General features: G+C 42.9%; 5 protein-coding genes and 1 long non-coding RNA gene across 24 annotated transcripts; 3 read left to right on the plus strand and 3 right to left on the minus strand.

Annotated features, from left to right (window-relative positions):
- Positions 1 to 3,597: 3,597 nt before the first annotated feature.
- LOC140075184 (lipopolysaccharide-induced tumor necrosis factor-alpha factor homolog) lies at positions 3,598 to 26,133 on the minus strand. 8 transcript variants are annotated; one of them, XM_072120749.1, is made up of 6 exons: positions 26,037 to 26,094; positions 23,764 to 23,852; positions 9,277 to 9,327; positions 7,294 to 7,350; positions 5,758 to 5,917; positions 3,598 to 3,966 (listed from the first exon to the last, which is right to left on the minus strand). In XM_072120749.1, the coding sequence occupies exons 3-6, from the start codon at positions 9,308 to 9,310 to the stop codon at positions 3,858 to 3,860; spliced, it is 360 nt and encodes a 119-aa protein (XP_071976850.1). In that variant the 5' UTR covers positions 9,311 to 9,327; positions 23,764 to 23,852; positions 26,037 to 26,094; the 3' UTR covers positions 3,598 to 3,857. The 8 variants fall into 8 exon arrangements, with proteins under 8 accessions (XP_071976850.1, XP_071976854.1, XP_071976853.1 ...); XM_072120753.1 differs by having other exon boundaries at positions 7,294 to 7,347; positions 26,037 to 26,093; XM_072120752.1 differs by lacking the exon at positions 23,764 to 23,852 and having other exon boundaries at positions 7,294 to 7,347; positions 26,037 to 26,133.
- Positions 26,134 to 77,389: 51,256 nt separating this feature from the next.
- On the plus strand, positions 77,390 to 100,945 carry CARHSP1 (calcium regulated heat stable protein 1). Of its 3 annotated transcripts, none has more exons than XM_072120758.1 (4): positions 77,390 to 77,510; positions 94,287 to 94,487; positions 96,049 to 96,171; positions 100,330 to 100,945. In XM_072120758.1, exons 2-4 carry the CDS (start codon positions 94,300 to 94,302, stop codon positions 100,490 to 100,492), a joined length of 474 nt encoding a protein of 157 aa, XP_071976859.1. In that variant the 5' UTR covers positions 77,390 to 77,510; positions 94,287 to 94,299; the 3' UTR covers positions 100,493 to 100,945. The 3 variants fall into 3 exon arrangements, with proteins under 3 accessions (XP_071976859.1, XP_071976857.1, XP_071976858.1); XM_072120756.1 differs by having other exon boundaries at positions 77,394 to 77,613; XM_072120757.1 differs by lacking the exon at positions 77,390 to 77,510 and adding an exon at positions 81,220 to 81,296.
- An 809-nt stretch (positions 100,946 to 101,754) lies between these two features.
- PMM2 (phosphomannomutase 2) lies at positions 101,755 to 112,373 on the minus strand. Its single transcript, XM_072120767.1, has 8 exons — positions 112,175 to 112,373; positions 110,616 to 110,727; positions 110,426 to 110,502; positions 107,571 to 107,662; positions 107,400 to 107,499; positions 106,429 to 106,504; positions 106,172 to 106,287; positions 101,755 to 103,824 (listed from the first exon to the last, which is right to left on the minus strand). Exons 1-8 carry the CDS (start codon positions 112,238 to 112,240, stop codon positions 103,723 to 103,725), a joined length of 741 nt encoding a protein of 246 aa, XP_071976868.1. The 5' UTR covers positions 112,241 to 112,373; the 3' UTR covers positions 101,755 to 103,722.
- TMEM186 (transmembrane protein 186) lies at positions 112,193 to 123,925 on the plus strand. Of its 6 annotated transcripts, none has more exons than XR_011849364.1 (2): positions 112,193 to 112,420; positions 123,679 to 123,925. XR_011849364.1 is itself a non-coding variant. In XM_072120765.1 (2 exons), the coding sequence occupies exon 2, from the start codon at positions 114,038 to 114,040 to the stop codon at positions 114,734 to 114,736; it is 699 nt and encodes a 232-aa protein (XP_071976866.1). In that variant the 5' UTR covers positions 112,263 to 112,420; positions 114,024 to 114,037; the 3' UTR covers positions 114,737 to 114,766. The 6 variants fall into 6 exon arrangements, 4 of the variants coding, with proteins under 4 accessions (XP_071976866.1, XP_071976867.1, XP_071976865.1 ...); XM_072120765.1 differs by lacking the exon at positions 123,679 to 123,925 and adding an exon at positions 114,024 to 114,766 and having other exon boundaries at positions 112,263 to 112,420; XM_072120766.1 differs by lacking the exon at positions 123,679 to 123,925 and adding an exon at positions 114,027 to 114,766 and having other exon boundaries at positions 112,263 to 112,420.
- On the minus strand, positions 116,043 to 207,794 carry ABAT (4-aminobutyrate aminotransferase). 3 transcript variants are annotated; one of them, XM_072120760.1, is made up of 16 exons: positions 207,686 to 207,794; positions 170,945 to 171,063; positions 150,463 to 150,560; positions 148,943 to 148,972; positions 146,671 to 146,788; positions 141,494 to 141,543; positions 136,079 to 136,159; positions 135,870 to 135,962; positions 135,333 to 135,395; positions 133,156 to 133,219; positions 132,118 to 132,266; positions 127,823 to 127,960; positions 127,515 to 127,682; positions 125,727 to 125,873; positions 122,219 to 122,330; positions 116,043 to 119,646 (listed from the first exon to the last, which is right to left on the minus strand). In XM_072120760.1, exons 2-16 carry the CDS (start codon positions 171,012 to 171,014, stop codon positions 119,525 to 119,527), a joined length of 1,503 nt encoding a protein of 500 aa, XP_071976861.1. In that variant the 5' UTR covers positions 171,015 to 171,063; positions 207,686 to 207,794; the 3' UTR covers positions 116,043 to 119,524. The 3 variants fall into 3 exon arrangements, with proteins under 3 accessions (XP_071976861.1, XP_071976860.1, XP_071976862.1); XM_072120759.1 differs by lacking the exon at positions 207,686 to 207,794 and adding an exon at positions 206,440 to 206,612; XM_072120761.1 differs by lacking the exon at positions 207,686 to 207,794 and adding an exon at positions 206,227 to 206,342.
- Positions 206,590 to 227,631, plus strand: LOC140075190 (uncharacterized). 3 transcript variants are annotated; one of them, XR_011849366.1, is made up of 3 exons: positions 206,590 to 206,992; positions 227,275 to 227,369; positions 227,514 to 227,631. It is a non-coding gene; the product is annotated as an uncharacterized lncRNA (long non-coding RNA). The 3 variants fall into 3 exon arrangements; XR_011849367.1 differs by having other exon boundaries at positions 206,590 to 206,768; XR_011849368.1 differs by lacking the exon at positions 206,590 to 206,992 and adding an exon at positions 209,202 to 209,272.
- Positions 227,632 to 244,605: the final 16,974 nt, after the last annotated feature.

The raw sequence follows: 244,605 nt of genomic DNA on the forward strand, positions 1-244,605 counted from the left end.
GTCCGCATAATTTTTAATCTTAATAAAGGAAGATTTGTTTGACAACGGACCGTCTCCTTGTATGGTACAGAGTGCTGGATCCCAAATTCGTTTCTACTGTTTGTTTGGCCTGTGGACGGAGGCCGGCTTCCGGAGCACCTGCCGTGATTTGGAGTACGGACGCACTATTGACACCTTCAGTACGGGTGAGCCGGCGTTTTTTCTATATTTTTTGTTCCGTAATAGAGGGAGAGGATGAACATTCGACATTCACCTGTTATTGACACTGCAATCCAAAAAGTGCCATGTAACATGAAAAACATACACATTCCTGAATAAAGTTTTAATTTCACACCATCCCTCCATTATCTATACCTACCTTATAGCATTCTTACTGAAAGCCTATAAGGCAGCACATTAATTTTTGCAATTTATCAATGTTTGCTGAAAAGTTGCAAGAGGGTGTTTGTGTGTATTAATGGAAAAGTTATTTTTTGTGTACATTGTAGGTAATGTTTTCTGAAAAAAAATGTGCAGACACGCATTTTTTTTATTCCAGCCACATATTGCGTAGCTTATATTTTAGCATTTGTGGGACTGAAAATTCTTGTTGATTCTAAGTATTGCGGTATATTGATATCTGCTTACTTTGACTTATTATTTTTACATCCCTATTTGTGAATCAATGTTGTGAGTTTTATGTAAAGATATAATAATTAGTTTTTGTCACAAAGTTGCATAGTGGTGGTATGGGCTGTCAACTGTTAATCAAGAGAAATGCAAGGTTGTCTGGAAAAAATATAGGGGTTTTAGGGGTGCCTTTACATTTTAATCTGTTTAACTTCTATATTCTGCAGATTGTGGCGGTCTTAAAACTTCTACCTAAAAAAAAACTAATTTCTGGTTATTTTAGTTTTAATGATTTTATGAACCCATTACCCGGGTTGCAGGCCCCTCCCCGCTGCTCCTGGCGTTCCACTCACCTCGCGTGCACCGCAGCAGCTTCAAGAAATTTAAAGGGCCAACGCGACGATAATTGGCGCTGGCTGTCCAGCCATACTGCTTAAATTCCAGCTCCTTCCTGTGTCCCCTGCCGCCTCTTTGTACCTCACAGCCTTAGAGAAAGCTCCATAGCGATTATCCTGCATTCCTGTGTCACCAGAGTCCCTTAATGTTCCTGTTACCGTAGTCCCTCCGTGTTGCTGTGTCCCGTGTGCCTGTGTTCCCTTAGCCATCTGCCTGGACCTCCCCTTGCTGACCCTGGATAGGACTTGACGTTGCATCTCTGCCGCCTTCCCGGACCTTGTGCCTGGACCTGACCACGAGACTGTCTCCTGCTTGGTTGCCATCGCGGGCTAGTCGCACCTGTGGAACGACCTGGTGGTACCCTGCTGCGGCAAGTCCGACACGCTTTGCGGCGGGCTCTGGTGAAGACCAGGTGCCACTTAGACTCCGGTCCCACTTAGACTGAAGGTCCCTATGTCCATAAACTCCTTAATGCAATTTTGAAAATGGGGCCAGTATCCACAAACAAAAATTTCCAGAAATCCCTTGCAGGGAAAAGTTTAAACCGAGCATTATTTTATTTTTCCAAAACAGCACCAATCTATTAGGAGGTAGTGCTTGGTATTGCAGCTCCAACAAAATAGATAGGGTAAAGTCACAAAATGGCACAAAATCTACAGACAGCTGGAGCACTGTGCGATAGTTCTCATGCCATGAATTAAAAAATGCGTATTTGAAGTTTTTTTAAGGTATTAAGACATAACCAAACAATCTAAATAAAAAATAAATGAAAGCCTTAAAACAAAGGCCATCATAAAACTATGCAACTTAGATTTTTTGCTAACGTCATCACATTTTCAATTTTTCCTACCAGCACAGAATATTAAAAGGTGTCACTAGAAACTATAATTTGTGCCGCAGATAACAAGTTTCTATAAAGCTAATGGGAAAAATCTAAAAGATATGGCTTGTGGAACAAGCGCTGGGAATAGGGACGGGTGAGTGTAGCCAGCCACCTCGGCCAGAAGCCGAACTCAGCAGAGCTTCCATGCCCCTGTACACAAACAGAGGCACTGACTGGGCAGCATGGTGGCTGAGTGAGTAGCACTTCTGCCATGCAGCGTTGGAGTCCTGGCTTCGAATCCCACCCTGGTCAACATCTGCAAAGAGTTTGTATGTTCTCTCCGTGTTTGCGTGGGTTTCCTCTGGGTACTCCGGTTTCCTCCCACACCCCAAAACATACTGTTAGGTTGTTTAGATTGTGAGCCCTGTTGGGGACAGGGACCAATTTGACACGCTTTGTGGAGTGCTGTGTAATCTGTGCGCTATATAAATAAAGAATTATTATTATTATTACTAGCGAAACAGCGGCGCCGGACCCCGGGAGTGTTGGAAGAGGAGAGTACAGTTTTCTTTTTTTCAAACTTACCTCCCCAGCCCGCCTGCTAGTTTTTTTTAAAGAGTCAGACAACCCTTTAAAGTACAGAATGCCATTGACTCCATCCAGTGAATAGTGGCAAGTTTAATGTGACCCACAGCACTACCAAAAAAACTATACAAAAAAACAATACAGCATTTAGTAAAAAGCAAGTCTGTATAGAGCTGCATACCGGACCAAGCAATAAAAGAACAAAAACTTTGTGCCCAAAATTGGCTTTATCCGGGTAGGATAAAAATAGAATTCCCAAGTATCCTTTCAAAGCAATAATAACAGCCTTATTTTTATATGAGCTATTAAGTAGAGAACAAAGAAACGCACATAACATAAAACAGCCCTTTCGTTTCTTCCTGCTCAGAGATCTATTGTAAATGCTAATGGCGTCAGCGAGCCAAACTCATCCCTAGTAACTGCCTTCAGAAACAGAATCTGATCTGCTATTGTGAGGAACAGAGTGTTACACGTCACAACTAGACCTTTTTCTATGAAGAACATGACTCAGGACTTAAGATGATTGTGTTTGGGAAATTACCTTAGTTATTCTATCCTGAGTCTTACAGGGTGAAGAACCAGCTCTCCTGACACAACGCTTTATACTTGTATTACTCATAATATTCAGGAGCATCTTTTCTAAGAATTCTGTTTTGTGCAGTTACTTATGTTATTCCTTACAAATCGTCAACTTGTCAGTTCTTTTAATTTTATGAGTAAGGGTGGAAAGTAAGAGTTCTCCTTAGCTAATTGCTAATTAAGGCCACCTTGCAGGCGTGTGAAGACTTATAGCCATTGATGTTCCACTAGGGGATTCTGGGAAATATGCCAATATATTTTTCAGGATGGGACAAGAAAAACAATGCCTCCTATTGCTTCCTTCTAAGGCAGCCTCCTAAACATTAAGCATAACTTTCAGGAAGCCTTATGACCTGATGTGGAATTAAAGCCAAACCAGTGTATCTCTTGTTTTGTTAAGTTTGCACATCTGTATGAAACAAAAAAAAGGAAACATGAAGGTACAGCACTGGCCTTAAAAAATATTCTTAGCATTAGTGTATATATTCATCGGCACAGTTGTCATTCTTCCTAACCTGCAAGTTACTCCACAGTATAAGAAGTGGAACACAGTTCAGTAATAGAAGTAATTCAGCAGAGACAGAAGAAGAAACCTGACAGCTGAGTTAGGGAAAATTCTTTATAAAAGTTGGATATCATTTGAGAATGAACATATAAAGAAATAAACAAAAAGCCAAACAATTTGACATGTACCATATGATCCACATTGCAAAAGATTAGTAAACCAGGTGACTTATTCTCTGCAGCTCATACAAGGTGATTTTTTTATATTCTGAATAGGACTATACTGGTGTAGAACATTCACTTTCTTGAACAAAGAGTAAATTTCATTTGATTCTTCTAAGTTGAAGCATTTTTTCCTTTTTCAAAGCCTTTTGTATTTTGATAGGTGGTGATTGCAGTTTGGACAAAAATGGTCAACATCCTTACAGCCGTCTACACAGAAGGGAATCAGGCAGCATCCTAACCAGCAACTATGGAGAAAAACACAATGAGATCATACATGATATATAGAGATATAGATATTAATACCATTGAGGGTTACTAGTGCAATATCTACAGATACCACTGGAACCAAAGGGGTGCTTTTAGGGAGGATGGGGGCTTTGTCTTTATATATGAAAGCTGCCCCTTCACAGCTTTTCCAAATGTTTCCATCATATGACAGGCCCATTCCTGACTTTATTGCTTACATAATAAAAACTGTAAGATGGAAATAATGGAATGAAACAAAAAGAAGATGCGAATACTGGCTTACAAAAAAGAATTTTGCAAACAAAAAAAAAAAAATAATCTAATGGATACAAAAATTAGATAAATGAAGGTCAAAATCAAACATCGGAGGCTCCATCACAGACCTGTAGACCAGATCGGTGCTGGCAGAGTTTTCTACATCAAAAATGGTTTTCCGCCCCGGAGTAGCCATAAAACTGTCGGAGAAGCCAGAATAAATTTCCCCCATTATCTTGCACAACTCTTTAAGCTTGTGTGTTAATCATGCCGTGTTCTGTTGTTGTCTATTATTTTACATTATCCTGCTCTTAAAAGCCGTTTTATTATTTGCTTTGAAAAACCCTTTAAGTAGATGTTTGGGATTTCAAGAATCCTTTCTTTTGTAAGCAGTGTCACACCTGATAATTTGTGTCAATATTGCATAGTGCTGTTTATGGAAGAAAGCAGATATGTCTTTTAAAATCCAGAAAACCTCTTTAACCTCCTAATAGTACATCACAAGTCGGCTGTGAGTGTATGGAGCGGGCTTAGGGCTGTATGCAGCAAACACTCACTGCTAGCACCAATCATGAGTGTTAGCCCTTTGAACGCCACCACCATATTGAGTTAGATCTTCGCTCCCTGTGATGTCATAAGGGAGGGACGATCTGTCTCCTGGTTTTTTTTTTTTAAGAACCGAGGCTGTATGTTTTCTAGCGATTTGTTAAAATGTGTCTTTGACAACCTACAGTTAAAGTACCCTGTGGGGGGGGGGGGGGGGGGGTGGTGTCTGAAAAATAGTAAAAGAAAAAAAAAAAATCAGATCACCCCCCCTTTCCCTTGAACTGATATAAAGAGGCAGTAAAAAGCATAAAATGTTAGGTGTCACCACGTCCCAAAATGTCAGATTTATCAAAATATAATAACAGTTATTCCCAACGTTTAACTCCGTAATGGAAAATAGCTCCCAAATGTCCAAAACGCCACTTTTTCAACATATAAAAAAGTGATCAAAAGTCCATACAGTACTCAAAATGGTAGCAATAAAAATGTCATGTCACGAAGCTCCATGCAACGTGGAATGAATTATTACCAGAAGATTGCAAAATGATGATTTTGTTTTAAAAGAAATAGTTTTTAATGTATTTTAATACATCTTAAAACATCTAAATTTGTATCTTCCTGATCATACCGACCCAATGAATAAAGGAGACATGTCATTTGCGGCACATAGTTAAAGCTGTAAAAACCATTCCACAAGAAAATGGCGTGTTTTTTATCATATTTCACTGCGTTCTAATTTTTTTCCCCTCTTCAAAGTAAGTGGCATATTAAACACCGGCACTGCAAAGTGTAACTTGTTACGCAGAAAACAAGCCCTCACGCAGCTCTTTAAAAAGTTCTAGATTTTTGAATGTGGGGAGTGAAAAATGAAAATGCAAAATTGAAAAAGGGCCTGGTCGTTACGGGGTTAAATGAAATTTTCTTCTAAGCTTTATTACCCTTGTAAGATTATTATAATCATTCGGGGGTATCAATCATTTAGTGCTTACCCAATCAGAAGCAGGAGTCCAAAGAGAAGCCAGGTCAGCAGTCCAGTGTTGTATTCTACGCGTGACACTACGTTCTGACGACAGACAGGACAGGTGCATGCTGCTGGGGTGTCCGCAAAGGTCCCCACAACCACAGTTGTGGTTACTGGAGACACAATCACTGAGAGGGAGAAGATAAAAACAGTTTTGAAAGAACTTTGTATACTAGAAGAATAATTGCCCTTGAGCAATTGCAGTGCCGGTTCCAGCTACAACCACATCACACCAGTACTGAAACAGGAAACGGTTCCAAGGATCCTTGGGTAAGAGAACCACACCTATGTACACATGTATAAAACAAATACACTATATACCTGGGAAAGTATAAATGCATATAACTATTAGCGTTTATTATGATCTACAGTGAGATAAGTAGACTTTCTGAAACTGGTCTTACATTTCCAGTTAAGAAATATCTGTATATGGTGCATTCTGATGACAAACATACAAAGCTCTCTGGATAAGAAAGAATCCCATAGTTAAAGGGGTTGGCCACTTTACCTCATGTTTTTTGTAATACAAGCAGTCCCTGGGTTACATACAGGAAAGGTTCCTTAGGTTTGTTCTTAAGTTGAATTTGTATGCAAGTTGAACATACAACATTTTATAATTGTAGCTCTTGACAAAAATCTATTTTTGTCCCAGTGACAATTGAATTTTTAAATTTTTTTGCCATTATCAATAAAACTTCATTACAGACACCTTACATCTGATCATTGCAGCGTGGGCCTATAGTAAAGCATCCCTAGCTTTACTAGAAATTTCAGTGGACAGAGGTTTGTCTATAAGTCGGGTGTCTTAGGGGACCACCTGTATGTATGTAAATGTGGGGCAGTTATTAAGCAATTTACCAATATACATCTATTAATGGTTCTGCATCACTTTCCCTAGTTCAGAAATATATTTTACCTCATCAGCTGGACATTCCTGTCCATAAAATGTCCACAGATCTCCATGTGTCATGTGATCTCTAACTGTCCATGACAATCTACCTTCCAGGACCTTCATAAATACTGTCATAAGGTTCTGGAAGGGAGATTATCTGTCGATGACCAATCTGCCTTCCAGAACCTTATGACAGTATTTAGGAATATAAGTTTAAGGTCCTGGAAGATAGATTGTCATGGACAGTTAGGGATCACATGACCCTCCATCTGTGGCCATTTTATGGACAGGAATGTCCGGCTGAGAAGGTAAAATACAGGAGGCTTCACTTTACATATCAAAAAAGCAGAGCAGAACTATTAATAGATGTATATTGGTAACTTACCTGCTCCCCACACATATCACAAAAAAATGTGATAAAGTAGCCAACTTCCTTAAGGCTTCTATAGATATATACTATATAAATACTTCTATAACTTGCTGTGGCTAGTTAGAGGCACTGACCAGTCCCTACTGCTCATCACTATTCTGTGTCTGTATTGCGTACTATTATTAAACCAATTAGAATATCTTATGTACCAATAATTCATGTGTAAAATCATTGCACTTTACCTGTAGGCTGTGCACCTCCATATGGTGGTGGGGGTGGATAAGCTCCTCCAAAACCTGCTTGAAAAAACATGCAAAGTTTTATGAGGAATGGACATTCAATAAGATTTACGGTACAAAACTAAAATTCCAAAAACCATCCCATAAGGATGATGACAGCCTGCAATAACAATATATAGGATAACAAAAGTTGATGTGCAAATGCTTCTGGCAATAAACAACCCCCATAGCAGGACTGCAATAAAACCGCACACAAACCGCCCCAGCTCACATATAACAACACCTCAATTTGCAGAAAAAAGTGACATCTAATACATGCTGCAGCAGATTAAAAAGGACACAGCGATTTGGGACACCATTTACGAAATCACCATTTACCAAGTCCCTATGTGCCCACAAAAAAAAAAAAAAACAACCTTAAAGGCATTCCCCGGGTTACGTACAAGATAGGTTCCGAAGGTTTGTATGCAAGTCGAAACTGTATATTTTATCATTGTAGTTCGCGGCAAATTTTTTTTTTGCCCCAGTGACAATTGGAGTTTCAAAATTTTTTGCTGTAATTGGACCAAGGATTATCAATAAAGCTTCATTACAGACACTTTACAGCTGATCATTGCAGCCTGGGACTATAATAAAGCTTCCAGAGAGCTTCACCAGAGGTCACAGTGGGCAGAGGGGTCCATCTGTAACTATGGGTCGTCTGTAAGTCGGGTGTCCTTAAGTAGGGGACCACCTGTACTTCACTAGAAATGATGAGACGAACTTGAACAATCTCTTGTTCTTCCAGGACCTGCGAAATAGTGTATGTGCATTATGCAAGTTCCGTAACTATGGCGCATGCGCAGTGAAGCTGGGCTATAGTACACTGGCCCCGGTATGTCACTGTGCAGGCATGGGGGGCACCAGACCAAGGCAAGTATAAACATTTTTTTTTTATAGCGTGCACATAGGGACTTGGTAAATCACCCTGACAAGTCCTCCTTAAGTCCCCCATATATACATTTAATATACAAATTCCACAAGAGAATGAAACCCCATTCCCTTTTTACTAGCAGCAACATTATCACCCATCCACTACTTTTCCTAAATGCAGCTACATTTTCACATTCATAATTGTCCCCCAAGACCACACTTCTTCAACCGTAAGAAAAATCCGCTCCATTCCTACATTTCCAGGAGATACAGAAGGTAGAAGAAGGAAGTCAAGATACCTCTCCAGTCTCCACTACAACACGAAGACCTATACAAGTCCCCAACAAGCTCCAGAATGATGGTCTTGTTCTCAATCATTGATGGAGTGGCTGGACGAGTTGCATCCTGGTGCTCCATTCTATTATACGGGTACATCAGTACCCAGTGCTCAGTTATCTCCAGCACTCACATTCACTGTCTATGAGAGTGCTGCAGCTAGTCCGGTGCTTGGCAATCTCTGACACACCCTAAGGGCAGTTTCACATTGATGTTGGTGCTGTTATGACTATGTTTTCGCAAAAAAACCCTGAAGATTTAGCATTGGTTTGAAAACTAACACTAACGGTCTCTCGCCCTCATCAGTGAAAAAAAACAGTTTGACCTGTAGATCCATCAGTTAGTGAAAATAGGACCCTCATGGTGATGCCACACATGGCGTTTTGAACCCATTTTTGGTCCGTTTTTAACAGTCCGTTAAAAAACGCATGCGGTTTTTTGAAAGCGCATGCATTTTTTTTTTTTTTTTTTTTTTTTACAGGTTTTACCAAATATCTCAATTAAAAATGGTAAAAAACTGATGCATTTACAAAAAACACATGAGTTTTTAAAAAACTGATGCGTTTAACGGACTGCTTAAAAACGGACAAAAAACGGGTTCAAAACGCCATGTGTGGCATCAACCTCACTCTCAAGAATGTGAGGGTCCTGATGATAGTACTCCCACCAAACAGATTTTTACAATTGAACAGATTATTACAACTGAAATAAAAACTGTAATAACATTGTTAATCTCACCAGGTTGTGGGTACCCCTTATCTGAATCGTACATGATAATTTATTTTTCACCTGCAAGAGAAGAAAAGGAACACATAAGCCCAAGGGTCATTCCCATATCATAAAGGCATCGCACATTCCTAGGATATGACATATGACATCATCATTTAAACCCAAAGACCCCTCCTCCCCAGACATAAACAAAGTGGTTGCATCACAGACGTGTGTTTGTTTTTTTTAGAAAATCTGAAAATGAAGAAAGAGCGAGGAAAACACACAAAAATGTGGCAAATAACAATGGCATTTTTTGAACAAAGAGGGGGAAAAAAAAAAAAAAATTCTACCCCCATCAGTTTTGCATATTGGTCTTTTTAAAGTAAAACCTTCCACTTCCGATAGGGCTTTTAAGCAGCAAATGCCGTGCACCAGCTCAGGGTGAGCTGGTGCCGGGGCTCATCTTCGCTATGTTCCTAAATGGTTCTAAGGCATATAAACACTTTATTAATCTTTATATCCGAAATAGCTTCCCCTCACCGTGGCCCATGCTCGGTGCACCATGCGCGCGACTACTTCCTGGCATGGTGTGCCGAGCGCGGACCACGGTGCGGTTACCAACTCACCCTGAGCTGGTGCACAGCTTTTGCTGCTTAGAAGCCCTATCGAAGTGGTAGGTTTCCTTTAAGGGTGATGCCACACATGGCGTTTTTAGTCCATTTTTAACCCCTTCACGCTCTGCGCCGTAGCTCTACGGCGCAGAGGTGCAGGGAATATATGAAGAGTCCTCTTCATACAAGGGTGGGGGTTGTTGCATATTGCACCGATCGCGGCTATTAACCCTTCCTATGCCTCCGGCAAAGTCGCCGGCGGCATTTAAAAGAGGGCGGCACATGGGCGCCGCCATCTTTATTACGATCGTCGCTCCCCTGAACTTCATCAGTAGTTACCATGGTAGCCTCGGGTCTTCGTTTGACCCAAGGCTAAATGGCTTCTGCAGATTCGTTACAATGGGCTCATTGTAACGAATAACATGCAAAAAGGCCATATATTGCAATACAGAAGTATTGCAGTATATGATAGGAATGATCAGACCATCTAGGGTTAATGTACCCTAGATGGTCTAAAAAAAAAGTGAAAAAAAAAAAAGTTTAATTAAAAAAAGTTTATAAAATATTAAAAATCACCCCCCTTTCTCTAGAACTGATATAAAACATAATAAACAGTAAAAATCACAGACACATTAGGTATCGCCACCTCCCAAAATGCCCAATCTATCAAAATATAAAAACGCTTACGGCCAGCGGTGACCTCCGAGACGGGAAATGGCGCCCAAATGTCCGAAATGCGACTTTTACACCTTTTAACATCACATAAAAAATGTAATAAAAAGTGATCAAAATGTCGCACAGACCTCAAAATGGTAGCAATGAAAACGTCGCCTCATTTTGCAAAAAATTACACCTCACCCAGCTCCGTACAGCGAAGTATGAAAAAGTTATTAGCATCAGAAGATGGCAAAAAAATGTTTTTCTTTTTTGTACACATTAATTTAATTTTTGAAAATGTATTAAAACGCAATAAAACCTATATAAATGTGGTATTACCGCGATCATACCGAACCAAAGAATAAAGTAGAGGTGTTATTTTGAGCGCACAGTCAAAGTCGTAAAAACTGAGCCCACAAAAAGGTTTTTTTTTTCAATTTTTCCACATTTGGAATTTTTTTCCAGCTTCGTAGTACACGGCATGTTAAAATAAATAACATTACGGGAACATTTACGGGAATTTGTTACGCACAAAATAAGCCCTCACACAGCTCTGTACACGTAAAATTAAAAAGTTATGGATTTTTGAAGGTGGAGAGCGAGAAATGAGTGAAAAACCCTGCGTCCTTAAGGGGTTAAGCATGCATTTTTTGAAAACGCATCTGTTTTTGACTGAAAATGCTGTGTGTGGCATCACCGTTTTTAAGCAATCCGTAAAAAAATGCATACGTTTTTGACAGGTTTTTCGAATTTGCGCAATAAAAAACTGACAAGAACGGATGCGTTTTCAAAAAACGCATGCGTTTTTTTAACAGAGTGCTTAAAAGCTGACCAAAAACTGTTTCAAAACGCCATGTGTGGCATCACCCTCATTTGTTTTTGGATGAAGTGTCTTAACTTTGCATTTTCTCCCTTGCGATTTTTTGTTGCGTTAATAAAAATACAAACACAAGCAAATATTTGAAAAATGCATGCGCTTTCAAAAATCACCACGCGTGTCACCGGCATAAGGGAGGATTCCTACATGGCATTTTTGTTGTGTTTTTAAATGCATCCAATACGCAGGTTGGAGGGATTTGGCCAAAATGCATATGCATTTCCCCATGAAATGTTGCGTTTTTGAATGCGTATAAAAACTCAACAACAATGCCATGTGGGAATCCGTCCTAAGAGAAAATTCTGCACTTGTGGCTATTGGGGGTGAATTGCATTAAGGATTATAAACAAGATCCATCAGAGCATGGTATAAGCAGGCAACAAGGCACAAGTGGACACATAGGAAAGAACCTTAGCATTTTTGCAGCAGATCATATAGTAATGTGGAGATTAAGACACTGAATGTGGTCTAATAATCATTCATTCTCACCAATGTCGCAGACACTTCATAGGATGATATTTTTCAGGTACGGCTCTTCCTCACAACCACACACATGACTGCTGCCTAGTAATCCAATACCTAGTCACACCTGGGCTCGTAGCACAGGAGGCGGATTATAGGTAGGTCGCTTTTCCCTCCCAGTCACTGACTAATCCATATGACACATTTACTCACAGTTTTATCATGTAAATAACCCATGAATGGAGCGCTGCTCTATTTGTTCTATATAGGGCTGCTAGAGATAGGGAAGCAATGTCAGTAAATGGAGTGGCCAGGCATGTGATATACAGAGCCCAAGGTGAACAGGACCTGACTCACGTTATCTCCTACTTACACAGAAGGGAGGAGTACACAGGATGGTCTTGGCAGAAAGAGATGAAGTTACTTGTAGTTAGGGAGTGTGATGGGTCTCACACTGATTTTAGCTATTAACTGTTTAAATGCATTGAGAGGGCCTCATCAGGTGGAGTTAACACCTGCATTTTGAAACGCAATACAAAATGCAACCATCAACCCGATGTTAACACAGACATTAACATCACACAAACACATACCTCTCAACATTTGTGAAAGGGAAAGAGGGACATAATGGCGGCACGCTAAGCGTGCTGCGGCAATCCTCCTAAGCCACACCCCCAATCACTCCCTGGCCACGCCCCAAATTTTAGCCATATTATAATAATAAAAATCATCTCAATAAAAAAATTATCCTCATTGGGATTTGAACCTAGAACCTGCAGTGTCCATGTACATTAATGTCACAGTGCCCCAACCAACTGAGCTATAATCTCAGTGATTGATAAGGTATAGAATTTTGGTAACTAAGAACTATGACTACTGTTACACTGTGACACAGATTTACTGCCTTGGTATATAGAGGGATCTTCTCAGAGATTATTGTAATTATTGAGACTATTATTATTATTCTGGAGATTATTATTATTATTATTGAAATGATTATTATTATTTTTATGGAGATGATTATTATTATTTTTACTATTATTAATAATCGTCTCCATAATAATAAAAATAATAACATTTATAATAATAATAATAGTCTCAATAATTACAATAATAACCTCTGAGAAGATCCCTCTCTATATATCAGTGCATTAGTCTGTGTCACAATGTAACAGTGGCAGATAACACTTCTTAGTTACCAGAAATCCTCAGCTCTATATCACTGGGCTTATAGCTCAGTTAGTTAAGGCTCCTGTCTCCAGTGCAGAGGGTCCCAGGTTCGAATCTCAGCCTGGGCAAAACTTTATTTAATTAAATAAAGAGCTTGTGTCTGGGGAAGCCCTGGAGACCATATATGGACAGATCCTGATCTGAAGCTGATGACGTGGTCCCTGCTCTCTCCGCTAACCCGACACTTCTCTAAAAAGGATTCCCTGCCCGATGTCTGCTCTGGGGAACCCTAGGAGATGCAGTGACCATATATGGATAGATGCTGATCTGAACCTGATGACGTGGTCCCTGCTCTCCGCTAAGCCCCGACACTTCTCTGAAAAGGATTCCCTGCCAAGCCATTCTGTACTATCAGTTCAGGCTTTAAAAGTATTTACTATGCGGACACAGCAGCGGGACCTGGGGAGAAAATCCGTGACAATCTCATAGCTGCCCGTGACGCGGGGCAGAGTTAAGAAAAACGGGACTTTCCCGGCAAAATCGGGACATTGGGAGCTATGACAAACAAGATGCAGACATTTATGTTCTGTTAGGGTGATGTCACACATGGAGTTTTTAGCCCCAAAAACTGCCTAAAAACGCCATGTGTGACATCACCCTTAGGGTGCGTTCACAAGATGCGTTGCGTTGGCCCCAATATCAAAAAAGCAAACAGTTTATAGCCTACAAAAGGGACCAATGAGGAAACTAAAATCCTGGCAGCTGCAGGGCGCTCCTCCCCTTCGGCGCCTCGCTGTGTGCCCATAAAACAAGTCACGGCCACATGTGAACTTATGAAATTATAGAACAAATTGTAAGATGGTTTTTCTCTTTTTTGGGGTTTTGATGTTAACTATGTAAAATTTCAATCAAAACTGTATTTATCCCCAGAATAGTCAATTCTGAAAATACGGAAAATCGATATTCAATTTGTTAGGTGCGTGACATCAAAATAAATTATCCAGACATTTCAAAAATTATGAAAATGTAAAGTAGACATATGGGAAATGTTATTCAGCAACTTATTTGGGTGGCGATGAGTTTGAATTTCGAAAATTCATAATTTTTTCTTTTTTTGGTAAATAAACGCAAAACTTTTCAGCCAAAATTTACCACTAAAATGAAGTACAACATGTGAGGGAAAAACAGTCTCCTAAAAACTGACTGAAAACGCGGCTTTAAAATGGTCCAAAAACGCGATGTGTGGCATCACCTTGAGTTGTTGTATTGCGTTTCAAAACGCATGCTTTTCAGACCCTTACTGTATCACCTATACCCTGGATATGTTATGATTGCTGATTCTATAACAACCCCTTTAATGTCCACTACCCGTGTGTTACTATGTACTGTAACTATGTAAGGTATCCTTTTCGTTTAATTCGCCTTCTGAGAAATACAATACATGTTTTTGTACTTTGTGGATACAAATATAGTGTCAGTGAAATAGTGGGAAGTAACGACATGATGTTTGCCTGCCAAACACCCAAGGAAGAAATATCACCTGCCAGGTCCATCTGCTCCATGTGTAAAGACCCAATGCAGGATCAACAGTGGTGTGAAAAGGTATTTGCCCTCTTGATTTCCTAATCTTTTGGATGCTTCAGATCACCAAACAAAATGTAAAAAGTAGGCAAATGTAAAAAAGCACATTGAAAAGAATGGGTCAGTAAGGGATCTGTGAGAAATCACTAAAACCAAGAAGGGAAAACCAATTTGTAGTTATCCATAAGTCAATATGGGTTCAGTGGAAAATCACTAATGTGAAAAAACGGCAATGTGAGTTCACCCTTTTAGGATGCGGCCACACAGTGCGTTATTGGACAGTTTTTTAAACTGACTGAAGCAGCATGCATCCTACACCTAATCACCGGTTGGCCTTCCAGACCACCAACAACTGCAATCAAGCATTTCAGATAAATGCCCATGAGTCTTTTAGACTCTGGAGGGATTTTTCATAATTGTTGTAATTTGCCCACTTTAGAGGGTTTTTGAGCATGAACCGCCTTTTTAAAGGTCATGTCACAGCAGAAGTTATGGTATCAGACCATTGCACTGCTACCACCATGTTTTACTGTTGGTTCCATATTCCTTTTCTGAAATGCTGTTGCTTTTACGTCAGATATATCATGATTTACAACCTTCAAAATCTCATACCGCAGTCATTGACTGTCTGATATCAAATGGTCTCATACTGAAGTCATTGACTGTCTGATATCAAATGGTCTCATACTTAAGTCATTGACTGTCTGATATCAAATGGTCTCATACTGAAGTCATTGACTGTCTGATATCAAATGGTCTCATACTTAAGTCATTGACTGTCTGATATCAAATGGTCTCATACTGAAGTCATTGACTGTCTGATATCAAATGGTCTCATACTGAAGTCATTGACTGTCTGATATCAAATGGTCTCAAATTGATTCACTGTGATAGCTATTTATAGCACAGAAACATTCACAGCTTTTTATTTCATTTTAATTTACATTTTCAATTAATTAATTTATTATTATTTTATGTAATTTTTCTAGGCCAGAGCCCTGTTGTAACCCCCATTTTGCTACCCCTTACTACCCATTTAACAGCCATTTTTAGGTTTCAAAGTGCTGGTCCCCATGTATTTCAATGGGTTTTTGGGATCATAGGCCAAATCCAGTTATTGAAAAGAACTTTTTCTCGAAGTTCAGCAAAACTAGAAGCTTGACAAACCCTCATTACAAGTTATGAATATTAGGAAAAAAATGTTTTACCCAGGTTTACCAAACTGCTATAGATGAATGTCATCATGCTAACATGCTGGGTTCCTTTGTCATAGATTTAAAGCTTCCCTTTTCTGTTTACTAATTGAAAATTCAGTTTGTTTAATGAAAACTTGATTTTCTTGGTGACCTTTATTCTTGGGTGTGACATTCTGAATGTCCCAGTGTGAAATTACACACCTCTGACTATAGGAATTCTAGAGGGAGCTATTGTTTGAGTATTTTGTACAATGACCCCTTTTGTACGCTGTTTGTATATTATATCTACATTGCATGGCTTTATCTTATTACTGAGCTAAATATGACATGTATTTATAGCAGGGAAAGTGGCATAAATCCAAGTTTACATGTTTTACCCAATTTATTGGGGTTTATCTTTTGGCTTTTCTGTATTGAATGAACATTCTCATTCTCCCTATTAAAGTTTTTTTCCATAGACAGTCACCACTTCCATTGGATGTGCAATGATCCAAGTTATTATATGGAATTTTTGCACAGGCCATTTTCTGATGATGTATGTTAGAAGAGTTGACGATGAGGGATGACAGTTTCTATGACTGCAATCCAGACAACATGGATCCCAAGCACCGAGAATTCATCAATGATTGATTAGGGAGTCTGAATTGTATTCTTATGTGTTCAAAAGACTTAAATTCCCGTCTCACAAAGACACTTGACAACTTAAAGGGGTTGTCCACTTTCAGGGAATAATTGATATGGTTTGAGTAAGGAAAAGTTATACAATTTCCCAATAAACTTTCTGTATCAATTCCTCACTGTTTTCAAGATCTTTGCTTGCTTTCCTGCTATAGAAAGCTTCTAAATTTACTTCCAGTGGATAGAAATCTGACCATGGTCACACAGGTGCGCAGCTCGTTAGTGTAACAGAGAGTTCTCAAAGCTGTGTAATATAACGAGTCGTGCACCTGTGTGACCATGGACAGATTTCTATCCACAGGAAGTAAACATAGAAGCGTTCTATAAAAGGACAGCAAGCAGAGATCTAGAAACAGTGAGGAATTTATACAGAAAGTATATTGGAAAATTATATAATTTTTCCTTACACAAACCATATTAATTATTTGCTGAAGGTGGACAACCCCTTTAAATATTGCTCTATCCACCCACACATCCAATCATATATTTGGAGCAAGAAGTTCAAGTGCCAATATGGACATCTCTCCTCTATTTAAACCTAAACTTCCAGTTACCTTCCTCCATAAGGATATAAACTGCTGTAGGTTGGGAATAGAAGGTTTGCAATTAAAATCTTTCAAACATAACGCTTCCATCATCAGTTGGATGGATCTGCCAGGAATAAAGTTATTTTCAATTTTAGATCATTTGTATTCAATTCATGAGTTCCAACATTCTGTGACAGCCAGATAATAAGCCTGAATGTTTGGCAAGGCCTTAATTGAGCAAAATAGATATTCTTTGGCTACCCACAGATTTTTATTTCTCCAGACAAGACCCAATAAAAGGCAATTCAAACAGTTTGCAATAATTTCCACAATAGTTTCCTATTGCTCGAGTGCTTTGTTTGGGAAAAGGAGAAAACGGAAGCGGTAAATATCGTTTCTGTCTCCTTCCCAACGGATCCTCTGCAGCTGCCTGTATTGGAAATACCAACCAACTGCTTGGGCAGCCTTCTAAAGAACTCAACGTAAAAAATTATATGGCGCAGGTTTTAGGGACCCAGACTGTCCACATAAATACACAGTGAGAGGTCAAGAAGCTTTTATTTGTTTTTATGCATTGTGAACCCAACTTATGAGAATGCTGTAGCAACACTGATGCAGAAACATGTTGTTAATATATTGTTTAATCCCTTTGTACATAAAACAATTATAAAATTCAGGATCTTGGGAAAGCTGGGTGCCCCAGCTGCCATACATAAACACATTACTTCCACATACACAAGTTGCCCGAACTGTCCAGACAGGACTGGATAACTCATACACAGCAGCTGAGGGATGGTGCAGTGATAGAGTACTTCTGCCTGTTAGGGACAACACAGTGATGACAAATTTTTGGCTAACGCTAGGCAGGACAAGGCTGGAGAAGTGCATAATTAGGGTAAGAGGAGAGAGCTGGGGCAGCCACAGGAGTGACCAAGCCTCATTATCATCATTTTATAATTGTTTTTTCAGCAAAAACACTCAGTTCAGGGATTAAACAAGATATGTTTCTGCATCAGTGTAGCTACAGCATTCTCAAGGTATGTTTGAATCATAATGCATAAAAGCAAATAGTAGATTTCCTTCAAGGAATCAGGGGGCAGAGAAGAATCAAGCTAGGATGTCCTTTAGTGGCTTAATAGTTGTCATAATAAGCGACCTTACTCTTCTGCTGTCCAACAGATGATGTGAGACTAATGAGATGTCGGCCTAAAATTTACTATGCAGGGCAGGTTTCTATATCTTGGCGTTCTAATATTTGCTCTTCCATGCATAAACTAGTGAATGGAGCCATTATTTAAGTTTCTACCCATATATTATTGCAGTCACACAAACGCAAACAGCCTTGTTCCTTTCCGTCTGTGACTCATGCCATGTGATCCCTGGTAAGTGCTTTACAGACTACATTACTCCACCTAATTGCACCACTAAAATGGCATGATAATAAACATTACATTTTAAATTCCACTCTAGCTATAAAACCATTAGCCCAAACAAAGACAAGTGATAACAATATCTCAAATGACATGAGAACAAAAGAAAAATGTCTGTAATGTAGGTATTATAACTAAAGGATTGCTTGTGCAAAAACTAAATCTTGTCACCAGCATTTTCACCACTAAACCACAAGACTCTCAGCTTGCCTAAAAAATCTGATGCCCCTATCCTTTCCTCCCCAGCACCTTGGAACCATGCTTCTGGTGTCAGGTGGTATCATAAAGATGAGAATCTAAGCCTTAAACATGCAACAGGATAGGAGTTCTGTGTGCTATAGATACTTCCAACTCTGTAGGGAAGATTTATCATACGCCAACATATGATAGCGGGTATGACCCCCCTTGGTGCACCGGATATATCAAGAGGCGCAGGCCGCGGTATGGCAGCCAGGCAAAACTGGTTTCAGGTTTCTCAAAATAACGCAGGCTGCTGCGGCCCTCAGGGGGTATTTAGGGGGAATTTGCGATTAACATTGCGAATATGCAACCTCCGCTCCATGCGGACATAGAAAGGGAAACTCTCTATGCCCGCATGGTGTGGAGGTCGCATATTCGCAATGTTAATCGCAAATTCCCGCTGAAAACTCTAGCTAGCTACATCTGCCCATATCTCATTTTCTAAAGCACCAAGAACAGTTTTTTCCTCTTTTTTATTAAAGCAGATTCTAATATTCAAAATGATACCAGAAGCATGATACTATATACTTCACAGCTGATGTCAGTCTTAGATCTTCTGCATCTCTGGCACTTCATTGCTCCAAAAATTTTAATTCCTTAAAAACATATTGCAGCATAAATAATGAGGTCGCAGTGATGGAGGGTATGATAGGACTGGGCCCACAGGCGAGGGGGGCCAACAATCTACGTTTAATCTACCTTCACAATTTAAACATAGCAAAACCTTTAACCTTATGTGACTCAAAATAGAGGTGGAGATCTATAACACTTTAAGAGCAGTATAGACCCTCTCACCTGTCTCAACTCTACAGTTGTCAAAGGTATCTGCAATGGAGTTTTATGGTTAATCCTTGTTGCTGTGACAACTGGAGTTACCTTTACAATATATACATACAAATTCAACTTAAGAACAAACCTACAGATCTGGTACGTAACCCAAGGACTGCCTGTAGTTCAGTACACAGTCAAGTAACTCAGGGTTTAGATCAGGGCTTCTTAACTTTAAATGGTCAGAGGGCAGCATTGTCATAACACTCCGCCGCACTGGATACCAGCACCATAGATGCAACAACAACCACAATACTACACAAAATGGCAGTATTGTATTGTAGTATTAGAGAATGCCACCACTATATTTTCTTCCTATCACCCTCGCAATCCGTGTCTGATGAAGGACCTGATGGGGCCCGAAACATTACACAATTAAGTTTTGAATTTCTGTACTACTATTAATAAAACCTAAAGGAAATCTACCCTTTGAAAACGGTCATTCTGACCCAAACATACCTTTACTTTAAGGTAAGGTGTTGCTGGAGGTTGTCTTGATAAGGCACAGAAATCAGCAGTTTCATCAAAAAATCGATTTATACAATAGGCAAATGACCCATTCGGCACTCCTGGGCCACACTGCAAAACAGACGGTCATGCGTAATGAAGATACAGTGCGTAAGCACCAGTGCTTCTGAGAGTTTGGTGACGTCTCTGGAGTGAGGAAGGGTGGGTGAGAAGTTTCAAGCACGCAAGGCACGTGCATTGTTATGATCGTGACCAAGTGCTGAGCGCCCTGGGTCAGAGGCTCAAGAGAGGCGAATGGGTCATTTGCCTATTGTATAAATCGATTTTTGGACGAAACTGCTGATTTCTGTGTCTTATCAAGACAACCTCCAGCATCCCTTACCTACCCCTATGTAAAGTTATGTTTGGGTCAGAATGACCATTTTCAAATGGTAGATATCCTTTAAATTTGCATTATTCTGGCATGATTTATATTTGGAGATATATGAAAAAAACTGAAAACATACGGATGCAAAAAAAGAAAACAGGTGTGGATACTGCTGTGTGAATGAGCCCTAAAATGTATAATATAAAAAAGCGGTGACAAATAGAATAGTAAACACATAGATTTGCAATGGAGCTGTATACATAAAGCAAGACTATATACAGATATACTATATGCATATAGATAGATATACTATACATAGATCTGTTGTCAGGTTGTGTATCAATATCCTATGAAAAGCAGGTAATGACTCAAGTGGAAACTTTATTTGCAGCCCATCATTTGTCACATGACTATTTGCATACGTGATCCAGTAGTATAACTTCCTCTTCTGGAGAAAGTGTCCTTTTGTCTTGTGATAAATTTCCTAGGATACATAATACTACATTGCAGCATAGTCATATGACGTGTAGTGATGGATTCCTCATGCAGTTAAAGATATACAGGCAGTAGAGTTATACTGTAACAGAGCAGCACCACTTACAGGCTCCAATAAACAGCTAAAACAGAAAAAGTTAATCATTGAGCTTAATAGTTTTACTATATGGGAGTGTTCTTGTAAGTGTCAGAATAAATCAAAACACTGATCTGTAAATCTTATCCTTTACAAGCTTTGTACACACAAGCAGTAGTGGGTTATAATATTGGTGGTAGCCAGGGTCCGATGGTCACCCCAAACCACCAACAAAATTTTATATTGAGAGAAATCTTCACCCATAAAATCCTCATACATCTTTTCCTACTCTCAATATAGATGTAAACAAGAGCCATTTCTGGACCTATAAAATGCAAAAATGCAGGTCCATTCCCCAAGAAGCTTGATTCTAGTACCATATGTAGGAAGTAAATTCCAGATTTGTCAGGGCTATAACTCGAATATTCATACAGCACAAGGCCCATGGTAGTCTTAATCCGCCCCTGCATACAAGACCTGGCTCCTTGGCTCACTGTTTGACTTTAGTTATGTCATGATTGCCATATCACTTCATCTTATTGTATTTGTGTCAAAATATGGTGATTTTTTTTACAATTTCCATGATCCTTTAGTTCTCAGTAACTCCTCCTCCCTCTTATGCTCTGCTCATGGTTATGATCTAACAGGTTTTCTTGCTCTGTTAGCATAGTAATGATGTGTAACTGCCATCACCACACACCGGCCATACTGGATGCACTGCAACCAACCGACTACAGCCAAACATAGTGGTGATCACATGACCTGCCCAGGCAGGTGCAGGACATGTGATGTGGACATGTGACCAGCGGCCATCTTCTGTCCTGTGTCTTCTCCTCAATGGACCGCGCGGAGGAAATTAACGGACTGATTAAAGGGCCAGCAGCATTTTAATTCTTCATTACAGTGTATGTCAGCAGCATTTTTCTGCTAAGGAGAGAAAAATTTTAAATAACAACTAATTACACATTAGCTTCTATTTTGAGTACCCATTTCTATATGAATTATGCTGATTCCTGGAATACCCCTTTAAGTTAAGTAAGTCAATGTTGCTCATAGCCTTTATATGGCCAAAACAAACACTTAACAAATGGTATTTTATAGATTGATACACAACCCCTGTAGATGCTCGTGTGTTATATCCATTGGTTTAGGCTCGGTATAAACCACATTTTTGCCCTGCTCTGTAAGGATACCCCTAGTGGATTCCTGATGTACTCCTACAGTGGAGGGCTGTGTAATCCCACTATATGCACATTCAGTGGCATATGTCATCCGATTACTCCCCTCCCCCCTGAAGGAAAGAGGAGGAGTGAGCATCGGCTGCAGCCAGTGATTGGCTGCTGCTGTTCTTTCCTTATATGAACAGCATATGCTCAGCAGAGGTCAGGGGTTGGATGACATACATTGCATACATTCCTAATAAGCTTCAATGGTGTTCGCCAAGCGTATTCATAGTTTCATAGTTTCATAGTTTATACGGTTGAAAAAAGACACTTGTCCATCAAGTTCAACCAAGGAAGGGTAGGGATTGGATGAGGAAGGGATTTAGGGGAAACAATCCTATATAGCATAACAATCAATGTTATTTAGGTGTAAAAAGGCATCTAGACCCTTCTTGAAGCTCTCCGCTGTCCCTGCTGTGACCAGCTCCTGAGGCAGGCTATTCCACATTCCACAGTATTAATTGATCAGCGGGAGGGAACAGGATGAAAAGACGTAGCTTGCTTAGTCTTTGCACCTTGTTTTTCTCAAAGGATCAAACTCTACTCAAAAAGGACAAAAAAAAAGAAACAATTTTGAAAATGGCTGCTCTCTTTTAAAAACGGTGCCAAGCCTTTCACCATCTTTTTAGTAGTGCTTGGGCTTGCGACACAATTTGAATGTTAAATCCCGCGCTTAGTCCAAATCAGTAGGATCGTCCGACGGCACGCCCCCTAAATTGTATTGCATGGAGCCAGCGCAGCTGCGCCAAACACCGATCGTGTGCAACACAATCCCACAAGCGACACCTGTTAAATACCTGTCCAAGCCATGCAATCCCTGAAAAATAATGCAAAGTCCGACGAAAGTGCAGCGTGCAACCCTTAGTAAATGAGCCCCACTGTGTGAGATGTGGCAGCACAACCCCTTTCACTTGAATATAGTATTATATTTTCTTGGTTTTTTTTGTGGTCCTGTCAGGTACATTTAGATTTCATTGTGTATGCAAATATTAATATACATTATTCATTATAATGTTTTCCTGTTGCATATTTCATGTCCTTACATTTTATAATTCTATAAGTAGATCAAAATGGACAGCTTTATTTTCAAAAATGTGCAGTATATAGGAATACATCCCTAGTGATAGACTTGATATGTCAATATAACCATCCTAGCAAATTATAACTTCATTATATAAAACATCAAGAAAGTCCATGAACACTGTGATGATGGGTAACGGAATGGACTGGTGAAACAGACAAAGACAGTGGACCCTTAGACTAACTGCCCTTCCCAGCTGTCCCTGCCTAATTGCCCTATCTACCCTAAGGTAGTAGTAGACAACTCCCTTCTGGTTGATGTTTCCTTCTGGCGCCAAAGTGCAAACACATAGGCAAGACAATACAAACAGAGAATATTAATACAGGTCAGAACCAAGAGTAAAATGCAGTACAAAATCACAAGGTAAACAGATAGTCAGAGAATCAGACATAGGGTCAAAGTTAACAGAAGACAGAATGAACACTAGTTAGCTCAGTACAAGACTATAGCAAGACGGAGAACTGGTCCAGAAGAAGTTTGGATCAGTTCTCTAACATCAAAAAAGCAGCAATGAGATATGAGGGGGAGGGATTTGACATCAAATTACCTGTTTATAACCCAGAGCAGAGATCACAGAAGATGGGTGTGGTGGAAATCAATTAAGACTGCTAGGAAAGGAGTACAGGTGTGTTTACACTAGGAGGGAACAAAATGGCACTTATCAGCGCATCCTCAGCCATGTTTTACAGGGGATAACGCAGACACAGATGTCACATACAAAAACCATAGCTGAATGACTGCCTGCAGGCAAGCTATTATATGTTATATGTATAAGGAGCACCAAGAAGTCCATACGTCATAAGACTAGCACTATCATTACATCATTACCTCTTTATAGGCCTTAATGTTATGTAATCACTATTTTATATATATTACATTTATACACTTACAATAGCTACTCCTCCATTGCAGAATATACCAAATTTGTTTTCGTCTCAATATTCTAACCAAATACTTAAATACTTCCTGGTAAGTAAGTTTATAAGCGACTTAATATTAAAAAGACAAAGGTTAAAGGCTTTTTTTAGGATTATGTTATTTCTCTATAGCAGTGATGGCAAGCCAATGGCACAGGTGGCCGTGGTGGCAGTCAGAGCCCTCTCAGTGGAGACCCAGGCTCAACTCAAAGTTCACCAGACAGGACTCAAGGCCCCCTCTCCTGCAGTCCAAGGGCACTCAGGATGTGCCGTGGATCAGTGTTATTTTAAAGTGAAGCATCCTTGACTGCCTGGAACTACTGGAGGAGCGATAAGGTGTGGACAATGCTGGATTATCATTGGGGCTCCTGCTCTGGGTCCTGCAATTCTCACTGTTCAGGGGACCCTGCAGGGAAGCTACAATAATCATCGTAATTTCTGCTGTATTTGTATCCTCAGGACACTGATACGATTGAAAGCTGTGACAAAGCAGCAAAAAGTTACTGCTAATTGCGACTTTGTTGCAGTTTGGCCACCTGGACTCTAAAAAGTTCGCCATCACTGCTCTATAAGATTTGTCACAATATCAAAACAGCTGGAAGCTTAACAACTGGCTTCCCTACCAATGTCTTTGAAGATTTTGCAGCATTTACGAAATTGTTGTCCTCTTCACTGCTTATCAATCACAGCCCAATACATTGTATAGTTATTGCAGCTCAGCCCCATTAAATTGATCGTGACTGAGGTACCCATAGGGTATATGAGAAATAACTGTGATAGAGCAATCTGAGACTATTGATTAGCAGTTACTGTTACCAGCTAATATTGATTATTAGGAGTCCCAGGTGTCAGACCTTCACTTATTTGTTATGACTGACCTATCCTAAGGTTAGGCGATCAATATTTTATTTCCAGAGAATCCCCTTAAACAAAGGAAGAACAAGTGTAAAATCAAGAAGAAGTATAGGAACAGACATAAATAGCAATGTGTTCTATCAATGATATAGATGTATGTCTTTTTGAGCCACTGGTGCACATTTACTTACCCGCTCCGAGGAGTTCACTGAAAGTGAATTGTCTGATGATAATGGGCTCTGCCATGATTCACTAAAATCGTGCGCCAGATATCCTGCATTTGTCGCTTCCCTGCTCAGGTCCGCGACACAATTTGAAAGTTAAATCCTGCGCTCAGTCCGAATCAGTCGGATTGTCCAATCCGATTTCTGTTGCATGAAAGCCAGCGCAGCTGCACCAAAATCCGGTCGTGTGCAACACAATCCCCTATTAAATACCTGTCACAGCCATGCAAAACCCGAAAACGTCGGAAAATCAGACAAAAGTGCGTCCGCGGACCCTTAGTAAATAAGCCCCACTGTCTCTGTTGTAGTCTCTATGACTCCTAGGTGCAGCCACAATTATTTTATTGATACAAGCACAAACAAAGCAGAAACATAAGGTGTTAACTTTGCTTATAGCATTTTCCATAATTCAGGAACAACAAGTTAATTCCTGTATAATCTTACAACATATGTGAGATCCGGGAATACCTACTCAAAGGGGTTGTACTTCTGGAGAAATAATAGGACTCACTATTTTGAGAAGAAGGGATATGATTTTGCAGTCCCTATGCAAATATTTTAGGGACAATATTAAATAGTTATAAAAAAGATATCATATCCGAAGCTGCTAAATAGTAAAGTCATTGTAAAGATATGTAAAGTCACAGCAAAGTTTACAAAATGATTTGAGCTATTGTTTTTATGTTTCAGGCGTTTACTAAAACATACTAATACAATATCACACAAAGATAGTATACATTATTCACACACAGGTACAATAAAAAACAAGCAATAATACAGTGCAGACAATGCAGAGTATTTTCCACAGTAAGGGAGCGACTCACCAGCAGACTCCTCAGACTCTGCAGTTCAGGAAGGACTGGCTGATCTTTGTAGGCAAGTAACACAGTAATGAGGAGGGAGTGTAATTTACTGTGAAGTCACTTTCTGGATTACAGCCCAGGATGAACTCTGTAACATTTCATCATGGAAGGCAGGATATGATCAGCTATTAAATCTGATATATTACCATCACATGATTTCCAACATGGTTATCCCATGATTATTTCTGAGGTAACAAATTATGACTTGCTTCTGAGAGCAACTATATAGGGGCAGTAAATCCTGACCTTGGAACTGTTAGGGAATTCCTGAACCAAGTGCATCTAAGGGTACATTTACACAAACGCAATGGCAACCGATATGCAGCTGCACCAAGTATTGGTTCCCATTGAGGCCTATGGCACTCGGTCACTGTGTCTGTATGGGACATTCCTTACATTTTGCCATATTGTGGTGCTTAACCTGCGCTGCTCTATGGAAATGGGAGGGGTGAGCAGTGCTCATCCAACTGGGCCGACACATGTTTGCGTGAATGTACTCTTAATCAGTCTGTCAGGGTCGGGGTAGTGGACCCACTGTACCACCGCAAGCAATGACGCAAGCCAGCACCTGGGAGTGGAGTCTAAGTGGCATCCGGTTTTCACAAGAGCCCGCTGCTGTGAAATACCACCAGGTCGCCCCACTGGCGCAACATGCTTGCGGTGGTGGCCAAGGCGAGGTACAAAGTCAGCAGGCAAAATCGGAGTTGTTGTCAGGCGAAAGGTCAGGACAGACGGCACAGTATCAGAGTCGGGGAAGTAGCGAAAGGTAAAGAAAGGCGGCAAAGAATCGAAGTCAGGAACGTAGCAGGAGGTCACAACGGTTAATACACAGACAGTCAGAGAACACATTCTCAATGGCATAAGGGCACAAAGATCCGGCAGGGAATGAGGAAAGATGTTGGCTATTTATAGATTGTCAGGTGACCAGGGCCAATTAGCGATGCGTTGGCCCTTTAAATCTCAGACAGCTGGCGCAAGTGCTCTAGGAGGCGGGGGCACTGCTCAGGAGCGAGGAGACCATCGCTGGAGCACGGCGAGGTAAGTGAACCTGCTGCTAGTGTGAGGGGCACCGGGAGGCAGACAGGTGTGCCTGCCACCCGGGACATGAGTCGCAGGAGCACCCATGACAATTTCTTTATTATGTCCAAGATTTGATGATGGCTTTTCTTGTCCCTACCACAAAAATGTGTGTGCTGTTTCTGTAGTTAAAATTGTCCACAGTTGAGGAGTATTGCATTAAGGTGTCACAAAAGCTATTTAGACATGTAGTCCTCACTCTCTGTCTCTACTAAAGCAATATTATACTCCTTTCAGTATGTATTTGGAGTACTGGAGGGAAGTGAGTGGTTTGGTGTGTTCCTTAGTTTTCACAATGCTGTTTGCTGACTAATGTTCTCTAACAAAACTCTAAGGCCTGTATATATAATGAAAATAAACTCCATATAGATGCATTCTATTTACATGTGGTGTTTACAATGAAACTCAACACAGCTAAGCAGAGGAACTTTGCCTAATTACAGTAGGTACAGAGTATGCAGAACCCTTTATATTTTTTACTGTTCCCACGCAGCTTTCCATGCATCGGCTACTACCAGGACTTTTTTCTATAAAAGTTCTTTATTTTTGCTCTGCACCCCATCTTGACTGAAAAAAAATTAAATGTATATTGTAAATATGTAGATATTTTTGCTAATTTATTAAACAAGAAAAACTAAAATATCACATGTACTAGCTTTTGAGCTAGTACAGGCATGAGTCTTCTTGGGAATGATACCTGGATTTGGGGATCCTCTGTCTCTTCCTTCCAGATCCACTCCAGTTTCCTCAGGTTGGATGGTGAACGTTAGTGGAACCCATTTTCAAGTCTCTCCAGAGATGCTCAATTGGGTTTAGTTCAGGGCTCCGGCTGGGCCAGTCAGGAATTGTCACACAGTTTTTCTGAAGCCTCTGCTTTGTTATTTTAGCTGTGTGCTTAGGGCCTTTGTGATATTGGAAGGTGAACCAGAGAGTGTTTTGGTTGTCCCAAACTAATTTCATTTGAGGATTTCGGAGGCCACTCTTCCTTTAGGCACATTGAGTATTGCAAAAATTCTTTTGTAGCTTTGGTCAGATTTATACCTTGCCAAAATTCTGTTTATGAGCTCCATGGGCAGTTCCTTAGACCTCATGATTCTCATGTGCTCTGACATGTGCTGTGAGGTCTTATATACACAGGTTTGTACCTTTCCTAATCATTTCAAGTCAGTTTAATTAAAGGACACCTGTCATCAGGTCTGTGTAACTAGTCCTGTCACTACTACCTGTTGGAGCAGCTCACAAGGATCCCATCCCAGCCTTTTTCTAGTCAATTCATACATTAATCATTGTAAAATCATCTTTTCTTTATTATGTAAATGAAGCTGGTCACATGGTCAGAGGCAGTGATGTCACTCCTGTTCCCCTCCCCTCTCCTCCCCCTGCTCATGTCTGTGTGTAATGTATAGTAAAGCATTGCTAGTGTGTGTGCTGCATCTGATGACATGCTGCATATTCCTAATACACAGAGACACAGACATCAGCTACACAAGTATCTGACATGTTCTGCTAAAACATGGCTGCAACCTGGAGCTGTTGTATCTCTTCTATACACACACACAGACTACAGGGGGCGGGGCCACCAGCAAGCACATGGAAACATTACACTATTATTCCTCACATATGACACATATTCAGGGATACGTGAACATTATTCTTATTTATCTTTCCAGTAGTGCCTGCTCTAATTGTAGTATAACCATTAATCCTCACATCTTTATACATCACATCATTGTAGAGGCTGTCAGTCAAGCACTGGGGGTGTGGCTGTACCTCCCACTCATGAATAAGGTGGACAGCTTGAATATGCTAATGACTCATTGGACATTTCACAGGTCATTTGCATACAGCTTTAGGCCCTCATTGCTTAGGTTTATAGACATGTAGAGGCACAATGAAGGGATAGAGGCAATGCTTTCTAATGGCAGTTTATGAAAATATATTTAGATTAGGGGGTTATTTTGCATGACGGGTTCTCTTTAAACATAGCTCAAATCCAATGAAGTAATAGAACCATCTCAAGGAGGATCATAAAAATGGACAATGGACAGCATGCAAGTGGCACAGTAAAGGGTCTTAATACTTATGATCATGTGGTTTTTCTGGTTTAATAAATTAGCAAAATTATCTACATTTTATTTTTTTCTGTCAAAATGGGATGCAGAGTGTACATTAATGGGCAAAAAAGAACTTTTTTGATCTTGATCCAACTGGCTGCAATGAAACAAAGAGTGACAAAATTACATTTTTGTACCCACTGTTAACATTTGGATATACAAAATGCTATGTTAACACATGCATTATGTTTTGTTAACACCCAGTTAACATATTGGGGGAGATGTAATAATCCCTTGCCTCCTAAGCCAGTTTTTACCTTTGTGACAAGTGATAAGTTTTGCGTTTCATTCCGAAAAAAAATTGGCAAAAATAATATTTCCGGAATGTCTGCTTTATTTAGGTATGGTGTTTTATGTGTTCTCAAATTTTTTTAGGATGTTATGAGGCTTAAGACTTTAGGTTGACCCATTTCGTGCTGCTACCTCTCAATGTAGCCCTATTACAGTGATGGCGAACCTATGGCACGCGTGCCAGAGAGGGCACGCAGAGCCCTCTCTGCAGGCACGCGTACCATCTCCCCAGTCTCACGAAAGTGGGCCCCGATGCCTGCTGGGTCGCTGCGCTCCGATACCTGCGCAGACTGCTCGTCTCCGGCGCTGTGATGACTGCGCATCCCAGCACTCCACTGTATGCGCGCCCCGGCGCTCCGATTCCTGCGCGGCCCCGCGTTCCACTTCCTGTTTGTTCACGGCGCGCCGACGTCTGTGCGGCTCCGGCGTCCCGCTACCTGCGGGGTCGCCGGGTCCTGGCGCCCGATGCCTGCTGCCTGCTCCCGTGCTCCAGCGTGACGTCACCGCATCCTCGCCGGTACTTGAGATGGCGCGTTTCGGCTGCTGCACTTGGTAAGGCCCTCTGTGTGTGTCTGCCTATACTGGGGTGGGGGGAGGCCCTATTTCTATCGTGGGGTGGGGGGTGAGGCCCTGTCTCTATCGTGGGGTGGGGGGGAAGCCCTGTGTCTATACTGAGGTGGGGGGCCCTGTCTCTATAGTGGGGTGGGGGGGAAGCCCTGTGTCTATACTGAGGTGGGGGGCCCTGTCTCTATAGTGGGGTGGGGGGTGAGGCCCTGTGTCTATACTGAGGTGGGGGGCAATGTCTCTATAGTGGGGTGGGGGGGTGAGGCCCTGTGTCTATACTGAGGTGGGGGGCAATGTCTCTATAGTGGGGTGGGGGGTGAGGCCCTGTGTCTATACTGAGGTGGGGGGCCCTGTCTCTGTAGTGGGGTGGGGGTGAGGCCCTGTCTCTATACTGGCTACTAGAGGGACTGGGTATTACCCCTAAACTCACAATGCTGCAGCATTTCTCCGTGTTGTGTACGTTATTTTCGGAGAAAATAAAACTTTTACTTAAAGAGCGACAGCCGCAGTACACAGCCATACACATAGCTACAACCGCAGTACACAGCCATACACATAGCTACAACCGCAGTACACAGCCATACACATAGCTACAACCGCAGTACACAGCCATACACATAGCTACAACCGCAGTACACAGCCATACACATAGCTACAACCGCAGTACACAGCCATACACATAGCTACAACCGCAGTACACAGTCATACACATAGCTACAACCGCAGTACACAGCCATACACATAGCTACAACCGCAGTACACAGCCATACATGGAGCTACAGCCGCAGTACACAGCCATACACATAGCTACAACCGCAGTACACAGCCATACACATAGCTACAACCGCAGTACACAGCCATACACATAGCTACAACCCCAGTACACAGCCATACATGAAGCTACAGCCGCAGTACACAGCCATACACATAGCTACAACCGCAGTACACAGCCATACATGAAGCTACAGCCGCAGGCAGTAATACAGTATTCATCACTACATTAGCTTCTAGTATAGTGTTATTATTGGTGATATGGGCCTTTCTATAGTGGTCTTTATAACCAGAATTCTGCTATTTATGTGGTTGTAATGGTGGCGTCATGATGTCAAAGTGTTATATGTCTCTTGTATAGTGGTATTGTGGCACTATGGGGCTAAATTGCTGTGTTGGCACCTTGCGATAGAAACGTCGGCTTTGGTTTGCAGTTTGGGCACTCGGTCTCTTAAAGGTTCGCCATCACTGCCCTATTATATGTAGCAGCTTACCCAGGTGGATTTATAGATCCCACATCAAAGCACCAATGAGTCACTGAATAGTCAGGAGCAAGCCGAGGTAGAGATCTAGTTGAGTCAAGATACAAATTTGAAAAGTGAGGGCTGGGAAAACCTATTTCTAGTCATCTTAAAGTGGGGTTATCAGTACAGCAGCTGAGGAGAGATATACATAGTCATAGTCAAAAATAAGCAAAAGGTTATGAACAGTCAGTCAGCAAGCAGAAATCAGGAGTGAAAAAGCTAAGCACTGATACCCTAACCCTCGTAGATTTCAATGACTTATCCATTAAAATCAAAGGGAAACTGACCTAGAACCAATTGCAAGTGTCACGGGTGTCCCTGCGATCAATGCCTCGGATCGCAGACACACCTGTGCCTCTCTCCGTGGTGCTGCCGGCCCCGGCCCTCACTTACCTTGCCACGCTCCTGGTCCCATCCCGGCTAGGCTGCACGTGCGTTCCCGCTCCCTAGGGCGTGTGCACGCCGGCATTCGATGATTTAAAGGGCCAGCACACCTCTGTTTGGCGCTGGCACTTCCGGGTATCGACAAAAAGACTGGCTGCTCCCATCAACCCCCACTGGATCTTTGAACCATACACCTTAGAGAAAGCTTCCTAGCTAATGCTGTTCCTGTTTCTTTCCTGCTCTGCTTGATCTCCTGTTGTTGACCCTGGACCTGACCTCTGACCTAGCATCTCAGCCACCTGCCTTGACTACCCACCTGTCCCTGACCTCGAGCCTGGATTGTGATTCTGTACTTCTACCTTAGCTGCCACCGCGGGCTAGTCGCACCTGTGGAACGACCTGGTGGCACCTCGCCGAAGCAAGACCATCCTGCTTTGCGGCAGGCTCTGGTAAAGACCGGGTGCCACTAAGACTCTGGTCCCAGGTGTCAGCTAGCACCATCTCCCGCCGTGGTCCAGGGGGTCCACTGACCCCGAACCCTGACAGCAAGTATGTTGTCCTGTGGCCTAACGCCTTACAGTTCATTATTTTGTATGGCACAACGTGGTGGTATTGTCCAGAAAATCAGCTTTGAAATGAGATGTAAATTGGTTGCAACATCAAGGAGGCTGGGAGCTTAGCAATGAAGTCCAGTTCTTCTCACCATGAATGCCCTCTCTGCTGTGATTGACATCATACATCAGACTTATGTATGTCCTTGGGACTATCATAGATAGACAGGTTATGAGCCTAAATCCTCATGAAAGAATACATATATCTACCATGGAAACCAGCAATTCTGACAATACATGGGAAACCCAGGAGTCAGATTGAAGAAGTAGAAGACACTTTGTTTTGCAAACTTTTTATGGTATCAGACCTCTGTTTGATGTAACTTTTATGATGCCTTGCCCATGTGTACACTACACAAAGCATCCTTTAATTCCTACATGTTTTAATATGTTTTCTTGTTCAGTTTCAATAAAAATATGTTACGTACCTGTATTTTATTATTATCATTTATATAATCTATGTATGCAAAAAGAAACTGGATAGACTTCTTTTGTTTCCGGAACGCTATGCAAATGCAGTCATGGCTGGAGCCAAGTCTTACTAAGCTGAAAGGGAGTCTGGTTTATTAGAGGGGTTGTCACAAAAAAAGAGAATATTCTAAATAAGGCATAAAAAAGAATTCAAGGATATATATCTAAAGAATCATAATTTCAATTACATAACTGGCCAAAAGTTTATTTATCGCATAAATACATATCAAGACACAAATATAAAGTTAAAACACCAAAAAGGTGCATACATACGCACATCGGGAAGGTTATAATATGTCCCTGTGGGAGCCCTGTGACTATTAGCTACAGTGGGGACAGTGTTCCTAAAATGGCCAAAATGGAAGAATTGTTTCTATATTGACTTCTGCGAGGGAACTCTTACTATATTGGCTACTGTGGGAAACTGTGACTATGCTGGCTTTTGTTAATGTGCTGTTATTCTATATCAGCTACTGTGGGGGAACTGATACTATATAGGCTACTGTGAGTGCTGAGCTCACAATTCTGCCCCATCATCCCTGAGAGGAGACTCTCTTATCTCCTATCAGGGGGGATTTACATTAAAGGAAACCTACCACTTGAAGTGGTAGGTGTAAGATGCACATACCGAGCACCAGCTCAGGGTGAGCTGGTGCCGGTGCTTACTTTCATTAGTGTCCTAAACCGCTGTATCGCGGTTTAAACACTTTTTAATCTTTACAGCCGAAGGAGCTTTGGCGCACCATGCGCACGACCGCGCACGCAGCTCCGCGGCATTTCCTATGCAGGCGTGTGCACGGTGCGCCGAAGCAGCTTCAGCTATAAAGATTAAAAAGTGTCTAAACCCCGATACAGTGATTTAGGACACAGATGAAAGTAAGCACCGGCTCCAGCTCACCCTGGATAGTTTTAACCCCTTAACGCTCTGTGCCGTAGCGCGTAAGTAAATACTAATGGATAAATATTGGTCTGGCGTACAAACCTTCAAACAGTTTTCCACCACCATGCCAAGTATGTGTGGTGGGGCATGAAGGGGGCTGTGCGGAGTGGCGAAGTGGGTCATCGCAGGGCATTCTTGCGCAGATTATAGTAAAATTGTATTCCAGACAGGGCCCGGCGTAGAATTTTCTTCTAGTACAGCCATCTACCGGGTTTATCAGGAGGCCCGAGCCTCCTAATATATCCAGCGCAGCAGAAGGGGGTAGGTTCAGGGCCGGTGCTAGACAAAGTGGGGCCCCGGGCAAAACTAAAAGTGGGGCCCCAAAATAAAACTATTTTAGGACCAGTCACAGTCAGCAAGAGGCTCCCTTTAGTATGGTAAAACAATCTGTAATATTGGAGAATTTTATAGGAGATAGATAGATGATAGGGAGATTGATGGACAGCACGGTGGCTCAGTGGTTAGCACTACAGCCTTGTAGCGCTGGTCAACAGTTTGTATGTTCTCTCTGTGTTTGCGTGGGTTTCCTCCGGGTCCTCTGGTTTCCTCCCACACACCAAAAAATTACTGGTAGGTTAATTAGACTGGTCCCTGTCCCCAATGGGCCTCATAATTTGGCAAGCTCTGTGCAGCGCTGCGTAACCTGTGTGCACTATATAAAGAAATTATTAATTATTATTATTTTTGGATTCTGACATGCTTTGCTTTATACGGTTATAACTTTTGAACCCTGTAACTTATCAAAGCGATTCTGAGATTGTTTTTTCCTCACATGTTGTACTTCATTTTAGTGGTAAATGTTGGATAAGTTTTGCGTTTATTTACAAAATAAAAACGATACATTTTTTTAAAAAATGTGACATTTTTGAAATTCGGAATAATCACGCTTTCAGACACCTAAACAAGTTGCTGAATAACATTTTCCATTTGTCTACTTCACATTTTCATAATTTGAAATGTCTGGATAATTTATTTTGATGTCGCACGACTTACAAATCGAATATCGGTTTTCTGTATTTTCAGAATTGACTATTTTGGAGATAAATACTGTTTTGATGAAATTTTACATACTTAACATCAAAAAACTCCTATATAACCAACCTATTTTCAAATCTGCCCCCCTCAAACTATCAGAAACAGTTTTTAGGAAGATTGTTAACCCCTTGAGATCTTCATAATAATTACATCAAAATGGAGGTGAAATTTAGAATGGTCAAATTTTGTCAGTTATACTGCAATTTACACATTTCCAAAAGATAAAAAGAGAAAACCCACCTTACAATTTGTTCTGCAATTTCTCCCGAGTACAGAGACCCCCCACATGTGGCCGTTACTTGTGTTATGGGCACACAGCGAGGCGCAGGAGGGAAGGAGAGACCTGCAGCTGCCAGGATTTTAGTTTCCTCATTGGCCCCTTTTGTAGGCTATAAAATTTTAGCTTTTTCGTTATTGGAGCCATATGACGGCATTTTTCTGCGGGATGAGATGCTTTTTCCAGTGTTACCATTTTGGGGTTGGTATCCACAATTGTTGAAAATTTAGGAACTTTTTTTTGAGGGCAGGAGTACAAAAGCATCAATTCTGTACTGGAATTTTTACTTTTTTTGTGCATGTTCACCGTATAGCCTAATAATCATGTTATCTTTATTCTGTGGGTCGATACAATTATGGGGGAAACCAGACTTGAATATTTTTTCTTTGATTTTTCCCCACATTAAGGTTTTATTTGGCAAATTTATTAAAATATATAATTTTTGCAGTGCCGTCTTTCAAGTGGCATAACATTTTTGGCTATGGAGCTGGTTGATGGCTTCTTTTTTGCGGGACATGTTGTGCTTTGCAAAAGTATCATACTGTATTACATCTGTTTTTTGATCACTTTTTATTGTATTTTTTTGTGGAATTCAAAAGGTAAAGATCATATTTTTCGTCGGATTTTTAACAACGTTCATCACGCGGGTTCAATAATTATTTACTTTTATTCTACGGGTGATACTATATATATAGGGTTTGTGTTATAAAGAGTCATAAATCATATGTTATGGGAATAATGGGCATTTTTATTGCTTTTATTTTTAATATTTTTTTTTTTACTTTTTGCACCATGGGAAATAAGCAAGCAACATCTGATTGATTCCTCATGATAATATCATGTGCTTTTAAGATGACGTCACTGACGCCATCTTTCAGGCACTGCCTGGAGGTAGCTCTATGGTCCTGATCAGACCGGGGGCCAGGGCCGCATCTGCCATGAGGCAAGATGAAAATCTCACCTCAGGTGGCAGATACCCAAGCCCTAAGGCAAGCGGCAAAATTTGGGTCTGTAATGTGGGTGATTTGGGTGGCCATCGCTGCCCGAATCGCCCACATGACAAAAAAAATGATTAAAAAAATTGTGCATGTCTTTAAGAGACAGACGCGAATGATGTACAGAGCGACACCGGCACAGATCCTTCTGTCCGTGTCGCTTTGTTGCTCTGGGGGACTCAGGCAGCGTGCAATGACGTTACGCTGCCTGTGTACCTTCACAGAGAGCAACACAAGGCAGCCAAAGTGCCGGGAAAATGCAGAGGATGCGAGCGGCGGCAGGGGGCTGACTGAAGGCAAGTAATTTCTTTATTATTTTATAAAAAGGGGGCTGCATAAGAGGGGGGCTATATATAATTTTCGCCCCAGGCAGCAAATACCCTAGAATGGGCCCTGCTTAGAGCTGCCATTGCAACGATTGGTGCCCCCCAAGAAAAGACGGCACGGAGGGAAAGACCCCCCCCAAAGGCAGGTTAAATGCCGCAGTCGCGCTGACCGTGGCATTCAACGGGTTAAACACCCGCGATCAGATCACTCCGACTGCAGGTGTTGGTTGTTAGTTACAGCTGGCACCCTGTGTATCCCGATTCGGCTCAAATCTTGAGCTGAACCAGCATCAGTGCAGCGTCCAATATAAGGGACGCTGAGAGCCAAGTCACTGTGCTTAGTGTGCGATATATTGGACGTAGAGCGTGAAGGGGTTAAAGTGGGCAAAGGGGTCTGTGCTATGACACACAATATGCTTATGTATTATAAGTGTAAGTAACGGACTTATGCTTTTTCAATAAAGCAAGGTGGCTCAGTGGGTAGAAGCGCTGGGGTCCTGAGTTCAAAGTTTGTAGGACCTGTAGGGTCCCACACAAGCACGGAAAGAACATAGTTTCCTCCCACACTCCAAAACATACTGGTAGGTTGACTCGATGGTGTCCGATAGGGACCGAATTGACAAAAAGCTCTACGCAGCGCTGCGTAATCTGTGTCCGCTATATAAATAAAGGAATTTATGTCTGCAATAGTTTTACTGACACAAGGGGGAGAAAATGGAAGGGGAAACTCCCGGAAGTCCACTTTTTGGCAGGGAATTGTGGGTTTCACATTATGCAAATCACACAAATCAACATTCAGAATGGATGAAAAATGGAGTATTTCAGTGGCACTCTCACCGAGGAAGGTGGGGGTGCCGTCGCAGCTCACAGCAGGGGGTCCACCAAGTCTGGCACAGCATAGCATGCTCTCATTGCTTCAATATGCAAAACCAATCCTAATTTATTGTATGCTTATGTACCAACCCCATGCAGTTTTTATTTTATTATTATTTATGTGTATATATAATCTATACTGTATTGTAAATATGTAAGGTTGTTATAAGAGGAGTGGCTATTCTCTAATATTGAAAACTTATTTGCTCATTTCCTACATATTCTGAGGGTACTGTGGTGCAAACAGGGAAAGGCTGGGGCTCTTAGAGCTAAGCACACATGCAGAGACTTATAAACAGAGTATTTCTTTGGTGGCAGGGCCACCACTACCATCTCGAACCGCTACTATCTCAAACATGACTGACTGTTTCAATCTGTTCATCGTTGAACCCCAAACAAATCTTAAACACAGTCCTGGTAACAGGGCCGGTTCTAGGGCAAAATTAAAAGTGGGGTCCCAAAATAAAACTATTTTATGACCAGTCACAGTCAGTAAGAGGCTCCTTTAGTATGGTAAAACAAACTGTAATATGGGAGAATCTTATAGGAGATAGAAAGATGATAGGGAGATTGATGGGCAGCACGGTGGCTCAGTGGTTAGCACTACAGCCTTGCAGCGCTGGTCAACATCTGCAAACAGTTTGTATGTTCTCAGCATTTGTGTGGGTTTCCTCCGGGTCCTCCAGTTTCCTCCCACACTCCAAAACATACCGGTAGGTTAATTAGATTGTAAGCCCTATTGGGGACAGGGTCTGTGTAGTGCTGTGTAATGTATGCGCTATATAAATAAAGGAATTATTAATTATAATTATTATGATTGAAGATAAATATGAAAGATGATAGAGATTTCTATACAGTAGATGGAAATGAGATAAATACAGTGGGAGAATTAGAAAAATAGATAGAAAAAGCGAGATCTCAGATTTTATGAGATATACATATAGACAGGAGATAGATGATAAACATCTTCACCCAGGAATTCAACCATGGGGTGTTAACAAAATACAAACAAAATCAAAATTACAGCAAAAATAATTAAGTAAACTGCAGCAAAGCACATTTTCTGAAAGCAGACACTTGCAGACCCATTTCAAAATTGCATTAGAGTTTATAGACATAGGCGCCTTCATGCAACTTTGATTCAAACTGAAACATTTTATAAATACTTAAAAGGTTACTTTGATGGAATTATTCTTACCGTTAATTCCTTTTCCATTAGTCCACCATGACGGCCCCACATTGAGGATGACCCTTGACCCTGCAGGGACAGGAAGCGGAGAGGTTAAGCCCCCCCCCCCCCCCTCTGCATCCACATAACAGTGGCCTCCAATAACGAACTTTGGCAGTGGATACAACCCATTTATTATATGTTTCATTCACATACAACATAGGTATAAACATTCAAATCATCAACAATATGACATAGGGTGGGAATATACATGGGCCGTCATGGTGGACTAATGGAAAAGGAATTAACGGTAAGAATAATTCAACTTTTCCCCTAGCGTCCCCCATGACAGCCCCACATGGAGACATAACGATTAACCATCTTTTTTAGGGGGGGACAACAGCCTGTAAAACCTTCCTACCGAAGGCTAACTCTCTAGAACTCTGTAAGTCTAGTCTGTAATGTTTTGCAAAAGTCATATGGTTGGACCAAGTAGCAGCCCTACAAATTTCCTCTATTGACGCTCCTCTCTTCTCTGCCCAGGACGTTGCCATGGCCTGAGTTGAGTGTGCTTTAACCTTCCCTGGAGTTTCTAATTGTTGAGCTGCGTATGCTGCTTTGACGACTGATTGAATCCATCTTGCAATTGATGCTTTGGAGGATTTTTTGCCTTTATTTCTACCCCCATATTGAAGAAGGATATTGTAATCCTGACGCCAAGATTCAGTCTGTTTGAGGTATCGTAACATAGCTCTTTTAACATCCAAGGAGTGCCAGGCCATCTCTTTTGGATTCTTCGGATCCTGGCAGAAAGAAGGCAAGATGATTTCCTGATTTCGATGAAAGTCAGTCGAGACCTTTGGGATAAAAGTTTTGTCTAGAGTTAATGTTATTCTGTCATTGGATACTTTTAAATACGGCTCCTTAATGGAGAGGGCTTGTATTTCTCCCAATCGTCTAGCTGAGGTTATTGCTACTAAAAATGTTACTTTTAAGGTCAGATCTTTAATGCTAGCCGATTCTAGAGGTTCAAACGAGGGCCCGGTTAGGAAGTTTAGGACTAAGGAGAGATCCCTGGTAGGAACTCTTTGTTTGAGTTGCGGCCTCAACCTGGAGGTGGCCTTAATGAATCTCTTAATCCATCTATGTTCTGTGAGAGATATATTGAAAAATGCCCCTAAAGCTGATATCTGTACCTTCAGTGTATTGGTTTTTAGCCCCTTTTCAAATCCTGCCTGTAGAAAATCCAGGATCTGAGAAATATTGGGAGATAATTGATTAGGAGTTGCTGTTCCACAAAAAGATACAAATCTTTTCCATATTTTATAATATATAGCAAACGTTATCATTTTACGGCAGTTTAAGCCTCTTGACCTCAACAGTCCCCATTCAGGATCCAAGCCAAAAGTTTCAGGTTTTGCGGGTCTGGATGAAGAAGATCCTTCCGACATAGAAGTAACATTGGCTCTGCTATTGCTAAATCTTTTAGTGTTGCAAACCAATTCTTCTTGGGCCAAAAGGGGACTTTTACAATCACTTTTGCTCTGTCCACGATAATCTTTTGTATCAACTTGGGGATTAACGGCATTGGAGGAAAAGCATACATTAAGGATGCGTCCCACTTGTGATTGAATGTATCCTTCTGACAGATCGAAACATCCCTTTGTAGCTAAAAGAAAAGACCTGTTTTGGTGTTCTCTCTGGTAGCAAAGAGGTCTAACATTGGAACTCCCCATCTTTGTGTTATCTGGCCATAAACTTCTTGGTTTAGAGACCATTCGTGATGGTCTATCAACCTTCGACTCAGAAAGTCTGCTATTCCATTCTGACTCCCTTTTAAATGTATAGCTGTTAGGGATAAGAGATTGTTCTCTGCCCAGGTGAAAAGTTTCCTCGATAGATGTAATAGGTCTTGACTCCTGGTGCCCCCTTGATGGCGGAGATAAGCTACCGTCGTTACATTGTCTGAGTAGATTTTGATATGGGAGTTTTCCAGATATTGGGAAGCCCCCTTCAGTACTTCCCAGACCGCCTTTAATTCCTGATAGTTTGAGGACCGCTTCGGAGTCGTCAAAGGCCATTGCCCTTGAAGGTATCTTCCTTCCAGATATGCTCCCCATCCTGACAGGCTTGCATCCGTCTGAATGACTTCTACTGGCCAAGGAAACCAGTGAACTCCTTTTTTCAGATGTTGTTCTTCTGTCCACCATACTAGGGATGACTTTATGGATGGAGGTAGCTGGATCCTTTGATCCAGGTGTAAGGGATCCTTGTCCCAGGATGACAGAATCCAACTTTGAAAGGTCCTCGTATGACTCTGGCACCACTGGACCGCTCCTATGCAGGCGGTCAGATACCCCGACACTTTCATTGCCTCTCTTATTGTGCAATACTGACATTGCAGGAATAATAACATTGTTTGAATCATGAGGCTCCTTTTCTCCTCTGGTAGAAAAGACATCTGGAGACTCGAGTTCAGTTGTGTACCTAGAAAGACAGTCACTCTGCTGGGAGTAAGATTGGATTTCTCCCAATTGATGATCCATCCCAGGTGTTGTAGGGTTGAAATAGTCAGATTCCTGTGTAAGATCAATTCTTCTTCTGTAGTCCCAATTATTAGCAGGTCGTCCAGATATGGAATGATCTTGACATTCTTCATTCTCAAATGGGCTATTATTTCTATTACAATTTTTTAGGCAGTCCTTGGGGCTGATGAGACCCCGAGCGGTAAAGCCCTGTATTGGAACCTGAATATTTCGTTTGTTGGAGAGGGAATTGCAAACCTGAGGTATTTTTGGGATTGCAGACAAATGGGTACATGGTAATAGGCATCTTTCAGATCTATAGTACATAGGAATGCATGTCGAGGAATGAGATTGGTGGCTGAACTGATCTTTTCCAATTTGAATTTCCTGTAGAGGATGAACTTGTTTAGTAAATTTAGATTGAAGATAAGTCGGAAGGAGCCATTGGGTTTTTTTTTAATCAGAAATAGAGGGCAGTAATGTCCGGTCAATGCTGTATTTCTCGGTACCGGCACCACAACCCCCATATTTTTTCAGTTTCATGACCTCCTGCCATAATTGAAGAGAGAGGGACTGATTTTGTAGATTCGTCTCTACAAACTTCTTGGGAGGAAGGGTTGTTAACTCCAATTTGTAGCCATTCTCCGACAGATTCAGAACCCAGGCATTCGATGTTATTTGTGCCCACTGTTGGTAGAATCCTAGGAGTCTTCCCCCCACTCTTCATTTTCCTCCCTTGGAATAGCTCTAGATCTTCCTTGCTTGCCTTTCCCTTGGGTAACAAAAGGGTTGTTTCTTTGGAATAGACTTTGTTTCTGGAAACCCTTTTCTCTTGTCTGCAGACTTTTCTAGAATAGCATCTAGTTCTGGTCCGAAAACATATTCTCCCTGGAATGGAATGCCACACAATTTGGCTTTGGAACGAAAGTCCCCACTCCATTGTCTCAGCCACAACGTACGTCTGGTTGAATTTGAGAGAGCGCCCTCTTTCGTGCTAAACCTTACTCCTTCTGCTGATGCATCGGCTATAAACGCTGTTGCAGATTTTAAAGTTGGTATAGTATCTAAGAGGACTTCTTTTGGGGTTCCACTTCTAATATGGTTTTCCAATTCCGTCAACCAGAAGAACATTGTACGCTACTGATGTTGTTGCTATATTGGCTTTAAGGTTCAACATACTAGACTCCCAGGTTTTCTTCAATAAGCTGTCTGCTTTTCTATCTAACGGATCCTTCAATTGTATTGCATCTTCAAACGGAAGGTCCGTCTTCTTTGCAATTTTTGTTACCTGTATGTCTACCTTAGGAGGGTTATCCCATAGGCAAGAATCCTGTTCATCAAATATTAATCTGTTTTTGAATTCTCGGGATACCGACATCCTATTCTCTGGTTCCCTCCATTCTTCTAAGATTAACTGTTTTAGGGTTTCGTTAACAGGAAATACCCTCCTTTTTGCTTTTAGAATGCCAAAAAGTTCATCCTGTACCAATTTAGATTCTTCAATGTCTTCAATTTTAAGCGTATCTTGTACAGCTTTTAGCAGAGCATCCAAATCTTCAGACACAAACATATATTTTGACTCCATTTTAGATGCTGAGGAAGAGGGAGGTGGTTCCATTTCAAATAGCTCCATTTTTGATGTGGAAGCCTGTTCTGCCTCAGATTCCGATTCTGATAGGGATTCTACCACTCTGGGTCTTTTGTAAGGTGGCTGTAATTGTGGGATTAATGCGGAAATGGATGAAGATACTGACTAGAGATGAGCGAGCACTAAAATGCTCGGGTACTCGTTATTCGAGACGAACTTTTCCCGATGCTCGAGTGCTCGTTTCGAGTAACGAGCCCCATTGAAGTCAATGGGAGACTCGAGCATTTTTCAAGGGGACCAAGGCTCTGCACAGGGAAGCTTGGCCAAACACCTGGGAACCTCAGAAAAGGATGGAAACACCACGGAAATGGACAGGAAACAGCAGGGGCAGCATGCATGGATGCCTCTGAGGCTGCTTAATCGCACCATTATGCCAAAATTATGGGCAACAGCATGGCCATGACAGAGTGACAGAATGAAGCTAGATAGCATCTAAAACATCCAATAATTGACCCTGACACTATAGGGGACGGCATGCAGAGGCAGCGGCAGCAGCGGAAGGCTAGAGAGTGGCATGGCGACATACCCTAAATGGACTCAGGCTTCAAACCAATGGGTAGCAGAGAGGAACCAAAGAAGGTGAGCAAGAAGCGCTCAAATAATATTGGTACATGATAAAAGTTTGCCAGTATATTTTGTGGATTACACAGCAGGGTGGCGACAAAGTTAACATGGAAGCCATGAAAACAATCCAAAATTCTGCCTGACACAGCTCGTTTGATAAGGGGACGATGTATGGAGGCAGTGAACTAGTAGTAGATTAAAGGTACTGCAGTTAAAACTATGTTAGTTGGTTCTTGGCATGGAGCTGGCGCTCCGCTGCCAGGCGAGCTTTCGCCAATCCAAGCCCCTGTCTCTAGGCTACTCCCCAAACAGCACTTCTAAGAACCTTTCGGATAAGATCAAGTGTAGTAGCGTTCTTATAAGTTTGGGATATGGCGGGTGAGGGGAATGTAAACATCTGCGCAAGAAGCGCTGAAATAATATCCGTAAATGAAAAAAGTTTTCCAGTATATTTTGTGGCTTACACAGCAGGGTGGCGACAAAGTTAACAAGTTTGATGTGGAATGCCCTGCAATAGCTCTTGGGCGGTGTGCCTTTTATCACCTAGGCTCAGCAGTTTGAGCACCGCCTGCTGTCGCTTAGCAACGGCACTGCTGCTGTGCCTAGAGCTACCGACTGATGGCGCCATGCCCACGGATGGTAATTCGGAGGAGGAGGAGGTGGAGGAGGGGTGGGAGGATTTGGAGGTATAGTAGGCCTTTGAGACCTGGACCGAGGTAGGCCCCGCAATCCTCTGCGTCGGCAGTATATGACCAGCCCCAGGGTCAGACTCGGTCCCAGCCTGCACCAAGTTAAGTGTAGTAGCGTTCTTATAAGTTTGGAATATGGCGGGTGAGGGGAATGTAAACAGATGCGCAAGAAGCGCATGATGCGCATGGAGCTGGCGCTCCGCTGCTAGGCGAGCTTTCGCCAATCCAAGCCCCTGTCTCTAGGCTACTCCCCAAACAGCACTTCTAAGAACCTTTTGTATAAGATCAAGTGTAGTAGCGTTCTTATAAGTTTAGGATATGGCGGGTGAGGGGAATGTAAACAGATGCGCAAGAAGCGCATGATGCGCATGGAGCTGGCGCTCCGCTGCTAGGCGAGCTTTCGCCAATCCAAGCCCCTGTCTCTAGGCTACTCCCCAAACAGCACTTCTAAGAACCTTTTGTATAAGATCAAGTGTAGTAGCGTTCTTATAAGTTTAGGATATGGCGGGTGAGGGGAATGTAAACAGATGCGCAAGAAGCGCTGAAATAATATCCGTAAATGGTAAAAGTTTGCCAGTGTATTTTGTGGATAACACAGCAGGGTGGCGACAAAGTTAACAACTTTGATGTGGAATCCATGAAAACAACCCAAATTTCGGCCTGACAAACCTCGTTTGATAAAGGGACGATGTATGGAGGCAGCTATATGGACGACTTTTGGAGGTAGCAATGGAGACAACGTGTGGAGGCTGCTATGGAGACAATTCAATTTGGATAGTGCCTGTATGTGGCAGTCCAAAAAATTTTTCAAACCAGAGGAGCAGGTAGGTGGCCCTCCAGAAAAATTGAATAGATTGAGTGCCTGTATGTGGCACTCCCAAAAATTGTTTAAAACAGAGGACCGTGTCGGTGGCCCTCCAGAAAAATTAAATGCATAAAGTACTATACCTAGAGCCAGTGGGCCCTGTCAAAAAACAGCCAGTTTCCTCTGCTTTACTGTAGAAAGAGGAGGAGAAGGAGGAAAATGAGGAGGAGGAGGAGTGGATAAATTATTCAGGTTGAGCTTCCTTCACCTGCTGGAGATTTGAAATTAGGAGAAATCCATGCTTTATTCATCTTGATAAGCGTCAGCCTGTCAGCGCTGTCAGTCGACAGGCGTGTACGCTTATCGGTGATGATGCCACCAGCTGCACTGAAAACCCGCTCTGACAAGACGCTAGCGGCAGGGCAGGCAAGAACCTCCAAGGCGTAGAGCGCCAGTTCGTGCCACATGTCCAGCTTTGAAACCCAGTAGTTGTAGGGAGCTGTGTGATCATTTAGGACGATGGTATGGTCAGCTACGTACTCCCTCACCATCTTTCTGTAAAGATCAGCCCTACTCTGCCGAGACTGGGGACAGGTGACAGTGTCTTGCTGGGGTGACATAAAGCTGGCAAAAGCCTTGTAAAGCGTACCCTTGCCAGTGCTGGACAAGCTGCCTGCTCGCCTACTCTCCCTCGCTACTTGTCCCGCAGAACTACGCACTCTGCCGCTAGCGCTGTCAGAAGGGAAATACTGTTTCAGCTTGTGCACCAGGGCCTGCTGGTATTCATGCATTCTCACACTCCTTTCCTCTCCAGGGATGAGAGTGGAAAGATTTTGCTTGTACCGTGGGTCCAGGAGAGTGAACACCCAGTAATCGGTGCTGGAATAAATTCTTTGAACGCGAGGGTCACGGGATAGGCAGCCTAGCATGAAATCTGCCATATGCGCCAGAGTACCAACGCGTAAGAATTCACTCCCCTCACTGGCCTGACTGTCCATTTCCTCCTCCTCCAACTCCTCCAACTCCTCTTCTTCTGCCCATACACGCTCAACAGTGTAGGACTCAACAATGGTCCCCTCTTGTGTCTCGCCAACATTCTCCTCCTCTTCCTCCTCATCCTCCTCCACCTCCACCTCCTCCGATATGCGCTGAGAAACAGACCTAAGGGTGCTTTGGCTATCAACAAGGGAATCTTCTTCCCCTGTCTCTTGTGAGGAGCGCAAAGCTTCCGACTTCATGCTGACCAGAGAGTTTTTCAACAGGCCAAGCAGCGGGATGGTGAGGCTGATGATGGCGGCATCGCCACTGACCATCTGTGTTGACTCCTCAAAGTTACTCAGCACCTGACAGATATCAGACATCCACGTCCACTCCTCATTGTAGACTTGAGGAAGCTGACTGACCTGACTACCAGTTCTGGTGGAAGTTGACATCTGGCAGTCTACAATCGCTCGGCGCTGCTGGTAAACTCTGGATAACATGGTCAGTGTTGAATTCCACCTCGTGGGCACGTCGCACAACAGTCGGTGAGCGGGCAGTTGGAGGCGGCGCTGCGCTGCCCTGAGAGTGGCAGCATCTGTGCTGGACTTCCTGAAATGCGCACAGATGCGGCGCACCTTCGTGAGCAAATCAGACAGATTGGGGTATGTCTTGAGGAAACGCTGAACTATCAGATTTAACACATGGGCCAGGCATGGCACATGTGTCAGTCTGCCGAGTTGCAGAGCCGCCACCAGGTTACGGCCGTTGTCACACACAACCATGCCTGGCTTCAGGTTCAGCGGTGCCAGCCACAGATCAGTCTGCGCCGTGATGCCCTGTAATAGTTCTTGGGCGGTGTGCCTTTTATCGCCTAGGCTCAGCAGTTTGAGCACCGCCTGCTGTCGCTTAGCGACGGCACTGCTGCTGTGCCTAGAGCTACCGACTGATGGCGCCATGCCCACGGATGGTCGTTCGGAGGAGGAGGTGGAGGAGGGGTGGGAGGAGGAGGAGGCATAGTAGGCCTCAAACACCTGGACCGAGGTAGGCCCCGCAATCCTCGGCGTCGGCAGTATATGACCAGCCGCAGGGTCACACTCGGTCCCAGCCTCCACCAAGTTAACCCAATGTGCCGTCAGAGATATATAGTGGCCCTGCCCGGCAGCACTCGTCCACGTGTCCGTGGTCAGGTGGACCTTGTCAGAAACGGCGTTGGTCAGGGCACGGATTATGTTGTCTGACACGTGCTGGTGCAGGGCTGGGACGGCACATCGGGAAAAGTAGTGGCGGCTGGGGACCGAATACCGAGGGGCGGCCGCCGCCATGAGGCTGCGAAAGGCCTCGGTCTCTACTAGCCTATAGGGCAGCATCTCCAGGCTTAGCAATCTGGAAATGTGCACATTAAGGGCTTGGGCGTGCGGGTGGGTTGCACTATATTTGCGTTTCCGCTCCAGCGTCTGGGGTATGGAGAGCTGAACGCTGGTGGATGCTGTGGAGGATCGTGGAGGTGACGATGGGGTTTTTGTGGCAGGGTCCTGGGCAGGGGGCTGACTATCAGCTGACACAGGGGAAGGAGCAGTGGTGTGCACGGCCGGAGGTGAACGCGCTTGTTGCCACTGAGTGGGGTGTTTAGCATTCATATGCCTGCGCATACTGGTGGTAGTTAAGCTAGTAGTGGTGGAACCCCTGCTGATCCTGGTTTGGCAAATGTGGCACACCACAGTCCGTCGGTCATCCGGTGTTTCCTTAAAGAACCTCCAGACTTCTGAAAATCTAGCCCTCGCCGCAGGAGCCCTCGCCACGGGAGCTTCACTAGTTGACACATTTGGCGCTGATGCACCAGCTCTGGCCCTGCCTCTCCGTCTGGCCCCACCACTGCCTCTTCCAACCTGTTCTGGTCGAGGACTCTCCTCCGTCTCAGAAGCACTGTGTTCACCCGGCCTCTCAACCCAGCTTGGGTCTGTCACCTCATCATCCTCCGATCCCTCAGTCTGCTCCCCCCTCGGACTTCCTGCCCTGACAACAACTTCCCCACTGTCTGACAACCGTGTCTCCTCATCGTCGGACACCTCTTTACACACTTCTTCCACTACGTCAACAAGGTCATCATCACCCACAGACTGCGACTGGTGGAAAACCTGGGCATCAGAAAATTGCTCATCAGCAACCGGACAAGTGGTTTGTGACTGTGGGAAGGGTCCAGAAAACAGTTCCTCAGAGTATGCCGGTTCAAATGGCAAATTTTGCTGGGAGGGGGCAGACTGGGGGGGAGGAGGCTGAGGTGCAGGAGCTGGAGGAGTGCCGATTTCGGTGACATGGGTGGACTGCGTGGAAGACTGACTGGTGGACAAATTGCTCGAAGCATTGTCGGCAATCCATGACATCACCTGTTCGCACTGTTCTGGCCTCAACAGTGCTCTACCACGAGTCCCAGTAACTTCAGACATGAACCTAGGGAGTGTAGCTCTGCGGCGTTCCCCTGCTCCCTCATAAGCAGGTGGTGTCTCACCCCGCCCAGGACCACGGCCTCTGACCCCTGCAGTAGTTGGACGCCCACGTCCCCGCCCTCGTCCTCTACCCCTAGCCCTCGGGTTAAACATTTTGAAAATGAGAGTTATAACTTGTATTTTTTTTTTAACTTTTTTTTTTTTTTTTTTTTTTTGTGTTTTTTAGTTTTTAAAACCAAACGATGCTATCCTATTGCTATGGCTATTTTCTAGCCAAGTATTACAGCACACTACTATGCCAGATGAGATGACGCTGAGTTATGAAAAAAATAAACGTAAAATAAAAAAGGAAATGGCAGACTGTGCCTAGTTGAAATACAACCCCGGGCCCTAATAAATTTTCCCACTTCGGTCTTTGCGATGGATATGTGCGTCACTAAAACACAGTGGTCGCAAGTCTGACTCCAAATTGCTCCCAATTTGATAGTAGATGCACTGCAGCAAGTACAGCCACCAGCAGATCAACCAGAAATCAAATATATATAACGCTACTGTAGGCGTAATTAAGACGTTTGTATTCTCCTATGGCTATTTTCTAGCCAAGTATTACAGCACACTACTATGCCAGATGAGATGACGCTGAGTTATGAAAAAAATAAACGTAAAATAAAAAAGGAAATGGCAGACTGTGCCTAGTTGAAATACAACCCCGGGCCCTAATAAATTTTCCCACTTCGGTCTTTGCGATGGATATGTGCGTCACTAAAACACAGTGGTCGCAAGTCTGACTCCAAATTGCTCCCAATTTGATAGTAGATGCACTGCAGCAAGTACAGCCACCAGCAGATCAACCAGAAATCAAATATATATAACGCTACTGTAGGCGTAATTAAGACGTTTGTATTCTCCTATGGCTATTTTCTAGCCAAGTATTACAGCACACTACTATGCCAGATGAGATGACGCTGAGTTATGAAAAAAATAAACGTAAAATAAAAAGAAACTGGCAGACTGTGCCTAATTGAAATACAACCCCGGGCCCTAATAAATTTTCCCACTTCGGTCTTTGCGATGGATATGTGCGTCACTAAAACACAGTGGTCGCAAGTCTGACTCCAAATTGCTCCCAATTTGATAGTAGATGCACTGCAGCAAGTACAGCCACCAGCAGATCAACCAGAAATCAAATATATATAACGCTACTGTAGGCGTAATTAAGACGTTTGTATTCTCCTATGGCTATTTTCTAGCCAAGTATAACAGCACACTACTATGCCAGATGAGATGACGCTGAGTTATGAAAAAAATAAACGTAAAATAAAAAAGGAAATGGCAGACTGTGCCTAGTTGAAATACAACCCCGGGCCCTAATAAATTTTCCCACTTCGGTCTTTGCGATGGATATGTGCGTCACTAAAACACAGTGGTCGCAAGTCTGACTCCAAATTGCTCCCAATTTGATAGTAGATGCACTGCAGCAAGTACAGCCACCAGCAGATCAACCAGAAATCAAATATATATAACGCTACTGCAGGCGTAATTAAGACGTTTGTATTCTCCTATGGCTATTTTCTAGCCAAGTATTACAGCACACTACTATGCCAGATGAGATGACGCTGAGTTATGAAAAAAATAAACGTAAAATAAAAAGAAACTGGCAGACTGTGCCTAATTGAAATACAACCCCGGGCCCTAATAAATTTTCCCACTTCGGTCTTTGCGATGGATATGTGCGTCACTAAAACACAGTGGTCGCAAGTCTGACTCCAAATTGCTCCCAATTTGATAGTAGATGCACTGCAGCAAGTACAGCCACCAGCAGATCAACCAGAAATCAAATATATATAACGCTACTGTAGGCGTAATTAAGACGTTTGTATTCTCCTATGGCTATTTTCTAGCCAAGTATAACAGCACACTACTATGCCAGATGAGATGACGCTGAGTTATGAAAAAAATAAACGTAAAATAAAAAAGGAAATGGCAGACTGTGCCTAGTTGAAATACAACCCCGGGCCCTAATAAATTTTCCCACTTCGGTCTTTGCGATGGATATGTGCGTCACTAAAACACAGTGGTCGCAAGTCTGACTCCAAATTGCTCCCAATTTGATAGTAGATGCACTGCAGCAAGTACAGCCACCAGCAGATCAACCAGAAATCAAATATATATAACGCTACTGCAGGCGTAATTAAGACGTTTGTATTCTCCTATGGCTATTTTCTAGCCAAGTATTACAGCACACTACTATGCAAGATGAGATGACGCTGAGTTATGAAAAAAATAAACGTAAAATAAAAAGAAACTGGCAGACTGTGCCTAATTCTACTCAAACCCCTAATAAATTTTCCCACTTTGGTGTTTGAGGTGGATATGTGTGTCACTAAGAGCTAAACACAACGGTAGCAAGTCCCCCTGCTAATTCCTCACAATATGGTACTAGCTGCAAATAAAAAAAAAAAAAAATTATAACGTTATTGTAGCCCTAAGAAGGGCTGTTGGGTTCTTTAAGAATCACTCCTGCCTAACAGTAAGCTAATAGAACACCCTAACGCTTTCCCTGAGCAGCAGCAGCTCTCTCCCTAGCGGCATCCAGACAGAGAATGATCCGAGCAGCGCGGGCAGCGGCTAGTCTATCCCAGGGTCACCTGATCTGGCCAGCCAACCACTGCTATCTACGTGTAAGGGTACCACGTCATGCTGGGTGGAGTGCAGAGTCTCCTGGCTTGTGATTGGCTCTGTTTCTGGCCGCCAAAAAGCAAAACGGCGGGAGCTGCCATTTTCTCGAGCGGGCGAAATACTCGTCCGAGCAACGAGCAGTTACGAGTACGCTAATGCTCGATCGAGCATCAAGCTCGGACGAGTATGTTCGCTCATCTCTAATACTGACGTCTGAATTTCACTCTTTATGAATCCCCTCATTTCATCCATAAATGACGTTCTTTCTTTGATTAACCCATCAATACATTCTTTGCAGATTGGTTTTTTGTAATTGTGTGGTAGTTTATTATAACATATATTGCATCTTTTAGATGATGTTTTCTTCCTCTCCACCTCTTTAGTTTTCTCCTTCTCCTTAGGATCCTGCTAAAGAGATGGAGACCAGGAATTTAAAGAAACTCTCGGTAAGGGAGGATAATTTCCTCTAAAATATGTACAAATCCAGATACATGTATAAAGAAAACATACTTAAAACAGCAAGATGTGAGGAGATCATACAAACCCCACATGTGGATATTTACCAAAATATGCAGCAAAGGGAACATTACATCCACAGGGGACACCAAACTATTTTTGCTGAAAATTGCACTGAGCTTCACACAGATGTATCATTGTATGATCCTAACACAATGGTGACCCAAATAAATAACTATATATCCTTAAACCCCTCTAATGAGATAATAAAAGTCACTTTTAGATGTACGCCATTGTATTAGCTGCACAATAACAGAACCCTCCGTGCTTCATAAGAATGAGAGTGAGAATCTCATAACATAATGGAGGATGGTGTGAAATAAAAACTATTCCAGAACATGTGAGTGTTTTTGGTGTTACATATAACTTTATGGACATGTTCTATGTTGCTGTGTTAATATGTCACCACAAGGGGATTGAATGTTTATTGTAATCAATTTTCGCGAAAAAAAAAAAACTTTCACAAAATAAAAGGCAATAAGAGAAAGTTGTTCTTAGATAGTTCTGGATAGGAGAGGGTTAAAAACATGAATATTAGTGGATATTATTCCTATCAGAATGTAGTTACATATAAAGTGAATATTTCCATTATCTGTGAGGTGCAGCAGCTCCTGTGTGCAGCAAATTCTCCCTGCAGCCTGATGGCTAAGAATATGGAGGGGGGGGGGGCACATTTCAGAGGACTGTATCTCTGGCTCTGAGACACATAGAACCTCACTTCCTTTTTCGTATCAAAGAAGAGAGTCTCTTTTATATGAATCTAAAGTTGAGTTTCTTCGTTTCAGGAGTTTCAGGAGTTAAAATGCTGTCGGGAGTGATTTTTATATATAAGAAACCACACCTAATATTCCCACTTCAAACCTGAATATCTCTGGATCCAGGGCACCTAGAAACACAATTCTAGATTCATTTGAAAGAAGAGATGCTCCCCTTTCAGGGGGCCCTGGGCAATTGCCCACTTTACCTACCCATAGCGCCGGACCTGGGTAGGTTTAATAATTATGCACCATTTCACTTATCGTGCATCAGCATATGATAAATCCCTTCACACACACACCCCCCTCGGGGGAAGAAATTAATTGTGTATTAGTAGAAGGACGAAGCACCTAATATTTCTGTATACACTGATAGGGTTAATCTTCTTATATTGTACAATGAGGGGACTTTTCAAAAAGTTTGAGGATCTTTTGGCTCACTGGTTAGATACATCAGGCATAGTGCCATCAACGCTTACCTGACATGGTCGCCTCTTTGGTCAATTATTGAATGGTTCCCTTTACTACTGAGAACAGATAATGTTAAAGTATATCTACTTCCCTTTCCAGCACAATTACTGGCAATTCACAATGGTCATGTATACTTACTTCTCTCTATTCAAATAGCATGCCTTGACCTTGAAAACTAATGACATAATGGGGCACAGTTACTTACCTGGTCCATTTGCGATCCAGCGGTGCGTTCTCCGACAAGCATTTGGGTCTTCCGGCAATTCACTAAGGTCGCGAGCCCGATATCCACTGGGTGTCGCTGCTGTGCCGAGGTCCGCCAGAGTTCACCATCCTCTTCCTGGTGCATGTAAGTTTGGGTCAAGCGACACTTTTCTTTTTTTAAATAGCGCAATTTTTGCTGTAAAGTATATATCACTAAATGCTGTTCACAGCGGCAAGATGACAACTCCTATAACAAAGGAGACAAAAAAGACTTCAATCAGAAAATAAAAACAGATTACAAAAAAGTGATATGAATGGATTTCTTACTGTGTTGCAATTTTCAGTATACAGATGGTCCCCTACTAAAGAACACCTGACTTACAGATGACCCCTAGTTACAAATGGACCTCTGGATGTTGGCAACTTACTGTACTTTAGCTCTAAGATAAACTAAATTGCTGCAACAGTTATCACAGGTGTCTGTAATGAAGCTTTATTGTTAATCCTGGTTCTTATAACAATCCAACATTTTTAAAATCCAATTGTCACAGAGACCAAAAAATTTTTGGCTGGGGTTACAATGATAAAATATACAGTTCCCACTTACATACAGATTCAACTTAAGAACAAACCTACAGAACTTGTACGTAACCCGGGGACTGCCTGTATTGTAGGTATATTTGCTACTAACGTATGAACGTTGTAATCTTTTATGACAGAGAAGGTATTTTGTTCAATGTTATATTGTAACTGGGGGCGAGAAAGAGGTTGTGGAATTCACTCTTCTAGATTTATAAACTTTTTTTTTTAAAACACTTTAAAATATTCAATAAAAAGGTTCAAAGAATCTGTATACAACTGTCCATGACTTTTTATGAGTACAATATCCTTGGAACTTTGCTTCCTCTTTGGTGTTGACATGAGAACAGGAATGTCCTGCAGTACCTGGTGTCCTTGACAATATATGACGTACAATGTGCGATGATGAGTGATATAATTTCTCCTATCATTGTTATATGGTAAGGTATTCACACTAATTAAATAATCCCTTTAATTGAATGAGCTGAACCATTACAACAGGCGTACACATATGTGATAGTTCCCACATTTTATTGCATTGCAATCCTGGATGTGCTATTAACAGCTCCACCCAACAGTTCACAAAGTTAATCTGTTTTCTGTTGAAATACTTTTATAGTTCGCGTTGTCAGCAGCGACGCACACGCCAGAGATCAGCAGACAAAATGTCAGCTGGAGAGGTGTTATGCAATTCTATTGTAGCAGATGAACACATGCTGGTGTCTCTCAGTTCCCCATTCTGTTATCTGAACCTCTATGTCAGTGATGGCGAACCTTTTAGATACAGAGTGCCCAAACTACAACCAAAACCCACTTTTATGTCGCAAAGTGCCAACGTGACAATTTAAGCAGTAACCTATTGATCTCTGCTGTATCACAAGTTTCAATCATATTGGCGTCCTGAGGACTACAATACAATAGCAGGAGACATTTGGACTGTAGTCTCCCTTCAGGGTTCCCTGAAGAGGAAGAAACAGGGGACCCAAAGCAGGAGCTCCAATGATAATCCATCTCTGTCCACACCTTCTCGCTCCTTTTGTAGGCCTGGCAGCCAAGTAGGTGTCACTTTAAAATAGCACTGAGCGTGGCGCCGTGGGCGGTCTTGGTCTGCAGGAGGAAGCCTTGAGTCCTATCTGGTAGATTATGTGCTGGGTGCCCACAGAAAGGGCTCTGAGTGCCACCTTTGGCACCCGTGCCATAGGTTTGCCATCACTGCTCTATGTAATGGCTGAAAGAGATCCTTCACCACCTCCACAAACCCACTTCCTGTAATAGGGTCTGTTTCGGTGATTCTGGTGTGAATTTATTTTGTCTAGCTCCCATCATTCCCGAGTAATCTGTGCTCTTATTTTTTGCAAATTATGCTCCAACCTATAACCTCTTGTCTGGCACTAGCGATCTCAAATTTGCATACTTTGTGCTCTAGCTAATCATGATCTACTCTCTGTTTTCAAATAAACAATTGCTGAAATGGGCATGAAAATACTACCAGGTTTCCCATTCTTACTAGCTTATAGAATTTTAAAGTATAAATATTATACCAACAGTCCCCGGGTTACATGCAAAATAGGTTCTGTAGATTTGTTCTTAAGTTGAGTTTGTATGTAAGTCAGAACGGAATATTTTATAATTGTAACCCCAGCCAAAAATTTTTTCGACTGTATTTTAAAAATGTTGGGTTGTCATAAGAACCAGGATTAATAATAAAGCTTAATTGCAGAATTTCGTCGTAGCCTGGGACTGAAGCAATGTGTATGCTCAGCAGTGGCCATAGAACTCTTTGGTTGCAGATGCAGCAGATTACCCTGGCCTCCGCTGAGCGTATACGTTGCTCAGCAAAAAGGAGGACTCCAGTGATGTCAATGTTAATAAATGGAGAGTGACATCACTGGAGGATCTCCCCAAACATCTGCAGCAGCCAATCACTGGCTGCTGCTAATGTTTACTCCTCCCACTGAATTCAGGGGGGTAGTAGTAGGCACTGGGCGGCTTATCCCACTGTATAAGAATAAGGCAGGATAGGTCTGTGACATCCCCTTTCCCTCCATGTGTAACATCCACTCATTATTCAGTCTTTCCTCTCCCACCTCTAGCAGTATTTGTAGATAAAAGTCAAGATCATGGGGTAATCAGTTCCCAGTATAACCAGGGAATGTCTCACAAGCCAAACTCTCAACGCAGAAGAAGTTTCAATTCATAATTCATGATTAATAAATGCAAATGAAAAGCTAAGTGCAAAAACAGCTAAGTGCGTCTTCTTTTTCTACAAGAACCTAGGCCACGTGTTTTTTTTGTGATTTTTTTTTAAATTTTTGCTCATAGCTGTTCATATTCTTTAAAACCCTTTTTCTAAAGTTTTTCTAAATTACATTTATACTATTTGTGCAATGATTGGAAAAGTATGTTGTTTTCTATACTAGCTTCCTGCATCACAATAGTGTGATTGCTACAAATAAAATATTTATAACATTTCTGTAAATCGTGTAATAGCTAATAGTTAACATTTTGAATTATTTAATATTTTTGAATAAAATCCTCCTTAGCACTCATGGTACATTCACTTTTCTACATCTAGCTGGCATTGGAAAGCACCACATTTAGTTTTGATGGGATCTATGGTTCAGGTTTTTTACTGGTGAAACATTTTTTGAGCAGGCAAAGCACATTTATTGAACATTTCTTATGTAAAATAATACACTGCACCAAAGACACATAAAACTGAATGTGGTTATTTCCAATGAAGTTATAGCACTATGTGCATGCATTCAGTGTTATATTACAAGCTTAGTTAAAAAAGTAGCCTTTAAAGTGCCTCTTGATGGCCCATTGTGAGACTCCACCTATATCCCCTAGAGACCAGTCAGTATAATAGAACATGGGGGCACATTTACTAAGGGTCCACACACAGCATTTCCGTCGCGTTTCCCCGACTATTTCCGATTTGTGCCACATTTAACAGGGGTTTTTGGCGCACGCAATCGGATTTTTATGCAACACAAATCGGGGGCGTGGTCGTCGGACAACCTGACTGATTCGAACTAAGCGCGGGATTTAAAATTCAAATTGTGTCGCAAGATCAAGCACTCACATACACCGGGAAGAAGAAGGTGAACTCTGGTGGACCTGAGCACATGCAGGATATCGGGCGAACGATTTTAGTGAATCGCGCCGGACTTCATCCTCGTCGGACAACGCACCTCGATGATCGCGACAGGACCGGGTAAGTAAATGTGCCCCATGGTCTCTAGATGCCAAAGATGTATTAGAAACCATGTAGGGACCGCCAACGATTGCACAATGGCCCACATTTACTAAGAGCTGTGTGGCAGTTTTCTGTCGGACTTTGCAAGTTCTTTTCAGTGCAAACTGCTTGCACATGTATTTAAGAAAAATTTTGTGGTGCGGCCGCACTATTCTTCATGCAGCACAAATTTCTGCACGTTTCAGGCAGGCATTTATCATGCAAAGTCCGACAGAAATGTGTGTGCACGTTAAAGGTGCACCAAAAAAAAGTTGCACAAACTGCACATAGTACAGACTGCGCTGTTCTTAGTAAGTGTGCCCCAATGTTCTGTATGTTGTAAAACAGGGGTCGGGAACGTTTTTGACTGAGAGTGAACCCCATATATTTTAAAATGTAATTCCATGAGAGCGATAAAATATGCACATGCCCCTAGTAGATAAGTAGTGTCCAGCAGTGGCGATTGCGCTTGGGTCGCACAAAAGATGCAGGCAGTGGTAGCATTGTTTGCGTCCAGTAATCAGCACTGTATGAGTCTTAGACCAACAAATCAACGATCGCTATTTAATAAAGGAAATTACCAGTAGGAAAATTTTTTTAAAACACTCCAGATACTCACCTACGCTCCTGCTCCTCTGGATCCCAGAGCTTGTCTTCACTGATCTTGAAACGCCGGGATCATCTAGACAAGAAACTTTTAAAAAGCAGCCCAGAGCAAGATGTCCGGCACTCCGTGCTGCTAGTTATGTGTTTTTTAAATTTTTTTTCCTACTGGTTGATTTCCTTCAAAGGTTTGTCTTCGAGTCAGAGACAGCCATAAAAAGAGCCACATCTAGCTCCCGATATATAGGTTCACTAGTGCTGTTGTAGAAGCATGTCACCTACTTGGGGGTGTTTGAGGACCAAACAATGCTATCCAAACATTTTCTAAAAGAAAATGTAACCATTTAAAGGAAATCTACCATCAGAATCAGGGTAGACCACTAATGCCTACCTGCGTGTCTCATCATGTGCAGTCCTGTGATGTGTTTTTATATCCTGGAATGCCAGCAATTTGTTACAAACAGTTTTAAAAAATATGTAAATGAACCTAAGGTGCACTTTGGGTGTGAACAGAGTCCTTTCACACTCTGCCATATTTTAATCGACTGTATACACTCTGCCTGTACAAGGCTGACCACCCGGCTCCTGGCAAAGACCTGGTGACATCACCCGGCGCTCTGCAGATCTTAGTCTGTTCTAATCAGCCGGCTGTACAAGGAAGATGCTAACACTTGAAAATAGTAGAAATAGGACCGGCACTCCAATCTGCTAAAAAATCTTGATGCTTTATTTTATATCCATAAAACGAGGTTCATAATATACAGAGACCTACACGTTTTGAACTATTGTATATCTGTTCTTACTCATGGTCTATTTTCAAGTTTACTCAGAGATCTCCGACAAATCTTTTTGGATGACTCGTGCACCCGACTACACAGAGGATATGGCGTCCTACATTTAATGGTTGACGTGAGTGAGTGGGCAGCTCAAAGCACTTTTTTTCTAAGATTCTAACCTGTCTGACTGAGATTTACAGAAAGCTGGGTGACGTCACCGACTGAAGAAGTGAATAAATCGAAATAATGCAGATGAGGGAGAGGCTTCGTTCATTCCCACAGAGCACCTAAGGCTCATTTAAGTATTTCTTAAGACTCTTTTTTTAACAAATTGCTGGCATTCCAGGATATATAAAGACACATTACAGGACTGCACGTGATGAGACACACCGGTACGTGTCAGTGGTCTTCCATCAATAATTGTGATGGAGATTTCCCTTAACCTGATGATTAAAGCGGTTGTCCACTTTCCGCAAACAATTGATATAATTGAGTAATAAAAATGGTTTTCTATATCTCTGCTTGCTGTCTTGCTACAGAAAGTTTCTGTGTTTACTTTCAGTGGATAGAAACCTGCCCATGTTCTTGCGATGAACAGCCCTGGTGCACAAGCTGTTATTATCACAGAGATAGTAATGATTTGTAAAGTGCTACGGAATTTGATGGTGCTATATATATAAAGATTATTATTATTATTATAGTAACGACTTGTGCACCCACCTGTCCATTGCAAGACCATGGACAGTTTTCTATTTACTGGAAGTAAACAATGAAGCTATCTATAGAAGGACTGGAAGCAGAGATCTTGGAAAACCGTGAGGAACTGATACAGTAGGCATATTGGAAAATTGTATAACTTTTCCCTACTCAAGCCATATCAATTATTTGTTAAAAGTGGACAACCCCTTTAATTATCTGATTATTACTGCACAAAGAAATTAATACAACTATTTTTGTTTTGGTTCTGTGAGAAGGAAAATCTTAGTATGGCCTAAAAATACACCTGTACCCTCTGGGGCTCATTTACTAAGGGTCCGAACGCCGCACTTTTGTTTCCTGAATATTTCCGTTTTTAGCCAAATTGCTGCAACAGAAATCAGGGGGTGTGGCCGTCGGACAATCCGACGGATTCGGACAAACCACAAAATTTAAAAAAGGATTTGTGTCGCAAGATCAAGCACTCACATGCACCAGGAAGAAGATGAACTTAAGAACAAACCTACAGAATCTTGTACGTAACCCGGGGAACTGCATGCATAAGGATCAGATTAGAGTAAAAATATGTTGCACCCTTGAGGGTTCTACTTCTTTAAAGAAGGAAGAATTCAATTTGAAAAGTAAATACTTGCTAATACTGGATTTTTACAAGCAATTGGCTTTATTATGGTGAAACTTCCTGTTAATACCAAGGGTTATGCCAAGTTTTAAGCACAAATGACAGATGGATTTTCCCCATACTTGTATAAATATGCAGATGAACTATTTTTGGCTTGCTTGTGTACTTCCTGATCCCTTTATAAAATACTGTATTTTCCGGGCCATTAGGCGCACCGGAATATAAGGCGCATCAGTCCGATGCGCCTTATATATGTAATAATTCCATATATAAGGCGCATCGGACTATAAGGCGCAGGGTCCGGGGGCGTGGCGGAGGTCTGGGGGCGGGGCGGAGACCCGACGAGAAGAGACGCGACGCGACCCGAAGACGAGACCCGACGAGACGCGGCGACGCGGGGAAGGTGAGGGGGAGGTGGAGGAGGGCAGCGGACCATACTTACATAGGTCCCCGCTACCGGAGACAGCAGATCTCCAGCGGGAACTGCAGACCGACGCGGCAGAAGTTGTTTGTGCCGCATGGTCTGCAGTTCCCGCTGGAGATCTGCTGTCTCCGGTAGCGGGGACCTATGTCCGCTGTCCTCATATAGGGCGCACCGGACTATAAGGCGCACTTTGGATTTCCAAGGAAATCCAAGGCTTTTATGTGCGCCTTATAGTCCGGAAAATACGGTACTTTTGGATACGTTGGAAAAACTGTTGCTCAACATTTGATTACACCAAGCTGTAAAGCCAGATTATGTTCCATTGTATAAAACAATGTGGTACCTGCACCACCGATAATTAAAATGTATACACTGTATCTACAAGTATGCAGGATATCGCAGCATTGGTATCATTAGTACATACTGAGTGACAAATATAGTCAGGTATAGATGGTACTGTAAATATCTTTATGTATGGTATATAGTGGTACCTTTGTTGCTGCAGGTTCCTTTGTCTGGGTAGATTTCCAGGAAAAGAAATTCCGTTGTACTTGTGTTCAGAAGTCCATCAAGATGCTGTTTCTTAGGAGTAATCCGCTCGATGTTTTAGCAAGAGGCTATACAGCGTTTGACTGCACGAGGAGTGGAGCTCCGGCCGGTAGCTGCACACTCCGATCACAAATCTGGTGGATTCCGTATGGTGACGTCACCAGGTTACGGTGGGGCCAGAGGGACAAAAAATCCTCCAACGCGTTTCGAAGACTGATACTGTCTCCTTACACACTTGATTTTAGTGGCTCCTTTATTAGGCGACACACTCTATAGACTGGGTGCAGGTCACCACCTATTAGTACCAGCGACTCCCCCAAAAATACTCATTATATACTTACACATCAGCGCCAAATCCCAAAACGCTTTATGCTTTATTGTAGTTTGGCTACAGCATGAGTTTTTAGAGAGGTTTACTATACAACTACAGCATCCTTAGAGACTTTGAATATCATTGTACATGGCTGTTAGTTCCAATTCAGTATAATTAAAATTTCCACCTTAAATTACACTGAATGGTATATTTACCAGTTACATGTGTTGCATATAAGATAAGAGAAGTGAGTTTTTGTGGATCAGTTTTAGTGTGAATCTCCCATTATGATGGAAAAGCTGATCCATTTAACACAACTATATGTGGCGGCTATGAGCTACCATGCACAGTCATGGTACAGTTAGGCTGTTGTGTCTCACCACACCATGACCAGGCCTCTCCGTGTTGTGGCGCGGCTGCCCAGCCAGCTCACCCTTCCCACCTCTACCCGGACAAAACGGGTTGAAAACATTCTACTGTTGGTGGTGCTTTTCAGCACATAGTTGTGTTCATGAGGCATGAGGGTGATGGCATATGTTTTTGACAGGTTTGACCAATTATCTTAATTGAAACTGGTCAAAAATGCATGCGTTTTAAAAAAAACGGCCAAAAAAATGTGTTCAAAACGCCACGTGTGCCATCACCCTGAAGCTGTGTTTCACGCCGTGTTTTGTGAACACTTTCAGCGTGTACACCAGGAAAGCTCTTGGTGTAGATGCTGAACATGCAGGAGCGTAACTTGAGGGGGTGCAGAGGGTGCAGTCGCAAACCGGGCCCATGATATTTAAGGGGCCCATAAGGTGTCTATTTCCCATGTGAGAAGACTAGTACTATATACCATACATTATAGTCAGGGGCCCATCCGCTTCAAGTTACGCCACTGTGAACATGTCCATAGAAATGTACAGGCAGAGGCATCCTTTATGCCTACGCTCTGGGCCCATAGGGGCCCTCTTCCCACTTAAACATATAATATTACACTCATATATACACACACATTTATATAGATAAACATACACCTTACCCCAGCTAGTTTTATTTGGCAGTAATACTAAATACACAAACATCCAAAGCCTAAACCTCTCCGCCACTCACTATACACAGAGGTTCCCTACCTCACCAGATGCTGGCCTACTGCCAGGCACCACAAATACTCACAGTATATCAGTTCACAGTCTCAGCACCAAAGGCCTTTGGCATGGCTTGTCTCTTCCCCAGGGTGGAGCCATTGTAGGAAGTCTGCACCAGGTACTTATGCAGGACTTCCATCTGGATGCTAATTACTCCTCATTTGTAGCAGAACACCCACCTTTCCCACATCCAACCAGTTTTCCATTGGACAACATACTCATTCTACACCAAAACGTACTATAGTGGCCGCTACCCTGCCACAAAACAGCATATACATATCACAGATCTACACACATATGCAGCATATACGGATCACAAATATGTAATATACATATTATTCTGTACACATTGCAGTATAATATGTATATAATGGTGCATATCATCCATTCTTTAGTGTCACGACGGATGACGGCGCCCCATGACACTGCGGGCCCCATAGCAGCTGCTTTACTGTACTTACGCCCATGGCTAAGCTGCTGCCCTTTATTATAACAATATCCTAACAAATCTTTACTATTAAGAGCAAACATGATATGAATGTAGCCTGTAGATTGACTTTGACTAGGACACTGTCATGGGTATCAGACTAACAAGGGCGGCATTTACACTCCTTGGGGGTTTTATCAAGCAATGGTGTATACGAAGAATGGTTTGATGAAGAACAAACATCTAGTGAAAGGAGATCCTGTACATATAAACAGCTTGCTGACACAAAGAATCAGAAGAGGATCTCAAAAATTATTCCGACAGGCAGTGAATTTGTGGCTGAATACAGCACTATTGGTCCAACTCAGTGGAGAAATTTATCATATATTTGACTCCAGTTTCTGTTTTTATGACAACATTTGCAAGTTTTGGTAAGTCTACACTCCACTCAACACTTTTGTTTAAAGTTTGCAATTTTAGAAAAGGACTTGGTGGGAGGGGAATGTATTCATAGTATATAAGGCTGGAAGGAGACGCAAGTCCATCAAGTCCAACCTTTAAGAATTAAATAAATGTTTTATCCCCATAACCCATGATATTTTTTCTCTCCAGAAAGTCATCCAGGCCTCTCTTGAACATGTACATAGAGTCCGCCATAACAACCTCCTGCGGCAGAGAGTTCCATAGTCTCACTGCTCTTACAATAAAGAACCTTTGTCTATGTTGATGGTAAAATCGCCTCTCCTCTAGGCGCAGAGGATGCCCCCTTGTCCTGGTCACAGGCCGAGGTATAAAAAGATCTTTGGAGAGATCCTTGTACTGTCCGTTCAGGTATTTGTACATTGTAATGAGGTCTCCCCTCAGTCGTCTTTTTTCTAAACTGAATAATCCCAAATTTTTTAATCTGTCAGTGTATTCTAGTTCCCCCATTCCCCTAATAATCCTGGTTGCTCTCCTCTGCACCCGTTCCAACTCTACTATATCCTTTTTAAACACTGGTGCCCAAAACTGTACACAATATTCCATGTGTGGTCTGACCAGGGATTTGTATAAGGGCAAAACTATGTCTTTATCATGAGAATATATTCCTCTCTTGATACATCCCATTATTTTATTTGCTTTAGCAGCAGCCGCCTGGCTCTGGTCACTAAAATTAAGTTTACCATCCACCAATACCCCCAAGTCCTTTTCAGCTTCAGTTTTACTAAGTAATTGACCGTTTAGAACATAATTATACTTTTTGTTTCCATGGCCCAAGTGCATAACTTTACATTTATCTACATTAAACCTCATCAACCATTTCTCTGCCCATACCTCAAGCTTCCACAAATCCCTCTGTAATGCTAAACTATCAACCTCAGTATTTATTACTTTGCACAGCTTAGTATCATCTGCAAATATTGAAACTTGACTGTGTAAACCCACTACAAGGTCATTAATAAAAATATTAAAAAGAAGTGGCCCCAATACTGACCCCTGTGGCACTCCACTGGTAACATCAACCCAATCTGAGAATGTGCCAATAATGACGACCCTCTGTTTTCTATCACTAAGCCAATTACTTACCCAAATACACAGATTTTCTCCTACTCCCAGCAGTCTCATTTTATATACCAACCTTTTATGTGGCACGGTGTCAAATGCCTTTAAGAAGTCCAGATAATATCCAAAGTCCAATAACATCCACAGCGTCCCCCAGATCCAGTCTTGAACTTACCTCCTCGTGGAAACCAATCAGATTAGTCTGACAGGACCGATCTCTCATAAACCCATGCTGACGCTGGGTTATAAGGTTGTGCACAGTGAGATACTCCAGGATAGCATCTCTAACAGATTTATTACAATTTGTGTTACAAAATGATTTGTATGCAAGGCCAGTCCCAGGCAGACCCAGGCTACCAAATGGTAAGGCTGGTACCACATTAGGGGACAATAAGGGTGTGTTCAGAACAGCTGCGAGAGGCTACCATGTGTTATCAATTCAATCTAAACCAGCATCATGACAACTCCTGATCATGTAGTTTCTATGCAGAACATCCAGACACTTAGACCATGACTTTTCAAGCATCCTCAGATGGAAACATTTACACACTCACAACAAAACAGGGCAATTGTCCAAAAAGTAAGAAAATACACATATTAATTATCATGAGTGGGTACCCCATGTTGTTGCTTGAAAAATGTTTTAGAAAATCGGCCACAAATAAAAAGTATAACAGCTGCTGTGCTCCAATATTTTGTGATTGCAAAGACAAGTAATAAAGTTTAAAAGTTATAAAGTTTAAAACTGTAAAGACTTTGATTTGGCTTTTCAAATTGCAAATGTGCCTCAGGGGCTCCTGTCTACATCACAGGAGCCCCTTCCGACTCTGTTGTCTACTAATTATTAACACTCTGGCTGGGGAGGGAGGAGGCGAGCAAAAACACCAAATGGAGGTGTGAGAAATGATCAAACGACAGAGCCACAAAGGGCTCCTGTGACGTAGACAGGAGCCTCTGAGGCTCATTTGCATGATTTTATCAAATAATTTTCTTTACAACTAAGCTATAAGAAGCACAAAGAAGTCCAGGTTTTGTTTCTGGAGGCATAGTCACACTCTGTATTTTGTGTACATTATTTAGTTGACCAGCAGCAGCATGGTGGTTGGAAATCTAGGATTAAAAACATTTTTTTAATTATTTTAAACCTTTTATTTTTAATCATGTGAACTCTATTAAACCTTTTTTGTATTTGAGTCGATCATTGGTCTTGTTTAGGATAAACATTGGTCAAATAAGTTTGACTGGACTATGCTAAATTATTATGTCGCCATCTTGTGGTTGTAGACAAAAGTTTTTATTTTTATGGCTCTTCTCCAATGTGAGTGTAAAGGGCTCAGTCCTCATCCTCTTCTGTCTCTTATAATTGTATGTCAAGGGGTGCAGTAATTTAATGAACATAATTCAGTTATGCCACACGGGTCGCACAGGCTTAAAAACCTCTCTGAGGTTGTTACAGAGGATCTATTATGTACCTGGACGTCTGGCTATCCTCTACCCACATCTTTCAGGCCACTGTTTCGGGGATATGATGCCCATGGTGATATGGCCCTCATTTGGTGGCAATGCCCTGTGGTACAATGTCTCTGGAACAATGTGAAGACCCTCATTCACTCCTGTAACGTTGGCAGTACTTTTGCTGCGAGATAAACCAGCTTGTGTGTAATAAGGTACATCGCTTAGTCCAGTTTATTGCTCTGGCTACCAGGATTCATATAGCAGCTATTGGAAAATACTTGAGTATAAGTCAACCAGAATATAAGTCAAGGCCCCTAATTTTGCCACAAATTACTGGGAATGTGGGAAAACTTATTGACTTTAGTATAAGCCTATAGTGGGAAATGCATTGGTCACAGCCTCCCCCAGTAATGAAATACCCCATGCACCTCCTGTAATAAAATGCCCTGCAGCAGACCCCCTTAGTAATGAAATGCCCCACAGAGCCCCACTAGTGATAAAATTCTGATGCAGCCCGCCCAAATAATTAAAGAGGACCTGTCACCCATAAATTGGGCAATAGGAGCTGCTTCCTTTAGTAGTGCTTAAACAAACGCCGCTGTGTTAGAAGGATAGCGTTACTGGAAACCTCTGGTAACGCTATCTAACACTGCGGCGGAGTACAATGCAAACGCCGGACCGCTCGCAAAGCGGTCCAACATATTCATGAGGGGGCGGGGTTGGGGTGAGTTAGGGGAGTTAGCACAATATATAATATTCATTATCAAGAAACAATAAATAAAAGTAATTAAAGGGGTTGTCTGACTGTTAGAAAAATGTAGCAGGTGTGCTGGGGAGGGCTTTAAAAAAATAAATGTCTTTGGAGCCATGCCCCTGTTTGTTTACTCCACCAGACAGCATCCAGCGGCCTGGCATGCCCACCCGTGTCTGATATAGCGCTGGGACATGGGGATGGGTGTGGGACCCTCCCAGATGGTGAGGGCCCTTTTCTTACATGCTTCCAAAGATGTGTAAATTGCACCATTGACTGTAATGGTCCATGCATTATCGGTCTATATTTTTTCAATTTCCGCTGTGGTTCACTACTCCTGTATTTCTGGTATTTGATTCTTGGCTTGTTTTTGTGACTATTATTTGGAATTTACAATCCTGTTCCATATGCTCTCTCTTTTGTGACCCTTTGTGTTTACTACTCTTTATTGTGATTTTTCTGTTTGTCTTGTTGCGTGTCTGCAATGTGACCTAGAGTGGGACTGTCTTTGTGGTTCTCCTGTATTAATAAGATATGCAGAGGCAAGCAGGCAGGGCTGTTGGGGGCTAGAGCTAAGGGCTCGCTGTCTTGTCTGTTGTCCCTAAATATAGCGTCCTCGTTACAAGTCCAGTTTGTTAAAAAACATAAAGGAAGAAGTGCATTGTCTACTGTGACAGCTAGGGGGCAGAGGACAACTGCATGTAAAGCCACATGGAATAAAAGCATACTGCATGTATATAGTATATCCAGCTCCAGATTTATGTGAAAAGTCATATACACTCTGTAAACAATGGATCCTAGTGAGTCAGTGTTTAATTAATGATGATGTCGCCTTGTTTCTTCAATATTCCTTTTTTTCATCCTACTCATCTATGAGTGGATATGTTCTAGGTAGATAATATGTAAATCATTGTTGTATTTGAAAGGCACAAACATAAAACACGAAACAATGAGATGACTCAGTTATAAAACTAAGAAAACCGGGTACCACTTAGACTCCGGTCCCAGGTAGTGGCTTGTGTCATCGTCTGCAGTGGTCCAGAGGATCCACACCCGCAAGCCTGACACCCACTCACAAACAGTTAGGTCCATAAATATTTGGACAAAGACATTTTTCGAATCCTGGTCCTGTACATCACCACAATGAATTAAGAACAACACAAGTCAGGTGCAGTTGAAGTTCAGACTTTAGTTCAGTTGGTTGAACAAAATGATTGCAAAAAAACATGAGGAACAATTTTTTGTAATTGGGCAAATTAAGAAATTGTATATAAAATGTTGGTAAAATACTTGGTTGAAAACCCTTTGTTCCTAATGACTGCCAGAAGTCTTGAACTCATGGACATCTCCAGACATTGCTGTGTTCCCTCCTTGCACTGCAATACTAATGCATCACAGTACAGTGTAACCTGTCTGAGCTGTGTCGTTGTGCAGCCCCAAGAACCCAACAGACCCTTGAGCTGCCATGAAGAGTATCGAAACTCCACCAGTAAGTGGCACGGCGTTTAAAGGGTTAACACCTGTGATCTGAGTTCTCTCTGACTGTGAGGGTGCAGTCACACGTTGCAGTTAAAACTGCATCTCAATCAGCTTTGAGGTGGTTTTAGGTGCAGTTTTGTCAATTGAACAGGTGAAAGACATGAACTGAACGAGTGAATGACATTTGTGGAGCAGTTTTCCCCTTCAAAATCAAATTCACTCGTTCAGTTCATGTCTTTCACCTGTTAAATTGACAAAACTGCATCTAAAACTACCTCAAAGTTGATTGCGATGCAGTTTTAACTGCAACGTGTGACTGCACCCTGAATGTTAGAAGAGGGTGTCAGCTCTGTATCTGACACCTGCAGCTTCTGGCACCGACTCCGACACCTGTGCCAAAAGTAATAGTACTGAGGTTTGTGGGAAGTCACTTCAGCTCAGTACTATTATGTTCAATTGTGGGAAAGGGTTAAGGCTCCATGTTTTACAGATGATGTGCTATACTTTGGATCATGAGCTGTACTTTTTATGTTTATTTAGTCCAATCTACCCTTTTTATTCTTGAGGCTTATGAGTGGCTTGCACTGTACAGTGATCACTGTAGTGACTATCATGCAGTCTTTTCTTTATGGTAGATTTGGATATTGCTCACTTGGTTGGCTGCTGTGAAGGGGTTTCTCTTTACCATTGAAATTATTCACCCCAGTTCTGTGGGCTTCTGGGTCTTTTTGCAATGATGAGTTCACCAGTGCTTTCTTTCTCAGGATGTACCAAACTGTAGGTTGTGGCACGTCTAATATTATAGCAATTTCTTTGATGTTTTTTTTTATTTTCTGCATCTTAAAGGGGTATTCTTGCCTGGGCATTCACATCCAGATTCATTTATCTGCCATATATAAACATTTCTTCTCGCTGTCTTGTCTGTTGTCCCTAAATATAGTGTCGTCATTACAAGTCCAGTTTGTTAAAAAACATAAAGGAAGAAGTGCATTGTCTGCTGTGACAGCTAGGGGGCAGAGGACAACTGCATGTAAAGCCACATGGAATAAAAGCATACTGCATGTATATAGTATATCCAGCTCCAGATTTATGTGAAAAGTCATATACACTCTGTAAACAATAAATCCTAGTGAGTCAGCCTTTAATTAATGATGATGTCGCCTTGTTTCTTCAATATTCCTTTTTTTCATCCTACTCATCTATGAGTGGATATGTTCTAGGTAGATAATATATAAATCATTGTTGTATTTGAAAGGCACAAACATAAAACACGAAACAATGAGATGACTCAGTTATAAAACTAAGAATTTAATCAGCTCATAAAGAGTTACTCATGCAACACACAGGCGGCACCTTGAGAATGTATGCGTGCGTATTGTTGTGGGTTAGTGCTATATGTATACTTGTACTGAGTAAGTATAGTGTTTAATGGGTTTGCTGTACGTTTGTATTTCTAGTATTGTGGTTTGCAGATGTACAGTTAGAACCATAAATCCAAAGATTTTGCTATGAAGAAAACATAAGGTTAAAGGAGCTCTCAATGCAGGTTAAACAAATTATCCTTAAAGGGGTATTACCATCTGGACTTTTAATTTAACTTTAATTTAATTAATTTGCCATATGTAAACATTTCTTCAATTGGATGTTATTAAAAAAAATGTTCCTGTGTGAAGATAATTTCTCATAAATGTAGTTAAGTTACCCGTTAGAAACGAGATGGCTTCCTCGGATACGACCACCTCACATTTAGGCAAAAGTGCCCAGACATACGCTATTGAGTCCTGCCTGACCCCTGGATTCAGCAATCATTACCACAGGACGGCTATGGGACCTGCAGTAACTCCTGGACATTACATATAGAAAAACCTTTTGTTTCTTTGTGCAATCCCTCCAGCAGAGGTGGCCGTATCCAGGGACACCCTTGTGTCTAAGGGACCATATCACTACATTTATGAGAAATTATCTTCACCCAGGTACATTTTTTTAAAAATGACATCTAATTGAAGAAATGTTTATATATGGCAGATATATGAATCTGGATGTGAATGCCCAGGTGAGAATACCACTTTAAGATGCAGAAAAAAAAAAAAAGCTAAGAAATTGCTATAATATTAGACGTGCCACAACCTACAGTTTGGTACATCCGGAGAAACAAAGCACTGGTGAACTCATCATTGCAAAAAGACCCACAGAACTGGGGTGAATAATTTCAATGGTGAAGAGAAACCCCTTCACAGCAGCCAACCAAGTGAGCAATATCCAAATCTACCATAAAGAGAAGACTGCATGATCGTCACTACAGTGATCACTGTACAGTGCAAGCCACTCATAAGCCTCAAGAATAAAAAGGGTAGACTGGACTAAATAAACATAAACAAAGTACAGCTCATGATCCAAAGTATAGCACATCATCTGTAAAACATGGAGCCTTAACCCTTTCCCATAATTGAACATAATAGTACTGAGCTGAAGTGACTTCCCGCAAACCTCAGTACTATTACTTCTGGCACAGGTGTCAGAGTGGGTGCCAGAAGCTGCAGGTGTCAGATACAGAGCTGACACCCTCTTCTAACATCCACAGTCAGAGAGAACTCAGATCACAGGTGTTAACCCGTTACACGCCGTGCCACTTACTGGTGGAGTTTCGATACTCTTCATGGCAGCCCAAGGGTCTGTTGGGTTCTTGGGGCTGCACAACGACACAGCTCAGCCAGGTTACACTGTACTGTGATGCATTAGTATTGCAGTGCAGTGGCTTGTGCTTGAACACCCACACGGTAGAGGTGTAACCATTTGGAAAAAAAGGTTAAAAAGGAGGGAACACAGCAATGTCTGGAGATGTCCATGAGTTCAAGACTTCTGGCAGTCATTAGGAACAAAGGGTTTTCAACCAAGTATTTTATCAACATTTTATATACAATTTCTTAATTTGTCCAATTACTTTTGCTTAAAAAAATTATTCCTCATGTTTTTTTGCAATCATTTTGTTCAACCCACTGAACTAAAGTCTGAACTTCAACTGCACCTGACTTGTGTTGTTCTTAATTCATTGTGGTGATGTACAGGACCAGGATTCGAAAAATGTCTTTGTCCAAATATTTATGGACCTAACTGTTTGTGAGTGGGTGTCAGGCTTGCGGGTGTGGATCCTCTGGACCACTGCAGACGATGACACAAGCCACTACCTGGGACCGGAGTCTAAGTGGTACCCGGTTTTCACCAGAGCCCGCCGCAAAGCAGGTTAGACAAGCTACGGCGTGGTACCACCAGGTCATTCCTCAGGCGTGACTTGTCTGCAGTGGCGGCCAAGGTTGAGGTACAAAGACGGCAGACAATCTCGTGGTCAAAGTCCAGGCACAAGGTCGGGGCAGGCGGCAGAGATGCAACGTCATAGTCCGATCCGGGATCAGCAACAAGAGTAAGGGAGCACGGCACACAGGACAGCAGCACGGAGGAACACTGGTACACAGGAACGCTGGAGACACAGGAACGCTGGAGACACAGGAACGCTGGAGACACAGGAACGCTGGAGACACAGGAACGCAGGAGACACAGGAACGCAGGCAAATCACAGAAGAGCTTTCTCTCAGGCTGTGAGGCACAAAGATCCGGCAAGGCAGTAAGGAAGGTGCTGGCTTTTAAAGGGGAAGTTCAGCCAGCGCACCAATTAACGATGCGCTGGCCCTTTATTTTTCCTGGAAGTGCCACGCGTGCCCTAAGAGACGGGGGCGCGTGCGCATGGAGCTCGGCAGGGAATCGGGCACGGGGAAGGGTAAGTGCGAGCCCCGGGAAGCACGGGTGAGCCCGCGACCCGCGATATGGGTCGCGGGACCACCCATGACAGTGGGTAAGAATCTGTAGGATTACTGTTAGGCTACATGTACACAAACATATGCCCACCGGGCCGTAGCTGGGTTGGCATACTTGAGCCGCACTGGAGAGGAGGAGGGGTGACCCCTCCTCTCTTTATTGAATATAATGGTGCACGGCGGTAAATATGGCTGAAGATACAGCATGCTCTATCCTTTTGCAGCTAGGGAGACGTTGTGATCACCGGACCGTTCCGTGCGGCGCAGCCGTACATACATTCCCTGCACGGTCGTGTGAATTCGGCCTGTTTCTGTATGGTTTATGTGTAGGTCTTTTGGCTGATGGACCATGGTTTCACGGTTTTTGGGGATATTCAGTGGTGTTTTTGCAGATAACTTGTTTAATATTGTAGCCTTTATTATTTGTGCAGTGTTTGCTTTTCGATAACACTCACCAGAAAACAGATTGGACAGAATGAAAAAAAGTACTTTACGTATTGAGTTTCTGATAAACAGCTTAGTCCTGTGTGTTTGATTTGCAGCTCCTAAGAGCTAATACCACATCAGATATCTGCTGATTGATCTTGGTGGGTGCCTGGCGACATCATTGTGAGATGTGACGAGGTGCTTAAATCTCATTGATTTTCACTGGGTTATAAAAGAAACAATCGTCATCGCTACTTCTCAGCTTTTTTTCTCTCCCCTTCTCATTTTCAGTTGTTAATAAAGAATAGAAGAAAAGTCCAATGTCTTTCATTAGACAGTCACACACTGCTAATCCATAACACTAGAACAATAACTCAATACAATGGTAGCTGTCATGGGCTAGATGTAATAGGTGGCAAGTCAGCTATTAATTTGATGTTTATAATAAGGATAAATTGACACATGTAAGAATCTTAAAATTCTACCAAGCACCAAATTTTGATGGGTACATAGTTGGATCAGGGCAGCTTTAAAGGGCACCTACCACCCCGATTCTACCTATAAAGGTAGAAGGGGTGGTAGGTGGATGGATGGGACGTGAGGATAGCCCTTTTTTGGGCTAATCCTCACGTCCCGGGTGTCTTTTACAAAACTTTATTACATCTGTATGCTAATTTTTTTATGCGGCTGCTGGGGCGTGGAGTAGCCGGACATGAGGCTACTAGTCGGGACTACTCCACGCCCCAGTAGTCGCGTTACTCCGCCTACCAGGAGCTGCGCGCCCTCGTCCGAGTCCCCCGGCTACTGCGCATGCGCAGTAGTTCTGGCCCCGGAGCCGCGGCCGCGCAGCTGAAGGCCAGGGGACCCGGACGAAGGCGCGCAGCTCCTGGTAGACAGAGTAACAGATTATCTGGTAGACAGAGTAACGCGGCTACTGGGGCGTGGAGTAGCCCCGACTAGTATCCTCATGTCCGGCTACTCCATGCCCCAGTAGCCGCATAAAAAAATTAGCATACAGATGTAATAAGGTTTTGTAAAAGACACCCGGGACGTGAGGATTAGCCCAAAAAAGGGCTATCCTCACATCCCATCCATCCACCTACCACCCCTTCTACCTTTATAGGTAGAATTGGGGTGGTAGGTTCCCTTTAAAGCACATGGGCATCGAGGGGGTGTTCCCGAGGGTTGGTTTTGGTACTACCCTGTGTTATACATTTAGTTATGTTAGATTTTCTTTGCAGCAAGTTTTGTTATATTACATATTTATGCACTATACATCAGATCATATAAAAACTCTAGACATTGGACTATTTACAGTCCAGGGCCACAATAGCATTAATCATACAATACATACAGTTCTGGTGGAATTGATATTATTTAGGATGGACCCCTAAAATCTGTTTCACTGGTAGGCGACGCTGCAGACATGTTTGCTATACAGTATCCAGGAAATATTTGTTCATGTATGCTCCACTTACAAGGAGTGTTCAGTTTGCAGAAAGAAAAGTTAAAGTGAAACTGTCACCATATTTGCACATATACAGCCAGTGACAGGTTGCTTTAGAGCTCTATTAACTAAGTGATATCCTTCTTTTAGCTAAAAATTGTTTCCCTTACATCACATAAATCATCTTTTATCTTATATTACCTGGCATCAGAGGGGGCGTGTCCTGCTCGGCCCGACCCTCCCATTTAATCCTCCCCATGCCTTATGCCTCCTTACTGGTCACAGTTTATGTCATGTAACCAGAGTGACATCATCTCAGGTCCTTTAGCCTCTTAACAATAGCAAACTGCACCCCATGCATGTATCTGACCACGTGAAGTCACAGCAGCCTCCATGGACTTCTACTCCTGTCCATGGAGGCTGCTGTGATTTCATGTGATCACATGCAAGGGGCACAGCCCCTCTGTGATCTGGCTTCAGAGGCTGTTACACTGAATGGGCACCTCCCTTTGCCCTGAGAATAAAGTAGGAAGAGTGAGGGGGAACTGCCAGGGAGCATAGGGAGGGGAAGGCTGGTTGATATTAGAAGGAAGGAGGTTATGGATAATAAATATAAGAAGATTACCACAGTCACGCTGCCGGGATCTATGAGTAAGTGCCCCTGGTTTTTCATGATGGATTTTGATAGTAGATTTCCTCTAAAACATTTGCTGGCCCTAATCCAAGCCCATCATCACCTATGATTATTTCTATGTCTACAATTTTTATGTCATTATTTTAATTATTTTTCATCAACATATTTATTTGCTCTTATTCATTTGGGTATGGGTTTCTTTCAGTATTTTATTTCAGGTATTATATTGTGTGAAAAAGATAAGTTACCCTATAACGATAGTTATATGTGATCTCTTCTATGTACATGATCTATTTGTGGAATAATATGTGATCTCCTCTCCATAGTTGGTCCATGGGTGGAGTAATCTGATAACTCTGCGTGGTACCTGGCTACCTTGGTATCTCTGTTTGGTCTATGGCTAGAGTTACCCCCAACAGCAAAAAGATAACAATGTTTTGACTTCAGACTTTTGACTGTACTTATCTTTTGAATTATTGTATCTCCTCATCTCAGCAATGAACATACGACTACCATCCCGGTATAGACAATCATTTTGTCAATCTCATAAATAACTATTTAGCACATGCTAAGTAATTCAGATCCTCATCATGTAACTGTATTGTTAATGTTTGGTCCTTATGGTCTCTTTCAAATATCAACCTGTTCTTACATTACCTAATAGCTCAGTGGGGCTTATTTACTGAGGGTCACCCTGCTCACTTTCATCAGACTTTGCACCTTTTTAGGGGTTTTCACAGCTTGGACAGGTATTTAACAGGTGTCTGGGATTGTGTCGGTTTCTGTTGCAACTGCGCTGGCTTCCATGCAACAAAAATTGGGGGACAATCTGACTGATTCGGACTGAGCGCGGGATTTAACTTTCAAATTGTGTCGCAAGACAATGCACTTACATGCACCAGGAAGAATAAGGTGAACTTCTTTGTGAATTGCAGCACAGTTCATTATACACGGACAATACACTTTCGGTGAACTCTGCAGACCAAGTAAGTAAATGAGCCCCAGTGCGTTATTAGATTGATTACCCAGTGAAAAGTTAATTGTGAAAAGTGATTCCGTCAGGTTACCCGAATATTTCCTTTTTGCGCCAAATTGCCCAAGGTGTTTGGCACACGCGATCGGATTGTGGCTTTAGAGTTTGTTTTTTTCCTCGCAAAAAAACCTGCAAAAAATTTGCAAGAATTATACGCCAGGAAGCTACATAGGACTAATGATAAATCTCATGGAGTTAAAGCAATGATGATGTAGAGAGCTGATATAATATAACGTTATCTCCTGCCTGCCTGTTGTACACAGCAGCAGAGAAGAAGAGGAGCTGCTAAGGAAGGTGAGAATGTGGTGTTTGCTTTTTCAACTGCGTAACAAAGAGGAGGGGACCCATAATAAGAGAAGGAGATACAAGGGGCAACATTAAGTGGAGGGAGATGAAAAAAACACAAATAAGAGGTACAGAAGATGAGGGGGGGGGGAGGGAAACAAGATAGGGAGAGATTAGAGTGCCCCCAGTATGTAGCCCCTGCCCCCAGTATATAGCCAGCAGCCGCTGTTCCCCAGTATATAGCCAGCAGCCCCTGCCTCCCAGTATACAGCCTGCAGCCCCTGCCCCCCCAGTGTATAGCCTGCCAGCCCCTGCCCCCCAGTATATAGCCAGAAGCCCCTGCCCTCAGTATATAACCTGCCAGCCCCTGCCCCCAGTATATAGTGCGCAGCCCCTGCCCTCCGTATATAGCCAGAAGCCCCTGCCCCCAGTATATAACCTGCCAGCTCCTGCCCCCCCCCCCCCAGTATATAGCCTGTAGCCACTCCCCAAGGAATGCCCAGAAAAAAACAAAGATGTGAAAAAAGAAAAAAACTAATGTGTACTTACCTTTTGCTGCCCCCTCTTCTTTCCATCGATGCTTCGGCTCCGGGTCCCTCGTCCGCTGCTTCAGCACTCACAGTAACGCCAGCTGCTCGTTGACATCATACTGTGTGCCGATGGCGGCGCACACACTATATGTCAGCAGGCGGCTGACATCATGACACAAGCAGGGGGCATTGGAAAGTGAGTACATGGGATTTTTTTTATAGACCCGAGTATAAGCCGAGTTAGGTTTTCAGCACATTTTTTGTGTGAAACACTCAGCTTCTACTTGAATATTTACAGTATATTTAATATTCCCATGTAGCAGTAGGTGGGCCCCCAAAATCAATTTCACTGGTGGGCCCTTGTTCCCCCATCCGACCCTGTCTATAATAGTTTATGTCACATGACCCGGCTTCCTGCCAGCAGCATGTGGTGAGTCTCGGGGGAGGGGCAGCTGCAGCCTGTGTCTCCTCATGCATTTTTCCTACTCCTCCACACCCCCCCCCCCCTCCCCTGCCTGCTCAATGCACATGACAGGAAGTGGGGAGGGGGCTGCATGAGCTGGGATTAGTGATGGCTTGTTCAGTCAGTTCTTTATGGTGAACGATGAGAGTTGGCTCTTGGCAGAGAGACAACGGCTCACTTAGCCCCAACCTTGAATGAAGTGGCCCCGCCTCATATTTTGAGCCATGTCCCTTTTAACTCCAAAATGTATGTAATTACATAAGGAGACATTCAGGAGCCAGAAGAGCTGGATATTCACAGTGAGCAGGGCCTAACGATTCAGCTCATTATAAAGAGCCAGACTAGTTTGGAGGAGAGAAGACTGACACAGGTACACACAGGCTGCAGCTGTACTAAACCGCCGACCCCCAGAACTCACCACATGCTGCTGGCAGGGAGCCAGGTAATGCGAATTATACTTATATACTGAAATGTTTCAGAAAGGCATTTTTAAATTCAGCATGACAGAGGCTATTCCTTCTAAAATCAACATTTAAAATTATGTTAATTAGACAAAAGGGCTCTGGGGGTTGTTCTAATAATAATCATCTTTATTTATATCGCATCATCATATTCCACAGCACTTTACAAATTATAGGGGACACATACAAATATAATATTACATGAGCTTACAGTCTATGAGACAGCAAAGGGACTTCACAGGCTGTTACACTGCCCCCCCCCCCTCACCTTCTTTCTCAGGAAGTGCTTACTGCACAAGTGCTGAGGGAGAGGGGGCTTGTGAGACAGTGTTACAGCCTGTAAAGATAGAAACAAAGAGAGAAGGACAGCAATCCTGGGTACTCCTAGAAGGTTTGGGTAGTGCTCGCGGCTAGGGATCCGGTGCTTAGAGTCCTATAAATAGCATCAGAGTGGAGAGAGCCACAGCACACGGTACGGTTCAATTCCAAATCGTCTTTATTGTAACCATTTTATGCCTGATGATGTTACAATAAAGACGATTTGGAATTGAACCGTACCGTGTGCTGTGGCTCTCTCCACTCTGAGCCTGTAAAGATAGATCACAGGAGGGGCTAGATTAGCTCATTAGCATAATTTTAAAAGTTGGTTTTAGAAGGAATGAGGTTCCCTTTAGTGCTCAGCCTTCACTTCATTCACTTTTCACTACTGTCCTGTGCACAGAGCTGTTCCCTTACCCTGTACACAGGGATATACACAGGGGTATGTATACACAGGGGTATGTATACACAGGGGTATGTATACACAGGGGTGGGATATAGCGGAGTACATGTCCCTCATCTCCTCTCCTCAGTCCCGGCTCATGTACAGGAAGGACTGCTCCACTAGCGGGGCGGGGGGAGCCGGCATATTGCCCGGCGGTGATGACACGAGTGGGTGTGCGCTGATGTCACAGGGGGAGGAGGACAGGAAAGCCCTGAGGGACAGTTTTCTGGTGAGATAATTTCGGTGCTGGCTGGAGCTGGTGCGGGCTCTGCCTCAGGTGAGGGGCTGCGCGGAGGTTCCTGAGGTGTCGCCATTAGCTTCGTCCGTTCTTGTGTAAAGTTCAGTGAGACTCGGAGTTGCCGCCGCCTCCCCCGGCTCAGGTGAGTGCGCCCCGTGTCTCTGCACATATTCGGGTGTATGGACCGGGAGGCGGACATGTTGTAGCCTGTGACGCCTCCACCATACACGGTCATATACCTTCTATTACTTATACCCCATGTGTCTCGTATGTCTCCATATTCCTCCCTATCAGGCTGCTCCTCTGTTGTATTGTGGGACAGTTACTTTATATATGTCAGTGTCTTCCATATAAGAGACCTCTCATGTGTTTCCCTCTATAGCAATGCATGGCACATTGCTGTCACAGGAAAATTGTCTTTCATTTCCTTTTTTTTTGGTTGTTTATCCACTTATAAAGTCTCCCCCTGGGGGCGGCCATATGTGCTGGGTGAGTACATGGACATGGAGGGAGTCAGAGAAAAAAAAATCTATGATTTACGGAAAGTGGTAAGATGTCTTCTCTTACCCAGACGCAAGGAAGATGAGTACAGAGCCTAAGGCAGCGTTCACACAATGCGTTGCGTTTTTGACGCATTCCAAAGGCTTGAAACGCACATCTGTACATCCGCACATCCGAAAATCACATGCTGAGGTTACGTTGTGTTTTAGCAAAAAGCTTTGGAAATGCAATGTAACCTTAGCAGGTAATCAAGACTGAAGCCTTTGGAATGTGTCAAAAATGCAGCAAGAAACGCAGCGCATCGTGTGAACGCACCCTAAGATCGGCCACAGGTATTAGGTGTAAGGTAAGTGTCATGCTGCCGGTCACTTCTCCCATGTGTGGACGTCATACAAAGTAGATAATCAACTAAACACATTGCAAGCAGAGGGTTCAGCTGATACTGTATGGGCAGCCTTGTATGAGTATAATAATTACACCGTCATCTAATATACGTACAGCAGAGCTTACCTTTGAGGAAATTTCCTTTAATGTGAATGGTGTGAAAAATGCAACAAATCAAGATCTGCTGATGGATGAAAACATAAAAACAGGGAAAACAATTTAAATGCCATTTTGTGACAATGGCTTTTAGACTAGATTCATTTCACGTATATGTGATACACTGTGTATATGCTGAACGTATCCATAGATGTATATTGGAAGACTGAAGCATAATTTTTGCCTCTGCACAGTGTATACATTGTATAATGTGTAAAACGCGGCTTTACTGCATCTTTCTATCCTTCTCCCTTCTGCTGAGCAACATTTATGCTCAGCAGAGGTCACTGGAGGCAATGAGGGACAGATGCCACGTATGTATATCACTCAGCACGAGGAAGATCCTCATTGATGTCACTGTCCATAAGAGGACGACTTCATGTTGCTATGAAGCGGCCAAACGCATAGTTACACAAAAATGCATTTGTCTAAACCGCATGCGCCAGGATGCCACATGTGATGCCACAGCAGCCAATCGGCTCACTCCTCCTTCCCCTTTATGAGCATACAGTGGGACAAATATTTGCCGTCATTTAAGGGGGAGGTTACACCCCCCATCCCCTAATATGATCCTGCTCCTGCTGTCTACCAGTTGTGCAACGTTGTATTGTTATCTTCTGTTACAATGTTTTCAATGAAGTCTATTGAACCATAAGTATTTGCCGTCCGTTGTAAGGACACGTTGGGAATCCATCTGATATATTCTTAAATATTCTTATATTCTTAAAACAGAGGGCAAAAACGAGGTGTGAATGGAGCCTTACTTAAACTATCACAAGGACAAGGTGCAGTGCTACAGAGATGCATGCGAGCTTCTATCTGTGATGTATTTGAGACTTCTTCCAGCTCACAATACAGATGTCTTATCACCTGGCTTTTGCATTAGGGTAACCTATCTGACGGTTCTAGCCAGCTAGAAATGAGGACAATGGGACAAGGAGAAAATATTATTGCAGCACAGTTCTGGTTTGTTTCAACACTCACAGAACTGAAACAAGCTACAGCCCCAGAAATGAGCTCTCAAGGGGGATGTGTTTATTTGCTGCACACGACCCAGGACCTGGTATAAGCTGCAGTCTTTGTATACGTCTCTTCTAGGAGATGCATTTTACATCAGGGGGATGATGGTGTTATAGGTTGTATAATGTAGGTACTATCCAATGCATCTGACACAAGTGCCCAGCGATGCCCTGACTGTAACTAGCAGGAGCTCTGCAGACTTTCTTCCATAACATAAGATTGCACAGATTTTGTATCTTTAGACGTTCTGTTGAATGTCTCCATTGGACAGAAGTTCTGTCACAAGTCACACATTCAGTCCCCCTCCCCTGGTCTTTCCTGCTGTATTTGCACTGGATGTTTGTGTTACACTGCAAACCTTTTTGTAAAAGGAAGCATTGTAGGACTAGAGCAGGAACTTCTACCTAGTAGGGGACAAACTCTTCTAGGGAAAAATTGACAGACCACAAACAAAGAATAGTTCACTTAGAAGCTACATTTTTATCTGTACAGAAAACAGCTCGAGAAAACCAATTGTTCTGGAGACATCAGTAATATCAGTGATATTTCATGTAATGATTTTCTGCCAAATTACTAAATTCATGCAAGTTGCAGCAAAGTTGTTGGTAGTGAAACTAAGTTGCCATTAAGAAGCAACGGCTTGTGTTATAACCTCGCTGACCTCCAGCTATAAGATATGATCCCTTTCCAGTCATTACTGTGCAGTGTTACATGTCCTCGGCTTAATGACCTGGAACCGGAGTGTGGGAAAATATTCCACATTCTGCAGATGCTGACTTCTCTGTACCTGCCATGGGAATGACCAAGTAAGGACAATCCCCCAGACTAGATCTCGGGGACTGATTTAAGAAGATCCAGGGCTATTATGTGTCTCATCACTATATATTCTGCTTACATTTGAGAAGTAGTGAAGCATAGGATGATCACTATGGTGTCAGCAATATTTGCTCAGCACGTTGCCCCTGCCTCCTGTGAACGCACATCTGCCATGCTTGTATTATGTTGTGGTTGGCCGCTCAGGACCAGCGATGACGAATGTTTACAGGAAAGCTGATGACGTACATACATATAGACTGCAAGGTTGTAGAGAACGCAGATTGTTGTCAGTGAGTGACACAATCGCTTGTCATCTCTGACATTTGCAGATAATAGCATCCCCCCGCCGCCCCTCTTTTTAACAAAATAATTTTGTTAATATCCTCCAGGTCTGTGAAAGCTGACAATCTGCGCTATTCTGGGAAGGGAGAATGAGAATCTGCAAAAACCTTGACCTTGCTTACGTGTGTACAGTGTCTGATGTAGCGTTTTATGAAACGACAGGATGTGCTCTTCAGGGTCCTTTGTCGTTCGCTCGCGCTTTAGAGCTGCAGCAGGACTTGAGAAAATTCAGTGACAGTGTAATAGGCTTGTGGTGCTGCAATGCAGGAGCTTACAGTGCATTGTTTCTAGCAGTCTCCGAAGTCTTTTATGAGTGACACATAAATTCCTGTAAATAATTTACTAATCGAAGCAGAAGATTTGGTTGCAATCTGATTGTTCCGTTCATCAGAAGTGATAAGCGGGCCCGTGGAGTTCGACCGAACTTCTAAAATCCTGTTCCACAATCGGTACCAGTTCTGGTAATGTTCTGTGCGGTTTCTAGTTACCTCTGACACCTCTTGTGCCTCTGGTTATCTTCCTTATCCAGGAACTTTGACCCTGTATAGACTGGTAATTTCCACAGACTGAGCTGATAGACTCCCCCTTTTTTTGGCCAGAGGAAAGGTAAGTCAGTTTTATGCATTTATTCATATATTTTTTTGGAGGAATAACAGAGGAATGTCACCAATGTGTATAAATCATCAGTGACATGTGAATGTAGACACACACCTCACTGTATGTGCAGCTGGTTTTTCTCTCTGTTTACCAGGTGTCATCCGCTCCGTGTCTGTTCCCTGTGTATTTACATGATGGGGAATCTGCTGACTACTGGCAATGGTTATCAGCACTGGTCCGTGCTGGTAAAGGGCATGTACACAGCATTTATTATTTACTCCAGCCTTCTGTTTCACTCACACCAGGATCATTTACTCTACTGTAGTCCCTGTGGTCCTGGTATCCAGGCTGCTGTAGTTTTATTTTTTCACCTCTGTCTCCAGCTGATGTAATACTATCGCTGATAATAGTAAAACAATACCGGGGATGCAACTCTGTAATCTCTAGGGTCACTGTGGTGCTAGACTAAACAGGTGAAACTCTTACATAACAAAGACCCAATATCCTGTGTACTAAGCATCTGTTATTGTAGTAGTGGCTTATATCCTCAATTACCATCTTAATATTTTCCTCCAGGACACACAGACGTTGGAAGTGTGTGTGCGCGTGCATGCATGCCTGTGCTTCAGGGGGTCCATGACCACCGTTGCAGAGATAAGATCTTTATCCCGTGGGAAACCCCCATAAACCACTGACTGTAAATGATGTTTCACTTCATGTTAGACTGATCAAATTCTGATGAAGTGAATTTAAAGGGAACCTGTCATCAAGAATGGAGACCATAAACCTCACTTGCTTCCCCACTGTGCTGTTTTTTGAGTGCAGTACAGAGGCCACAGTTTAAATCTGCCTCCTTCCATCTGTAAAATCCCCCCCCCCCCCCTTAAGGTTTTCTACCCTAGTCTGTTGGTTCAACCCATGACTGTTTGCATGAAGTGAGAAGATCCTCAGTTTCCCGCATAGTGCTGACTATGCACCATGCAGTCAGTGGGACAGCATTCTGGCAAGGACAGGGACAGGACTTCCTGTCTGCTCAGGCGGAGATATAAACAGATGCTGTCAATCAAAAGAGGGAGGTGGGGTTCGCTGTCAGCCTGGAGAAAGCGTGACTTTTCTAGTCAGAATATGACTCCTCTCTTCTCATTGCATATCAGATAAACAGCTGTAATTATGTTATAGTACCTCAATGGCAGATCATTTTAGGTGATATGGGGAGGACTTTTAACCCTTTACCATGAGGTATTACTGGTGTGAGGGGTATAATTCTGGTGACGGGTCTTCAAGCCAACTGCAAGCCTATTTCTTCAGTTGAAATTTAGGGAAGGGAATAAACTCCCTCTAATACTTGTGCCATACTCCACTTGGCAGCTTGTTATAAGATATGACTTGTACAAAGTCCCGCTTACATTCTTAGTCACGGCGGATGCAGTTACATTGTATAAGTGAGCTCCTACGCATTGTGTTTGATCTGTTTGTCGCCTTAGTTCCTGAGTTATCTTTTAGTTATCATAGTTTATTATATAGTGCTAGATGAATATCCGGTAGACACGGCTTGTAATGTAGAGACTGAGCCTCCCTATGGCATTTCACTACTGAGCTGGAGGTAAAGTATCAGACATGTGTGAAATGAAATAGAGATTTGATGTCTTGAAATGTAATTGTAATGTCTCAGAGCAATTAGGGTAACGAGATGCTAACCAAGTGGAAGAGGACAAGCCAGACATAATGTGTAACTGAGTGAAATATGATTTGTAGGCTTGATGTGTGGAAACTCAATCAGGAAGCATTACACTGATAGAAACCCAGCTCTGCAGTCATTACCGTGTTATTGCTGTTGAGGAACATGCTGCAGAGGCTGTATCCTGTGTTATCAGAACAAATATGATCTTTCAGATGTTAATGATCAAGCAAAGCGAAAACCGTTTAATATTTTCTTTATTAAAGTGCTGTTTTTTTGGGAAACTTTGTTTCTTGCTATAATGGTTATAGTTACTTTTTTGATTGCCGTTCTAGGTTTTTATTGATGGCGGGGAAGATGGGGGAGTCACACATCGTGTGTAATAATATTCAATGCAGACACTGTATCCACATTATATTTTATACCCACCCATATAGGGGTGGACACAAGGCATTTCCATCCCTGTGCTAGGAGTTCCCTGTAATATGTTCAGATAGTAGGGTACATAATCTGGCAACCATGTGCCAATGTTATCCTGACATGCTACAGTGGCCAGTCGCCCTTGTGGGGGATGAAGCTTCAGGCATATGAGGTGGTCACACTACTGCCACATATTCAGAGAACCTCCACAAATGCCCCAACCCAAGAATAATGTATTCGGCAACTACTGATATTGTACTGAGCCTCCTATTTACATTCGCAGTCATTAATAATTCTTTAATAATAATAATTCTTTATTTATATAGTGCACACAGATTACGCAGCGCTGCACAAGCATGTCAAATTGGCCCCTGTCCCCATGGGGCTCACAATCTAAACAACCTAACAGTATGTTTTGGAGTGTGGGAGGAAACCAGAGGACCCGGAGGAAGCCCACGCAAACACGGAGAGAACATACAAACTCTTTGCAGATGTTGAGTCAGTAGCACAGGTTGTCACCACTCATCTATGATTCCTCAGTGACCGCTGCACAGTCAGGGCTCCAGTATTCGGCCTGCGTTGGACTTGCAGAACTTGTGATATTAAAATTTGTGTACAGCCAGAGCTCACCAGGAATGCTGGAAGGTTTTATTTGTGTGGATTTGGGATTGATTATGTGATACTCTGACCACAAAAACTGGAAAGTGAAACCTATTCTTTCACAGAAGCGTAAATCTTAATTTTACTTGGATTTTACAAGGTTTGACATTCCCGCACAAAAAAAGTTTTCCACCCTTCCTCCTCCACCCAGAGCTTCCTGCGCCTGAATATAGTTCTTATCTGTACAGCTTTGTGTGCACTTTATATGCAAATTATTTATCCCAGAATAAAGCAGTACTGGAGTGTACCAGGAACAAGGGGGCTGTATTGTACCGAACATTGGCACAGTCTTTAAATAAGAACATTGATGCTTAATAAACATTTCCCACTAAAAAGTATGAGCAAGGACACACATTCAGGGTTTTTAAAGCAATTTCTGAAGACAAAACCAGATCACAATAAGAACTTATGAAGGACAGACTAAACTTCTTAACTTTGACTTCAAAAATGGCATTTACAAACCTTTTTTATATATATTTTTTTTCCAAATCAAGTTGTCTTTATTCAAAGGTAATCTGTCACCAGCGAGACGCCTGTTAAACCCATAAACATACCTTATAGGCTGCATTAAATGTTGTCCAGGCATGTCCTTATAATGATGATGTGCGGGCTGCATGCTGAAATAATTTATATTCCAAGCTCCATTCCATACTGGCTCCCAGTCAGGGGGATGGGCTTCGGGTTCGAGCAGTCAAGCGTGCGTCAAGCCTCCGGCCAGCTGCGTCGTCGAGACTCCTCCTACAGTTCTCTTTTCAACCAATTCCTGCCCTGCCTCCTGTGCCTCCCCGAAATCTCGGACATTCTACCACATTTGAGCATGTATTTTCACCAGTAGTGGCGCCAAATTCAAATAATGTGTGTAGTGTACCAGAATCGCCGTTATAATATAGTTGTAAAAATTATTCTAATTAAAGGACACCTGTCATCAGGTCTGTGTCACTATTTCTGTCACTACTACCTGTTGGAGCAGCTCACAAGTATCCCATCACAGCCTTAATCTAGTCAATTCATACATTAATCATTGCAAAATCGCCTTTTCTTTATTATGTAAATGGGGCTGGTCACATGGTCAGAGGCAGTGATGTCACCCCTGCCACCCCTCTCCTCCCCCTGCTCATGTCTGTGTGTAATGTATAGTAAAGCATTGCTAGTGTGTGTGCTGCATATGCTGACATGCTGCATCCTCCTAATACACATGTGTGAGACACAGACATCAGCTACACAAGTACCTGACATGTTCTGCTATAACATGGCTGCCTGGAGCTGTTGTATCTCTCCTACACACACACACACACAGGCTGCAGGGGGTGTGGCCACCAGCTAGCACATGGAGCAGCAATCACACCATTATAAAGGCTGTCAGTCAAACACTGGGGGTGTGGCTGTACCTCCCACTCATGAATAAGGTGGACAGCTTGAATATGATAATGACTCATTGGACATTTCACAGGTCATTTGCATACAGCTTTAGGACCTCATTACTTAGGTTTACAGGCATGTAGAGGGACAATGAAGGGATAGAGGCAATGCTCTCTAATGACAGTTTATGGAAATATATTAAGTTTAGGGGGGTTATTTTGCCTGACGGGTTCTCTTTTACCTTGGCCGCTCCCGCTACATCAATGTAGCGCCTCAGAATGCCTAGTATTTTAATTTATTTACACCCCCTCGATCCTGCCAATCACCTGCTCTATGCAATGTCGGGGGCCGGACTACTAGCGCAACAGGGGAGTGAATAAATTAAAATGTGAGGCGCTCAGTTCAGACCAGAAAAAAAACGAGCCAGTGTAAAGTGCATTTACCCAACATTGGGCAACACTGGGATGCTGAAGCCAGGTAAGTATAGTCATTTTTTTCCTGGCCCCATCAGTTTTTTTGTTAAAGTGGACTAGGTCATAGATTACCAAGAAATGAAACGCTCACAATTACTGGCTGTAGTAACTACTATGAGATTGACAAACTTCAGTGGCCTTTATCTACTCTGGACGCTGGCAGATACCAGAATTCCATAGAGATTGAAAGGAATGTGGAGAGAATTGTTTGGACTTGCCCATATTCGGAAGGTAAACCCTTGTCATGTTTGGCTTTTTCATCTTCAGTTTACAATTATTTTCCATTTTTTTTCACCAAATGTGAAAGATATAATTGTATTGAAGGTAAGTGTCAAACATGAACTTGAACAAAATTTTTAATGTCTGCTTATAAACTACAACACCCAGAATTCTGGGAACCATAGCATTGAGAGAATCATTGTGGGTGTGCATAGCATAGAATATCCTTTAAGATTTAGTGTTGGTCAGTAGATTTTCTTTTTTTTTTTTTTTTACAATATGGACTTGGACTTGGGTTAAACTCATTGACAGTAGCTTATACTTTGTTAGAAGTTTATTCCCAATATTAGACAAGCCAAAAGGGATAAATATTATGGTCACAACTAACCTTACATACAGAAGGTGTATATGTTTTTAAGAGGGTCAACTACCATAAGTAATTGGCCAGGGAAAACGCACACTAATGTAATAAGAAAAATATAATCACTTTAATTTGGTATAATGAAACTTTTGGGGGGCGCCGATCATTAAAAGGGTTAAAGCCCACGATTGGAGCTTGTTCCTACTGCTGGTGTTACACAGGGATGTCAGTGGTAGATTATCGTTTACACCCCATGTATCCCAATGTTGGTTCAGCTCCAGTAAAGAGCTGAAACTGCATCGGATCCACAACAAAACCATTACGGCGTGGAACGCTATTAGTGGGACTCCACGCCACAATAGTATGGTGTTGGGCGAACCATACTATTATGGCGTGGAGTCCCACTAATAGCGCTCCACGCCGTAATGGTTTTGTTGTGGATCCGATGCAGTTTCAGCTCTTTACTGGAGCTTGAACCAACAGGGCAAAGGGAACCTGGATCACACATTTTCACCTAATGAGAGATTCCCATATACTTTTTAATACTAATTCCCAATCTGGTTTTATCATTAATGTTACTGCTTCCACTCACTTTTAAAAAGTGTTTTTTTACTTGTAAAAATATAGAGTATCTGACTCCCTGCTAGTCACACGGACACCTGCTACAAGGCTGCAATCATCATCATCATCATTATTATTATCTCCTAAGCTCTCCCCCTCCCTCCTTCCTCATGCAGCTCATGTCCCAGATAGCAGGGACTCGGGCACCCCAATGACTCAATGTAGTTCGCTGCTAGGGAGCTTGGTATTACTTTTATCAACTTTTAAAGTAAGTGGAATCACTGATGTTAATTTTGAAAGCAGATTGGCAAATAGCATTAAAATGTTATGGGAACCTGTCATTGGGTAAGTGTGTGATCCTGATTACAGCTTCCCTTTGAGTTCAGCTATTGAATTATTCATTGGTTTGTACATTGAGTTTAATGTGCATGTCTTTGAATGTAAATCAAAAGTAAAGAGAATGTTCTGCAGCTTGAGAAACATTGAGTGGTTTATTAGGATGCTTAATGGCAAAATGGGACACTAAATTTAAAATTTCTTAAAAGGGTTGTCCAGGGTTTTAAAAACATTGCTTTCTTCAAACAATGCATAGTCAGGTGCATGATGCTTTGGGAAGAAGTTTACTGCTTTTGATTTTACTCTAGTGATCCTACTGCCGTAATGATTTTAAATTCCTGCCTTCACTTAACATGTCAACAATTTTATGACTGTTGTAAATCTATAAATTGCACTTAACGAAAACCTACCATTTGATTTGATGCATTATGAAGCAAACATACCTTGAGAATGCTGTAGCTACACTGATGCAGGATCATATCTTGGTTAATCCCAGAGCTGAGTGGTTTTGCTGAAAAAAAAAACAATTATAACATTCAGGACCTTTGGAAAGCTGGATAAAGCTGGCTAACGTAAACACATTACACACGGAGTTTGTAATTGTAATTTGTGTCAGCCAGGACTCTATCTCACTGGGTAAGAGACGTGACTGAGAACCCAGTGGTCCCTATTGCTGAGTTTTTTAGATCTTGTGGGCCGATAGGAGATATTTCCAGAGGGTGAACCAGAACTCCACCAATGTAGGTTTTATGACACTGGAACCAAAAAGAAGCTTTATGCTTGGTAGACGACACAAACAAATTGTGTCTGAAATCGTTATTAACCCCTTAAGGACGCAGGGTTTTTCGGCTCATTTCTCGCTCTCCAACTTCAAAAATCCATAACTTTTTCATTTTTCCGTGTACAGACCTGTGTGAGGGCTTATTTTGTGCGTAACAAATTTTACTTTCCCGTAATGTTATTTATTTTAACATGCCGTGTACCGCGAAGCTGAAAAAAAATTCCAAATGTGGAAAAATTGAAAAAAAACCGCACGTGCGTCACGTTCTTGTGGGCTCAGTTTTTACGACTTTCACTCTTCGCTCCAAATAACACGCCTACTTTATTCTTTGGTTCGGTGCGATCGCGGTGATACCAAATTTATATAGGTTTTATTGTGTTTTAATACTTTTTCAAAAATTAAACGAATGTGTACAAAAAAGAAAAAAATTTTTTTGCCATCTTCTGATGCTAATAACTTTTTCATACTTTGGCGCACGGAGCTGTGTGAGGGGTCATTTTTTGCGAAATGAGGCGACGTTTTCATTGCTACCATTTTGAGGTCTGTGCGACATTTTGATCATTTTTTATTTCATTTTTTATGTTATGTAAAAAGGTGTAAAAGTCGCATTTCGGACGTTTGGGCGCCATTTCCCGTCTCGGAGGTCACCGCCGCCTGTAACCGTTTTTATATTTTGATAGATCGGGCATTTTGGGACGCGGCGATACCTAATATGTTTGTGATTTTTACTGTTTATTATGTTTTATATCAGTTCTAGGGAAAGGGGGGTGATTTGAACTTTTAATATTTTATAAATTTTTTTTATTTTTTAAACTTTTTTTTTTTCTTTTTTTTTTCACTATCTTTTAGACCATCTAGGGTACATTAACCCTAGATGGTCAGATCGCTGCTACCATATACTGCAATACTTCTGTATTGCAATATATGGCATTTCTGCAGCACATTCAATACAATGAGCCACTGGCTCATTGTAACGAATCTGCAGCTGCCATATAGCCTCGTGTCAAAAGAAGACACGAGGCTACCATGGCAACCGATCGCCGCCCCCCGATGACGTTCGGGGGCGTGGCGATCGAAAAAAAGATGGCGGCGCCCGCGCGCCGCCGTCTTTTAAATGCCGCCGGCGACTTTACCTGCGGCAACGGGGGGGTTAATAGCCGCGATCGGTGCTAGCACCGACCGCGGTTATTAGCGGTGGGGGTTTTATGCATTATGCAAAAACCCCCACCTCTGTATGAAGAGGACTCAGCCCGTGAGCCCTCTTCATACATCCCTTATACCTCTGCGCCGTAGAGCTACGGCGCAGAGCGTTAAGGGGTTAAAGAATTAAGGCCAAAAAGTCCTGTTTTGGTTTTATCACATAATTTAGTTTTTTTCAGTCTTTAAAATGAAGCAAGGTGGTGGCAGCTGTGGGTTTTTTTTCTTTGTCACAAAGAGACTGATCGGCTTTGGAACAGATGTGAGGAGCTGAAAGTACCTACAGTGAGCCTGTCATCAGGAATGTCATTTTTAGCTGGTGACAGGTTCCAGAGAGGAAGAATGCATCGAGGAGACTGAGACACAGGCTGCTTTTAATTTAATAGTTGATTTTAGAAGGAGTGAGGCCATCACAGACTGTTACATGGTCTCCCTCTCCACAATTCCCCCTCTCCTTCTGCCTGATGTAAACTTACTTCAGCAGAGGAGGTTTCAGCACACAGTTGGAGGGGGGAAGTGCTCCTGCACACTGTAACAGCCTGTAAAGTGACAGCATGGAGGGTCTCTGGTAACCCCCAGAGCCCTTCACTCATTAGCATAATTTAAAAAGTTGGTTTTAGAAGGACATAGGCCATGGATATCAAATACAGGAAGATTCACAGTCACTGTGCCTGGATCTATGAGTAAGTGGTTTATTATGCTTCATTTTAATTGTAGTTTTCCTTTAAAGGAAATGCTGGTACAGCCGCCCTGGGCATGCGTTGCAGAGAGCCGGATGACATCAGTCTCTCTTGCTGGGGAGGGAGGTGCAGGCCCAAAGGGGATCTGGTAACCTCACCCAGAGTCCCTCAGGCTCATTTTCATATTTTTTAAAAACCCTTTTATTGTGGAAAAGGCCGAACTCAAGAACATGAATGGATCCTGGCTGAGGGCACACACACTACGTGTATCTGATTTACTACAGCTGATTCTGGTGCTAGAGTTCCTTTAAAAGGGTCTGCAGAGAGAAATGGCAGCCAATCCCCAAATCCTGAAGTGCGCACTCTGTGGCCTCATTCCCAGGAAGACTGGAAGCTGTAATCTGCTTCACAGGTTCTTCAAAGGGTCTGGATTCTGGTGTATAGACCCAATGTGACGCTTATGGTGATTGACATGCAAAGTGACTCTCCTCAGTCCATACATGTGTCCTTGGACAGCTGGGTCCTGCTGAGGGTGACACTATCAATGTGAAGGACTGCAGCATTATCTCTGTATACAGCTCCTGCCTGTCCCTATAAGGTAGTGCTGGATTATATTGTCCCTTCTGCTTTTTACTCACTTTATATTCATTATCAGCTTCCAAGTATGTGTAACGCAATCTTCCAGAGATAAGGAGGGAGACCTGTGATGTCCCCTAACCACAGGCATGGGGGAGGGGGTGTTACTATATGTAGAAAGCACATGGCACAAGCAGGAGTTAAACACCTGGATCATTCTCTGCAAATACTACGTTCATAAATGACTAAACTGCTAATTTCCACATACGGTAATATTAAAAAAAGAAAATGAAACACTCCTTTAACTAAAAAGGTCAACTAAAACCGACAATACTACAAAGTTTAGAGCGTGAACCAGTTTGTCCGCCCAGCATAAATGCCGCGTTACAACCCTTTAAGGGTCTTTGCTGAGCGTTCGCTTGTATCTGTATTTATAATAGATGGTTTCCATTTCTCAGATGAGAACAGGACTAGGTATGTAGGGTCTTGCTGAAGATTTTGGTAACTTTATTTGCATTTTTAAATTCCTAAAAACCTCTCTGATTTTAATCGCACACATTTTTCTTGTGGTCCAAGTAACATTATTGTAGCCTATTGCTAGTGACATAATGATGTCACTGGGGGATCATGAACGTTCTAATGCAGGAAACTCTTAATGCATGCGTTAACAATGCATTAACACTTGCGTTTTGTAAACGCAAGCGTTAACAGCTGTTTATTTAGGCAAATCTCCCTTCAGCTGTAGCAATGCGTTTTTAAACGCATGCAGTAAACGCGACGTGTGACCGCACCCTCACAGACCAGCCAAATTAAAAAATTTAATTATAAACGTGGGGGTAATGAGATGCAAGCCTTATATTTGGGGGTTGCAGCATTCTTTTACAATGCTGCTGTAACATACGTCTATAGTCTGAAGTAGAAGTGGAATTGTAATGATATCTAAAGCTATATCGATATCACCTTGCAAATGAAAATGCTCTGTTCTGATGCCTTTGTGTGAGTGCTAAATGCAAAATGGGTTAAACGTGTTTTGCTCATTGTAACAGCCTGTGAATCTTCAGCACTGAGGGCCTCTGGTAACGCCCCATAGCCCTTCAGACTCCTTAACTTAATTTTGAAAGGTGATTTGAAGGAGGCCACGGATAACAAATATAAGAAGATTACCTCAGTCATGGTGCCTGAGTCTGTGAATAAGTGCCCCTGGTTTGCCATGGTAGATTTCCTTTATATATTGGTAAGATCCCAGGAGGCACTTGCCATCCAAGGTCTCTTGTACATGGAGATGTTCAGCATCACTGTGCTGCATTTGACTATATGCCTGGAGCTTTTCACCACTAGTAGCAGTGCTGCATACCTCTACATATACACATTGTAAAGATAACTTACTGATATGTATACAGTACCAGGGTGTTTATACATTGTTGGGTTCCAAGGTTCCCTTTACTGAATGTTTGATTTCTGAGAAAATGATGAATCTGACGTGGGCCTCATTCCCCTGACTGTGCACGTCATATAACACAATGCAACGTTCTGCGGAGGAGACATTTTATTTGTTGCTTTGGATCCAATAATCCTCAGTCATTATTATAATGGACTGGTGAACTTTGCTGCTGTTCATGAAATCTGCCAATCAGCATTTGTCTCGCATGGTCTCATTTTACATTTTGGACGGGTCTCCAGTAACTGGATAGAAAGACCGGATTGAACAGACTTTAGAGTGACTCGTCTCGTGTTCCCACCACCCACTCTCCATGTGCAATGATTAAAAACTTCCGTTCCATGAAATGCCCTGTGGCCGGGCAACTATTCCTGATGATTCCTGAGCCAAATCCATGTATAAAAATACACATAGGACTGGTGATTGCTATCAAAGTGCAGTCTGAACAATTGGTGCACTCTACAAATGATTGTTCCCTGCCCTTTATACAGGTTTTTTTTTTTTTTTTTTGCCGCAGCTGAAGAGCTTTGCTTTTGTTGTTTTTAATTTATTTTTTAAATCCTGTTTTTGAAAGCCAATAAAATTGATTGAACATAATCACAGTGAATTGTCAGTCATAGTAAAGGGTATATAAGAAACCATACTAGTTAGCATATAGTCTGCTTGTGGATATATAATAGCATATTCAGTAAAAAGTGGTATTTTTTTTTTCCTTTAAGTAGAACTTGCATTAGAACTTGAGGATGTAAAACCTTTGAACGAAAAGGAGTTCTTTCATACGGTGGAACCCGTTAGTTGTGGTCTGGAGCCCCCGTACGGAGTTCCCTGAGCCGCCTCGAGAGAGGCAAAGACGAACTTCCAGGAATCAGGGTGTTGTCAGAATTTCCTTAATCTGGTGGTAAATTGTGGGTTGCAGTTCAAGTCTTGTGAAATACAACAACTTACGGGCTTCTACTTGATGATGGTGACAAGTTATAATGCAAAAGCCAAGAATTGCAACAGGCATTGATCCAAACAAAGAACATGGAGATTTATATACAAATGGGGGGGGGGTGTCCTATCCGCGAGTACATTGTTCAAGAAGCTGCGTGTGACTTAAAAGGCCTATCCATGGGGGAGAAGAGGAAGGACACTTGGGCCCAGACAACTGCCCCCCCCCCCCTCCTCTCCCCCACCGATCACCTAGTCAGATTCCAACAGTTCCCTGAAGGTCAGTGAGTCTCTAAACACTACCCAAGGCTGCCATAGCTTAAGGAACTATCATAAGCCATGATTTCATTGTTTTAATTTATGATCATTTGTACAGTGATTTGTAGTAGCTTTTAAGATGCTTGGAACCTATTTTGAAAATTCACCCCTGAACATCTGCAGCCTATGTGATCACCAGGAGGAGGAGTGATTGGTAGCGGCCAGTGATTGGTTGCTGCCGATGTTCAGAGTGTCTCCTGAGTGAAATGACTGTGCTTATATAGATAGTCTGAAAGTAAGACTGCCAATTTAGGTGGGTGTATGTGTTATGTATAGTGGTATCACTGGGGTCCTTCCAGAGCAGAAGCTCTGTGGAGGTCGGGGATGGATGCCATACAGTTAGGTGTTTCCTTCTGGATTCGACATATGCTGTGCAGATGGAGTCGAAATGGAGGCCTGCACCTGCCCGTGTAAGTCTATGGATACGTTCAGCTTATATGCTGAGGGCTCTCATGGTAAACATTGCCTGTTGCTTTTGTGGATCCTCTGAAGTTCAATTTCATCTTAATAGTTCACTGCTTCAACAGAATAAAAGACGTGTGGCCACGTGGCTGTGTCCCACTGACGAGATGATTTTTTGGGGTGGGAGTGAGGGAAGATTTTTCAGGTGTGTTACTGCAATGATCACTATTCATGATGCTGGTAAAGCTGTAAAGTTCTCCATGGAAACCTATTAGAATTTATTTATTTTTTTTACTTGCCTATAAACTTAGTCAGAAAATCCTTGGGTAGTACTTAGGGTGAGAAGTGCTTGACAAATACAAGGAAAATGCAGGTAAATATATTGTGTGTGGAGAATGAGGCAGCACTAGAACATTGATGATGTATATGAGGCGGACTGTTTTCTAGTGTTTCAGTAGATCTATTATGGATGATGCCGGCAATAGTCAGAAATGTTTATTTTATTAGCTCCTGCTGTGGTGAATAGTAAGGGATGGATCTATTCTACGTGTAACCTTTTAAGAACGGATTAAATGAAGCCCATGCATATATTTTGTTCTATGTGTTTCAGATAAGAAGCCGAAATGTCATCTGACTCAACCTCGCCTGTTACGGGCACATCCAGCGAGTCCCTGGTATCTCCTCAATCTCCTGAATCTCCAAAGACCTTGAATTTACCAGGCCCTCGACGAATAAGAGATCGCTCTCCTTCTCCTATGAGGCACCTCATACCCAGCCCACTCCCAACAAGACGTACAAGAACATTTTCCGCGTGAGTGTAGAATTCCTTCTTCTATCTATTTAAAAAAGCTTTTCGGGGCAGATTTATCAAGCTGTCTAAAAGTAAGAATGTTCTTAGTTGCCCATGACAACCAATTACAGCTCAGTTTTTATTTTACCAGTGCTCAGGAATATTTTAAAGGGGAGCTGTAATCGGTTGCCATGGGCAACTAAGAACATTCTTGCTTTTAGACAGCTTGATAAATCTGCCCCTTCATGTCTAACCCAAAGTCTTCATTTCTATGTGGCTGCAGGGAACCGGATTACTGAAAGTTAATTTGTAATGGTTAAATACAATCTGTGTTCAACAACACACAACCAATCCTAATTACACTTCAGTGCTGCTGTTTTGCTGGGAATTCCTTGAACCATATATCACTATGATACAGAGAGTTCCATCCAGGGCACAGTGGTTGGTCTGTGAAATCCGTCCTTTGCACAGTCCATGATTGTTGGACCAACCATGGTCGTCTGAAGGAGCCATTACTGCTGGCGCAGCAATAAGGCGGTTGTGTAGCAACCAGGTGCTGCTAATCAGATTCTCTTGATTGATGATCAGGAAGTATGTCACAATACACAATATAGATAATTTTAACCCCTTACTTTTTTACAATTTTACTCAGTTTTATTGCTGTTTTAGCTGCTATCACTCAGTAATGGTCAGTGTAAGACTCCAGGGTGTGGGCTGGGACTCTCTAAGCAGATACTTCATGATTCATCTAGTTCTGTGGGCTGACAATGCGGTTAGATTATCAGGGTGCAGGTGCATATACACTTTTATCTGCCTTCTGACATTGTACTGACACATAGAAAGAGAGAGAGATGAGACAGATGAGATCTATGAGAGAGATCTATCACAGAGGCCTGACGGAGGCAGAGTATTTCCCATTGAAATGAATGTGGCCTTATGCTACCTGTACCGTACAGATTTTATACATTCATGTGAAAGGGGCCTTAATGTGATTGGACATCAGGTGAGTTGCATACATTATACCCAAATGGTTCCTTTGTATGGTTCCAAAGGAAATGTGTGTTTTTGTTTTTATGAAGTATTTATTTTGGGTGGGTTAATTTGAATGAAAGGAATACAATGGATTGTCTGCACTTAGAGCAATTTAATATCTTCTTAGTATGCAGGGACTCTTAGGTCAACATTGTTTTACTGGAGATGTAATACAAAACATTGCATGAAATGGACCTTTTCTTGAAGCATGTCAGACTTGTAGTGATCTTGAAGTGAAATCTGGACGCTGGAAAAACAAACAAAAAAAGTTCTGCTGCTGCTGCACCCATTCCAGCACTACCGCTCTCTCTCAACATGTTATTGTGACCACGCTGGCAATTACTGGCCAATGATTGGCTTAGCAGTCCTATTTCTGGTACCCGAATTGGTATGGGACCTAAGAAATGTTGGGTTGACTTGAACCATGAAACGACTGATGGAGGAGCTTGTGAGTGCTTAAGTTTTTTCTGGCACATCAATGAAGCTTTCTTCCTGCATGATAGATGATATTCTGCCGCCATTCCTCATCATGATCATTTCTTTCCCACAGAACTGTCCGAGCTTCAGAAGGTCCGGAGTACAAAGGAGTATGTAAATCCTTCTCCCGTTCTAAAGGTCATGGCTTCATAACGCCTGAAGATGGAGGGCCTGATATCTTCGTACACATCTCCGAGTAAGTGCAGGAATTCTGCAGGAGAAATGGGGGACGTAGATCATCTGAGCTCAGGCATGGGCGTATATGACACCTTCATGGTTCAATCCTCATGTTCTTAAAGCATCATGGGAAATTTTATTTTAAGGCTTGTTCCACTCCAGTGCCAGTTATTGCATTACTATTCATTATTAGCTTGGGGCTTGCTGACGAGTCTAAGATTGATGGTTCCAGTTTACATCTTGTAGGGCCGGGGATCAGAAGCCCATTATATCGGTCTAATGATGGATTCACATCAATTATTTATAGGGTCATAAACCTTCACTTGTTTTATTGGCAATTGCTGTCATTTTTCAATTTAGATTTTTTTTTTTTTTTGGGATGTGATTTCAACAATATATGTATGTGGTAAACCATGGCTTTTTGCAAGTGAAAAAAAAAATCACCCTACAATGATTTATTATTATTTTGTAGAAAAGTGCAAGCAGGAGTAGACCAGAACTCCCACTACCGCTGGCAGGTTTAGGCATAATAACAGCCATGCTTCACCCATACAGATCAGCCTGTTAGTTGAAACCACAAATCTGCATCTATGAAAGCCCATTTTATTTTTCTCCCTATCGAGAGTTTTTGTTTTATGTATTCAATTTTAAAAAGAAAAAACTCAATGAGGGCTTTTTTGTGTGTGAAATATATAACCTTTTATGACCTTTTTGTTAAGTTTTGATGGTATTTTAGGGATTGCATAAAAAAGTGTAACACAAACCAGAAATGATAAAATTGGCAATCTTAAAAAAAAAAAAAAAAATGTATATACAAATATATAAAGATTTTTTTAATTTGGTATAATTTAGTATTGCAACATTTTTCACACTTCTTTTTTAAATTTTTTTGGGGTCGCTTCTTTACAGCGTAAATGAATTTACATAATTTGACATAAGAGTATGTCACGGGCAGCAGGGACTTACCGCAGAATGAAGTAAAATAACATCAAGCTTCTGGCATCGGTTCCAGAACGCAGCCGGCATCAGAAGCTGCTGATGTCTGCTGTATATTACAGCTGACACCCACCTGTAACACCCGCGATTAGAAATCACCGGAGCAGCTGGGGGGGCGCATGCTTGTCCTTCTGCTTCATTCATTTAGTGAGAACAGAACCCACATTCTCGTGAATTGTGGTTGTCCCACCAATCGGTTATGATCATTATCTCACGCCCTGTAAAGAATAACAATCAAACGAGGTACAACCCCTTTAATAGACATACGGTAATGCCAATTGTTTTCTTCAGTTTGTAAAATATTAAATACCCTTTCATTTAATTTTTAAGTTATTCTCAGTCCTCTAGCACAGGGCATTGTTTATTTTATAAGTTGGGTTTAGTTGTTTGACCACATAGTTGCATAGTTGGCACTTGGTGGTAATGTTAGGTAGGATTAGCTTTATAACCACTTAAAGGGGTTATGCCACGAAACAATTGACTACAAAAAGCTGTCAGAGGTTAAAATATTTCAAAAATCTACTTGTAATGGTTACCTGGAATTAAATATCCCTTTCTATTTGTAATTATGATGCTTGTTCAGCCTCTATTCTGCTCCACACAGAAGCAGATGTGGGAGGGGCCAGGCACATGCACAGCACTGACAGAGGCAACTCACTGGCCTCACCTCAGCGCTACAGAGCGCTCAGCCTTCAGAGTCTCCTTCCACCTGCTGTGCTCAAATAGTCCCTGGATTTACTCATCCAATAGAAGTCCAATAGAAATGTGTCATACGCCCCATGTTAAATGTGCACCAAAAAAAGTTGGTGCAGTCTGTCAAAGCAGTGCAGGGGGCGCCAGATTCATGAAGAACATGCGCCAGAAGTCCTGAATCTGGCGCCCCCTGCACACTGCACAGGACACTGCACATAGTACACATGTACTATGTATTCTCACAGCATCATGGTCGGTCAGGCGGACATGCATGGCGGAAGTCTAGGTGGGTCCAGGGGAGGCAAACCCCACGTGTATTGTCACTCCAAAGTCACACCCCTGAGGAAGTGACTTAAAAGTGAGGATACGCATGGAGTTTGCCGGCCCTGCATTTTCCTAGACCTCCGACATATTTACACTTTACTGTCCGCCTGACCGACCATGATACTGTGAGAATACATTGTTTTGCTCTACTTGTATGCATTGATTGTACAAAATTAGGTGCAATAACATGGACCTTTTGTTGTTTTTATGACTTTTACTAAGAAACTTTTGTATTTTTGTATGTTACTTTGGGGCGTTAATTGCATCTCTTTCTGTGTATTTTGTAGGGAATTGCAACTAAATCACTAGATAGATATTTATTAGATAGATATGAGATAGATAGATGACAGGTGATAGATAATAGGACTTGGATAGATAAATAGGTGACAGCTTCTCACATGTTACTGATCTTTAGCTACTCCTTTGCAGGACAGCAGTGTAGCATGGAGGGACAGTGAATGGTGGAGAGTACAGGAGGAGGACTGCAGGACAGCAGGGTAACATGGAGGGACAGTGAATGGTGGAGAGTACAGGAGGAGGACTGCAGGACAGCAGGGTAACATGGAGGGACAGTGAATGGTGGAGAGTACAGGAGGAGGACTGCAGGACAGCAGGGTAACATGGAGGGACAGTGCATGGTGGAGAGTACAGGAGGAGGACTGCAGGAGAGCAGGGTAGCATGGAGGGACAGTGCATGGTGGAGAGTACAGGAGGAGGACTGCAGGACAGCAGGGTAACATGGAGGGACAGTGCATGGAGGAGAGTACAGGAGGAGGACTGCAGGACAGCAGGGTAACATGGAGGGACAGTGAATGGTGGAGAGTACAGGAGGAGGACTGCAGGACAGCAGGGTAACATGGAGGGACAGTGCATGGTGGAGAGTACAGGAGGAGGACTGCAGGACAGCAGTGTAACATGGAGGGACAGTGCATGGTGGAGAGTACAGGAGGAGGACTGCAGGACAGCAGGGTAGCATGGAGGGACAGTGCATGGTGGAGAGTACAGGAGGAGGACTGCAGGACAGCAGGGTAACATGGAGGGACAGTGAATGGTGGAGAGTACAGGAGGAGGACTGCAGGACAGCAGTGTAGCATGGAGGGACAGTGCATGGTGGAGAGTACAGGAGGAGGACTGCAGGAGAGCAGGGTAGCATGGAGGGACAGTGAATGGTGGAGAGTACAGGAGGAGGACTGCAGGACAGCAGGGTAACATGGAGGGACAGTGAATGGTGGAGAGTACAGGAGGAGGACTGCAGGACAGCAGTGTAACATGGAGGGACAGTGCATGGTGGAGAGTACAGGAGGAGGACTGCAGGAGAGCAGGGTAGCATGGAGGGACAGTGCATGGTGGAGAGTACAGGAGGAGGACTGCAGGGTAACATGGAGGGACAGTGAATGGTGGAGAGTACAGGAGGAGGACTGCAGGACAGCAGGGTAACATGGAGGGACAGTGAATGGTGGAGAGTACAGGAGGAGGACTGCAGGACAGCAGGGTAACATGGAGGGACAGTGAATGGTGGAGAGTACAGGAGGAGGACTGCAGGACAGCAGGGTAACATGGAGGGACAGTGCATGGAGGAGAGTACAGGAGGATGACTGCATCAGGAGAGGTCAGAGCTCAGCCTGTTACTTGTGTTATCTCTGCAGCCTCCTGTGTGACCTGACTAATGGTGGAGGGAGGAGAGGGCTGCTGCATTGCTATGATCCATGTTAGGGGAGGACTCCTCTGAGCAGACATGTCTGGCTGCAGTTACCTTGTATCTGCTGCTGTAGGCTCCTGTGGAGCTGGTAAGCAGTGGCCATCACAGCACAATCTCTGCCCCTCCTCTCTCTCACTTCCTATTGGCTGCAGTGTGTCAGGTGATCTCTGTGTGGAGTGATCTGTAGTGCAGAGCAGCTGGGGGAATGTTTGTGCACAGACTCTGCCAGATCAGCTGTTGCTCAGGACAGGACACGGCTACCAGCAGGGGGCGCCAGCAACCAAAACAAAAGGAGTTATCTCAGTACGGGTGCAGATTTTGTAATAAGTGTAAATGGTGAAAGTACTTGTCACAATGCATTGGACCCAATTACAGCCATTTGCTATGGTGACACAACCCCTTTAAGGCCCGCGTTTAGAGGGCAGTGTGATTTAGTAACCTGCTTTTTCTTTCATTTCACGACAGTATCGAAGGAGAATATGTCCCGGTGGAAGGTGATGAAGTGACTTACAAAATATGCAGCATTCCTCCTAAACATGAGAAGAAGCAGGCCGTGGAAGTCAGGATCACCCATTTAGCTCCGGGATCAAAGCACGAGACGTGGTCTGGACATATCATCACTTCTTAGATACTATTGTGTTTTTTACCGTTTTGTTTTGTTTGATAACATACATTGTGTACTACAACATTTGGCTATAAACATTCCCTCCTATGGTGTTACTGGATTCTATGTTATAGTTTCTCCACACACCCAATATTTCCAATATTAATTCTGGATGAGAAACCTGTCTAAGGGGTGTAATGATGAGACCTCAGGTGACAAACTCTCTGGATTAAACCTGGATGGTAAAATATTATTTTTGAAGGTCGGTAGGGTCCAGCATTACACTGACATTTGAGCTCTTGTGGCTTGGTTTAGTTTTCTCACTCATATGTTATCATGCAAAGTAAATGATTTATCTCAATGGCTTACAGCATGTGCTAAACTGATGCAAACTGTGAGTAACATAGGAATGTATTTTACAAAATGTTTTGTCCTCAGTAAATACATTTTATGTAATAAAGGTCTATAAAAATGGAAGGATTCATGTCTAACCTGTGCTGTTATTTTACAGGTTCTCCATGATAAACCACTTCAGTATTTTTCCAGGTAAAGGCCTAACCTAGCAAAGCCATTGCACAACTCTTATGCATATATATATATGCATAAATGTCTCCTTCTCATGTAAACACACAATTTTTAACAGGGAATAGTATTGAATATCAGAAACTATACTAATTTTGGTTTTGTAATAAACTGCACTGACAAAACAAAGGTTGTTCTACAAAGTGAAGGCCACAAAACAGTGATGGAATTGTGTTTTGTTCCCCATTCCTCTTCAGAAAAACAGATTCCGATTCATATGAATAGTAAAGTCTCTGTAAAGAATCTGCTGATCCCCACACTGGTGGAGCGTATTTCTACATGCCAGCAAATATGCCGAGTCAAAGACTGAAGAATGTGGCTCACATACAAAAATGCATACTTGCCTCACTTCTCCCCCTCAGTCCAGTCTGGCAGCTTCTGTCACCGCTGCTTGAAATCTCTGCAGAAATGACGATGATGTAACAGACTGCAGAGACATTAGGCCAATTTTTTTTTTTTATGTAGAGACCAGGAGTTCTCCCTCCAGCAGCTTCCATAAGTATAGGATCTTTATAAATTGCCACCCTCTGCTGCTGGCCCCTAATTTGTCCATTCCATTCCATGCTATGGTGTCACTTCTATCAGTTTATGACCACACTATTGAAAGAACGTGTACACTACTACAACATTTGAGTACAATGTGTAATTTGAAGAAAAACTAATTTTGTGGAAAGACTCACTGGAAATGACACACAATTGCGGGATAAAAGGTTAAAATATTTTATTCATACAATTTGACCTCTTGGGGGGGGGGGGGGGTGAATCAACATATCCCTTTAACACAATGCCAGACATTTACTGAAAATAGTGCAGTCTGTACTATGTGCAGTTTGCCTGTGTGGTGTGTAGAGGGCGCCAGGTTCATGCACTGCTCAAACTACCTATAAAGGTAAATCGGGTGGTAGGTGGATGAATGGGACGTGAGGATAGCCCATTTTTGGGCTAATCCTCACGTCTCGGCTATGTTTTAGAAAACTTTAATGCAGGCAGTTTGCACGCTCTTTTTAGTGCAAAGTCAGACAGAAAACTGGAGCAGGGGCTTTAATAAATGTGGGCAAATATTTTATAATTTAGACAGAAGTATAAGATACATTTTTATGTTTTGTGACGTTGTAAACTACTTATCTTTTACTGATTACAAGTTGCACCCAATTAGTGGATTTTCTTGTGAAAATTCTGCAGCGTAATACAGTACAATTCAATTAAGTGTACATTCAGCCATCTGAGCCAGCGGCCATGAGGAAGCCTCAAAGATGGCAGCTAGCTCACAGCTGCCATTGCGTCTCTCCGAGCGAGCCGGCTGTTCCACTAAAAATAGAACCGGCCCTATTCCTGCCCCATACCTGCTCAGCTCGCTATGCTCCTCAGGAGAGCTCACGGGACGTGCGCATTTACACTTAATATGAATTTGCAAAATTAATGTAAACATTGCAAATTGCTTTTTTTACAACCGAAACTGGTATGTGACGCTGAAAATTAAACGTGACTTTTCTGCACATAGCAGACCGTGCATAACAAAAAGGTAAAAATCTGCACTATAAATAACAGAGATCTGCATGAAATACAAACAGAAAATGTGAAAATTTTGTAAGGTCTCCCATCCTCAACACATGTGCTCAGTCCATGGAATCTGACCAGCACATGGCCGGATTTAACAGACTGAGCACGAGTGTTAGCACCAGGCTAGAAGAGATCAAATGGGAACTTTCCAGTGGTTTATCCTCAACATGGACCAACTCCAATAATAACTAGTGCAGCTCGGCTGCCCCCTGCATGAGGTCACTGCCCTCCTACTATAACATGGACAGATTGTTTCCTGCCTGTAATCTACATACACGAGCCATGCCAACCTATTTATGACATGTTTATTACCCTTTCATCTTTCATAAGAGATCGAGACCAATGTGGTGCAGAGGTAAGGGTTGTGCATACAGAAAGAAAAAACTTAACCATTTCACTGCAAGTATAATGTTCACATAATGTGTTACTACTGATCAGAGAAAACCAACAATCCAGAAGGGGGCCATTACAGGCTGGACAGAGGTAGATATGAGAACCACGTGGTTGTAACAATGTGTTTATCCATAAAACTACAATAATGATGTGGTTATTCTCATCCTTGTGGTGTGAAAGATTTCTATATTGTACAGTATATTAGATTTTATAGCTGTTTAGTCACCTAGACACAGATGTATTCTGTCCATAAAGTATGATGGCTGTAACCCGAGGACTGAACACTGCCCAGGACATGTACTCCTGCCGCAGGAGTCTTAATGTCTTCTATGATGTTGGGGGTCCCAGGGAAGTGTTCAGGCTGGATGATACAGACCTCCGACTTTATGGGCTAAATACAGAGAATGTGAAGCCTGCACTAGGAAGAATAAGCAAGATCACTGAAACTAAGATGAAGACAAGATGCTCCTGCTACAAAACAGTATCCATATGTATTAAGAGGGAACTTAGATGATACCACACAGCAGCGGCTGCGGACCACTCATATGTTACAGACATTGGCGGTTAAGGTAAAATATACATAATCATCAGTACCAATCAATAAAAAGCATAACGTCCTATAATAAAGACTCAATCAGCCACCATTAATATTAAGTCACTGATGGGTTAATGTCTCGGCCAGACTCCCAGGACAGTGTTCCAGTGTCAGGAGGATGTTACTACAGGAAAAGCTGGGTGCAGATTGTGTGCGTCTCTTCTGGCGATGTCACTGAATGACCGATTGTCCTCAGGTCTGTGTAGATTTCATAGTCGTTCCCGCCCTGAGAATAAGTCACAGATAGAGGGAAATGTCACCATGATATGCAGAGAATATTGAACGCTAAATATGATTATCATTATGTTAAATATAGTTATTGCGATGGGAGTTAAGTGGGAAAGAGTTCTATGTCATGTAACCCTATACATCCCAGAGCTCAGAGGTGTAACAGATCGACTTAGCATCCACCTTCATCATAAAGGAAATTCTTATCTTATATAATCTCTTAAAGGAAACCTATAACCAGGGACCTTCTTTTCACTAAAGATAGGCTACAGAAGCCAATTACAGGTACATTGCACATCTGCCTTTTCTAAGCATTTGCATTACAATATAATTGTGTGTCATAACTTTCCTGGTTTCCTGACAGAATCCTCTGCATAGTCCCAGGTGTTGGGCTTTGGTTTGGCTGCATTTAAAATAAAACAACATGTGCCTGCTCTGCTCAGATCTTGGCCCCCACCTTTGTGCTCCTGTACAGCTCCTCCCTCTCCCACTGATGTCAGCTCAAAAGGCTGTGACCTCTGAAGGAGCAATAGGAAGGAGCTGTACAGGAGCAAAAAAGTGGGGGCCAAGAGCTGAGCAGTCTGCAGCACAGACAAGTCACATGTTTTTTGAACTAACGCCCAACCCCTGGGACTACACAGAGGATTCTATCAGAGTGCAAGGTGAGTTACAACACACAATTATATTGCAAATGCTTAGAGAAGGAAGAAATGCATATTTGCAATGTAGCTGAGATAAGCTTCTGCAACCTGTCTCTAGTGAAAATGAGGTCCCTGGTGACAGATTCCCTTTAAAGCCATCAAAGCTGTGAAACTGCTCCTAATCCACTGTATCGGTGTGGTTTTCTTTGGTGACTGGTTGATTACCTTTAAATCTACACACCCCTGTAATGGCTGCAAGGATGAAAATCTGCTGATTCTGAGAGATGAACCAAGAAATAAACCTTCTAATGTTTATTATGATGTAGACTGATGTTTCTTCCTAAGAAACCTGGTATTTAATTCCCAAGGTATCGCACACCTTGATGTAACTGTATGGTGTAATATGCATGGAAGGCCTATGCATAACAAAATCTACTGCCCTAAAGAGTAAAGGGGATGTGTCTTTTTGAGCGCACAGTGAAAGCATACAAAGCCTACAGGAAAATGTCAAAACGTTTTTTTTTTTTTTGGTCAACTAGAATTTTTTTTGTCTAGCTTCTCAGTACATGGAACAGAATACAAAATGCTGCCACTAGGAAGTCCTGCAGACATTAAGCCATCCAAGGGAGGGGGATAAAAAAAAAAAAAGATATAGCTTTTGTTATTAAGGGAAGTAAAAAAAAAAAAAATGGAAATAGCTTAATAATGGTGGACATTTTCTTTGTTCCCACGTCTCATATAAAATACTGTAACAGTTATTAGACAAAGCCATCATTAGGCCAAGCTGTGGGGAATAAGGAAAGCTTCTAAAACACAAATCATGTACAGCAGAGGGGTAAAGTATTGAATGACATAATGTATAGAGCCGTCTTCCTGTCTCCATCTGCTGGACATTGTCAGCATTAAAGCACATCTACCATCAGTGTCCTAATAAGAAGTTCCTGAGGAGCGATGTTTCTCTGGAGTTCTTTTATCAGAACTCTATGCGAAATATAAAGTTATAAAATGTATGCTAATTAGCCTGGGGGAGGGGGGTGTTTAAATGGGGACTCAGGCTACATCACCCGAGCGCCTCTGGGAGCGTCATAGTTATGCCCTCCCCCCGTAGCACTAGCAGAGGTGCTGAGGTGATGTAGCCCACCCCAAGGTAATCAGCATAAGTTTTATAACTCTATATTTCTGCAATCGCTACATTTAGAGTTATAATAAACCATCGCTCCTCAGGACCTTCTTATTAGGACACATCTAACATCAGTAAACAGATGGTACATGACCTTTTAACCAGGAATACAAGCAGAGGACGGCAATAAGGGCCATGCTGCCTGAGCCCCAAAACTGGACAACCCCTTTAATTCTTACTCTCCATCTGCAGACATAACAGTAAACGTGTGTGTACTTTTACTGGGGAATTTGGCAGGTCACATGATAAAGCTGGAAGACGACACCTTTGTGACATATTTCATCAATATTATATTGGTTGGGTATAGACATACACTTGGCACCCCCACCGATGGAATGGGACACAATGTATTGATTCTAAAACCTAACCACACTACTGTCTGCCCCACACAGGAGGGTGACAGCTAATAGCTTGTTATATAGGCCAGAGCCTTCTCTGCTAGAGCTAGAACCTGTATAACTATAATCGAAATTTTTTTTTTTTACAAATTTTTTCAATTCAGATCATAAAAAAAAAAAACTCACTGGCATTGTCTTATCTCCAAAGAAGTGGATTTGGGAAAATGCCTCCTTTTCAAGAATTCCTAGACAGTACGTCTTATCCCAGCCATTCGGGAACACGTCAAAGCTGACCTGACCACCTAGAAATAGGAAACAAATTGCTTTATTAGAACTCAATAATCTTATTTACCCTCGTCTTCACACCTTATAGTAAAAGTCATTCATTCTGCTCAATAATTTCACTGCGGGATCTGACCAAAACTGAAAAAAAAATTCATTACCTATTGAAAATGTGAGGCCTTTTCCATCAAACTCCTTCCGCAAATCTGCAACAAACTTGTCCCGAAAATGTTCTTTCTGAAAAAAAATAAAATTAAACATTATATAAAAAAAAAACTACTGCAAACAGCCAAAAATCAGCTTCCAGGTGAAGAAAAAAAAAAATCTAAAAAATATCTGTGTTAATGTTTTATACTCTCTGTAACAAATTTATTCAATTGCCCAAACAGTAACCCAAGAATGCAGGAAATAATCCCCCAACGATCTGGACAACCATGTAAATGAACAGAACTAGCGAGAATAGTAAACTTTGTGATCAAGTAAAACGGCTTCTCTGTGACCTTTCTGCTCATTTCTCCTGTAGCGACCATTGTATTTGAGAGTCTTTTGAGGTCCATCCACTTCAGGTAGATAAGAAGACTAATAATTAACATTTTCTATACCTAGAGAATATTCCTCTACCATAAAAATCCATCATGATAAACCATGGACACTTGCTCACTGTGGTAATTATCTTATAGCTATGGAATTGTTCACTGAGAGGCCTTGTAACCAACCTCCCCCCAAATCTTTTATGACTCATTAGCATAATTGTAAAAGATGATTTTTAGAAGGAAGGAGGTCACGGAGAACAAATATAAAGAGTAATTGGCCCTGGTTTATCTTGCTGGATATGGATGGTAGATCTGTGAGGAGATTAGGGTATCCAAGGACTGTCTTTAAGGAGTTAAGTCATTTTATCAGACTTCTTTAGCTTCAGCTGTCATTTGATACAGGACAGAAAGCAAAATCGACACAAACTGCTTATCTAAGGAAGAAAGGCAGAGGGAGAAGAAGGACATGGGAACATACCAATAACACAGCTCACCATTCACATCTGCACTAGTCATTTACAAATGACACAATCTGTTGAAATTTTAGTTACACTTTAAAGGAATATATTTATTTGATTTTTTTTTTATGTCCGACTTACCTTATCCAACTCATAGAACTCAATGCGTTCCTCTTGGGTGCAGTTCCTTCCAATAGGGGAGACGTTCAGCATGCCATTTCGAAACTCGACAAATGTTCCCCTAAAATCAGAACGTAGGTAGATGTCAAGAGTTGTGCCATCATACAAAAAACAATTTCTCCTTTTACAAACCTTTTCTTGGGTATCTTCATTTTGGCGATATATGCCAGGCAGTAGTTGATTACGTCTTGTAGTAAGTCCTCTCCCAGATGTGCATGGATGCTCTGAAATAATGGAAGCAGAAAGTAACCATAGAAGAATATGCAGTACAATGCTGTGGGGTGGCAGGGTGTGCTGGGCATTTTAGTTCTTCCGGCTACAGGATGCAGTAGAATTGGAAAATTTTGCAGCGTTATTAGAAACTACTGCAGAGGTCTTCATCCTGTAGCTTGAACTACATTGCCCTGGCAGGCCGGTGGTTATAGATGTGGAAGTCTCAGGTTAGTCACCACTGATATAGTAAATGCCGACCCCTGGAACTTACAGGTTACATTATAATTGTGCAGATTGTGTAATACTGTACAGAAAATGAAAATGGATGGAACATTATTACATCTAGAGTCAAATTTCTAAGGCTAAGGCCTCCCAGCTCTAAGCGCAGCTACTCGAGACCCAAACAACTGTGTGTACTGCTGTATATGTATCCAATATGTGCACACTCTATGTATGCTTGACAAAGATTCATGGTAAATCGAAACGTTGCAGTTTTTTCTATGCCTGTGTGAATAAAGGTTTAACCTTTTTTCATCATATTGGATGCTGTGGCCTTCTCTCTTTTTCTGGTTTTATTGACTGTTTCATTGCTCCCCCCCTGCTCCATCAGCACTAAGATTACAACAGGAAGTGATCACTGCATAAGTGCTAAGGGAGCAGGGGAGACAATGTCTCAAACTCATTAGCATACTTTAAAAAGTTGATTTTAGAAGGAAGACGGCCATGGAAAACAAATATAAGAAAATGACTAGTCGCAGTGCCTGGAGTAATTGTCCCTGGTTTATCATGATTGATATTTATGGTAGATTTCCTTTAATGTCTCAATAAGATAAATATATTTTCTTTTTACAAATCTTAGAATGGGGTAAAAACCTAAAAAACAACATTCACATTAACCGTGTCTACTCCTGTCTATATGGGCACAGTACAAAACTACTACTCATGTCTACATGGTGCGGTACAGCACTACTATTCATGTCTATATGGTATAGTGCAGTACTACTACTCCTATCTATATGGGCACAGCACAGTAATACTACTCCTGTCTACATGGTACAGTACTACTACTTCTATATGGGCACAGCACAGCACTACTACTCCTGTCTATATGGGCACAGTACAACACTACTACTCATGTCTACATGGTGCGGTACAGCTCTATTATTCATGTCTATATGGTATAGTGCAGTACTACTACTCCTATCTATATGGGCACAGCACAGTAATACTACTCCTGTCTACATGGTACAGTACAGTACTACTACTTCTATATGGGCACAGCACAGTGCTAGAATTGCACAATGTATAGAAACCTTGGTACTTGTTTGATACTTTCAAAGTCAGAACGCTTCAATACCAGGTTACTGCGGTACTGAATTCGGCAGATTTATCAAACTGTCTGAAAGTCAAAATATTCTTAGTTGCCCATGGCAACCAATTACAGCTCAGCTTTCATGGTTGCCATGGGCAACTAAGAATATTCTGACAGCTTGATAAATCTGCCCCAATGACTTCCACAAACTCTACAGACATCGGGCAGGGAATCCTTTGTGTAGATGTGTCGGGTTAGTGGCAGAGCAGGAACCACGTGATCAGGGAGAGGTCACCATCTGTCCATATATGGGGTCTATGGGAGGATTTTATGTAACTATGAGCTTCACTGTGACACAGGTGTAATGCACTGGTATATAGAGGAACATCTTCTCAGAGATTATTATTATTATGGATATGATAATATTATAAGCATATAATACAGTCAAATTAATGAAAATGTACAAGACAAAAAATAAGGGCTCATTCAGACGGCGTTGGTGATGCTCATCTGCAAAAAATCTGGATGTGATGTCTGTGATCAGTCCATATTGTATCCATACGCCATCCGATTTTTTTCACATATGCAAAAAAAAAAGCTGATGGGTTTCTAATCTACTTCTTGTCTTACCTAGTTGGTTGCATCATTGGAAGAAATAACACTCTGCATACGGATATCATGCATGTGCCGTCCATTTTTTGGGCGGATCCATTGACTTCTATGGATGTATGTGGTGCACATGCGAGACAAAATAATGCATGCTGCAATTATTGTCTGCACATCCGTGAAAAAAACGGACATGTGAACAGACCCATAGGAGACAGCGGCTCCATTTGCCATTCGCAAAAAAAGGATGGCACGCGGACATAAAAAACACCCGTCTACATGAGCCCTAAATTATACTATACTAGTATAGTATTTTCTGTTAACAATCCCAGGATAACCTTAACAACACATATACTACACTGTCATAAAGCACTAAAGCTTCTCCTGGCAGATCACTGGTGACCGTTACTGATCACATGAGTTTAAAAGGAAATGCAAATGTCATCAGACTAAGCCCCCGCCCCCATATGTTTGCATTGCATTTCTAAACGCAATGTACACGCCCCATGTGACCGCACCCTAAACATTCAGATAATACTTTTTTTCCTTTTTTTTGAAAGTATGGCAATACATTTCTGGGTGTCATATCACACTCAAAATTTTGCTATCGGTGCAACCCTAGCCTACAGTAATTGATTTTTTTAAAAAAACAGGGTAGATGAAGGCTGTGCAGGAGTCTATTGTTGGCGATGTAATCACACTGGTGCTGTAGTAGCTTTCCAAGGTTTTATAAACTTGTTCTACAACACGTTTCAATGCTCAGTATTGTCTCTATATCGGGTCTAACAGGAGTTACTTAGTAGTAGTTCCTTTTCACAGACATTGTATCTTAGGAAAAATATATTTCCAGACTAACCTGTTTGCAAAGAAACTTTCCATCCTTATACGCCACCAGGCCATTTTCAGCAAACACAAAGTCAAACTTTTCAACCACTGGAATGAAAATATAGATGGTTCAGGAAATGACTGACCTCGGAGGGCAGGTATACAATACATATGTATATACAAGAGAGACGACAGACAGATCTGATCCACAGTTACTTTACCATCATCTCCCAGCTGTTCTTTAATTTTATCAAAATCGGACCCTCCGACAACCCCAACCTTCACCTTCTTTCTCAAGTTCTGTAGAAATTCTGCCATGTCACTAGTGACTTTCTAAAATAAAACAGAGAAATAGGTTATTGGCCAGGTCCCCCCTGACCTTACATAGGTCTTACTGATCATATCTTATCATCTGTATCATAAAGGTGATAAGAGATTATAGAAACATTATAAACCCAACTAAATAAAAGAGAAATCCACACACAGCGCACACAATAAGGTATATGTGGAGACTCACTACTACTACAACCAATCCAAAAGCCCCCTAGTACATATCAGCAGAAATCCTGCTAAGTGGACAGAATCAAAAGGGGCTCAGCAAGAGGACAGTATGGAACTGTATGTATACAGACCAAAGGAGCCGATCTCCAACATGTATTTCACGTATACCCTTGACAAAGCACTCTATGGAAAATACATGTTGAGAATCGGATCCTTTGGTCTGTATACATACACTTTCATACTGCGCTCTTGCTCGGCCCTGTTTGGTTCCGTCCACCTAGCAGGAATTCTGCTGATATATACTAGGGGGCTTTTGGATTCTTTGCAGTAGGAGTGAGTCTTCCCATACATTTTGTTAGTATACATGGTGACCTTATGTGGGTCCTGTTTCTGTGTGTTGTTCCTCTTTGTTATGTGGTTTTAGATCGGTTATCCAATAAATTTATGCTTTTATTAACAATGTAATGTGTGTGCGGTCTTGGATTTCTTTGGTCTGGTACGCTATTTAGTACTGAAATCCTTGGGTCTATTCTAGGCTGTGCACACCTGCAAAAAACGGATGACATGCGGGTCAGAAACTGATGACACATGGACCATGAATCTGTAGAGTACAAGAAACATATAAATAACCAGTGTGGACGGTACAACAAGTGCACATTAGTTAGCGGCTTCCCCACAGGTTTATCACTAACCCCCTGGCGTATTACAGGTAACAGCCCTGCAGGGACTCTGCTGGGATACATCCCATTTTGTACATTTATGTGCTACAGATTTTCACCTTGATATAAATTCATCTATGGAGAGTTTGGTAATATCCGTGTGTGAACACAGCCTTAGACTGACTGCAGGTAAGTTATTCCCTCATCACATCTCTGCACTAGATAAGCAGAAAGGAATGGAAAAGAAATATAAAGTCACTTTTATGGCATCATTGTATAGTGTAATAGGATTTATGAAAAACTACAACTCCCAGCATGTTGTGGTTAGTGTGTAGCTCCCATCACATGCTGGGACTTGTAGTCTCATTATATATATATATATATATATATATATATATATATATATATATATATATATATATATATATATATATATATATATATGTGTGTGTGTATGTATGTATGTGTGTATGTGTGTGTGTGTATATTATATTATATCCTGGAGAACACATATGGTAAAGGAAACACTCCATTAGCGAGGTGAGAGCCAGTGTATAACAACAGAACTACATGCCCTGTCACAGGCTGATGGGAGTAGTAGTTCCCCGGGTCACCAGTACCTGTCGGGCAGCTGTCAGTGTCCCGTCCACATCAAACAAGCAGAGCACATCCCCTCGTTCAGCCATAGCAGCGCGCAGCAGTGGTCGCTCGTTTCCTTATGAATGAAGTGTCCTCTCTCAGCTTCCGTCGTCCGGCCACATCACAACTTCCTCATCACATGACCAGCTGAAACTACATATCCCACAAGCCTTCTCTGTGCGCACTGCATTATGGGATGTAGTCCCTGTATCAGTGCCCGGTGACAGGTATGTAACCTATCCTGTATGTGTCATGTCAGCGCGGAGGTGACACCTAACCGCAGGCTCCCGGCTCTGCTGCATGTCCTGTCCTTTATCATTGGGAGAAGCCTCTCAGGTCTCCGGCAGCCCGGACCCTGTAGCTGTTCATGTTAGTGTATAAGCCTGTGATAAGGGCGCCCATTACGCTTCATGTAGTTTTGCTTTTAAGTAGATTTCCTGCAAACAAAACACATTATAACTAAGTCCATGTTCACATCTGCGGTATAAACGCCTGTCAGTCCCTGGCAAAACAACCAGAGGAATAGAAGTGCCCTGCCGGTGCTATGGCTGCCCAAGGGCATAGAGGTTCCTGTCAGGGAGTCCCTCTCTTGGTGCTACACACAGGGGCACATGTGTCATAGTTTTCTCAAGTTATCCCAACCTATCTTAACCCCTTAGTGACGCAGCCTGAAAAGGCTTTAATGACCGGAGCATTTTTAGCGAATTATCGGAAGCAGCGTTTTAAAGAGAACCTGTAAAAACGGCACCAGGAGCCGCTTACTAGAGTAATGAGCTCCTAGTGCTACAACAGACGCCGTAGTGTTACACTGCTAGCGGTATCGGAAACATCAGATAACGCGAGCAGTCATGACCGGCCTAAGGAGTAGGAGGACGGTCCGGGCAGTCACCACCCCCTCATGAATGCGGTACAATTCTATTGTACAGCGCAGCAGTGTTTGTTAGCGTTATCGGAGGATTACGCTGCAGCGTCTGTTGTAACACTAGCAGCTGCTTACTTTAGTTCAGTTTTTACAGGTGACAGGTCATAACCTTTTTTTTTTTTTGTGTGTGTTGTCTTTAAAAATGTTTTTTTTTTCCAGGACACATAGAGCTAGCTAAAACGTAATAAAAGTTTAAACTTTTTTAAAACTTTTTATTGAAGGTTAAAAGTGGGGGGAAAAAAAAGGTTTTTTTGTAATTTATAGTTCTTTTTTTTAAAAATTTTAATTAACTCAAAATGAACATTATAAATAATTCCCTATTGTGTTTCAGTTGTTTTGATATATGATATGTACAGTCTCGGGCAAACAAGGCGACTATGGTGATGCTTTTTGTAGTGTAGCGGGGGATTTTTTATTTTATGGAGAAATGTCATTATTTTTTAAGAATATAATTTTTTTGTGTGTGTTTGCACTTTCTATGTCCCCACCCTGAGGTCATAAAAGACCCCTGGGGGACATTTTCACATTTTTATTTTCTTTCACAGTTTTCCTATGTCACTGAGGCATCTATAAGGGTGATGCCACACGTCACGGTTTTGGACAGTTTTTAAGCACGTGCTCTCAGTCAGTTTCAGAACGCATGCGTTTTTGAATGTTTACCATGTAATTGGCTGGTTTCAATCTGTTTTGCTTCATTTCTAGAAGTGTAGGCGGCTGTGAACCAGCTAAACACATGGTAAACATTCAAAAACGACTGAAAACACGTGCTTTAAAGTATTGTCATACTGTCACATGTTTCCTTTAGGTTTTGGGAAGAAGGTGCATTTCAGCTCCTAGTGTTCGACCTGAGGGAATATCCAGAAGGTTCTGCTCCTTTGATCCCAGCAGATGATGTTCTTGTCTTGAAGCAGGTGACGTCTCCATGGCGCAGCTCATCGTGAAGTCCTTGTGGATCAGACCTACAGGTCAGCGGTTTTCGGTACAACTGTGGAAGTGTGCGCTACCTTGCAGGACCTCGTGTATTGGTTTTGGGAGAGCTAATCGCCCTTTACATGGAGCAGTTTCCCCGTTACGGTCATCAGATAGGAAGCAGCAGATAGACTCCAGCGGCTTCTCTACATCTTCACCTCCGCAGACTGATGACTCCACCAAGTTCACGCTGATCTACAAGTTTCCCGGAATCCGATTCTGCCGGGCGGTGTCCAGGCTGAAGCTTGTGCAGACCACATTGACCGTCTTGATTCTTCCGCCAGTTTATTATTACTACTTCCAAGGACACATCACACATTTCTCTGCCATGTACAGCACCGGTACCGCTCTCTGTGCGGGCCTCATGCTGTATGGGCTCAGTTATTACCTGCGTAGACTCATAGGGATGATGTATGTGGACGAGGACCTAACAACGCTGAAGGTTTCCCACTTGACATTTTGGGGAAACAGAAGAAATCTATTTGTTCCAATTGAAGACATAAAACCGCTTTCAGAAACCGGAGACAGCAAGGTGGAGACTCTCCGACAGTTTGCCCGATACAGCGGACCCGATATACTGTACTTCACTACCCGCTATGGTCAGGTCCTGGAGAGAGAGAAGTTCACTATGGTTTTTGGAAAGTTAGAATAATTTATATATAAAAGAAGGGTCTCCATACTTTGTCTCACTGCGTTTAGTCAATGAATCTGTACAAATCCCATCCACTGCGCTGCCTATAGGTGCACAAGATATGACCGGATGTTACCGGGCCGCACCGGCTTTTGTAATATGTGGTAATGGGGGTGAGGTTACTGCACCAAAAACATGTAATAGCACCTAATATCTGCATGTAACTCGTTCAGACTTGGTCTTGGGTTTTGTAGCTTAGGTCTTCATATAAGGACTAAAACAGACGCCCATAGAACAGTCCATGAATCCCGGATCATGCAGTGTCCTCCTTAAAAGGCCAACCACAGTGAAGGGGACAGGGATATATACATGGAGCTCTTATTTCCCTGCAGGACGTCAGCACTGATGCAGAACGGTCATGAGACTTATTAGATCAGACTTCACTATGATGCAAGGAGTCCGTGACACTGGACACTTCATGGTCTGTGATTTTCGGACAGACGAGTCTTCTGAATCTGCCTTTACTTGAATAACAAACCAGACCAAATCCACAGCAGTAAATTGTACAGCGAGAGGTTATAAATCTTGTGAACAGTACTGCGTGTACAAATGTGTGCAGCCTGTGGAAATGGCCCAATATGTTGGCCCGATCCTATGACCATGGATTGGGAGTCCTTGCATTATACATCATCATGCAAGAACTTCCCATCTGCCGGCAGAACTTCAGCACTGGCGATGTAACAGTTAATACATTTCCATTTGCTGCAGTTCTGCCGACAGATTGAAGTCCTGACATCATACTGTATTTCTGTATGATGCATGGACTCCCATTCTGTGCAAGATGTCCAATACCTGGGATCAGGCCCACACAGAGACTTCACACAAAATTCAGACATGTCTTTACCCTACATGCGTTCTTGTATATTTACTATGTGGCTTCTTTGAACATTTGTGGAAGCCCTGGAATTATAAACTGGCAGATATTAGGATTACTCTCCCTTTCCACTGGCTCCATGCCAGCACCTGCTAACGCGTGAATGGCATGGTTTTTGCGTAAAAGTTGCGTAAAACTTTTGCGTTAGCAACGGGTGCAGTTTTGGCCACTGACGCAGCCACTTGCCAGATTCATCCGGTGGCTTGAGCCTCTTTGTGTATTCGTTGGCTCCATAGGGGCGGGGCTTCCGATAAAACTCCCCCGCTATGCATATAACAACTTTCAGGAAGAATTTTTCTTGAAGTGATGTTAGAGGCAAAAAAAAAGGTTTAAAATCAGAAAATCCACATCAAACCCAGGATATTTAGCCTGAAATAAAGAGACTCACAAGAATAAACTTACAAATACATTTTATTTCTTACTAAGTAACACATATAGCATTATTGTGAACATGTTTGGCACTGGAGACGCCTCGCCCGCTTCCCATGAGCACCCGGTACTCGTGCACATTACAGCCTCCTACATATTTGGTCAACAGAAAAACATGGGCTGCAAAGGGTCAACATGAAATTTACATTATGACTGGGGAAAAAAAAGCATAATTATTATTTGGATATTACACATTCATTACAAGCCTTGAACATGCCACATACACACAAGTATCCAATTAATCACATTATGGCAGGAACTGGTTATCAAATTCATTGTTTTTGGAAAAGCCGGTCTTAAAATAGTGTAGAATCGCCAGCAGGTGTGGCTCAGCGCTGGCTAGAAGGGATGTATGGCGGAGGATCAGGCATGTTGAATGTCATTATGCCCCATTCCTTGATAACCCAAAAGATAAGGTGCCTCCCTCAGAACAGCCGGACACAGCCTGTGGGGACCTTGTATGGAATGAGTGTGTACAGAAAGCTATTCACAGTATATGGCAACCTCAAGAGTAATAATAATAATAATCTTTATTTATATAGCGCCATCAAATCCGTATCCATTCTTCATGCACATGATGGGCCTGTTGGGGGGGAATGTGTAGAGTCCCAGGACATATGGCTCACGATGCAGATGTCATAAAGTCAGACTACAGTAAGTTGTAATGGTCCAGATATGTAAACATGAACTCAGCTGATTGGTTATGCTGAATGCTTCAACACAAGGCAGTAGCTGGAGACAATGGCTGATGTGCTGCTTAATGCATCAGTGTATGGAAATAAGTAAAAAAAATAGAAAAATAACATTGGTTCCTGCTTCAGCAGAAAAGGGAGCCTGCACGAGCCTAGAGCCAGGGGTGTCTTTTTTTTATAACTTTTTTTTTTTTTTTTTAACACTATGCTGGAATAAAACCTCTAATGCACATAAAAACCTGCAGACTTTTTTAATCTGCAGGTTAGCAAATTGATGTTAATTTTTCAATGATAGAAAGTTATAGACTTTCCAATCCACATTCTGTATCAATTCCTCACGGTTTTGGTTATCTGCTTATTTATTATTCTATAGAAAGCTTCTATGTTTACTTTCAGTGGACCATGGTCACACAGGTGCACGGCCTGGTAAGGTGATGTCACACAGGTGCACAGCTCGTGATATCCCTGGTCATGTGACGTGACACAGGTACATAGTCGGTTATATCCCTAGTCATGTCACACAGGTGCACAGTTAGTTATATATCCCTGGTCATGTGATATCTCACATATACATCTCTGAGTACTATTATAACAAGCTGTGCACCTGTGTGATTTCTATTCACTGGAAGTAAACATAGAAGCTTTCTTTAGAATGACAGCAAGCAGAGATCTAGAAAACTGTGAGGAATTGATACAGAAAGTGTATTGGAAAATTGTATATTTTTTTATAATGCAAAACAATAACATTGATTTGCTGTAATGGGAACACCTCCTTATGTTTCTAATATTTCTATTTTTTTTTTTAGTTATTGCTTTCTGTTTTAAAAATTCCTGCCATCCGTCACTTTAGTAGGGGAATGTGATCTCACATTGACCCCTTAACAATTTCATGAATTTAATTCTCTGGCCAGAGGTCACAACCTCCAATGATAAACTGGACCTTAACACTGCTGCTCCATACGAGGGACAGAAAGTTGTATCACTGTGACCGGATAAAATCATCAGGGGTAACAAAGTTGGTCCTCAGGCTGTGATCATGTGCCTCACTCGGGCCCAGAACCTAGACAAAGCACAGACTAGTTTTTCCCATTGTAATATGTTCCGCACATTTAATCCCTGATAGTAAGTCAGGGAAGGCTGCGGATACAGAACTTGTGCTCCTCTAGATACATCCTGTTCTGCAGGAATTACAAATCACTCGTCATAACTTAATCTGAACTAGTAAACTAGCAGGGGATGTCCAAAGTAAAGGCTTCCCCCACTCATGTGCTGGTCCTAGTATATTACTGCAATATTACACTGTGTCGATGGAAATGTCAAGCCGAGAGCTCATAGGCAGAATAATACTGAGCTTATACAGTGGGTTACAAATACCCATTTACCTTTATAACACTCCTAAAATAAACAAAATGTAAAATATATTTAATGGTCACCAAACAACCTAAAGGTCATCCAGAATCTAGTGATCAGGACGGTTTCTCCTAAGGGTAGATGGGAATCTGTCGGCAGTTTTAACCATACAAAGCTGCAGTGTTAGGTATTATGTGTAACCATATGTGTTTGTTGTTAGTAGCAGCAGGACTGTGAAAAATGCAATTGTATTCCAGGATTAGAGTTCTCAAAGTTGTCTACATTGAGATGCTCCGCAGCAGCTCCCTTCTTACTGCTGTTACTTACTGCTATTCAACCAAAAGCCCGCTATAGCTGTTACTCAGAGCAGAGGGGAAGGGCCATGGAGCAGGAGCACAGCAGTGTGAGAACACAGCCCCTTGGTAAACTAGCTACAATCCTGAAAATAAATCCATTTTCCCACATACACAAAAGAAAACTCTACAAGTCGGCATTTTGGAAAAGTCAAAATATAACGTAAAAATATCTTTGCTGTAGATTATACCATTTTCTAAATTTGCACCAAATATTAAAAGCTCCATATAAGTGTAGTGAAAGCACAATGGCAGTAACATGTAATGTCCTGTACAGTGAGGAGTGACTCCTTCCTGACAATCAGAAATCTGCTGCCCATCCCCCACACGTTACACGACAGAGCCATAAATACCACGTTATCATCGTACGGATTCTATGTGATCTGGTTACAAAAAAGCGTTTCATTAGAAGACACCGAATTAGGCAGCCATAAAATACTGTCTATACTTTAGAAATAGTTGTGATCCTATACTTGAAGCCTAAGAAATATCTATGTACAGTATAACATGCAGGTACAGCCGTTACATTGTATGGCGGTATTATATGAGCATATATAATCTCTTCTTATATTCTAATCTAACCATTAAAATCTGAATAGGGAATCAAACTCACAAACAAAAATGCTCACATTGTGGCGACAATACATGGTATGGGGGAGGAGAGAGAGGGGCAAAAAATTCTTAAATTCATCATTGATACAAGACAACGCAGACACAGATTGGACATTTTCTTAGTATTCATTTCACAGTCTTCGTGTTCCATAATTAACAATATTAATAATTTGTTACTTCATATCCCATAAGATCCCTGATAAGGGTAAGGTGTAGACTAGAAAAAAAAAAAAATAATTTTCCTATGAAAATATATATTGTGGCACATTAAAACGGCTTTTGGTGGAGACAAGGTTTTGGCTTGGGAGCTAAAATAATCTCCATCCATTGTAGTTAGACCTGAAGTGTGCGTATATGGTAGAGATTAATAAACACAACTTATTTTGTGACCTCCTCCTCTTCCTCACTTTGGACTAAGGCAACAAAGTGGAGAACACATCTACTTGAAGTCTGCCAAGATGTCATTGAAGATGTTTAAGAACAGGTGGGCGTGATGCTCCTTGAAAACCAGGGTGGGTCTAAAGCGAATGGACCGATCTCCAGAACCTCCCAGCACAACACCTGAGGAGAGAGAGATACACATCACTATTCACACTGTGCTATCGTTGTCAGGCTTTGTTCTCATTTATATTTAGGGGGCTTAAACTTCATTCTGTGGCGTTACTATAAGGCGCTATTTTCCGGGATGAAAGAACTTTAGACTTTCAAAAAAGTATTAAAATTTATAGGAAATATTTAACCTGATTCTAACTGTTGTCCACCAGATGGAGCTCCAGCTGTGGAAGTTGTCATTGTACACAGGCCATGGGAGAGTAGGGTCAGGAGACGACTCCATCTCCTAAACTAAAGCACTGAATAAGACCTGTAATGATGACATGATGGGTGACGAGCCATACATATTGCTGTCAGGTCTGTACCGATCTGCAACTACCTGATCAGCACCATGGGCAATATTCTCAGTCTTCAACATTTGTTCTATCAGGAGAACAAGAGCAGGACCCTCACACCCCTCTCCAAAAACCATCTGTGTCCTGTGTCTTGCACTGACACAGTACATACAATAATTATCTTTTTTTATATTTTGCAAAATGAGAAATATTTAAGGCCCCCAAAAACCCAAAATGAATAGTTGGATAAATTACAATTGTATACATTGTAGTCCGCGATCTCCATCAGTACCATAGAGACTGAATCTAGTAGCAAGCACATGTCTGAGCAATGCATGGTCCCCCTGTTCTTGTATATAGTACAGGTGGTTTGGTCGGATAGCAGGTGATGAATCCCTTGTGTAGAATGGGATATTTACGGTGGGACCACCCTTCATGGGGTTAGTACAAATACAATTTATTGCAGCTACGAAAACAGCGGGAATTTGCTTCCCATTAATTTTCCCATGACTTGTCAGAATTAATGCAAGACCATGGTGGATAAAGATAAATCCGATTCCACCCACAACGTAACCCGCTTTCTGATAGAGATGTATATATATCTCTCTATCTATATATATATTTTATAGCAGAAAGCAGATAAATATCTTTTTTTTTCTTTTTTAAGTTTACTTTTACTTTAGAACTTTAGGTTTACACTGCATGGATCAAATGTTCCCAATCATTCTGCCTTAAAGGGAACCTACCACCATGATTCTACCTATAAAGGTAGATTGCGTGGTAGGTGGATGTAAGGGACGTGAGGATAGCTCTTTTTAAAGCTAATCTTCACGTCCCCGCTAACTTTTGGTACACTTTATGGAACTAATATGTAAATTTCGTTATGCGGCTACTGGGTCGTGGAGTAGCCGAGCACGAAGCTACACATTACTCCTCCTACCCTGTTGCGTGCGGCGCGCAGCTCCTCGTAGCTGCGCGCCCTCGTCCGACAAGCCGGCTACTGCGCATGCGCAGTAGCTCCGGCCTCGGAGCTGCTCAGCCGCCGTCCTGCGCAGAACGCCATCATGACGGACGAGGGCGCGCAGCTACGAGGAGCTGCGCGCTGCACGCAACAGGGTAGGAGGATGTGGCTACTGGGGCGTGGAGTAGCCGCGCTGTGTAGCCTCGTGCTCGGCTACTCCACGACCCAGTAGCCGCATAACGAAATTTACATATTAGTTCCATAAAGTGTACCAAAAGTTAGCGGGGACGTGAGGATTAGCTCTAAAAAGAGCTCTCCTCACCTCCCTTACATCCACCTACCACCCGATCTACCTTTATATCTACAAGATAGATTCTGTAGATTTATTCTTAATGGGGACCTGTCACCAGGAATGTCATTTTCAGCTGGTGACAGGTTCCAATAGCCTCTGCTGTGCTTTATCAGCATTCTGAATCATTTCTGAAGTCTATAATAGTCTAATTTACATTACCTGGCGCCCTGCCATCAGCGTGTGGTAGTCCCAGAGGAGGGGCAGCTATAGCCTGCGTGTGCCTGCATCTCTGACATGCAGTCTCTCTCTCCTGCACACCATCCCCCTCCCTCCCCTGCATGCTCAATGCACATGACAGGAAGGGGGGAGGGTGCACTCACCACATGCTGATGGCAGGGAGCCAGGTAATGTAAAATAAACTTATAAAAACTATCAAAATTATTCAGAATGCTGACATAAATCAGCATTGCATAGGCTATTGGAACCTGTTACTACCTAAAAGTGACATTCCTGGTGACGGGTTCGCTTTATGTTGAATTTGTATGCAAGTCTGAACAGGTATATTTTGTATGTTTCACTTCCGGCAAATATTTTTTGGTCCCTGTGACAAATAGATTTTCACCATTTTGAGTTATGGGTAAAGGGTTAACAATAAAGCTTCATTGCAGAGATCTTTGATAACTCTTACAGCTGTTCTTGCAGCCTATAAATTACCAGCATCCGGAGGTCCATCTGTAATTAGGAGTCGTCTGTAGGTCGTGTGTCCTTAAGTCAGGGACCACCTGTTTTGCTGGATTGGCTGCCGAACAGCCAATCTGGCAAATAAACGCCCCTAGCAACCAGCCATGGTCATTATTGGTCAGTGATGTCCCCTTGGCCAATCACAGCCGTGGCTAGTAGATTGGGGGGTCAATTACGGTGATATTCTCCCGTATTATAGACCGGGTGCTTAGTCAGGTCAATCAGATGCTCACTTATATTAAGTTGTCTTACCTTTGTTTCTTGCTGTTGCTATCAACTTGGTTCGAGCTGCATCATTTGGAGTGTCAAACGAGCAGAATGTGCCCCGGCCCCTGGCCCTGCTCACAAGGTGCGGATAGCGGGACTGTAAGTACACAAACATTATGTCACACACAAGTCAGCATCCAAATGGTTACTTTTTCAGTGTATATTAAAGGAACTCTACCGGTACGTGGTGGTAAAGTTAAACTAAACATGATTGAGTTTATCATAAGCACTGATTTTTTTTTTTGTTTTATATGGCCATTTCTTTCTGGAAGTTTTAAAATTATCTCAGCTAAAAAAAAAAAAAAAACACCATGCACTACGCAGGCTACAAAAAGCAGAACATAATGCTACACCGCAAAAGCACTTTCCAAACCACAGGTGATCGTAGGGGTGCTACAAGCAGCTGGGTTACAGATTGTAAGAAGTCAAAAATGTGGCCCACTCGTTAGACATTACCATACTGTACTACTACATGTAAAACATGACTACCGGCAGTCCCCGGGTTACATACAAGATAATAATAATAATTCTTTATTTATATAGTGCACACAGATTACGCAGCGCTGCACAAAGCTTTCCAAATCAGTCCCTGTCCCCATGGGGCTCACAATCTAAACAACCTACCAGTATGTTTTGGAGTGTGGGAGGAAACCCACACAAACACGGAGAGAACATGAAGATGTTGACCTGGTTGGGATTCGAACCCAGGACCCCAGCACTGCAAGGCAGAAGTGCTACCCACTCAGCCGCCGTGCCGCCCTAGGTTTGTTCTTAATTTGAATTTGTATGCGGAACTGTATATTTTAAAATTACAGACAAACTACAGACAAAAAAAAAAAAACATTTTGTGCGGTCATAGGAACAAGGATCAACAATAAAGCTTCATTACAGACCCCTAACAGCTGATCATTGCAGCCTGGGACTAAAGTAACATCCAGAGAGGTCTGTCTGTAACTGGGGGTCGTCCGCAAGTCAGGTGTCCTTAAGTAGAGGACCATCTGTACACCATTTTTGAACAAAAAAATGGCACCAAAAAATAAAGTATAGCATGTTCTTTTCTCTCAATCTTTCACGTATTTTTGACCCTCTACATCCCTTTGGCCCCTGTATTCAGGATCATGCAGTGTGGGAATGTTAAAATGTATGGATTTTCTCTGCTGTCATCTTTCTATAGAAAGTCTAATAGATTTGCTCCTAGAACACAGGATTAAGGCATCGGATTCTCTACTTGGTTATACTTCTCAGGTGAAGAAGACCATGGATAAAGGCGGCAATGTGTCTTCTTACTCCCCGCTAATATTAAACCCTTATACCCATCATGGCAGGTAACACAGCATTAGCTGTGCTTGTATCCGCCACATAAAAGGAAGACAAGTCGTATAATGCAAGGCCAGAAAACACAAATCAATAAGCCATTATCTGACTGCACTAGGTTTTTGTTACAGCTCAATGGACTATGAGGATCTGAATGGGAGTACACACAAGCGGTGGCAGAGGCTGCAGGCAGCACAAGGCACAATCGCTTGCTGCAGCAATAAATCTCAGGGAGAGAGAGAACAGGATCATTATAACTCCCCATGTTCTGTGGAGCACGAAATACAGAGGGTGGATTAATCCGAGCCGTAATAAACAGAGGACGGATATTGGAGATACGTCTAATGTTCCCTGCCATTTATATCGGTAATGTTATCATTCCTCGTCTTTACACCCATCTCATTAGTGTCACTGCAGAGGAACTGCGTCACACGCTACACAAGGAAGACTTCAACATACTTCTACTCCTGACAAATATTGGCCACAGCAATGTGGTCACACACCAGGGATCGGCGGGTGACCTACAACCCTGGATTTAGATTGGTTTTACCTGCCTGGGATGGATGTATATATATTAGGTGTAGAGCACAGGTGTCAAACACAGGGCCCACGGGTCAAATTGGCCCATGGCCTAATGTTCTTGACCCCCTTTCCTTGCCTCTATGCTGCCCTAGTCAGGAAAGAAGCAGAAGGGCAAGGGTAACCCTGATACTTACCCAGGGGCGGACTGGGAAATTAAAGTGGCCCTGGAAAAAACTGTAAAAGTGGCCCCATTCTGTGGGCGGGGTCAAAACAAGTAGGCGTGGCCTTGTGATGTGGGTGGAGTTACTAAACTCCATGCAAACTGTTAATAGATGGTCTAAATCAATATGTACAGCGCAGAGAAAGAGACTCATACTGCCGCCTTGTAAAGGAATAACACTTCTATTTTAAGAGCACACAACTTAATACTGCCATATATGTACACTAAAAACATACTACAATACCTTCTCTGATAAACAAGAATGTAACTAATATAATACTGCCCCCCGTGTACAAGACTATAACTACTATAATATTGCCCCCATGTACAAGAATATAACTATTATAATACTACCCCCTATGTACAAGAATATAGCTACTATTACTAGTAGCCATTCCCCCCCCCCCCCCAGTATACATCCAGCCAAGTGTAGTGTAATAAATATATATATATATATCCAGCCAGCCCTCCTAGTATATTTAGTCTGCCCAGTATACTGCCAGACTGTCCCAGTATACAGCCCCTGAGCCCATAGCCCTAGTAGTACAGCCGCTGAGCCCCCCCACCACAGTACATAAAAACAATAACACATGAAACTCACCTCTCCGACGCCCCGACGCTGCTCCCATGCTTGATCCCAGTCCGGCCGCGGTGCCAGCTCCGTAGAGGCCGGCGTCACGCAGGCCATGACGTCAGCCGTTTGCCGACGTCATGGTCTGTTGTCACCGCGTCCGGACTGGGATCAAGCAGGGGAGCAGCGTCGGGGCATCGGAGAGGTGAGTTTCATGTGTTTTTTATTTTTACACCGGCCCCACCAGTACAGGACCGGCCCCGGACCGGCCCTAAACCATTTGGCCCACTGGGATTTCTCCCGGTGGGTCTTATGGCCAGTCCGCCCCTGTACTTGCCTCACCCCTCCAGTTGTCTTGTGCGGCGCCTGTATGTGGCTCAGAGCCGCACAGAGAAGGAGAAGAAGATAAGAAGACTGCTGCTGTCTTTGGGGATTAGGGAAAGGAGAGTACTTTTTTTTTTATTCCATAGTGGCATAGGAAGAGGGACAAGGGCAATTTGGCTGCTGGTATGGGGAAACAATGACTATTGGCTACGGTAGGGGCATGTATTTGCCATGCGGGCATGTTAGGTTATTTAACAATACGCTCAGCTGTGTGGTTGCCCTCAAATGGCTGATTGTAATTGTAGAAATGTAACTACTAAACGGGTAGAGTAGATACATTTATACTGTAGTGAAAGGACTTTCACTCCTTTACGAGCGCGATGCGTCCCATGATGAAAATAAGTTTGACACTCCTGCACTAGAGTTTTTGGGGACTATGTAAAGGGAGGCATATGTGATATGTTTCATCTCTACACATTTAGCATTTTTTTATATTCTCAGTACAGGATGTCTGGAATTATCAGATATAAAACAATTGTCACCTGGAAATCTAGAAGTCCATCTAGTAGAACTTTTCCAGCTTGGACAGCGTTGCTTAGAAGGTCTTCGCGTTTAATGACATTCAGAACTTCGGCCAATAGGAGCGTTTTCGAGGGGTCGCCAAGCCAGGTGTTGAAAATTCGGTACGGCTAATGCAATGCAAAAGTCAAAAAGTGTGCAAATTCATGAAAGAGCAATCTGATATTCATAGAATTAAAGGCAGGAATAAAAGAAACTCAACTTGTAATTCTCTATATAGAGAACTCGAAGGCCTAGTGTACAGTTCTCTCGTGTATCCAACTCCCAAAATCAAACGTCGGGGATCATTAGGGACATACAACTGAAAATCTTTATAAGAACATTTCCAAAGCCTGAAAAGTCACGAGTCTGTGAAATAATATATAGCCTGTCCATAGGAATCAATGTGAAAGTGACATGTAGAGCCATAGGGGACAGCGCATCTGATCAGACAGGTTGGATTTTAACCTTTCGGATCATTTAAAAAAATAAATAAATATGAGTCATATCATAAAAATAACTTCTATCCAAACATTATAACATTCCTCTGCTATCCAGCACAGCTCGGCTACATCTGATACAGCCCATGAAGCAGACATACACGCCAGTAGCGTTAATACCAGGAGTTTCCCACACTTATTCTATTCCTGCAGCTCCGATGCCCGGCACTTATACATATGATGCAATGATGAATTATGTGTTGTAGCCTCACATATACATGAGCAGCGCAGGTTTATCTACGGCTCTGTCCTGCTGACACTCGCTATTACGCGCACTGTATACTTTACACCTAATGCTTTTATGACAAAACAGAAGAACGAACAACCTTGAGAAAAAATAGGATGCTCTATCAAGTTTTCTGTATTGAAGCAACACTACACAAGCTGCAGTCATAAGATAACAAGCCCTTATATACAAGTCAGCGCCTATATAGTTACTCAGCCCGATGTTCACAGCACGTTCTGTATACAGTGAATGCCAGGAAAGGTTCTGATCCATATACTAAACTTTGGATACCTTTGCATATTTAGCTGTATTGCACGGATCCATTTACACTTTTAACATGGGAATCTATAGGCAACGTCTCCTCTGTCCGCAGATGTCTGGAGGTGGTTAAAAATGTATATAGTATATACTGACATTCAGACATACACATTACTTGTTCAGTCTCCATCACATCAACTAGTGAAGAGGGAGATAGAAAATACCTCAACAGGAAATATCTCTTTACTTGCAGGTCTACAAGCATTGTACATAAAGGAGCAAAAAGTAAGGTCTAAATATTGCGTTCAAATGAAGTCAGCAGTTTTAGGGATTGTCCATGGAGATCTGTGTGATCATACCTTTACGTGTGCTGTTACTATCGTCAGGACTGTGAAAAATACATTTATATTCTAGGATTGTAGCTGGACTTTGAGCAGACCTTGTTAGATCTCTCCATACAGCCACTCCCCTCTGCTCTGAGTAAGAGGGGTAGCAGGCTTCTGTTTAGGGAATGGATAAGGGAGCAGTTTGAATGCAGAGAGCACATAACAAAGCAGGGTGAGAAGACTCCCCCAGTGGCTCAAGTCCAGCAACAATCCTAGAATATAAATGCATTTTTCAGAGTCCTGCAGTTACCAACAACACACACCTTTGGTTACAATGCCCTCCCAAACTTCTACCCAATCTTCAACTTTGAATGGCCTAAACTTCTGACACACTCCCTTTCATGCTCTATACAAGTGTTTGCCTAAGCTTTTTTTTCTGGTTACCTCAATTAGAATACTCACCGCATCAGGCCGTAGTTCTTCCTTATGGTAAAAGCCCCCTGTCATCATTTTCTTACTGAAGGAAACCACGTCAGCTGGGTCATCCATTCCCCAGTGTTCATGGGCCCAAAATTTACCAGTTGCTCCTCCTCCTGTTTGAACTTCATCCACCAAAAATGCACATCCGTGCTGAAAAATACAGATTTGTATCAGAACAGCCATCACAGGAATTTGGGCTGCACATCAGAATACATTTTGGCCATGTGACCGGTTCCCTTTAAGTCATCAATACATCTCTGTACATAAAGAAGAACAGAGAGGATTCTTACTTTTCTGGCAATTGTCCTCAGCTTCCTGAAGAAGTCATCGGAAGCATGATTATCTCCGCCTTCTGACTGTATTGGTTCCACCACTATCCCAGCCACTGTCTTTTTCTTTTTCCTGTATTTTACAATCAGATCCTCCACCTAAATATGGATAAAACACAATTTGTATTTTTTTTCTTAATAATCCTGCCTTTCTACTGTTTTATTGACTCTCCTCCAAAAACTCTTAAGAAACTAAATTACAAATATTTACCAAAGAGACACGGAATAAGTCTGACCCAAGGGGCCAATGACCTCAATGACAATCCTACACATTTGTGCACGTCTGCACTGACCTGGAGGGCACTAGACAAGAAGCCACTTCTGCAGGGCCTGCCCAGTGCCATAAAGTAGGGCAGCAACTAATACTGATACATATTTGCAGCAGATGTAAAACCACCTTAAAGGGGTATTCTCATCTGGGCATTCAAATTCAGTTTGATAAACCTTCCATATATAAACATTTCTTCAATTGGATGTTATTAAAAAAAATGTTCCTGTGTGAAGATAATTTCTCATAAATGTAGTGATTTGGTCCCTTAGAAACGAGCCAGCTTCCTCGGATACGGCCACCTCTGCTGGAGGGATTGCACAAATAAACAAAAAGGTTTTTGTATATGAAATGTCCGGGAGTTACTGCAGGTCGCACAGCCGTCCTGTGGTAATGATCGCTGAATCCAGGTGGTCCGGCAGGACTCTATAGCGCAAGTCTGGCCACCGCTGCCAGTGTGTGACGTGGTCGTATCCGAGGAAGCCATCACGTTTCTAAGGGACCAAATCACTACATTTATGGAAAATTATCTTCACACAGGAACATTTTTGTTTAATAACATCCAATTGAAGAAATGTTTATATATGGCAGATTAGTGAAACTGAATGTGAATGCCCAGATGAGAATACCCCTTTAAGCTTTAGGGCAAATTCATGCGAATGTATTTCCATACGTCCGATGCGCTGGAGAGGAGGGGTGACCTCCATGACACGTGAGGCACCACATGTGTGAGGCACCTTATGGCTACGTGTGCCTATTGCCATCTATGGGAGGGGGGGGGGATGTACGCCCATATATACTTCCCCTATACGTTCGTGTGAATTCGGCCATACTCCATTACCACCTGCTTTTCTCACAACCATATCTAGGACTTCTCCTATGCATCTCACATACTTTTAATTTCAACAAGATTTTATTATTAATACATAGTCAATTATACCATTCTAAATAAATAAAACATTAGGGAGAGGTGGGAAGGAGGACACAGGGTAGGGATGAGAGAATACTACTATGCGTCACCAGATTCTTCCTCTACTGAACGGATCATGTAGGCCTAACATTTTAGAAGAAAGTTTGAGATTGTGAGGTTGTACCCCGGGGATTAATTGTACAAAATGTAGCAGAAGATTGTGTCAAAAGAATTCAGAATAAGGAGTTTCATATTTGGCAATAATAACATAGTATAGGAGATTGCCCCCTGACATTTAGTGGGATATACCCCTTGGTGCTCACCGTTTAAAGGCCACCAGGTCCCAGCCCGACAAAAATAGGGATTATGGAACAAAGGCAACAAGGGTGAAGGGTTAGATTGGAGCTTGTATTGAAACCTGAGAGATCACTAAAACTTGAAAGAATGGAGTGAGAAAGGGGACAGGTAGGGTGCCTGTCAGAACAGGGTTGGTCGTGATATCGGGTAAAGCAGTTGGGATTTGAGAGCTACTCATCTGGGGGAATCTTTAGTCATGGCTATAATATGTAGTGAATTGAGCCGCTCAAGCTGCTTAGTGGTAGAGGGCAAAATTAGGAAGTGATAGGCCGCATAATGCTTTATATCTAAACATAGTGGACAATGCTATGCGCTGGCGTTTATTTTATTGAAACTGGGATGGGGAGGGAAATGTATAGAAATCGCAGCATGATTTTTATTGTATGGCTGCAACCTAGCCAAGGAAGTTGGGGCTTAGTCCATTTGTTTAGGTCTGTGTGAAACAGTTCTATTAACCCCCTCATGCCTATTTTGGCCTCTCGGATGCGGCCCCTGCTCTGTGTCACTATAAGTGGCTATAGCTTTGGAAATCTTTAACATATCCAGGGGAATTTGAGATTGTTTTCTCGTGATATATTGTAATTCAAATTAGTTTAAAAATTTGGAGGATGTCTTTTGTGTTTAGTTATTACAAAAAATGAAAAATTTTGAAAAATTCTTTACTTTTGAAGCAGTATAGCATAGCATAGCATAGCACCCAAATTAATTCATAACTTACATTTCCCAAATGTCTGCTTTATGTAGGCATCTTTTTTTCAGAGGGGTTTTTGGGGGGTTTTTACGGTGTTCAACATGCAAGCCTAGTAATCATTCTGTTTTATAAAACAGATTGTTACAGACGCAGTGATGCACAAAACCCCCCACATATTTGGCATTTTATTAAATGTAACTGAATAAAAACCAATTTGGAGAAAATCTTGTTCATGTTAGCATCACCATCTCCAGTCGGCGTGTAATATACAGCTGACACCCGCTGCTACTGGTCCCTTTGTGAGCCGGTGCCAGAAGCTGGGCATAATAGAACGTCCCTGTATTATAAAGCCCTGGTGTAGGGGTTGGGAAGTTTTAACTCCCTGAAAGTCAGGTTTGATCCTGAAAGCTTCAACAAAAGGCTCCATCGCGAAGGCAAATACAGCTGGGGACAAGGGACAGCCTTGGAGAGCCTCTAGCAATGTATGGCGTGCTGATCATATAGAAGCTTAAGAGCAGCAATAAGATCCGGTGGGAATCCATAGTGCTCTAGAACTCTAAATAAATATGGCCATAGTACTGTGTCAGAGGTCTAGCGAGAGCAAAAGCAGTGGTGTCCAAAAATAAAATTTTCCCATCTTCTGGCAAAAGGTATCATTTTTTGCAACTTTTAATGAAGTTTTTAATGCTACCATTTTGAGAACTGTATGGACTTTTTATCACGTTTTATCAAATTTGTATATTTAGCAAAATGGCCAAAAAAGCGGTATTTTCGAATGTGGGCGCTATTTTCCGTTGAACTCTTGGAATAAGGTCATTAAGGGGTTAAACGGAAGCAGTTTGGCACAGCCACAACTGCTTCTTGACCTGGCCGTCCAGCAATTGGTGGAAAAGAGCCTTGGTGAGAGGGGTAAAGAAGAACCCCAAGATCACTGAGGCTGAGCTCCAGAGATGCAGTAGGAAGATGATAGCAGGTTTTGCAAAACAAAAGACCTCAATGGGTCATTGCCTCAACTCTAAAATAGAACCCCCCCAAAAAAATAAGTTAAAAATATTCTTTATTAGTTTCCACCTTAAAATCTATATTCCTACACACATTGGGGCAGATTTACTTACCCGGTCCATTCGCAATCCAGCGGCGCGTTCTCTGCGCTGGATTCGGGTCCGGCCGGGATTTATTTGCATGCCAGCGCCGATGCGCCACAATCCGATCGTGTGCGCCAAAATCCCAGGGCAATACAGGGAGAATCGTCGCAAATCGGAAATATTCGGTTAACACGTCGGGAAAACGCGAATCGGGCCCTTAGTAAATGACCCCCATTAAGTGTATAAGACGTGACTGACTACAAGTTTATATAGAACACATGCTTGTCCAAGCAGTTAAATACATGTGGGGCAAGTAGTCTCTTTACTACAATGCTTCCTCCACTCCCCTTTGTAAATTACCACAGTATAGTGGATATAACATAGTTATAGTATGCAACAAGGTAGGCTGGTTAAAAGTTCCATAAAACAAGTAACGTTCACATGTGGGGGGTCTCTGTACTAGGGAGAAACTGCGTAACAACTTTTAAAGAGGACCTGTCACCAGATTTTGACCCCCTTCCCCCCTGACTAACAATGTAATCTGATAAAGGATTACATGTCCTCCCCATATCACCTAAAATTAGCTTCCTGTGGGGCACTGTACATTAATTACAGCCATTTTTCTGATATGCAGATTATCTTTTGTGACTCATGTCAGGTGTTTGTGACTCTTCTCTCTCCTAGACTGGCAGTGAACCTCGCCCCATTATTCTGACTGACAGCTCTACGTCTTCAAGTCACTTCTCTGCCTCCTTGTACTCGTGCTGGAAGCTGCCGGGCGTATTCATGAGGGGGTGGGACTAGGAGGTGGGGACTGCCGCATGAAGCTTGGCTGTCACCACCGGCCTATGAAGTGGGTGGTGCGCTAGGAGCTGCTTACTTTAGCTCCTAGTGCTTTTTTATGGGTGACAGTTCCCCTTTAAGCACGGACAATGCAGACATTACCTCTTCCAAACAGCGCGCCTCTTCATCTTGATTTTCTCTAACAAAATTCTCAAGTGGGTACTTTAGTCGTGGAAAGGGGGCAATCGGCCAGTCAAAAGAGGGGATGTCCAATTTGTGTATTGCTTTAGAATGTGTTGTGGCCAAGCAACCTATATCAATGAAAATGAAAATTTGTACAAAAACTGAGACTAATGTAAACAGAGTCTATAAAATGGTGATTTTAATATAAAAACATTTCAACTGCTTAAACAATCATTAGGGCAAACATCCTCTCCTTTTCCCTACAAACATGCATGCCCGATAGGTAGAGTAGAGCGGGGTCATGGATTGTGCTGTAGGACATGGTAAGCAGCACAAATATAGGGTCAGGACTAGAGAGGAGCAGGCCCGAACTTTAAGTCCAGCATCCTCAGGTCGCCATCTTCATCTAACCCAAACACCTTGCTGCATGGTCTGCAGAGCGGCCAATCAGGCAGCTTTACATCTCTTACAAGTAGACATTGCTGTGATTGTAGCCATGGCTAGTTACTAGGGGCATAAAGCTGTCCGATTGGATGGGGTTGTCACAAAAGACGACAACCGGTCAGTAACAACATCCAGGAGCGTAATCAGAGAGCAAAAATTGGAAGGTCTGTCAGTATACATTTATATAGTATATCAGTATAACTCAGCATTTCATCAGCAGAGAGCACTGGATTGGTACAGTAGGCACACTGCCCCTATAAATATTGAAAACATACCCCCTATACACAGGAAGACTAGCTAATGTGCAAAACAGACTACACCCACTTTTTTTTCGTTGGGAAACGGCAGCAGCTCTGTTTGATGCTGCCACCTTCTGGCCATATTTATTATGTCTACTTTTGGTAGCAAGTTAGAAAGATGATGACCAAAGAGTAGGACTGTAACCTCCCTGTACAATGTACACACCGATACCTGCCAATGGCAGTTCAATTTATCGATCGATAAAATGCACCCAATGCTTTCACAAGAAAAAACAATTGTATATATTTATTTTAAAATAGGTTCGGCTCTTACCCATTGTTCGTCCATGAAAACCTCCCATAAATGATAAAATGCTGTAGTCTGGACAACCTGGAAACTGAAAAGACAAAAATATAACATTTTAGAATTAGGTAGAATTAATAAAAATGGATCTTAAAATGGACCTACAACCATATCTGTCAAAGAGACTGACCACATTAAAGGAAACCTACCACTTGATGTGGCAGGTATAAGGGGGAACTACCGAGCACCAGCTCAGGGTGAGCAGGTGCCGGAGCTTAGTTTTGTTAGTGTTTTAAACCGCAGCATCGCGGGTTAAAACACTTTTTAAACTTTATGGCCGAAGCTGCTTCGGCGCAGGGAGATACGCGCTTGGCGCACCATGCGTGCGACCGTGCCTGCGGCTCTCATTCACTTCCTATGTAGCTGCGTACACGGTCGCGCGCATGGTGCGCCGAGCGCGTACCTCCCTGCGCCGAAGCAGCTTTGGCCATAAATTTTAACCCCTTAAGGACGGAGGGTTTTTCGCCTCATTTCTCGCTCTCCAACTTCAAAAATCCATAACTTTTTCATTTTTCCGTGTACAGACCTGTGTGAGGGCTTATTTTGTGCGTAACAAATTTTACTTTCCCGCAATGTTATTTATTTTAACATGCCGTGTACTGCGAAGCTGAAAAAAAATTCCAAATGTGGAAAAATTGAAAAAAAAAACGCACGTGCGTCACGTTCTTGTGGGCTCAGTTTTTACGACTTTCACTCTTCGCTCCAAATAACACGCCTACTTTATTCTTTGGTTCGGTGCGATCGCGGTGATACCAAATTTATACAGGTTTTATTGTGTTTTAATACATTTTCAAAAATTAAACGAATGTGTACAAAAAAGAAAAAAATTTTTTTGCCATCTTCTGACGCTAATAACTTTTTCATACTTTGGCGCACGGAGATGTGTGAGGGGTCATTTTTTGCGAAATGAGGCAACGTTTTCATTGCTACCATTTTGAGGTCTGTGCGACATTTTGATCATTTTTTATTTCATTTTTTATGTTATGTAAAAAGGTGTAAAAGTCGCATTTCGGACATTTGGGCGCCATTTCCCACCTCGGAGGTCACCGCCGGCCGTAACCGTTTTTTTTCTTCTTTTGACACGAGGCTACTATGGCAACCGATCGCCGCCCCCCGATGACGTTCGGGGACGTGGCGATCGAAAAAAAGATGGCGGCGCCCGCGCGCCGCCGTCTTTTAAACGCCGCCGGCGACTTTGCCGGCGGCGTTTAGGGGGTTAATAGCCGCGATCGGTGCAAGCACCGACCGCGGTTATTAGCGGTGGGGGTTTTGTGCAAAATGCAAAAACCCCCACCTCTGTATGAAGAGGACTCAGCCCGTGAGGGGTTAAAAAGGGTTTTAAACCGCGATGCTGCGGTTTAAAACACTAACAAAACTAAGCTCCGGCACCAGCTCACCCTGAGCTGGTGCTCGGTATGTCCTTCTTATACCTGCCACTTCAAGTGGTAGGTTTCCTTTAAGAAATGGGCACGAAAAGAATCTAAGGATTAAAGGAAACCTACCATCAAAATCCATCATGACAAACCAAAGGTACGTCTGTTGAAGGACGTACCTTTGGAAACTGCCTATCCGTTACGGGAGGAAGCAGTGGAACACGGCAGCGGCATCAGGTCTCCATATAAACACTACGAGGAGTTGTGCCCTTCATGCACAACCCTGTCAGGTGAGTGTAGCTATACACGCTTCTTGTCGCTCCTTTTCTCCTCATTTTTCCTTGCATCATAATAAACCAGAGACACTTACTCATAGATCCAGGCACCGTGACTGTGGTAATCTTCTTAAATCTGTTATCAATGGCCTCCTTCCTTCTGAAATCGACTTTTAAAATTATTCTAATGAGTCACAAAGGCTATGGGCATGTTACCAGAGCCCTGCTGTGCGTCAGCTTTAAAGGCTGCTACACTGTGCACAAGGCACCGAGATGTGCTGCTGCAGCATAACGGCAGCTTGTGAAGCCAGAGCACTTCTGTAACAAACCCATAGCCCTTCCGCAAATAAGCATCATTGAAAAAGTTTATTTTAGATATCAAATATAAGAAGATTACCGCAGTCACTGTGCCAGGTGTCCTTGGTGTATCTGTGCTTGATGGTGATGGCAGATTTCCTTTAAATGCTTGTGATACAATTGTCTGTAGCAGCTACTATACCTGGTTCACCATGCAGGACTCCAGCTCCTCCTTTGTTATTCTGCTGTTCCCTCGTTCCTTGTTCTGAAACACATTCATTCAATAGAACATTGAAGAAACCAGTAATTTGGAAACCAATATCTATTCTTACTGGAATTCTGATATTTACTTTTTCATTTAATATCTACATTATAATTATATTTAATGGTTTTTGGGATGGAATGCCCATTTTTAAATATCTCATTAATGAATTTTCTGGAACCTCATATACTACCCATACTAGAGGTGAATAAATGCAAAAGAGCATCTCCTATTCTGGAGGACCCAGCACATCCTGGTATTATATAAATAGCATATTAATTATAAACAGGAACTGTGCAATACATCATTTTGGCCTGTGGTGGCGCTGCAAGGGAACTAAACCGTTTTTGCAGCTACACCACTTGTCAACAGGTTACAGTATTATCCTAATAAAACAAGATTGTACCAACAATTATATGGCATTGATTTTATTTTAAGGCATATTACAAATATCAATATGTATCTACAGATACTTACCCTATACCACATAAATATTAATTTAAATGCATTTTCATTGGAGCACGATCCACATGACATTGTCATGATTTGTGACATTCCTTTTGGTCCAACCTAAAATACAAAATAAATAAATGATCTAGCAGATAATGACAGGTTTCCATTAACCTCTCAACGATATCGACTGCACCAGAAGGACGCGCAGATAAGAGATGCTGAAAACCACTTACAGATAACAAGGACTGCTCCAGCTTCTCGGCGAAGTTCTCCGGAGGCAGGATCCCCAGTGCTGGTCTGTTGATAAATGTGCTCTAGGAGGAATTACACACTTGTGAGTTTAGCCAATTGTCAATAAAGAATGCCATTAATTAAAGGGATTGTCCGGTCAGTAATTAGGGTTATAATGGCAGATAGAAAAAAACCTAGAAATGATGCTAGCCTCCCTCACTTGTATCAGGTATCCACTAATCTCTACATCCTGGGACCTCGAAACAAACAGGAAGTGACTACTCAGCCAATCAAAGAAGACCGGCTTGGGTGAGATACATCTCTATTTCCCCCTTCCCTCATACTGCTGCTATCTGCTCTTTCATCAGATATCAAAAGGGAGGACGTAAAGAAGTTAGGCTAATATACATGTTAAAACTACAGCATGACATGCTCTTATTTAATTCTTAATATAGGTACAGGCGTTTAAGAAGTCTCCCTCCCCAAAAGACGGAGTACCGTATTTTTCAGACTATAAGGCGCACCAGATTATAAGGGGCACCATCAATTAATGCCTGCTTATACAAGGCTGGTGCCACACGTGCCGCTTTGTCTGCGTTTGCAAACGCAGACAAAGCCGCACCCACCAGGGCGGGCCGCGGCCCGATCACATCAGCGTTTCTATGGGAACGCCTGCGATCGGGAACGAGCCGCCGGTGTTTTGCATTAAATTAACGCAAAACACTGGCGGCTTGTTCCCCATCGCAGGCGTTTCCATAGAAATGCCGATGTGATCGGCCCGCGTGGCACCAGCCTAAGGCGCACCCGATTATAAGGATGAATGACCAGCAGGTGGCAGACCTGTGCACAGTTCAAGGCAGCTGTTTTCTGTAAGTATGGTTCATATATAAGGCGCACCTTTGATTTCTGAGAAAATCAAAGGATTTTTTATGCGACTTATAGTCCGAAAAATACGGAACCTTATTTTTTTCCGCATTATACTCTATGGAAGCTGCCTCTCTTTGAGCAGGCCACCCCTCAAGAAGAGGTTTCACTGAACATCCATAATGCACATGCTTTAAAAGGGAACCGTCACCAGGAATGCCTTTGTCAGAATTCTGAATCGTTTCAATAGTTTATAAAAGTTTATTTCACATTACCTGGCACAGCTGAAGCCTGTGTCTTAGTCTCCTCTCCTCCACACTCATCCAGCTTCCTCCTCATCCCAACTTCCTGTCATGTGCATTGAGCTGGCAGAGGAGGAGAAGAAGAATGCATGAGGAGACTCAGGCACACCAAGGCTGCAGCTGCCTCTCCAACCGTGACTCACCATACGCTGCTGACAGGGATCCAGGCAATGTAAAATAAACTATTAGAAACTACTGAAATGATTCACAATGCTGACAAAGGTATTTTAAAAATCAGCATAACCTAGGCTATTGGACCCGGTCACTAGGTAAAACGCACATTTCTGGTGACAGGTGAGCTTTAAAGTCACGTTTAGCACCTTTCATCCTAATCTAAGCTTCTTTGTATATTCCAGATGACTAGGAGTGAAAATGTGATGCAGCAATCCCCCTCCTCCCCAGCCTGCTACTCTTCTGATAACCTAGGTTTATATACTCATGGATCCTGCTGTAAAGCACATATTAGAGTATTAGAGACTTATGGAGTCATGTAAATAGATCCTTAGGAAGTAGAGTAGGTTTTAGAAGATCTTTATACACAGTGTGACGGGATTACAAGTTCTCTCGGATTTAACATTTCAGCAGAAAATCGAAAATGTAAAGATTTTAGTGCAGTCAAACTAAAACAAAACCAAAATCCATACATATATTAATGAAAAGCAAAATCTTTTCATTATTTTTACAGTGGGGAACGGTATTTCGCACAAGATTGTACCGCTGGAGCCTTAGACTGGGTAATATAACATTACACTATTGGAACAGGCGTTGAGCATGCATGTCCTGGCCACTAGTAGGCAGCACTTCTTTGATTTCTGATAACTGAACGAATTGGTTTCTCAATATAATCTGATTCATTTCAACAGTGTTAATGTTTAGGAGCTAAACTGTAGTGGAAAAGATAATTTTCTACAATTTTATTAAGATAGATGGATTGTTTTAATCATAATGAGGTTTCTCCTTCGCTATGCATTACTAAGGAAAGCCTGTTTCTTCAGTGCAGAGACCTGATCACTACCTTGAACACTTTTTTTAAATTAAATTCTATTTGTAACCTTAACCTATAGTCACTGTGCTCCACCACTACATGCTGACTATTTAGTTACAGCACGTTTTATCACGGAGGATCTCTGATACTCCACAAGAGGAGTGCCTTGCAGTTAGAGCTCAGAGCATCAACTGGTTAGGGACAGTGAAAAGGTTTTACCTTCCTTGCAGAATTTACTTAATAAAAGCTACAGTCAGATACAGGCAAAGCCTCTGCATATACAGCAACAGCCTGCAGTCTTATTCACCAAGTATGGCTTTAGAGCAGGGGTCTCAAACTCGCGGACAATATTTTGCGGCCCCCACCTGGAAAAGCACCGCCCACCGTGTATTCACGGCGGCGGTCGGGTCACGCTGCATGGAGAGGGCTCACGGGCTGAGCCCTCTCCATAGCCGGTAAGTCTTTGCTGCATATTGCAGCAAAGGCTTACCGGTAACACCCGCGATCAGTGCTAGCACCGATCGCGGGTGTTTGCACAGCGATAGCTGCCGGCAAAGCTGCCAGCAGCCTCAAAAAGATAGCGGCGCATGGGTGCCGCCATCTTACCTGGGATCGCCGCTCCCCGTGACGTCATCGGGGGGCGGCGATCCGTCTCCATGGTAGCCTCGGGTCTTCCGAAGACCCGAGGCTATTTCGTTTTAACCCCTTCATTACAATGTGCTGATAGCACATTGTAATGAATGAGGAGGAAAATCCCCATATATTGCCATACTGTAGTATGGCAGTATATGATAGGATCGATCAGACAACCTAGGGTTAAAGTACCCTAGGGAGTCTGAAAAATAGTATAAATAAAAATACAGAAAAGTTTAAAAAAAAAAAAATTATAATAAAAAAACCTAAAATTTCAAATCACCCCCCTTTCCCTAGAACTGACATAAATATAAATAAACAGTAAAAATCATAAACACATCAGGTATCGACGTGTCCGAAAATGCCCGATCTATCAAAATATGATAATGGTTTTTCAATGCTTTTAACCCCGTAACGGAAAATAGCGCCCAAAGTCGAAAATGCCACTTTTTTGCCATTTTGAAAAATATAAAAAATCTATAAAAAGTGATCAAAAGGTCGTACAGTCCTAAAAATGATATCATTGAAAATATTATCAAATTTCGCAAAAAATGACAGCACCCACAGCTCCGTACACCAAAGTATAAAAAAGTTATTAGCGCCAGAAGTTGGCAAAATCAAAAAAATAATTTTAGTACAGGAGGTTTTAATTTTTGTAAAAAACATTATAAACCTATAACAAATTTGGTATCCCCTTAATCGTACCGGCCCAAAGAATAAAGTAGACATGTCATTTGGAGCGCTCAGTGAAAGATGCAATATCCAAGCCCACAAGAAAATGGCGCAAATGCGTTTTTTCACCATTTTCATTGCATTTGGAATTTTTTTCCCGCTTCCGAGTGCATGGCATGTAATATTTAATACCATCACTATGAAGTGCAATTTGTTACGCAGAAAACAAGCCGTCACACAGCTCTTTACGTGTAAAAATAAAAAAGTTATAGATTTTTGAAGGTGGGGAGTGAAAAATGGACATGAAAAAACAGGAAAGGGCCCGTAACCGGTTAATCCCCTTCCCTCCGGTACTTGAAGAAGATGAAGTCGCCGCTCTGAACGCACATGGTGCAGGTCAGAGCGGCGACTTCATCTTCTTCGATGGGAGGGACACGGGGAGGCAAGTACCGGGTGGGGGGGGAATGGAGTGTCCCTGACTGGGCTCAGTGTGGTAGGAGCTTGGGACCCCTCGGTGCACAGGACCGTTCATAGAGAAAACACGTCTCCCAGCTTGGGGCTTTCCTTGCACTGGGAGACGCCGTGACATTTGAATCTGAATAATGATATTTTGTAAGTGCATTTTGTGTGGAAAACTTGATGCGGCCCAGCCTTACCCAGAATCTACCTCCAGCGGCCCCCAGGTAAATTGAGTTTGAGACCCCTGCTTTAGAGCGTTGCCAAGGAGAAACTTCACTTCTTCTTTTACATTGCCAAACTGAAGTAAATTAGAGAAAATAAAAAATCCTTTCCCCTACACATTTATTAGGTAAAAGTTCAAATGGCATTTAAAGTCTTCTGCATGGTCTATACAGACAAATTAGAAAGAAAGGGTATATCCACAATAAGTTTGCCTCTGTCTAAATGATAAAAGTAAAATTAAAACATGCGACATAAATCCTTCAAAAGCGTATGCCAGTGATCACTTGTCCCCCCTGGAATGTATCCTATACGTGATGATAACCTGGAAATGGAATTGCTTTCATTATATTTCAATGAAGTGGCCTATATTTGGCGATCCAAAAATATAGAATGGCTGGACCATTATACAAGCTCTTTACCTCTTGCGTCTCCCCCTCCTCCTAATAGACTATAAGCTCTTGTGATCAGGGCCCTCACTCCTATTGTTCCATATAACTGTTTGTTCTATGTAATGTAATATTATATTTGTATATGTCCCCTATGATTTGTAAAGCACTATGGAATTTGATGGCGCTATCTAAACAAAGATTATTATTATCTATACAATTCACTAAAAGGGGTTGTCCGCTTTTCAATAAATCTCTTCCATTAGACATGACTCTGCGTGTTTATGTACTTGTGTCTTTGCCTCCTTTGATAGCCTCAGCCTTTCCTTGCTCTCATCATGCTGCCCTGTGCATATATACCGTATAAGGCGCACCATCAATAAATGCCTGCTAAAATGTCAAGGTTCATATATAAGGCGCACCTGATTATAAGGATGAATGACCAGCAGGTGGCAGACCTGTGCACAGTACAAGGCAGCTGTTGTCTGTAAGTACGGTTCATATAGAAGGCGCACTGGACTACAAGGCGCACCTTTGATTTCTGAGAAAATCAAAGTATTTTTTGTGTGCCTTATAGTCCGAAAAATACGGTACACACAATTGCTCATTCTCATTCCTTCAGTCTGTTCAAATGGTGTCACTGATCCATCCTCACAGAGACAAGGGGAGGGGGGAGAGGACGAGGAGTCTATCTCCTGCAGCAGCTCCTCCTATTCATCAGTGCTCAGGTACAAAAGAAAGATCCACTGAGCACAGAAGTATCAGGAATGCTGAATCACTGGATGAACGTTCAGGGATTAAAATGAAGGCAGTAGAGGTACATGGAGCACGTATGTAGAAGAGTGGCCAACCCCTTTTACATATTGGACATGTTTTAGATCTTGTCATACTTACCAGGTTTTGCGGCTGTTGTAGAATTTTTATAAGGGCTGGATGGTTATAACCTAAAACATACACAACACAGTATTAAGCATATACCGCACACATTTTAGCACAAACCTGATTGAAGAAATGAGCGACACCAGAACGCACATGAACGCACATAGTCACAGGAAATAAATCATTGTGCCCGGAGCAGAGGAGGTCGCTGACCTCTACTACACTGAATTATGGAACATCAGATTTCATTTATTTATCACAAACAGATTAAAAAAAAAAGTCAGGCTTGTGGGGTTTTTGCCTTCCTGTGGATCAACACTAATATAGGTTCAATAATATGAAAGGGATTCAAATGACTTGATGCAGAATACACCAGTGTGAATAAGGCACAAGGTAGAGTTCAGGCTTCGTATACAGAATATACAACATAATATATACAGCATTGTAATATAATAAGTAGTTGGGCCTCAATTTTGGTTCATCCGTCTTTTTAAAAATGTCCATAAATAAATATTAATTCATTCAATCTGACCTAATAACATTATGTTCAACTGGAAGCTATCGGACTCATACTCCTTCCTGTGAATGTCACCCCGAATGTTATCTCTGGGCAGCAGGCGGCCTTTTTAATAATGTACTTTGATGAATATATGCAAGATCTATAAAGCGTCAGCTGAAGAGGAGAATATAATGCTGATGGCAGACTGTTATTTCATACTATACACACATCTACTTGTAGGGTGGTGCTATATAACACTTTCATGTCAGATCCATCACTGTGGCCAAAGCTATAGAAAATAAATGTAACACAGATTCAAGTAACATAGTGAGTGATTAAAGGGGGGGGGGTGCTGACTCGTTACACTTATTCTCATGATAAGTGGGGTTCCTAGTGGTGACACTTGACCCTTATTCTCATGATTGGTGGGAGTCCCAATGCTAACTCCTAACCCCTATTTTCTAATAATTAGTGGGGGTCCCAGTGGTGATTCCTTACTCCTATTCTCATGATTACTGGGGGTCACAGTGGTCACCCCTGAACCTTATTCTCATGATTAATTGGAGTCCCAGTGGTGACTCTTGACCCCTATTCTCATGATTGGTGGGGTACCTACTGGATATATACTGACTCATCTAGCAGTCGTATTCCTTTACATTGGTTCCCCACTTTTAATGCGTTTCCTGAATGCAGGTTATTGAGAAGTAGGGGGGGGTGGGGGGTATAGGTGAGGATGGGAGTTTGACTGCAGGATCAGATTGCTGTAGACACGAAATGTTAATCAGAATTAAACATTTCCTTATTGTATGGCTTTTTCAGTAGGAATAAAAAAATGGCTTTTCACACAGAAGTTTATGTAGACACCAGTGGCTGTAGGGGGCTTAGGAAGTGTTTTAATAAAATATTATTGGCCTCTCCTACGCTGCCTTCTGAAGTCCACTGCAAAGCAATAAATACAAGGGAGCAGAAGACATGCTGTGCTCTTATAGAGCCGCTTCCATGCCGGGGAGTTTGTTCTTCAAGTCAATGCAAATCAACTCATTTGTAAAACTCCACGCAGAGCGGATAGAGACAACATTCTCATCCAGACAAGTCCAGTCATTTGCATTTACAGGACATAAAAAATATCAGGATCCAGCCGGATACACATCATCAGGGGCTTAAGGAAACCTACAAAGAAAATCAAGCAAGATAAACCAGAGACATATATCCAGGCATCGTGACTGTGGTAATCTTATATTTCTTATCCATGGCCTCCTTACATCTAAAAATCAACTTTTAAAATCAAACCAATGATCTGGTGGTGTTACCAGAGCCCTCCATTCTGTAGCTTCAAAGGCTGTTAGACTGTCTCCCCTCCCCCAGCTGCCATCAGCACTTCCCCCTCCCTCTGCCTGATGTAATCGAACTGCAGCAGAGGAAGTTTCAGCTCACAAAGGGAAGTGGAAGTGCTCCTGTACAGTGTAACAGTCTGTGAAGCTACAGCACGGAAGGCCTCCGGTAACTGTCCAAGGAGCCCTGCAGACTCATTCGCATAATTTCAAAGTTTATTTTAGGCTATATTCACACAGCCGTTGGGGGACATATACGTCATCCATCGGCCGGCAATGGGCGCATGGAGCTGTATGGTGCACAACACGTGCCGCACCATACCCGGGGTAATGATAGGATGGTAATGTCCCATCTTTCGCCGTATTAGGGTGCCGTTGATCTCTGTGGAGAGCGCGGGGGCAAGCTGCACTCACCTCCTCCTTCTCACCTGTGCGCACACCGTGCTACGGTACGGCAGGCACACGTTCGTGTGAATTCGCCCTTAGACTGAAGGAGACCATGGATAACGAAATATAAGAAGAAGAAGATTACCCCAGTTTAACTTGTTGGATTTTAATGGCAGATGTCTACCAATTTCAGCACAGTTCTCTTATCTCCACCATTCCCCAGCTATCAGTGCTGCTGGGACCCCCACCAATTACGAGAATGTGCCCCCTAGAAATCCAGGGAATAGTGGGTCCTGTAAGCAAGCAAAACCAGTTTCGGAGTGCGTTGGTGTGGCTGCAATAAAATGTGGTTACTGCCTGTGGGTTGATGTTACAGGGATCGCTGTAGTGCATCCTCTGCACTGTGGTTGGCCGTGGAATCTGAGTCCCAAGGGTGCATTCATATACTGTATATCAATATATATTTACATAGGCACTCCTTCACACAGCCGCAAATCAACATTGTGCTTTCATTATAGAGAATGCACAGCTGATAATGGCAATGACATGAGCTACCCACAAAGACGCCAGCTATCTCATGGCCGCCATGGATGTGCATTATGCACGGACAACATGTGGTGAGCACATTGGGGCACATTTACTTACATTCCCGAAGGAGTTCACCAAAAAATTGCATTGTCTGACGAGAATGCCCTGTGCCCCAATTCACCAATCTCGTGCGCCCGATATCATGAATGTGGCGCTACTCCGCTCAGTCTGACAGAGTTAACCATCTTTTCAGTGGTGCATGTAAGTGCTTGGGCTTGCAAGTTAAATCTTGCGTTCAGTGCAAATCAGTCACAACGTCCGACGGCCCGCCCCCGATTCACAGAAGCAGCACAGCTGCGCCACAAAAGGTTTGTGTGCACCAAAATCCCAGCGCAGACACCTGTTTAAATCCCTGTCCAAGGCCGTGCACTTCTCGAAAAACGCGAAGAGTCTGGCAAAAGTGAGCAGTGCAACCCTTAGCAAACGAGCCCCGTTGTGTCTCTTTGCACTGCGTCCGAGCTGTGCGGATGCTCTGCCAAAGATACGGCAGGCCCTGATTTTCAGCAAGGCCACTCAGCTACCTAAGGAGGGAGCTCACTCCCCCTTCTCCTGTCTTACCATTCACGTCCACAGTGCTCCGCAAGGAATCTTTAACAGCAGAAAGCGAAATCAGAGTTTGTACTGGTGAATGTGCTTTTGATAACAGATCTAGAACTGGTTATCTGCTTCTCTGTCATAAAACATTCAGATTCTCAAAAAGGAATTTTAATTTACAGTTATATGGGTCGGCAGGAAAGGGTTAAATCTGGGTGTGTGTCAGTTCTAGTAATCACCATCCATATCTATTGCAAATGTAAAAGGCCAGATTTTTCATCCATGTTTTGGATGCTTCTATTCATGTTGGATTTTTAGATTTGTGGGAGCGTGAATGAAATCATTGGAAGCTTTACAATAACTGGAGATGCTACTTTTGATATACAGGAAGTTCCCAACTTAAGAGCTCATTCACACTGCCGTCTGCGGGGCCTTACATGCGGCCGCAAATTTGCTGCCGCATGTAAGTCCCCATAGACGGCAATAGCGGCACGGCGGGGATCCGGGCCGCACACCGCACAGCCACACACTCTTTCGGCGAGTGTGTGGCCATGTGCCGCTGTTTTCTATGGAGGGTAAGGGCCACCTCCTCCTCGCCCACACGGCGAGCATACCGCGTGTGAATGAACCCTTAAGAACACCTCACTTAAAGACGACCCCTGGTTACAAATGGACCTCTGGATATTGGTAATTTACTGTACTTTAGCCCCAAGCTTCAATAAACAGTTATAACAGTTATCACAGGTGTCTACAATTAAGCTTTATTGTTAATCCTGGTTCTTATGACAACACAACATTTTGAAAATCCAATTGTCACAGAGACCAAAAAAAGTTTTGACTGGGGTTACAATTATAAAGCATTAAGTTCTGACTTGCATACAAATTCAACTTAAGAACTTCCTGTACTGTACAATCATGGTTTACGATGATTCCTTATTCGCTTTAGTCGATGTTGCCTTGATAAGGGGAACATTCAAAATACTGAACTTTATTGCTATTGGAAAATTACATTTGCAATATGAAAGGTGATCATATAACACATCCTAGAACATGGTGTTGCTGGTGTAAGTACCAGGCAGCGCACTGTACTGTGATACGCGATGAACTGATTATTATGTATTGCCGGCTAGTGGACTTGTAAAGCCTTAGCTGCTTAGCAGCAGCAGGTCTCACCTGACCCAGCTTGCCCGTCTTATTATATGACTGGTAATAGCTGGATCACGCTGGTGCCTGGATGTGTGTCAGATAAAGAAGAGCTTTTTAAAGCAATGTTTCATTATTTCACGTAGAAAAGTAATATTCTATAGGTGTCTGTGTTTAGCCACCAATTGGTTGTGGTGTGAATTGCGCTTTTCATATACCATTTTCCCTTTCGTTTATGAAATCATAGGGTGTCCTGGTCTGGCTGAACTTGTATGTGTGTTCCACGTGATAACTGCTGCCAGTCATTGACCAGTGGCCATGTGCTATACAGGTCAGTGTCACTACTGAGGCTCGTCACCAGAGACACAACCATAGAGCAGCAAGTTACTGAATAGGCAAGTATTAGTTATTATTATAATGTCCACTTTGTAGAAATCCCAGACAAACCCTGTAATAACCACTATGATGAAGTCTGCTAGGCCTCATCCCATTGGAGTGCACATGTCTCTACTGATCAGTCTAGCACCTGATGGATGAACGAAAAAAAAAAAAAAAAAAAAAATCTAAAAACACAATCCTAACTCCTCTCCAGAACTGCTTTGTAGGCAGAACGATGTAGATATTGAATGCAAGAGCGCCAAGAATCCACAGATTTACAAAACAGAAAGCAAAATAGAAACCTAATAGAGAAAACACCAGATGGTACATACCAATGGGAATGGATGAGATTTGGGAATACAGATCCAGCATTCGGTTGCCATCAACATCAACAAGATAATTTCCTCGACTTTCTTCATAATTACAAAAAAAGTGCACGGCATCTGCATTCTAGGGGTAATAGAGTTAAAAATGGCTTCAAATACTGTAAGGGGAATAACTTTAGCCCTCACAATGTCAATGTCATCCCATAATTATCATCAACACCAAGTATAGAAGACAACACCAGGTATCGGAGGAAGCAATCACTCCACTTGTCAAAAAGTCATTAATCACTTTTCCAATGCCCCCCGCAAGTCTTCTTTTGGGGGGCTGGCTGGCCATATACCGGGGCCAGGGGGCTGGCTGCTTGGCCGGCCATATACCGGGGCCAGGGGGCTGGCTGCTTGGCCGGCCATATACCGGGGCCAGGGGGCTGGCTGCTTGGCCGGCCATATACCGGGGCCAGGGGGCTGGCTGCTTGGCCGGCCATATACCGGGGCCAGGGGGCTGGCTGCTTGGCCGGCCATATACCGGGGCCAGGGGGCTGGCTGCTTGGCCGGCCATATACCGGGGCCAGGGGGCTGGCTGCTTGGCCGGCCATATACCGGGGCCAATGGGGCTGGCTATATACCGGGGCCAGGGGGCTGGCTGGTTGGCTATATACCGGGGCCAGGGGGCTGGCTGGTTGGCTATATGCCGGGGCCAGCTGGCTATATACCGGGGCCAGGGGGCTGGCTGGTTGGCTATATGCCGGGGCCAGCTGGCTATATACCGGGGCCAGGGGGCTGGCTATATACTGGCACCAGGGGGCTGGCTGGTTGGCTGGCTATATACCGGGGCCAGGGGGCTGGCTGGTTGGCTATATACCAGGGCCAGGGGGCTGGCTGGTTGGCTGGCTATATACCGGGGCCAGGGGGCTGGCTGGCTATATACCGGGGCCAGGGGGCTGGCTGGCTATATACCGGGGCCAGGGGGCTGGCTGGCTATATACCGGGGCCAGGGGGCTGGCTGGCTATATACCGGGGCCAGGTTGGCTGGCTATATACCGGGGCCAGGTTGGCTGGCTATATACCGGGGCCAGGGGGCTGGCTATATACCAGGGGCCAGTGGGGCTGGCTATATACCGGGGCCAGGGGGCTGGCTGGTTGGCTATATGCCGGGGCCAGCTGGCTATATACCGGGGCCAGGGGGCTGGCTATATACCGGGGCCAGGGGGCTGGCTGGTTGGCTGGCTATATAGCGGGGCCAGGGGGCTGGCTGGTTATATAGCGGGGCCAGGGGGCTGGCTGGCTGGTTGGCTATATAGCCGGGCCAGGGGGCTGGCTGGCTGGTTGGCTATATAGCGGGGCCAGGGGGCTGGCTGGCTGGCTATATAGCGGGGCCAGGGGGCTGGCTGGCTGGCTATATAGCGGGGCCAGGGGGCTGGCTATATAGCGGGGCCAGGGGGCTGGCTGGCCATATACCGGGGCCAGGGGGCTGGCTGGCTATATACCGGGGCCAGGGGGCTGGCTGGCTATATACCGGGGCCAGGGGGCTGGCTGGCTGGCTATATACCGGGGCCAGGGGGCTGGCTATATACCGGGGCCAGGGGGCTGGCTGGCTATATACCGGGGCCAGGGGGCTGGCTGGCTATATACCGGGGCCAGGGGGCTGGCTGGCTATATACCGGGCCAGGGGGCTGGCTGGTTGGCTGGCTATATACCGGGGCCAGGGGGCTGGCTGGCTACATACCGGGGCCAGGGGGCTGGCTGGCTACATACCGGGGCCAGGGGGCTGGCTGGCTACATACCGGGGCCAGGGGGCTGGCTGGCTATATACCGGGGCCAGGTCTGGCTGGCTGGCTATATACTGGGGCCAGGTCTGGCTGGCTGGCTATATACTTGGAGGAAAGAGGACTGACTAGCTATATACTGGCTGTTACCAGTGCATATCCCACCCTAGGCTTCTACTCAAATCAATAGGTTTTCCCAGTTTATTATGGTAAAATTAGGGCCCTCTGTTTACATTCGTGTTGGCTTATACTCGAGTATATATGGTAATTAGCACAAATTAACAGTAAAATAAATAAAATAGAAGCACATCCACCCAACCAGGACTCCTGCTAGTATTGACTCTACTTTTTACTCAAAATCCTAAATATCCCACAACTTCTCTCTCCCCATCATATCCCACTCTCAGGGCAGCAGGAATGGCCTGAAAGGTTCTCTTATGTTACATATTGGCAATATTTCAAATTCTCTATATTATTTAAGCTTTCATTTGACTCTTTATATTGTTTCTTACCTGGATACCATTAAGTTGTTTGATTAACTCCTAAAAAAAAAAAAGTAAAAAAAAAAAATTACATACTATGCATGTCATGGAAACACAATTATACATTATTAAGGGAAAGATACTCTTGTTGGTTTAGTTCTAAGTATAACACATTAGTCCTTTATAATTGATGTCACCATGTGCAGATACAAGGTTCCTAAAGGGCCACTTCTCCACTGGCCAAAAAGCATCACCGTTTTCAAAATCCATCTGGTCCTAGCACTTAAAGGACATTACCATCAGATCAACTGATGGTAGACTGTCCTCACCACACCACATGTTACCTGCTCCTGCTGTGTGGTTTTATTTAGCTGAAAAATTAAAAATATGCTAATGAGCCGCCACCTATATGCCTCTCAGCTCCGTGTTGTAATATATTCACGCCCTCCTACTCACCCCGATGACGTCATTGGCTGTCCGCGATAAGCGGGTGGGATGGAGAGGTAAATAGTAGGGGGGAGTGAATATATTGCAACACGGTGGAGCCAAGAGGCGCTCGGGTGACGTCGGCCTGAGCACCTCAGGCTCATTAGCATATTTTTACAAAGTTATTTTCATGTACATGGCAGTTCTGGCGCCAAATAAAACAATATCCTGCAGCAGGAGCAGGTAATGTGCAGTGTGGTGAGGACAGTCACATCAGTAGATGTCCTTTAAGTGCTAGAATCAGATGGATTTTTAAAAGAGTGGTTTCCAAAATCATTAAAAGAAATCCATCATAAGAACAGAAGATGATAAACCAGCATCAACTTAAGAGTAGGTCACCGAGCTTCTGTAACTGTCTGCACATAACTGATTCATTATCAGTTTCTTCCAAAAAAAAGAACATTTAAGAATATGTTAATGAGGCGGAAGTGCTCCAGGGTGCATCGCCAGAGCCCTTATAGGCTCTGGGTTCATGGTCAACTGTTCACTGTAATACACGTCAACTGGAGAACCTCTTCTCTTCCTGTTCCTCTGGACATCCCTCGGCAGCTGGCGAGGTCACCTTGTGCATATGCATTTGGATCTTCTTCGCAGCTCCGAGCGCATCTTTGAAGCTGGTTTTGTTGCGCAGCTGCAATAATTATTAGCTAGCTGCGCAAAGAAGATTGGACCGCACATACATCAGATTTGGAGAGAGAGGAGGAAGGAAGCAGAGAAGACGTTCAGCATTTCAGCCTCATTTACATATCTTTATTGGAAGAAACAGAACATGAATCGGCAATATACAGAAAATTATCGAATCTGATCCATCTTTCTCAATACTCACAATAGATTTCTTTAAAGTTTCCACCAAATAAGTGAGGACATCATAAAGCTTTTTTCTTTTTTAAAAGCAAAAATCCACATTATATAGAAGTTTTATTACCATGCCAGCAGTTGGTCATAGGACAATGTGCAGATTATTAACGTCAACTGCCAAGGACTCAAAAAACGCCCAGTTCACCAACGGAGTAACCCCTGTTCTGATGAATACACACCACCCAACATCAGAGCCCATCACTTACTCTTGATCTAGGTCCGGGGACTTCAGTCTTCATTAAAGGGGCTTCAAACTCAAAATCCACATTCTTTTTGGCTGCAGCTTGACTGATATACCTGCAGCCTAAAAAAAAGAACAGAGGATATTCCTTTTAGTCATTATAAAGATTTTTTTAGTTTCTCATATCTTAGTGGACATGAATTTGCTACAGACATTTCAACAGGAAAAGGAGATAAAGCGCAAGATTCATAGGAGTAAGACACAGGGATAAGTCTTAGGGTTGTATTGTGCTCATCTGGTAGAAGTCTTGAGTTTAAAGGATATCACAATAGAATTTCGGAAGTGCTGCGGGAACCATGGAAAGAGATGTGGGCATCAACCATGCTGAAACGCGCTGTTCCAGAAACACAAGTTATTGGCAAGAAAATTCCACATCTTCAAGCTTCAAAATAATATTTAGTGAATTAAAATGTACGCGTTTCACCTCTGTACTGGAGTCTTCATCAGGTTTGGTAAAATAACAATAGATCAATAAATAAATAAATAAAAACAGCTTGATACAGCTATGTGTGAGCGTCCATTTTTAAAAGGATGTACAAGTCCCGGTACCAAAAGGTGAAGGCGATTGTGTCCAGGTCGTGAGATAATGTTCACGGCCAATCAGCCGCATTATCTGTCAAAACATACAGCTGACGTGCATAGTATGAACAATACACAAAAAGTACTGCCAGGCTTTATAGCTGTTGTCATCTAAAATTGAATGATATAGGTTTTGATAAGTTTTATATATCATTCAATTTTAGATGACAACATCTGTACAGCCTTTTAGTACTTTTTGTGTATTGTTCATACTATGCACGTCAACTGTAGTTTTTTTCCCCTTTCTCTTCTTCTCATTGTTCATACTATGCACGTCAGCTGCATATTTTGACAGATAGGGGCTTATTTACTAAAGGTCCCGCAGCTGCATTTTCGTCGAGTTTCTAGACTTTTCGGGGATCGCGTCTGGGATTGTGTCGCAATTGCGCCGGCTTTCATGCGGCACAAATCTGGGGGCAGGTCGTTGGACAATCCGATGGATTTGGACAGCGCGTGGGATTTAACATTTAAAATTGTGTCGCACACCAAGCACTTACATGCCCTGGGAAGAAGGAGGCGAACTCCAGTGGACCTGATCGGGGAAGCGGCATATGCAGGAAATCGGGCGCACGCTCGTAGTGAATTGAAGCAGACTTCATCCTCGTCGGACATTCCAGATCGAAGATCGCGACGTGGACAGGTAAGTTAATCTGCCCCATAGTGTTCACATTATCGCACAGCTCAGACACAATCCCCTTGACCTTTTGGTACGGGACTTATACATTCTTAAAAAATGGACGCTGTATCAAGCGGTTTTTATACATTTATTGTTCTATTGTTATTTTACCAAACCTGATGAAGACTCCAGTAGGGAGTTGAAACGCGTAGTTCATTTTAATTCTATAAATATTACTTTGAAGCTTGAAGATGTGCAGCCCTGATGTGGAATTTTCTTGCCAATAACCATACACAAGGGACAGTGAAATACTATATACAACATTTTCCTACATTCAGAATCAGAATATCAGAAGTCAAATGGTCAACAGCTTTCAGAAACAACACCCCTATAACATCCATGCTCATCTTTGCTTTGCATGCGTTACATTATGTAAAAAGTAAAAAAAAAATAAATAAATAAGGTTTGTTTATGAAAAAGATAGTTATAACTAGAGATGAGCGAACATGCTCGTCCGAGCTTGATGCTCGTTCGAGCATTAGCGTACTCGAAACTGCTCGTTGCTCGGACGAATACTTCGCCCGCTCGAGAAAATGGCAGCTCCCGCCGTTTTGCTTTTTGGCGGCCAGAAACAGAGCCAATCACAAGCCAGGAGACTCTGCACTCCACCCAGCATGACGTGGTACCCTTACACGTCGATAGCAGTGGTTGGCTGGCCAGATCAGGTGACCCTGGGATAGACTAGCCGCTGCCCGCGCTGCTCGGATCATTCTGTGTCTGGATGCCGCTAGGGAGAGAGCTGCTGCTGGTCAGGGAAAGCGTTAGGCAGGAGTGATTCTCCAAGAACCCAACAGCCCTTCTTAGGGCTACAATAACGTTATACTTTTTTTTTTTATTTGCAGCTAGTACCATATTGTGAGGAATTTGCAGAGGGACTTGCTACCGTTGTGTTTAGCTCTTAGTGACACACATATCCACCTCAAAACACCAAAGTGGGAAAATTTATTAGGGGTTTGATTTCAATTAGGCACAGTCTGCCATTTACTTTTTATTTTACGTTTATTTTTTCATAACTCAGCGTCATCTCATCTGGCATAGTAGTGTGCTTTCATACTTGGCTAGAAAATAGCCATAGGAGAATCCAAACAGCTTACTTACGCCTACAGTAGCGTTATATATATTTGATTTCTGGTTGATCTGCTGGTGGCTGTACTTGCTGCAGTGCATCTACTAGCAAATTGTGAGCAATTTGTAGTGAGACTTGCGACCGCTGTGTTTTGCGCTTAGTGACGCACATATCCATTGCAAAGACCGAAGTGGGAAAATTTAGTAGGGGTTGGATTTCAATTAGGCACAGTCTGCCATTTTTCCTTTTTTATTTTACGTTTATTTTGTTTAATAACTCAGCGTCATCTCATCTGGCATAGTAGTGTGCTTTCATACTTGGCTAGAAAATAGCCATAGGAGAATCTAAACGGCTTACTTACGCCTACAGTAGCGTTATATATATTTGATTTCTGGTTGATCTGCTGGTGGCTGTACTTGCTGCAGTGCATCTACTAGCCAATTGTGAGCAATTTGTAGTGAGACTTGCGACCGCTGTGTTTTGCGCTTAGTGACGCACATATCCATTGCAAAGACCGAAGTGGGAAAATTTAGTAGGGGTTGGATTTCAATTAGGCACAGTCTGCCATTTTTCCTTTTTTATTTTACGTTTATTTTGTTTAATAACTCAGTGTCATCTCATCTGGCATAGTAGTGTGCTTTCATACTTGGCTAGAAAATAGCCATAGCTATAGGATAGCATTGTTTGTTTTTAAAAACTCAAAAAAAAAAAAAAAAACACAAAAAAAAGTAAAAAAAAAAAATTAAAGCTATAACTCTCATTTTAAAAATGTTTAACCCGAGGGCTAGGGGTAGAGGACGAGGGCGGGGACGTGGGCGTCCAACTACTGCAGGGGTCAGAGGCCGTGGTCCTGGCCGGGGTGAGACACCACCTGCTTATGAGGGAGCAGGGGAACGCCGCAGAGCTACACTCCCTAGGTTCATGTCTGAAGTTACTGGGACTCGTGGTAGAGCACTGTTGAGGCCAGAACAGTGCGAACAGGTGATGTCGTGGATTGCTGACAATGCTTCGAGCAATTTGTCCACCAGTCAGTCTTCCACGCAGTCCACCCATGTCACCGAAATCGCCACTCCTCCAGCTCCTGCACCTCAGCCTCCTCCCCCCCAGTCTGCCCCCTCCCAGGAAAATTTGGCATTTGAACCGGCATACTCTGAGGAACTGTTTTCTGGACCCTTCCCACAGTCACAAACCACTTGTCCGGTTGCTGCTGAGCAATTTTCCGATGCCCAGGTTTTCCACCAGTCACAGTCTGTGGGTGATGATGACCTTCTTGACGTAGTGGAAGTGTGTAAAGAGGTGTCCGACGATGAGGAGACACGGTTGTCAGACAGTGGGGAAGTTGTTGTCAGGGCAGGAAGTCCGAGGGGGGAGCAGACTGAGGGATCGGAGGATGATGAGGTGACAGACCCAAGCTGGGTTGAGAGGCCGGGTGAACACAGTGCTTCTGAGACGGAGGAGAGTCCTCGACCAGAACAGGTTGGAAGAGGCAGTGGTGGGGCCAGACGGAGAGGCAGGGCCAGAGCTGGTGCATCAGCGCCAAATGTGTCAACTAGTGAAGCTCCCGTGGCGAGGGCTCTTGCGGCGAGGGCTAGATCTTCAGAAGTCTGGAGGTTCTTTAAGGAAACACCGGATGACCGACGGACTGTGGTGTGCAACATTTGCCAAACCAGGCTCAGCAGGGGTTCCACCACTACTAGCTTAACTACCACCAGTATGCGCAGGCATATGAATGCTAAACACCCCACTCAGTGGCAACAAGCCCGTTCACCTCCGGCCGTGCACACCACTGCTCCTTCCCCTGTGTCAGCTGATAGTCAGCCCCCTGCCCAGGACCCTGCCACAAAAACCCCATCGTCGCCTCCACGATCCTCCACAGCATCCACCAGCGTTCAGCTCTCCATACCCCAGACGCTGGAGCGGAAACGCAAATATAGTGCAACCCACCCGCACGCCCAAGCCCTTAATGTGCACATCTCCAGATTGCTTAGCCTGGAGATGCTGCCCTATAGGCTAGTAGAGACCGAGGCCTTTCGTAACCTCATGGCGGCGGCCGCCCCTCGGTATTCGGTCCCCAGCCGCCACTACTTTTCCCGATGTGCTGTCCCAGCCCTGCACCAGCACGTGTCAGACAACATCATCCGTGCCCTGACCAACGCCGTTTCTGACAAGGTCCACCTGACCACGGACACGTGGACGAGTGCTGCCGGGCAGGGCCACTATATATCGCTGACGGCACATTGGGTTAACTTGGTGGAGGCTGGGAGCGAGTCTGACCCTGCGGCTGGTCATATACTGCCGACGCCGAGGATTGCGGGGCCTACCTCGGTCCAGGTGTTTCAGGCCTACTATGCCTCCTCCTCCTCCCACCCCTCCTCCACCTCCTCCTCCGAACTACCATCCGTGGGCACGGCGCCATCAGTCGGTAGCTCTAGGCACAGCAGCAGTGCCGTCGCTAAGCGACAGCAGGCGGTGCTCAAACTGCTGAGCCTAGGCGATAAAAGGCACACCGCCCAAGAGCTATTACAGGGCATCACGGCGCAGACTGATCTGTGGCTGGCACCGCTGAACCTGAAGCCAGGCATGGTTGTGTGTGACAACGGCCGTAACCTGGTGGCGGCTCTGCAACTCGGCAGACTGACACATGTGCCATGCCTGGCCCATGTGTTAAATCTGATAGTTCAGCGTTTCCTCAAGACATACCCCAATCTGTCTGATTTGCTCACGAAGGTGTGCCGCATCTGTGCGCATTTCAGGAAGTCCAGCACAGATGCTGCCACTCTCAGGGCAGCGCAGCGCCGCCTCCAACTGCCCGCTCACCGACTGTTGTGCGACGTGCCCACGAGGTGGAATTCAACACTGACCATGTTATCCAGAGTTTACCAGCAGCGCCGAGCGATTGTAGACTGCCAGATGTCAACTTCCACCAGAACTGGTAGTCAGGTCAGTCAGCTTCCTCAAGTCTACAATGAGGAGTGGACGTGGATGTCTGATATCTGTCAGGTGCTGAGTAACTTTGAGGAGTCAACACAGATGGTCAGTGGCGATGCCGCCATCATCAGCCTCACCATCCCGCTGCTTGGCCTGTTGAAAAACTCTCTGGTCAGCATGAAGTCGGAAGCTTTGCGCTCGTCACAAGAGACGGGGGAAGAAGATTCCCTTGTTGATAGCCAAAGCACCCTCAGGTCTGTTTCTCAGCGCATATCGGAGGAGGTGGAGGTGGAGGAGGATGAGGAGGAAGAGGAGGAGAATGTTGGCGAGACACAAGAGGGGACCATTGTTGAGTCCTTCACTGTTCAGCGTGTATGGGCAGAAGAAGAGGAGTTGGAGGAGTTGGAGGAGGAGGAAATGGACAGTCAGGCCAGTGAGGGGAGTGAATTCTTACGCGTTGGTACTCTGGCGCATATGGCAGATTTCATGCTAGGCTGCCTATCCCGTGACCCTCGCGTTCAAAGAATTTATTCCAGCACCGATTACTGGGTGTTCACTCTCCTGGACCCACGGTACAAGCAAAATCTTTCCACTCTCATCCCTGCAGAGGAAAGGAGTGTGAGAATGCATGAATACCAGCAGGCCCTGGTGCACAAGCTGAAACAGTATTTCCCTTCTGACAGCGCTAGCGGCAGAGTGCGTAGTTCAGCGGGACAAGTAGCGAGGGAGAGTAGGCGAGCAGGCAGCTTGTCCAGCACTGGCAAGGGTACGCTTTACAAGGCTTTTGCCAGCTTTATGTCACCCCAGCAAGACACTGTCACCTGTCCCCAGTCTCGGCAGAGTAGGGCTGATCTTTAAAGAAAGATGGTGAGGGAGTACGTAGCTGACCATACCATCGTCCTAAATGATCACACAGCTCCCTACAACTACTGGGTTTCAAAGCTGGACATGTGGCACGAACTGACGCTGTACGCCTTGGAGGTTCTTGCCTGCCCTGTCGCTAGCGTCTTGTCCGAGCGGGTTTTCAGTGCAGCTGGTGGCATCATCACCGATAAGCGTACACGCCTGTCGACTGACAGCGCTGACAGGCTGACGCTTATTAAGATGAATAAAGCCTGGATTTCTCATAATTTCCAATCTCCACCAGGTGAAGGAAGCTCAACCTGAATAATTTATCCACTCCTCCTCCTCCTCATTTTCCTCCTTCTCCTCCTCTTTGTACAGTAAAGCAGAGGAAACTGGCTATTTTTTGACAGGGCCCACTGGCTCTAGCTATAGTACTTTATGCATTTAATTTTTCTGGAGGGCCACCTACCCGGTCCTCTGTTTTAAACAATTTTTGGGAGTGCCACATACAGGCACTCAATCTATTCCATTTTTCTGGAGGGCCACCTACCTGCTCCTCTGGTTTGAAAATTTTTTTGGACTGCCACATACAGGCACTCAATCTATTCCATTTTACTGGAGGGCCACCTACCTGCTCCTCTGGTTTGAAAAATTTTTGGGACTGCCACATACAGGCACTATCCAAATTAAATTGTCTCCATAGCAGCCTCCACACGTTGTCTCCATTGCTACCTCCAAAAGTCGTCCATATAGCTGCCTCCATACATCGTCCCTTTATCAAACGAGGTGTGTCAGGCAGAAATTTGGGTTGTTTTCATGGATTCCACATCAAAGTTGTTAACTTTGTCGCCACCCTGCTGTGTTATCCACAAAATATACTGGCAAACTTTTATCATTTACCAATATTATTTCAGCGCTTCTTGCGCATCTGTTTACATTCCCCTCACCCGGCATATCCTAAACTTATAAGAACGCTACTACACTTGATCTTATACAAAAGGTTCTTAGAAGTGCTGTTTGGGGAGTAGCCTAGAGACAGGGGCTTGGATTGGCGAAAGCTCGCCTATCAGCGGAGCGCCAGCTCCATGCCAAGATCCAACTAACATAGTTTTAACTGCAGCACCTTTAATCTACTACTAGTTCACTGCCTCCATACATGGTCCCCTTATCAAACGAGCTGTGTCAGGCAGAATTTTGGGTTGTTTTCATGGCTTCCATGTTAACTTTGTCGCCACCCTGCTGTGTAATCCACAAAATATACTGGCAAACTTTTATCATGTACCGATATTATTTGAGCGCTTCTTGCTCACCTCCTTTGGTTCCTCTCTGCCACCCATTGGTTTGAAGCCTGAGTCCATTTAGGGTATGTCGCCATGCCACTCTCTAGCCTGCTGCCGCTGCCTCTGCATGCCGTCCCCTATAGTGTCAGGGTCAATTATTGCATGTTTTAGATGCTATCTAGCTTCATTCTGTCACTCTGTCATGGCCATGCTGTTGCCCATAATTTTGGCATAATGGTGCGATTATGCAGCCTCAGAGGCATCCATGCATGCTGCCCCTGCTGTTTCCTGTCCATTTCCGTGGTGTTTCCATCCTTTTCTGAGGTTCCCAGGTGTTTGGCCAAGCTTCCCTGTGCAGAGCCTTGGTCCCCTTGAAAAATGCTCGAGTCTCCCATTGACTTCAATGGGGTTCGTTATTCGAGACGAGCACTCGAGCATCGGGAAAAGTTCAACTCGAATAACGAGTACCCGAGCATTTTAGTGCTCGCTCATCTCTAGTTATAACCTAAAGTTCATAAAAACAACCGCAGGCAATGGGCACAAGGTTTTTAAAGTACTTTTCTTGCTTAGGTTTTTGGCATTAACAGCTCATAGTTACAAATATTTTCCCACTAGTCTCATGATTCCAGGGAGGTTCCTGCAGTGATCATACTTTTATCAGGAAGAGGCCCTTATTAAGATTTTCACAGGGGGTATTACCTGGGGAAAGTGGGGGAGAATTACCATGAAAATTTAAATCTTTGAATGGATTACTATGAAGTGCCCATTTTATAGTAGATCTCCCCCTAGGGTGTAAGAAGCAAGATCCAGGAAAATCTCATGGTGAAAGACATGAGGAATACTGTATAGACCAGGCCCAGGTCGTTATTAATGGCACATTCTCTGATTGGGTCGAAGTTACCAGTGGGTTGTAAAAAAGATCAGTATTGGGCCTTCTTTTTAATATTTAATTAATGACCTCATAGAGGGTTAACAGAGTAGAGTTTCAATATTTGCAGATGATACTAAGCGGTGTAAAGTAATTAATACCAAGGCTGAGAATATAACATAACATAACAGGGATTTGTGGAAGCTTGAGGAGTGGGCAGAGAAATGGTTGATGAGGTTTAATGTAGATAAATGTAAAGTTATGCACTTGGGCCATGGAAACAAAAAGTATAATTATGTTCTAAGCAGTCAATTACTTCATAAATCTGCAGCTTAAAAAAGACTTGGGGGTATTGGTGGATGGTAAACTTAATCTTGGTGACCAGAGCCAGGCGGCTGCTGCTAAAGCAAATAAGATTATGGGATGTATCAAGAGGAATAGATTCTCATGATAGGGACATAGTTTTGCCTTTATACAAATCCCTGGTCAGACCACACAGGGAACATTGTGCACAGTTTTGGGCACCAGTGTATAAAAAGGACATAGTAGAGCTGTTCTAGCACTATAAGGATAAATAAAATCTCCTTCTATTCAATGCTTGTTAAAATCCATGGTGTGTCAGTGCATATTGCCCTTAAACCATTGGACCACAAACCAGACTGTGATTAGTCAAAGCGCTCCGGTTTAAGGGCAATATGCACTGACACACTATGGATTTTAACCAGCATTGAATAAAAGGAGACTTTATTTATCCTTGGATTTGCTGGAATATTTTCTCTTTTTCTCTTTAATTTGGCACCCACTTGGGGCATATGTCCTATGTACGTGTTCAAGAGAGGCCTGGATGTCTTTCTGGAGAACAGAAATATCACGGATAATGGGGAAAAAAACAGCTTAGAGCTTGGATTTGATGGACTTGCGTCTTTTTTTTTCATCCTGTTATACTATGATCCACAGTGAAAATTTTAATGCAGAGATGGGTTAATGAAAAACAAAAACTTAATTTGCTAATCTCTTCCTACCTACGTCGGTCTGTAACCATAACTGTTGTGGATCCATGACCAATGTTGGAAGTACATTGCAGGACCAACCTAGACTATGTGGAGGTCATCAGTGGGGCTGGTGATTGGTCTGACAGCCTCAGTTATGACCTCCAAACACCATGAGGAGGTCACCACTGAGACCAGTGATTGGTGCAGTTATTGGTCATCAGTGGAAGCACCACCTACCAGATGCATGCACAGAAGTCAAGGTTTTGTTTCACTTAAATACCTTGATGATTCAAGCCACCTTTACAATGTCCTCCACTTTACTCTAAAAACTACAGTTTTTGAAGCAGTCTGCGCCACAATTTTGGAGTAATGTGCATCATATCTGTCAAGGGTTTTAGGCCATTTTCAGTCACATTTCCAACCTGTACAAAATAGGGCAGGGGTTTGGTTGAATTTGGCGCATAAAACAACTCCACAGTTTTATACTGTGTCATAATAAATCTGGTGCAGAATAAGTCTGTTTAGTAGGAGGAGGATGCCCGCACACACTTTACATTTCAGCCTATGGCACCACGGAGCAATGCTTTGGACAATAAAATGAAAAAATGATGAAAAAACTAAAACTAAATCCTCATGCACTACAGAATATCCTAAATCTAGGTCTCCATAATGATGAATAAACCAGGTCTTCTTTTCTCCTAGAATACTGACAAGAGGATTACCAGTGGTATTAAATACCTAAACACTGAACACAAATGCTGATTATCTGCTAAATGATGAAAAACGATAAGAGCATCGTTCAGATAGAGTATACTGCCAGGCCGGCTACGCCTCGTGATTCCATCAATAGGCCATTTTCTTGGTTTAAATCACAAGGTCACAACTGTGAAAGGGTCAAAAAATTTTTTTGAATATTCAATATTAACTCCTTAAAGCCCACAAGTGCTGAGCAATTCCTCAGACAGCACTGAAGAGCAAGTAAGGTGTCAGTGATGTGGATATAACGTGTAGAAAGGGTTACAGGAAGCTTCTTCGCTGAATTCACTGCAGGCATCAGGCCAGAGCCGACCGCTCCTGATGCAGAATGACACTTGTGCTCCATAATCAGGGATTTACAGAAGGCAACAAGACCTAGAGCAAATATTAAGTGCAAACATGAATACGATCTAGAGGAAGCGCCGCATGTTTATTCCGAGTTAAACGCCATTTTCATTTGCCTACGCTCCTTGCACAGTGCTAAATATAGCCCTGCTCATTACATGCCGATTTCTGTAGGGATTGCATGTAGAAATGTAAATGATGGAGGGACGGACTAATCAGAATTACCCAGGACTGTCAAAAGAGCTGCACATCAAGAAAGAAGACCTGTCAGGATGATGAGGAGAAGCGTGAGATTATATCATATGGAATGTAATGAGATACAGTAGAATATTCCATAGCAGATATAATACAGTACAGATTCAGAGACAAGAATCTATGATGGGCCAGGATTACCCTAATAATCACACAGGAGGAGGCAAGGATATCTAAACAGATCCAAATTAGTAACGAAACTGAAGATGCACATTAAACAGAGCGCATCAATAGAACTATCAATCTTCCCTTAGGTATTAAACTCAATGGCCCAGATCTATTCTGGCTGCGCAAGTTTTCTGTCTGACTTTGCACTAGAAAGAACATGTAATGTTGCACATGTATTTATAAAGTGTCAATTTTTGTGTCGCAGCTGCACCGTGTCCAACAAGACAGAAAAAATGTGCACCTAAAATGGCGAGTTACTGCTTAGTCGGAGTTTGTGACTGGGTGTTAAAGTGACCCTCCGCCTGGAAAACAAAGTACATTAGGCATCAATAGGGAATGTACTTGTTGCCCTTTTTTTGGCTTTATTTCCTTCCACTGTAGGGGTTCTACTAAAATGGCGACAACTTCAGAAGGCAGATTTCACTTTAGTATAGAAGGAGGGGGTGTAAAGAAATAGGATGAGGCACACTATTCATACCTAATATATACACAAAATACTCGTTTTCTGGATGGAGACTCGAATTAAGCAGGCCAACACGTACAGACAATTTTTGTTGGATCCCAAAAATTTTTAAACAGGATCCACCAGTACTTACAAATTTAAATGTCCATCATTTGTACATGGGCCCATTTACAATGTCCAATATGAGGATTCACAAATTTCAGATTCCAAAAGAATTTCATAAAGTGCCACAGGTCTGGACACATTATTATTCTGAATCATTTCAGTACTTTATAAAAGTGTATTAGACGTTATCTAGAACACTGCCAGCGAGAGAGGGGAAAGGGAGGGGGGTTACTTGACATGAGTACGGGAGAGGAGAAGGGAAGTGGATGGGCTGGAACAAGGGGAGTGCAAATCGAAGAAACGGGGCATTTTTAAATAGCATGATAGCACAGGCTACCGCTATTGGAACCTCTCACAAGCTAAAAATGACATTCCTGGTGACAGGTTCTCTTTAAGAAAATCTATGTGAAATTAATCTTTAATAACATTGTATAAACTCCTTAACTTAATAAAGAATTAGAAAAAGAATAATAGTTGATCTACAAATCTCTACAGGTTACACAACAGATCAATAATGCAGACTGCGGCAGTGTACAATGTTCTCACTGCTGATATGAAAGGTTGTGACATGGTATTGATGGAAGGTGCTGCACAATTCATATATGACCAGTGGGTCAGTGCACCTACCTGCAGGATCTGCTGTATATACAGAATATTAGGGGAATGACAAGGAGGAAACTATGTAACATGTCCTGGGATTCACCAAATCTAGAAGTGGGAAGGGAATTACCCTTAAATGTGAGGAGTTTTGATGCGGTCCCCATGTTTTATGTTTAGTTTCAATGCAGCAAGTTTTGTTATATTACAGTCTTTATGCACTAAACTTCAGATCATCCAAAAACTTTATTGGGGAGACCACAATCTCTTTACAGCTCAGGCCAGAATCTGATGGTATAAAACATATTTTCGGATGTGGTATAGTAGTATGTGTATGGGTAGAAGCCAAAATTGATAAAGGCGGCCATGGTGTAACATTACTACATACCGTATATACTAGAGTATAAGCCAACCCGAGTATAAGCCGAGACCCCTAATTTTACCACCAAAAACTGGGAAAAACTACTGACTCTAGTATAAGCCGAGGGGCCTGCCAGCCCCCAGTAGTATTCAGCCTGCCAGCCCCCTAGTAGTATACAGCAAGCCCCCATGTACTATACAGCAAGCCCCCATGACCCTTAAAAAAAAAAAAAAAACTTAAATACTCACCCTCCGATGTCATTGCGACTCCCCGATGTCGGCGCGGCTTACCAATGTTCCCAATGTCAGCGTGTCCCGCCTTCTTTCTTCTCCGCGGCTCCTCTTCTCTCTTCCGACATGGACGCGGTCATGTTTTCTTCTAGCATGCGCATACTATGACGTGGCCGCTGCTGACGTCATAGTATGCGCGGCCAGGAAGAAAACATGGCCGCGGCATGTCATGTGACCAGAGTGATGTCATCTAAGGTCCTCCACCCAGTTACATTTGCAACTTCTACCCCATGTATTGCCATGCCTCCTTATTCCTGATCGACTCCTTGTATGGATGTAATGGCTTATTTTTTGTATTTTCAAATGTGATCATTTTTATGGTAAAAATAGCATGATGACTCAAATTTATTAACTCTTTCCTGCAACTGTACAGAATAAAACAGCTGTTTTTTGCCATTTGTTTTTTCATACCTCCCAACTTTTGGACGAGAGAAAGAGGGACAAAAGCCCCTCCCACTTTGTCTAACCCACGCCCATTGTCCCACCCACAAGCATAGTATAATATCGACCTTGACGGCCCTTACATAGTACAATGCCCCTTACTTTGCCCCCCCCCCCCCCCCATGGACCCGTTTAATACCCCCTAATGCAAATCGCGAAACATATAAAACCCTTCTTTAATTTTATCCTCCCTTTACATTTGGTTTTCCACTTTTATTTATCTCCCCAAACTTACAAATAATTCTATCTGTACTCCTACCCCCACCCCTCCTCACATGGTGTGGTCCCAGTTCTCTATCCTCCTCATAATGTAGCCTCCTGTCCTCCAGCCTTCTCCTGTAGCCTCCCGTTCCCAGCCTCCACCTGTCCTCCAGTCCCACAGTCCCGTCAAGAATCCTTCTGTCCTCCGACCTCCCCCTCCAGTCCCACAGTCCCCTCCAGAATGGCAGTACACGGCAGAGACGGAGGTCATACTCTATTGTGGCAGTTAAAGGGTTAAACTAGATGTACCCTCTGCATCTGTAGTTGAACCCTCTAGGGTTCATTAACCCTAGTCTGATCGTTCCTACCATGTACTGCAATGCTACTGTGTTGCAGTATATGGCATTATTGCACATTATTCAATATAATGAGCCAATGGCTCATTATAACGAATCAGCAGAGACCCAAGGCTGCCTGGTTTGACAAAGATGTCAGACGATGAGGTTGAGGGGAGTGACGATCGAAACCAAGATGGCAATATTAACCAATATTTTTATACTCATAGAAATGTAACCATGTTATAGGTAAATGGTAAAAGGATCAGACTGAGGCTACATTCACACTAACGTGTGCCCCTCCGTGACGTAGCACGTCGGCACAAGGGAGAGGAGGAAATGGTGAGCGCTGCTCGCCCCCACCCCTCTCCATAGAAAATAGTAGCTGCACGGCTTGTAACTTGTTAAGTAGAGAAATCTGACGCAAAAAAAGTCTGTGCGCACATATTTGTATCTAGAATGCTCACATATCAGTCTACCTGTACCATCCAGGCCCCTATCAGTAGTGCATTTCTGTAGTATGAAGCTTGCCTGCGATTGACCGCACGGGGACACAGAGCCGATGCAACGCTGTATAGAAGAGGACCTGCCGGGGGGGGGGGCTTGGAAGGGGAGTACACAGTTTGTTTTTTTCCTACAGGCATTATATTGAGGGCAGTGGCTGAAGGCTGGACACTACGGGGGGCTGGCAGGCTATGCACTACGGGGGGCTGGCAGGCTATGCACTACGGGGGGCTGGCAGGCTATGCACTACGGGGGGCTGGCAGGCTAAGCACTACGGGGGGCTGGCTGTGACCAATGCATTTCCCACCCTCGGCTTATACTCACGTCAATAGGTTTTCCATTTTTCTGTGTTAAAATGAGAGGTCTCGGCTTATACTATACTATAATTTCTTTAAAACCATATCTACCATCCATCAGATTCCCTGATGGTAGACGATTACTCATCTACTGTCCCTGTTTGAATCAATCAATCTTCTTTTCTTCTATCTCTTTGAATGTGGGATTTCAAAATTATAAGTTTATAAAACTGGCATTGCCAGACAGACCGTGAATAAATTAAAACATTTAGTTGTATCTTAAATCCTTTCCAGACCATCAGCAGAATAAGGGTCTCCTTTTCGGTTTCCTATATCCAGATTACAGCAGATTTCAAAGGCAAGTCTTGGAAGTATCTGGACTGCTCCCAGATAATATAGCAGCCAGACATTGCCATAAAGACAGGACTAGATGACCACTGAATATGTATAGAAGACTATTACTCCGGGTGGCCTCACACTTGCTGAGTAGTAAGGATTAAAGAATAATCAGTACAGTTGTAAGGACTATGGTGTCGGCCCTGGGGAAGCAGGCATTCCATGCTTCACATGTCAATATGGTTCCCGAAGTCCAGTCCCAAGGAGTTGGTTCAGTCAACAAGCGTGAAGCTGCCCTCATTTGCCTATGTTTAGGGACAGGGGTGGGGCTATTGCATTTCATCTTCCCAAATCTCCTTCTCAGGGAGATGGGTCAGAGAATGGCACAAACTTTCTCCCCTTGCCTAGTTCAGTGACTACGACAATTTTTGCCAATCCAGTGGACGTGTGTATGGGGGAAAAAAGTGGAGCGAGAAAGTGGAGCATTTATTGCCTGTCCCAAAAGTTTATCTCAATTACATTCAGTGTAAAGCTCTTCTATGATATAAACACATTAACCTACATAATAGCCTACTGAATAGGACGGTGTAATTTGTCATATAATTAAACAAAGTAGGGGGTAAATGGTCTCCTGTAATGGAAAACTTTATTACGTAGTTAAAAGAAAAAAAAGTTTAAAAGACTTTTCCAAATGAAGTGAAACAAAACTAAAATGACTGAAAAATGTTTAATTGCATCTGTGTGCTATAAATCCAATAGGTTCTAGTTCACCAGTTTGAGCTGTGACCAAATACCACACCCAGGTGTATGCTCTGCAGATACTGGTCAGTAGCCTCAGAGGAGATCAGCTCCTCGGGCTGCATATAGTAACTGCAGATATCTTATTTCCTCATGTATACAGGTGCCTATTAGGCTGCATTCACACTTCTTTCTTGCCCTCCATGGTAAGGATACAAAGGGCAGATTCCCAACATGTTCTTGGAACGGAGGGCAAAGGCTTATGCCACTGTATGAGCATCGTTGTCCTTCTCCTGAACATCTGCAGTACTGATGAGGACAATGAGGAATAATGTTAATTCTTTTTATAATGTCAACAGTTTAACCCAGGAAGAGGTACGGCGCCGCCTCGCAACCACTAAGATAGATAAATCACCTGGGCCAGATGGCATACACCCCCGGGTTCTGCATGAATTATGTACGGTGATAGATAAACCGTTATTTTTAATATTTGAAGATTCACTGAGGACTGGTTATGTTCCACAGGAATGGCGCATAGCAAATGTGGTACCAATATACAAAAAAGGATCAAATAGCGATCCTGGAAACTACAGACCCGTGAGTCTAACTGCTGTGGTGGGGAAAATATTTGAGGGGTTTATTAGAGATGCTATCCTGGAGTATCTCACTGAGCACAACCTTATAACCCAACGTCAGCATGGGTTTATGAGAGATCGGTCCTGTCAGACTAATCTGATTGGTTTCTACGAGGAGGTAAGTTCAAGACTGGATCTGGGGGACGCTGTAGATGTTGTATATTTGGACTTTTCAAAGGCATTCGACACCGTGCCACATAAAAGGTTGGTATATAAAATGAGACTGCTGGGAATAGGAGAAAATCTGTGTATTTGGGTAAGTAATTGGCTTAGTGATAGAAAACAGAGGGTGGTCATTAATGGCACATTCTCAGATTGGGTTGATGTTACCAGTGGAGTGCCACATGGGTCAGTATTGGGGCCACTTCTTTTTAATATTTTTATTAATGACCTTGTAGTGGGTTTACACAGTCAAGTTTCAATATTTGCAGATGATACTAAGCTGTGTAAAGTAATAAATACTGAGGTCGATAGTTTAGCATTACAGAGGGATTTGTGGAAGCTTGAGGGATGGGCAGAGAAATGGTTGATGAGGTTTAATGTAGATAAATGTAAAGTTATGCACTTGGGCCATGGAAACAAAAAGTATAATTATGTTCTAAACGGTCAATTACTTAGTAAAACTGAAGCCGAAAAGGACTTGGGGGTATTGGTGGATGGTAAACTTAATTTTAGTGACCAGAGCCAGGCGGCTGCTGCTAAAGCAAATAAAATAATGGGGTGTATCAAGAGAGGAATAGATTCTCATGATAAAGACATAGTTTTGCCCTTATACAAATCCCTGCTCAGACCACACATGGAATATTGTGTACAGTTTTGGGCACCAGTGTATAAAAAGGATATAGTAGAGCTGGAACGGGTGCAGAGGAGAGCAACCAGGATTATTAGGGGAATGGGGGGACTAGAATACACTGACAGATTAAAAAATTTGGGATTATTCAGTTTAGAAAAAAGACGACTGAGGGGAGACCTCATTAAAATGTACAAATACCTGAACGGACAATACAAGGATCTCTCCAAAGATCTTTTTATACCTCGGCCTGTGACCAGGACAAGGGGGCATCCTCTACGCCTAGAGGAGAGGAGATTTTACCATCAACATAGACAAAGGTTCTTTACTGTAAGAGCAGTGAGACTGTGCAACTCTCTGCCGCAGGAGGTTGTTATGGCAGACTCTATGTACGTGTTCAAGAGAGGCCTGGATGCCTTTCTGGAGAGCAAAAATATCACGGGTTATGGGGATAAAACATTTATTTAATTCTTAAAGGTTGGACTTTATGGACTTGCGTCTCCTTCCAGCCTTACATACTATGATTGACTTCTGCCGATGTTCATGGACAGTGACATCACTGGGGACCTCCAGCCTGCCGAGGAAAGTAAATGCTCAGAAGAGGCCGAGGGAGGGATGCAATAAGTTGCATCAGTTTGTCATTGGCTCTGAGGATCGTACGTGTCGCTCTGCAAGATGGAAAAACGCACTTTGTGTAAAACGAGCATGAAAAGATGTACACTGTTCAGACAAAGAGATTGCCTGCAATTCTGACCTCTGCTTGTACCTTTGCATTACGATCTTGTACCTCACTGCAATCTTGATTTTTCAACCCTCTTTGCCTAACCCTATACTCCAATACTGTTCTGTGCACAAACCCCCTGTTAAAGACCACTGCCCAGTTTTCACAAGCAATTTAGTGCAGGGCTAGCAAGAAGGCAGAGAAAGAGGCTGTTGGAAGTGATGGGGCCTTGACATAGTGCCAAACAGTTCTCTTAAAGGGGATGTGCAGGGTAGTAAAAAGGATGACCTATCCATAGGATAGATCACCAATAACTGATTAAAACAAGCAGCCATTCATTTAACTATGCAACTACGGATTGGTCACCAATATCATTATTCTGGAGAATTATTTCAACTAAATTTGCATCCAGTTCATAATGGTCAGTAGTTTACGTCATGGGAGACACATACAATGTGTTTTTTATCCAGAACACACAGAAAAAAAATATCACTTACAGCTGCCACACACAAGTCCGGATGACAACAAAGGTTGAATCCTACATCCAAATCCAGGACTTGCCTAGGATGTGCCTGTAAAGCACTATAGAATAGCCACAGCCAATTATGTTGAGACAAACCCTTATCATTTACAGCCAGTATGTATCTAGCCTTAAAGGAGAGAAACCCATGGTCCTCATAGGTGCTCTCTGTAGAGAAAGTACATTGTTGGCTCATCTACCAGGTTAGGGTTGGTATCAAAATAAACCAACGGTCTTTGGAACAAGTTACTATGTCTTAGAAACCTTTTTTGACCCTGGGCTGTGCCTGGTATTAGTTTACTCCCATGTACTTGAATTGGGTTATGAAGCCATAACAGAATCATTGACAAGACTAGTGCGGTCTGTGGGAAGGTGAAGTAGACCAGAAGAGTTCCCATTACCATTTGTGTCAGATCACAAAATTATTGTTAAAAAGTTCTTGTACAATTCTGTCATACATCAGTTTACAATGTGTGATTTATTTGGCAAATATCAAAATCTCTTGTGTTTGACAATCTTGCCTATTGTTGTCATTATTTATAAGTCTATTACTTAATCCATCAAAGTCTTATCCCTTCACTGAGTGAACATGTGGATCAGAAACTTGATGGAGACTACTTTTAAAAAAGAAAAGGCTGCTGCTCTCTACTCCCTCCTGAGAGATGCGCAGACCTTGTGATGCTAGCAGTAGATCTTTATGTCTGTACAGCAATGTGGATGCAGAAATGCATTGCAAAGTATAGCAGAGGAGGATGGTTCCTTCTGTTCCCCATCAGTTGCCTTTTAGTCTATTACTTTTCATCTATTTCTACTATATGGCTGAGCACCTCCGCCTCTCTTCATGAGCAGCCAGCATGATGACGGTTCTGATTCAATTAGCTCCCGAATCATTTATTAAAGAACACAATGCATCATGAGGTATAGATATAGGTAGGAGTTAGACCACACAAGCTTCTCTACTGCAAAGAAAGATTTTAGATACGAAAGGGAATGCAAAAAAAAAAAAAAAGAAAGAAAGAAAATGTAAGCGACATGTTTAAACTATTCCCAACCCGGATAAAAAGTGAAACATTTTACATTGAACATGAAACTTTATGGTCATGTTGCATACCAATCAAAATCTGCCAGTGTCCTTGAATCATACCAATATTTCAAAAGGCACGAAAGAAACAAAAACGTGAGGATTTTCCTTAAACTTCATTGCATATTTCTTAATACAGAAGACATGGGAGACATGTATTATTCTTTAATTTCTTAGGATTACAACAGATAAGCAGTGACATGGATGTTTACCCCTTCCCTCCTGCATTGCCCTCTGTTACGTCAGCTTTTCTCACTTTGCTTTCCCAGTTCATTCTCCAAAAGGGATTTCCAAGGTTACGGATTTGCAATGTTTGCTCAACACAAGACAAAACTAAACAATAGTTGTGAAGTATAAAAATGCAAACTGTGAATCGCGCCGTTCATTTTCATTCACAGGAAGTTTCAGGGTTGAAAAACATTTTTAAATCCTCCCTCTGTTTTTTCATGGTCTATCAATACCAATCTACCAATGATTTCTAATAAAAATAATAGAGAATACCCAAAGCAGACAAGAACATGGGCTGAACAAAAATTCTGTATAGTGTAGAGAAATACAGTACAAGCATCAATCTTAACCCTCTGGGGCGCTTACACTATTTAGAGTATGGCAACCATAAAACTAGAGGATTGGCATTTTACATTTTTCACCAGCAGGTTGTCCCATTAACTATGGTGGGGAAACCAGAATATAAAAATAACCCAAAAATGGCAACGTCTGCAGGGTGTAGTACAACCAGTCATAATATAGATTGTATTAATTTATAAAAAGTAGTGAAGAAGAAATCATGAGCTGTCAGAGAAGAGAACTCCGCTTGTTTAATGCATTGCTCTTCTTCAGCTCATCTACCGAGTGCCAAAAAAACTGTCAAAAACAGAATAGAGCCTGACAGGAGAATGACAAGTGATAAAATCTGAAGTCTATTATGTAACAGAATCCTAAGTATCTGGAATAAGTCTGTGACTCAACCTGGAAGGACAAAAAAAAAAAAAAAAAAAGCACGTCTAGAGAACAGTGGACATAACTTATTATAATATTGAGATATCCAAGGAGGTTGAGGCTCCTTCTCTTCAATGTAGTGATCATCTACCAAGCAACCCACCCAAGAATGAACAGATCATCTACCGGGATCATTGTTTGGTCATTGCCGATTCTTCTACTATGTAACAGTTATTCACATTCTTGAAATTCTTGTTTTGGAGCAAGGCTGCAGAGTGACCAATTAGATAACAAGTAAAAAAATGAAAACCCAAGCACTGCCTACATGGCTTACTTACATGGTACAAGCAGTCTGGAGTTTTGCTGCATGGCCTGCGACACGTGTCTGCTTAGCAACATAGAAACCATTTTTGTTCTGGAGGAAATCAGCAACTTTTAGTTTGATGTCCAATTATTCCTACAGGAAAAAAAAAAAAAGAAAACTAAAGTCAGACTTCAAAGTTATTATAAAAAGAACAGCACTATATATTGTGGGCAAAAATATTTTTTACTCTTTGCTTCATTGCATTGGCAAGAACAAAACAGTTATTTTCTTTGCTCATTAATGTACACGCTCTCCACCCATCTTGACAGCAAAAATATCTACATTTCTGTTTTTTTTCTAATTCATTAAACAAGAGAAACTGAAATATTACAAGGTCGTACCTATTCAGGCCCTTTTCTGACACACTCATTTTTAACTCACATGCAGTCCATTTCCTTCCAACCCTCCTTGCTATGATTCTACTCCTTCATTGGAGTCCAGCTGTGTTTAACTAAACTGATTAGGAAAGGCACACATCTGTCTCACATCTCACATGAGAATCATGAGGTCTAAAGAACTGCCCAAGGCTTTCAGAGACAGATTAGTGCCAAGCTACAGATTTGGCCAAGGTTAAAAAAGAATTTCTGCAGCATTTAAGGTTCCCAAGAGCACAGTAACCTCCATAATCCTTAAATGAAAGAAGTTTGGGACAATCCCAACTGTTCATTGACCTGGCCGTCTAGCCAAACTAAGCAATAGTGGGAGTAGAACCTTGGTAAGAGAGAAAAGATTACCCCAAGATCATTGTGACTGAGCTCCAGAGATGCAGTAGGAGATGGGAGAAAGCTCCACAAATTCAACTCTCTCTGCAGCCTCTACCAAAAGTCTGTCAACGGAAACCACTCCTCAGTGCTAGAAAAGAAAGCTGCATACAGTTTGCCAAAAAAACCACATAAAGGACTCACAGACTATGACAAATAATATTCTCTGGTCTAATGAGATGAAGATTGAACTTTTTGGTGTTAATTCTAAGCAGTATGTATGGAGAAATCCAGGTGCTACTCATCGCCTGCCAAACAGTGAAACGGTTGCAGCGTCATGCTATGGGGGCGTTTTTCAGATACAGGGACCGGAGGACTGGTTGCAATTGAAGGAAAGAGGATATCCTGGATGAAAACCTCTTCCAGAATGCTCTGGACCTTCCAACAAGACAATGACCCTAAGCACACAGCTAAAATAACAAAGCTACAGAACAACTCTGTGACCATTTTTGACTGGCCCAGCCAGAGCCCGGACCTAAGCCCGATTGAGCATCTCTGGAGAGACTTGAAAATGGCCTCCACCATCCAACCTGAGGGAATTGGAGAGAACCTGCAAGGAAAGAGGCAGAGGATCCCCAAATCCAGGTGTCTACTCAATACTGAGGAAAGGGTCTGAATACTTATGATCATGGGATATTTCAGGTTTTCTTGTCTTTAGAGACATAAAAAAAGATATTTTTGCTAATTTATTAGTCCTTGGGGTGCAGAGTGTACATTGATGAGAAGAGTGAGGAAGCAAGACCAAAAATATACTACAGAAACTATTATATCTGACATTGAGAAAACCCAGTCTACTGTTCTTAGCGACGTGCTGACATCCAAGTACACTCATAGTTACGATTTTGCCCAAAAGCTACATATACTAAATGCAAAGCAAGAGGATGGTGTGAGTGCACCCTATACCAACAGCATGTAATCTCAGGTTGCTTCTTTTTAATGGACATAAAAGTTAAGATTTAGATCTTGACACGTCAAAGGAAAACCAGAAGAGTCTTAGACATACAGGTATGATAATCCTGTTATGACGCATAGAGGATGTAGAAGAGCATGGGGGATGCAACATGTCACCCAACTGCTCATTGGGTGGATTTTGGATGTTGCCCTGTTGGATGACCTGACCCAGAACATGCCGAAGTGGACAGAAAAAAGAAACAAAACAATAAAAAAAAAAAACAAAAAAAAATTAATAAAATGATGACTTGTTTACAAGACAAGGAGCGGCAATTTACAAAATAGGAGCCTATAAGATCTTACTACTACATAAACAATTAAAAATGGGGGAGGGGTTTGTTTATATGTGAAATCTTGTCTCAAACCTGTCCTGCAGGATGACATCGGTGACAAAACAGAAAATTTGGAGTCCCTATGGCTGGATATAAAGGGAGGGGAAAAAAGAATAAAATATGACTAAGGGTTTGTTATAAGGCCCCAAATATAATGGAGGCCGCAGAGGAACTGCAGATAAGTCAAATGGATGCGGCTTCAAGATAAACAAGAAAAAAAAACAATGTGGCTAACTAGTCTTGTAAGGAAAAAACATGAAGGTAGCTATGAGGTGTTACAGGATTATAGGATTAAAATATAATTTTGTAAAAAGCTGATAAAAGCCGCAAGAATAGAGCCCGAGAAATATTGCCAAGTAGATCAAAAATAATCCTAAATTATTAAGTATATAAATGATAAGAAACTAAAAACAGGAAGTGTGGGGGAATAACATGGGGGTCATAGTGGAAGGAGATGAGTAAAAGGGCCAATCTACTGAATGTCGCCTTCTCGACTGTCTTTACTGAGGAAAACTCGATGTGGAATAATGTAAATGCTCTTTGGAATATCTACAGTTTAACCCAGGAAGAGGTACGGCGCCACCTCACAACGACCAAGATAGACAAACCACGGGGACCAGATGGCATACACACCCGAGTTTTGCATGAACTATGTACCGTGATAGACAAACCTTTATTTTTGATATTTGAAGATTCCCTTAGGACTGGTTATGTCCCACTGGAGTGGCACATAGCAAATGTGGTACTAATATACAAAAATGGCTCAAAAAGTGATCCTGGAAACTACAGACCTGTGAGTCTAACTTCTGTGGTGGGGAAAATATTTGTTAGAGATGCTATCCTGGAGTATCTCACTGTACATAACCTTATAACCCGGCATCAGCATGGGTTTATGAGAGATCGGTCCTGTCAGACTAATCAGATTGGCTTCTATGAGGAGGTAAGTAACAGACTGGACCTGGGGGAGGCTGTGGATGTTTTAGATCTGGACTACAACAATTGTTATGGCGGACTCTATGTACAAGTTTAGGAGAGGCCTGGATGCCTTTCTGGAGAGCAAAAATATCATGGATTATGGGGGAAAAAAACATTTGTTTAATTCTTAAAAGTTGGACTTGATGACTTGCGTCTTTTTCCAGCCTTATATACTAGGATACTATGAAAAGAAAGAAATATGGAAACATTCAGAAAATTAAAGAGCTTAAATGTTTCTATCGGAGAATTAACTGCAAAAGCGGAAATTTTACTCAACAAACTTTATCGTAAATTTAGTTGTAATGTGACTAACGATTGTTCAATTATCAACTAGTTTATAGCGAGTTATGGTTTTAATGCACCTGGCACTATTACAACGAGACAGAGTTCAGAAGATGACCCCAAGATACGGAGGACAAACAACGCAGTGTAAGAAACAGCTATAAAGATAATAAGAGGAGAAAAGGCAGCATATTATCAGTTATGTCCACATAGTCTGGGTCTGAGGATATCCTATAGAGAAAATCTGAGAAACAAGAAGGAGAATATGAAGAGTATGTATTATCTAGATAAACCTATCGTGGTGAGAATACAGCCTAAACTTTGTTACTAACAGTTGGGTCAGATGCTCCCATTTCCCATATCATGTGCCATAAATGTCTGACTTCTGAAAGTGTCAGCCTGAAGTTAGTCGGTGGGGGGGGGGGGGGGGGGGTCAAAATTAACAGCTTTCACCAAGTATTGGAACTCTATTGGAAAAAAAGACTCTAGTATAAAAAAAAGCACACAAGGCCCGTGAACCAAATCCAGCCCTTTGCTTTGTGTTATCCGGCCTGTCTCCCTGCCCATATGCTGCGCTAGACTAGGGCAGGGTACTCCAATGCTGCGGAACAATTTTTTGCGTTATTCATAGGAATATCGTTATGCATCAGTGTATTAGGAGATCACACACAAAGTGTACAAAAAAAAAATAAATAAATAACTCAAATAAAACGAACATGGCACAAAAATAATAAATTTAAGGTAGATAGAATTCTTCTTATAATTAGAACTTAGAATTATTAAATTATTATAATAAAAAACTCCCTTCAAAAGAACAAATACAACGCCTACTTTGGCATCTTACAATAGAGCTTCCGCGCACTTAGGAAAATGTACATAATATGTAAAAGTAGAAAAACTTATCATGTAAAATACTGCATTGCTGAAGCACATCATAGGCAATGACAGCAGCAGATCCACAAATGGACAGAGGAGTGGAGGAGAAGGAATCATTACTAGGCTGGAATCCCTCCGAGCATCCTCGTCTTCCGAGCATCAACAATCCCCGTCCACGTAACCAGAAAACAACCGCTTTGTATTCAGAACCAGTCGTCCGTTCTGGGCTATTTAACCAGGAACAACAAAATGGTCCACAATCACGCGGCAGGCGCTTGGAAAACACTGCGGCCTGGCGTCTGTAACAATGATTCAAGACGGAATATTTGAACGGAGATTACCTTTGTTTGTCGACTACGGTTAAATATTTGATGGGAAAACACAGCTTGAGGGTTAAGTTATAAGTGAAAAGTCTTAGAATAAAAAAAATAAACAGCGCAATAAAAGGATCATAGATAGCGGCTCTTGTCCTGCTAATAGCTAATAAATGCCCGGGAGGAGGATGTACTGCAATATATGGAAACAGATCTGGTTCCTTCTAGATCAAACAGGATATGTTCCATGAACACGGACATAGTGTGGAAGATTTGGCCCGGTAGAGACCGTGGTAGCGGGGTGCTGTAATGCAGTTCAAGACAGTGACACCAGGATACAGTCCAAACAGGTCTTGCCTGCGTTTATTGCAGCAAAATAAACCAGCCTTTACATTCAGGTATTTGAGTAAACAAACAAAAACCTACCCGTCAGGGTGTTAACTATACAAGTAGTCCACTAACTCACACTTATACAGAGATCACGTGGCTGCTCCAGACACAGAGGTCAGGGCTGTGTCCTCTCAGCCTCCTTCCACAGAGAGACAACAAACTCAACTCTGCTGAGTCATTTTATGCAGCCTCATTAGTCTGCACCCATCACCTGTGTCCAAGGTGCTGGACAAACCCACCTCAGCACTAAGGCCTTGCATAGAAGCAAAACCTAGGGGAAACATACCGCCCATCCACAGTTAACCCCTTCAGTGTCTCACATACCCTCCCCCTCTGTTTGACCCTGTGGGGACGAACACTTTTGGCCATCAGACAGTGGGTACGGGATAGGGCATCGGCATTCCCATGCAGCTTTCCTGCTCGATGTTCCACCGTGAATTTAAAATTCTGGAGCATGAGGAACCACCTTGTGACCCTGGCATTCCTCTCCTTGGCCTGACTCATCCAGGTTAGGGGAGAGTGATCAGTCACTAGTGTAAACTGCCGCCCTACCAAATAATACCTCAGGGATTCCAGAGCCCATTTGATCGCCAAGCACTCCCTCTCAACTATACTGTAGTTCTTTTCAGGAGGTGTGAGCTTGCGGCTCAGGAATGTTACAGGATGTTCCTCACCCCCCACTACTTGGGACAGGACAGCCCCCCAAGCCCACGTCAGAAGCGTCAGTCTGTACAATAAAGGTCTTGGTGAAGTTAGGGGTGATCAGTACCGGTCCCTCACACAAAACCGTCTTAAGTCGCTGAAACGCCCCCTCAGCCTCTTCACTCCACTTTACCATCACCGCCCTGCTACCCTTAGTCAGGTCAGTCAGGGGTGCCACTATTGTCGCAAAATCGGGGATAAATCGGCGATAATAGCCCACTATGCCCAGAAAAGCCCTCACTTGCTTCTTGCTCAAAGGTCGTGGCCACTGCTGGATCGCCTCTACTTTATTTACTTGGGGTTTGATGACCCCTCGCCCAATACGGTACCCCAGGTAACGGGCCTCTTCCAGACCCAGTGCACACTTTTGGGGGTTCGCTGTCAGCCCTGCTGCCCTCAGGGAGTCTACCACTGCTTGTACTTTGGCTAGATGACTCTCCCAGTCGTTACTATAGACTATGATGTCATCCAAGTAGGCCGAGGCATAACTCCGGTGAGGTTTTAGCACGAGATCCATTAACCTATGGAATGTGGCGGGAGCCCCATGTAGCCCAAAGGGGAGTACCACGTACTGAAAAAGCCCATCAGGGGTAACAAAAGCGGTCTTCTCTTTAGCCCTGTCAGTCAGGGGTACCTGCCAATACCCTTTCGTCAGGTCAAGGGTGGAGAAGAATCTAGCCTGTCCAAGTCGTTCTATCAACTCGTCAACCCTGGGCATGGGATAGGAGTCAAATTTGGACACCTCGTTCAACTTCCTAAAATCATTGCAGAACCGTAGGGAACCATCAGGTTTGGGAATCAACACAATAGGACTCGACCAGTCACTTTTAGATTCCTCGATAACCCCCAGGTCTAACATCTGCCTGACTTCTTCGGATATGGCAAGCCGGCGCGCTTCAGGGACCCGGTAGGGTTTTTGGTGTACCCGGATGTGGGGTTCGGTTATGATGTCATGCTTGATGACTGAAGTACGTCCCGGTAACTTAGAGAACACATCCACATTTCGGAGCACAAACTCCTTCGCTTCCTGAATCTGGGCCCTGGAGAGGGACTCCGAGATCCGTACTTCAGGCACCTTGGCATCGGGTACACCTACCTCCGGTGTCCCCTTCTTGGAGACAGACGCCTTCTCTACTCCCATGGCCATCAGGGATTCTCTTTCCCTCCATGGCTTTAGGAGGTTCACGTGGTATATCTGTTCGGGTTTCCTCCTCCCCGGCTGAGATACCCTGTAGGTTACCTTCCCCACTCTCTCCATGACCTCATATGGTCCTTGCCATTTGGCCAGGAACTTGCTCTCCACGGTGGGCACCAGAACTAGCACTCTGTCGCCTGGGTTAAAGGTCCTGAGTCTGGCTGACCTATTGTAGACCCTAGACTGGGCTTCTTGTGCCCTTGTCATGTGCTCCTTTACAAGGGGCATTACCGCCGCTATGCGGTCCTGCATAAGGGAGACGTGTTCTATCACACTACGGTGGGGAGTCCTCTCCTGTTCCCAGGTCTCCTTGGCTACATCCAAAAGCCCAAGTGGGGAACGGCCATATAACAGCTCAAATGGTGAGAAACCCGTGGAGGACTGGGGAACTTCCCGTATGGCAAACATCAAATAGGGCAACAAACAATCCCAGTCCTTCCCATCTTTGCTGACCACCCTCTTAAGCATCCCCTTCAAGGTCTTATTAAACCTCTCGACCAGGCCATCTGTCTGAGGATGATACACAGAGGTGCGGAGCTGTTTTACCTGTAGTAACTTGCACATCTCCTTCATTACCCTAGACATGAATGGGGTACCCTGGTCAGTCAAGATTTCCTTGGGGAGGCCTGTGCGGGAGAACACCTGGAACAGCTCCCTAGCAATATTTTTGGAGGAGGTGTTCCTTAATGGAATCGCCTCGGGATACCGCGTAGCGTAGTCCAGGATAACTAGGATGTATTGGTGCCCCCTGGAGGATTTGACTATGGGGCCAACCAGATCCATTGCAATCCGTTCAAAGGGCACTTCTATGATTGGTAGGGGGACCAAAGGACTCCTGAAGTGGGAGACCGGGGCAGTAAGTTGGCACTCAGGGCAGGAGCTACAATACCGGTTTACCTCCTCCCACACCCCGGGCCAGAAAAATCGCTGCAGGATCCTCTCTCGGGTCTTCTCAGCACCTAAGTGCCCTCCCAGCACATGTTTGTGTGCCAACTCTAGCACCAGCCTATGGTGAGATTGGGGTACTACCAGTTGCTCAACCTCCTCACCCCGTATCTGGTCGACCCTGTACAACAGTTCCCCAATAATCACCATTCGGGGGTATATTTTATCAGCCCCTGGTATTTGGAGTACCCCATTTATCACCTTAACATTCTCCCGTGCCTTAACCAAGGTAGGGTCCTGTAGCTGTGCAGCCCCAAAATTTTCACGGGAAATCTCAAGGTCCAGCATGTCGGCCACCTCCTAGTGGCCCTCGACCTCACCAGCTAGGACCTCTAGGGGAGAGAATTCATCACATGGGGTCACCCCTACTGCTGGTGTGGGTACATCGGCCTCAAAGGGTTCAGGGGCCAAGGCCGGACATACCTGATGTCCATTATCTGCAACAGCACCTGAGGTGGGTCTTCGTCTCCAGAGGTCCCAAAACACCGGTAAGTCTCTGCCGATAATAGCCTCATGAAAAAGGGTCCCCACCACCCCCACTTCATGGGTAACAGTACCACAAGGGGTGTGTAGGTTGATGACAGCAGTGGGATATTCGCGAGTTTCCCCATGTATACACAACACTCCCACTCTCCGCCCACTGTATAGTCCCGGATCAACCAAAGTTCCCCGCACCAGGGTGACCAGACTCCCCGAGTCTAGCAAGGCTTCCACTGTGTGATCACCGATTGTGACCATGCATACTTGGGGTTCTGCATCCGTGACTGACTCAGCCGCCAGAACTGGCCGGGCAAACAGCGACACTCGCCGGGTCTGGTTGCAGTCCATTGGCTCCACTGACAGTGGACAGTTGGCAGCAATATGGCCCATTTCATGGCACCGATAGCACTGGATACGGCCATGACCTCTGTCACGAGCCTCACTGGGTTTCTGGGTATCCACGCCCCCCAATGAACCCCCTCCCAACCTGACATGTCTCCCCTTTTCCACAGTAGCAGTCTTACCAGCTGGTTTGGTGACCCTGTCACTGGCACTGCTTCGTGTCGGAGAGGTAAGTAGAAGGTCCTCCGTAGCCCGATACCTCTCTACTAGGGACACAAGCTCCTCAGCTTTTGTGGGACCGGCCTGTCCAACCCACCGCTGGAGCCGAGAGGGCAGAGAACGGGTGAATTTGTCGAGGACCACTCTCTCTACCATCTGTGCTGGGGTGCAGTCCTTTGGTTGTAGCCACTTCCGGACAAGATGGATCAGGTCATGCATTTGGGAGCGTGGGGGTAATTTTTCTGAGTAAGCCCACTGGTGGACCCGGCTGGAGCGAACTTGAATGGTGACCCCAAGACGAGCCAGAATCTCCGCCTTTAGCTGGGGGTACTTACGGGCCTCCGTTTCACTCAGGTCGTAGTAAGCCTTCTGCGACTCGCCGGTCAGGAACGGTGCCAGGACATCTGCCCACTGCTCAGCCGGTAACACCTCTCGCTCAGCTACTCGCTCAAACACTGTGAGATACGCCTCCACGTCGTCGGTCGTCGCCATTTTTTGTAAAGCCTCTTGTACTGCAGCCCGTGCGGAACGCTGGACAACCGGGTACCCTTGTAGACCAGTATGGGACCCCTCAGTAGTCGTCGCTTGCTGTGCTGCCATAATGCCAGAAAACTTCTCCATCATCAGCTGGAACATGGCTCGGGACTCTTCCTGCTGCTGGCGGGACCTCTCCTCCTGCAGCTGGAACATGGCTTGCTGCTGGCGGGACCTCTCCTCCTGCTGCTGGAGCATGGCTTGCTGCAGCTGCCGATTAGCCAGGGACTCTTCTTGCAGGTATTTAATAAAGTCCTCCATCTTGGCTTTATCCTGCACTTTCACCCAGGCCATGCAATGTTGCAGGATGTAGCAAGCCCTTCAGGTGTATGTCTTTTGAACTGCCCGCAATCCGAAGCACCATATGTGGAAGATTTTGCCCGGTAGAGACCGTGGTAGCGGGGTGCTGTAATGCAGTTCAAGACAGTGACACCAGGATACAGTCCAAACAGGTCTTGCCTGCGTTTATTGCAGCAAAATAAACCAGCCTTTACATTCAGGTATTTGAGTAAACAAACAAAAACCTACCCGTCAGGGTGTTAACTATACAAGTAGTCCACTAACTCACACTTATACAGAGATCACGTGGCTGCTCCAGACACAGAGGTCAGGGCTGTGTCCTCTCAGCCTCCTTCCACAGAGAGACAACAAACTCAACTCTGCTGAGTCATTTTATGCAGCCTCATTAGTCTGCACCCATCACCTGTGTCCAAGGTGCTGGACAAACCCACCTCAGCACTAAGGCCTTGCATAGAAGCAAAACCTAGGGGAAACATACCGCCCATCCACAGTTAACCCCTTCAGTGTCTCACAATATATAAAGTAGGTCACAGCAACCTCTTATCAGTAATTACAAATGTGGCTGTAATACAGAAGGGAGAGTAATACAATAAAACCAAGGAGAGTAAGTAAAGACTAAAGAATGTCATCATGGCTGTAAATTACTTTAATTGTAATGACTCCAGTAATGACTATTGTGAAGACCCCAAAAAATATACTTCCTATATCCGAAATGGTTAAACCCTTTAAAGGGAACCTGTCACCAGGGACCTCATTTTCACCATAGACAGGTTACAGAAGCCCATTACCCCTGCAGTGCACATATGCCTTTCTGCTTTCTCTAAGCATTTGCATGACAATATAATTGTGTGTTATAACTTACCTTGCACTCTGGCAGAATCCTCTGTGTAGTCCCAGGGGTTGAGCTTTGGTTTGGATGCATATATATATATATATATATATATATATATATATATATATATATATATATATATATAAAAACTGACTCGTCTGTGCTGCTCACTCCTCAGCCCCACCTTTGTACTCCTGTATAGCTCCTCCCTGTGAGCTCTGTGAAAGAGCAGGAGGGAGGAGCTGTACAGGAGCACAAAGATGGGGGATGAGTGCTGAGCAGTCTGCAGCACATGCTGTTTTTTGAAATGCATCCAAACCAAAGGCGACCCCTGGGACTATACTGAGGATTCGTTCAGTGTACAAGGTAAGTTATAACACACAACTATATTGTTATTCAAATGCTTAGAGGAAGTAGAAAGGCAGATTTTAATGCAGCTGTAATGGGCTTCTGTAACCTGTCTTTACTGAAAATGAGGACCCTGTTGTCAGATTCCTTTTAAGGAGCACATCATTAATTTTTTTTCTTTCTTTGCATTTCCATTTTTCATTCCCAGTCTTTAAAAATGTATCAATTTTTCAGTTTACAGGGCAGTTTTTTCTGCCTCACAAATTGTACAGCATTTCATATTCCATGTCGGATCCTGGGAAGCTGGGAAAAAAAACACTACAACTTTAAATTTTTTCCTTGGGGATCACGGGGATACAAAATCTATATAGGTTTTATTATGTTTTAATAAGTTTTAAAATATTAAAACCTTTTCGTACATAGAATGTGTTTCATCTATGTATCAGCTGTCAGGCAACAGGGGTAGTGGACCCACTGGACCACTGCGGACAACGAAGTAAGCCGACACCTGGGAGCGGAGTCTAAGTGGTACCGGTTTTCACCAGAACCGGAACAAGCTTACTCTAAGGCACAAGGCAGGAAGACCCAGCAGGGGACACAGGAAGGGGCTGACTATTTAACAGAATTGACAGCCGGCCAGTGCCAATTAGCGGTGCACTGGCCCTTTAAAGTTTACAGAGCTGGCACCCGCACCCTAGGAGGCGGGGATGTAGGCGCCAAGCCGCAGGAGATGCTGCTGGAAGCAAGAGAGGTAAATGAGGCAGAGGGGCACACAGAGGCAAACAGGTGCGCCTCTGGTTACGAGCCCTGGGGCAATTGTGCTTCATTTAAATGAAGTTTAACTTAAATTTTATGAGTAAGTTTAATGATCAGAGCTCCTAATAAAGATATTTCTATTGGGAACTACCCAGCATGTGATGTGATCTAATGAAAGACAACTAATAAGCCTGCGTAATCTGTGCCCTATATAAAGGAATTATTATTATTATGCCAACTAATAGGAGGTGCAAAGTTACACAATGAAGCAACACAATACCTGTCACAGCCGCGCAAAACCTGAAAACATCGGAAAATCTGACGACCTTTAGTAAATAAGCCCCAACATGTAGTATTTTGATAAAATTGCCCCATGGGTTTTTTTTTTTTTTTTAACTCGCCATTTAGTAATTTATACAATTGCACAGGGTGCGTTCACACGTTGCAGATAAAACTGCATCGCAATTAGTTTTGAGGTGGTTTTAGGTGCAGTTTTGTCAATTGAACAGGTGAAAGACATGAACTGAACGAGTGAATTTGATTTTGAAGTAGAAACCTGCTCCACAAATGTCATTCACTCGTTCAGTTCATGTCTTTCACCCGCTCAATTGACAAAACTGCACCTAAAACCACCTCAAAACTAATTGCGATGCAGTTTTAACTGCAACGTGTGAACGCACCCTCATTCTGGACTTCAACAAGTCCAATAAGTACCGTAGTCCTAAATAAAATGACTGACTACTACTTTTAAAATGTATATTCCTACAGTGATGACTATACCAATTGACTCCCAAGCCAATATTTAAGGGCCTCTACCACCAGGATAAAAGGCTGTATGCAAATGAGCCTGAGGGGCTCTAGGCTTTATTAACAACTATGGAACTTGGATCTCCACAGGCTCATTTACATATAGCCCTTCATCCTGGTGGTAGAAAGTTAAACCATATCCCTTTAAATAGGCCATCAGAAGTATTAGCACCTTCGTCCTAGTTCTTTAAAACATTTACAACTATACACAGACATGAACCAGCAGATTCAGCAATAAGAAACAAAATAAAGCAATTTTATAGCAGCTCCCTGGCAATTATTCAGCTTATTATACAATAAACCTAAAGTTATTGCTGACTACCAGCCTAAGAAATTCTAACCCAGCAGATCACATGTCAGATAGTCTGTGACCAACGGTTTTTTTTCACAAAGTTTTACTCATTCACGTTATTCACGTTGCTCCTATAATTTCCACATATTCTGCAGCACTCTACAGATACCGCTATAAAATTTTTTCCTTTGCCATTAACTTGTTTTCCATCACTCATAATGCTCCCTGTCCGTTATTATTCCATAGAAAGTCAATCCACACATCAGTATCTATAAGGATATGTGGTCGATTTAGTGCCCCAAAGCGCCCCGACAGGTTCCATTTAAATTCTTTAATATAATGCCAAATTGTGGTTCAAGTTATTAGAGATATGTGAAGTTACGCTCTCCGTTGAGCTTCTAAAACGGACTTCTCTCGGACAAAATAGGATTTTTAAACTCATTGGACTTTAGAGGCGATCTTTAAAAACATAAAAGAGGGAGCGCTGCAAAGGACAATTTATACCTTCCCTGAGAAAGTTAGAGGGAGTAAAGGAAATCAACCATTTGATTTGATGCATTATGAACCAAAGATACCTTGAGACTGCTGTAGCTATACAGATGCAGAAGCATATATCTTGTTTAATCCCTGTGCTGAGTGGTTTTGCTGAAAAAACAATTATAACATTCAGGACCTTGGGAAAGCTGGATGGTTTCAGACTGCCATTGATAAACACAGAACACAAAGGGGGACATTTACTATGGCGTTTCCGCCAGTTTTGTGGCGCTCTCACCACATGTTCTGCTCTCAGACCTATTTATTAGCTGTCGGGGACAGAAAAAATGACTTTTTCCGCCTGCTCCGACTCTTCTCCGAAAAGGGGCGTGGCTTTGGCGGAGTGGAAACTCAGACAGAATTAATATGTGTCACAGCCATTTTTGGGCGCTGTAAAGTGGCGGAAAGTAGACCAAAAGAAAACTGGTCTAGCAGGGACTGTTGGACACATTTCTGGTGCTCGGGACAGATTTTGGTCCCAGGGACAGAAAATGGTCTCAGCGCCAGAAACGTCTCTGCACAGCTCTACAATATTAAATGTGTGTCTTCTTTCTGAGAGCAGGTCGGTAACAAAGCCAATGCAGACACCGACACTTTAAGTAAATGTCCCCCAAAGTTTTCTGAACTGTCCACACAGGACTAATCAAACTGAGCTGGACCACTCATACACAGCAGCTGGGGGATGGTGCATTGATTAATTACTTCTACCTGTCAGGCACTATACAGTGATTACATCATTCTCTGAAACAGTACATACTTAAAATAAGAGGAAAAGCATGGATACCAGGCACAGAAGCGACAGAGCTTCATTAACATAATTTTACCATTGTTTTTCAGCAAAACCCCTGAGCGTAGGGATCAAACAAGATATGTTTCTGCATCAGTGTAGCTACAGCATTCTCAAGGTATGTTTGCTTCAGATTTTCTTTGAAGCTGGCTACTGGTTCCCTTGGAAAGTTGTCCATACAGAGATGGACTGGCTCCCATCACTGTTTACAGTGTCAAACTCAAGGGAGGTACATCCAATCGACAGGAGGAATCAACACATTTAATGTATTTTCATTAAATTGGCGAGAGAATTTGGCAATATGTTTCTGTAACCAAAAAGTACAAATTTGAAAAAACAGCCTGAAATAGTCATTTCCATATACTACAGTTTTATAATGCTGGTTCCCAGTTTGCCGCATGCCCAAAAGACCCCAATTTACTCAATGCAAGTCAAAAACGGTCAGTCTGTCCTAATTAGGTGAACACTAGGAAATCCTCCTAAAATAGACCTCAGATGGACGCTGCAAAATGCTGTGTAGAATGACAAAACAGTCACTTATTTTACATGGGCTAAAAGTAACTTTATTCTACAGGAAGCCGTAGTGTAGTAGCTGCTGTAAAATTATATGCACCCAAGAATACAGATTTTAGGCTTCTCCAGTCTCCTTAGGAAAGATCTGAAGGGAACAAGTGACAGCTTCACTAAAGCGATCCCATCTACTTAATGCGGCAGGTTCTTTTTGAGTCCATCAAGTAACAATGGAAGGGAACGGCATAGAAAAGAACAGTATTACACCATTTAGCAGTCACCATGGTTATACTTCCGCTCCATTTATAGGGCCTTTGTGTTCAGATACCATGACACTAGCTCAGATTTATATGCAGAACAAAAAGCCAAAATATAATAATTAAGCTAAAGTTACAATAATGTATGATGAAAAGCCAGTTTATCAAAAAAGTAAAAAAACTCCCCCCCCCCACCCCCTCTAATCAGACTGCTGCACTGAAAAATGGCCTGCCATGGCCTGTCCCTGGCTACTGAAAGGTTTGGGACCACTGATCGCAGTTCTTTGCAGTCTAGGCCCAGTACTGTAAGATCCAGGCATGATCTGTAGTTTTTAAATAGCATTAACAGGGACGTGGTGCAAGACTGTGCCAGCCATTCCTCGCATAATCCCTGTAAAACTCCCTTCTTATGGAGTGAAAATTAAAACCTATTAACAACTTCACACATTGGGAACACTCCTCCGCTCCCAAAACTTGGAACAGATTTGTTGTGGCATTCTCTAGTATTTACAAAGCCTTAAACATGTCAGCATATCAAATCCCAGAGTAAATACAGTCTGTGTATGGCACTATGCTAGACGATATGGGGTATCCCCTGGAATTTATAGCATTGCTCAGGGATTATTTGTACATCCATCTGGAAACCTTTCAGAAGAACCACATAGAGAGCCGTGTATGAAACCGCTGTGAAACATAAATGACACGTCTCAGACAGCAGTGTTTCCACACGCCAGATATGTCAAAGTTTATGATCTGCAAGCCTTGCATAGAACTCTGCCCTATTATAATGATTGGATTCCCTTAGACGGGATAGGTCAGTGGTGGCGAACCTACGGCACGGGTGCCAGAGGTGGCACTCAGAGCCCTTTTATAGGCACCCAGGCCTTCACACCAACAGAGAGTTTGCCAGACAGGAAACAAAGCTTCCTTCTGTGGCCCAAGACCATGTTCAGCGCCATTTTAAAGCAACATCCTTGGCTGCCAGGACGACAGGAGGATCGAGAAGGTGTGGATAGAAATGGATTAACGTTGGAGCACCTGCTCTGATTCTTCCTCTTCAGGGGACCCAGGAGGGAAGCTACAATCCAAATTTCCCCATCATCTTTCTATTGTATTGGTGAACTCGGGATGCCAATACGATTGAAACCTGTGATACAGCACGGATCAATAAGTTACTACTTAAATTGTCATGTTGGCACCTTGCAACATATAAATGGTTATTAATTGTAGTTTGGGCACTCTGTCTCCAAAAGGTTAGCCATCACTGGGATAGGTCCTAACTTGCTGATTGCTGGACGTCTCAGTGATGAGAATCACAGCTCACGAAAATGGGGGAGCGGGTAGTCCGATGGGGTCGAAAGCAGCAAACTATTCCATCTACTTCCGGCATGGGATGCAACGCACTCAACCAGAAGCCGGTGTCATTTATTGTCCAAATTCCAGACACCGGGTGCTGGTTACTGATCGCATGCATTTCCAGAGGGTGCAGTCACACAATAACATTTTGATTCTGTTTTGTAACCAAATCAAAACGTACGGGGGTGGGCAACAGCTGATCGCATATGCGTTTGAATGCAAACATCAGCACCCAGTCTTATATTGTCTAATTGCAAGACACAGGGTACAGATTGCCAATTGCATGTGTTTAAATTCAAGCGAATCGGTGATCGGCAGTAGCCCGTCCCTGTGCGTGCGGCTCGGTTCACCTCACATTATTTGTCATACATTGTAAGGACACAACTTACTACGTTTTTCCATTCTGCATTTTTTGACGGACAGGAAGTATAGTGGTCAGACGCAGGCAACAACTGTACTACCACTATTTGTCAATGTTAGAGAAAAGGGATACAAAAGCGCTACCTGGTGTAATAAATTCAAAAATCAATTATATGAAGAGTGGTGTTTAAATTGCGCTCACCTTAGCGCGTTGTGCAATCAGGCACAAAACTGTGGAAATCGCACATCGGATGCAGCCTAGTCCTTGCCGGTTGGGAAACCCCGGGTAGAAAGCATATATGATCCGAAAGGTAGAATGGATTCCGTCCTTACGGTAGTAGGAAAAAAGGACTATACTCCCGGCGCTTCTCCGATCCAAAAATGGTAGTTTTTATTTTAACATATAAAATCAAAAGTTAAAAATAGAAATAAAATATCAGACAACGCGTTTTGCGTCCTATTGCACGGACGCTTCCTCAGGTCTCAGGTCTCCTGAGGAAGCGTCCGTGCAATAGGACGCGAAACGCGTTGTCTGATATTTTATTTCTATTTTTAACTTTTGATTTTATATGTTAAAATAAAAACTACCATTTTTGGATCGGAGAAGCGCCGGGAGTATAGTCCTTTTTTCCTACTACCGTAAGGACGGAATCCCTTCTACCTTTCGGATCATATATATTTGTCAATGTAAAAGCCAAGCATATACGTCATATACAAAAAAAAAAAAAAAAAAAAAAAAAAACACCAAAAAACACCAAAAAACCGTGGTGTGAACCCAACCTATCGTGAAAGGACCAGTCCAAAATAATAAGATTCTGGCCCAACAAACTGAAGAAGTAGTGTTTCTCTTGTGCAACAACATTTAATGGACAACAAAGATCTGAATCTGGATCTGGTGTCCACAAAAGCTCCACAGGACACTAATCCATAGTTCTCCCCCCAGGGGTTTGTACATATCAAGAGCGAGACTGTACAGAGACACATGCGGTATGTTACGGGTGAATTACATTTCATATAGTTTTTAGCAGTTGTCATGGAAACATAGGAGATTGGTGGGTGGGAAAGAGCAAAGCGATGGAAAGGCTCAAATACTTCTAAATCACTGTGACAGCTTTCAGATGAGCTATTACATAGTTACCATAGTAACCAATTGGGAAAATCTCGATGGAAATCTGTAATTACTAGGGGGGTGAATTGAAGTTTCCCAGTTCAGTAATCAGCACATTGCAGCGATGCCAGTCATGAGCCCTCCAGGAAAGAAACGCAGCAGCATGGCGGACGCGAGGTATTCCGAGAATGACCAATGTATATCAAATCACACACAAGGAGATGTATTGCCATGACAAATCAGCGTAAACTTTAATACTTAGTAATTGCTTGGTGTGCTACAACCAAATAGCAATTCATTAAAAAAGTTACAAGGTAAGGCCAGCGGCACACGGGGCATTTTGAACCTGTTTTTGGGCGGTTTTTTAAGCAGTCCGTTTAAAAAACCGCATGCGTCCGTTTTTGACCAGTTTTAATTAAAATAATTAGTAAAACTAGTCAAAAAAAGATGCGTTTTCAAAAACGCATGCATTTAACTGACTGCTTAAAAAACAGCCCAAAAACGGGTTCAAAGCACCACGTGTGCCGCTGGCCTAAGTGTCACCATAAAAATGCAGTCCAATCTTTGTCTAATAAGTTATCCTGCACAGTGAGTAGAGTGTCCCATCTGCAAGCACCATGCACTATATAAATAATTATTCTGGTCTATAATAATGAATACATGAGCCAAGTATCCTATCTGCAGGAGTATGTTATAGAGCAGGAGGAACTGAGCAGATTATACATAACGTCCTATCTGCAGGAAACATATTACAGAGCAGGAGGAACAGATAAGAAGGAAAAGTTCCAGTCAAAGGGATTTACATATCTTCTTGCTTAGGGCGTGTTTATATGTTCAGTTTTTCAGATGCAGTTTTCGAAAGCCATAAGCAGATGTGTATGTATCATTGAGAGGCGCTACTCCTTTTTCACACTCCACTCCTGGTATGGACATCGAAAACTGCATCTGAAAAACTGAACGTGTGAACACATCATCAGTGAGGAGGTCAATCAGGATTGACAGGCTTCCTTATGAGAGTGTCCATGCAGTGATTATTGACAATCGCTTACTGGGTTTTCCCAAAACTTTTAATGCAAAGGACTGATCCAGTGCTTTACAGCAGGTGGACTGAACGTGGATTGTACAGAAAACCTCCATCAATCAGATGCCAAGAATCTGCCACCAACATCTGCACACACACTTTTGGTTCTCCAAAAAAAGTTCTTCAAAACAACTAGCCAGCAAGTGCATCAGGGAACAGGCTTGGCTTCTACTATAGGACTTACATTCCAAGTCTATCCAACACCTCCTGCCTATTAAGTTTTTGGGTCACATTGGTGAAATTGTATTTGCCATTTGGAGCCCTTCCTTAAAGGGAATTGGTCATCAGAAATGGGGCTAATAAACCACTAGCAATATGTTGTCAATTAGCTGAGCAGCTTCTGAATCAGGTTTCTTTTATGGTCCAATGCGGTGGCATCATTCAGAAATTCTACTTTGAAGGGAGATGTTACTTGGTTTTATTAAGTCAAGGAGGCGGAGAGGTTTACATTGAAGTCAAGCACTCCCTGCCTTTGAACACCCCCTTCACTGTAACAGATAGCCCTGCATCAAAGGGTATCATTGACCAGATCTCCTGGAGTCGGGCGCATGATGTCAGTCACATAGGAGGAGGTGTTCAGACCCAGGGAGAGCTTGACTTTGGTGTTAAACTCTCCGCCTCCCTGACTTTATACATCCAACTTACATCTCACTTCTAAGTTGGATTTTCTGGATGATGCCACAAACCTGGGTCATGAGAAAAAAAAAACATGATTTAGCAGCTTGACAACATGATAGTAGTGGGTTATTAGGCCTATTTCTCATGACAGGTTCCCTTTAAACAAGATTATACACAGTATGTATTGTCGAGAGCCCTGGATACCAGCTGTCCAAGCTGTGTGTGTGTGTGTGGTTTAATGAACAACCTGCATCCAGAATTGATTTTCATTTCATTGTGGAGATAAACAGAGTTAAGTGTACATTTCTAAATTGTTCAGCAGCCAACACAAAAAAGCTGGACCCCATCCAAAGTCTGCCATGAACAGTAAATCAACAAATCTGCCAGTTTATGTGTAACCGAGGAGAGCAGCAGTATCATTAAATAGATTAAAGAAATCAAAATTCATCATGACAAGCCAGGGACACTTACACATAGATCCAGGTACCGTGGCGGTGGTATTGTTTTTATATTTCTTATCCATGGCCTACTTCCTTTAAAATCAGCTTTTAAAATTATGCCAATGAACCAGAAGGGCTCTGGGGCGGAAGTTGGGTAGGAGTGCTGAGTGAGCAGGGGGAAGGGTGAGACAGTGTAACAGCCTGTGAAGCTGCAGCACAGAGGGGCTCTGGTAATGCCACCACAGCCATTCTGGCTCATCAGCAGAATGATGATATTCAGGAAGAAGGATATTAATAACATAAATATAAGATTATGGTGCCTGGATCTATGAGTAAGTGTCCCTGGTTCATAATGCCCAATATTGCTGGTAGAAAAATTCAGAGAAAAAAAAAAACTTTAAACAAAAACTGTCTGTATCTCTGCTGTTAGCTTTCATGTTAGAAACGACCAGCTTTACATAGCCATGGCTTTATAATGGGAAGAATATACAAAATCCATATCCTTGAGCAGATCCAAACCCAGGAAGTGTAATACTTAACCTAGACAAATGTCCTTTATTGGTTGCATATTCATGTGACAAATTTTTTAAATTTTTTCACTAAAAAAATTATTACCTACTAAAGAGCTACATCTCCATTAGGGGCGCAACTAGAGCAAACACTTAGCAATGGAGGATGTGCACCAAGATATACATATTGTGATACACATTGTACAGCACAGTATATAACAGTGCACATCTTCACAGGACATAGGACAAATCAGCAGCTCAGATAAGAACATGTTGGGGGAGAAATAACAGGACTAGGGATCTCTCATCTCCATCTACTTCCCTCATCAGCTACTGAGAAAGATCTGCTTAAAGGGGTATTCCCGCAAAGACAAGTTTCTTATATATACTCTTATATATACTTGTGTATAAGCCGAGTTTTTCAGCACAAAAAATGTGCTGAAAAATCTCACCTCAGCTTATACACGAGTCAATGATATATAAAAAAAAAAAAAAATAAAAAAAAATTTTTATACTCACCCTCTGGTGTCCCCGATGTTCCTCGCGGATCCTGATCCCTGTTGCGGCTCCTGTTTGCTGCGTGGGGGCAGGCGGCATGCTTCGTGGGGGCAGGCGGCATGCTGCGTGGGGGCAGGCTGGCTGTATACTACACCCTCGGCTTATACTCGAGTCAATAGGTTTTCCCAGTTTTCTGTGGTAAAATTAGGGGTCTCGGCTTATACTCTGGTCGGCTTATACGGTAAATAACACATTCTCTAATACACTGTTATTAACAAAAATACAGCATTTCGCAGATATAAGTTCAACCTGTCTATTAGACCTGCTGTACACAATTTCAGTTGCCCGTAGACACGACCCTGTAACTTCTGACTTAGGGTTGGACGCCATCTTGGATTTCTGTGTGATATCGCCCTCTGCACGGAGCTCAGAGACACAAACTGATCACTTCCTGTCAGGACATCTGAGCAGAGAGAGAGGCCACAAACTACAAGGAGATAAGCGATTTGGGGGAAGGGAGAGACAGGCATATATATCTGTGAGATGTAGCAGAGCCCACAGTGTAAAAGTCTCTTTTTAATTGGTATCATGCATCACATCTCTGAAATACCTAATCTCTCTTTCTAGGTGTCAGTGTGCAAGTGCAATGTCAGAAGCCAGATGAAAATGCATATACACCTGTACCCTGATAAATGTAACCACATTGTCAACCCACAGAACTAGATGGATCATAATGGGGCAGATTCATCAAGTGTCTGAAAGTCAGAATATTTCTAGTTGCCCATGGCAACCAATCACAGCTCCCCTTTAAAATAATCATGAGCACTGGTAAAATGAAAGCTGAGCTGTGATTGGTTGCCATGGGCAACTAGAAATATTCAGATTTTCAGACACTAGATAAATCCACCCTAATGTGTCTGCTTAGATAGGCTGCTCAGTGTAAAATCCCAGGGTGTGGGCGGGGACTAAAACAGCAATAAAACAATGTAAAGTAATGGGTTATAATGATCTTTATTGTGTTAACATCACAAGGGGATTGAAATGCGAGAATTGTCTTTAGTTGGAAAACCTCTTTAAGTGTATAAATGTATATATCAGTGTACAAATGCGTGTTCACAAGTATATTAATGTGTGTATGAGTTTATAAATGTGCAAGTATACAAATATGTATATTTTGTGAGGGGGTAGGGGCCCCATTTAGAAGCCTGCTATGGGGCCCTACCTCTCCTATTTACGCGTATGTTCTTCATAGCGGGGTTTGTAAGACGGAATACCCATGTGCCAATATAATCTATTTCTGAGGTTTCCTGGCACATAGTTATTGTAACCTTATGCGAGAAGCCACTCTTAAATCTTGTGTCACATTACATGAGATGTGCCATAAAAAAAAAAAAAAAAAAAAATCAATGATGTATTATGCAAGAAGGTAAAACACTAATCGGTTATCCAGTAGGTAGGATTTTAATGGATTACCAAGGTCTACAAACAATATGCTCAAATTTTGGACCTTGACCAGCTTTTACAGGACTGCTTAACAAGCACAAATAAAATCTCAGTGTAAATTCTGCATTACAGAACTGACAGGCTTTATACTCTGAATGCTAATACTATTAAAAGTTCTGCTCCTCTTTCCTGATATGTAAAGTCAAGCCTCCTGTCTTTTACCTCATCAGCCAGACATCCCTGTCCATAAAATGGCCGCAGATGATCTCTAACTGTCCATGAGCAATCGCCCTGCCAGGAGCTTATGATACTATTCAGAAATATAAGATCAAGGTCCTAACAGGGCGGTTGTTCAAGGACACAAATCACATGACCCTCCATGTGCAGCCATTTTATGGATAGGAATGTCTGGCTGGCTTATACACACACGCACTACAAAAAATAAAAAATAAGGTAAAATAGCCAACCCCTTTAATTTCACCAAACCAATGGATTGGTGGGAAACCAGGGGCGTAACTACAGTGGTAGCAGCTATATCAACCGCTATGGGGCCCACAGTGTCAGGGGGCCCCAGCATCTGACCTGACACACCAAATAGTGAAGGATGTGTATCATTATATTCATTTTATGCTGCACTTTGTACATACCGTATATACTCGAGTATAAGCCGACCCGAGTATAAGCCGAGGCCCCTAATTTTACCACAAAATACTGGGAAAACCTATTGACTCGAGTATAAGCCGAGGGTGGGAAATGCATTGGTCACAGCCTCCCCAGTATATAGCCAGCCAGCCCCTGCCCCAGTGTATATAGCCTGCCAGCCCCTGCCCCAGTGTATATAGCCTGCCAGACCCTGCCCCAGTGTATATAGCCTGCCAGACCCTGCCCCAGTGTATATAGCCTGCCAGACCCTGCCCCAGTGTATATAGCCTGCCAGACCCTGCCCCAGTGTATATAGCCTGCCAGACCCTGCCCCAGTGTATATAGCCTGCCAGACCCTGCCCCAGTGTAAATAGCCTGCCAGACCCTGCCCCAGTGTAAATAGCCTGCCAGACCCTGCCCCAGTGTATATAGCCTGCCAGACCCTGCCCCAGTGTATATAGCCTGCCAGACCCTGCCCCAGTGTATATAGCCTGCCAGACCCTGCCCCAGTGTATATAGCCTGCCAGATCCTGCCCCAGTGTATATAGCCTGCTGCCGCTGTCGGACAGATCGCACAGAAGATATACAGGGGTCGCCAGAAAGGTGAGTTTAGATATATTTATTTTTTTGACTCGAGTATAAGCCGAGTTTGGGGTTTTCAGCACATTTTTTGTGCTGAAAAACTAGGCTTATACTCGAGTATATAAGGTAATATGTATATAACATATATGTGATGTATATATGCTGCATCTGTGATGTGTATATGTTTCATGTGTATACGGTGTATGGCGTCTGCATATACTGTATGTGTGTATATATATGCTGTGTGTTTGTAAAGGTCACTGTATGTGTGTGTATGCTCTATATGAGCATAAGTGTACAGATGTGTGATTGTAACTTGTATGTGTATAAAAATTACCCAAACTTGACTGGAAGTCTAAAAACCAGCAAGTGCCGATAAGCTGTGTGTCCTCCTTTACTCCCCTCATGTTGTACTCCAAGAAACTCAGCCATGCAAAACTTTTTTGGGCAGGGATCCCAACACTCCAGAGCAAGGGGGTCATCTGTGATCTTTAACTGCACGTCAAAATATTGACTCAATAGTAACAATAAAAGCCTAATATACACCATAAACCTACACCGGCTCTGCATTGTTATTATGGAGCATTCACATATACAATACAAGATGTGTTCAGACAATTCTTTACTTTTTTCCTTAACTATTGGGCACCTTATGGTAGCCTTTAGGTTATTACTTTCTGATGTTTTTGTACTTTTTGTTAACATTCGCCGTGGGGGGGGGGGGGGGGGGGCAGGATACTGGTTTATTACAGACGCTCATGACTTTATAGGTTTTGAGCAGTTACTCTTTAACAACTAGGATATGGCACTCATACATTGCGGTTTGGGTTCCCCTCCCTCCTCCTCGGGTGTGTACATAAGGGAAAAAGCCTATAAATCCCCAACTCACATTCCAAAGATGACTGCACATGGGTTCGGGTTTAGAAAAGATTGACTGAGACTGTCTATGGAATTGTGTGAATGCCAACGTGATTAACAGCTCTGGCATGGAGTCAGCATGGCAAAGCACCGACGCCGTGCAGCTCCCAAGTACAAAGCTACAGCGCCATCATTCACCATTGTACAGGCTTCAACCGGTGCTGTTGGCATCGGGACATTTATCCTCATGATATTCTCCCTACAAATAGAGCCCAATAAAATGTGGCACCTCTGTACCTCTTTTCTATTTGAGGTACAATTGAGATACAATACATTGTTACAGACCACATTCCCTCCTTCGTGGAAACACTATTCTCCAATCCTCGAGCAGCAGGATAGCTTGCACACTGCTAACATAGTGCAAGGAGTTAAAGGGGTTAATCAGGCCTTCAAATTCCAGATCTTAATGTACATGAGCATCCATGGGATATGCTGCATGACTAGTTATATTCACATCTTCTGGGAATATATACAGTAGATACAGTAAAATGAGAGATTAGTATTTTGTAAACCCCCTCCCCCATTTATACATTACAGACATTGCAGTGGTGTGCCCAGGGCTGTGGACGCCAAGCCTATGACTGTAAACCATTCTGCACCTATTGTAATATTATATACAACATGGATCTATTATGAAGCAATAAATCAAGTCAGACATACGGAATAGAATTTTTCATGCTGAATGAGTCTCCATTTGGCTCCGGAGCTTTTAGAGGGAAGACACCAATTTTGCTTTGGATGCACATTTTCTTGCTATTACATTAAAAAGACTTTATAGTGTCTAAGGATTAATGTCTGAAAGAAGCACTTGTACAGATGAGCGACTCCATTATCTATGTGATCCACTTCTATGTCCTGAAGCGTTGTTCTGTTCTTGGCTAAAGAAAACCACAAATATAAACTTATGTAGTTAAAGGACATACATACATACATATTATACATACACCGTATATACTCGAGTGTAAGCCGAGACCCCTAATTTTAGCACACGGAAAAACCTATTGACTCACTAGAGTATAAGCTGAGGGTGGGAAATGCATTGGTCACAGCCTTCCAGTATATAGCCAGCCCCTGCCTGTAGTATGCAGCCTGCCCAGCCCCTGCCCGTTGTATAATTCCTTTAGGAGAAAAAAAAAAATCCACTGAAATCACCTTCTGACGCCCCCCGGCAGGTGCTCTTTTATACCGCGGCTCTGTGTTCCCGCATGGCCCGTCACAGGGATCGTGGCGTCAACTGGTCGCTGATCTCATTGTGAGTCACGACCCCTGCGCCGGACAGTGCGGTGACACAGAGCCCATGCTGGGAGGGGGGTGGGGTGGGGTGTTTAGTCGAAAGCTGAGTACAGTGTTTGTTTTTTATCAAGACTCAAGTATAAGCCGAAGTGAAGTTTTTCACCACATTTTAGTGCTAAAAAAAAAACTACTCGGCTTATCCTTGAGTATGTACGGTATATAAAATCATACATGCATACATATACAGTGGATATTATTGACACCCCTTTAAAATTTTTACTTTGTTTCTTTGCAGCCAATTGGCAAATTCAAAAAAAGGTCTTTGTTTTGCTCGTTAACGTACACTCTGTTCCCCATCTCGTATTTAAAAGAAAAAAAAGGTAGATATTTTTGCTAATTAAAATAAAAAAAAAATTGAAAAGAAAACACGGCCATAAGTATTCAGACCCTTTGCTGGGATACTGATATTTAACATGCTGTCCATTTTCTTTTGATCTTCCTTCAGATGGTTCTACTCCTTCATTAGAGTTCAGCAGTGTTTAATTAAACTGAATGCACTTGATGAGGAAAGACACACACCTCTATATAAGACCTCGGGGCATGACAGAACAGGAGACTTGTGAAAAGGGGGCTCAGAGACAGAATTGTGGCAAGACACAGATCTGGCCTAGGTTACTAAAAAAATAAATGCAGCACTCAGGGTTCCTAAGAGCACAGTGGCCTCCATAATCCTTAAATGGAAACATCTGGGACAATCAGATCTCGTCCTCCACATGGCCATCTAGCCAAACTAAGGAATCATGAGAGAAGAGCTTTGGTGAGAAAGCTAAAGAAGAAATCCAAGATTACCATGGCTGAGCTCCAGAGATGCAATAGGGAGAAAGTTCCATAAAGTCACCTATCACTGCAGTCCTTCACCAGACGGGGCTTTATGTCTGCGTGATGTCACACGTGCCGCTTTGTCTGCGTTTGCAAACACAAACAAAGCCGCACCACCGGGGCGGGCCGCCGTCTATGGAAACACCTGCGATTGGGAACGAGCCGCCGGTGTTTTGCGTTAATTTAATGCAAAACACCAGCGGCTCGTTCCCGATCGCAGGCGTTTCCGTAGAAGCGCTGATGTGAACGGGACGCGGCCCGCCCTGACATCACCCTCTGCCGACAGAAGCCTCTCCTCGATGCAGGACATGTGAAAGCTGCATACAGTTTGCAAAACACATGAAGGACTCCCAGACTATGATAAATAAGATTCTCCGGTCTGATGAGATGAAGAGTGAACATTTTGGTGTCAATTCTAAGCGTTGTGTGTGGAGAAAACCAGGCGCTGCTCATCACCTGCCAAATGCAATCCCAACAGTGACACATGGTGGTGGTAGCATCATGCTATGGGGGCAGGGACAGGACACCTGGTTGCAATTGAAGAAAAGATTAATGCAGCCAAGTACAAAAATATCCTGGATGAAAACCTCTTCCAGATGCTCTGGACCTCAGACTGGGCCGAAGTTTCCCCTTCCAACAAGACAATGACCTTAAGCACACAGCTAAAATAACACAGCAGAGGCTTCAGAACATCTCTGTGACCATTCCTGACTGGCCCAACCAGAACCCTGAACGAATTGAGAATCTCTTGAGAATGCACCAACATTCACCATCCAACCTGAAGGACCTGGAGAGGATCTGCAAGGAAGAGGCAGAGGATCCCCAAATCCAGGTGTGAAAAACCTATTGCATCTTCCCAAGAAGACTCCTGGCTGTACTAGCTCCAACGCTGCTTCTACTCAACACTGAGCAAAGGGGCTGAATACTTGTCACCATGTGATATTTAAGTTTTTGTTTAATAAGCAAAAATATCTACATTTTAGTTTTCTTTCTGCCTAGATGGGTGCACAGTGTACATTAATGAGCAAAAAAACCTTTTTTTATCTTATTAATCAGCTGCGATGTAACAAAGAGTGAAAAATTTAAAGGGGTCTAAACATTTTCCATACCCAATGTATACATATACATGGCAATGATCTTATTAAAACTCACTCGCACCATCATTGGCTCAGCTTCCCAGACTGTATACTTATGGTTTATATAGGCTTGCCCAACATTTTTAGAGCACAGCAGAGCCACTAGGCTTTCAAAGGAGTGGGGAGGGGTGAGGAGCGCTCACTCCTCCTCTCTCCAGCACAGCTGTACACATTTGTGTGCGATGGGGCCTTAGTTTGTAAAGAAACAGGCTGCAATGTGCTCCTTAGTTACAATGTTACTTCTACGTTGCCATGGTAGATCTAGCAGATTGAAGACTGGTCTCTCTCTTTTCTCCTGTTTGTTACACAGAAATAGTGTTAACCCTTTCTGCTCTATCCCCAACTGCAATATGCGATGAGCAGTATTTTCAAACATCAGGCTGAAAGTAAAGGGGTTAATCTTCACTATCAGAGCTTTTTAAGAGCTTTTTAAACATACTCGGAGATTACCGTATAAACTCGAGTATATACTCGATCCAAGAAAAAGAAAAAACGTTCTACTATGTGCGCCGGCATTGGCACACACTATGATGTAATGATGTAAGCGAGCGGCTGACATCAGGGTGCCTGTGATGGTCTGCCGGGGGCACGGAGCCCATGCATCCCTGTATAAAAGAGGACCTGCCGGGGGGCGTCAGAAGTTGAGTACACTGTTTACTTTCTTACAGGAATTATATTAGGGGCTGGAAGGCTATACAATGGGGAGGCTGTGACCAATGCATTTCCCGCCCTCGGCTTATACTCGGAGTCAATAGGTTTTTCTATTTTTTGTGTTAAAATTAGGGGTCTCGGCTTATACTTGGGTGGGCTTATACTCGAGTATATAGATGTGAGCTCATGCAGCCTCCATAGACACACAGCTATGGGAGAGAGTAGCCCAAGGTGTAAAAAAGACAAGCAGAATTTGTTAATGGGTTATATTAGAAAAAATGTTCACCACAACCGCCCCACATACAAAGTGTGAAGGCCTTGCCACAATGCAGGCAGGAATAGGATATGCTCTAAATTTCCAGTTCTCTGGCTCAGTCACATGGCGATGAGACACTGTTGCTCACTGCACTGTGACCGTGCACAACAGAACTCTATGGTGGCCGTGAGCCAGCCAGAATTTGCCCAATACATATGGTCCTGTAAACCAAGGCTCCATGTACACCGACGTATTCTCGCCCAGCTGTATCCGGGCAAACATACTGGAGGGACGCAGGAGAGCTCTGCTCACCTCTTCACAGGACATAGTGTCCCACAGCCATTCTGAAGGCCAAAGTTATTTTTTTGGGGGCGGGTATGGAACAGTGGGCACATGTTGAGCTCCCCGTACCAAGCCCAAGCCCAGGACTCACTGGCAGCCAACTGTTTCATGCTTCATCCGTCCTCTATGTGAACCAGTGATACTGGTATCTGTTGGAGTCAAAAGGAACCCATTTTCGTATGTCACGAGCTACCATTGGAATGATGTAACATCAATGACATATACACTCTGATAGAGTTGTAACTCAGGTTAATGGCCTTAGGTAAGTTGGAGGGCAGGTTGAGCATGTACACCAAAGTTAAAGGGAGTGTTAGTTCTCATGTTGGAGCCCCAGAAATGAGAGAAGGGATAACCATTGATTTTGGCACGGCCCCTTTAATCCCCATGTGGCTTCATGGCCTTAAAAGGGGTTGGCCACTTATAGAAAACTTTAACATTGTAAGCATTACACACCCTAAAACGTGTCCTACTGGCTACCAGCAGATGAAGGAGACCATTTTCTACACCTTAGTGGACAACAGCCAATGCCCTGACTGCTGTTGACCCTGGTGGAGGTGATGACCGGAGGAAGCTGCCACCATTAAATATTTACTCTGCACCACTGATGGGTGACTATGTAAACCCTGCTCTCCTGAGAATAAAGAATAAGTGCAGCGTCAGGATTTACAAATGTTTTACAACGTCCAGGGAAACATGCTGCTAGCTAAAGAGACAGATCAGCCAGAGAATTCCTGGAATAAGTGAACATTTTATAAGAAAAACCTGGATCACATGAATCAATTACTTTAGAACAACAAACTTTAAAACAATTCTGTTTATTATTACAGACAATGGAAGACACAAGTGCAATTAGTAAGAGAAGGTCTAACACAGGGGTGAACAACCGTTACCAGTGCCAGGGCCACTGTCAGACCGCTCAACTTCAGGGGGTGCACTAGTAACCAGCACCCTAAATGCATCAACAACCACAGTACAGCACTAAATGCCCCCCAAGAAACCAACTACAGACCCAAAACTAGACAATAAATACACTTAATACAGCAGAAAACCTATAATAATGGAGACTACCAGAGGAACCAAATACTGGAGACCTCAGAGCAGGCAAATTATAGCCATGGAGACCCTCCCAGAAAAGATCATTGATATTATTTTTAATATTATTATTATTATTATTATTGATGCTCCCCCAGCAGACAATGATAATAAGAGACAACCCCCTGGAGCAGACTATAATAAAAATAATAATACTGGAGACTCCAGATCAGACATAATTATTATATTATTTTGTAACACTAGAGACCACCATCCCCCCCAGAACATACTAGTAATATTGGAGACTCCAGAGCATCATATTAAGTATCCACTCCAGATTATTTTAAAAATGATACATTCAAGCCCTAGGACAGACAGAATAAATACAGAGGCGATTATGATTCTAATGAAATCTCGAATATCATTCAATTGACAGTGTCATATACCACTGGACACAATACAGGACCCATGTCAATATACTATACACTACTAGAGAAACTACTTTGTAACACCCATTTTGACCAGCAGGGGGGAATCCATAGTCATAAAGGTCCCCAATACAGGATTCTCCGAAGCTTCAAGTCACTGGGCCACCAGTCAGTGCAACATAAAAATGCATTGATGAATACAACCCCCCTGTTCTTGACTACATTGATACAGTTGCCATAAACATTGCAACAACACAAGCCATTATGCAATACTCCACCCCCTGCAGTCACATGACATGTAAATGCTGGAAAACATCTGGGCAGATGTTTCTACAGTCATGGCCAAAAGTTTTGAGAATGATACAAATGTTAATTTTTACAAAGTCTACTGCATCAGGTTTTATAATGGCAATTTGCACATACTCCAGAATGTTATAAAGAGGGATCAGCTTAACAGCAATTAATTGCAAAGCCAATATTTGCCTAGAAAATAAACGTTTTCGGAGAAGACAAGGTGAGTGATACCACCAGTCTTGTCTCATGCCAACTGTAAAGCATCCTGCAACCATTCATGTGTGGGGATACTTCTCAGCCAAGGGAATCGGCTCTCTCACAGTCTTGCCTAAAAACACCTCCATGAATAAAGAATGGGACCAGAATGTCCTCCAAGAGCTACTTCTCCCAACTGTCCAAGAGCAGTTTGGTGATGAACAATGCCTTTTCCAGCATGATGGAGCACCTTGCCATAAAGCAAAGGTGATAACTAAATGCATCAGGGAACAAAACACAGAGATTTTGGGTCCATGGCCTGGAAACTCCCCAGATCTTAATCCCATTGAGAACTTGTGGTCAATCATCAAGAGACGGGTGGCCAAACAAAAACCAACAAATTGTGACAAAATGCAAGCATTGATTGTGCAAGAATGGACGGATATCAGTCAGGATTTGGTCCAGAAGGTGATTGAGAGCTGCCAGGGAGAATTGCAGAGGTCCTGAAGAAGAAGGGACAACACTGCAAATATTGACTTGCTGCAGTAACTCATTCTAACTGTCAATAAAAGCTTTTGTTACTCATAATATGATTGCACTTGTATTTCTGTATGTGATAAAAACATCTGACAAACACACAAAGATTTTTACCCAATTAATTTAACAGCCCCTCAGGTGGTGTATAAAAAGCCCTTTCTACATATTTAAAGGCTGCAAGTGACAGACTACATATGCCACCATCTTCAGTTTTATAGCACCTAGAACGGGGCTTACGGCATCATGTTAAAGAAGAGAACAAAATAGTAGAATGGAGTAGTAGTTTTGGTGCTGGATCAGTTATTTGAAAATTTTCAATTGATCCATAAAAAATATCCAGCACAGGTACAGGGTACAGACAACATATCACCTACCTGTTTAAAGTACAACTGCGCTCTTTATCATAGCTGTACGATAGTCATAATCAGAGTGTGGTTTCGCTTGAAAAGCGTAGGTGATACAATGTTACCTATAACGGTGCCGTGTTTTATAGATCAATTGAAATTTTCCAAAAAAATTATTTCGAAGACAAAACTTGAGCATTTTGATGCTGGATTAATCAGCTGTTTCCCCACATTGTTTACTCCAGTCCAAGGAAGGATCCATAGTTTACACTGTGATTAAGCTGCCCCCAAAATACTGGGGAGCTGGACTTTTTGGAAATATATTTGTAAAGAAAAGAACAGCACCCTGGTCAGGGTGATTTGGGATACTAAACCATCCACAGGTCCTTATAGACTCGTGTTTTTGTTTCCAGAATCGCCCTGTATGATTTTTGAAGTTTGCGCCAAAAAAAAAAAAACAAGCAATAAACCTGAGTGTCTGTGCGCTGCAGGTAGTGGAGAGGAGGGAGGAGCCGCTGCAGGATACAATGTACCTGATCGGACTCACATCTAGGAGATGTTGCCCCCCCCTTCCTTTTCCTCCACCCACAGCCCTTGTAAAGGTCAATTAGGGACCCTAGACCACAAGTAGTTGGTTTCGGGTCCCAAATCGACCTCACAGGTCCTCTTTAACTAATTTTGTAGCTCGCAGAACCACGTGCCTGATGTGATTAGAAAATGGAAAAGCTTATCTTTATTATGACACCAAAAGCATGTTTCTAGGTACTAGAGGACCAAAGATAGCGGCGTCTGCCTCTGCAGCCTCTATACGCGACTCATCTTGGGTAAAATATGACGCTTCTCTGCATATTTTCACATGACTGGAAGAGATTCTTTTTTTTTTTATATATAGGTAAATGGCAAAGATTTCACATCAAAGAAGTTTTTTAATAAGAACATTTCCTACCCTAGCTGAGTTAAATTGGGTAAAATGACGGCACTTTAGAAAACCTGCTTATGAAAACCTGGCAAGAGTCTTTTTAACCCCTTCATGACCATCTTAAAATATATGTCAGGCGAAAGTGAAGGGGAGTATGGAGAGGACTCATGTATAGAGCCCTCTCCATCCTTTAACTGCTGACTGCAGCGGTCAGTGCTGGAACCAATTGCAGCAGTTAACCTGTTAGGCCCACCCCCCCCCCCCCCCCGCCCCCTCCATCTTTAATGTTACTCCATCGAAGGGTGCCGACCAGCCCAGTGACAGCTAGGAGCCTATTAAAGGTCAATAGTATTTCTATATTACAATCTGAGACACACTTTAATAAAAAAGCAGTAAATCTACAAGATATTGTCAAAGTGATCAGACCCCCCAGGGTGCAAGTACACTAAAGGGGCTGAATAATACTAAAAAAAAAAAAAAAAAAAATACATGAGAAAAAATTAAAAAAAAAAAAAAAAAACACCTTTTCCCTAGAACATAAATAAACAAGGAAAATCAGAAACATAAGGTATCGACACGTCCCAAAATGTTCGATTAAAATTTAAAAACAATTATGAACCCTGTAACAGAAAATAGCAATGATACCTTGCGCAGCTCCATGCACTGAAGTATGAAAAAGTTATGGGTGTCAGAATATGTTTTTTTTAAATGCAAGGTTTTTGATTTTTTTTTTTAACATATTAAGACATTGCATAAACTATATAAATTTGGTAATCTCTGCGATGGTACTGATCCAAAAGAATAATGGAGAGGTGTCATCTTGACCACACATTGAAAGCTGTACAAATAAAGCCCCTCAGAATGCGGTGCGACTCTGGGGTTTTTTGCCAATTCCACCACTTTTGGAATACGTATGGCACAGATTAAATGGTGCCACTAGATTAAAAAAATTGCTGCGCGTATAACAAAAAAAAAAAAAAAAAAAAAAAAAATAATATCAAAAAGTTATGGCTACTTGGAGATTAGTGAAGCTGTAAACACACACAAAAAACTATTATATATACACACACATTTTTTTTTAATATAGTTTTGAAGGGGTTAATGCCCCGTTTATTAGGGGGTCCAAAGTTTCCTGAAAATCCCATATTAGATGTTGAACCTTGTAGAAATATGACAACTACTGAGCATTTGGTATGCAAGAAGAAACATATATGGGTCCAGACAACCCCTTTAATAACATGCTCAATATTAAGGGAGAGTGTTTAAATATTATTGACAAAAAACTTCAGCAATAAAAATTTATAAACTTTTAAAGGTGCAGCACCCATCATCAGCACAGTGCAGGATAAGCAGGGCAGTCACCCATCATCAGCACAGTGCAGGATAAGCAGGGCAGTCACCCATCATCAGTACAGTGCAGGATAAGCAGGGCAGTCACCCATCATCAGTACAGTGCAGGATAAGCAGGACAGTCACCCATCATCAGCACAGTGCAGGATAAGCAGGGCAGTCACCCATCATCAGCACAGTGCAGGATAAGCAGGGCAGTAACCCATCATCAGCACAGTGCAGGATAAGCAGGGCAGTCACCCATCATCAGCACAGTGCAGGATAAGCAGGGCAGTCACCCATCATCAGCACAGTGCAGGATAAGCAGGGCAGTCACCCATCATCAGCACAGTGCAGGATAAGCAGGGCAGTCACCCATCATCAGCACAGTGCAGGATAAGCAGGGCAGTCACCCATCATCAGTACAGTGCAGGATAAGCAGGGCAGTCACCCATCATCAGCACAGTGCAGGATAAGCAGGACAGTCACCCATCATCAGCACAGTGCAGGATAAGCAGGGCAGTCACCCATCATCAGCACAGTGCAGGATAAGCAGGGCAGTAACCCATCATCAGCACAGTGCAGGATAAGCAGGGCAGTCACCCATCATCAGCACAGTGCAGGATAAGCAGGGCAGTCACCCATCATCAGCACAGTGCAGGATAAGCAGGGCAGTCACCCATCATCAGCACAGTGCAGTATAAGCAGGACAGTCACCCATCATCAGCACAGTGCAGGATAAGCAGGGCAGTCACCCATCATCAGCACAGTGCAGGATAAGCAGGGCAGTCACCCATCATCAGCACAGTGCAGGATAAGCAGGGCAGTCACCCATCATCAGCACAGTGCAGAATAAGCAGGGCAGTCACCCATCATCAGCACAGTGCAGGATAAGCAGGGCAGTCACCCATCATCAGCACAGTGCAGGATAAGCAGGGCAGTCACCCATCATCAGCACAGTGCAGAATAAGCAGGGCAGTCACCCATCATCAGCACAGTGCAGGATAAGCAGGACAGTCACCCATCATCAGCACAGTGCAGGATAAGCAGGGCAGTCACCCATCATCAGCACAGTGCAGGATAAGCAGGGCAGTCACCCATCATCAGCACAGTGCAGGATAAGCAGGGCAGTCACCCATCATCAGCACAGTGCAGGATAAGCAGGGCAGTCACCCATCATCAGCACAGTGCAGGATAAGCAGGGCAGTCACCCATCATCAGCACAGTGCAGGATAAGCAGGGCAGTCACCCATCATCAGCACAGTGCAGGATAAGCAGGGCAGTCACCCATCATCAGCACAGTGCAGAATAAGCAGGGCAGTGGTAGGGGCAGGCTGACAGTGTCCTCTGCCATACACATGTGCCAGTGCTGCACACTGACAAGACATACAAGGTACCAACCTACCCCTGGGCACCAGGCTGGCATCATGCAGATCCCTCATATTGCGATGCTGATGGGTGCTGGAGGTGGGTGACATTGCGGAGGGGATGAGGTGGATGGAGCATCATGTCGCACATCACCTGCAGCACATCGGACACACTGTACCGGATCCTCAGCGCAGTAACATAACGGGACGTGTCATGATGCCAGTGATGTGCCGGGCTCCCCCGTCCTTACCTCTGCCTTGTGCCGCGGACACTCCCGGAGCCTCCGGTGACGCAGAGCGGACACGCACACCCCGGGCAGCCGGTAACGGGCAGCTTTATCGCTGACAGCCAGTTCTCCTCAGCAAACACCTCATGACGTCAGCAGCTCACGTGACAGAGGCGCGGGTCACGTGGTGCGGGAACCGGAGCGGGCTCGTTCCGAGGGAGACGTCACACAAGGGGTTAATAGGAGAGGTCTGGGGGCAGTTGTGAGGGGGGAGGATGTGCTGTGTGTGAATGAGCTGCGGGTAATGGAATTGGATGGGGCTGCGTCTTTAGAGACAAACAAATGTTTTTCAGGTACCCGCATTGCATCCTGGCGGCAGCCCGGACATCCTCACTAATTCCTGCAAACAGACTCAGATGTGGACATTAACTTCTGAGGATATACGTCCATTATACACAGCAGAACCGCTCCAAATGGACCTACCCGGTCCATAACGTGCTCCTTATTCATAGACATATATACATATCCATATACATCCTGAGGATGCTGAGGCGCGGCTGACTGCTGACCTCTAGTGGTGGGTTTTGATATTGCGTTTTGTAGTCAATTATCTGAATTAGTGTTACTTCTTATGTGCACACCATGACTTGATTGGAATTGTTATCTGGAAAGTCAGGAGAGCGTTACATTGTGGCCAGGGGTGTACCAAGCCTGTCTGCTGCCTGAGGCGAGCCATAGAAAGACGCCCCCCCGCCCATATATGATATATTGCAGGGAATGTCAGGACCAGATCCATCATATTGGTTTGGTGTAAAAATAAAGCAATGCAAAATGCATACAGCGTGCCGTCATGTAGTATAAGATAGATAAAGCATATCGTACCGCCATGCAGTATAAAATGCATACAGCATATCGCCTGTAGTATAAAATGCATACATACACCTACAAACACTAAGCCAATTTTTAACCAAAAATATAAAAAATCTTTATTACACAATGTTTTTCATTAAGAAATACAAATTTCACAAAAAACAAGGGGGAATACAAGCGGATGGTGAGGGTGTCACACAGGAAATTTAAAAACATGAGCGACTGGGAGAGTAGTTGATATTCAAAAAAATCATATCACATGGGATTAGGGTGGTAATACAATTCATGTAAAAATAGCATAAGACATGCACCAGAAACTGACACAATTGTCTAACGATGGTAATACAATCTTAATGCAAAAAGTGCTCAGTGCATGTGCAAATATAGCAAATAAGCATACCCATGTTGTATTGTATCTCCCGTCTGCCGTGGATGGGCTCCCCGACACGCGTTTCGGCGCTAGCCTTCGTCTGGGGGTATTGTTCCTATGGCCGCATCTGGGTTTTATTTGGGGATCAGCCAATAGTGAAATTGTGCACTCACCTGATTGCAATTAAGAATTTGAACCGGCGGAACTAATGGGCGCACATACCCCGGAAGGTGTCCGCCCCCAGCCCACACTCGTCCCCGTGCATGTGACCAGTCATGTGACGGTGACGTCACACCAGGACACGTGACCGGGAAAAAGTTATGGGAACAGGGGGCGGATCCCGCCGCGTCTGCGCGCACACCTCTGGTACGTTAGCAGGTAGAAAATGTGCCGATATAATGATTCTTTGGGAGAGTATTAAAAAGCTTGTACAATAATTCTAAAATTGACGGAATTTCCATTAGTCATCACTTGTTCTAACGCAGGATAGATTATGTCAATTCTGCATGGAAGGTCAGCAAAATAAACCAAAAAGAGGGGAGAAAAGATTATGTTTTAGATTCTTCAGCATATTATACATTTATCTATTTGTGGAATATATGGATCCCTCATATTTTGGACTTTTTAAGGTGAAAGAAAAATAGAAAGTGCAAGGAGTGGTTAGTGAGGGTGATGGTGATGAAGTGAAAGAAAAGGAAAAAAGGGGGTGAAACTTGTACTAGGAAAATAGGAGGGATCCATAAAGGTTTTTTTCAACAGTGTATGGCTCACTATCATAGGCGTGAGTCATGCGTGATAACATTTAAATTTGACCACAAGAAATTAAACAAAATAAAATATTAATATTAAACAAAATTGACCCTTCCCATATATGGGTGCATGAATTTTACTTTTGTAGTCATATGAGTACATGGTTAGATGATTATTGCAAGATATAACAAAGTTGTTGTCCTCATGCATAGACGGGGTAACCGCTTCACAGTATATGTATGGATCAAGAATATGACGGGTGAAAAAATGACTACACTTGTATAAGTGAGGGATCCATATATTCCACAAATAGATAAATGTATAATATGCTGAAGAATCTAAAACATAATCTTTTCTCCCCTCTTTTTGGTTTATTTTGCTGACCTTCCATGCAGAATTGACATAATCTATCCTGCGTTAGAACAAGTGATGACTAATGGAAACTCAGTCAATTTTAGAATTATTGTACAAGCTTTTTAATACTCTCCCAAAGAATCATTATATCGGCACATTTTCTACCTGCTAACGTACCAGGGGTGTGCGCGCAGACGCGGCGGGATCCGCCCCCTGTTCCCATAACTTTTTCCCAGTCACGTGTCCTGGTGTGACGTCACCGTCACATGACTGGTCACGTGCACGGGGACGAGTGTGGGCTGGGGGCGGACACCTTCCGGGGTATGTGCGCCCATTAGTTCCGCCGGTTCAAATTCTTAATTGCAATCAGGTGAGTGCACGATTTCACTATTGGCTGATCCCCAAATAAAACCCAGATGCGGCCATAGGAACAATACCCCCAGACGAAGGCTAGCGCCGAAACGCGCGTCGGGGAGACAATCCACGGAAGACGGGAGATACAATACAACATGGGTATGCTTATTTGCTATATTTGCACATGCACTGAGCACTTTTTGCATTAAGATTGTATTACCATCGTTAGACAATTGTGTCAGTTTCTGGTGCATGTCTTATGCCATTTTTACATGAATTGTATTACCACCCTAATCCCATGTGATACGATTTTTTTGAATATCAACTACTCTCCCAGTCGCTCATGTTTTTAAATTTCCTGTGTGACACCCTCACCATCCGCTTGTATTCCCCCTTGTTTTTTGTGAAATTTGTATTTCTTAATGAAAAACATTGTGTAATAAAGATTTTTTATATTTTTGGTTAAAAATTGGCTTAGTGTTTGTGTTTGTAGGTGTATATTTCTAAAAAAAGCCAAATAGACGATTTGACCGAGCCATAGAAAGGATTGAGAGATAGAATGAGACCATTATGGTATAATGTATATTAGACAACACGAATATATATCCTTCTCTACTTTTGTAGCCCAATTTTTTGCATATAAAATGCATACAGCATATCGCCTGTAGTATAAAATGCATAAAGAATATCGCCATGTAGAATAAAATGCATACAGCGTATCGCCATGTAGTATAAAATGCATACAGCGTACCACCATGTAGTATAAAATGCATACGGAATATCGCCATGTAGTATAAAATGCATACAGCGTGCCACCATCTAGTAGAAAATGCATACAGCGTACAGCCATGTAGTATAAAATGCATAGTTTCCCCCCATGTAGTATAAAATGCATACAGCGTGCCACCATGAAGTACAAAATAGAAGTCCTGATAAATATCACAAATACTCCATATACATACAGCATATATACAAATAGTAGATACAGCATATACACACACTGCACATATATACACACATACACACGCATATACATATATACACACACACATACACACGCATATACATATATACACACACACATACACACGCATATACATATATACACACACACACACACATATACACACACACACACACACACACACATAAACACGCATATACATATATACACACACATATACACACACACATATATATATATACATATATATTTATATATGCAAAGATACATACCTTTACCTTTCTTTTACGGTTTTGGGGTCTTTTCTGCCTTGTCCTGCAGCACAGCGGGCGGTTTCAGGCCGGGAGTGAGGGTTGGAGGGGGGGGAGAGTCGGGACCGGGGGGGGGGGGGTCTTACAGACGGACCCCTCTGCCCACTGTGACCTCTGGTGAAGCTCTCTGGATGCTTTACTATAGTCCCAGACTGCAATAATCAGCTGTAAGGTGTCTGTAATGAAGCTTTATTGATAATCCTTAGTTCCACTACAGCAAATAAATGTGTAGCTCCAATTGTCACTGGGGCCAAATATTTGTCTAGAACTACAATTATAAAATATACAGTTTCGACTTACATACAAATTCAATTTAAGAACAAACCTATGGACCCTATCTTGCAGCCAGATAATACCATATATCCACCCAATAGTAATACTTTATATAGTGCACACAGATTACACAGCACTGCACAGTGCTCGCCAAATCAGTCCCTGTTCTGAATGGGGCTCACAATCTGATGTTTTGTAATGTGGGAGGAAAGCGGAGGACCCGGAGGAAACCCACGCAAACAAGGAGAGAACATACAAACTGTTTGTAGATGTTGACCGTGCCCAAATAATAAACACATTCCCTCCCCTCATTCATAAAGCCATAACTTTTTTATTTTCCTATTTACAGAGATATGTGGGGGCTTATTATCTGCTGGACATTATGGGGGACATTTACTATGGTGTTTCGGCCTATTTTGTCTCAACGCCTGTTCTCCTTTTCAACCTATTTATTAGCAAGCGGCACCAGAAAAAAGTGAGATTTTCAGCCACCTTCGATTCTTTTCTGAAAATCGGCGTGGTTTAGGCGGTATGGAAACTCCGACACAATTAATATGTGTCATATACATTTTTTGGGCGCAACAAAGTGGTGGAGAGTAGATCAAAAGAAATTTGGTCTAGCAGGGGCCAGAATTCCAAGCTTCAGCAGGAAACTTCCATTGTCAAAGACTGTCAAAAAATTTCTTTAGAAAAGTGGTGGAGGCAAAATTGGCAACTGCACTCTGATGTTCATACAGATGGGGCATCAATTCTATGATGGACTCTGCAAATATTTCCAATGTGTAATCCAATTGGCAAAATGCTAAATTGTCATGAAATGTGTGTAGCTAACGTGAAGTGGGGTTGGGCAAGTGAATATTTTTTGGAGTCAGCTGCTTACTGAAACCCACCCGGGGCAGCTTAGTGTGTTCTCCTACTAGTGCTCCGGACACAAATTACTCCCAAAAAATAGTCTCAGCGCCAGAAATGTGTCTGCTGAGCACCACAAAAATAAATATATACATCTTTACCAACAGCTAGTTGGAAAGCAAGCCAGTGGAGATTACGACAATTTAGATAAATCTTCCCCAATGTACTTTTTAGTTGCACTCTTTAATATTCCAGGCAATGTACAGGAAAGCTGGGGAAAATTCCAGTACAGTAAAATTGTGGCACTTTTACTATAGGCTCTGTTTTTACGGCTTTCTTTGTGCTGTCCACATGACACCTCCCCCTTATTCTTTGGTTCGGTACTATCACAGAGAGACCAAATGTATGTAGGTTTTTTTTTTTAAGGTTTTAGAAGATTAAAAAAAAATAAAAATCTATTGTACAAAAAATAACTTTTTCATACTTCAGTGTACGGACCTATGTAAGGTGTATTTTTTTTGTGGAAAGTGCTGAAATTTTCATTTATATCAATATATAACATCATAGAATCTACACTGAGAAACTAAGTTTTAGGAAAGTGTTAGATATAACGTGAATAATAAGAGTAAGATAAGAAAAAAATTATAAAATTTCGGATTTCAAAAATTTTTTGAAATATAACGGATTAATGGTGACAGATTTATTGAATATATAACTTTTCATTTTAGGCCTTGTATTGAACATACCCAAGAGGCAATTTGGTATAATAAGTATAAATTGAATGATTTCAGAAGATTTTAATATTCATGCAGATATGATTAGAAAGTGGTTCTACGAAAAAATTATGGGCAATTGCAGCAATAGATGAAAAAATAATGATCAAGAAAGGTGATTGAACATTCACCAGGAAATATTAAATAAATTCTTTTTGTAATCAGGAAATCATTTAAATGAGATTGGAATACAATTAGGTGTTCCCTCCATGATAAACCATTTTATTAGCTATATTAGAGACTAGAACATACTTAAAATCCTGCAGCACTCTAATATGCCTACTTAAAGGGATTTTCCAATGAAAGAAAATTCTCAATCCCCTAGTGATGTTAACACTATGAAGATAAAGTAAGACCCCCTTACTTTACAATTTTACTGTCACGGGTGTCTCTGCGATCCACGACTCGAATCGCAGGCACACCCGTGCCCCTCTCTGTGGCGGCGCCCTCACTTACCTCTCCACGCTCCTGTTTCCTCCTCATCTGGTCGGCGCACGGGTCCCCGCTCCCTAGGGCACGCGCACACCGGCTTTCGAAGATTTAAAGGGTCTACACACCACTGATTGGCGCTGGCCACTTTCAGGTTTTCAATTTAAGCCAACTGCTCCCATCAACCTCTGAAAGCTTCCTGAGAGTATTCCCTGTGTTCCTGTTCTGACCTCCCATAGTGACCCCGGACCTGACCCTGACTCTGCACCTCTGCCGCCTGCCTTGAATATCTGCCTGCTTCTGACCACAAGATCGTCTGCTGCTCCCATACCTCGACCTTGGCAGCCACCGCAGGCTAGTTGCACCTGTTGAACAACCTGGTGGCACTACGCGGCAGCAAGACCATCCTGCTTTGAGGCGGGCTCTGGTGAAGACCGGGTGGAATTTAGATTCCGGTCCCAGGTGTTGGTTAGTGTCGTCGTCTGCGGTGGCCCAGGGGGTTCACTGACCCCGAGCCTTGACATTTACTCAGTTTTATTGCTGTTTTAGCTCCTATCACTCAGTGATGGTCAGTGTATGATTCCAGGCTGTGGTTGGGGACTCTAAGCAGACAATTCATGATCCATCTAATTCTGTGAGCTGAAAATGTGTTTAGATTATCAGGGTATATACCATTTCATTCAGCTTCTGAACATCTTACTAGTATCTGACACATAGAAAGAGATAAGAGATGATGAGATCCATGACATACCTATTACACACAATGCAAACTACAATACATCTTGTCACGAACCCCAGTCACCGGTCTTCACACTCGGGGATACCTACTCTACGGAGTCCCAGAATTTAGCCCTTAAGCTCCTCCCACTTCCACAAAATAGCGTCCTAGCACTAAATTTACTCCACGCAATCTCAGCACCCCATCCAATCCACTCCCACCACCCACGAGTTACTTACGCAAAGAAGGCCGTAAGCACCTCAACCACACTGACCCTGATGATTACACAGCACATGCGCTCACTACTTATACGATATTACAATTATAAATTCACACAGAACATGCAATCGCTTACTACATAGACTATGCTAAAAATTACCTCTGGTAACGTAATTCCCTTCGACGACGTCATCGGGGAGCGGCGATCCGTCTTCATGGTAGCCTCGGGTCTTACGAAGACACGAGGCTATTTCGTTTTAACCCCTTCATTACAATGTGCTGATTGTAATTGTAATGATTGTAATGAATGAGGAGGAAAATCCCCATATACTGCCATACTGTAGTATGGCAGTATATGATAGGATCAATCAGACAACCTAGGGTTAAAGTACCCTAGGGAGTCTGAAAAATAGTATAAATAAAAATAAAAAAAAGTTAAAAAAAATTATAATAAAAAAAACTAAAAATTCAAATCACCCCCCTTTCCCTAGAACCGACATAAATATAAATAAACAGTAAAAATCATAAACACATTAGGTATCGACGCGTCCAAAAATGCCCGATCTATCAAAATATGATAATGGTTTTTCAATGCGTTTATCCCTGTAACGGAAAATAGCATCCAAAGTCGATAATGGCACTTTTTTGCCATGTTGAAAAATATAAAAAAAAATCTATAAAAAGTGATCAAAAGGTCGTACAGTCCTAAAAATTATATCATTGAAAATATTATCAAATGCTGCAAAAAATGACATCACCCACAGCTTCGTACACCAAAGTATAAAAAAGTTATTAACGCCAGAAGATGGCAAAATAAAAAAAAAAAAAATTGTACAGGAGGTTTTATTTTTTGTAAATGTATGAAAACATTATTAAACCGATACAAATTTGGTATCCCCATAATCGTACCAACCCAAAGAATAAAGTAGACATGTCATTTGGGGTGCTTGAAAGCCGTAATATCCAAGCCCTCAAGAAAATGGCGCAAATGCGTTTTTTCACCATTTTTGCTACATTTGGAATTTTTTTCCCGTTTCCTAGTACACGGCATGGAATATTCAATACCATCACTATGAAGTGCAATTTGTTACGCAGAAAACAAGCCGTCACATAGCTCTTTACATGTAACAATAAAAAAGTTATAGATTTTTGAAGGTGGGGAGTGCCAAATGGAAATGAAAAAACATATAAAATGCAGTACACTCAAAGAATAAAATTGTCAGATAAAATGAAAAAGATTAAAAACAATACACAAACAGTAAGGGAAAAAGGAAACAAAAAACTCTTGCTATTGAAATAGGAAGAAATTCTTCTAGACATCGATCCAGTCTTCAAGTGTGATAGAGTCCCCCAAACTGAACTACGCCATGTGGCTGCTTTACCAATATAATCATTTTGACCCCCACCCCTGGCTGTGATGTCACTGTGAGGGGGATTTTTCTATCCCCCTCCCATCAGTGAGGTACTTTCTGGGTCTGGGGTTTTATCAAAACCCCATAACTTTTGATTGGAAGATGGCACAATTGTGCCATTGATCCAACCAAACGGGTGCGTTATTCCCATTAATCTCATACCAAACTTGGGGTGTCTTAGCCTAATATCAGGGGTGTTCTGCTATTGGCTGCCTAGAAGCAGCTTTTGAGCTAGTACAGCCAGGAGTCTTCTTGGGAATGATGCAACACGTTTTTCACCCCTGGATTTGGGGATCCACTGCCTATTCCTTGCAGATCCTCTCCAGTTCCTTCAGGTTTGACAGTGAACATTCAGTGACAGTCAGCACTGCTATATACCTCCCTCAGATAAAGACCTTATCTGTCTCTAGCTTGTAGAGTGAGTCTCTGCGCACTGCTGTTTGCTAGCAGAAGTGCCTGTGTCTGAGCTGGTCTTGTAATGCTGGGGGGAGGGGAAGGAGACAGAGAGCACTGCAGTGTGTAGAGAAGAGAAGCTATTTATGCGGAGAATCTGACTATAGTCAGAAGATTTACGGCCTGATCCAGGGGCAACCAAAACAGGTTGACAGGTTTGAATTATACCTATGAAATGCTGTATATTTGTTAATAACAGTGAATTACAGAATGTGTTATTTTGTTATTCTAAGTAAATGTAAGAATCTTAATGTCTCCATGGGTTAGATAGAATTTTCTACTTTGGAATACATATTTTTAGGTGGTTAACATGTGATGTGGTAGCATTGTATCCGTCTTTAAACCATGATATTGCCCCAACAGCTTTAGCATATCACCTCAACAATACAGTAAATACACTTGTGAAGTTAAAGAGTTCCTACTACAGGCTGTGGATTTACCTTTGACAACAGGGTCTTCTTGCAGCTATGTGGAGTTACCATGGGGGTGAAATCCGCCCCATCGTTGGCAAATATTTATATTTCGTTTTGGGAAGAAAATTTTCAGTTTTCTTTGGAGAATCCGTTGCTCTCACATATCAGATGGTATGGTATCATAGTATATAAGGCCGGAAAAAGACGCAAGTAGATCAAGTCCAACCTTTAAGGATTAAATAAATGTTTTTTTCCCCATAACCCGTGATATTTTTTCTCTCCAGAAAGGCATCCAGGCCTCTCCTGAACATGTACATAGAGTCCGCCATAACAACCTCCTGCGGCAGAGAGTTCCATAGTCTCACTGCTCGTACAGTAAAGAACCTTTGTCTATGTTGATGGTAGAATCGCCTCTCCTCTAGGTGTAGAGGATGCCCCCATGTCCTGGTCACAGGCCTAGGTATAAAAAGATCTTTGGAGAGATCCTTGTACTGTCCGTTCAGGTATTTGTACATTGTAATGAGGTCTCCCCTCAGTCGTCTTTTTTCTAAACTGAATAATCCCTAATTTTGTAATCTGTCATTGTATTCTAGTCCCCCCACTGGTGCCCAAAACTGTACATAATATTCATGTGTGGTCTGACCAGGGGTTTGTATAAGGGCAAAACTATGTCTTTATCATGAGAATCTATTCCTCTCTTGATACATCCCATAATTTTATTTGCTTTAGAAGCAGCCGCCTGACTAAAAATGGTCACTAAAATTAAGTTTACCATCCACCAATACCCCCCAAGTCCTTTTCAGCTCCAGTTTTACCAAGTAATTGACTGTTTAGAACATAATTATACTTTTTGTTTCCATGGCCCAAGTGCATAACTTTACATTTATCTACATTAACCCCTACGGGACTCAGCCTCTTTTGGCCTTAAGGACCGGCCCCATTTTTCAAATCTGGCCTGTGTCACTATAAGTGGTTATAGCTTTGGAACGCTATGAGATATCCAGGGGATTTTGAGACTGTTTTCTCGTGACACATTGTACTTCAAATTAGTTTAAAAATTTGGATGAAATCTTTTGCGTTTGGTTATGAAAAAAAAAAAATTTGGCAAAAATTTGGAAAAATTCTTTATTTTCAATGTTTTAAATTCTCTACTTTTGATGCAGCACCCAAATAAATTAATAACTTACATTTCCCAAATGTCTGCTTTATGTTGGATGGTTTTTTAAGATTCCACATATTTTACTAGAATGTTATGAGGCTCAGAATTTAGGTATCATTTTTCACATTTTTTGTAAAATCACCAAAACCCGTATTTAGATGGACCTGCTCAACTTCTAATTGACACTGAGAGGCCTAAATAATAGCAAGACTCATAAATTACCCCATTATGGAAACTAAACCCCTCAACGTATGAAAACCCACTGTTTGTTAACCCTTTAGGTGTTTTATAGGGGTTTAAACAAAATGGAGGTGCAGTCTGCAAATTGTAATTTTTCACAATACACTCATTTTGGGTGGAAAATTAAACATTTACAATGGATAAAATGAAAAAAGGCTCCACAAAGTTTGATACCCAATCTCTCCCGAGTACACTGATACCCTCTATGTGGTGGTAACCTGCTGTAAGGGCGCACGGCCGGGCATAGAAGGGAAGGAGGCGCCATCCAGATCAGTTTTGCTATGTCACATTGTACAGGCTATAATTTTTTTCTTTTTTTAATGTGGACCTATAGGGGCTTATTTCTTTTGCCACATGAGATGCACTTTTCTGGTACGTAATTTGGGGGCATCTATAGCTAATTGGTGAGATTTTATTAACTCTTTGTTGGTGGAGGAAATGAAAATCATCAATTATTTAGAAAATTTTTATGTGTTTTTTTTTAACCATACAATAAAAAAAGTATATTATTTTTATTCTACGGGTCGCTACGATTACGAAAAGACCTCATTTATATAGATTTTTTTTATTTTTCCCATCTTTACTGAATAAAAAGTAATATGGCAAAAATGTTAATTTTAGCATCACCGTCTTTCATATGCATAACTTTTTTATTTTTCGCCTCACAAATCTGTTTAAGGGCTTATTTTTTGCAAGAAGGATGGTTCTTTTTAGTGGTCTTATTTCAGAGTGCATAACATTTTTTAAATCACGTTTTAGAGCATTTTTAATTAAAATTATCTTTTTTTGAAACGTTTTTTGTGTTTTTTTTTCTCCGGCTTTTACTGTGCAGGTCCAGTAACGATTCTGTTTTATTATACAGATTGTTACGGACGGGGAAATACCAAATATGTGGGTGTTTTTGTGTATTTTATACTTTATGAAGTGTTTTTATGGGAAAGTGACATTTTATTTTTATGTATTTATTTTTTATTTATTCTAATGTGTAGTGTTTAGTGTTTTTACTTATACTTACTTGAACTTGAACCAGCGATGCTCTGATACACTGCTCAATACACTGCTCTACAATACTATTTGTATGTATTGTAGAGCAGTGTAAACTGTCTGAGCATGCAGGCACATGCTCAGACAGTTTACAGTCAGACCTAGAAGGGGTCTGACTGCCAGGGAGAGCGGGCAGCCCAGCAGAGGATCGGATCCTCCTAAGCGGCGCAGGGGATCCAATCCATAGCGGAAATACCCTTACACGCCGCGGTCATGCTTGACCACGGTGTGTAAGGGGTTAACACCCGCGATCGGAGTCGGCTCCGATCGCGGGTGTTACAGCGTGGTGTCAGCTGTGATAGACAGCTGACAGCCGCTGCTTCTGGTGCCAGCTCCGTTCGTGAGCCGGTGCCAGAAGCAGGACATTATAGCACGTCCCCGTGCGCTTAGCATCTAGCCGTGGGGCCGTACTAGAACATCCTGGTGCGCCTAGGGGTTAAACCTCATCAACCATTTCTCTGCCCACTCGTCAAGCTTCCACAAATCTGTCTGTAATGCTAAACTATCAACCTCAGTATTAATAACTTACAGCTTAGTAACATCTGCAAATATCGAAACTTGATTGTGTAAACCCACTACAAGGTCACTAATAAAAATATTAAAAAGAAGTTGCCCTAATGCTGCCCTTGTGGCACTCCACTGGTAACGTCAACCCAATCTAAGAATGTGCCATTAATGACCACCCTCTGTTTTCTATCACTAAGCCAATTACTTACCCAAATACACAGATTTTCTCCTATTCCCAGCAGTCTCATTTTATGTACCATCCTTTTATGCGGCACGGTGTCAAATGCCTTTAAAAAGTCCAGATATACAACATCCACAGCGTCCCCCAGATCCAGTCTGGAACTTACTTCCTCGTAAAGGCCAATCAGATTAGTCAGATTAATCACCTTAAATGCCTTATCTTTCTCGCTTATCGCTTTCCTTACAAGACTAGTTAGCCACATTGGCCTTTTCTTGTTCCTCTTATGCTTTTCCCATATGGTATTTTCTCTCATAAACCCATGCTGACACTGGGTTATAAGGTTATGTACCGTGAGATACTACAGGATAGCATCTAGAGATGAGCGAACATGCTCGTCCGAGCTTGATGCTCGGTCGAGCATTAGGGTACTCGAAACTGCTCGTTGCTCGGACGAATACTTCGCCCGCTCGAGAAAATGGCAGCTCCCGCCGTTTTGCTTTTTGGCGGCCAGAAACAGAGCCAATCACAAGCCAGGAGACTCTGCACTCCACCCAGCATGACGTGGTACCCTTACACGTCGATAGCAGTGGTTGGCTGGCCAGATCAGGTGACCCTGGGATAGACTAGCCGCTGCCCGCGCTGCTCGGATCATTCGGTGTCTGGATGCCGCTAGGGAGAGAGCTGCTGCTGGTCAGGGAAAGCGTTAGGGTGTTCTATTAGCTTACTGTTAGGCAGGAGTGATTCTCCAAGAACCCAACAGCCCTTCTTAGGGCTACAATAACGTTATACTTTTTTTGTTTTATTTGCAGCTAGTACCATATTGTGAGGAATTTGCAGGGGGACTTGCTACCGTTGTGTTTAGCTCTTAGTGACACACATATCCACCTCAAACACCAAAGTGGGAAAATTTATTAGGGGTTTGATTTCAATTAGGCACAGTCTGCCATTTACTTTTTATTTTACGTTTATTTTTTTAATAACTCAGTGTCATCTCATCTTGCATAGTAGTGTGCTTTCATACTTGGCTAGAAAATAGCCATAGGAGAATCCAAACGGCTTACTTACGCCTACAGTAGCGTTATATATATTTGATTTCTGGTTGATCTGCTGGTGGCTGTACTTGCTGCAGTGCATCTACTAGCAAATTGTGAGCAATTTGTAGTGAGACTTGCGACCGCTGTGTTTTGCGCTTAGTGACGCACATATCCATTGCAAAGACCGAAGTGGGAAAATTTATTAGGGGTTGGATTTCAATTAGGCACAGTCTGCCATTTACTTTTTATTTTACGTTTATTTTTTTAATAACTCAGTGTCATCTCATCTTGCATAGTAGTGTGCTTTCATACTTGGCTAGAAAATAGCCATAGGAGAATCCAAACGGCTTACTTACGCCTACAGTAGCGTTATATATATTTGATTTCTGGTTGATCTGCTGGTGGCTGTACTTGCTGCAGTGCATCTACTAGCAAATTGTGAGCAATTTGTAGTGAGACTTGCGACCGCTGTGTTTTGCGCTTAGTGACGCACATATCCATTGCAAAGACCGAAGTGGGAAAATTTATTAGGGGTTGGATTTCAATTAGGCACAGTCTGCCATTTCCTTTTTTATTTTACGTTTATTTTGTTTAATAACTCAGCGTCATCTCATCTGGCATAGTAGTGTGCTTTCATACTTGGCTAGAAAATAGCCATAGCAATAGGATAGCATCGTTTGGTTTTAAAAACTAAAAAACACAAAAAAAAACAAAAAAACACAAAAAAAAGTTAAAAAAAAACTAAAGTTATAACTCTCATTTTCAAAATGTTTAACCCGAGGGCTAGGGGTAGAGGACGAGGGCGGGGACGTGGGCGTCCAACTACTGCAGGGGTCAGAGGCCGTGGTCCTGGGCGGGGTGAGACTCCACCAGCTTATGAGGGAGCAGGGGAACGCCGCAGAACTACAATCCCTAGGTTCATGTCTGAAGTTGCTGGGACTCGTGGTAGAGCACTGTTGAGGCCAGAACAGTGCGAACAGGTGATGTCGTGGATTGCCGACAATGCTTCGAGCAATTTGTCCACCAGTCAGTCTTCCACGCAGTCCACCCATGTCACCGAAATCGGCACTCCTCCAGCTCCTGCACCTCAGCCTCCTCCCCCCCAGTCTGCCCCCTCCCAGGAAAATTTGGCATTTGAACCGGCATACTCTGAGGAACTGTTTTCTGGACCCTTCCCACAGTCACAAACCACTTGTCCGGTTGCTGCTGAGCAATTTTCCGATGCCCAGGTTTTCCACCAGTCGCAGTCTGTGGGTGATGATGACCTTCTTGACGTAGTGGAAGAAGTGTCTAAAGAGGTGTCCGACGATGAGGAGACACGGTTGTCAGACAGTGGGGAAGTTGTTGTCAGGGCAGGAAGTCCGAGAGGGGAGCAGACTGAGGGATCGGAGGATGATGAGGTGACAGACCCAAGCTGGGCTGATAGGCCGGGTGAACACAGTGCTTCTGAGACAGAGGAGAGTCCTCGACCAGAACAGGTTGGAAGAGGCAGTGGTGGGGCCAGACGGAGAGGCAGGGCCAGAGCTGGTGCATCAGTGCCAAATGTGTCAACTAGTGAAGCTCCCGTGGCGAGGGCTCTTGCGGCGAGGGCTAGATTTTCAGAAGTCTGGAGGTTCTTTAAGGAAACACCGGATGACCGACGGACTGTGGTGTGCAACATTTGCCAAACCAGGCTCAGCAGGGGTTCCACCACTACTAGCTTAACTACCACCAGTATGCGCAGGCATATGAATGCTAAACACCCCACTCAGTGGCAACAAGCCCGTTCACCTCCGGCCGTGCACACCACTGCTCCTTCCCCTGTGTCAGCTGATAGTCAGCCCCCTGCCCAGGACCCTGCCACAAAAACCCCATCGTCGCCTCCACGATCCTCCACAGCATCCACCAGCGTTCAGCTCTCCATACCCCAGACGCTGGAGCGGAAACGCAAATATAGTGCAACCCACCCGCACGCCCAAGCCCTTAATGTCCACATCTCCAGATTGCTTAGCCTGGAGATGCTGCCCTATAGGCTAGTAGAGACCGAGGCCTTTCGCAACCTCATGGCGGCGGCCGCCCCTCGGTATTCGGTCCCCAGCCGCCACTACTTTTCCCGATGTGCCGTCCCAGCCCTGCACCAGCACGTGGACAACATCATCAGTGCCCTGACCAACGCCGTTTCTGACAAGGTCCACCTGACCACGGACACGTGGCCACTATGTATCGCTGACGGCACATTGGGTTAACTTGGTGGAGGCTGGGACCGAGTCTGACCCTGCGGCTGGTCATATACTGCCGACGCCGAGGATTGCGGGGCCTACCTCGGTCCAGGTGTTTCAGGCCTACTATGCCTCCTCCTCCTCCCACCCCTCCTCCACCTCCTCCTCCTCCGAATTACCATCCGTGGCCATGGCGCCATCAGTCGGTAGCTCTAGGCACAGCAGCAGTGCCGTCGCTAAGCGACAGCAGGCGGTGCTCAAACTGCTGAGCCTAGGCAATAAAAGGCACACCGCCCAAGAGCTATTACAGGGCATCACGGCGCAGACTGATCTGTGGCTGGCACCGCTGAACCTGAAGCCAGGCATGGTTGTGTGTGACAACGGCCGTAACCTGGTGGCGGCTCTGCAACTCGGCAGACTGACACATGTGCCATGCCTGGCCCATGTGTTAAATCTGATAGTTTAGCGTTTCCTCAAGACATACCCCAATCTGTCTGATTTGCTCACGAAGGTGCGCCACATCTGTGCGCATTTCAGGAAGTCCAGCACAGATGCTGCCACTCTCAGGGCAGCGCAGCGCCGCCTCCAACTGCCCGCTCACCGACTGTTGTGCGACGTGCCCACGAGGTGGAATTCAACACTGACCATGTTATCCAGAGTTTACCAGCAGCGCCGAGCCATTGTAGACTGCCAGATGTCAACTTCCACCAGAACTGGTAGTCAGGTCAGTCAGCTTCCTCAAGTCTACAATGAGGAGTGGACGTGGATGTCTGATATCTGTCAGGTGCTGAGTAACTTTGAGGAGTCAACACAGATGGTCAGTGGCGATGCCGCCATCATCAGCCTCACCATCCCGCTGCTTGGCCTGTTGAAAAACTCTCTGATCAGCATGAAGTCGGAAGCTTTGCGCTCGTCACAAGAGACGGGGGAAGAAGATTCCCTTGTTGATAGCCAAAGCACCCTTAGGTCTGTTTCTCAGCGCATATCGGAGGAGGTGGAGGTGGAGGAGGATGAGGAGGAAGAGGAGGAGAATGTTGGCGAGACACAAGAAGGGACCATTGTTGAGTCCTTCACTGTTCAGCGTGTATGGGCAGAAGAAGAGGAGTTGGAGGAGGAGGAAATGGACAGTCAGGCCAGTGAGGGGAGTGAATTCTTACGCGTTGGTACTCTGGCGCATATGGCAGATTTCATGCTAGGCTGCCTATCCCGTGACCCTCGCGTTCAAAGAATTTATTCCAGCACCGATTACTGGGTGTTCACTCTCCTGGACCCACGGTACAAGCAAAATCTTTCCACTCTCATCCGTGGAGAGGAAAGGAGTGTGAGAATGCATGAATACCAGCAGGCCCTGGTTCACAAGCTGAAACAGTATTTCCCTTCTGACAGCGCTAGCGGCAGAGTGCGTAGTTCTGCGGGACAAGTAGCGAGAGAGAGTAGGCGAGCAGGCAGCTTGTCCAGCACTGGCAAGGGTACGCTTTACAAGGCTTTTGCCAGCTTTATGTCACCCCAGCAAGACACTGTCACCTGTCCCCAGTCTCGGCAGAGTAGGGCTGATCTTTACAGAAAGATGGTGAGGGAGTACGTAGCTGACCATACCATCGTCCTAAATGATCACACAGCTCCCTACAACTACTGGGTTTCAAAGCTGGACATGTGGCACGAACTGGCGCTGTACGCCTTGGAGGTTCTTGCCTGCCCTGCCGCTAGCGTCTTGTCCGAGCGGGTTTTCAGTGCAGCTGGTGGCATCATCACCGATAAGCGTACACGCCTGTCGACTGACAGCGCTGACAGGCTGACGCTTATTAAGATGAATAAAGCCTGGATTTCTCATAATTTCCAATCTCCACCAGGTGAAGGAAGCTCAACCTGAATAATTGATCCACTCCTCCTCCTCCTCATTTTCCTCCTTCTCCTCCTCTTTGTACACTAAAGCAGAGGAAACTGGCTATTTTTTGACAGGGCCCACTGGCTCTAGCTATAGTACTTTATGCATTTAATTTTTCTGGAGGGCCACCTACCCGGTCCTCTGTTTTAAAAAATTTTTGGGAGTGCCACATACAGGCACTCAATCTATTCAATTTTTCTGGAGGGCCACCTACCCGGTCCTCTGTTTTAAACAATTTTTGGGAGTGCCACATACAGGCACTCAATCTATTCAATTTTTCTGGAGGGCCACCTACCCGCTCCTCTGGTTTGAAAACTTTTTTGGACTGCCACATACAGGCACTCAATCTATTCCATTTTACTGGAGGGCCACCTACCTGCTCCTCTGTTTTGAAAACTTTTTTGGACTGCCACATACAGGCACTATCCAAATTAAATTGTCTCCATAGCAGCCTCCACACGTTGTCTCCATTGCTACCTCCAAAAGTCGTCCATATAGCTGCCTCCATACATCGTCCCCTTATCAAACGAGGTGTGTCAGGCAGAAATTTGGGTTGTTTTCATGGGTTCCACATCAAAGTTGTTAACTTTGTCGCCACCCTGCTGTGTTATCCACAAAATATACTGGCAAACTTTTATCATTTACCAATATTATTTCAGCGCTTCTTGCGCATCTGTTTACATTCCCCTCACCCGCCATATCCTAAACTTATAAGAACGCTACTACACTTGATCTTATACAAAAGGTTCTTAGAAGTGCTGTTTGGGGAGTAGCCTAGAGACAGGGGCTTGGGTTGGCGAAAGCTCGCCTGGCAGCGGAGCGCCAGCTCCATGCGCATCATGCGCTTCTTGCGCATCTGTTTACATTCCCCTCACCCGCCATATCCCAAACTTATAAGAACGCTACTACACTTGATCTTATACAAAAGGTTCTTAGAAGTGCTGTTTGGGGAGTAGCCTAGAGACAGGGGCTTGGATTGGCGAAAGCTCACCTGGCAGCGGAGCGCCAGCTCCATGCCAAGATCCAACTAACATAGTTTTAACTGCAGCACCTTTAATCTACTACTAGTTCACTGCCTCCATACATGGTCCCCTTATCAAACGAGCTGTGTCAGGCAGAATTTTGGGTTGTTTTCATGGCTTCCATGTTAACTTTGTCGCCACCCTGCTGTGTAATCCACAAAATATACTGGCAAACTTTTATCATGTACCGATATTATTTGAGCGCTTCTTGCTCACCTCCTTTGGTTCCTCTCTGCCACCCATTGGTTTGAAGCCTGAGTCCATTTAGAGTATGTCGCCATGCCACTCTCTAGCCTGCCGCTGCTGCCGCTGCCTCTGCATGCCGTCCCCTATAGTGTCAGGGTCAATTATTGGATGTTTTACATGCTATCTAGCTTCATTCTGTCACTCTGTCATGGCCATGCTGTTGCCCATAGTTTTGGCATAATGGTGCGATTAAGCAGCCTCAGAGGCATCCATGCATGCTGCCCCTGCTGTTTCCTGTCCATTTCCGTGGTGTTTCCATCCTTTTCTGAGGTTCCCAGGTGTTTGGCCAAGCTTCCCTGTGCAGAGCCTTGGTCCCCTTGAAAAATGCTCGAGTCTCCCATTGACTTCAATGGGGCTCGTTATTCGAGACGAGCACTCGAGCATCGGGAAAAGTTCGTCTCAAATAACGAGTACCCGAGCATTTTAGTGCTCGCTCATCTCTAATAGCATCTCTAACAAACCCCTTAAAGAGGACCTGTCACCCCATTTAACGGCACTAGGAGCTGCTTACTAAAGTAAGCAGCTCCTAGTGCTTGATCAAACGCCGCAGTGTTAGAGTGATAGCGTTACCCACTGCGGCGGGGTATAGTGTAATCATCGGACAGCTTGCAAAGCTGTCCGATGTATTCATGAGGGGGCGGTCCGAGGCGCTGCCTCTACCCCGGACCGCCCCGCTTGCTCCATAGGCTGGCAGTGACTGCCGCGCGCTAGGCGGCAGTCACCACCCCTAGTCACGCCCCAACCCCACCCCCTCATGAATACATCGGACAGCTTTGCGAGCTGTCCGACAATTACACTATACCCTGCCGCAGTGTTAGATAGCGTTACCGGAGGTTTCCGGTAATGCTATCACTCTAACACTGCGGCGTTTGTCCAAGCACTAGGAGCTGCTTACTTTAGTAAGCAGCTCCTAGTGCCGATAAAGGGGTGACAGGTCCTCTTTAAATATTTTCCCCACCACAGAAGTTAGACTTACAGGTCTGTAGTTTCCAGGATCACTTTTTGATCCTTTTTTGTATATTGGTACCACATTTGCTATGCGCCCTCAATGACCTCCTTCTGATATGGGAGGGTATGGATGCACAGGCATATGAATTTGTGAAATATATCAATGAAAATAATATGAAATTCATATTCACTTCAAATTATGATAAAAGATCAATCAATTTTTTGGACATCAACTTCGTGGGGAGAGACAATGGGGATCATTTACTAAGGGCCCGATTCGCGTTTTCCCGACGTGTTACCCGAATATTTCCAATTTGCGACGATTTTCCCTCTATTGCCCCGGGATTTTGGCGCACGCGGTCGGATTTTGGTGCATCGACGCTGGCATGCACGCGATGGAAATCGGGGGCGTGGCCGATCGAAAACCCAACGGATTCTGAAAAACCGCCGCATTTAAAAAAAAAATTGTGTCGTGAAAATTTCACTCACCTTCATCCAGGATAGGCTGGTGTATTTCGAGGCATTCCAGCGGACTTCAGCGCAGCAGCGCCACCTGGTGGACGGCGGAGGAACTACCATCATACATCCCGGCCGGACCCGAATCCAGCGCAGAGAACGCGCCGCTGGATGGCGAATGTGCCGGGTAAGTAAATCTGCCCCAATGTTGTTTTGTGATAATCACGTGATTTTCTCACAGGTGTATTTAGATATAGGTGCACCATTTACCTGTAGCCATGAATAAGGATTGTTCTTATCCGAAACGCATAGGATTGTGTTGATTAGCTGTATTCTTTGTATCCTGGCACTTCATGTTTTTAACATGACTGAATTAAAGAATTTTAAGTTTTTTTTATTAATTTCCAATGGTGGATTCTATCTTTAGAAGCTGGATTGTCCTCTTTTCTGTTGTGAATGTGCTGGTGAGCTGGAGTATCCGTGCTCAAGATACACACTGCAGTAATCATGATGAGCCTTCAGGTGAGAGGACTATTTTAAATTTTATATTTTTTAGTTAGTTTTATAGCAATTTTCAGATTTTTGCATATGGAGCCAGTACTAATATTATACCACTAGATGTCACTTTCTACCCTTACTGAACATTATATTTTTTGTATTATATAGGTATACAACATGGATAATAGTCAGCGCCTCTTAGAGTATCTCCATAGGAGATGAAGATTCCACAGATTCTAAATCTGCAACATGTAAATTTATGCATCAGATTTTAACAATTGATCAGTCATTGTAATACTGGAATCTGTACTTGTAACATTGTGGAGCTTATTTACTAATGGTCAGCGGATCGCACTTTTGGTGGATTTTAGCAATTTTAGGGATTTGTGCCGCTGTGACAGGTATCTAACAGGGCTTTGTGTCGCACGCGATCGGATTGTGGCGCAGCTTCGCCGGGGGGGGGGGGGGGTGTTCCGTCTGACGATCTGACTGATTTGGACTGAGCGCGGGATTTACAATTCAATTTGTGTCGCAACACAATGCACTTACATGCATCACGAAGAAGATGGTGAACTCCGGCAACCTGAGCGGGGAAGCAACACATGCAGGATATCGGGCGCACAGTTTTCATAAATCGCGGCAGAGTGCTTTCCGATCGGACAATGCACTTTCGGGGATCGCGACTGGACAGGTAAGTAAATGTGCCCCATTATGTGTAAAATTAGCTGTGTCCAAATCCACAGTGTAATACAGTAGCATTGTAGTATACAGTATTGATGACAATCCCATACATACATTTAGGAAAAATACATTTAGGAAACATCTTTCCACTGATGATTTTAGTTTTGTAGCATGTCACTTTTTGCTGTGGATCCCTTCGTGAAATTCAACCTTTTAAATGGAAAGGTCAAGCTCTGCCCCTAGCCATGGAAAGATTGAGGTATGATAAGCCTTAGAAACCAGCCGATGGCAGATGTGCAGATACCTTTGAGATAAGGTTTCTTCTGTACCTAAGCACTTCTACACGGAATGATGACTTGTGCAAACAGGAAATGTTCCCTATGTTACAATAGTTCTAGCTGTTTTAATATCTATTGTTTTGATCTGCTGGGTCAGTGCAAAGGATTTGTAGTGTGAAACCAGCCTAATCACACTATCCAGGGGGGGAATACTGAGACTCCTGCCACGGGCCTGATTCACCCCACTGATCAATTGTAGCAATTTGCAGTGAATCCCAAGAGTTTCAGCACTCTAGACCATTGGGGAGGCCACAATCTCCTTAAATCACATTTTCCATTACAGACTCAGATGTATCCTACTACTACTACACCTCATGGTAACATAAAATTGGGTGGGAGGATTTACCAGTCAGGGGCCCTGAAGCTCCTTGTGGCGGCCAAGAGGCTAGGTTTCCTTCCTGCCACCGTAGGCAGGCCATCATTCATCCATCAACCACCAGCATCAGTTACATACTGTATATTCCATATTTCTGGCCCCAATACATGAGTCATATTTCCTTACCAAATAAGTGTATAGAATGTTTAGTATCAAATGTGTAACATCACAACCAACAACAGCCCAAAACTCTAAACCAGGCTCTGAAGTATTATATATCTTTTATACCTAGTTCATTGTATTTGGAAGAGGTACATTTTGGGTCCCTTAGTCCCCCCTCTGCAGCCTTTAATGAAGTGAAGTCCGAAATATTATAGCAGCTAAAGAGTCTTAGTAATAATAGTAGATCAATGGTGCGTGGATATTCGGCACCAAGATCCAGCTGCTCATCAATATGTTCGCCATCTGTTTGGTTATATTTCCTGGTATCTAGTTTGTAGGTTTCCGCTGCCGCTGACAAGACTTGCTGGATGACAGCTGCACAGATCTAATGACCAGACACACATATTGGCACCTGCATAATGGAAATTATAGACACATGTTCTGAAATACAGCATCAGGAGCGCTATATCTATTCCACTACCTGCACCATTGTTATTTTTTTTACACAGTTTGCAGATTTTTGTTAGGAAGTAAAAACCTTAGTGTCTGAGCTATAGGTCCTGGTTGCTGTAGACGATCTATGCTGCTTCCTGCCTACAAGAAAATGATATGTTATTAGCTTTTTTTTTTTTTTTTTTTTATTAAGGGACCCGGTTATGTAGCAAAACTAATATGATCTGTGAATAACTATACCTGTCAGGATCCAAAACTGGCCACTATTACTATGTGGGTATTGGGCACTATTTCTGTGGAAAAACAGTCGCAGACACAGTAATGGTGGAAGGAGCAGGATGGGAAGTTTAGGTGGGAAAGGCGGGGATGATGCCAGAAAATATAGAAGTCTTTGTCAGATGAAGAACAAGAGAGAATTTGGGGGCATTTATCTTGCCGAGTACACCAGTTTTTTTTTCACCCCTCAAGCCACTTTTTTGAAAAGGGACGCCTTTACCTGACAATTTTTGTTATAGCATGTGCCAGGATAGTGGCGCAAATATAGATGGAATAAGTCATTGGTCTTATCTGTGGTGATATTACATATATGGTTTACAAGGGTCCATGTATAACTGTATTGTATTAATATATTTTATGGTTATTTTCATTGAGTATGATGACCTATATAGGCCTCTTAGCCAATATAGTAACAGTGGCTCACAGTGCCCTCTGTCACCCAATAGTCACAGTGCCTGCTGGCCCCATTTGTCACAGAGTTGGTCAACAGTAGTTGTGGTGCTTTTCAACAATCACAGTCCTTGCCCCAAGTAGTCACAGTCCTTGCCTCCAGTAGTCATAGAGCCTGCTGCCCCCAGTAGTCACAGTGTCTTCTGCCCCCCCCCCCCCCCGGTATCACAGAGCTCTTTGCCCCCTCAATAGTCACAGTGCCCCATTCTCCCCCAAGTCACTGTGCCTGCTGCCCCCTAGTAGTCAGTACCTGCTGCTCCCACAGTAGTCACAGTGCCTGCTGCCCCCTAGTAGTCAGTACCTGCTGCTCCCACAGTAGTCACAGTGCCTGCTGCCCCCTAGTAGTCAGTACCTGCCACCCCCACAGTAGTCACAGTGCCTGCTGCCCCTAGTAGTCAGTACCTGCTGCTCCCACAGTAGTCACAGTGCCTGCTGCCCCCTAGTAGTCAGTACCTGCTTCCCCCACAGTAGTCACAGTGCCTGCTGCCCCCTAGTAGTCAGTACCTGCTGCCCCCACAGTAGTCACAGTGCCTGCTGCCCCCTAGTAGTCAGTACCTGCTGCCCCCACAGTAGTCACAGTGCCTGCTGCCCCCAGTAGCTAATGGTAAAAAAAAAAAAAAAGTATTTACCTTATTCCTCTCTGCATTTTCTTCTTGGTCCCCTCACAGGCGGACTCTTCATTACTTGTCACCTACCAACTTGTCATCTACCATTGCACCCGTGCTCTGCTGCAGCAAGCCAGGGGAGGGAGAAATCTGACCAGAGCTCCCCTCCACACCTGGATAAACCCTGTGTTCTCCTCTGATATACCTTATGTATATAAAAGCATACTACACTTTAGAACAGACAAATCTATCCATGTCTTGTATCTAGCTGGAATAAAACCCAGAGCAAATAAAGGCCAGGAATCTGTTGCACATTTATGGTCTTGAAGACAAATACCAGACAGTAAGGATCCCTGCTTTAAGTTTCCCTATGTGAGGGTGTATCTAGATCTATGGCTGCAGTCTAACACCTACGCATATCAAATATACACACATTTATATATATATATATATACACTCACCGGCCACTTTATTAGGTACACCTGTTCAACTGCTCGTGTATGGTGAATAAAGGTGATTTGAGTGCCTTTGAACGTGGCATGGTTGTTGGTGCCAGAAGGGCTGGTCTGAGTATTTCAGAAACTGCTGATCTACTGGGATTTTCACACACAACCATCTCTAGGGTTTACAGAGAATGGTCCGAAAAAGAAAAAACATCCAGTGAGCGGCAGTTCTGTGGGCGGAAATGCCTTGTTGATGCCAGAGGTCAGAGGAGAATGGGCAGACTGGTTCGAGCTGATAGAAAGGCAACAGTGACTCAAATCGCCACCCGTTACAACCAAGGTAGGCAGAAGAGCATCTCTGAACGCACAGTACGTCGAACTTTGAGGCAGATGGGCTACAGCAGCAGAAGACCACACCGGGTGCCACTCCTTTCAGCTAAGAACAGGAAACTGAGGCTACAATTTGCACAAGCTCATCTAAACTGGACAGTAGAAGATTGGAAAAACGCTGCCTGGTCTGATGAGTCTCGATTTCGTCTGCGACATTCGGATGGTAGGGTCAGAATTTGGCGTCAACAACATGAAAGCATGGATCCATCCTGCCTTGTATCAACGGTTCAGGCTGGTGGTGGTGGTGTCATGGTGTGAGGAATATTTTCTTGGCACTCTTTGGGCCCCTTGGTACCAATTGAGCATCGTTGCAACGCCACAGCCTACCTGAGTATTGTTGCTGACCATGTCCATCCCTTTATGACCACAATGTACCCAACATCTGATGGCTACTTTCAGCAGGATAATGTGCCATGTCATAAATCTGGAATCATCTCAGACTGGTTTCTTGAACATGACAATGAGTTCACTGTACTCAAATGGCCTCCACAGTCACCAGATCTCAATCCAATAGAGCATCTTTGGGATGTGGTGGAACGGGAGATTCGCATCATGGATGTGCAGCCGACAAATCTGAGGCAACTGTGTGATGCCATCATGTCAATATGGACCAAAATCTTCCAGCACCTTGTTGAATCTATGCCACAAAGAATTGAGGCAGTTCTGAAGGCAAAAGGGGGTCCAACCCGTTACTAGCATGGTGTACCTAATAAAGTGGCCGGTGAGTGTATATTATATATATAATTTGCATACACATATGGAAATTACCTTTGTAATAATCACATTTCCCTCATTGCAATTAACTACTCCTTACTATAAAACAATAAGGAAAAATACATTGTCATAGACATGCTTCCTTATTCACACGTCTATGTAAATCTATCCTTGTCATGTGATGACAGATAATTACTTCACATGACTCTTTATAGAGCAATAATAAGAGCATTGCCCTGTAATAAGCCAAAACTCACATCTCCATTATCCAGGAGAGATTTCTGTACTTCTGGAACATAGCAATGATTCCCATTGCATTTTTTCAGCCTCCTTTTTGCATATGTCGACTGAGGCACACGTTTTCTATGTGACCACAATTTACTTTTAGAGATTTTAGGTTTAAAAGCTGAAAAAATTGTAGAAAAAATGTTTTATTTTTTAAATTTTAGCCATTTTTGTCTGAATGTAATATAGCATTACCCCCCCAAAAAAGACATTTGAATACAATAAATGCCACAAATTTTGTCTGTTTTAGGGTAACTGGGTATGGTCTAGTGACTTATCTGGTAATATCTGTAATATCTGGTTTTGGTACTGCCGCAGTTACAGGTAAAAACATACAGTTACAGTGACAATTGTCACTTTCTGGTCTGTGCTGGTTCTAGACAGACACAGCAGCAGGCTCCTTACATCGCCATCCCGGCAAACGTGTTAAATCACGTGATCGCCTGGATGCATAGCGGCAGCGGACCTGCAGCTACCACAATTATCTGCACGCTGTTTCCTATGAGAAACTGAGAAGACAAAAGGAGTAAATACAGTAAATTCTGTCTTCTCTCTGGTGCTTCCCTGAACTGTATCACAGCTTAGATTCTGACATGCGGCTGCCCGATCCCCCGATGCTCCTAAAGCATGCAGTGAATAGACAGTGGAGCAAGCTTTACGGACCTGGAGCAGCCATTTTTTAAAATCTACCATGGGGAATATACTTTCTGAGAGATTTCCCATGGTAGACTCCCCGTTTGGGCAGCATCCTGTTTTTTCACAAATTCAGGGATGGAGCTGCTATCGAAGTAAAGTTTAATGCTTCAATATGCAAATTAGTTTCTAAGACTACTGGGGATGTGGAGTAGTCTGACACAGCTCTGGGGACAAAGGATACTCTGCGCATCCCGTAGCTACTACTGATGCTCCAATATCCGCCCAGGCCCATCTCCGGGATCATTTGCGCTCTACGCAGAGCTCAAATGATGCCGGAGACAGGCTGCAGCTTGTAGAGGCGGGTCAATAGTAACTACTGGGGATGTGGGGTAGCCTTCGCCCCCAGAGCTGTGTCAGGCTACTCAACGCCCCCAGTAGCCTCAGAAATTAATTTGCACATTGAAGCATTAAGCTTTATTTCTGCAGCAGCTGCATCCCTGCATTTGTGAAAAAATGGGATGTGGCTGCTGACAGGACAGGGAATCTACCATTCAGAATCTCTCACAAAGTATATTCCCCATGGAAGATTTCTTTTAAGTCAAAAAATGGCTGCGTCCTTAAGGGGTTAAAGGTCCTCCTTCACCCCCAGAGCTGTCTTAGCAGGGCCGGCTCCAGGTTTCAGTGGGCCCTTGGGCGACAGAGCCTCAGTGGGCCCCTTTGCAGTAAACTGGCGTAGCGGCATGGATTCATTGTATACAGCCTCCTCACCCCCATGGATTAATTATATACAGCCCAGGCCCCCCTCACCGCCCATAGTTTAATTATATGCAGCCCCTCTCCCCCCATGGATTATATGCATCCCCTTCACCGCCCATTATATGCAGCCCCCTGCACGCACCCCCGATTCATTATATACAGCCCCCTCCTCATCCCCCCCATTCATTATATACAGCCCCCTCCTCATCCCCCATTCATTATATACAGCCACCTCCTCATCCCCCATTCATTATATACAGCCCCCTCCTCATCCCCCCCATTCATTATATACAGCCCCCTCCTCATCCCCCCCATTCATTATATACAGCCCCTCCTCACCCCCCCATTCATTCTATACAGCCCCCTCCTCATCCCCCCCATTCATTCTATACAGCCCCCTCCTCATCCCCCCGCATTCATTCTATACAGCTGCCTCCTCACCCCTCATGCACTAGTAAATGTGACCGTTAAAATAAAGATAACACTACTCACCTCAGTCTTCTGGTCAGGTCCGGAGCTTCCCCTTCGCCGTCCTCCTCCTCCTGCCGGCGGCCTCACGCGCAGCATCCTGCAGCAGACGGAGCGCCACTTTACGGCGCTAGAACCCGGCACGGCACTACTGCTTCGGACGGGGGTTTCGCTGCACGGCAGGGTCTTGCGGTAAACGGAGCGCCGCTTTACGGTGCCAGCACCCGGCACGGCCCGGCTGGGGGATGAGATCTGGCCACGAGTGGGCCCTCCCAGCAGCTGTGGGCCCCGGCACTTGCCCGGGTTTGCCGGGTGCTGGCCCTGCGTCTTAGGCTACACCACGATTCAGTAGCCTCATAAATTAATTTGCATATTGAAATAGGTAATTGAGCTGAACTGGCATTGGCTCCATGACATACAATTACTGCATGGAGTGTTAAGTCACAGCGCTCAATGCAGTAATAGTACGTCAACAGCGCTAAGTGGTTTTAAGGACGGTTTGCTTTAAATAAGTAGTGGGCAGTTCAGGAAGCAGAACCCTCATGGAATCCTAGCAAAAAATAATCAAAAACCTCTGCCAAATAATACTGGTGGAATACCCTAAGGAAATAATGCAGCAAATAAAGATATATCAAAGATATGTCCAACATCCAGAATCTGTTCGGTTAAGCAGTTCAATATCAGAAAACAGGTCATAAAGTAAGCAAGTCACTAGTAGGATGTAAATTTCATAACAGCTACAGGCACGGAAATTGGATCCAACATAAAAGGTCTCTAACTTTTTTTTACGAGAGAATATACTGACTTAACGTGCTTTCTAACATGTTCTGTAGTAATAGGTCTAGGTGTAGGTTTTATTGACTTAAGTCCACGGTTACATAGCAACTTTCATGTGATTTACTACTGCTTTTTAAGAGCGCATTGAGCTAGGAGTTGGACGTGAAAAATGTAAGATCCAGTTTAGCAAATTTTTTTTCTATGAACAATTGCAGTACATTTACTACACATATCTTCAAAGAAAAACATAATTCACTGGTTATAACATTAAATATAACAATAGTTATGTTATTTATAGCTCGCCCATAAATGTAACTGGGCTCAAGCTATGAAACCAGTGTATTCACTGAGCAATGCCATGACCCAATGGCATAACAATCTTTGTGGTGATTGTACTACAAGTAGTAAGGATTTGTAGCTAGAATATTCTGTATTTATGTACAACAGATGATAGAGCAATGGAAGTGGTCATCCTGTGACATGCATTACTTCTAAAATTCCCTAAAGTGCTTTTACTGTTTAGAGAAAGGGTTAAGATTGAACATTATTGTGCTGATAAACCTTTGTGCACTTATTCTCATCTTTTCCTTTTCTTGACTACACAGAGCCTAACATTAGAGAAGGTGAGAGAAGTCCAGAGGATTCACACTTAATGACACCTTCCTACAAGTCCCATAATGCCTTGCATGTTCTGATTGCACATATGTTTTTCTTAACTTTGCTACTGTTCTTAGAGTACATATAACTTCCTACTTCTTCTAAGGGTTAAAAAATGCATTGATACCCCATTTTCTAGGCCTTCAATACATTATAGATACCTTTGCAGACTCTTTGAATTTTGTTTTTGTAGTGTTTCCAGCACAATAGCAGGGCGGGGATCCAGGACAGGGTCCCTCTCATATAGCGGCTAGTCCTTTGCACTGTAGTACAGGCTGCTGGTATTGGAGGTTGTATGCATAGTTAGCAGTGGCCCCTGCAATCCATTATCTCAGGTAACTAAGGACGCATGCCCTTTTGTGGGATCTCCTATGTGTCCTTAGTTACCTGTGGTTTTAAATCACAGTGGCTTGTGTCTCTTCTTCACCAATTATCTCTTATAACAGGGGCTTGTGTTTCTTCTTACAGTGCCAAAAATATACCAGATCTGACTTACATACACGTTTAAGTACTAACCTACATTACCCTGTTTGCACACAGGGTCGTGTGCATTTGATCCTGTTTATTTCTTGTTTTTTTGAGAACTGAATTACCTAGTTAACCTATAAATGTAGCCTTGCCTAGATACAGCAACAATAACATTTACCGACATTGTACTGGACTAGTGATGTCATCTTTTACTGCTAAATTATAGGTTTTTATGTTATACACTAGCTACTATATAACTTCCATAAAGTATGTCAAATCCACTCCACTCCTACATAACTACCTTCTCCAACTGCATGCAATTTTATTTTTCTTTGACTACCTAAGGGATGGCATCCGCCAAAGTGAGAGAAGAACTGTGCTGTTCTCTGTGCCTTGACATCTACTCAGATCCGGTCTGTCTTAGTTGTGGACATCACTTTTGTAAGACATGTATCGAGAATGTTTTTCTAAGACAAAAGGAGACTAAAGTTTACAGCTGTCCTGAATGCAGGGCCATCTTCAAGAAGAAACCGGAGCTGACCAGGAGCCGGAAGCTTTGTAATATTGTTGAACACTTGTTCTCCGACAAGACAAAGCAGGATGGAGTCATTTTGTGCACTTATTGTATCGGCTTTAACATGCATGCCACTAAACGGTGCCTTTTGTGTGAAGCTTTTTTGTGTGAGGAGCATCTCAAGGTTCACAGTAAGTCACAGGAACATGTCCTGACTGAGACCAACTCCAGTGTACTCCTAGAGTCTGAGAGAAAGTGTCACTCTCACAAGGAGATTCTGAAATACTACTGCTACCAAGATAATATCTTTTTGTGTGCATCCTGCTTAACCAACGGAAAACACGGTACACATCAGGTCAACACGCTAAGCAATTTATGCAAGTACAAAATGGAAGAACTGAAGCACGTTCTGGATAAGATTTTATTAACGCGGAGAAATGTAGGCAAACAAGTGCATGACCTAAAAGCGCAAGTCAAACAAGTACAAGAAAAGGCAAATGAACTGAAAGTCAGAACTATCAATCTATTTGTGGATATTCGCAAACAGGTTGATGAACTCGAGAACCAAGTGTTAGATGAGATCAGCAGGCAAAAAGATGATATTGAAGAAAAAGTGTCTGATAATATCCAAGAGCTGGAGATATGGAAGGACGACCTTTATCAAAAAATACTCCACATTGAAGAGCTATTCGGAGTTAATGATGCAGTCAGCTTTCTGAAAGAGTGCAAATTGATCCTGGGCAATGCTACTGATTTTGAGAACAATATAAGGATGGAGCACATGAGGATCGGGACTTTTAACCACAAATTAGATGATGTACTTATATCAGTTACATTGCAGAACAGTCTGAACAATTTAGTTCATTCTATGGCTAAATTGAAGGCTAAGAGAGGTTTTCATCTGGAAGCAGATTGCAATCTGCTAATGGATTGTAACACTGCTCATACTACGGTGGCTCTTTCCCAGGACCTTAAGACAGCCTCCTACCTAAAAGCAGAAGCCAAGCAGCCCACACTTGAGCGATTTGCATCCTCTCAGGTATTGAGCACAACTGGTTTTAAATCAGGAGAACATTATTTGGAAGTACAAGTTAGTACAACAGGATACTGGGTTGTCGGTATGGCATATGCTACTATACGGAAAACAGGAAATGAATCCCTTATTGGATGCAATGAAAAGTCATGGGGACTGGTAATGCTCAATAATAATCTGTCAGCACTTCACAATTCTGAGAGTAAGTCGATACGTATAGATGGCCCGCTGCGAGCACTTGGCATATACCTGAATTATGAACAGGGTCAACTTTCCTTTTACAAACTTTCCAATCCCATAAGACACTTGCACACCTTTTACACTTCCTTTACAGAGACTCTTCTTCCTGCCTTTTATGTATGTGGAAATAGCTGGGTCAGGTTATGCAGCTGACAAAGGTAACATTGACATTGGGGGGGTTCCTCAGAGCATTATTTATGTATAATTTTAGACTTGATAATCCAGTCCATGGAAAACATGCCTTTTTTTGTTTTTGTATTGTTTTCCGTTTACAAAAAGTGCACCGTTCCTGCCCATAGGTTGTGTTTGTATCTCTATTCAAGTAAAAAAAACTATGCCTAAAATACAATGCCAAACACTACACATAGGCAGGAGTAGCACCTTTTCTATATATAGGGGTCCTCAAAAAAACTTTTTGTAAATGTACCATGATAAACAATCAGTATATATTAATGTACCATATATACTCGAGTGTAAGCCAACCCGAGTATAAGCAGAGGAACATTAGTCACAGCCTCCACCCAGTATATAGCCCACCAGCCCATGCCCCCCCAGTATATAACCTGCCAGCCCCCGCAGTATATAGCCAGCTTATCCCCCTCTAGTATAAAACCTGCCAGCCCCTGTAGTATATAGCCAACCCATCCCCTCCCAGTATTTAGCTGGCCAAACCCTCCCCTGGGTATGCCAAATCTCATTAAAAAAATTAACACTGTACTTGCCTTTACAACGCCCCTTGCAGGTCCCCGTCTTGCTTCGGATGCTCGGGTGCCTCTATGGGTCCTTCAGCTTCTCTTCAGGTCCCCGCGCACGGCTGGCACACACAATGATGTCAGCCTCTTGCCAACATCATTGTTTGTGCGCTGCCGGCATCATGCAAGGATCTGAAGAGGAGCTGGAGGACCTGAAGAGGCACCGGAGCATCCCAAGCAAGAAGAGGACCTGCATGGGGTGTCGGAAAGGTGAGTACAGGTGTTAATTTTTTTATGGACTTGCGTATAAGCCAAGTTAGGTTTTTTCAGCACAATTTTTGTGCTGAAAAACTAGGCTTATACTGGACTATATACAGTTATTTTTTTCCTGTTTGCTAGCAGAGCTCAGTTTTTCCCGTAATAAATTAGATATCTTCTGTGTTCCTTCACACAGCCATAATGTTTAATTAAAAAAATGTAGCTAGAAGGAGCTCACTTAAGATCTATTAAACTCAGCAAGCTCCCCCTAGAAATGGCTGCAGGCGCTCAGGATTGTAACATCCACATTATTTCTTTAACTGCATGAAAGAAAGAAAAGGATAAGTAGCTGTAGAAGCTCGACTACAGTAACGATCTATAGTAAAATGATTGGTATTACCAGGCTGTGTTATAAGCCTGTTGTTTCTATTAAGATCTATTTTCACTGTATAAACTAATGATAAAAGTAATAAAGAGGTAATACTGCTCTATAACATGTTTACTAGATATTTTGAGGTTCATGCTATAACCCATGAAGGATTGTCTTACATGTTAAAATTTAGCAGTTTAGTACGGTATCAAACTTGGGACATTTTGGTTTATGATAAATATTTTTTGTCCGTTTATTTATTTTCTTTTTTCATTGCACATATTATATTTAGGCAAATCAGTTTTATTAATATATTTAAAAATGGAATATAATCTAAACATGTAATTTATCATATGCGGAAAAATTTGAAGTTGATTTTTATGTAGATGTTTATGGTATTATTTGGCTGCTCTTTGGGTGGATCTATTTTGTATCTAAAGCTTTATTTGTTATATTTGTTTATCAATTTTCAGAAGAATACTTTGTCTTTTTGCTTTATGTGCATAAAAAGAATTACCATAAAAATGTTGTAGTCATTAAATTGAATTGGATTGTCCTGGGTGTGATATGTGACAAATATAATAGTATTCATATAACTTGTATTTTATGAACTGACCAGAACTGTTTGGACTGTTTATGGGTGTTATAAATCATTACTCCTCTAGCATAAAGAGACACTTGAGTAGAGGAATAGCAAGTCTCTTGTTGCCAAGCTTTTACCTATTTTAAGAATTCATTTCAGGAATGTACTTTTCTCCACTGTACTGAGTAACCATTTACTCAAACACAGATTTCAATCATTTGCTTAAAGAGGACCTGTCAGGGAAATTTGGAACACCAAAACACCTATTATGGTCTTATGGTCTGGCATACTGCACCCCGCTTTCACTGTGCATGCGCCGTGGGTAAGATGTTTGTGCACTGAAGTCAGGACTGCTCTGGCCTCATTAAAGAACTGTGCATGTGCAGGAAGCACTGGAGTAGAGTCCAATGCACCTTATCAGACCAATTTGTAGGTAAGTATAAAGGAATATTTTTTGTATAGTGCCCATAGAGAGACCTCAAACAGATTGATATGGGGCATTAAACCACCCACAGGTTCTTATGGACCAAGTCACCCTGACAGGTCCTCTTTAAATTGTCAAATCAACAATACAAACACTACATACAATGTCCATGTAGCTCGAAAAAGAAATCTTACTTAATTTAAATATATAAGAACAGTGAAGGAATAGGTAAAAAGGAAAGCGTATTTCTGCGGAGAAGCATACCGATAAATCACAGGGACTCATATTGAAGGTCAATAAGATTTTACTAGCTTATGAACTTCCACAACCAGGTCTGCTAAAAGGAACCTGTCACCAGGGACCTAATTTTCACTAAAGAAGCCCATTACAGCTGCAGTGCAAATCTGCCTTTATGGTTTCTCTAAGCATTTAAATTACAATATAATTGTCTGTTTTAACCTACCTTCACCCTGGGAGAATCCTCCGTGTAGTCCCAGGGCTTGGATTCTAGTTTGGATGCATTTCAAAAAACAACAAGTGACTTGTCTGTGCTGCAAACTCCTCAGCTCTCAGCCCCCACCTCTGTGTTCCTTCACAGGAATAGCGCTCACAGTGTGGTGAGCTGACATCAGTGGGAGAGAAGAAGCTGTACAGGAGCACAAAGGTGGGGGCTGAGAGCTGAGGAGTTAGCAGCACAAACAAGTCATGTGGGTTTTTTTTTTTTTAATGCATCCAAACCAAAATCTAACCCCTGGGACTAAACAGAGAATTTTATCAGGAAGCCAGGTAAGTTAAAACACACAATTATAAATTATTAATTTTCAATGCAGGTGTAATGGGCTTCTGCAGCCTGCCTTTAGTGAATATGAGTTCCCTGGTGATAGGGTCCCTATAATAAGCATAAAACCTGCTTGGGGATTTCAAGGAACATAAAAATGGAACAAAGACAAAAGCATAGACGCGCAACAAAGGGAAAAACAACAGGGGAAGGAGTAAGAAAACAGATTGGTGGAATGGTAACATAGATACACACCTACATCTTCAATCTCAACGCAGCTTAGGTGAGGTCTCACAGGATTGAAAACTCATCTCACCATATCACCTTTAAAAAACTGAAGCTGAGAAGAAATAGAAAGTTTGTGAGTTAACAGCATGGCCCTATTCCAGTCTTGAGGAGAGAACGTTGTACCCAATTCCAGTTCCTAGACATAATCGACCAGGACACTCCCCTTCCAGATTCTGTTTCTCAACAGCCATTCACAGGGAAACAATATCATATGCCCATTCCTAGTGGTTACTGTATTTGTGCTAAAGAGTCTGTCCACTCCCCCGCCTCACACAGCTTCTTATGCAAGGACAAAAAGTCGGTTTCTCTATTCATTCTTCTAATACTCACTTTATGGCAGTTATACAAATCTGACTAATTGCACATATAAGACACTGGGGCCGATTTATCAATCTTCTTACAACAAAATGCACAAACTACTCTTAACCCTTATGCACAGAATGATGGAATAGTTTGTTGTGGTCTTATAAGGGCTGTATGGAGAAAGCTCAGGGACTGACCCTGCAGGACTACAGGACAGGTATTTGATGTATTGCATGTTACAAAGTACATGTTGATACATCCTTCTAACTTTCTTAAATTATATAGTTAACCCCTTACCATAGTATTATGGCGCTCACCGGGTGAGGGTAAATGGAGAGGGCTCATGGGCTGAGCCCTCTCCATAGCCGGTAAGTCTTTGCTGCATAGGGGGTCTGAAAAATAGTGAAAGTAAAAATTAAAAAAAAGTATATAAAAAAAAATTACAGTAAAAAAAACCTAAAAATTCAAATCAACCCTCCTTTCACTAGAACTGATATAAATATAAACAAACAGTAAAAATCAAACACATTAGGTATTGCCGTGTCCGAAAAATGCCCGATCAAAACATAATAACTGTTTTTCACTGCGTTTAACCTTGTAATCAACAATAGCGGCCAAAGTACAAAATGGCACTTTTTTTGCCATTTTGAAAAATATAAAAAATTCTATAAAAAGTGATCAAAAGGTCATACAGTTCTAAAAATGATAGCATTGAAAACAACATCAAAAGTCGCACAAAATCACATTACCCACATCTCGGTACAACGAAGTATGAAAAAGTTATTAGCGCCAGAAATTGGCAAAGTCAAAAACAAATTTTTTGTACAGGAGGATTTAATTTTTGTAAATGTATGAAAACATAATAAAACCCATACAAATTTGGTATCATCGTGATCGTACAAACCCAAAGAATAAAGTAGACATGTCATTTGGGGCGCACAGTGAAAGCCTTAAAATCCATCTTTTCACTGCATTTGGAATTTTTTTCATGCTTCCCAGTACACGGCTTGGAATATTCAATATCATCACTATGAAGTGCAATTTGTTATGCAAAAAACAAGCTGTCATAGAGCTCTTTACGTGTAAAAATAAAAAAAAAAGATTAGTTATAGATTTTTGAAGGTGGGGAGTGAAAAATGGAAATGAAATAACAAAAAAGGGCCAGGTCGTTAAGGGGTCCCGAGCCCTCTCCATAGCCGGTAAGTCTTTGCTGCATATTGCAGCAAAGGCTTACCGGTAACACCCGAGATCGGTGCCGGCACCGATCGCGGGTGTTTTACCGCTGATCGCCGCTGGCAAAGGTGCCGGCGGCTTCAAAAAGACATCTTTCCGTGGATCGTCGCTCCCCGTGACGTCATCAGGGAGCGGCGATCCGTCGCCATGGTAACTTCGGGTCTCACGAAGACCCGAAGCTACTTCGGGTTAACCCATTCATTACCATGTGCTGTCAGCACATAGTAATGTCTGAAAAATAGTAAAAATAAAAATAAAAAAAAAGTTAAAATAAAAAAATTATAATAAAAAAACCTAAAAATTCAAATCACCCCCCTTTCCCTAGAATTGATATAAATATAAATAAACAGTAAAAATCATAAAGACATTAGGTATTGCTGCGTCCGAAAATGCCCGATCAAAATATGATAACGGTTTTTCACTGCATTTAACCCCGTAACGGAAAATCGCGCCCAAAGTCGAAAATGGCATTTTTTTGCCATTTAAATTTTTTTTTAAATTCTATAAAAAGTGATCAAAAGGTCGTACAGTCCTAAAAATGATAACATTGTAAACGTCATCAAAATCCGCAAAAAACGACACCACCCACAGCTCCATACACCAAAGTATGAAAAAGTTATTAGCCCCAGAAGATGGAAAAATTCCCCCAAAAAATTTTGTACAGGAGGTTTTAATTTTTTTAAATGTATGAAAACATTATAAAACCTATACAAATTTGGTATCCCGTAATCGTACCGACCCAAAGAATAAAGTAGACATGTCATTTGGGGTGCACAGTGAAATCCGTAAAATCCAAGCCCACAAGAATACGGCACAAATGCGTTTTTTTACCAATTTCACTGCATTTGGAATTTTTTTCCCGCTTCCCGGTACATGGCATGAAATATTAAATACCACCATTTTGAAGTGTAATTTGTTATGCAGAAAATAAGCCATCACACAGCTCTGTACATGGAAAAATAAAAAAGTTACAGATTTTTGAATGTGGGGAGTGAAAAATGAAAACGCAAAATCGAAAAAGGGCCGCGGCGGGAAGGGGTTAAAGTACAAATGTAAAAGTATAAAAACTTTTGCTTAACTCAGCTATTTGCAGGTGTTCAGCAGCTAGCAGAGGTTTTTGTCTTGCTTCCTGGTAACCATGGGAAACCGTATAGAACAGATAGAGATGACAGGAGGCTTGTTGGGAGTGTAAGTAGTAGAGGAATGCAAAATATGGGATCTGTCTCATCACATGCTTCAGGTCATCATTTGAAAGTCCCTAGTGTTCTGGCAAAAGACCTTCAGTGATGTCACAAGCATGTGACTGATCACATGCTACAGATTGGCCAATTACAAACATGCTGTCTTGTTCTGGCTTCAGTGCCCTGAGCTGATGTCACAACCAGGAAGTGCTCATTGACTTCAGGAAAAGCTCAAGAAATTATGTTATATATACCAGATATATCTCAGGCTAGGAAGAAACCAGCAGTATGATACAGGTATTGTTGGAATTGTTTTCAAAGTCTCTTTTCAGCTGTGCTAAAACTATTTGTCAGTAACTTTACAGTTATGCTTTAAAGGAACTGAAGTGAGCAGCCTTAACTAAAATCTGCCATCACTCAGTAAATGGGGGGTAAAGGCCAAGAACATGAGATTTGAAACGTTTGGCCTTTACACAGACAAATATGTA

Source organism: Engystomops pustulosus, chromosome 8 (genome assembly GCF_040894005.1).
Source record: "Engystomops pustulosus chromosome 8, aEngPut4.maternal, whole genome shotgun sequence".
Lineage (NCBI taxonomy): Eukaryota > Metazoa > Chordata > Amphibia > Anura > Leptodactylidae > Engystomops > Engystomops pustulosus.

Coding starts and splice junctions, on each gene's coding strand:
- LOC140075184 (XM_072120748.1), bottom strand. CDS start 9,310: ATGTACGATTCAGATAAGGGGTACCCACAACCTG. Junction 5,918..7,293: donor TGGAGGTGCACAGCCTACAG/GTAAAGTGCAAT, acceptor TCTCCCTCTCAG/TGATTGTGTCTCCAGTAACC. Junction 3,967..5,757: donor GGACTCCTGCTTCTGATTGG/GTAAGCACTAAA, acceptor TTTTCTCCATAG/TTGCTGGTTAGGATGCTGCC.
- CARHSP1 (XM_072120758.1), top strand. CDS start 94,300: ATGTCATCTGACTCAACCTCGCCTGTTACGGGCACATCCAGCGAGTCC. Junction 94,488..96,048: donor CGTACAAGAACATTTTCCGC/GTGAGTGTAGAA, acceptor TCTTTCCCACAG/AACTGTCCGAGCTTCAGAAG. Junction 96,172..100,329: donor ATCTTCGTACACATCTCCGA/GTAAGTGCAGGA, acceptor ATTTCACGACAG/TATCGAAGGAGAATATGTCC.
- PMM2 (XM_072120767.1), bottom strand. CDS start 112,240: ATGGCTGAACGAGGGGATGTGCTCTGCTTGTTTGATGTGGACGGGACA. Junction 110,728..112,174: donor CACTGACAGCTGCCCGACAG/GTACTGGTGACC, acceptor GTTTTATTTTAG/AAAGTCACTAGTGACATGGC. Junction 107,663..110,425: donor GAAAGTTTCTTTGCAAACAG/GTTAGTCTGGAA, acceptor CCATTATTTCAG/AGCATCCATGCACATCTGGG.
- TMEM186 (XM_072120763.1), top strand. CDS start 112,439: ATGTGTCATGTCAGCGCGGAGGTGACACCTAACCGCAGGCTCCCGGCT. Junction 112,563..114,026: donor CGGACCCTGTAGCTGTTCAT/GTTAGTGTATAA, acceptor GTCTTGAAGCAG/GTGACGTCTCCATGGCGCAG.
- ABAT (XM_072120760.1), bottom strand. CDS start 171,014: ATGGTTTCTATGTTGCTAAGCAGACACGTGTCGCAGGCCATGCAGCAA. Junction 136,160..141,493: donor TACAACAGCCGCAAAACCTG/GTAAGTATGACA, acceptor AATTCCTCCTAG/AGCACATTTATCAACAGACC. Junction 122,331..125,726: donor ATGGACTTCTAGATTTCCAG/GTGACAATTGTT, acceptor GTGTACTTACAG/TCCCGCTATCCGCACCTTGT.